Consider the following 288,358-nt stretch of genomic DNA (forward strand, 5'->3'; position numbering starts at 1 on the left):
CGTTGTGAAGATAATAGCAGTGACGCTATTACTGTGTAACTCCGGTAGGGCAACATGTGTACCGGTGCTCGACCAGTCGGCGAAAGTCAACATCTCGCACGACAGAGAACAGTTGATTGTCAAGGGAAATGAATTACATTATCTTGGCGTAAATGGATTTCGCCTTTGAGTTCTCTCTCTTTCAAATGACTGATGGACTTGTTGACTGCTTGATCCACACCAGCAGACATTGTGGGCTCGGTTAGGAATGCTGTGTTGCACGTGTAGCGCAACATTTTTACGTGGCGTCATTACGTCCTGTACCTACGTTATATAGGTATGCGCATCAGCTTTGACATCGGTTTTGCACATCGTAGTTAAACTAGACATTGGGCCGATCCCGATGTTGCCATTTTTAGCTAATAACATCCGATTCCGATATGTTCACCAATATATCGTGCATCCCAAGTCAAAAGTACTGTCGGACTGATTTGTAATAAACGGTCATAGCCCCAATTAAAAAGTGAACATTTGCCGTTGATGACATAACGTTTCTTACATGGTTGGGTGGCATTTTTATATATCAAAATGGGTCGCGGGCCAAAACAGTTCAGAAACCCCTGAATTCGACGAATAGAGCTGCCATCTGCCAGATACGAAACCCCTTCCTAAGCAGAATTTCACTTCATTATCGTAGGTAATGTGCCTTACAGTAAGTGAACAAATGCATCCAAGAAGCAAAACACAGACACATATGCAAACACACACCTGTGCTGTGGTCCGGTTGGCCTGAGCGGTCTTGGTGGCGCTCTGGGTCTTGCTAATGGAGGCCAGTGCCTGTCTGGCCTTCTCCCACTCTGGGTTTTCCGAGACTGTCTGGCCCTCTCGACCTGCTGCTGCGTCATACGACCTACAACAGACAGATTTAGTATGGAAACCAAACAAATGTTTAATAACATGACCAAGTTTCAGGTGTGTTAACTTGGAAGATACTACCACCAAACCAGCAATATTTACAGTACACACCAATTCTTTAATCAAGAGATAAAAATAGATTATTTTTGGAAATGTGTAACTACACTGAACAAAAATATAAACTAAACAATTTCAAAGCTTTTACTGAGTTACAGTTCATAAAGGAAACATTTTTATTTAACCAGGAAAAGCCCATTGAGACCCAGAGTCTCTTTTTCAAGGGAGACCTGGCCAGGAAGGCAGCAACAATCAATACATTACAGAATTAAAACAGAAAACAATACAACATGATCCAGCCTTAAAATGCATTTACACTCCTCTGGAACAGTCTCCCATCAAAATGTAAAATTCATTCAGTGGCACTAACTTATCTAGATGAAGCATGGATTGTAGACTATTCCATGCCTCTGGTGCACAAGACGAGAAGGCAGTCTTGCCAAATAGTGTAAATGTCCTGGGGACTTTAAGTAGCAACCACCTAGCAGGCCGGGTATGGTAACCGCTGGTTAAGAGTATGTCAAGAGTGTGCAAAGCCATCATCAAGGCAAAGGGTGGCAACTTCGAAGAAACTCTAATATAAAATATATTTTGATTTGTTTAACACGTTTTTGGTTACTACATGATTTCATTTGTGTTATTTCACAGTTGATGTCTTAACTATTATTCATCACTGTAGAAAATAGTAAAAATAAAGAAAAACCCTTGAATGTGTAGGTGTGTCCAAACTTTTGACTGGAACTGCATGACTATCTGCATATAGATGCAACTTTTCTGGTTGCATCCCATTTCCCAGATGATTAATACAAATTGGGAACACCACGAGCTAAAACGGAACCCAGCAGCTAAAATGAAATAAATGTATTAGGTCCTAATCTATGGATTTCAAATGACTGGGAATACAGATATGCATCTATTGGGTCACAGACACCTTAAAAAAAGGCATGGATCAGAAAGCCAGTAAGTATCTGATGTGCACAGTATTTGATTCATGCAGCGCAACACATCTCCTTTGCAGAGTTGATCAGGCTGTTGACTGTGGCCTGTTGTCCCACTCCTCTTCAATGGCTGTGCGAAGTTGCTGTATATTGGCTGGAAACGGAACACGCGGAAATACACGGCGACCCAGAGCATCCCAAATATGCTCAAAGGGTGACATGTCTGGTGAGTATACAGGCAATGGAAGAACTTGGACATTTTCAGCTTCCAGGAATTGTGTATAGATCCTTGCGACATGGGGCCGTGCATTATCATGCTGAAACATGAGGTGATGAATGGCACGACAATGGGCCTCAGGATGTCGTCATGGTATCTCTGTGCATCGAAACAGTCATTAATAAAAAAAAAAATTGTTGTCCATAGCTTATGCCTGCCCATACCACAACTCCACCGCTACCATGGGGCACTCTGTTCACAACGATGACACCAGAAAATCACTTTCCCAAATGACACCATGAAAATAGATGAGCTTCCCTGAGACAGTTTGAGCAAGCCCAGTTTCTTCAGCTGTCCGGGTGGCTGTTCTCAGACGATACTGCAGACGAAGAAGCTGGATGCGGAGATCCTGAGCTGGCGTGGTTACTAGAGGTCGACTGATTGGAACGAATTGCAAAAATTGCTGAAGTTGGAGACCTTCACCTCGCTCACCAACTTCAAACATCTGCTATCTGAGCAGCTAACCGATCGCTGCAGCTGTACATAGTCTATCGGTAAATAGCCCACCCAATTTACCTACCTCATCCCCATACTGTTTATATTTATTTACTTTTCTGCTCTTTTACACACCAGTATCTCTACCTGTACATGACCATCTGATTATTTATCACTCCAGTGTTAATCTTCAAAATTGTAATTATTCGCCTACCTCCCCATGCCTTTTGCAAACAATGTAGATAGACTCTTTTTCCCCCCTACTGTGTTATTGACTTGTTAATTGTTTACTCCATGTGTTGTCTGTTCACACTGCTATGCTTTATCTTGGCCAGGTCGCAGTTGTAAATGAGAACTTGTTCTCAACTAGCCTACCTGGTTAAATAAAGGTTCAATTAAAAATTTAAAAAATCGGAATGGCCGATTAATTAGGGCCGATTTCAAGTTTTCATAACAATCGGAAATCTGTGTTTTTGGACTTTTTTATTTTTCATACACCTTTACACTGTCACCAAGATGGCATAGCAGTCAGACGTATTTTGTCCTCGTCTTGTCCCGTATATATATATATTTACAACTTTCTTTGCATACCTTTTTATATGTATTTTTTTTATTTTCCATAAACTGAACTTCAAAACTCTCCTGCAACCTGCCTCACCAATTTATATTAAAAAAAAAGTATTATTTACCTCAAATCTGTAATCCTCCATAGAAGCTAATCAGAAGCTAGCCTGAAGCTAATCAGAAGCTAGCCTGAAGCTAATCAGAAGCTAGCCAGAAGCTAGTTAGCTTCTTTACTGGCTAATCGTTAGTATTCAGCTAACCACGGTTTGTGGTCATCAGCTATCCTTTAGCTCGAAAATCTATCGCCAGTTTTGTACGGCGCGGCTCGGACCGGAACATACCGGACCTATTTCTTCTCTCCATTTCCCCGGATTTCAACCGCAAGCTCTGGACATTTATACCTGGATCTCGCAGCTAGCTAGCTGCTATCCGTGTGACAATCCGCTTACGTCGATCCCGGGGCAAACCTCAATTATTCCGGAGCTAGCCAGCTGAAGAGTTCCATCAGCCCCTCCTGGGCTACAATCACCTATCCGGACCCGTTTTAATGCCAACGCGGAGCCCCACCGGGCCTCACAACTGGCCTACCGACATTATCTGCCTGAGGGAGTTATCCAGCTGGCATCTCCGTCGCGACGTTACCTGAACGCCCATCTGCGGCCTGCTAATCGTTAGCCGCCTTATCGGCTGCTATCTGAATAGATCTATCGGAAAATGTTCCTTTTTCTTGGGCCTCTATAACTATATCTATTTTTTTTGCGAATTGGATTGATCCCCTCTACCATATGGAACCCCACTAATCGTACTGACGGAAACGCACAAGGTGACTAAAAACAGACCTCCATCCAATACTAGCTTGCTACCGATGGCCCGGCTAGCTGTCTGAATCGCCGTGACCCCAACCAACCTCACTACTCACTGGACCCTTTTGATCATTCGACTAAGCATGCCTCTCCTTAATGTCAATATGCCTTGTCCATTGCTGTTCTGGTTAGTGTTTATTGGCTTATTTCACTGTAGCGCCTATAGTCCTGCTCACTATACCTTATCCAACCTAATAGTTCCACCACCCACACATGCGATGACATCTCCTGGTTACAATGATGTTTCTAGAGACAATATCCCTCTCATCATCACTCAATACCTAGGTTTACCGCCACTGTATTCACATCCTACCGCACCTTCGTCTGTACATTATACCTTGAAGCTATTTCATCGCCCCCAGAAACCTCCTTTTACTCTCTGTTCCAGGCGTTCTAGACGACCAATTCTCATTGCTTTTAGCCGTACCCTTATCCTCCTCTTTTCCTCTGGTCCTGCAGTGCCTAGCTCCACTCCTATTCCCCAGACGCTCTCTTTTGATGACATCTGTAACTGTAATAGCCTTGGTTTCATGCATGTTAACATTAGAAGCCTCCTCCCTAAGTTTGTTTTATTCACTGCTTCAGCACACTGCCAACCCGGATGTTCTAGCTGTTTCTGAATCCTGGCTTAGGAAGACCACCAAAAATTCAGAAATTTTCATTCCTAACTACAACGTTTTCAGACAAGATAGAACTGCCAAAGGGGGCAGTGTTGCAATCTACTGCAAAGATAGTAGAACAGAACTCTGCAGGCTATCTAAAAATCCACCTCTCTAAAAACAAGTCTCTCACCGTTGCCGCCTGCTATAGACCACCCTCTGCCCCCAGCTGTGCTCTGGACACCATGTGTGAACTGTTTGCCCCCCATCCATCTTCAGAGCTCGTGCTGCTAGGCGACCTGAACATGATTAACACCCCAGCCATCGAACAATCTAAGCTTGATGCCCTCAATCTCACACAAATGATCAATGAACCTACCAGGTACCTCCCCAAAGCCGTAAATACGGGCACCCGCATAGATATCCCCATTGAGACCGTGTCTGTGCCTCGACCTAGGTTGGGCAAAACTAAACATGGCGGTGTTCGCCTTAGCAATCTCACTAGGATAAAGACCTCCTCCATTCCTGTCATTATTGAAAGAGATCATGATACCTCACATCTCAAAATAGGGCTACTTAATGTTAGATCCCTTACTTCAAAGGCAATTATAGTCAATGAACTAATCACTGATCATAATCTCGATGTGATTGGCCTGACTGAAACATGGCTTAAGCCTGATGAATTTACTGTGTTAAATGAGGCCTCACCTCCTAGCTACACTAGTGACCATATCCCCCGTGCATCCCGCAAAGGCGGAGGTGTTGCTAACATTTACGATAGCCAATTTCAATTTACAAAAAAAAAAATGTTTTCGTCTTTTGAGCTTCTAGTCATGAAATCTATTTAGCCTACTCAATCACTTTTTATAGCTCCTGTTTACAGGCCTCCTGGGCAATATACAGCGTTCCTCATTGAGTTCCCTGAATTTCGGACCTTGTAGTCATAGCAGATAATATTCTAATCTTTGGTGACTAATATTCACATGGAAAAGTTCACAGACCCACTCCAAAAGTATTTCGGAGACATTATCGACTCAGTGGGTTTTGTCCAACATGTCTCTGGACCTACTCACTGTCACAGTCATACTCTGGAACTAGTTTTGTCCCATGGAATAAATGTTGTGGATCTTAATGTTTTTCCTCATAATCCTGGACTATCGGACCACCATTTTATTACGTTTGCACTTGCAACAAATAATCTGCTCAGACCCCAACCAAGGAACATCAAAAGTTGTGCTATAAATTCACAGACAACACAAAGATTCCTTGATGTCCTTCCAGACTCCCTCTGTCTACCCAAGGATGCCAGAGGACAAAAATCAGTTAACCTCTTGCTTCTACTCGGGACGCTTGCGTCCCAACTAGAGCTCTGGAAATGCAAATGCGCTACGCTAAATGCTAATAGTATTAGTTAAAACTCAAAAGTTCATTAAAATACACATGCAGGGTATCGAATTAAAGCTACACTCGTTGTGAATCCAGGCAACAAGTCAGATTTTTAAAATGCTTTTCGGCGAAAGCATGAGAAGCCATTATCTGATAGCATGTAACACCCCAAAAGACCCACAGGGGACGTAAACAATTAGCATTTTGGCGTTACACAAACCGCACAATAAAATAGAAAACATTCATTACCTTTCACCATCTTCTTTGTTGGCACTCCTAGATGTCCCATAAACACTATTTGGGTCTTTATTTCGATTAAATCGGTCCATATAAAGCCTAGATATCGTTATATGTAGACTGTGTGATAAACGAAAAAAACAGTTTCAAAACGTAACGTCATTTTTTTTAATTCAAAAAGTCGACGATAAACTTTCACAAAACACTTCGAAATACGTTTGTAATGCAACTTTAGGTATTAGTAAACGTTAATAAGCGATAAAATTCATCAGGAGGCGATGTAAAGATCATTAGCTGTCCGTCTGGAAAAATGTCCGGCTAGAAACTCAACGAAAATATCCGGTCCTAGACCTAAGGAGATACGGTGCCCTGCATGTGTTTGACCAAGAAAAAACTCGAAGGGAAATGACAAGACTCTAGACACCGTGTGGAAGCTGTAGGTACTGCAACCTCAGTCAATTAATTGTGGTTCACCTTTATCAATGGGTTCAAGTAGCGCATGGATATATTTTCCCATTTTCAGTGATCAGTTTTTCCTGTGCTTTTCGATGTAAATGCCTTTCTGGTAAAGCCACAGCAGTGATTTAACCAGTTTTATAAACGTCTGAGTGTTTTCTATCCACACAGACTAAGCAAATGCATATACTATATTCCTGGCATGAGTAGCAGGGTGCTGAAATGTTGCGCGATTTTTAACAGAATGTTCAAAAAAGTAGAGGGTCGACTTAAGAGGTTAACCACCTAACCGAGGAACTCAATTTAACCTTGCACAATACCCTAGATGCAGTTGCACCCCTAAAAACTAAAAACATTTCTCATAAAAAACTAGCTCCCTGGTATACAGAAAATACCCGAGCTCTGAAGCAAGCTTCCAGAAAATTGGAACGGAAATGGCGCCACACCAAACTGGATGTCTTTCGACTAGCTTGGAAAGACAGTACCGTGCAGTATCGAAGAGCCCATACTGCTGCTCAATCATCCTATTTTTCCAACTTAATTGAGGAAAATAATAACAATCCGAAATTCCTTTTTGATACTGTCGCAAAGCTAACTAAAAAGCAGCATTCCCCAAGAGAGGATGGCTTTCACTTCAGCAGTAATAAATTCATGAACTTCTTTGAGGAAAAGATCATGATTATTAGAAAGCATATTACGGACTCCTCTTTAAATCTGCGTATTCCTTCAAAGCTCAGTTGTCCTGAGTCTGCACAACTCTGCCAGGACCTAGGATCAAGAGAGACGCTCAAGTGTTTTAGTACTATATCTCTTGACACAATGACGAAAATAATCATGGCCTCTAAACCTTCAAGCTGCATACTGGACCCTATTCCAACTAAACTACTGAAATAGCTGCTTCCTGTGCTTGGCCCTCCTATGTTGAACATAACAAACGGCTCTCTATCCACCGGATGTGTACCAAACTCACTAAAAGTGGCAGTAATAAAGCCTCTCTTGAAAAAGCCAAACCTTGATCCAGAAAATATTTTTTTAAACTAATCGGCCTATATGGAATCTTCCATTCCTCTCAAATTTTTTAGAAAAGGCTGTTGCGCAGCAACTCACTGCCTCCCTGAAGACAAACCATGTATACGAAATGCTCCAGTCTGGTTTTAGACCCCATCATAGCACTGAGACTGCACTTGTGAAGGTGGTAAAATTAAATTTTAATGGCATCAGACCGAGGCTCTGCATCTGTCCTCGTGCTCCTAGACCTTAGTGCTGCTTTTGATACCATCGATCACCACATTCTTTTGGAGAGATTAGAAACCCAAATTGGTCTACACGGACCAGTTCTGGCCTGGTTTAGATCTTATCTGTCGGAAAGATATCAGTTTGTCTCTGTGAATGGTTTGTCCTCTGACAAATCAACTGTAAATTTCAGTGTTCCTCAAGGTTCCGTTTTAGGACCACTATTGTTTTCAGTATATATTTTACCTCTTGGGGATGTAATTCGAAAACAATGTTAACTTTCACTGCTATGCGGATGACACACAGCTGTACATTTCAATGAAACATGGTGAAGCCATGTCGCTAGAAGCACGTGTTTCAGACATAAGGAAGTGGATGGCTGCAAACTTTCTACTTTTAAACTCAGACAAAACAGAGATGCTTGTTCTAGGTCCCAAGAAACAAAGAGATCTTCTGTTGAATCTGACAATCAATCTTAATGGTTGTACAGTCGTCTCAAATAAAACTGTGAAGGACCTCTGCGTTACTCTGGACCCTGATCTCTCTTCTGAAGAACATATCAAGACTGTTTCAAGGACAGCTTTTTCCCGTCAACGTAACATTGCAAAAATCTGAAACTTTCTGTCCAAAAATGCAGAAAAATTAATCCATGCTTTTGTTACTTCTAGGTTAGACTACTGCAATGCTCTACTTTCCGGCTACCCGGATAAAGCACTAAATAAACTTCAGTTAGTGTTAAATACGGCTGCTAGAATCCTGACTACAACCCAAAAAATGTGATTATTACTCCAGTGCTAGCCTCCCTACACTGGCTTCCTGTTAAGGCAAGGGCTGATTTCAAGGTTTTACTGCTAACCTACAAAGCATTACATGAGCTTGCTTCTAACTATCTTTCCGATTTGGTTCTGCCATACATACCTACATGTACGCTACGGTCACAAGACGCAGGCCTCCAAATTGTCCCTAGAATTTCTAAGCAAACAGCTGGAGGCAGGGCTTTCTCCTATAGAGCTCCATTTTATGGAATGCCTACCCATGTGAGAGACGCAGACTCGGTCTCAACCTTTGTCTTTACTAAAGACTCATCTCTTCAGTGGGTCATATGATTGAGTGTAGTCTGGCCCAGGAGTGTGAAGGTGAACGGAAAGGCTCTGGAGCAACGAACCGCCCTTGCTGTCTCTGCCTGGCCGGTTCCCCTCTCTCCACTGGGATTCTCTGCCTCTAACCCTATTATAGGGGCTGAGTCATTGGCTTACTGGTGCTCTTTCATGACGTCCCTAGGAAGGGTGCGTCACTTGAGTGGGTTGAGTCACTGACGTGATCTTCCTGTCTGGGTTGGCGCCCCGGCGGAGATCTTTGTGGGCTGTACTCGGCCTCGTCTCAGGATGGTAAGTTAGTGGTTGAAGATATCCCTCTAGTGGTGTGGGGGCTGTGCTTTGGCAAAGTGGGTGGGGTTATATCCTTCCTGTTTGGCCCTGTCCGGGGGTATCATCAGATGGGGCCACAGTGTCTCCTGACCCCTCCTGTCTCAGCCTTCAATATTTATGCTGCAGTAGTTTGTGTCGGGGGCTAGGGTTAGTTTGTTATATCTGGAGTACTTCTGTCTTATCCGGTGTCCTGTGTGAATTTAAGTATGCTCTCTCTATTTCTCTCTCTCTCGGAGGACCTGAGCCCTAGGACCATGCCTCAGCACTACCTGACATGACTCCTTGCTGTCCCCAGTCCACCTGGCCGTGCTGCTGCTCCAGTTTCAACTGTTCTGCTGTGACTATTATTATTTGACCATGCTGGTCATTTATGAATATTTGAACATCTTGGCCATGTTCTGTTATTATCTCCACCCGGCACAGCCAGAAGAGGACTGGCCACCCACATAGCCTGGTACCTCTCTAGGTTTCTTCCTAGGGAGTTTTTCCTAGCCACCGTGCTTCTACACCTGCATTGCTTGCTGTTTGGGGTTTTAGGCTGGGGCTATATAAATAGATTTGATAGAGGACTGAGGATCTTCCAAATATTGAAAGTGTGTAAATAGTTACCCATGTTATTTTGTAAATGTGTGTATATATATAGATATATATATTTTTCTCAATATTTTTTCTTTTCCCATTAGTTTTTTTCAATTTTTTGGGGGGGGGGGGGTGTGTGTGTTAGAATACCATTTTGGTATTTTGTATATAGTTATGTTTCAAAATGTATACCTTCACCAATTTGGCCACTTGGGTACATTTGGGCTACTTGTGTGGGACACCTGGGTGACTTCATGATAAATGTCATATAGCACACTCATTTTGGAAGTTATCATTCTGAAACTTTGCACAAGTACTGTTGCCCTCTTATATTTTTCACTGAAAGTGTCCCCATCATCCTATCTGAATGTTTGTTTTATCTTGTTCATTTTAAAGATGATATAAAAATGTTTGGTTTTAAAAATGGTTTTATCTACACCAGATCTATTGTGTTATATTCTCCTACATTCAATTCACATTAACACTCTGAAGTTTGTGTGTTCTTTCAAATGGTACCAAGAATATGCCTGAGCTACAGACTGTTAGATTTGGGTATGTCTTCAGGCGGAAATGGCACAAAGTAGGGGGGAGCTCTAAGAGGTAAACTACAACCTAAAACCTCTTACCTTGGAATATTGAAGTCTCATGTTAATAGGAACCACCAGCTTTTATATGTTCTCATGTTCTGAGCAAGGAACTTAAACATTAGCTTTTTTACATGGCACATATTGCACTTTTACTTTCTTCTCCAACACTTTGTTTTTGCATTATTTAAACCAAATTGAACATTTTTCCTTATTTATTTGAGGCTAAATAGATTTTTATTGATGTATTATATTAAGTTAAAATAAGTGTTAATTCAGTATTGTTGTAATTGCCATCATTACAAATATATTTGTTTTTATTTATTTAAAAAAAAATGTATTTATTAAATCGGTATAGGCTTTTTTTGGGGGCCTCCAATGATCGGTATCGGCGTTGAAAAATCCTAATCGATCAACCTCTAGTGGTTACACGTGGTGTGCGTTTGTGAGGCCGTTGGACTGAATACCAAATTCTCTAAAACGACATTGGGGGTGGCCTTTGGTAAAGAAATAAACATTAAATTCCATGGAAACAGCTCTGGTGGACATTCCCTTAAAAGGTGACATCTGTGGCATTGCACAAGGGCACCTGTGGAATGATCATGCTGTTTAATCAGCTTCTCGATATGCCACACCTGTCAGGTGGATGGATTATCTTGGCAATGGCAAAATGATGACAGATGTAACTTTTGCACAAGATTTTAGATAAATAAGCTTTATGCGCACATGGAACATTTCTGGAATCTTTTATATTAGCTCATGAAACCAACACTTTACATGTTGCGTTCATATTTTTGCTCAGTGTATATGAATACACTTTAGTAAGGTAACCTGATGAATGAGCATCTCAGTTGCTTGAGCATGGCCCTGCCACACACACAAAATTCAAAGCATGCTATTTCTGTGGCCCCTAAATAAAATGGGACATTCTCATTGATGGGAAATAAATGTGTCTCTGTTAACAGAAGGTATGTTGAGCGAAGCTCAAATTAAGAGTGCTTTGACTCCACATGAAGAATAGCAAGAACCCCTGCTAGTACAGAATAAAACAGTCATCGCCTTGCCCTGCCTATATTTAAGAGACAGTAACTTTTCTATTAGCTAGACCATTTCCAAATCTTATATAAGTGACTCAATGACAAGTTAGACAATACTGCCCAAGCCTTGAGAGAGTAGCTCAACTGCCCGGTCCGGAATCAACCCATTAGCCCTATTACACCAGTTCTTGATGAACCATCGTAGACATGAAAATCGTGTTGATACTAGAAGTTGTTGTGACCCGGCCTGGAAGATAACGTTAACTTGGTGAGAGTCTTGGATTGATGTTACTAGGTTACTGGACTGTGACCCCGATAGCTAACCTTGTCAATCATAACTACGTACTACATAGTTGGTGGTATTTGCTAGTACAGAAGCCTAGCCGATACGAAGCAGCAGGAAAGTAGGAGTTAGCTAACGTTAACTTACTGTCTAATTAGCGTTAGCTAGGTAACGTTAGTTACATTAACTAACGGAACGAGAAGAATTCTGCGAATCTTCGGACGTTATTAAATGTTAATGTCTAGCTATAATACAGGTCAAAATAAAGTGAGAACATATTCGAAAGCTCGATATGATTCACTTGGTAATTTTAGATCTTACCAGTTAGCAGCTGGAGCTGTCTGGGTCGTATTCGCCGCCATTTTGCCACCGAGATAACTAGCTAGCTAGCTACAGTACCAATCTAATAGAACGTCGTCGGCCAGAAGACCCTAACGTAAACAAGAACAATTAAATCACAATATACAAGGAAAGTTGGTCTTTTACACTACCATCCACTACTTTTCAACAAGACCGTCTTTAAATTTAAGGAAAAAACACACTATAAGGCAATATCTAAACGTCGAATAATGCCATTTTCACAAGAACAACCATAGCTGCAGTGGATCTTCAATTGAAAAACAAAATGGCAGTTGCATTAGATATGGAACGTATGCCGCCTCGTCTTCCGTTTCCTGTCATTGGAGGAAAGTACTTACCTACTTTGTTCCTAGATTTCAAAGTTTTGCCTTCTCATTATCACTACTGCCACTACTTGCGTAATACAATTATTGTTGTTAAACACCGTAACCCTTGATGTTGCAGAATAATATTGAATAAAACGTTTTTTTACTCTACTGGTGAAAAGCTGTTATAAATCAAATATATATATATAAGACTATTCATCCTCCACCACACAACTGTCAAGCAAGGTGAATGTATGGGGGTGGGGGCCACAAAAAAATCTGAACTCATCATGAGGGGCCGCAGTAGCTCGCTGGTCGCTTGTACCCAAATCCATACCCACACGTGCAGTCAGAGCCGGACATAGCCTTTTGGGGGCCCTAAGTGAGAGTGGCTGATCCCCCAGTCAGTAATTCGACCATGATTACTACAAGTTTAGATAGCTGGCTCGACTAATTTACCAATCTAAAAAATGTTATCTGACATGAGCTAATTGAGTGACTGTGTAGTGACTGACATAACAAGAGAAAAACTGCTGATCCACAACCAAAAATTGCACCTTGTGTATTCTACTATTCTAACTCTAAACAGTAATTCGAGACCCTGACAGAGTTCCTGAATTAAAAATAAATAATAATTATTACGTTTTAGGAAATTGATCCTAGTATAGCCATGGGAAGTAGGTATGCTGAGGGTGCCCCCTGAAAAATCTGAAAGTAAAAAATATTAATATTAAAAAAAATGGCTATGATGTGGGGTTCAGACAAAAGTTGATGGACAGTCGGAAGAGCGAATGAAATGTCAGAAGAGCGAATGAAATGGTAGGAGGGACATCCCAGCTTCAAGTGGTTTCAGATTTCACATCTACGTCACACAGACTCAGAAAAAACACTACTGTGTCTGTGGGAACCAGAGCTATTTGCCACTCAATGCATTCCATTTCGATCTAAGGTGTCCACAGATTTATAAGCGAAAATGTTGGTCCGAACCGGTACCAGAACCATGCAGATCCCCTAAACAAGGGACCCTACTTCTAAAAGGTTTTAGAATGGAATGGAATTATGTATTTCTTAATTCCATTTACATTTACATTTAAGTAATTTAGCAGACGCTCTTATCCAGAGCGACTTACAAATTGGTGCGTTCACCTTAAGACATCCAGTGGAACAGCCACTTTACAATAGTGCATCTAAATCTTTTAAGGGGGGTGAGAAGGATTACTTTATCCTATCCTAGGTATTCCTGAAAGAGGTGGGGTTTCAGGTGTCTCCGGAAGGTGGTGATTGACTCCGCTGTCCTGGCGTCGTGAGGGAGTTTGTTCCACCATTGGGGGGCCAGAGCAGCGAACAGTTTTGACTGGGCTGAGCGGGAACTGTACTTCCTCAGTGGTAGGGAGGCGAGCAGGCCAGAGGTGGATGAACGCAGTGCCCTTGTTTGGGTGTAGGGCCTGATCAGAGCCTGGAGGTACTGAGGTGCCGTTCCCCTCACAGCTCCGTAGGCAAGCACCATGGTCTTGTAGCGGATGCGAGCTTCAACTGGAAGCCAGTGGAGAGAGCGGAGGAGCGGGGTGACGTGAGAGAACTTGGGAAGGTTGAACACCAGACGGGCTGCGGCGTTCTGGATGAGTTGTAGGGGTTTAATGGCACAGGCAGGGAGCCCAGCCAACAGCGAGTTGCAGTAATCCAGACGGGAGATGACAAGTGCCTGGATTAGGACCTGCGCCGCTTCCTGTGTGAGGCAGGGTCGTACTCTGCGGATGTTGTAGAGCATGAACCTACAGGAACGGGCCACCGCCTTGATGTTAGTTGAGAACGACAGGGTGTTGTCCAGGATCACGCCAAGGTTCTTAGCGCTCTGGGAGGAGGACACAATGGAGTTGTCAACCGTGATGGCGAGATCATGGAACGGGCAGTCCTTCCCCGGGAGGAAGAGCAGCTCCGTCTTGCCGAGGTTCAGCTTGAGGTGGTGATCCGTCATCCACACTGATATGTCTGCCAGACATGCAGAGATGCGATTCGCCACCTGGTCATCAGAAGGGGGAAAGGAGAAGATTAATTGTGTGTCGTCTGCATAGCAATGATAGGAGAGACCATGTGAGGTTATGACAGAGCCAAGTGACTTGGTGTATAGCGAGAATAGGAGAGGGCCTAGAACAGAGCCCTGGGGGACACCAGTGGTGAGAGCACGTGGTGTGGAGACGGATTCTCGCCACGCCACCTGGTAGGAGCGACCTGTCAGGTAGGACGCAATCCAAGCGTGGGCCGCGCCGGAGATGCCCAACTCGGAGAGGGTGGAGAGGAGGATCTGATGGTTCACAGTATCGAAGGCAGCCGATAGGTCTAGAAGGATGAGAGCAGAGGAGAGAGAGTTAGCTTTAGCAGTGTGGAGCGCCTCCGTGATACAGAGAAGAGCAGTCTCAGTTGAATGACTAGTCTTGAAACCTGACTGATTTGGATCAAGAAGGTCATACTGAGAGAGATAGCGGGAGAGCTGGCCAAGGACGGCACGTTCAAGAGTTTTGGAGAGAAAAGAAAGAAGGGATACTGGTCTGTAGTTGTTGACATCGGAGGGATCGAGTGTAGGTTTTTTCAGAAGGGGTGCAACTCTCGCTCTCTTGAAGACGGAAGGGAAGGGACGTAGCCAGCGGTCAGGGATGAGTTGATGAGCGAGGTGAGGTAAGGGAGAAGGTCTCCGGAAATGGTCTGGAGAAGAGAGGAGGGGATAGTGTCAAGCGGGCAGGTTGTTGGGCGGCCGGCCGTCACAAGACGCGAGATTTCATCTGGAGAGAGAGGGGAGAAAGAGGTCAGAGCACAGGGTAGGGCAGTGTGAGCAGAACCAGCGGTGTCGTTTGACTTAGCAAACGAGGATCGGATGTCGTCGACCTTCTTTTCAAAATGGTTGACGAAGTCATCTGCAGAGAGGGAGGAGGGGGGGGAGGGGGAGGAGGATTCAGGAGGGAGGAGAAGGTGGCAAAGAGCTTCCTAGGGTTAGAGGCAGATGCTTGGACTTTAGAGTGGTAGAAAGTGGCTTTAGCAGCAGAGACAGAAGAGGAAAATGTAGAGAGGAGGGAGTGAAAGGATGACAGGTCCGCAGGGAGGCGAGTTTTCCTCCATTTCCGTTAGGCTGCCCGGAGCCCTGTTCTGTGAGCTCGCAATGAGTCGTCGAGCCACGGAGCAGGAGGGGAGGACCGAGCCGGCCTGGAGGATAGGGGACATAGAGAATCAAGGGATGCAGAAAGGGAGGAGAGGAGGGTTAAGGAGGCAGAATCAGGAGATAGGTTGGAGAAGGTTTGAGCAGAGGGAAGAGATGATAGGATGGAAGAGGAGAGAGTAGCGGGGGAGAGAGAGCGAAGATTGGGACGGCGCGATACCATCCGAGTAGGGGCAGTGTGGGAAGTGTTGGATGAGAGCAAGAGGGAAAAGGATACAAGGTAGTGGTCGGAGACTTGGAGGGGAGTTGCAGTGAGGTTAGTGGAAGAACAGCATCTAGTAAAGATGAGGTCGAGCGTATTGCCTGCCTTGTGAGATAATAATAATTCCATTATTTTACTTTTAGATTTGTGTGTATTGTTGGGAATTGTTAGACACTACTGCACTATTGGAGCTTGGAACACAAGCATTTCGCTACACCCGCAATAACATCTGCGAAATATGTGTATGTGACCAATACAATTTGATTTAATTGGATTTCAAATAGAAATATAAGGAAACCTGCAGAAAACGTTATACTGAAGTACTGAAATTCCCACAGAAGAACGTTGTTTCTTAATGTTCTCTGAGCGTTCTGAGAACATGACTTTAAATAAGAGCATGAGGAAACCTGTGGGAAACGTTATACTGAAGTACTGAAATTCCCACCTAAGCAACATTTGGTTCTCAGAACGTTATGTGCTAGCTGGGTTTCCTGAGTAGCGCAGTGGTCTAAGGTGGTCTAAGGCACTGCATCTCAGTGCAAGAGGCATCACTACAGTCCCTGGTTTAAATCCAGACTGTATCACATCTGGCCATGTTTGGGAGTCCCATTGGGAGGCGCACAATTGGCCCAGCGTCATTTGGCTGGGGTAGGCCATCCTTGTAAATAAGAATTTGTTCTTAACTGACTTGCCTAGTTAAATAAAAAATTATAATAATCATGCACCATTGCTAGAAGGTTGTAGGAAGGTTGTGTGCAAAATAACCGTAGGACAACCATACTCTCACCAAGCTCTAAGAAACATATAGTATGTGCTAGCTGGGTTATGTTTCATTCGGGAGACCACCCTGGGCCTCCCATAATTAGCACTCTGATTGTTTGTCTTCCCAACATTGTTGCTGAAATCGATCCCATGTTGAAACACTGTGTACTTCAAAAACTTGAGGTAGTGTAACGTCGGGTAACTAACTAATTTTTTAAGTAAAATTAAGTAAATCTAACATAACGATTCTAAAGAAAGTTTATCTAATATTTCATCATTTACAAAAAGTTATATATACTGTATATAATCTAATTAAGTTAGATCTATCAATGTTTATATATATACAGTGCCTTGCGAAAGTATTCGGCCCCCTTGAACTTTGCGACCTTTTGCCACATTTCAGGCTTCAAACATAAAGATATAAAACTGTATTTTTTTTGTGAAGAATCAACAACAAGTGGGACACAATCATGAAGTGGATCGACATTTATTGGATATTTCAAACTTTTTTAACAAATCAAAAACTGAAAAATTGGGCGTGCAAAATTATTCAGCCCCTTTACTTTCAGTGCAGCAAACTCTCTCCAGAAGTTCAGTGAGGATCTCTGAATGATCCAATGTTGACCTAAATGACTAATGATGATAAATACAATCCACCTGTGTGTAATCGCTCTGGATAAGAGCGTCTGCTAAATGACTTAAATGTAAATGTAAATGTAATCAAGTCTCCGTATAAATGCACCTGCACTGTGATAGTCTCAGAGGTCCGTTAAAAGCGCAGAGAGCATCATGAAGAACAAGGAACACACCAGGCAGGTCCGAGATACTGTTGTGAAGAAGTTTAAAGCCGGATTTGGATACAAAAAGATTTCCCAAGCTTTAAACATCCCAAGGAGCACTGTGCAAGCGATAATGTTGAAATGGAAGGAGTATCAGACCACTGCAAATCTACCAAGACCTAGCCGTCCCTCTAAACTTTCAGCTCATACAAGGAGAAGACTGATCAGAGATGCAGCCAAGAGGCCCATGATCACTCTGGATGAACTGCAGAGATCTACAGCTGAGGTGGGAGACTCTGTCCATAGGACAACAATCAGTCGTATATTGCACAAATCTGGCCTTTATGGAAGAGTGGCAAGAAGAAAGCCATTTCTTAAAGATATCCATAAAAAGTGTTGTTTAAAGTTTGCCACAAGCCACCTGGGAGACACACCAAACATGTGGAAGAAGGTGCTCTGGTCAGATGAAACCAAAATTGAACTTTTTGGCAACAATGCAAAATGTTATGTTTGGCGTAAAAGCAACACAGCTCATCACCCTGAACACACCATCCCCACTGTCAAACATGGTGGTGGCAGCATCATGGTTTGGGCCTGCTTTTCTTCAGCAGGGACAGGGAAGATGGTTAAAATTGATGGGAAGATGGATGGAGCCAAATACAGGACCATTCTGGAAGAAAACCTGATGGAGTCTGCAAAAGACCTGAGACTGGGACGGAGATTTGTCTTCCAACAAGACAATGATCCAAAACATAAAGCAAAATCTACAATGGAATGGTTCAAAAATAAACATATCCAGGTGTTAGAATGGCCAAGTCAAAGTCCAGACCTGAATCCAATTGAGAATCTGTGGAAAGAACTGAAAACTGCTGTTCACAAATGCTCTCCATCCAACCTCACTGAGCTCGAGCTGTTTTGCAAGGAGGAATGGGAAACAATTTCAGTCTCTCGATGTGCAAAACTGATAGAGACATACACCAAGCGACTTACAGCTGTAATCGCAGCAAAAGGTGGCGCTACAAAGTATTAACTTAAGGGGGCTGAATAATTTTGCACGCCCAATTTTTCAGTTTTTGATTTGTTAAAAAAGTTTGAAATATCCAATAAATGTCGTTCCACTTCATGATTGTGTCCCACTTGTTGTTGATTCTTCACAAAAAAATACAGTTTTATATCTTTATGTTTGAAGCCTGAAATGTGGCAAAAGGTCGCAAAGTTCAAGGGGCCGAATACTTTCGCAAGGCACTGTATACTGTATATATATATATATATCTCATTAGGGGAGCCTAAAAAAACAATCCACTTGTTTAGAGATACACATTTTAATAAATGTTTCATAGAGCACTAACATTTAAGGTGAGTGTGTTGGGGGCAATTGGCCCCTCCTCCAATGTGGCAACTTGCTCCAAATGAGGATTTTCTAAATCATGTCCAAATAATCTACAAGTCACTTCATTGAGTTACGCAGTAATTTTTCCCCCGATACTTTAGGATGATTTTGACATGATTTGGAGATTTTTTTGCTGAAACAAAAAACATTGCTTTTTGTGTCAGCAATTGGACTTTGTTCTTAAGGGAGCTAGTTACCTTCACGTTACCCTACACATCAAATCAAATTGTATTGGTCACATACACATGGTTAGCAGATGTTAATGCGAGTGTAGTAAAATGCTTGTGCTTCTAGTTCCGACCGTGCAGTAATATCTAACAAGTAATCTAACAATGTCCCAACAACTACCTTATACACACAAGTGTAAAGGAATGATAAGAATATGTACATATAAATATATGGATGAGCGATGGCCGAGCGGCATAGGCAAGATGCAGTAGATGGTATAGAGTGCAGTGTGTACATATGAGATGAGTAATGTAGGTTAAGTAAACATTATATAAAGTGTCATTGTTTAAAGTGACTAGTGATACGTTTATTACATCCAATTTTTTATTATTAAAGTGGCTATAGATATGAGTCAGTATGTTGGCAGCAGCCATGCAATGTTAGTGATGGCTGTTTAACAGTCTGATGGCCATGAGATAGAAGCTGTTTTTCAGTATCTGGGTCCCAGCTTTGATGCACCTGTACTGTCCTCGCCTTCTGGATGATAGCGGGGTGAACAGGTAGTGGCTCGGGTGGTTGTTGTCCTTGATGGTCATTTTGTCCTTCCTGTGACATCGGATGGTGTAGGTGTCCTGGAGGGCAGGTAGTTTGCACCCGGTGATGCAGACCTCACTACCCTCTGGAGAGCCTTACGGTTGTGGGCACCTGTCAGGTGATACAGCCTGACAGGATGCTCTCGATTGTGCATCTGTAAAAGTTTGTGAGTGTTTCCGGTGACTAGACAAATTTCTTTAGCCTCCTGAGGTTGAAGAGGCGCTGTTGTGCCTTCTTCACCAGTCTGTCTGTGTGGGTGGACCATTTCAGTTTGTCCGTGATGTGTACGCCGAGGAACTTAAAACTTTCCAACTTCTCCACTACTGTCCCATCAATGTGGATAGGAGGGGGTGCTCCCTCTGCTGTTTCCTGAAGTCCACGATCATCTCCTTTGTTTTGTTGACGTTGAGTGTGAGCTTATTTTTCTGACACCACACTCTGAGGGCCCTCACCTTCTCCCTGTAGGCCATCTCGACGTTGTTGGCAATCAAGCTGTAGTGTCTTCTGCAAACTTGATGATTGAGTTGGAGGCGTGAGTGGCCACGCAGTCATGGGTGAACAGGGAGTACAGGGGAGGGCTGAGAATGCACCCTTGTGGGGCCCCAGTGTTGTGGATCAGCGGGGTGGAGATGTTGTTTCATCACCTTGGGGCGGCCTGTCAGAAAGTCCAGGACCCAGTTGCACAGGGTGGGGTCGAGACCCAGGATACTGTCTATAAGTCTATAAGGCCACTAATCCCATGGCTTTCATTTGAAACATTATGGGGTTAATGGCTAGGTCATGTCACCCGAGACAGAAGTACAACTTCTGCCAGATAAGAGCAAATAATTATATATTTTTATTACTGAGCATTTCTGATTCTGATTTCCCAACGGGCTCTATTCCATTTATGAGGTGATGTTTGGCAAACAGAATAGAGCACAGGAGAGGTGAGTAATATGGCGTAATAAACACACGTACATTTGTACCTAATTCCCCCCCCCCCCCCCCCTGCTGTTCCCTCTATTTCCTGCCCTGCACCTCGACTGCTGCAGGATGTAGGTCTTTTCATATTCACAACCCTAGGCACAGTGTCTTTGCAAAACACACACACACATAAATGGTCGGCAAAGGAGGATATCTCATTATTGTATAATGTGTGTGTGACACAGAGAGATAGAGATCAAGGACTCAGATGCAATATCCTTTATCAATATTTGAATAAAGTTAAATAAATGTTCAATAAAAATGTTTTAAACATTCCCATAGGCACTCATCAGTGTGACCACAAGCACCTCCACTGGTTCCTGTTAGTCTACTGGTTCATCCAGGGGTTGTATTTGGGACTTGATGGGTAGTAGAAGACACTTTACTTTTCCCTGATTGAATTCAATTCCCACGGTGTGCCATTCAATTGAACCTTTGGACACATCCTCCCAAAGCTATGTAAACCTTGGTTGGCGATATCCCACAAAACAGTGAGTCACTTCCATGCCTCATCATTGTGTGATTCCCTGAAGTATGAGTGATATGGGGCTGAATGGGGAGGAAGATGTGAGATAGTTTCTCCTGTCCCACAACAACCAAAAGGTCTTCCTACAGCAGCGGGCAGAATTCTGATTACCTAGATCCAGGATTTCCTCAAAGTCCCCTTTCAAGAAGGATAATAGCGGACTGATCCAAATTAGCAAGAGGAACTGCGTGTTAGACCCCACAGGCAGTGCTCTCTAGGACAAAGCATGTCCTAGAGAGCGACTGACTTGCCTGACAGCATTCCCGAAAAGGGAGGAATTATAGCCAATTTCCTACACCCATAGTAATGTACAGGAATGACACCAACCTGACTGGCTGAGGGAGAGAGAAGATTTCTCATTCATGTAGCCTAATTATTTGTATTTTATTTATTTAACTAGGCAAGTCAGTTAAGAACAAATTGTTATTTACAATGACGGCCTGCACTGGACGACGGTTTGGCCAATTGTGCGCCACTCAATCACGGCCGGATGTGATACAGCCTGGATTCGAACCAGATCACTGTAGTGAACCAGGTTACTGCCTCTGAGATGCAGTGAGATGCTGTACCTTAGACCGCTGCGCCACTCGGGAGCCCCTTACACACTTGTAACAAAAACCTTGTATCAAAAACATTTAGTTATTGATTGTTTGATTATGTGTGCACTTGATGTGGACTCGAGACCCCGTCATTCTCCCTCCGTAAAACACTCCCTAATAAAATATCGCGTCACTTCCTTGCCAATCCCTTAGAAAAAGAAATATTAGAAAGGGCCGAACGACGCTGGGAAAGAGCGAGAAGAAGCCAGAAGAGAAGATAAAGAAGTAAAGCCCGATGAAAAGAGGGATAGTGAGGCGGGAGGAAGCGAAACACGAGCGTAATCAAAGTAAGTTTCCCATACTTTTTCTCCTTTGGAAACACTCCACTCAGAAACTTGATCGGCGGAGCGCAAGTTTTGCCCTTTTCCCTCCCCATTGACATCACTCATTATGGCCTTCCATACTGCTAGGCAATCAATATGATTTTAGAGTTAAATTCGCAGACATTTGCTATTTGTTGAAATGGGTTCCTGAGCTATGGCTGGCAGTAAGTTTGACATAATGTAGTCTGCCTTGCCGCATAAAAGCGATCAGTTTTATGAGGAGTTGTTGATTTTTGCTTTGATGAGGCAATATCACTTGCAAGAACAAGGGGACGCACATAGGGACTAACTAACTTTCAACCGCTTACTGTTTCATCCTCTGATGGAAGTTATTGGTAAATAGTAAACTAATGACAGTAATGTCAGACTGCTTTTAAATGTAGGCTACCTCATTGTCTTTAAAAGCTCAGTAGCACTGGGTTGAGCCCATTTTCAATATAGTTTTCAATTGAATGGAATAGGGAATCATTGTAATTGCTTTTAGTATTAATATAGTGTTTGTCTGTGGCTTTAAAGTCCCCTACCCCGAGGGAAGGAATCCAGGCAGAAGTATGTTTCACTTGCAAGTCCCAGCATGGCCTTGGCATAAATATCAATGCCAAACGACTCGTTGGTTTCTCACACTCTTGCACAACAGTGATGTTTTCATGTAGGCCTGTCATGACAGGTGACTGTATATAAGACCATAGAAGTCTGCCCTGTACAGTGACACTAATCAAGGGAAATGGGCCCTCAGTGACAGCTTTGCTCTGGGCCCCTCATATTCACTTTCTCTCTGTTATCTATGTTGACAGTCTAGAATGGACTTCTCTGTTCACTGTAGGTTTATATACTGGCAAAATACCTTTTTGTGAAGGTATTTTATTTCTGTTATGTGTGTTTTAAATAGATTTATTGAGTTGATATTTGTCTCACACTGACTGAACTTGGCTCAGTGTCCGCATAAATAGATTACATCAAAGTAAGAACATCAAGGTAGTTTGTTAGTTTTATTTAGTCTGCCAGTGTGTTTTCTGATGCATAGAAGTGTTTCTGCTTGATGTGTTGTCTCAACCAGTTGGGTTTCTTTTCTCCCCGTCTCTGGCCTCTTTCTTTATATCTGTCACTCTTTCATTTTCCCCCATGCTCTCTTCTCTACACCACTTTTTCTCTCCCTCTGTACCCCATCTTCTCTTTCCCTCTTGCCTCCTTTCTCCATAATTCTTTCTCCCCCTCTCAGCTGTCATGCCACTCCACAAGTCGTCCCACAAGGCACCTCGCCTGGACCCCACCATGATCTCAGCTCCGCTGGGGGACTTCCGCCACACCATGCACATCGGGAGGGGAGGAGATGCTTTCGGTGACACCTCCTTCCTGGCTACTGTTGGCCCCAGCTCTGACCCTGGGTCTCCGGGTGCCACGGCAACAAACGACTCAATGGCGCCCGTTGATTCCGAGACGCCACTTAACCACACTGATGACGTCACAGATGGCTTCGGAAGCACACTGAACAGTGAGCTTCAGCATTCCGAGTCTGTGTCGTCTTTCACACTCGATATGGATTTCGACCTGGGCCCATCCATCATGGGTGATGTGCTGGGGGTGATGGATGGACTGGGGCTGGACTCAGACTGGACTAGGACTCGCGCTAATGAGGAAGACTTCTTCAGTCCAAGCAAAAGTCTTGTCGTTGAAGTGGAGAATTTTAAAATGGCGGCGGAGGATCAGTCTGTCAGCATAAGGAACAAGCTGAATGAGAAGAAGCTTTTAGGGATCGAGGGAGATGAGGTGGGAGATGGAAGGATAATAGAGGGGATTGGAGGGATCAAGACCAAAGGCCAGAGGCCGAAGGTGAGATTCAGCGACAAACGAGAGGAGATCATTCGCCAAGCGTCAGAGGAGGAAGGTCAGGGGTTAGATGTTGAGGAAGAGTGTGTGAGTCCCACCGAGGAAGATCGAGAGAGAGGGAACAACATCATCAGCGTGTCAATCGCGGGAATAGAGGTACAGCCCACCAATCACACGGCGGATTCACCTTCCAGTCCCGCCTCCTCACACAGCTCAGAGTATGAGGGTGTCACCCCATTGGACAGGAGGAGGGTTGACAACTGTCACTCAGAGACTGATTCCGAGGAAGAGGAAGGGGGAGACAATGGACGGGGCTACACATTTGAAGATGAGTTTGATGATGAAATCGGCCTATAAGAGTGCTACAGGGCACCTTACGTCAATCAATGAGAGGATAAAATGGTTCCTCGTTGGTTGTGAACTATGTACAGTTTACTTCCTCTATGCATTCTGCAAATTATCATTCAAAACGGAGGTTTAAGCAAAGCTAAGTATTTCAGAACAACAACTGGATATTTGAAGAGTCTCTGCTGAAATGTTTTTGGGACCAAATTGCTCCTTTGGATCCTCAGTTATAGACATGCAGTTAGTAAACAGTTACTACAGGAATCCGTTTCATTGAATCAATCTTATAAGCTCCAATTAATGGACAGAAAAAATTTGACCTTTTGAAATAGCCACCTATGTATTGACATCAGATTTGAAATGCTACATTTTTAACAGACACTGTACTTCAATTTATTATGTCTCAATTGAAAATACAAAGAATAGCCTAGTATTGTTTTAGGCCAAGCAGGTTTTCAGTGAATAAATAGCCTAGTTTGCAGCACTTTAATTCATTTCAAGAAACTGGAAGCTTTACTGTTAAATCAGTGCTCAGTAAAAGATAATGACAGTTTTTAAATGACAATGATTAAGGCAAATTGAAATGTTTTAACTAACATGTTTTAGTTTTTACCAGGTCAAAGGTGTTTCTTAAGAGAAAGTGCATATGATACAGAAAGACTAGTATCTTATGCTGAAGGTGCCTTAAAGGGAGTCGTTGTTCATATCCCTGTGCTTTAACTCACCATAGCCATGTCTTCCTTCTTGATGTTGTATTTTCATATCATGTATTGCTCAGAGCAAATTGCTTTGTTGTCTGTTTTGCATTGCATCTTAATGCTCTTTACAAACAAACTAAATGAACCAGCCTTTTATGACAAATATATAATTATTTGCCACCTGTTTCTCCACATAATTAATGGAAAGTTTTTTTTCTGAGCGATTTTATTGTTAAATGCCACTGGGTTATTCCACAAAATGAGTCATTTTTCGGTAGTGTAACTTGGTTAAAAATGTATATATTTTAGCACATTTTCAACTTAATAAAACATGTTTTCCCATTTCGAGGTTAAATAAATAAATAAAAATAATATAACTGCCAAATAAAGTAACAGGGTTGACTGTAACAGGGTTAATGATTTCATCTTAAATCAGCCATAAATCCCCTTGTGACAGGGGGAATGGAAGCTTGTTGCGTACAACAGGGAGGGGCAATTGAATGCAAGGTTCAAAACATTTTATTAAGTTAAACATTATTAGCCTGTAGCAATGGGGTAGCAGGGTTGACGAGTTATAACTCAACCCACTCAGTTTTCCACAACACCAGAAAATGTCCAAAAAGAGTAGAACCAGCTCACATGCGTTTCCACTAAAAATCTTCTGAGAAGTCAGTGCAAAGAGGGACATGTCAATGCTGAATTTTATTCATATAAAAAAAATCAGATTTATAGAATTTTTCCATGTGGTCTACTTCGTTTAATATAACAGGCTTTAAAAAACGAATGTTGGTGCACCATTTCTACTTAAAATATCAAACGATACAAAAGCAACTAATTTCATGGAACAACCCTACTCTGTTTATGGATACCTCATTTTAAGAATTTCCTCTTATTTAGAGCTTTAATATCTTTGGTGTTTTCATGACATAAATCTATCATTCCTATTTTTTTTAAACGGTGAACTGTTCACATTCCAATATTTAATTTCTCAAGTCAGAATTTTTCTGACCTAAATTACATCCAATGTAGGCCTATTTTTATTTTAATGCATTTAGCCTGTGTAGTCAATTACAAAAGTTATTGGTATTGATTTTAACAACCACTGACAATCTCTGAAATCTCATGTTTTGAATTTCAGTTGCAAAGCATGTATGACCTTATATTTAATGCTTCTTTTGGACCAACATTGTACAAGGGGGTTGGGTTGAATGCATTCAGGTGCACAACTGACTAGGTATCCCCCTTTCCCCTTACAAGTAATGCTGCAGGGAGAAGAGGGGGTCTGGAAAGAATTGTCTCTGGACATGTTCTTTATCTCGTGATGGATCCTCTTGGATATGCTGGTTACTTCAATAAACATATTTCATTACAGTGTAATGTTTCAGCAAAGTGTTTCCTTGTGTCAGTGTGTCTTTAACTTATGTGGAAAGATGGCAGGAATATTAATGCGAGAATACACTCTACTACGTCTGTATTTGGACAGGGATGCCAACCTTTAAAATGTGGCTATATTCTCCAGCATTTTGGATTTGAGATAATGTTTCATATGAAGTGACAGGACAGAATGTCCCCTTTTTATTTGAGGGTATTTTACTGTTTAGAAATTAAAGCACTTTAGAGATCTAGTCACCCCCATTTGACGATGTCAAGCATTTGGACAAATTTTGCTTCTAGTCTACCAAAGTAGTCAAAAGTTTAATATTTGGTCCCAAATTCCTAGCACATATTGACTACATCAAAATTGTGACTACAAACTCATCAGATGCATTTGCAGTTTGTTTTGTTTATGTTTTGCCTAATAGAAACTGAATGATGACTTGAGTAATTTTCTAAGTGAGTAGATACAATGTTTCTGAACACTTCTAAATCAATCCTGATAATACCATGATTAAGAAAAATCATTCATGAATAATGAGTGAGAAAGTTAGGCTCCAACAAAGCATGCAAACCTGTCACCATTACCAATAATGGGGGAGATGAGCATTTCTTTTTTTTGGGGGGGGGGTGATCTTTATCCCTCTAACTTTCTCACTCATCATTAACAAATCATTTATAGTTATCTATAATCATGGTAGCATTCTTATTCATGTAGGTGTTCACAAACACCTATTCTTACGATAAGTGTCTCAAATGACAGAACATTATTCACCATTCACTTCCTATTGGACAAACATCATCCGAAACACAACCTAAACAAGCTGTAAATAGACCCCTTTCTGTGCTTACAAATATTGCCGCACGAGGGCGCAAGCTGTGCAAATTGGTGGCAGAACAAGGGGGAGTTCTCATAGAACACCAGCAAAAAAATCTAGCTAACAACTGCTGCATCCAAAATGAGTTATTTTGCAATGATCCCAACCCAAATATAACCTTAGCGACTGTTCAAGCAAGAATCAAAACGTAATTGTAAGCTTATGAGAACCCCAAAAAGTTATTTTGTTTATAAGTAATAAAAACGTAAATCTTGGGTATGTCGAATGGGCAGATGCCGATGGCTTTCTTATTGCCGCCAAGAGTAGCGCGCATCTGTGCATGACGTCAGTGTGTCGTGTACTGGAAAAGGGTCTATGCATCCAAGAGGTTTGTAGTCACAAGCTTGATGTAGTTAGTGGTCACGTCAGAATACCCATACTTGTGTCCTAATAGGCAGTGGTCTAAAGTACTAAAGTAGTTTTTTGGGGTATCTGTACTTTACTTTACTATTTATATTTTTGACAACTTTTACTGTATTACATTCCTAATGCAAATAATTAACTTTTTACTCCATACATTTTGAATGCTTGGCAGGACAAGAAAATGATCCAATTCAAACACTTATCAAGAGAACATCCCTGGTCATCCTGGTACCTCTGATCTGGCATACTCACTAAATGCAAATGCTTCGTTTGTAAATGATGTCTGTTGAGTGTTGGAGTGTGCCCTTGGCTATCAGTAAATAAGAAAATTCAATGGTGCCATCTGGTTTTCTTAATATAAGAAATTATTTATACTTTTACTTTTGAAGTATATTTGAGCAATTACATTTACTTTTGATACTTAAGTATATGTAAAACCACATACTTTTAGACTTTTACTCAAGTAGTATTTTACTGGGTGACTTTCACTTTTACTTGAGTCATTTTCTATTAGGGTATCTTTACTTTTACTCAAGTGTGACTATTGGGTACTTTTTCCACAACTGCTAATAGGCCGTTTGAGTATGCCAAAAAAAATATACAATTTTATAGTATGTTACGTTTCAAAAATCGAGTATACTTTAAATGTGCAGATGTCATACTCATTTCGGATTTGACAACCGCTGATAATCAATAGGGATGTGCTACCGAAATGATTCAATAATGCGAAACCATGCAGTCCAGCATGACGCATTCTCAGTATGCGAAAATAGAACCTTTTTATATTTTGTGAATTTTGTTAAATCATGTATGGTTTAAATGCCAGGATGTTATGCTAATTCTGGCTCTTCATATTTGTAGAATTCGATGCACACTTTTCCACAATGCATTGGAAGAGGTGGGCTGCGAGTGATAAGCCCCTAGTTCTCTTCCAACAAAACTAGGTTATCATTAATTGGGAAGATAGCTAATAGCAAGCTTCTGCGGCAACCTGGTCTTAGAACATTTCATATGACTCTGTATGTAAATCCGGGACACTCCATTTAGTATATGTTACGTCTGGTATGGTTACAGGAGACAGAAGGTTACTTAAGTCAAAAACAAAAGGAGGGTGGATGGTCGTGTGGATAGGATGGGTTGGCGTATAACGTGAACTTCTAGCAACCCAAAGCAAATTTTCAACTACTTTTGAGCTACACTGCAACTACTTAGCATGTTAGTTAACCCTTCCGTTAACCCTAACCCGAATGCCCAGACTAGCTAATGTTAGCCACCAAGCTAGAATTTGTAACATATCATACGTTTGGCAAATTCGTAAATTATATGTCATGGGTAATGGACATCCAAAAATTAATACATACAATACGAAACGTAACATCGTTCTAAATTGAGTGTCTCTGCTTTAAATACAGAATACTACAAAATGCTCTGAGAACAGGATGTTTGCGGTGTTCAAATGTCGTTTTTGTTCTTACAATGATCACGAGTATCGCATCATAGACTAGTATTTTTTTCTCCTTAAAAACTACGTGGATTTCTGTTTTCTCATTGAAAGTGTTTCTTGTTCTCTTGGCCTTAGTCAACGCTTTTAAACTAAATACTAAACCATCCTTTGATTTGTGATGTGGCTGTGTTATTGATGTCATATTAATCAGGCCTTTTGATTTGAACATATGGATTGTTTTAGTGTTGTAGGCGTGGCTATCTATTTAATAAATGGATCAAGCCTCAACATTCATTCTGTTCTCGTTCCCAATGATCAGTACTTTAGTTTATTATGGTGCTGTCCAGCAGTTCTGAATTTGCATGCACCCAACTGTCCACGTTTTATGTGCAATAGTCCTTTGATTTGAACATTTTTAACGTTTGTGTGTACTACTAGACTGTTTGATTTCATTACTATATGTTACAGCACTTTGTTGAAATGAAACCAAATTAGTTTGTCTTCAGTCCTTAAATAGGAGAGATGAGCTATATGGTCTACTACGGTGTAGGTCTAATTACATTTACATTTAAGTCATTTAGCAGACGCTCTTATCCAGAGCGACTTACAAATTGGTGCTTTCACCTTATGACATCCAGTGGAACAGCCACTTTACAATAGTGCATCTAGGTCTTTTAAGGGGGGGGGGGGGAGGGAGGGAGGGGGGGGGAGAAGGATTACTTTATCCTGTCCTAGGTATTCCTTAAAGAGGTGGGGTTTCAGGTGTCTCCGGAAGGTGGTGATTGACTCCGCTGTCCTGGCGTCGTGAGGGAGTTTGTTCCACCATTGGGGGGCCAGAGCAGCGAACAGTTTTGACTGGGCTGAGCGGGAACTGTACTTCCTCAGTGGTAGGGAGGCGAGCAGGCCAGAGGTGGATGAACGCAGTGCCCTTGTTTGGGTGTAGGGCCTGATCAGAGCCTGGAGGTACTGAGGTGCCGTTCCCCTCACAGCTCCGTAGGCAAGCACCATGGTCTTGTAGCTAATGTGATAGTCTTCCTCTAACCAGCCTGAGTAGGCCTATAACTCCATTCCTATTTTATTCAGAGTTTAGAGAAATGAATCGAATTAGAAATGAACTATTATCAGGCTGGTTAATGTAATGCATGTCTGTTGAATTTGGAAAAAATCCACCCACACTATGCCCCGCCCCACCTACTCAGCCAATCAGGAGCCGCTACTGAGTTGCAGCTGTGGCATACTACATACTTTTTACTAAACGGTACATGCAAAAAAGAATGCGACGGTGAGGGAATAGCATGGAGTTTAAGTATGTAGTACGCTGGTATGGGTATTTAGAGAAGACCACTGTGTGCATATTACAGCTCTGGAAAAAATTAAGAGACCACTGCAAAATTATCAGTTTCACTATTTATAGCCATGTTTTTGGGTAAAATTTACATTTTTTGTTTAATTCTATAAACTTCTGACAACATTTCTCCCAAATTGGTCCTCCATCCACACCTTGATTGACCTGGCTGTGTGGCATGGAGCATTGTCCTGCTGGAAAATACAATCCTCAGAGTTGGGGAACATTGTCAGAGAAGAAGGAAGCAAGTTTTCTTCCAGGACAACCTTGTACGTGGCTTGATTCATGCGTCCTTCACAAAGACAAATCTGCCTGATTCCAGCCTTGCTGAAGCAACCCCAGATCATCGCCGATCCTCCACCATATTTCACAGTGGATGTGAGACCTGGAGAGGCCTACAAGCCAGTGTCTCGCACCCACTGTGAAATTAGGTGGAGGATCGTTGATGCGAGGATTGGTTTTTCCAGCAGGATAATGCTCCATGCCACACAGCCAGGTCAATCAAGGTGTGGATGGAGGACCACCAGATCAAGAGGAAGATGGATGGTCACAAGCCATCAAATAAAGGCAAGCTGCTTGAATCTTTGCGCCAGCAATGGCATAAAGTCAGCTAATATTAATGACTGGTGGCTAGCATGCCAAGACACATGAAAGCTGTGATTGAAAAAAAAAATCAGGGTTATTCCATCAAATATTGATTTCTGAACTCTTCCTAAGTTAAAACATTTTTGTGTTGTTTAAAAATGAATATGAACTTGTTTTCTTTGCATTATTCGAGGTCTGACAACACAGCATCTTTTGTTATTTTGACCAGTTGTCATTTTCTGCAAATAAATGCTCTAAATGACAATATTTTTATTTGGGAGAATTGTTAGTAGACTATAGAACAAAACAAAAAAAATCATCTTACCCAAACACATACCCATAAATAGTAAAACCAGAGAAACTGATCATTTTGCAGTGGTCTCTTCATTTTTTCCCACAGCTGTATATAAAAATACCCTCAAATAAAAGGTGACACTGTACTAAACCCTTTGATCTAAAAGCAAAATGTAATATTAGCATCACTCTAGAAATACAGACAGTCATTTCCATTGATGTACACCCCCCTAACTGATCTCATTCCTTCATGTCAACCAACAGGCATTTTGTTGGGTTGAGAAAAAATATACACCAAAACAGTAATTTGGTAAAGTGTTTTATTTTGAACATGTTGGTACACATGCTACTTGTGAAGGCCAGAAGGAATAACATACATGCACAGTACATGGTAAATGCATGCCAACAGAGCAGTGAGGGGACTGAGAAGTAAAAAACCAGGCTCACACACTTAGACTCTCTCACACACACACACACACACACAACTATACAGAGATGGTCCTGAACACGTTGAAGCCTGACAGAGCAGTAGAGACCATCACCCCGGGTATCTGCGGGTGCCAATGGATTTCCTTGACGTCTGTCTGACCCTGGTGCAGGAACAGCAGCTGGGGGGGCAGGTCCTTCACCCCCTCCTCCCTCGCACCCACATCACATGACTCTACCGATAGGTCCCATTGGCTGACCACGTCGTCCGCTCCAGAGGCGGCGAACACGCTGGAGTCCACAGGGTTCCATTCTACTGATGTCACTGGCGCGCTGTGCTGCTTGAAGTTAGCCACCGGCCGGCCCGACTGAAAGCACAGGTAGATAATATTACGGTTTAACATCATCTCTCCTCACTTCTGTTGTGAGCATTCTGGTTTAGAATAACTGCATAACCATGTTTAAGATCTGCCTTGTCAAACACACACTGACCCCAGACCAGTCCCATGGGCGACCTCCCAAGGGTTCTAAAGCACAATACGAGTCAGACCATGTAACCACTGTTGATTTGATGCTCCTCCAGCACTTCAGAGTAATATCAAATCTCTATAAACCTTGAAGCTATAAAAAAAAAAGAGGGCCAGTGTGTGAGAGCCAACTTTTCCTCTACATTCAACCTAAATCTTGAAAGGCCATCATACAGGATAGGACATGATTGCTGTGGGTGTAGAGGAGAAGGGGTGAGGGAGACCAGAAGATTTATCGCACAACGCATCACCGGGGGCAAACTACCTGCCCTCCAGGACACCTACAGCACCCGATGTCACAGGAAGGCCAAAACGATCATCAAGGACAACAACCACCTGAGCCACTGCCTGTTCACTCCGCTATCATCCAGAAGTCGAGGTCAGTACAGGTGCATCAAAGCTGGGACCGAGAGACTGAAAAACAGCTTCTATCTCAAGGCCATCAGACTGTTAAACAGCCATCACTAACATTGCATGGCTGCTGCCAACATACTGACTCAAATCTCTAGCCACTTTTATAATAAAATAATTGGATGTAATAAATGTATCACTAGTCACTTTAAAAAATGCCACCTTATATAATGTTTACATACCCTACATTACTCATCTCATATGTATATACTGTACTCTATACCATCTACTGCATCTTGCCTATGCCGCACAGCCATCGCTCAGAAAACACAGGTAGAGATTGATGGCAGTGTGTGATCGTTCAGCAGCAGTGGTGTGCAGTGAGGATTAATCTGTTAAGAGTGTTGGGACTGCAGCCATTTTAAACCCAAACAAACCAACCCAGATGGTGCAATAATGATGCAAAGATGGCATTTACATTATTTGCATTGCGTCCATTCCTTTTTATGGGTTTAATATTTTACAGAAAATATTTTAAAAAATACAGTTGAGAAAATTGCAACCATCCTGGTATTCCTGTTTAACCCGGAAATGCTATTTAAAGTTGCAGCTAATGTAGAAGAAAGCTGTGTACATTTGCAAATACTGTGCAAAATCATATGTGAAGAATGCAACAAAGATGCAGAATCATCTGGCCAAGTGCATAAAGTTCCCTCAGCGCTCACAACAAGCAACCTTTGACAAAAGTCCCTCTTCTTCTATTCGAGGTGAAAATGATGAATCAGACACCTTACCAATAGCAACAGCTCATGGTCCTCCTGGAATCATGTTTTTTTGAGTCAATGGAGGAACGTAGTCAGAGAAATGCTGATGAATGTCTTGCTCGAGCTGTGTATGCAACTGGTTCCCCTCTGATGCTCACAGGCAATGTGTCTTGGAAGAGATTTCTGAATGTTCTTCGCCCAGCATACACCCCTCCAACCAGACATGCTTTATCTATTAATTTGCTGGAAGCAGAGCTCAACAGAGTTCAAGTGAAGGTCAAGCAAATCATAGAGAAAGCAGACTGTATTGCAATCATCTCTGATGGGTGGTTGAATGTTCGTGGGCAAGGAACAATTAACTACATCATCTCCACCCCTCAATTAGTATTCTAAAAGAGCACAGACACGGGACAATAGACACACCGGTCTCTACATTGCAGATGAGCTGAAGGCAGTCAATGACCTTGGACCACAGAAGGTATTTGCACTGGTGACAGACAATGCTGTGAACACGACAGCTGCTTGGTCTAAAGTGGAGGAGTCCTAACCTCACATCACACCCATTGGCTGTGCTGCTCATGCATTGAATCTGCTCCTCAATGACATCATGGCACTGAAAACAATAGATATGCTCTACAAGAGAGCCAAGGAAATGGTTAGGTATGTGAAGGGTCAAGTTATAGCAGAAATCTACCTCACCAAGCAAAGTGATAAGAATAAGAGTACGACATTGAAGCTGCCCAGCAACACCCGTTGGGTTGGTGTTGTCATCATGTTTGACAGTCTCCTGGAGGGGAAGGAGTCACTCCAAGAAATGGCCACATCACTGCCTGCCGATATGGACAGCCCCATCAAGAGGATCCTTCTGGATTATGTATTTTGGGAGAGGTTGGTAACAGCTTGAAACCTATAGCAGAAGCCATTGCACGGATTGAGGGAGACAATGCCATCCTGTCTGATGTTCAGACTCTGCTAGTGTAACGACCCTGGGTTTATAAGCGCGGAAATCGACTCTGCCGCACGAGCATGCTTTTGTGGCACAGTCGATAGCGCGCCGGACCTCGGGCTCAAAGGTTGAGGGTTCGAGACCTGCTCCCTGCTGTTTCATTATACTAGCAGATGTAAGAGAAGAAATCCATACTGCCCTGCCCCATTCATTGTTGCTCCAAGCAGAAGAAACTGCAGCTCTGAAATACATCAAAAAGAGTGAAGACTTCTGCCTAAAGCCCATACTTGCCTCAGCATACATGTTGGACCCCAAGTATGCTGGCAAGAGCATCCTGTCCGGTGCAGAGATCAACAAGGCCTACGGTATCATCACTACCGTGTCTCGCCACATTGGCCTGGATGAGGGCAAGGTTCTTGGCAGTCTGGCGAAGTACACTTCCAAGCAAGGGCTTTGGGATGGAGATGCAATATGGCAGTCGTGCCAACATATCTCATCAGCCAGCTGGTGGAAGGGACTTTGTGGATCTGAGGCTCTTTCCCCTGTTGCCTCCATCATGCTCCATATCCCACCATCATCAGCCTCCTCAGAGCGCAACTGGTCCTTGTTTGGGAACACACACACCAAAGCACACAACAGGCTGACCAATACAAGGTTTGAAAAATTGGTGCCACCCGGGCAAACTTTAGGCTTTTTGAGCCTGACAGCGAGCCATCCTCAACGAGGTTGGAAAGTGAGTGAAGATGAGGCCTCAGAGTCTGATCTTCAAGAGGTAAACATTGATGAGGTCCAGGGAGAAGACATGGAAGTCTGAGAGGAAGACAACCAAAGATTTTGTTTCTAGAATATCATTTTACAGATGTATGTTGAAAACATTTTTGGTTGCAATGGATCATTGGGGACCATTCAATATTCCTTTTCTTTTGTTGTTCAGTGAAATCATTCCATGTTAAGAGTCAACTCATTTAATTAAAAGTTCAATTCATAACTAAATCATTTTAAAAATTTCTATTGGAAGTATTTAATAATTTGCAATTGTGTCTACTTATGATAAGGTAAAAGGTACATGTTTCTGTCTCCATATGATATGGAAAATACACTACTGTTCAAAAGTTTGGTGTCCTCGTTTTTTAAAGAAAAGCAATTTGTTTGTCCATTAAAATAACATTAAATTGATCAGAAATACAGTGTACACATTGTTAATGTTGTAAATGACTATTGTAGCTGGAAACATGATTTTTAATGGAATATCTACATAGGCGTACTGAGGCCAATTGTCAGCTTCAATGAAAAGGCGACTCTGGGATGCTGGCCTTCTAGGCGGAGTTCCTCTGTTCAGTGTCTGTGTTCTTTCGCCCATCTTAATCTTTTTATTAGCCAGTCTGAGAAATTTATTTTTATTTGCAACTCTGCCTAGAAGGCCAGCATCAACAAGGACATTTCTAAGTGACCCCAAACTTTTGAACAGTAGTGTATATCCAATGCAAAAACATGTACATTTAAATGATATGGGAATTAACAGTAATATATTCCCACGGAAAGTTTCCACCTCTGAATATTCCCTAAAATGTGCAACTCTAGTGGTGACTATTTAAACAGTCTGATGGCCTAGAGGGGGAGCAGCTATTTTTCAGTATCTCAGTCCCAGCTTTAATGCACCTGTATGGTCTCCGCCTTTAAATGCTAAATAACAAATGTTTTCAAGTGCAACTTGAGCAATGATGGTTTTGGGAAACAGCTCTGAGATTAAATGATGCTCCTACGAAGGTTCTAACGATTAACTTAGCCTTCAGTTTCCCAAAATAAACTTGCCTTAGTTCGTACCATAGGATCAGATGACCCTCCCTAAATCCCAACCTTAGATTCATGTCTAAGTCTAGGGCCAAATTAACCTTACTGCAGTTCTTACCTGGAACTGCCTCAAGTCCCAAACTTTCAGAAGTCCGTCGTCCCCGCCGGACAGGAGGAATGGTTCAGTCCTGTTCCAACTGATGACGTTGACGTCTGAGGAGTGTGCCTCCTTGGCACAGAGCATGGAGTTGGGCGGGGCTCTGGTGTCCCAGACGCGGATGGACTGATCCACAGAGCACGAAGCAAAAACCTTGGGGGTATGATGAAAGAGGGAGGAGGAAGAGAGAGGACAATGAGACAGAAAGTTGCAGTTTTAGCTATAATTCTACAACTGACATTTCATGTCTGCTTCTTCTGACATTAAAAAAGTAAAGTTTCTTTACATCTACTGATATTGTCATTCAGCCTAACATCCCACTGCTTCTCCCATCATACCGTGGCTTCTGTGGGTGACCACTGCAGGTCCTCCACGGACTTGGTGTGAGAACTGAAAGGCCGTTGGTCGATCTGCCATGAAGTCCCTCCCTCCTGTGGTTCCCACACATGGATGTTCTTTTTGCAGTCGCCACTGACCAGCCGACCTTTTAGACAAAACATACTAATAAATGAGCTTATTATTCTACTCATGTATTCACATTTATTTAGGGACAGTTTCCCAGAACCACATTAAGACTAGTCCTGTACAAAAAAAATCCAATTTATCGTCAAGGTAATTAGATTGAGCCAGTCATTCTCATTAATTTGGGATGGAAGCCAACATAGTAGACGTCCCCTTATACCTAGAACAGTATCTACACAGCGGATGGTGAGGAATATGCACTCTGCTTTAGACGTACCAAAACATCAGACGTGACAATGGACCGACTCACCGGGTACTTTGGGCGACCAATCAATGGCAAAGCCCTCAGTCATGTGACCCGAGAAACTGAAGAGGGGCGTGGCTTCCTTCTGCTGTTTGACAAAGGTTGACATGGCAGCTGAACTGTAGACGGCTTCCATCTGGGATCGGAGGTCAAATATCTCTACCTGACCTTTCTCTGACCAGACAGCAGCCAATGACTGATCTCCATGATGGGTCACCTGGTTGGAAAATAGACAAGGTTAATGTTGAGCCTTTCAAACCACAGTATACTGCTCACAACACACACAGTCCAATCAGGGTGCATGTACAGAAGAACAAACTGAGGGTGCAAGAGATATTCAGATACTCTCAGAAAATGAGAACAGTTAAACTCACTCGGACTCTGTTGATCCCTCCGTAGTGAGGCATCATGGCCAACTCCATCTGTGGCTTCTTATCTTCATCATCATCCTCTTCATCACTCTCTCCATCACTGCTCTCGTCCCCCTCCTTCACTTTCTCTGTAGTACCGTGGAGGTTGTGCATGCGAATGAGAAGCAGTCTTAGAGGAAGGAGGAGAAAAGGTATGGTAGGATAAGTCAATGAGGCCTGAGCAATAAAGGACTACCAATAGCGGGGTGTGGAAAAAGTATATTCAATGTGAGTATTTGGGGATCCCTTCACATCAGCCTCACAATGGGAAGGCAGTCTGAGGGTATGCTGAGTGTCATTGTTATGGATCGGTGGGTGTGACAGCTACCTGTTGCTGAGGGCAGCGTCAGCCTGTGTGCCTGCACAGAGCAGCATAGAGAGGGGATACTGTTCCCTGCCGTCTCCATTCGCATCTCTCAACACGTCGAAGCTCAGGCAAGGAGCACCTGTCAGTTTAAAACATTCAAATTAATTTGTTTGATGGGCAATAAAATCACTCTATTAGCTAGTTAACGGTTGGGCCAACCTGTCTGACACTCGTGGTACATGCGGTAAGCCGACCGGTCCATCTCGAGCTCCTCTCCGGGTTGGAGAGGCTGTTTTCCGGGGACATAAACTTGAGTTTCCTGTTCTCCATCCTTTCCCTCTTCTTCCATTTCGTCTTCGTCGCTGCCACCCCCTTCCATTTCCTCCATCTCTCCATCTTCGTTCGGAAGCATGTCTTTTCTGTGCGCCGACATTTTGAGAGGGGCCAGGCTTTGCTTACTTCCGGTGGATTGATCACGTGGTTTGTCTCTAGCTCGCTCTGTCTCGCTCATTTACGATAATTCAGCTGATGTGCTTCTTCTGTTCCTGACTGGCCTCTTTGGCAGACAGTCTGGAATTTTGCCTGACCCTTGCTACTGCCAGTAAAGTCCACTAATTCTATAAACATCTAACCAAGGAAGGAATTACTGTAATCTTATGGATAAACAAAAAGTATTACAAAATGTAAAGTTTTTGTTTTTGTAAAGATTTGAAAATAGCTGATTGTGGCCACCAATTCAAGGCAAGTGGGGTTTTGAGCCCCACCTGTTTAGCAAAAATATTTTTTCCACTGTTTCGCATGTTATTTTGGCATTAAACGTGTCACATATCAGTTTGCAAACAATGTTAAAAAAAATATTGGGTTAATAAAGCCGAATACAAACATGGTCTCTTTTTTGCTTTCTTGAGTAAGGCAGATCAGAAATGCAGGTGTTTCAGCGTAGCTCAGTGCTTTGTGTGGTGGAGGGGCAGCCAGCAAAAAATACAGAGCGTAGGAGTTGGTAATCTTCTCTAGTTGTGCCATGATTGGCTCAGTGTTCTGTCACTCATGGGGACACTACGTCACCGCAAAATCTACAGGTAGAGCTAGAAAGTTCAAGCCCCTTGGGTGCTGCCATAAATTTACATTAAAAGTGCACATCCAAGAAGGCTCAAGGTCATTGGCCACAGATAAAATGGCGTAAAATCACGTTATATCAACCGTAGCTTTGATTGGACTGATAAAAATCAACATCATACTTTAAAAATCTGAGCTAGCAAGCTGGACAAGCAGTTATCATCTTGAATCAAGTCAACAATCTACTGGCAAATCCTTTTCAATTCTTGTCATATGAAGAGAAATTATAGAAAAAACATATCGGTGCTCATCGGCCATTGGACATAAACATTACACAGAAAGTTGGAAATTGCAAATTCAACAATGAGTGGTTTGGAAGGAATCAGTGGTTAACTGCAAGTGTTGCAAAGCAATCACTAGCTTTCTATTCGGTGGAGAGGTTGTGTGGTCCAAGTCTGGGTTTATAGTCTTTTTTTCAAGCTTAAACGGATAAACATTCACACGCAACACAATATGCAAGAAAAGGTTGAATACATTGTCCATGCTGTCGATCCAGAATGACTTCTGCCGAGTTCAAAACAACTGGAAACTCGGAACAGGGAAATCTCAGACTTTAGTGAGTTCAAGGCAAATGGGAACTCGGAAAAAAAACAAGCTCAGACTGGGAAAATATGTTTTGAATGGTCATCCAACTCGGAATTCCAAGTCGGGAGCTCCGACCTGAAGATCACTGACGTCATGATTCAACCATGTTTTTTTCTGAGTTCCCAGTTGTCTTGAAAGCACCATAAATCCAGAGAATGCCAGACAAAATTGCCCACAAGAAGGTTCCCCGTGCCACCTTCCTGTTCAAGTGAGCACAGACCTTGAACAGGTCCAAAAATGTCCAAAAATGTCTTGAATGCAGCTGCATAAATGATGTAATATGCCAGGGAGATATGTATACTGTATCTATTTACAGATGAACTATGTACAGCTGGGCTAGACAACCTGGACCCTCTCTTTCTAAAATTATCCGCCGCCATTGTTGCAACCCCTATTACCAGTCTGTTCAACCTCTCTTTCATTTAGTCCGAGATCCCTAAAGATTGGAAAGCTGCCGCGGTCATCCCCCTCTTCAAAGGAGGTGACACTCTAGACCCAAACTGTTACAGACCTATATCTATCCTGCCCTGCCTTTCTAAAGTCTTTGAAAGCCAAGTTAATAAACAGATCACTGACCATTTTGAATCCCACCGTAACTTCTCTGCTGTGCAATCCGGTTTCCGAACTGGTCACGGGTGCACCTCAGCCACGCTCAAGGTACTTAACAATATCATAACCGCCATCGATAAAAGACAGTACTGTGCAGCCGTCTTCCTCGACCTGGCCAAGGCTATCGACTCTGTCAATCACCGTATTCTTATTGGCAGACTCAATCGCCTTGGTTTCTCAAATGACTGCCTCACCTGGTTCACCAACTACTTCGCAGATAGAGTTCAGTGTGGAAAATTGGAGGGCCTGTTGTCCGGTCCTCTGGCAGTCTCTATGGGGGTACCACAGGGTTAAATTCTCGGGCCGACTCTTTTCTCTGTATATATCAACGATATCGCTCTTGCTGCGGGTGATTCCCTGATCCACCTCTACGCAGACGACACCATTCTGTATACATCTGACCCTTTTTTGGACACTGTGTTAACTAACATCCAAAAGAGCTTCAATGCCATACAACACTCCTCCCGTGGCCTCCAACTGCTCTTAAACGCTAGCAAAACCAAATGCATGCTTTTCAACCGTTCGCTGCCCGCACCCGCCTGCCCGACTAGCATCACTACTCTGGAGAGTTCTGACCTACAATACGTGGACAACTACAAATACCTAGGTGTCTGGCTAGACTGTAAACTCTCCTTCCAGACTTATATCAAACATCTCCAATCTAAAATGAAATCTAGAATCGGCTTTCTATTTCGCAACAAAGCCTCCTTCACTCACGCCGCCAAACTTACCCTAGTAAAACTGACTATCATACCGATCCTCGACTTTGGCGATGTCATCTACAAAATAGCTTCAAATACTCTACTCAGCAAATTGGATGCAGTTCTATCACAGTGCCATCCGTTTTGTTACCAAAGCGCCTTATACCACCCACCACAGCTACCTGTATGCTCTAGTCGGCTGGCCCTCGCTACATGTTCGTTGCCAGACCCACTGGCTCCAGGTCATCTACAAGTCTATGCTAGGTAAAGCTCCGCCTTATCTCAGTTCACTGGTCATGATAACAACACCCACCTGTAGCACGCGCTCCAGCAGGTATAGCTCACTGGTCATCCCCAAAGCCAACACCTCCGTTGGCCGCCTTTCCTTCCAGTTCACTGCTGCCAGTGACTGGAACGAATTGTAAAAATCGCTGAAGCTGGAGACTTACATTTCCCTCACTAACTTTAAACATCAGCTATCTGAGCAGCTAACCAATCGCTGCAGCTGTACATAGTTAATCTGTAAATAGCCCACCCAATCTACTTACCTCATCCCCATATTGTTTTTATTTACTTTGCTGCTCTTTTGCACACCAATATCACTACTTACACATCATCATCTGCTCATCTATCACTCCAGTGTTAATCTGCTAAATTGTAATTACTTTGCTACTATGGCCACTTATTGCCATACCTCATCATGCCATTTGTACACACTGACTGTGCACTTGTTTATTCCATGTAACTCTGTGTTGTTGTTTCTGTCGCACTGCTTTGCTTTATCTTGGCCAGGTCGCAGTTGTAAATGAGAACTTGTTCTCAACTACATTTACATTACATTTAAGTCATTTAGCAGACGCTCTTATCCAGAGCGACTTACAAATTGGTGCGTTCACCTTAAGACATCCAGTGGAACAGCCACTTTACAATAGTGCATCTAAATCTTTTAAGGGGGGGTGAGAAGGATTACTTTATCCTATCCTAGGTATTCCTAGGTATAACTAGCTTACCTGATTAAATAAAGGTGAAATATTTATTTTATTTTTTATTATCTTACGGTTCTGACTTGGTGTACAGGGAGAATACTGTAAGAACGGCCCAAGTTCTGAATTCTTTGGCTCTACATTTCAAAAGTGCTGAACAAATAGTTATGTTGATTACATCTGTCTTAGCTCACTCATTAATGTCTTATCCGCTTATCGTTCCCTTATGCCATAGTTTGTACATATCAATTGTCAGTAGAAACCACATTTGTTTAAACAAGTCAGCCATATCAGCTATGTTTTTTAAAAAGGCAGTAAATTAGGCTGAATTAACTGTTTCGCTGCCAGACAAGGCATAGCTGATAGGCAGGTGTAGCGGTGGTAAGGATTCACTCCATGTTCCTGAAAGGAAGGCTCTGCTATTGGAACAGCTTCATGTAGGCCCTAACAGTTTTTGTGGCACCGTTTGTTAACCATTATAGTGGAATTAATGTATTGTTTATGTTGTCTTGTGTTGTGTAGTGGCTTTGCTGGCATGCATCAAAAACATTTTTGGGGAGTTTGCCACACCAAGATTTACATGCTAAAATCGCCACTGAGCCTACTGTCCAAACTCCAGCCACTTGCATTGCTGATCCTGAGCATTATCATTGCAATTTCAGTCATGCAATATCAATACTATACTACATATCATCATGTTTACTTCTGGTGTAATGGTGATGGGTATTTACCATGGAGAATGATTGAGGCTTCTAGTGGCCAAAAGGTCATATTATTAACATAGGCAGCGCTATGGAGCTCGGCAGCTTGTAGTCCTCAAAAACAGAAATGAGTTGCCCCAGATTCCTTGAGCCATTTCTATTGGGAAAAATGAATGGGGAAAGGATAAGGTTTTGTAATAAATGCCGAAAATAAGGTTAACACAAGCTTTGAAGATCAGAGATCTTGTACTTTTTGTTCTATGAAATAATATCAGTCAGTTAACATGACCTTTATGAATTATGAAGCCTTTTATGTGCTTTAAGTGTGTTTTTGATTACATAAATGCTTCAAAATTCACAAAAAGTGCCGTTAGCTGATGAAAATGACCTCATAGAACAAAACCACAGACCTTATTTTCGGCATTTATACAAAAATCCTCCAAAACTCCATTAATTTTCCCATAGGCTTTGTCCAACTAACCATGGCGGAGTTAATGCCTACAAGAAGACACATTACTATTATTTAACTAGGCAAGTCAATTAACAACAAATTCTTATTTACAATGACAGCCTAGGGGTTAACTTCCTTGTTCAAGGGTAGATAGACAGATTTTTACTATGTCAGCTCGGTGATTCGATCTGGCAACCTTTCGGTTACTGGCCCAATGCTCTAACCACTAGGCTACCTGCCACCCCCTATCTCTCTCTAATGTAGTCAACTGGGTGGGTCTTCCAACTTCACTTGCTGATCCCACCTGGTGACCCTGTTGGAGTCATGTTCAACCAGATCATCAGGAGGGATAAGTCAACCATGAAGAAAAAATTCACTATTTCAAAATGTAGATTGCCTCAATGGTGCTGCCCATGCTGTCAGAGACGCTATAACTGCACAGATACAAAGACGAGTCCTCTATCTATCTCTATGGTATTTATTGCAGTCCCCCTGAAGTCCCTTGGCCCTACACAACTTTATTGTCAAATTTGCATAGGAAATATGTATTTTTGCTGTCTTATGTTATTTCCCAACACCCGGGGCTATGAAACAGTTAATTAAAACAGAACAAATAACTGAAAGCTCTCTCTCTGGCCTCTCTGGGATTGTCCTCTCCTCATAATAGAACAGCAAACATTATCTGTGTGCATCTGTTTGTTTGAATCTCACTGTCTGATTTGATGTTATGCAACATTCTCTCTCTCTCTTTCTCGCTCACTCAACTGTGTCTCTGTCTCTCAACTGTCTCTTTCTCTCAACTGTGTCTCTCTCTCTCAACTGTGTCTCTCTCAGCTGTGTCTGCAGAGGTTTATCATAGTTTCTCAGAAAGGCTGATGCTCATTTTGCTGCCTCTACATTTACAAAAGGAAGTGAGACATGCCTTGGGGGTATTGTTGTCGGTCTCTGAGCCTTGCTTTTTAAAGTTTGTGTGCATTAAAGAAAGCACCTGGCTGAGTTTAATGGAAGTTCTGTCTTAAACAGCAGGAAAAAAAGGGGCCCCTTCTTTTTGTATCAAAGATTTTGCAAGTGTTCTGTCTAAAGTGTGTGTGTGCTTGTGCATGCATGGATGTGTCAGGGTGTGTGCATGTATTGGCATACATACAGTTGAAGTCAGAAGTTTACATACACCTTAACCATATACATTTAAACTCCGTTTTTTCTTTTTACAATTCCTGACATTTAATCCTAGTAAAAATTCCCTGTCTTAGGTCAGTTAGGATCACCACTTTATTTTAAGAATGTGAAATGTCAGAATAATAGTAGAGAGAATTCAGATTTTATTTCTTTCATCACATTCCCAGTGGGTCAGAAGTTTACATACACTCAATTAGTATTTGGTAGCATTGCCTTTAAATTGTATAACTTGGGTCAAATGTTTCGGTTAGCATTCCACATGCTTCCCACACTAAGTTGGGGGAATTTTGGCCCATTCCACCTGACAGAGCTGGTGTAACTGAGTCACAGGCCTCATTTGTAGGCCTCATTGCTCGCGCACACTTTCTCAGTTCTGCCCACAAATTTTATATTGGATTGAGGTCAGGGCTTTGTGATGGCCACTCCAATACCTTGACTTTGCTGTCCTTAAGCCATTTTGCCACAACTTCGGAAGTATGCTTGGGGTCATTGTCCATTTGAAAGACCCATTTGCGGCCAAGCTTTAACTTCCTGACGGATGTCTTGAGATTTTGCTTCAATATTTCCACATAATTTTCCATCCTCATGATGCCATCTATTTTGGGAAGTGCACCAGACCCTAATGCAGCAAAGCACCCCCACAACATGATGCTGTCACCCCCGTGCTTCACGGTTGTGATGGTGTTCTTCGGCTTGCAAGCCTCCTGTAATACCCGGGATGTAGTGGAGGAAGAAGTCAGACGCAGGAAACAGAGAGTTCAGAGTAGCGATACTTCTTTATTCACCACACAGGTGAAAACGACACCACTCAAACAAATGCCCCAAAACACAGGGGAACTAAACAGTCCCGAACAACACACGTACATGCAACACCGTGACTTACAGGCGTGCACAAGAGAACACATAAAACAATCCCGCACACCCAGCAGGCAGGCCGGCTGGATAATAAAGCCCAACCAATTAACCTAACTTAACACAGGTGTAACTTATAAACAGACAAGGGGGAGGAAAAAGGATCAGTGGCAGCTAGTAGGCCGGTGACGACGACCGCCACCCGAACAGGAAGGGGAGCCACCTTCGGTAGGAGTCGTGACACCTCCCCCTTTTTCCTCCAAACATAATGATGGTCATTATGGCCAAACAGTTCTATTTTTGTTTAATCACACCAGAGGACATTTCTCCAAAAAGTACGATCTTTGTCCCCATGTGCAGTTGCAAACCGTAGTCTGGTTTTTTTAAGGCGGTTTTGGAGCAGTGGCTTCTTCCTTGCTGAGCAGCGTTTCAGGTTATGTTGACATAGGACTTGTTTTACTGTGGATATAGATACTTTCTACTTGTTTCCTCCAGCATCTTCACAAGGTCCTTTGCTATTGTTCTGGGATTGATTTTTAGGAGACAGAACGCGTCTCCTTCCTAAGCGGTATGACGGCTGTGTGGTCCCATGGTGTTTATACTTGCGTACTATTGTTTGTACAGATGGACGGGGTACCTTCAGGCGTTTGGAAATTACTCCTAAGGATGAACCAGACTTGTGGAGGTCTACAATTTTTTGGCTGATTTCTTTTGATTTTCCCATGATGTTAAGCAAAGAGGCACTGAGTTTGAAGGTAGGCCTTGAAATACATCCACAGGTACACCTCCAATTGATTCAAATGATGTCAATTAGCCTATCAGAAGCTTCTAAAGCCATGACATAATTTTCTGGAATTTTCCAAGCTGTTTAAAGCCACAGTCAACTTAGTTTATGTAAACTTCTGACCCATTGGAATTGTGATACAGTGAATTATAAGTGAAATAATCTGTCTGTAAACAATTGTTGGAAAAATTACTTGTGTCATGCACAAAGTAGATGTCCTAACCGACTTGCCAAAACTATAGTTTGTTAACAAGAAATTTGAGAAGGGGTTGAAAAACAAGTTTTAATGACTGCAACCTAAATGTATGTAAATGTCCGACTTCAACTGTACATACACCTGATGTGTGTGATTTGGTTCAGTTGTAGGCCTACCCAGTAACTCCAGACATGAAAATTATATTGAACTACAACTTACTTTTAACAGAAGTCTTCCTGTAGGAGACAGAAAGAAAAAGGATAGCTGTTGAGAATCAGACAGCAGTGCAGCTCCGCAGCAATTGCACAATACTCCCCACACTGGGGATGGTAACAGTCAGCACTCGGGGATCTCTACACAAGACTACATCAGAGAAACCCATAACGGCTGCATGGTTTTTATTTACAAGATGCAGTATGTACAAAAGTTCATAGAAGAAAAAAAAAACATTCATTGAAGACCAACAGACAAACAAACAAATATTCACATTCCACTGCATTGTAAACATCATATGAATTTGATCAGAAATATTGAACAATAATTTATGTGCTGTAGCTTGCTCAATATAAAACACTTGTTAGTGTTTAGTTAGCTTGCGTAGAATATGGCTTTTTATACATATGGCTATGTTGTAACGGTTTCTTATAATTATAATAATAGAACTCTGGTGTGCAGACAGTAAATTAAAAGGTTATTATTCTATACATAATCTTGACTGCAGTTGTACTTTCAGTGCAACAATTACATGTGCATGACAGTCACTTGAATGACAAAGCTTACTGTATTAGAACTGCTAGAATGGACAGATTGAGAAGAAAAAGCCAACCAGTGCTCCAAAACACATTGCAAAAAGAAAAGGATGTATTCTTTCAAAAACAGGGAATCTTATTTATTTTATTTCTTGCATTTTGTGTGCGCCATTGAAGAGATCCACTTCAGTAACTATAGCAACCGCTCTACAGTAGCATCCAGGGCAGTCCACATAACATGAGGCTCCAATGTAAGCTGTCATTGTAAATAAGAATTTGTTCTTAATTGACTTGCCTAGTTAAATAAAGATTAAAAAAAACAAAGACCCAGAAAGAACTAATAGGAGCCCACCTTTGGATGTTGGGCTCCTATTGGTTGGTGGAGGTGTGTTTAACCTCATCTCTGTTTCCCCTTCATTCTCCCTGTGTTGCATGTGAACTGCTCGTGTGGTTAATGACCTCACTTTTTTCCTTTCCAGAGCTGCCCTTTCTTCCTCCCCAGCAGGAGAGGCCAGAGTGGGGAAGGGACAAGTGTCCACCGGGGTCGAGCACCCCAGCTCCAGCCATTTGGAGAAAACAGATGAAGTGAAGTTGAGAAGTTTCTCTGGAGAGGAGGAGACCGAGGGAAGAACTGAAGGGTCAGGATCCTCAAATCTCTGTGAGAGAGGGATGTGATAAGGGAGGAGAGGAAAGGGGGATAAGGGAGGAGAGGAGTTGTTATTAAACAAACATACAGTGCAAGCACTGTCATTGATTGATAGCCAGTTCTCTGGGGAGTTAACCTGTGATATACATTGCGTACATTATAGGTGACCTGAACAGGAAAACTATGCACTGGTTATAGCATAGTCAAGCCACATGGTCAGGAAAAAAAAATGTTATTCTCCCCTGTTTTAGCCCTTTTCTGTCATTTATTTACTATAACAACAAGGCATCTTTATAGTGTTTTATTGCATTTGCAGGGGCACAGTTATGTTTTATTTTTACAGTACTTAGTCCAACATGTTTAAGGCTGCTGTGTCCGTCTCTTTTGAGTACATGCTGCTACTTGTTCACCCCACTGGCAACCTACAGTACACTCTCTTATCCAAAACAGTTCATATAGACTACTAGTCATAGCCTCGGAAAGTAGTTTGGGGAAGACAGTTTTGCCGGCAATACAGACAGCTATATTGTTTCGCTAATACTTGACTAGTAAAGGACCAATGCATTACTTTAGTAGGGGGGTGCTGCAGCACCCATACTTCCCGCGACAATGACTAGAGTATGTCCACGACATTGTAAAGTTATACCTACCCCTTTTGTCATACCCCTGCCATCCAGGGCTTGTATAAGGTTGGAGATGAATTGGAAGCTATGGTGCTCTGGCCACAGCTGGCCGCGGAGCTGGAGCCAGGAGTCAGAGAGAACAGTCGCAGCTCGGAACACACAACACTGGAGGGGCAGCAAGGCAGAAGCAGGATTTTAGACACAGAGCTTACGCTGATGATTTGAATAGACGGAGCACAACACAGAGCTGATCATCATTGTGCTAATCAGAGGTTATTGATTATCCTGCCCAGTAACGCTGACAACAACACACATTTAGACTTTAGAGTACTGGAACCAGTGGAGGCAGCCGAGGGGAGGATAGCTCATAATAATGTTTGGAAGGGAGCGAATGGCATTGCGTCAAACACATGGAAAACCAGTGTTTGATACTGTATATTTGATACCATCCCGGTCCTCCCGCATTGCTCAACAGAGAATCAGAATGAAGGATTTAATGATAGACATAGCAAATACACTAAGTGTGATGTTTGTATAAAACACGAGAATAAATCATTTACTAAAATGGTGTCATTTAATCAATAGATGGTGCCTCACCGGATCAGTGTTGCACAGCAGGTTGACATTGTAGTGGTGGGAAATCCAATAGTCTTTAGGGAACACCTTACGCTTGGAGGAAAAAACTGGTTCAGGAATCACAGTATTCACAAGAGTATTTATGCCAATAGACAAAACATCAAATTGATAAAACATGTAATCACTAGGAAGTGAACGCATATTTGTTTAAACCACTGTCATTACTCAGGGTGCATGCAGGTACAAAAGGATAGCCACAACGTTCAACTCACAAATCCAGCGTGGTCTGAGTTAAGGGTGGTTTGAAGATTCTTGACAACCTCCCTCAAAAAGTCATCACATCCACTACCTTGGACTGTCAATATTGATAGCAACAGTAAAACTGTGTGAGAGAGATCGAAGTAGAGAGAGAGAGAGAGATCGAAGTAGAGAGAGAGAGAGAGAGAGAGAGAGAGAGAGAGAGATGCAGCAGGTTAATGGATGGAACATTTCTGTGTCCTGCCCATGTGGTTAATGAGAAACATCATGACTTCATGTTAACTTGCGAAAATTAACAACAAACCTAAATTACAGAACCACTATATGAATTACAGCACAATGGTAATGTGGTCAAATTAATCAAACAAATACAAATCCACGAATCAATCAATTAACTTTAGCATATTCTGAATTGATGTAATCACTGAATTCCTCTTACCTGATCGTGACATCCTTTTTATCTTCATGAGAAAGGCCACTTCTCCATGTCTGTGGTTGAAAGCATGCAATACGCAGATCAAATAAGTCCTTTGGTCTGACTAGGCAAAGTTTCCTCAGCGGTTCCTTCAAGTGTGTGACACAGAGAGAGAGAGAGAGAGAGAGCTCTGAGTCTTTTCTTTTTCCCTCTACTGTTGAGACTCCAGCTTAGTTGACCTGTCTTTTAGAATTCCTCCTTTTGTCTCCCGGGTACTTTCCAAATCTTTTCACCCCCTTCTCTCTCTCACGCAATCTGCACTGCGCTCTCACTTTGGATTTTCCGACCTCTCAGCCTGTCAAACTGCAGCCTTTCCCTTTCCTTCTCTTTCCCTGTTGACCCAGTATATTACAGACCTCACTCTCTGCTCACCCTTTAAATTGGCTAATGGACAGAGTGGGGGAAACAGACCCGCTATCTCTCTCTCTCTCGCCCTCTGGGCAGTCTGTCTGTGTGAGCTCAGACAGAGGCTAGCCTGAAAGTGAAAGTGCTTGATATCTGCTCCCTGTAAATCTCTCAGCCCCTCCCACCACCAGTCATTTCACGTCCCTATTGACTGACCAAGCCCCTCTCCCTCTTAATTCAATGAAATTAAATTCAATGGGCTTTATTGGCATGGGAAACAAATGTTTACATTGTCAAAGCAAGTGAAATAGATAAACAAAAGTGAAATAAAAAATACAAAATAAACAGTAAACATTACACTCACAAAAATTCCTCTCTCTCACTTTCTCTCTCCCTCTCTCTGCCCCCCCACCCCCAATCCAAACGAGGCCTCAGAAGGCTTAAGTCATGCCATATGTTTTCAATCCACCTCCCACACCCATGAGCTTGTGTGCATGCCTCCTTGTCTCCAGTGAGCCAGTTAGTAATACTCATCCTGTTGAGTCACCACACAGAGGGAATCTCATACATCAACAATCTTGTATTTTTTTAGGCTAAAAAGATTGCAACACTGACTGACTTACGCTGCAAGTCATTCAAGTGTGCAAAGTCAATAATAATCATGACAGTGAAGCTGATGTTCCTTCTCAAAAATAAAAAATAAATGAATAACAAAAAATGACAGTTGATTTGAAGTGGAAAAGTTTAGTATCCTAGTTTGGAGGCTTAGATACTTCCTCACATTTTGATAGCACTTTAGTTTGTGGTACACTCGTTTATTATTTCAAGTGCTACTCAGATATTTTTGTTATGACAAACTACTATTGAGAAAGTGAGTGGGGATCAGAAGTAGATCAATTAGTACATTGTCATGTTCAGGTTTTACGAAGTCATTGTTGTAGTACTACTTCTTGTGTCACTTCCATTTTGAACATGGGCCAAGAGAAACAGTGAATGTTCTAGAGGTCCAAAGGGAAAAGGAAGACAGAGTTCTGCAGTCCAACAGACCAACATTCTTCAGCCTCCCAGAGGCACCATCAGTCCTAACTCTTTTCACCTTGGTCCTCTGCATATGGCAGTAAGATGATCTCAGGTCAGTTTAGCATATTCTTCCTTTATGGTTCAGAAGTGGGAAGGATAAGATGGTCCAAGATCTGTGTCTAAGAGCTTCTACCCAGAGTGTATATACAGTGCCCTCTGTAATTATTGAGACAGCGAAACATTTTTAAAAATTATTTTGGTTCTGTACTCCAGCACTTTGGATTTGAAATTATACAATGACTATGAGGTTAAACTGCAGTCTGGCAGCTTTAATTTGAAGGTATTTTCCTCCATATTGGGTGAACAGTTCAGAAAATACAGCACTTTTTGTACATAGTCCCTTCATTTTAGGGGACCAAAAGCATTGGGACAAATTCACTTATATGTGTATTAAAGTAGTCAAAAGTGCAGTATTTGGCCCCATATTCCTAGCACGCAATGATTACATCAAGCTTGTGACTTGGAGTCACTTTTATTGTAAATAAGAATATAACATGTTTCTAAACACTTCTACATTAATGTGGATGCTACCATGATTACGGATAGTCCTGAATTAATTGTAAATAATGATGGACAAAGTTAGACTCAAAAATATCATACCCCCCCAAAATACTAACCTCCCATGTTATGTAATGGTGAGAGGTTAGCATCTCTTGGGGGTATGATATAAAATGCTAACCTCCCATGTTATTGTAATGGTGAGAGGTTAGCATGTCTTGGGGGTATGATATAAAATGCTAACCTCCCATGTTATTGTATAGGTGAGAGGTTAGCATCTCTTGGGGGTATGATATAAAATGCTAACCTCCCATGTTATTGTAATGGTGAGAGGTTAGCATGTCTTGGGGGTATGATATAAAATGCTAACCTCCCATGTTATTGTAATGGTGAGAGGTTAGCATGTCTTGGGGGTGTGATATAAAATACTAACCTCCCATGTTATTGTAATGGTGAGAGGTTAGCATGTCTTGGGGGTATGATATAAAATGCTAACCTCCCATGTTATTGTAATGGTGAGAGGTTAGCATCTCTTGGGGGTATGATATAAAATGCTAACCTCCCATGTTATTGTAACGGTGAGAGGTTAGCATATATTCGGGGTATGATATTTCTGCATCTGTAACTTTGTTTTACTGTCTACCCTACTATATTATAAGACCTAACGTTCCACCAGCGGGCTGTCCTACAGTTTACAATATCAAATCAATGGTCATGTGTAACCAACTGTATTCCTTTGTGCTGTGTTGGAAACACCCTTTAAGTAAGTATGATTCACTGGTACATACCATTCATAAAAAAATAAATAAAAAACAAGCTCTCAAATTTCTCCCACTATTTTTAAGAACTATGATATAAGTAGAAATACACACAAAAATGTATGTTTTAATATGCAGTAATTTGCACAATCATTATATACAGTACCTGTCAAAAGTTTGGACCCCTACTAATTTCAGGTGTTTTTCTTTATTTTTACTATTTTCTACATTGTCAAATAACACTGAAGACATCAAAACTATGAAATAACACGTATGGAATCATGTAGTAACCAAAAAAAGTGTTAAACAAATCAAAATATATTTTATATTTGAGATTCTTCAAAGTAGCCACCCTTTGCTTTAATGGCAGCTTTGCACACATACTCTTGGCATTCTCTCAACTGACTTCTTGAGGTTGTCACCTGGAATGCATTTAAATTAACAGGTGTACATTGTTAAAAGTTAATTTATGGAATTTCTTTCCTTCTTAATGCGTTTGAGCCAATCAGTTGTGTTGTGACAAGTTAGGGGTGGTACTTGGTAAAATACTAAGTCCATATTATGGCAAGAACAACTCAAATAATCAAAGAGAAATTACAGTCCATCATTACTTTAAAACATGAAGGTCAGTCAATCCGGGAAAATGTCAATAACTTTGAAAGTTTCTTCAAGTGCAGTCGCAAAAACGATCAAGCGCTATAGCTCTCATTGGCAACTAACTTCACCTCAGATTGCACCTCACAGTTCAAGTAACAGACACATCTCAACATCAACTGTTCAGAGGAGACTGCGTGAATCAGGCCTTCATGGTCAAATTACTGTAACGAAACCACTACTAAAGGACACCAATAAGAAGAGACTTGCTTGGACCAAGAAACCCGAGCAATGGACATTAGACTGGTGGAAATCTGTCCTTTGGTCTGATGAGTCCAGATTTGAGATTTTTGTTTCCAACCACCGTGTCTTTGTAAGAATTTAAGGCAAATTTAACCAGCATGGCTACCACAGCATTCAGCAGCGATACGCCATCCCATCTGGTTTGCGCTTAGTGGGACTATCATTTGTTTTTCAACAGGAAAATGACCCAACACACCTCCAGGCTGTGTAAGTTATTTGACCAAGGAGGAAAGTGATGGAGTGCTGCATCAGATGACCTCGCCTCCACAATCACCCGACCTAAACCCAATTGAGATGGTTTGCGATGAGTTGGACTACAGAGTGAAAGAAAAGAAGCCAACAAGCGCTCACCATATGTGGGAACTCCTTCAAGACTGTTGGAAAAGCATTCCAGGTGAAGCTGGTTGAGAGAATGCCAAGAGTGTGCATATCTGTTATCAAGGCAAAGGGTGGCCACTTTGAAGAATCTAAAATCTATATTTCATCATTTGTCATAATAAAGAAAAACCCTTGAATGAGTAGGTGTGTCCAAACATTTGAGTGGTAGTGCACATATGAGGTCAAAATAATAAAAACAAAGCCTCGTGCCACTGGATTTTACAAGTCTGCAGACTTCACCAAAAGTCTTCTGAAAGGGATCAAATAACTGCAAAAACAACAATTTAGTTTTAATAATGAGTTACTAGCTTGTTAGTGAAGAAGCCCCCTGCTGATGTGGTAGTGTACAACACAATATGTTGAGGGACTGAGAGCTCGTTATGCAAGGGTTTTGCGTGTCACGATGACCTAGAACTGTTGTTTTACACCACTTGAGGTCTCTTGGCTGACAGCCACTTATTGTAAAAAAAAGCATGTGAGGGAACTGGCAAAGGACACAAGTTTTTTTTCCCTCCACTCTTTTTCTTCTCCCATCTTTCTTTGATTTAATGATTCTCCACAAGATGGTGCCAGTTGGGAAAAAGGATGAATGCCACACCAATATTTCAGTTTCAGCTCAAGCAGTTATTTTATTTGAATATCTCTGTACAATGTGTTAACAAACTATTGAAACTTGTATAATAAGTTAGACATAAAATTGTGGATAGTGTTCTTATAATAATTCCCTTTGATTAATAAAAAAAAAACAGATACTAATTACTTATTATGTTTTACATAATGTATCTGAATAAATTATTAATTTAAAACTGACCCATGAAGTGGCTTTTTGTTCTTTATTGTGAAGGATGGATTTCAATCAAGTCAGCACCTGGACACAAACATATCCTTCAGTCAGTCTATCTGTCACTACTCACTCATTCACACTCGTTTTCTTTCCCTTTCTCTCTGTCTGTCCAAATACAGTAGTAGGTGCATGCAGAGGAGGCTGGTAGGAGGAGCTATAGCAAGGGCTCATTGTAATGGCTGGAAAGGTATAAATGGAACAGTGTCAAACATATGGAAATCACGTTAGATTCCGTTCCATTTAATCCATTCCAGCCATTACAATGAGCCCACCCTCCTATACCTCCTCCCACCAGCCTCCTATACTGAGATACAGTATATTTCACTCCAGCTGTATGGTCTCTCCCACTACCTCCCATCTTCTCCTCCACTGCTCTCTCACTGGCTAAGGGGCCTCTCCCCTCCTCTGACAGCGGTCATCAGATGGCTCTTGTAGGTCTTGCTGAGTCCCGTCATCCAGAACTTGAGCAGCCTGACGTTGTCCTCCTCCCCAGGCCCCGTGGCACCCAGCAGGGCCAACACCTTCTGGGTGTCCTCCCTCCCACGCCCATCTACCTTGGAGAACTTAAACAGCACCTTCACTTTACTAAGGAATTGAAAGGGTAGGGGGGGGTATGGATAGAAGTGGGAGGGAGAGGAGTTATTGGAATTTCCCAATGATTCTGGACTACATTAAGCATTCCACATCATCCTGTACTGCACAGCCAATGTAACCAGGCTGGGGCTTTGGGGGGTTTCATAGGGGGACTTGTTTGACTCTTTAATGCCCCACTATCTACAGTTGCATACCTACATACCTCTGTTTAAAAAAAGCCAAAGAATTGAAACTTCAAAGTTGAGGGAAATTCCCTGCTCATCAGAGGGGTTGTTGTTACTCACTTCATCCACTCCTCCTTCAGACACAGCAGACAGTGAGAGACCACGTCCACTGACAGGTTCTCATTGGACAACGCCACCTCGATCTTATTCAACAACGTGGGACCTGAGAGGGGTGGGGGGAAGAGAGAGAAGGATAGAGAGCAAGGGAGGGGGAGTGATAGGGGTGAAGAGAGACAGGGAGAGAGCACGAGAGATGCAGGTCAATAGATTGAAACTGTAAAGTTAATGGAGGGAAATTTCACATGACTAATTGCATCTCTTTGACCTTTGCCATGATTGTTAGCAACTAGAGGTGCCTTGAAGAAGACATGTTGATGATGTATATAGTATATTGTCCAGATGGGGTCTATCCTCACCTTTATCTGTAGGCTGTGAGTTGGTACTGCTGATGTTGAACTGATAGAGTGAGAGGATGTCTTCACCACAAGCAGCAGAGTACAGAGAACCCCTCTCCAGACTGACCACATCCACCAACACTGAGAACTCTGGGAAGGGACACAGCAAGATGGACATATTTTATGGGTATTTTAGGATTCGAAACCTTTTATTTGTTATTTGTTCTGTTCGCACTTATAACTAATATCATTATCATCCAGTATTTTATTATTAGCATATTACTATCATATGTAATAGTGATTATAAGCAGACCTCCAAATAAAGCAGTAACCACAGTGATGTATTCTGGGTTTGTGTACCTGAGGAGCTGACGTGTGTGGGGATGGGCACGTCAGGGCTGAGGCCCAGGAAGTTACATCGGTATGCTTCCTCATACTGGGCGCTGTACGTCACAGAGCGGACACAGCCCACCGGGAGCAAGGCCTGATGGGATATATACCAAACCATGTGATTAGCAAAGAATGTTAGGAGGAATATTCTTTAAAGGGGGATACAATGAGTAAACTTTTGATTGGATGACCTTCAACATGGTGAATGCTGAATGGATGAGCCCTGGGTCAGCCCCTCTCAATATGACCTGATTTCCCATGAGCACGTGCCATGCTAGCTGGCGGAAATCAGTGGTCCCGAGCACCTGTGTACCAATCAGATAACCGATATCATCACAAGGAAACAGACAAGAAATGCATTCACAAAATAAGAGGATATTGGTTTCCCTCTATAACCAATTGGTTCACAAAGTTGTTTATTTTGAAACCAAGTGGTTAACAGAATTAAGTATGGCGTATGATGTGCTAGAAATGAAAGTGTTCATAATGTGGTATGGAGAAAGGCACACCAATGTTTACCTGTCTTAAATGTCTCAAGGACCTGAACTTTGGACCAGGATACCCCTCTGCTTTCCCCTCGTCAAACAAGAAGTCTCTGTACAGCTCGCTCTCCGATTGGTGGCACTGGGGTCTAGACCCACCCCCTTCTGCTCCTTCCCAGCAACTCATTTCCTCCTCTTGCTCTGAGAAGACAACAGGACATTGTTAAAAAGACATACAAAACACCCAATATCGGGACTTATTCCAAGATATATATATACTGTTATTTTATTTAAATTGATTTAGTCAGGATAGTGAACAAAGTACCTGTCTGTCTCTCTATGAGCACCGGCGCGTACCCGTCTGTCTCTCTATGAGCACCGGCGCGTACCCGTCTGCCTCTCTATGAGCACCGGCGCGTACCCGTCTGTCTCTCTATGAGCACCGGCGCGTACCCGTCTGTCTCTCTATGAGCACCGGTGCGTACCCGTCTGTCCCTCTATGAGCACCAGTGCGTACCCGTCTGTCCCTCTATGAGCACCAGTGCGTACCCGTCTGTCCCTCTATGAGCACCAGTGCGTACCCGTCTGTCTCTCTATGAGCACCAGTGCGTACCCGTCTGTCTCTCTATGAGCACCAGTGCGTACCAGTCTGTCTCTCTATGAGCACCGGTGCGTACCCGTCTGTCTCTCTATGAGCACCGGTGCGTACCCGTCTGTCTCTCTATGAGCACCGGTGCGTACCCGTCTGTCTCTCTATGAGCACCGGTGCGTACCCGTCTGTCCCTCTATGAGCACCAGTGCGTACCCGTCTGTCCCTCTATGAGCACCAGTGCGTACCCGTCTGTCCCTCTATGAGCACCAGTGCGTACCCGTCTGTCCCTCTATGAGCACCAGTGCGTACCCGTCTGTCCCTCTATGAGCACCAGTGCGTACCCGTCTGTCCCTCTATGAGCACCAGTGCGTACCCGTCTGTCCCTCTATGAGCACCAGTGCGTACCTGTCTGTCCCTCTATGAGCACCAGTGCGTACCCGTCTGTCCCTCTATGAGCACCAGTGCGTACCTGTCTGTCCCTCTATGAGCACCAGTGCGTACCTGTCTGTCCCTCTATGAGCACCAGTGCGTACCTGTCTGTCTCTCTATGAGCACCAGTGCGTACCTGTCTGTCTCTCTATGAGCACCAGTGCGTGCCTGTCTGTCTCTCTATGAGCACCAGTGCGTACCTGTCTGTCTCTCTATGAGCACCAGTGCGTACCTGTCTGTCTCTCTATGAGCACCAGTGCGTACCTGTCTGTCTCTCTATGAGCACCAGTGCGTACCCGTCTGTCTCTCTATGAGCACCAGTGCGTACCCGTCTGTCTCTCTATGAGCACCAGTGCGTACCAGTCTGTCTCTCTATGAGCACCGGTGCGTACCCGTCTGTCTCTCTATGAGCACCGGTGCGTACCCGTCTGTCTCTCTATGAGCACCAGTGCGTACCCGTCTGTCTCTCTATGAGCACCAGTGCGCACCCGTCTGTCTCTCTATGAGCACCAGTGCGTACCCGTCTGTCTCTCTATGAGCACCAGTGCGTACCTGTCTGTCTCTCTATGAGCACCAGTGCGTACCCGTCTGTCCCTCTATGAGCACCAGTGCGTACCCGTCTGTCCCTCTATGAGCACCAGTGCGTACCCGTCTGTCCCTCTATGAGCACCAGTGCGTACCCGTCTGTCCCTCTATGAGCACCAGTGCGTACCCGTCTGTCTCTCTATGAGCACCAGTGCGTACCCGTCTGTCTCTCTATGAGCACCAGTGCGTACCTGTCTGTCCCTCTATGAGCACCAGTGCGTACCTGTCTGTCCCTCTATGAGCACCAGTGCGTACCTGTCTGTCTCTCTATGAGCACCAGTGCGTACCTGTCTGTCTCTCTATGAGCACCAGTGCGTGCCTGTCTGTCTCTCTATGAGCACCAGTGCGTACCTGTCTGTCTCTCTATGAGCACCAGTGCGTACCTGTCTGTCTCTCTATGAGCACCAGTGCGTACCTGTCTGTCCCTCTATGAGCACCAGTGCGTACCTGTCTGTCCCTCTATGAGCACCAGTGCGTACCCGTCTGTCTCTCTATGAGCACCAGTGCGTACCCGTCTGTCTCTCTATGAGCACCAGTGCGTACCCGTCTGTCTCTCTATGAGCACCAGTGCGTACCCGTCTGTCTCTCTATGAGCACCAGTGTGTACCTGTCTGTCCCTCTATGAGCACCAGTGCGTACCTGTCTGTCCCTCTATGAGCACCAGTGCGTACCTGTCTGTCCCTCTATGAGCACCAGTGCGTACCTGTCTGTCCCTCTATGAGCACCAGTGCGTACCTGTCTGTCCCTCTATGAGCACCAGTGCGTACCTGTCTGTCTCTCTATGAGCACCAGTGCGTACCTGTCTGTCTCTCTATGAGCACCAGTGCGTACCTGTCTGTCTCTCTATGAGCACCAGTGCGTACCTGTCTGTCTCTCTATGAGCACCAGTGCGTACCTGTCTGTCTCTCTATGAGCACCAGTGCGTACCTGTCTGTCCCTCTATGAGCACCAGTGCGTACCTGTCTGTCCCTCTATGAGCACCAGTGCGTACCTGTCTGTCTCTCTATGAGCACCAGTGCGTACTTGTCTGTCTCTCTATGAGCACCAGTGCGTACCGGTCTGTCTCTCTATGAGCACCAGTGTGTACCGGTCTGTCTGTTCTCCCCTCGCTCTATGCGCACCAGTGCGTACCTGTCTGTCTCTCTATAAGAACCAGTGTGTCCTCTGTGGGAGCTCCCTCGAGCAGCTTCTCTGTCAGACGACTACCACAGGCCTTCAGTAACCTGCAGTAGAGGAGAAAACACAAGAGAGTGTATCAAACAACTGGGATAGACAGATAGAACACTGCCCGACCACCCCTGATGTTGACTGTATGTCTGCTATGGTTTAGATTAGTAACCTTAGTGATCGTTAGCGACAGTTAGCCGTCTCACCAGCTGAAGGAGGAGTGTAGGCTTGCCCAGAGGTTGGTGTGCTGGGTGAGGGAGGGCAGGGAGCGGGCCGCGTTACCACTCCTCTGGTGGGGGAAGACAGCAGGAGAGAACACGCTGTTCATCCTCACCGCCCTCTGAGGACACACACACTGCTCACTGTCAAACACCTGTAGAGGATAGGGGGAGGGGGGAGAAATAAGAGGGAGAGAAGTCAAACATTCTGTCTGGTAGTAAGAGTCAGTGTTCATGTTTATTTGTCTTATGTTTAAAGTTCACGTTATCAATAGTAAGTGTGTTTTAATGTGTGTATATATCTATGTCCCATTAATTTAACATGGTGTGTTAGTTTGTGTGTGTGTCCTTACCTTCAGTGCTGTGCTCTGTAGACTCTGTATAGTGAGTCTGAGGTGGCGCAGCAGGAAGGGCCAAGAGTTGATGAGGTAGATCCTGTCCATGGCTACCATGACGATACTGTACCACCGCTGAAAGCCCCGGGCCAGGCTGTCCTTGATGAAGAACGTGTGAGAGAACACAAAACCATGCTGCTCATCCCCAAAGAAGATAGGACCCTCACGACCTGGACACACCTAGAGAGGCAGGGAGGGAGAGAGGCAGATGAGAGAGGGAGGGTACTGAGGGGAGAACAGACATTAGGAACAGAGCAAATGGAATGGCATCAAACACCTGGAAATCATGTTTAATGTATTTGATACCATTCCACTGATTCCACTCCAGTCATTACCACAAGCCCGTCCTCCCCAATTAAGCTGCCACCAACCTCCTGTGATGTCTATCTATCTATCAGGGGTCTCCTACAGGTAGATCACACAGTAGCTCGCAGCCCCCCAATGAGTAGCACCCCAAACAATTCTGAAAGTACATGCAATTTTCACGTGTTCCACCGCAAACAAATCTCACAAGTAGACTCAGACACGGCAAGCTCCCAGCTACCATCTAATCAACGAAACACTGACATTATCCCACCGCTGGTTAGTCACTAGGGCCTAAAGTCACGTTACCCTAAAGGTGCAGGTGAACATTTCTGTCTCATCTGTGATATTTTGGTTAAAATAATGAAATTAAACAATTTACTAGTAATAAATGTATTGTTTTACAAACATTAAAAAGCATGTAATCTGTTTGAGTGTTTTTTAAATGTATATAATTATTGATTACAAAAAACACAAGGAAGGGGTAACATTAAAGTATCAGAACATGAAGGACAAACAATACAGCATCAAGACACTATCAAACATGTATCAGTCTTTCTGCAACAGAGCCATCCTTATGTGTGAGGGTGTCTACTACCACTATCAAACATGTATCAGTCTTTCTGCAACAGAGCCATCCTTATGTGTGAGGGTGTCTACTACCACTATCAAACATGTATCAGTCTTTCTGCAACAGAGCCATCCTTATGTGTGAGGGTGTCGATCTACTACCACTATCAAACATGTATCAGTCTTTCTGCAACAGAGCCATCCTTATGTGTGAGGGTGTCTACAACCACTATCATACATGTATCAGTCTTTCTGCAACAGAGCCATCCTTATGTGTGAGGGTGTCTACTACCACTATCATACATGTATCAGTCTTTCTGCAACAGAGCCATCCTTATGTGTGAGGGTGTCTACTACTACTACTATCAAACATGTATCAGTCTTTCTGCAACAGAGCCATCCTTATGTGTGAGGGTGTCTACTACCACTATCAAACATGTATCAGTCTTTCTGCAACAGAGCCATCCTTATGTGTGAGGGTGTCTACTACCACTATCAAACATGTATCAGTCTTTCTGCAACAGAGCCATCCTTATGTGTGAGGGTGTCTACTACTACTACTATCAAACATGTATCAGTCTTTCTGCAACAGAGCCATCCTTATGTGTGAGGGTGTCTACTACTACTACTATCAAACATGTATCAGTCTTTCTGCAACAGAGCCATCCTTATGTGTGAGGGTGTCTACTACCACTATCAAACATGTATCAGTCTTTCTGCAACAGAGCCATCCTTATGTGTGAGGGTGTCTACTACTACTACTACTATCAAACATGTATCAGTCTTTCTGCAACAGAGCCATCCTTATGTGTGAGGGTGTCTACTACCACTATCAAACATGTATCAGTCTTTCTGCAACAGAGCCATCCTTATGTGTGAGGGTGTCTACTACCACTATCAAACATGTATCAGTCTTTCTGCAACAGAGCCATCCTTATGTGTGAGGGTGTCTACTACCACTATCAAACATGTATCAGTCTTTCTGCAACAGAGCCATCCTTATGTGTGAGGGTGTCTACTACCACTATCAAACATGTATCAGTCTTCCCGCAACAGAGCCATCCTTATGTGTGAGGGTGTCTACTACTACTACTATCAAACATGTATCAGTCTTTCTGCAACAGAGCCATCCTTATGTGTGAGGGTGTCTACTACCACTATCAAACATGTATCAGTCTTTCTGCAACAGAGCCATCCTTATGTGTGAGGGTGTCTACTACCACTATCAAACATGTATCAGTCTTTCTGCAACAGAGCCATCCTTATGTGTGAGGGTGTCTACTACCACTATCAAACATGTATCAGTCTTCCCGCAACAGAGCCATCCTTATGTGTGAGGGTGTCTACTACCACTATCAAACATGTATCAGTCTTTCTGCAACAGAGCCATCCTTATGTGTGAGGGTGTCTACTACCACTATCAAACATGTATCAGTCTTTCTGCAACAGAGCCATCCTTATGTGTGAGGGTGTCTACTACCACTATCAAACATGTATCAGTCTTCCCGCAACAGAGCCATCCTTATGTGTGAGGGTGTCTACTACTACTACTATCAAACATGTATCAGTCTTTCTGCAACAGAGCCATCCTTATGTGTGAGGGTGTCTACTACCACTATCAAACATGTATCAGTCTTTCTGCAACAGAGCCATCCTTATGTGTGAGGGTGTCTACTACCACTATCAAACATGTATCAGTCTTCCCGCAACAGAGCCATCCTTATGTGTGAGGGTGTCTACTACCACTATCAAACATGTATCAGTCTTTCTGCAACAGAGCCATCCTTATGTGTGAGGGTGTCTACTACTACTACTATCAAACATGTATCAGTCTTTCTGCAACAGAGCCATCCTTATGTGTGAGGGTGTCTACTACCACTATCAAACATGTATCAGTCTTTCTGCAACAGAGCCATCCTTATGTGTGAGGGTGTCTACTACCACTATCAAACATGTATCAGTCTTTCTGCAACAGAGCCATCCTTATGTGTGAGGGTGTCTACTACCACTATCAAACATGTATCAGTCTTTCTGCAACAGAGCCATCCTTATGTGTGAGGGTGTCTACTACTACTACTATCAAACATGTATCAGTCTTTCTGCAACAGAGCCATCCTTATGTGTGAGGGTGTCTACTACCACTATCATACATGTATCAGTCTTTCTGCAACAGAGCCATCCTTATGTGTGAGGGTGTCTACTACCACTATCAAACATGTATCAGTCTCTCCGCAACAGATCCATCCTTATGTGTGAGGGTGTCTACTACCACTATCATACATGTATCAGTCTTTCTGCAACAGAGCCATCCTTATGTGTGAGGGTGTCTACTACCACTATCAAACATGTATCAGTCTCTCCGCAACAGATCCATCCTTATGTGTGAGGGTGTCTACTACCACTATCATACATGTATCAGTCTTTCTGCAACAGAGCCATCCTTATGTGTGAGGGTGTCTACTACCACTATCAAACATGTATCAGTCTCTCCGCAACAGATCCATCCTTATGTGTGAGGGTGTCTACTACCACTATCATACATGTATCAGTCTCTCCGCAACAGAGCCATCCTTATGTGTGAGGGTGTCTACTACCACTATCAAACATGTATCAGTCTCTCCGCAACAGATCCATCCTTATGTGTGAGGGTGTCTACTACCACTATCATACATGTATCAGTCTTTCTGCAACAGAGCCATCCTTATGTGTGAGGGTGTCTACTACCACTATCAAACGTGTATCAGTCTTTCTGCAACAGAGCCATCCTTATGTGTGAGGGTGTCTACTACCACTATCATACATGTATCAGTCTTTCTGCAACAGAGCCATCCTTATGTGTGAGGGTGTCTACTACCACTATCAAACATGTATCAGTCTCTCCGCAACAGATCCATCCTTATGTGTGAGGGTGTCTACTACCACTATCATACATGTATCAGTCTTTCTGCAACAGAGCCATCCTTATGTGTGAGGGTGTCTACTACTACTATCAAACATGTATCAGTCTTTCTGCAACAGAGCCATCCTTATGTGTGAGGGTGTCTACTACCACTATCATACATGTATCAGTCTTTCTGCAACAGAGCCATCCTTGTGTGAGGGTGTCTACTACCACTATCAAACATGTATCAGTCTCTCCGCAACAGAGCCATCCTTATGTGTGAGGGTGTCTACTACTACTACTATCAAACATGTATCAGTCTCTCCGCAACAGAGCCATCCTTATGTGTGAGGGTGCGTGTGCATGATAGTGATATAAAATGTCATAGTTTCCTTTTTCATGATCACAATCTTGTGAAACCCGATCCTTCCAAGATCCCCCCCACAGTTCCCCAATAGCTGTCCCTCAACCATTCGAGACCCCTCCCACAATCGCCCCCCCCATTCCCCACCCCCAAGAACCCCCAATGCACCAACAACCAAGGTAATGAACTAAAGAGAAAAAAGGAAGACAGAAGAAAACAGCAAACGTTGCAAAATTTTTAAAAATAAAATAAAATGTAAAACAAAGGACATCAAGGACAACTGAAATCATAACAGCAATGCCTACTTTATATGTTGTGTGCATGTCTGGCACTATTACATGTATGTGTGTGTTCTTGTATATGTTTATTTGAATGAGAGTGTGTGTATATGCGTGTGTACAAACACCTGCACAGCCTCAGGCAATCCGGCATTAGTTGTAAAAACACTGCCACTTAGTGTCATTCAAATGTACCTTCATTATGTTTTATTTAGACTTTTTTTCACCTTTATCTTTTGACCATCTTTCTCTCTCTCTCACACAGCAACTCCACTGCCACTTGTCTCCAATTCCACATACCAACCCTCAGCCCATCCCATCTATCTCTGCTGGCCACCCACTTCGTGTTTCTATGCAACACATATCTTTCAACTGTGCTATGATGTTTAACGTACAATTTCAATCTATTCATGCCTTCTTTTTTTTCGGAACCTGTAGAATTTAGTACAGCCACGGTGTTATGGAGCTGTCTCGGAATAGCTGTCCATTTATAAAGAGTTTGTCCACAATGATTAAGACATGCCTACCATCCATCCTTTGTTGTCTTTGTACCAGATACAGTATCTTACGATGTTCGTTTATTTCCTTTGGAAATTGGTCATTGAGACCGAATTTGGTCCCTTTATTTCCCTTCCTCTGCTTTTGATCAGCTCCTTTTGTTGGTAGTATTCACATTTTGCGATGATTGGTCGGGGACCCTTGGTCTTGTCGCTCCGAGCTCCAAGTCTGTGTACTCGGTGGAAAGCCACCTTGTTTACAGTCTCTATAGGAAGTTTCAATGCGGATTACATGAATTCTCTGATCGGGCACTCTGGATTATTGGATGCGTCCTCAGGAATCCCAGAAAAAAAATGATTTTCACGCATGCTACGACTTTGTATGTCTAATAGCGTCTCCATCACCCTGTTTTTCCTGAGTAGACAATCAATGTTGGAATCGTGTATTTTTGTCTGTGAGTGTCTTGTTTTCTCTTTGGAGCTTGAGACTTTCACTCTGTCTGAACTCCAAACCCCCCCTCAGCCCTGCTGCCTCCTCATACAACTGTTCTATTGTTGCATGGATTCCAGCCCTGCTACCTCCTCACACAACTTGTCCAGTGTTGCATGAATTCCAGCCCTGCTACCTCCTCACACAACTTGTCCAGTGTTGCATGAATTCCAGCCCTGCTACCTCCTCACACAACTTGTCCAGTGTTGCATGAATTCCAGCCCTGCTACCTCCTCACACAACTTGTCCAGTGTTGCATGGATTCCAGCCCTGCTACCTCCTCACACAACTTGTCCAGTGTTGCATGGATTCCAGCCCTGCTACCTCCTCACACAACTTGTCCAGTGTTGCATGGATTCCAGCCCTGCTACCTCCTCACACAACTTGTCCAGTGTTGCATGGATTCCAGCCCTGCTACCTCCTCACACAACTTGTCCAGTGTTGCATGGATTCCAGCCCTGCTACCTCCTCACACAACTTGTCCAGTGTTGCATGGATTCCAGCCCTGCTACCTCCTCACACAACTTGTCCAATGTTGCATGGATTCCAGCCCTGCTACCTCCTCACACAACTTGTCCAATGTTGCATGGATTCCAGCCCCGCTGCCTCCTCACACAACTTGTCCAGTGTTGCATGGATTCCAGCCCTGCTACTTCCTCACACAACTTGTCCAGTGTTGCATGGATTCCAGCCCTGCTACCTCCTCACACAACTTGTCCAGTGTTGCATGGATTCCAGCCCTGCTACCTCCTCACACAACTTGTCCAATGTTGCATGGATTCCAGCCCTGCTACCTCCTCACACAACTTGTCCAATGTTGCATGGATTCCAGCCAGAGCACTAGCCTCTACCTCAATGGTAGATGAATCTGTTTTTCTTTTTTTGTCGGGTTAAAGTTATTTGTGAGGTGGTCGGATCTTTCCACGAAGGGGTATGTTGTTCCTCCATAGCGTAAAGCTGTTGGTACTCGTCGATTTCCCTCAGGATCTGCTTGGTATCCAGATTGGCTCTATACTGCAAACAGTTGTTTTGCGAAAAGATAATAATGAGTCTTTCCCACGACGACGACAGGTGTCTGTAATACAGCCAGTTAGCACTCGCGGAATCACCGCAACAACAAAAAAAGGAACACAAACTTGCAGTCCCAGCCGTGAAGGCTAACCACGTTGTGGAATCCTTAGTAACAAAACTTTAGGTCAGATTAAAATCCATTTAATGAAAAAGTTTTAATGAAACAACAAACCGAGTGTAGACAGTACAGTGTCCTGTCGCACGCTCTCTTTTTGAGTGTAATTTTAGCGGGGGGAAAATATTTTGTCTGGTAAAAATTCTGTGTGGCTGGTAGATTTTTTTTATCTACCTGCCACAGTGGCTGGTGGCCCAAAAAGTAAATGTTATGCCCCGTTGGCTTAAAAAGTCAATGCTATGCCCTGTTGGCTTAAAAAGTCAATGCTATGCCCTGTTGGCTTAAAAAGTCAATGCTATCCCCTGTTGGCTTAAAAAGTCAATGCTATCCCCTGTTGGCTTAAAAAGTCAATGTTATGCCCTGTTGGCTTAAAAAGTCAATGTTATGCCCTGTTGGCTTAAAAAGTCAATGTTATGCCCTGTTGGCTTAAAAAGTCAATGTTATGCCCTGTTGGCTTAAAAAGTCAATGTTATGCTCTGTTGGCTTAAAAAGTCAATGTTATGCCCTGTTGGCTTAAAAAGTCAATGTTATGCCCTGTTGGCTTAAAAAGTCAATGTTATGCCCTGTTGGCTTAAAAAGTCAATGTTATGCCCTGTTGGCTTAAAAAGTCAATGTTATGCCCTGTTGGCTTAAAAAGTCAATGTTATGCTCTGTTGGCTTAAAAAGTCAATGTTATGCCCTGGCTTAAAAAGTCTGCCCTGTTGGCTTAAAAAGTCAATGTTATGCCCTGTTGGCTTAAAAAGTCAATGCTATGCCCTGTTGGCTTAAAAAGTCAATGTTATGCTCTGTTGGCTTAAAAAGTCAATGTTATGCCCTGTTGGCTTAAAAAGTCAATGTTATGCCCTGTTGGCTTAAAAGTCAATGTTATGCCCTGTTGGCTTAAAAAGTCAATGTTATGCCCTGTTGGCTTAAAAAGTCAATGTTATGCCCTGTTGGCTTAAAAAGTCAATGTTATGCTCTGTTGGCTTAAAAAGTCAATGTTATGCCCTGTTGGCTTAAAAAGTCAATGTTATGCCCTGTTGGCTTAAAAAGTCAATGTTATGCCCTGTTGGCTTAAAAAGTCAATGTTATGCCCTGTTGGCTTAAAAAGTCAATGTTATGCCCTGTTGGCTTAAAAAGTCAATGTTATGCCCTGTTGGTTTAAAAAGCCAATGTTATGCCCTGTTGGTTTAAAAAGCCAATGTTATGCCCTGTTGGTTTAAAAAGCCAATGTTATGCCCTGTTGGTTTAAAAAGCCAATGTTATGCCCTGTTGGTTTAAAAAGCCACACCCAATAGCTGCCAATTAATTTCCAGCAATATTGCACCTGTCTGTCTGTGTGGTGCACACATTTGTTCATCACTCCGTGTGTAGCCAGTTGATGTGATAACCATCTCGTGGGTTGATAGATACTTCCCCCAAAACATTCTCAATTAAATGTTAACTGAAAAGTAAGCTTACCTGGCAGAAGTATATCATGAGTATCTATTATTTGGTTATTTGCAAACTTTGCCATGAAATGAGCAGCAGCAGCGCAGAACCATCGCTCGACCGGCACATTCCTCACTCCCTAGATGCACATTCCTCACTCCCTAGATGCACATTCCTCACTCCCTAGATGCACATTCCTCACTCCCTAGATGCACATCCCTCACTCCCTAGATGCACATTCCTCACTCCCTAGATGCACATTCCTCACTCCCTAGATGCACATTCCTCACTCCCTAGATGCACATTCCTCACTCCCTAGATGCACATTCCTCACTCCCTAGATGCACATTCCTCACTCCCTAGATGCACATTCCTCACTCCCTAGATGCACATTCCTCACTCCCTAGATGCACATTCCTCACTCCCTAGATGCACATTCCTCACTCCCTAGATGCACATCCCTCACTCCCTAGATGCACATTCCTCACTCCCTAGATGCACATTCCTCACTCCCTAGATGCACATTCCTCACTCCCTAGATGCACATTCCTCACTCCCTAGATGCACATTCCTCACTCCCTAGATGCACATTCCTCACTCCCTAGATGCACATTCCTCACTCCCTAGATGCACATTCCTCACTCCCTAGATGCACATTCCTCACTCCCTAGATGCACATTCCTCACTCCCTAGATGCACATTCCTCACTCCCTAGATGCACATTCCTCACTCCCTAGATGCACATCCCTCACTCCCTAGATGCACATCCTCACTCCCTAGATGCACATTCCTCACTCCCTAGATGCACATTCCTCACTCCCTAGATGCACATTCCTCACTCCCTAGATGCACATTCCTCACTCCCTAGATGCACATCCTCACTCCCTAGATGCACATCCCTCACTCCCTAGATGCACATCCCTCACTCCCTAGATGCACATCCTCACTCCCTAGATGCACATTCCTCACTCCCTAGATGCACATTCCTCACTCCCTAGATGCACATTCCTCACTCCCTAGATGCACATTCCTCACTCCCTAGATGCACATTCCTCACTCCCTAGATGCACATTCCTCACTCCCTAGATGCACATTCCTCACTCCCTAGATGCACATTCCTCACTCCCTAGATGCACATTCCTCACTCCCTAGATGCACATTCCTCACTCCCTAGATGCACATTCCTCACTCCCTAGATGCACATTCCTCACTCCCTAGATGCACATTCCTCACTCCCTAGATGCACATCCTCACTCCCTAGATGCACATCCCTCACTCCCTAGATGCACATCCTCACTCCCTAGATGCACATTCCTCACTCCCTAGATGCACATTCCTCACTCCCTAGATGCACATTCCTCACTCCCTAGATGCACATTCCTCACTCCCTAGATGCACATTCCTCACTCCCTAGATGCACATTCCTCACTCCCTAGATGCACATTCCTCACTCCCTAGATGCACATTCCTCACTCCCTAGATGCACATTCCTCACTCCCTAGATGCACATTCCTCACTCCCTAGATGCACATTCCTCACTCCCTAGATGCACATTCCTCACTCCCTAGATGCACATTCCTCACTCCCTAGATGCACATTCCTCACTCCCTAGATGCACATTCCATTCCTCACTCCCTAGATGCACATTCCTCACTCCCTAGATGCACATTCCTCACTCCCTAGATGCACATTCCTCACTCCCTAGATGCACATTCCTCACTCCCTAGATGCACATTCCTCACTCCCTAGATGCACATTCCTCACTCCCTAGATGCACATTCCTCACTCCCTAGATGCACATTCCTCACTCCCTAGATGCACATTCCTCACTCCCTAGATGCACGATTAAAAGGGCCAGAGGCGCAAGGTGGAACTACACTCCAAAATAATTCAGTTTTTTTGTTTTCTTCCAGACCCCCCCAAAAAAGTGTCTTCTGCTGTGATTTAGGCATTAACATGGACTCAGTACATCCAATTTCATTGTTTCTCTATGAACAATTGTAATTTTCAGAGTGAAAATTCAAACTGAGAACATAATTTGGGAATATACAGTTGAAGGTCGGAAGTTAACATACACCTTAGCCAAATACATTTAAACTCAGTTTTTTACAATTCCTGGCATTTAATCGTAGTAAAATATCTGTGTTGTAGGTCAGTTAGGATCACCACTTTATTTTAAGAAAGTGAAATGTCAGAATAATAGTAGAGAGAATGATTTATTTCAGATTTGATTTATTTCATCACATTCCCAGTGGGTCAGAAGTTTACATACAATTAATATTTGGTAGCATTGCCTTTAAATAGATTAACTTGGGTCAAATGTTTCAGGTAGCCTTTCAAGCGTCCCACAATAAGTTTGGTGAATTTTGTCCCATTCCTCCTGACAGAGCTGGTGTAACTGAGTCAGGTTTGTAAGGCCTCCTTGTTCGCACACGCTTTTTCAGTTCTGCCCGCAAATTTTCTATGGGATTGAGGTCAGGGCTTTGTGATGGCCACTCCAATACCTTGACTTTGCTGTCCTTAAGCCATTTTGCTACAACTTTGGAAGTATGCTTGGGGTCATTGTTCATTTGGAAGACCCATCTGCGACCAAGCTTTCAACTTCCTGACTGAAGTCTTGAGATGTTGTCTCAATATAGCCACATAATTTTCCTACCTCATGATGCCATCAATTATGTGAATTGCACCAGTCCCTCCTGCAGCAAAGCACCCCCACAACATGATGCTGCCACCCCCGTGCTTCACAGTTAGGATGGTGTTCTTTGGCTTGCAAGCCTCCCCCTTTTTCCTCCAAACATAACAATGGATATTATGGCCAAACTGTTTTGGAGCAGTGGCTTCTTCCTTGCTGAGCGGCCTTTCAGATTATGTCGATATAGGACTCGTTTTACTGTGGACATTAATACTTTTGTACCTGTTTCTTCCAGCATCTTCACAAGGTCCTTTGCTGTTGTTCTGGGATTGATTTGCACTTTTTGCCCCAAATTATGTTAATCTCTAGGGACAGAACGCATCTCCTTCCTGAGAGGTATGACTACTGCATGGTCCCATGGTGTTTATACTTGCACACTATTGTTTGTACAGATGAACGTGGTACCTTCAGGTGTTTGGAAATTGCTCCCAAGGATGAACCAGACTTGTGGAGGTCTACAATTTTTTTTCTGAGGTCTTAGCTTATTGCTTTTGATTTTCCCATGATGTCAAGCAGAGGCACTGAGTTTGAAGGTAGGCCTTGAAATACATCCACAGGTACACCTCCAATTGACTCAAATGATGTCAATTAGCCTATCAGAAGCTTCTAAAGCCATGACATAATTTTCTGAAATTTTCCAAGCTGTTTAAAAAGGCAGTCAACTTAGTGTATGTAAACTTCTGACCCACTGGAATTGTGATATAGTGAATTATAAGTGAAATAATCTGTCTGTAAACAATTGTTGGAAAAATTACTTGTGTCATGCAAAGTAGATGTCCTAACCGACTTGCCAAAACTATAGTTTTTAAACAAGAAATTTGTGGAGCCGTTGAAAATCGGGTTTTAATGACTCCAACATAAGTGTATGTAAACTTCCGACTTCAACTGTATATAAAATATTTTATAGGGCCCCCCTTAGAGTTGTTTAACCATTATTTTACCAGGTATACTGACAGAAAACAGTGTACAATAGAAAGTAGTGCACTAAGGACCCGGGGAAGACTTGCAGGGGAGAGAAGAAGAATGAGCCTATTTGAAAGCTTGAAAAAAACATTTACATTTTTTTTTTAAAGTAGCTCTCACGCTAGAAAAGGTTGGAGACCCCTGATATATATTGTCACATACACCGGATTGCTGCAGTGAAATGTCTTGTTTTATAGGGTCAACCATAGTACAGCACCCCTGGAGAAAATTAGGGTTAAATGCCTTGCTAAAGGGCACATTGACAGATTTTTTACCTTGTTGGCTTGGGTATTGGAACCAGCGACCTTTTCGTTACAGCCCTAATGCTCTAACCGCTAGGTTACCTGCCACCCTTAACTAAAGGCTTGTGTATTGACAAACAGTCTTAATGCAAGACAAATGGCAACACGCACGCTCACACATACACGAACACACAGGCGGTTACCTCACAGCTGAGGCTCCGTACGCAGGCCTGGCGGACCACACTGAAGAGCTGGGGTTGTCTGGGGTGTTGGTGGCTGAGGAACCGGATGCCTGTCTCACTGTCCACACTGACGAAGCCAGGGTGAGACGCTGGGAGAGACCGGCAGCCCTGACAAAGAGATGGAGAGAGACAGGGAGTGAATGAGAGAGAGAGTGAGTGAGTAAGAGAGAGTGAGAGTGAGTGAGAGAGGAAGAGGGAGAGAAAACGAGATGGCCAGAAAGAATAGTTATTAGACAAAACAAATGAGTCAATGTCCTTTCTATTCTGTCCATTCAGCCCTTCACTCATATCACACACATCTCCCACTCACCTCGCACATGTCTCCCACTCACCTCGCACACATCTCCCACTCACCTCACACACATCTCCCACTCACCTCACACACATCTCCCACTCACCTCACACATGTCTCCCACTCACCTCGCACACATCTCCCACTCACCTCACACACGTCTCCCACTCACCTCACACACATCTCCCACTCACCTCACACACATCTCCCACTCACCTCACACACATCTCCCACTCACCTCACACACGTCTCCCACATGTCTCCCACTCACCTCACACACATCTCCCACTCACCTCACACATGTCTCCCACTCACCTCACACATGTCTCCCACTCACCTCGCACACGTCTCCCACTCACCTCACACATGTCTCCCACTCACCTCACACACATCTCCCACTCACCTCACACACATCTCCCACTCACCTCGCACATGTCTCCCACTCACATGTCTCCCACTCACCTCACACACATCTCCCACTCACCTCACACACATCTCCCACTCACCTCGCACACATCTCCCACTCACCTCACACATGTCTCCCACTCACCTCACACACATGTCTCCCACTCACCTCACACATGTCTCCCACTCACCTCACACATGTCTCCCACTCACCTCACACATGTCTCCCACTCACCTCACACATGTCTCCCACTCACCTCACACATGTCTCCCACTCACCTCACACACACACATCTCCCACTCACCTCACACATGTCTCCCACTCACCTCGCACACATCTCCCACTCACCTCACACATGTCTCCTCTCTGTGTAGCTGAGCTGTTTGCCCTCATGGTGAGTCCCTCTCCCTCTCTGTCCGACTCTCTGTCCCCGGGTATGGGGGCGCCAGCCTGGGAGGGTGTGGGGGACGGGGGGTGCAGAGCCTCGGTGCAGAACAAGGTTCGGGGGCCATGGAGCTCACAGAAATGACAGAGAGCTACCAGAGCATTCATCTGAAAGGAGAGAACAGGGCCGGCCCACCCGTTAGGCAGGATCAGGCGGCAGCCTTCAGTTGCAGATTGACGAGGGCGGCATTTTCCAAGCTAAACTGACCAAGAAGTACCAACAACACGCTAACCTTCAGATTTCAGTGTATTAGTGGGGTTTGAAAAAAACACCCTGTGTCCCTTGCCGCTATTACTGAATTTCCTGGAATGGCACAAGGTTGGTATTTTAAAAAATCTTTTCTTTTTGCAGATGCTCCCGAGTGGCGCAGCGGTCTATGGCACTGCATATCAGTGCTCGAGGCGTCACTACGGACCTTGGTTCAATTCCAGGCTGTATTACAACTGGCCGTGATTGGGAGTCCCATAGGGCGGTGCACAATTGTCCCAGCGTCATCCAGGTTTGGCCGTCATTGTAAATAAGAATTTGTTCTTAACCGACTTGCCTAGTTAAATAAATAATAAAATAAGTCTAGAGCAACTTGCAGTAGTGAGTGCATATATTTTCATATTTGTTCATACTGGTCCCCCGTGGGAATCAAAATCACAACCCTGGCGTTGCAAGTACCATGCTCTACCAACTGAGCCAAACGGGATCATACGAAGTTGTGACAATCTGGATACCGCCCAAGCCTACTTACTGTCTAGGAGTTTCACCCATTGAGCTAAATTGTCATGATAATCAGTGGCTTCATGTTTGTACCCATACATTTTTGACGAGATGATCATAGCGAAAAATAAAATACTTCTGCATTTCCCGCTGTGTAAACACATTGATTCTCATTTCATATAGGCTCAGGACAACTTCTGATAAAGTTGGGTAGTTGATATTCAGAGCTTAAAGAAACAAAATTATAAGTCACAGGAATTAGAATTAATAAAGCCAATGCAATTGCCTGTTTTACAAAAGGTAGGCCTACCACATGGATGGGCATTCTTAAAATGTAAACTGTAGACCTCAGTAAGCACGGGCCAATGTCTTTTGAATGTCTTCTTTGGGTGCTGTTCAGACCGGCATCTTTAAAAAAATTTTTTTAGGACCAGCCTTGATTTCAACATCCATGGACCAAAACAAATCTGAACCAAACAGACATCTATATTTGGTCCGGTCCAGGCTTGATTTCAACCTCCACAGACATATGGTCCAGACCAGCCTATATTTGGCCCGAACATAAACGTCTACAATTGGTTTAGATTAGATCTGGCCCGGACCCAAACATTTTACCAGACCAAATCTGTACCAATCATAGACATACGTTTCACAAGTTTGGTCAGTAAAAAAAAGTACAGTACAATACAGCAGAGCACAGTATAGGAAAGTATAGTTCAGTACAGTACAATATGTACTCCACCGAAGACGTCTTTTCACTTTTCATTCCTAACCTAAAATAAACCTAACTTCAACGACAGGAAAATAAATATATTAGAGGGCTTTTTAACGTAATTTAGTTTACTGGGACCATTCTAGTTTGGCGGGGGTATAGGAGGTCGACAATTTGCTTCGCCTGGCCTATAGCTGCAGAACGGCCAGCACCTTCCCCGGGAGAGAACGGCCAACACCTGACCCGGGAAGAGATGACTGGTGATCAGAGGTGTGTTATTGTCAATGCTTTGTCTTTGGATTCAGTGTAAACATTGATGATGCATCTCAAATTGAATTGCTGGGGAAAGTTTCCTACAACCTTTCTAAATGGAAACCTATAAGTCAAGCACACTTACCTTGATTTAAGCAGCGTGAACAATCACTGCAACAAATTACAGGTATTCAGATTGCATCAAAACATCACAAAAGACATGACTGACAAGCTAACCCCTAGCACAGCACGAACAAATGTCTCGAAAATAGATCATGATCATTTTTCTTAAAAGCATGGGAAATAAGTCGCCAATGCACACGCAGGTTCTAATTTCTAATTAATTCACAAAAGTAGTCTTGTTGCTGTATTAGCCTTTGTTTATACTTTTTCACTGCTCTGGTACGCTCGCTCTCTAGGTTAGTGGTAGTCGTCATGTGATGAGGGGAGTCACGCGCTTTGGATCCAGGAGGACCGCACAGATGACTCACAGTTTTGGTATACTCTCTTCGGGAGAAAATTATAACAAACTATCGTCAATTTATAAATGGCCTAGTATAGAAAATATTATAGTATCAATTATTTTGAGGATTTAAATGATTATTTAAACGAAGAGAAGAAAGCCTGTTCTCATCACTGCGGTACATAGACCTACATTTCCCACAAGCCCCCTCAGTACAAACATACCAAAGGTCAAAGTGCACATTTACGGTAGTTTCAGACAGAATCTGTTGTATATCTGTTTATAAGTCAGAGGGTGTACATTCAGGTAACTAACAACAATAATGTATCATAATGCATATTTTATACAGTACTACATTATCGTTTTATTAATGTTTAACATTTTGGTGGCATTGTATAACTTGTTATCTTGACTCTTGGGTGTGTTGTAGCTACATCCTCGTTAGGGAAGGCTACCTCTCCGTTTTCCTTCGCTCAGGTATCTACTATAGCTACTTTAGCACAACTTACTTCTAAATATATAGCTACTATATTTACAAAATCTATTATTGCTTAATTTATTGATTTATTAACTGGTTGTGCTTGTATTGCTATGTTAACAGTGAGAAACAAAGTTAACACTTTTGTATAATAATCGTTTACACCCACAGGTTGATTGACAATGGCGTCAGAGGAGACAGGTGTGCCTTTGGACTCAGCTGAGAACCTGGAGGACAGGAGAGCACAGGAGTATAGAGCTACAGAGGGGCCAAAGACAGAGGTCCCAGCCAGTCCCAGCCAAGATAGACCTCAGGTGACAGCAGGTAATGTTTTGTCATTCAGTTGGATTCTGTGTGCACTGCTGGTACGTGTAGACATGAGATGTAGGCCTAACTAGGGCATATATGCTTCTTTAGAGGCAGAGCAGAAATTACAGTGAAAGAGAATGTTCATATTACACAACACTGAAGTTGATCTAGGTATGATCAAATTATGAAGGACCGTTTTTTAATATCGAGGAAGTTGGGTGTTCACCAGTCGAGGCTGGTGGGAGGAACTATATGAGGACGGGCTCATTGTAATGGTTTCAGATCGAGTATCAGCTCACTGTCTCTAACTTCTAAGGAAAACACAGAACTAACCTAGGTCAGTGTCTAGGGCTGAGTTCTTCCTACTCCTACTTTTGGGGAAGGGAGAAACCAACCAACCAAACTGTCTGTGTACCCCCTCTAGTGTCATTAGGTTGCAAGCCAAGTCAGTCCAGTCCAAATGTTGTCAGTGCCAAGAATGGATGGAATTACACGTGCAATGTTTTATGCACGATCATACTTCTTATGGGAAACCCCTCCTGTAAGGACAAAATATGTGCCTTTACAAGTAATACTGCAGATGTGTGTCATATACGGTGTAACATTCATGTTGGGAAATCAGTGACAGCTAATACATTGGGAGGTTTATGAATGGAAAGGCAATAATGCACTTGTCAAACTCGTTCCACGGAGGAACGAGTGCAGGTTCACTCCTCCCTTGTTGATGAATTAACAACCCTGTTGTCTAGGTATTAATTGAAAGGAAAAACCAAGAACCAGCAGACACTAGGTCCTCCATGGAATGAGTTTGACACCCCTGACATAATGAGTCCTGGTTGTCCTAATCAGAAGTTGCACAACAACAGGCTCATTAAATCCTCAACTATGACATCATTCAAGGTGTGGTGGTATGTGATTTCGATTAGATATCAGCCCCATCAGTTTTCAGAAATATAATTGTATTAAGAGTTTTCATTGGTAGTTACATAGTTTTATAGGACCTATAATTTGAAGGGATTCCCCTCACATAGAGAAGAGCAGGAAGCCACTGTTGGCGGTTATCTGAATCATCATACAGCCCCCTGCCTGAGGGGAGACTCATGTAGACCACACCCACCTGCAGCTCTAGAGTCACTGCATTTACCACAAATCTACCATTTCCACCAGGACTGTGTGCATAATTAAACATGATTCTCTTGTCATTCTTGTACATGTAAACACCAATGTCTCCTGGGCTAGGGGCATCACTGGCAGTGAATCTGATTTCGTCAACTTTTATCACTTACAGTAAGGAGAACAAGTATTTGATAACCTGCAAATCTGCAGTGTTTCCTACTTACAAAGCATGTAGAGGTCTGTAAACAAAAATCCAGAAAATCACATTGTATGATTTTTAAGTAATTAATTTGCATTTTATTGCATGCCATAAGTATTTGATCACCTACCAACCAGTAAGAATTCCGGCTCTCACAGACCTGTTCATTTTTCTTTAACCTCTTGAAGCTAGGGGGCACTATTTTTATGTTTGAAAAAAAAAAACGTTCCCAAAGTAAACAGCCTATTTCTCAGGACCAGATAGTTGATTAGGATAGAAAACACTCTAAAGTTTCCAAAACTGTCAAATTTTTGTCTGTGAGTTAAACAGAACTGATATTGCAGGCTAAAACCTGAGGAAAATCCAATCAGGAAGTGCCCCTGTTTTTGAAACCTCTCTGTTCTTAAGCATCCCTATTGCCCATTTAAAGGGATATCAACCAGATTTCTTTTTCTATGGCTTCCCTAAGGTGTCAACAGCCTTTAGACATAGTTTCAGGCTTTTATTTTGAAGAATGAGCGTGAACGACCACATTGCGTAAGTGGATAGGTGTGGGCTCTGAGTGAGTTGTGCGCAAAAGAGAAAGGCGGCCATTGTTACTCCCGGTCCTAGTGAAAAGCCAACTGTCCTGGATCCTGGATGGGTGGTTCAGAGAGGTTAAGAAGCCCTCCTGTTCTCCACTCATTACCTGTATTAACTGCACCTGTTTGAACTCGTTACCTGTATAAAAGACACCTGTCTACACACTCAATCAAACAGACTCCAACCTCTCCACAATGGCCAAGACTAGTGAGCGGTGTAAGGACATCAGGGATAAAATTGTAGACCTGCATAAGGCTGGGATGGGCTACAGGACAATAGGCAAGCAGCTTGGTGATAAGGCAACAACTGTTGGCGCAATTATTAGAAAATGGAAGAAGTTCAAGATGACGGTCAATCACCCTCTGCCTGGGGCTCCATGCAAGATCTCACCTCGTGGGGCATCAATGATCATGAGGAAGGTGAGGGATCAGCCCAGAACTACACGGCAGGACCTGGTCAATGACCTGAAGAGAGCTGGGACCACAGTCTCAAAGAAAACCATTAGTAACACACTACGCTGTCATGGATTAAAATCCTGCAGCGCATGCAAGGTCCCTCTGCTCAAGCCAGCGCATGTCCAGGCCCATCTGAAGTTTGCCAATGACCATCTGGATGATCCAGAGGAGGAATGGGAGAAGGTTATGTGGTCTGATGAGACAAAAATAGAGCTTTTTGGTCTAAACTCCACTCACCGTGTTTGGAGGAAGGAGAAGGATGAGTACAACCCCAAGAACACCATCCCAACCGGGAAGCATGTAGGTAGAAACATCATTCTTTGGGGATGCTTTTCTGCGAAGGGGACAGGATGACTGCACCGTATTGAGGGGAGGATGGATGGGGCCATGTATTGTGAGATCTTGGCCAACAACCTCCCCTCAGTAAGAGCATTGAAGATGGGTCACACAGTAATCCTACACCTGTGAAGAAAATGTCAATGTCGCGCAGTGACTACATTTGTGTGTTTTCTAACCTGCATTCTCCTTCTTCAGCTCCTCTACCTCTCTCACTGGCACTCAGTCTGGCCTCCTTTTTTTAACCTGCATTGGCTCCACCTTGTTCTTGTAGAACTGCAGTTCAGTCTTAGTGATACTCAGCTCCACTCTCTGTTCCACCACCATGTTCCTCAGCTCCACTCTCTGTTCCACCACCATGTTCCTCAGCTCCACTCTCTGTTCCACCACCATGTTCCTCAGCTCCACTCTCTGTTCCACCACCATCTCTCTCACCTTCTTCAGTTCAGTAAAGACTTGGTCAGGTTGGCTGGCTGGTCTGGCAAGTTGTGTGTCTGGGGCTCATTTCGGGGTCATCATGACCTTGTTGAGTGAAGTCATTCTCCCTGACTGCTCCAATCTCTCCATGAGCTCATTAACTAATCTAGTCTACTGGGCTCAGTCCTCTACTTTACAGTATATACACACTGGTCTTGGTTGACCAATACATGGGAATTTAAAATGTGTTCTCAATGTAAAACTAGGTAAATCCAAGGACACTAATAACACAGAGAACACTGGGAAGGACAAACTACCATACAGATATTATATAAGGCCATACAGATATTATATAAGGCCATACAGATATGTTGTTTTGTACTGACTTTGGGTGAGACGGGCTGCTAAATAACTGCCCCCTCGTCTCTCCTCTCTCTCTGATGTTCCAGGCCAGGAGGAGGGAGCAGGTGTCTGTCAGTTCTTCCTGTTGGGAAAGTGTCGTTTTGGAAACAGGTGTCGTCGATCTCACAGGTCTGTAGCTAACACGATCACCACCGACCTGTAAAAAAATGGTTATATACCAGAAACTATGACAGGGCAATGGCTAAGTAACATTGCATTTCGACTTTTGATGGTGCCATGTTGGAGACTTATATTTCCCTCACTAACGTTAATCAGCTATCTGAGCAGATAACCGATCGCTGCAGCTGTACATAGTCCATCTGTAAATAGCCCACCCAATTTACCTACCTCATCCCCATATTGTTTTTATTTACTTTTCTGCTCTTTTGCACACCGGTATCTCTACTTTCACATCATCTGCTCATTTATCACTCCAGTGTTAATCTGCTAAATTGTAATTACTTCGCTACTATGGCCTATTTATTGCCTTACCTCCTCACGCCATTTGCACGCACCGCATATGACTTTCTTTTTTTCTATTGTGTTATTGACTGTACACTTGTTTACTCCATGTGTAACTCTGTGTTGTTGTTTGCTTTGCTTTATCTTGGCCTGGTCACAGTTGTAAATGAGAACTTGTTCTCAACTAGCTTACCTGGTTAAATAAAGGTGAAATAAAAATAAAATAAAACTGATGTCTAAACATGCTTTTAACATTCATGCAATTTATTAACAAAAATGAATTAAATTGTCTGATGCATAATGTTTGTGCAGCCCTCGAACAACTGAAAATGCCCAGGGGTTAGGGGCTAATATTTACTCAATGTTCAGTATATTTCAGACTTCTAACCACTTGAACAACTAAATAAGACTGAAAGACAGAAATCTTCAAAACATATAGCTGCCAGCCCTAAACAGATGGCCCTCAGAATCGGAGTCCTCCCTCTCATCACTAATCCTTCTGCCTGGCGACAGTGGAATCTTCAGAGGAAGATATTGTTTTTCCTCCTGTGAGAAGCAGCATCTGTGGTATTGGCTCTGTCTGCCCTCACAGCAAACAGAGCCTCTGAACCAAGTGGTAATCAAGTCATGTAGCACAGTAGAAATATAATAGATGGGTAGTTAATTCCATAGGATAAGGAAGTGAAGAGGTAGAATAGCAGAGTTAAATTAATGTATCTGTTTAGACATCTAGATAAACTTCTTAAAATACATATATCTGAAGGTCACTGTCCTATCAGTATGAGGAAGACCTAACAGGTTAGCTCTTACAGTGACCAGAGTGATGAATACAATCCCTCTTTCTCCTTCCCTCTTTCTCAGCACTCCAACATTAGACGACCCAGAGGCTGTTATAGACCAGGAAAACAGGAAGGAGGGAGAAAAAGAGGGAAAACTCAAGAAGAAAGCAATAGGGAATAAAACAAACCAGCCAAAAGACACAGAGGGAAAAGGTACAATTTCCCTCCATTAAATCTAACTGAACATATGAGAACCCACTAAAATACCCGTTTAATGCAAACTAAGTATAACTAACTAACAAAGAGTTTCTCCCCTCAGGATCAACCAAGAAGCCCCGCATGCGTACAGCTGATGACGTCATCTCTCGGATCCTGTGGGACCCGTCGGTGGAGCCGGCGGACTTTGTGGTGGGGTACGTGGACCGCTTCCTTGGGGTGCTGGAGCGGCCCTTCTCTGAGTTCAACTGGGACACCGACCCCTGCGATTGTGACAACTCCTCTGAGCTAGCCCTGCCCAGACACAGGATTCAGTACTTCACCCATAGAGGGCGTAGAGTCTGGGACCGCAACAACAGGACTGACAGGGATCCACTGGACAGTGTCTGGCAGCCCCCTTTGGGCAGGAGGAGGAGCAAGAGCAGGATAAGAGAGGGCGAGGAGGAAGCAAGGGCGAGGGAGGGTGGAAGGTAGGGAGACAGGGCGAGGGATGAAGGTAGGGAGAGAGGGTGAGGGAGGAAGGAAGGTAGGGAGAGAGGGCGCGGGTGGGAGGAAGGTAGGGAGGGGAGAAAGGTAGGGAGGTAGGGAGCGAGAGGGAGGGGAGAAAGGTAGGGAGGTAGGGAGAGAGTGAGTGAAGGAAGGAGAGAATGCGAGGGAGGGAGGAGGGAGGGAGAGCTAGGAAGGTAGGGAGAGAGGGAGGGGAGGAAGGAAGGAAGGGAGGTAGGGAGAGAGAGAGGGGGAGGGAGGGAGGTAAGAATTTCCACAGCTCTAGAACCTGAGGAGGAAGGTAGGGAGCGAGAGGGAGGGGAGAAAGGTAGGGAGGTAGGGAGAGAGTGTGAGGGAAGGAAGGAGAGAATGCGAGGGAGGGAGGAGGGAGGGAGAGCTAGGAAGGTAGGGAGAGAGGGAGGGGAGGAAGGAAGGAAGGAAGGGAGGTAGGGAGAGAGAGAGAGAGAGAGGGGGGGAGGGAGGGAGGTAAGAATTTCCACAGCTCTAGAACCTGGATTAACATATTGTTCTACTTCACTTTGTTAGTCTATAACATGTTTTTGTCATAATGTTTGGTTAACCTTCAAAATCTGTTTGTTGGCAGGGACAGGGACACAAGAACAACAAGACCAAAAAAACGACCACCGTGAATCAAGAGAAGAACAAGATGGCATCATCACTACAGAGGGTGAAGAGTCCCTGATAAAACAGGATGTTGAAAACGAACACTTGCAGGAATGAAATCAGAGCAAGACAAGTATTCAGGTGCCTGAGTCGACCAGACCAGGCACAGGAAGTACTCCACTGAACCAACAGGAAGCAAGAAGAGAATCAGAACCCTTGGAAGAGGAAGTTGGGAAGGATTCCGTTTTAGTCGTCATAGCAGACCAGATGTCTCTATCCCAGAGTGAAAGCGAGAGCAGGGGGGAGGAAGATGAGAAGGAGGAAGAATGGAAAGATTACTGGGATGGAGAGAAAGGCCCAGACCTAGCCCAGTGTCCATCTGTGCCTGTGGAGCAGAGAACAGAGAGGGATGGAGGCCGGCCTTCCAAACGTAAGCCCACCCACTTCATCACCTTCCGGGCCAACACTCCCTCCATCTTCTCCTCCTTCCAGCACCTTCAGGAGGAGCTCACCTCCCTCCTCCCCTCATCCACCCCTCATTGGTTGCCCTCCTCCTCCCTCCACGTCACCCTCTGTCACCTGGTCCTCCCCGGCCCAGCTGGGGTCACTGCCGCTGGGGAGATGCTCCAACGCTTTGCCTACCTGGACCGCAACCCCCCTGTGGCAGTCTCCTTCCCCCTGAAACTGAAGCACTTTGTGGGAAAGTTCTCTACCTGAGCCCCCAGCCTCAGCCCCACCTCCAGCAGCTAAATGCTGGCCTACAGGAGGCCTTCAGAGAGCAGGGCTGGCTGCACAGGGACTCCTTCAACCCACACTACCATCTCACCCTGGCCAAGGTGAAGGACCGGGAGGGGGCGAGGGTGTTTGAGGGGGTGGGGGAGCTGAAGGTGGGTAAGGGGGTGAATTTTGGGCGACTGCCTTTTAATAGGCTACACCTGTGTAGCATGGGGATGACTGGGGATGGGTTTTATGAGACACTGTGTGTGGTCAATCTGCGGTGAGATGTAGGTGTGTGTTTGTTTAGGTATGGAGGTGCAATTTTACAAAGCACAGAACCCACATTTCTACACCTCAGTCTCCATAGTTTTACATTTAAAGGTGCAATATGCAGAAATCGCTCCGCCATTTCCTGGTTGCTGAAATTCAAATAGTTTGCCTAATTTCATTTTGTGAACAAACAAGCAATCATTCCTGGTTTTGTGTAGAGAATAATTGTACCATCTAAACCGCTGTGAAATATATTTTCAATAACCAAAATATTGTATTTTCAGCTTTTTGAAGCTGGTGTACAAAACCGGAAGTAAAAGACACAATGATTTGTTGTGTCTTACTTCCATCAGGGTAACTGCATCTCAACCAATCATTTCTTACTTTGCATCTACATAGATTTTATAATTGTAATAAGATGAATTTAATATGAATATTTTAATATAATCCAACAGAAACCCACTGATCGCTGCTACGTTGATCATGTAAAATGTCTGCTTTTACAAAGAATTATGACCTTTTGGATTTGAATTGCCAAGGACATTAAATATTGAACTTGTAATTTTTGTGAATGTCTGAGTGGTGATATTTCTGTGTAACAGCAGAGGGATAGAGAGAAGAGAGAGGAATGGAGAGAGGGATGGACAAAGGAGGGATGGGGTAGAGGGAGGGATGGAGAGGAGCGGGAGGGATGAAAAAGGAGAGCGGGATGGAGAGGAGAAATAGATAGAGAGAGGGGGATGGAGAGTGAAGAGGGACGTATGATAAAGGAGAAAGAGGGATAAAGGGAGGATAAGATGAGGAGATAGGAGAGTGGATGGCTCTTACAGTATAGTGCTGGGTCTAAATGAGAGCCATGGAGGCACGGTTAACTCTCTGAGTAACTCTTGCATACGTAATACAATTTTCTCCCTCTCCCCCTTTTCCTCCTAGATACACGCACACTAATGTGTTTTCTCTCTCTCTCTCTCTCTCTCTCTCACTCACTCTCACTCACTCCCGTACGCTCCCTTGCTCGCATTATCTCTCTGACTCCCTTCCCCCACTCCCTTTCGGTGACACAGAAAAACGAACGCCACCCCTCCCTCTCGCTCTCTCGTTCTCCCCCGTCCTCCAATGGCACACAAACACCCTGGTCTCTCATTCCACCCGCTCTCACTTTGTTTTTATTGTTTATTTGTAATCCCCCTCTTTTTCAGTCAAATCACCCACGGTCATGGAAGATCATCTCTCGTTCTCTCCATCTCTGCTTTTCGTGGTTGTTGAATCATGGTGTTGATACTATTTTGCAGTCTCCACTCAAAACTGGTTTTGCAACTCCCTCTCACTCTATTCATCACTCACCCTCCATCCCTCCCTCCCTCTCTCTCACGCTCACTCACTGTCCAGTTGACAATTCATCTTTTTTCCTATTCACAATATCTTTGTTGCACCCTCCATCCTGCCCTCCCTCCCTCCCTCCCCTTCTCTCTTGCTCTCAGTATCCATCTGAGAGCAAGAGTGGTGTGCTTATTTGCTTCTGCCTAAATATATGTGCATCTCTACCTCTTCCTCTCTGCACAACACAGCCAAACACTGCCCTGCCTAACCACACAGGAGATTTCAACAAATATTTTGTGGATTTTTTGTGCAGAAATCTGAAATGTGACTCAAACTCGAATAATTTGACCTTTTCTCGTTTTGTATTTTTGCATTTAGACAATCGTAGATTTTTTTTGTGATGATTTGTTGATTTTTGGTCAGATTTTTGCCTCCTAATCTGAGAGTGTAGAGATTGATTGGTATGTTGTGTGTGTGACTGAGTGTTGGAGGTTTCAGTAAGAGCTGTGTCTGTATCACCCAGCAGCATCGTCATTTGTGTGAGCTGAGAGTGGATGGAGTCCTAATCCCCGTTAACAGATTCATTATCGCTGGGCACAATCGTGTCGCTGCCTTGTTGTAAAGTCGCCTGGCTGAGCGATCTGCTGCCTGAATGGGGTTCTGACATGACAATAAGGGTCCCTCTGGGGTGTCTTCTCAATCCTAATCCCGCTCTCTCCTCCCTCTCTCTCCTCTCTCTCTTGCGCTGAGGGCTCCTCTCTTATCCATCAACACAAGCACCTCTCCACTGTTACCAGACAACCATCCAATCACAGGCTGTTTAATATTTCAAAAACAGATCCTGTTATTTATTTACATTTGACATATTTTTGGGGTTCATGTCCCTAAACCTATATATTTCAGGAGGAGTTATTTTTCCAAGAGGATCCAGCGCTGATGGTTGGCAACGGTATACCTCAGTGAGTGTGTAGATATTTGACAGAACACCAGAGAAGAGCAAGAGATAGCAGAACACCCTCCCAACGCTACAGTCAAAGGTAAGAAACGGATCACTCTCCAATCACTCATTCACCATGGGTGAATTGTCTGTGTATTCTACAAGATAAATGGGCAGTCAAGTGAAATAGATTCATCATGCACTGTTAGACCATTGCAGTTTATGTTCAATGATGGAAAGTGGAGAGAAGCCTGGGTTTTACATCAAATGTTTGGATTTTTACGCAATGTCTGTGCATTGGCTGATGTTGAAATTAGGAAATGATTTATAAAACATTGAGGTTGAACCATGTTAGTTTGATTCATTCTGTTTTGGATTGTTTTGTCAATCTCTACTTTATCATAGTTGATAAGAGATTTTATTTATATTAATAAAATATCACATTGTATGTCACTGAATAGTTTGCTTAGCTTCATCTTCAGCAACCTCTCTCAAATGCTACATTTGACTTTGTGCAAGCTTCTAAATGAGATTGCTAGTGTGGGAGCATTTGTCCATCCTCTTGGTACTGTATGTTAAACTCTTGTACACTCCAAAGCTCCATGTTGGATTTATTGATTCTACAAGCACCGAGTAGCCTGCAGCTGAATGCACTCAGTCTTTCATTGATTTGGGGAAATGTGTGTGTGTGTATGGTTTGGTTTAACTATCCTTGTATCCAAAATTTGGACAAATGTGTACATTTTGCTGGTCCCCACAAGTAAAAAGGCTATTTTAGGCTTAGGGTTACAATTAGGATAAGGGTTAGGGTTAGGGAAAATAGCATTTTAAATGTATTTTTTTGTTACCCACAAGGATAGTAAAAGAAATGTGCGTGATCCTGGTGGGACATTTTTTTTTTACACAAACATTTCAACTGAAACTTAAATATTAATTTAATAAGAAACAATTCAACCTCTATTGGAGTCTGTGGTTATGAAAAGAAAATGTGTATTTATACACTACCGTTCAAAAACTTGGGGGTCACTTAAAAATGTCTTTGTTTTTGAAAAAATCTCATTTTTTGTCCATTAAAATAACATCAAATTGATCAGAAATACAGTGTAGACACTGTTAATGTTGTAAATGACTGTCATTAAATAGTACCCGCCAAATACCAGTCTCCACATCAACAGTGAAGAGGCGACTCCAGGATGCTGGCCGTCTAGGCAGAGTTCCTCTGTCCAGGTTCTGTGTTCTTTTGCCCATCTTTATCTTTTATTTTTATTGGCTATTCTGAGATATGACTTTTTCTTTGCAACTCTGCCTAGAAGGCCAACATCCCGGAGTCGCCTCTTCACTGTTGATGTGGAGACTGGTGTTTTGCGGGTACTATTTAATGAAGCTGCCAGTTGAGGACTTGTGAGGCGTCTGTATCTCAAACTAGACACGAATGTACTTGTCCTCTTGCTCAGTTGTGCACCAGGGCCTCTCACTCCTCTTTCTATTCTGGTTAAAGACAGTTTGCGCTGTTCTGTGAAGGGAGTAGTACACAGCATTGTACGAGATCTTCAGTGTCTTGGCAATTTCTCGCATGGAATAGCCTTAATTTCTCAGAACAAAAATAGACATGAGTTTCAGAAGAAATGTTATTTGTTTCTGGCCATTTTGAGTATGTAATCGAACCCACAAATGCTGATGCTCCAGATACTCAATGAGTCTAAAGGCCAGTTTTATTGCTTATTTAATCAGAACAGTTTTCAGCTGTGCTAACATAATTGCAAAAGGGTTTTCTAATGATCAATTAGCCTTTTAAAACAAACTTGGATTAGATAACACAATATGCCATTGGAACACAGGAGTGATGGTTGCTGATAATGGGCCTCTGTACTCTGTAGATATTCCATCAAATCTGCCGTTTCCAGCTACAATAGTCATTTACAACATTAACAATCTCTACAGTGTATTTCTGACAATTGTTATTTTAATGGACCAAAAAAATGTGCTTTTCTTTCAAAACAAGGACATTTCTAAGTGACCCCAAAGTTTTAAACGGTAGTGTAGATACATTACAGTCCTCACTGAATGGGCCGTTCATGTCCCCACTGACTGATAACTGGGCTGTGGTGTGTATCACAGGGCCATATAACTGTCTCATAAACGGCAATCATTAAGAGTGTCCTTAAGTGGTCGTTAGGGAGACCATTGGGTCTTAACGTGTGGCATGATTTCTGTTGCATGTCATTATTCATACCCAGTGGCCCAGAGGAAAGCTGTTGTTTGTGATGTGTAGTAATAAGAATGTGATGCAATACAGGATAAAGGAGAAGGTGGCTTTACTGTCCAAAGAGGATTTTCTTCCCAGCTGCACATCCTCAGTCTTCCTCATTAACCGCCTTACAAAATGGCCTCGTGGAGAAACATATTCTGGAGGCTCCCTCAATACAAATAGCTGAGTGACTGTTTCATAACAGAGCCATTCCCAGGGTTGAGTCAGTCAGCTTGGTTCAGTGCAGTGACAGATAGTTGACGTCTATTCTACTGTATTCGATCCATTTCTCCTCGGCTTTGTTGTTCCTGAGAGTCTCTTGTTGGTTTTGAAGCAGCGAGTGCAAGGCACAGAAGGCTGTGGTGTGAGTTTCCTTCTTCCGTCTCCCACTCCTCTTCTCTCCTTGCTCCCCCTATCACGTGAGTGCGAACTCCCCATTATTTTCCTTCAGTTATGCAATGGTAACAAGCTGGCAGGAAGCATCACGTCAACTTGAGCCTGCCTCCCTCTGACGACAACTACTGCTGGACCACTGCTCAACTCAGGCTGCTCCCTCCCTGGGGCCCCCTCAATCCCTTTCTGGGTTCATGTTAGCACTAGTTCCCATTGTTGACACCACATCTGGTTGAGGACAGACAGATTTATGATTGTTACAAATCCCTTTGGCCCTGCAGTCTAGGGGGGATGGAAACGAGACCCGCAACTTAACTCTTGCAAATTATAACAGTGAAAAGGAACAGTGAGAACAACCACAGACAACTTAAGTCTACCGTCAAACACTCATGGTTTATTTTTAAACACACGGTAAAGGGGGGTGGGAAAAGGGGCTGAGCTGGACCCAAGGAAAGAAATAACATTATCCAAAAACACCCCTAAGCTAGACTACCTGCTTCAACAACAGCTAGCTCACTAACCAATAAAATACAGTGGGTGGTCCACCCAGTTCTAACTAGTGTTCTTTAGACAATATTTACCTACGGGTAGTGTATGTCCATGGGCGACTTGTCTTGGTACCCCCTTTTCCCACCATCAAACACCATAACAAAACAATACTCACAGGATAATGGACAAAGTGACATGTAGTTGCAAAAACAAATGAGAGAACTGATTGGGATACTTTTAAACCAAGGGAAAGGGGATGTGATTGGGTAAGGGAAAAGGAGCAGGTGTCTCCTGATTGCCAACTGATTGGTGACTGATTGGCGACACCTTTGAATAAGGGAGAAGGAAAGAAAATACACACAGGATACACACAGGATACCTGTATAGGTAACAATGATAATAGCCAAAAATTGTTAATGTAGACTTTTCCAAGTAACATGAATTGAAATTCAATTCACACTACAGTCTAACCACACAACAACATTCCTATAATTCACCTAATGTGACAACATCCTCTACCACCCTCACAGCTGAATAATTCAAGACTATAACAAGAAAAATCCTGTTTGTTGATATACCATCAGTCTGGCCATAACAATGTGAGACTACAACAATAACACCAGTCTGTTGACAGCCTCAGTGTGAGGGGATGGATGGCAGTGTGTGCAACCATTCTGAGTGTTGACATTGATTTAGTTAGTGACAGTTGGGGGTTTGGAGCCATTAAGGGGAACAGGCTTATTCTAATGAGCTTGGGATTGACTGTCTGGGTTGTCTGTTTAACCCTCTCTGGGCCTGGGATGCCCCAAATCCACATGCACACACACCACACACACACACACACATCCCAAACAATGACCCCAACACCTGGACTTATTATGTCCATTGAGACGTAATTGATTTGAAATGGCTGCTACAGTAAAAAGACTGGGTTGATATTTCTAAAATAGTTATAGTTATAGGTCAAATGTGATTCTTGATCATACATTCTTGATCATGTATTTAATATTGTGCAGTGCTTCTATTCAAATGTAGTGTCGTGTGCTCATACAGATGGATCATTAAAAAGGCTGAGAATTCATGTGATACAATGCTGAATGTTCTAAACATTCAAAGACAGCAAAACCAAGATAGGAGCCTGGTGCAGAATCCAAATCTAAGAATCCCTCCCTGATAGACGCTATCAAATACACTATTGTCTTTCCTCAAGGTTCCTCTGTGTCTCACTGTATGTAGAGCAGTACTGTACAACCCCCTGTCTCTACTCCTCAGTACAACTCCTGTCAATGGTCTAGTCTGTGCTGATCTCATCTCATAGGCTCTCTTGAAACCCTCTTGTCTTCAACTGTAAAACCCTGGTATTCTCTTAATCTGCACAATCAGTGCTGTGGCCCCCTTACCATCCCCCCTCATCCCCTCTTCATAGCTCTGTGATTGTAATGTAGATTGCGGTGTCTATCTGGGATAACCGGATTTCCCTTTTGTATTTACCCTACTTTCTCCCCCTTGGCTGGGCTTGAGGAAGGGAGGGGAAACAGAGTCTCTCAGCAGGGTGTGGTGGTGGAGTTTGTCTACAGACTGACCTGTTCTCCCTTGTTTCCCCTCTCTCCTTCCCTTTGTATCTACCCTACTTTCTCCCTATTGGCTGGGCTTGAGGAAGGGAGGGGAAACAGAGTCTCTCAGCAGGGTGTGGTGGTGGAGTTTGTCTACAGACTGACCTGTTCTCCCTTGATTCCCCTCTCTCCTTCCCTTTGGAGGGTGGTTGTGTGAAGTCTGCTACTGTGCATCATTGTTGTAGACATACTATCTCTTATAGCATCTTCTAATTTCCAGGATGATTGAGGGGTGTTGTGTTGATAGTTGGTCTGATGGCGGTTGAATCTCCCTCTTGTATTGACCCAACTCTGCCTCTGTTATATAGTGCTGGTTGTGTGGTGTGGCTGAGATTGCCACTGGACCTCCCACTATCTCCCCTACTCTGCTCCCATAGGTTGAGGAGTATGATGAAGTAGGATGTTAGTAGAGATGACAGGGTAGTTGGTTTAGTTGAATTGGAATGGAATTGACCACAACCGTGATCCAAATGTAGATTAGAAGCTGAGCAAAAATAACTAGCAATGTCTGCTCTTGCTCTGTGGTTTCTGCTCCACAGGGTTTCACCCTGCATACCTCCTCGCTCCAGGTACAAGCCCTTAGGCATAGCTCTGATCTAGGATTAGATTACCTTGACTTTCACAATTTCTTACACAAAACCTCACCTTTAGATCAGAGTCTAGGACAGGGGTGTCAAACTCATTCCACAGACAGCCTAGTTTCTGAAGGTTTTTGTTATTTCCTTTCAATTAAGACCTAGACAACAAGATGAGGGGAGTTCCTTACTAATTAGTGACCTTAATTCATCAATCAAGTACAAGGGAGGAGCGAAAACACTCAGAACTCCGTGGAATGAGTTTGATGTGGTCTAGGAGAAGACAATGTAAACATCACCTTAGATCAGAGTCTAGGAGAAGACAATGTAAACATCACCTTAGATCAGAGTCTAGGAGAAGACAATGTAAACATCACCTTAGATCAGAATTTAGGAGAAGACAATGTAAACATCACCTTATCAGAGATTAGGAGAAGACAATGTAAACCTCACCTTAGATCAGAGTCTAGGAGAAGACAATGTAAACATCACCTTAGATCAGAGTCTAGGAGAAGACAATGTAAACCTCACCTTATCAGAGATTAGGAGAAGACCATGTAAACCTCACCTTAGATCAGAGTTTAGGAGAAGACAATGTAAACATCACCTTAGATCAGAGTCTAGGAGAAGACAATGTAAACCTCACCTTATCAGAGATTAGGAGAAGACCATGTAAACCTCACCTTAGATCAGAGTTTAGGAGAAGACAATGTAAACATCACCTTAGATCAGAGTTTAGGAGAAGACAATGTAAACATCACCTTAGATCAGAGTCTAGGAGAAGACAATGTAAACATCACCTTAGATCAGAGTCTAGGAGAAGACAATGTAAACATCACCTTAGATCAGAGTTTAGGAGAAGACAATGTAAACATCACCTTAGATCAGAGTTTAGGAGAAGACAATGTAAACCTCACCTTAGATCAGAGTTTAGGAGAAACTTCACATTGTCCTGAACCACCTACAGTAAGTACACTGATTGATGAAATAGGAAGTTTCAGTGAACATGAGCATGTCTGACAACTGTTCAACCATTGCTGGCTCTCCCACAGACTGGAGGGGGGGGTGGTTGGTGAGGTGATGTCCCCTAGTTCCCTCACTACCTCCCTCCTTGCCTCCTCAGCAGGGTTGTTCTGAAACATCTTATCTTTCTTCCCTGGCTTCCAGTGTGTAAGAAGGAGTGGTAGACTGACAACATTTCAGTTGCAATAGCCATCACCCAGCACCACATACATCATAAGGCTTTGTTTACTCATAGTATTTATCATTGGTCCGCCACTGGTGTGGAAATGTGGAATATGTCTATCACTTACACACCTTTGATATTCTAACCCTTCTCTTCACTTAGTTCCTTTCAACAGGGTGGAGGAGGGGGGGTTAGGCGATAGAGTATGTCTGCCATGGCGACCGTGCCCAGCTACACCCCTTCGCTATGGGTGAGGATGTGCCACGCCCTCCCCCGGCTGGACCTCACCATGACGATGAGAGACAACCTGTTCATCCCCGACAGCTGGGAGTACCAACAGGTAACAGAAAACGCCCACAGCCAATCACATCCATCGCAAACTACAACTGGCCAATCACACAGCACGACTGATTGATTCATATTTATCTCAAGTTTTCTCTTGGTTCAAACAACAAGATCGACAATAAAAGACAGCTAAGATTCAATGAAAAATATGTATTGCACTTGGTAAGAATGAGAACCAAGTCTGATACCGCCATGATACAGAATCCCCCCACCCCTTATGTTAAATACTGCCCCATAAAGATCCCTCTCTGTTTTGCACAGCGGCATCTGCAGAATCCTACTGGTATTATTAGAGCATTTAAACAGCTTATTCATGCTAGTGGTGCAAGTGGCCAAGTTATTGACAGGGAAACGAGCCCAGACCACTCAGAAGAATCTTGACCTGGATTTCAAGTCATCAGAAATATTACACCACCTGGCTGTCTCTCCTCAAAACTGTTAGCACTTAATTACACTGTTCTGTTCCCATCTCCACCACAGTTCAGTTTACATCCCTCAGCTCCACTACAGACTCCATCTTATTTCACATTCATTCTCATCATCGGCATGCAATTGTAAAAGTTCCACAGTACGGTTTGAGTAGGATTTGGTTTGAGTGTTTTAATCTGGAGACACTGTAGTAGTAGCAGCAAAATGTTGTATTGTCTTTGTGGTAGAAAACACACCATTTTGTTGTGTTGTTCATTTCTAGGTTTCACCATTCCCTTCCAGTGGCTCTACGTCCCTACTCCCTGCGTCACACACATTGCATGTTTACAACATGTCTACGGTACCGAGAGAGAGATTCTCAAATGATCCGCCAGTAGAGAAAGACAAAAGAAATGGAAAGCACTGAGTAACGTGAGGAGGTAGTGGGGAACAGAAGACAGGACAGAAAGAGAGAGTAAAAAGGAGAGGATGAGTAACGTGAGGAGGTAGTGGGGAACAGAAGACAAGACAGAAAGAGAGAGTAAAAAGGAGAGGATGAGTAACGTGAGAAGGTCATGGGGAACAGAAGACAGGACAGAAAGAGAGATTAAAAAGGAGAGGATGAGTAACGTGAGGAGGTCATGGGGAACAGAAGACAGGACAGAAAGAGAGATTAAAAAGGAGAGGATGAGTAACGTGAGGAGGTCGTGGGGAACAGCAGACAGGACAGAAAGAGAGAGAGAGTAAAAAGGAGAGGATGAGTAACGTGAGGAGGTTGTGGGGAACAGAAGACAGGACAGAAAGAGAGAGTAAAAAGGAGAGGATGAGTAACGTGAGGAGGTAGTGGGGAACAGAAGACAGGACAGAAAGAGAGAGTAAAAAGGAGAGGATGAGTAACGTGAGGAGGTAGTGGGGAACAGAAGACAGGACAGAAAGAGAGATTAAAATGGAGAGGATGAGTAACGTGAGGAGGTAGTGGGGAACAGCAGACAGGACAGAAAGAGAGATTAAAAAGGAGAGGATGAGTAACGTGAGGAGGTCGTGGGGAACAGAAGACAGGACAGAAAGAGAGATTAAAATGGAGAGGATGAGTAACGTGAGGAGGTAGTGGGGAACAGCAGACAGGACAGAAAGAGAGATTAAAAGGAGAGGATGAGTAACGTGAGGAGGTCGTGGGGAACAGAAGACAGGACAGAAAGAGAGATTAAAATGGAGAGGATGAGTAACGTGAGGAGCTAGTGGGGAACAGAAGACAGGACAGAAAGAGAGAGAGAGTAAAAAGGAGAGGATGAGTAACGTGAGAAGGTCATGGGGAACAGAAGACAGGACAGAAAGAGAGAGAGATTAAAATGGAGAGGATGAGTAACGTGAGGAGGTCGTGGGGAACAGAAGACAGGACAGAAAGAGAGAGTAAAAAGGAGAGGATGAGTAACGTGAGGAGGTAGTGGGGAACAGAAGACAGGACAGAAAGAGAGAGAGAGAGTAAAAAGGAGAGGATGAGTAACGTGAGAAGGTCATGGGAAACAGAAGACAGGACAGAAAGAGAGATTAAAAAGTAGAGTATGAGTAACGTGAGGAGGTAGTGGGGAACAGAAGACAGGACAGAAAGAGAGAGAGAGTAAAAAGGAGAGGATGAGTAATGTGAGGAGGTCGTGGGGAACAGAAGATAGGACAGAAAGAGAGAGAGAGTAAAAAGGAGAGGATGAGTAACGTGAGGAGGTCGTGGGGAACAGAAGACAGGACAGAAAGAGAGAGAGAGTAAAAAGGAGAGGATGAGTAACGTGAGGAGGTCGTGGGGAACAGAAGACAGGACAGAAAGAGAGAGAGAGTAAAAAGGAGAGGATGAGTAACGTGAGGAGGTCGTGGGGAACAGAAGACAGGACAGTAAGAGAGTAAAAAGGAGAGGATGAGTAACGTGAGGAGGTCGTGGGGAACAGAAGACAGGACAGTAAGAGAGTAAAAAGGAGAGGATGAGTAACGTGAGGAGGTCGTGGGGAACAGAAGACAGGACAGAAAGAGAGCGTAAAAAGGAGAGGATGAGTAACGTGAGAAGGTCGTGGGGAACAGCAGACAGGACAGAAAGAGAGAGAGAGTAAAAAGGAGAGGATGAGTAACGTGAGGAGGTTGTGGGGAACAGAAGACAGGACAGAAAGAGAGAGTAAAAAGGAGAGGATGAGTAACGTGAGGAGGTAGTGGGGAACAGAAGACAGGACAGAAAGAGAGAGTAAAAAGGAGAGGATGAGTAACGTGAGGAGGTAGTGGGGAACAGAAGACAGGACAGAAAGAGAGATTAAAATGGAGAGGATGAGTAACGTGAGGAGGTAGTGGGGAACAGCAGACAGGACAGAAAGAGAGATTAAAAAGGAGAGGATGAGTAACGTGAGGAGGTCGTGGGGAACAGAAGACAGGACAGAAAGAGAGATTAAAATGGAGAGGATGAGTAACGTGAGGAGCTAGTGGGGAACAGAAGACAGGACAGAAAGAGAGAGAGAGTAAAAAGGAGAGGATGAGTAACGTGAGAAGGTCATGGGGAACAGAAGACAGGACAGAAAGAGAGATTAAAAAGGAGAGGATGAGTAACGTGAGGAGGTCGTGGGGAACAGAAGATAGGACAGAAAGAGAGAGAGAGTAAAAAGGAGAGGATGAGTAACGTGAGGAGGTCGTGGGGAACAGAAGACAGGACAGAAAGAGAGAGAGAGTAAAAAGGAGAGGATGAGTAACGTGAGGAGGTCGTGGGGAACAGAAGACAGGACAGAAAGAGAGAGAGAGTAAAAAGGAGAGGATGAGTAACGTGAGGAGGTCGTGGGGAACAGAAGACAGGACAGAAAGAGAGTAAAAAGGAGAGGATGAGTAACGTGAGGAGGTCGTGGGGAACAGAAGACAGGACAGTAAGAGAGTAAAAAGGAGAGGATGAGTAACGTGAGGAGGTCGTGGGGAACAGAAGACAGGACAGAAAGAGAGCGTAAAAAGGAGAGGATGAGTAACGTGAGGAGGTCGTGGGGAACAGAAGACAGGACAGAAAGAGAGAGTAAAAAGGAGAGGATGAGTAATGTGAGGAGGTCGTGGGGAAAAGAAGACAGGACAGAAAGAGAGAGTAAAAAGGGATAGAGAAAGTGAGGGTGCCAGTGAATGTATTTAAGTAGGTCACAGATTATTAATAGAGTTGCAGTGCCGTGGATAGAAAGAAAGAGAGAGGGGAGAGGGGAGGGTGAGGGGGAGAGAAAGAGGAAAGGTGGAGGGGAGGGGGAGAGAAAGAGAAAGAGGAAAGGCAGAGAGGGAGGGGAGAGAGAGCGGGAGGGGGAGAGGGGGGTGAGAGAGAGGGAGTGGAGGAGAAAGAAAGTAGGCAAGGGAGGAGGGGGAACATGGATGGGTGGGGGGGGCTATAGAGAGCAGGAGAGAGGGATAAGAGATAAGGTGGAGGAGAGGAAAGGGAGGGAGATGGGCAGATGGAGAGGGATAATGCTGTAGATATGTGTTCTGGCTAAATGCACTCTTCAGTAAAGTTGAGTATGATAAATGTTAGTATGTCAGAGTGCAGGCTGAAGATGAGATGCAGGAGAGATGTGACGTTAATGTTCACTACAGCTTGCAGCTGAGGTAGTAGTGTGACGATACAAGGCAGCTTTTAACCCTTAATCATGTTCAGTATGTATGTTAAACAGTCAGGAATGATATTATTACACTCAATTACTGGTTAATGAATGCAGTAGGTATGCTCTTCTGAATGGAGTCATACAGATTAGTGTGCGTGTGTGTGTGTTCTAATCACCTTTCACTTCCACTGCTTGGGTAGGTAGGACTGTACTCCATTTGTCACGGTGGAATTATAGGACCAAAGAATATTGTGGTCCTTTGTAGCTCAGTTGGTAGAGCATTGTGCTTGTAATGCCAGGGTAGTGGGTTTGATTCCCGGGACCACCCATAAGTAAAATGTATGCATGCATGACGTTAAGTTGCTTAAAATAAAATGTGATTTTAGATCACAATATCAACCTGTTATTTAGCTATTTTGCATAAATACACTGTAGGGATTCTTGCAGAATATTGAAGGCTGGGAATGCACTAATGTCCTCATGACTGACACGTGCACCTCCCAGCTGCTCTGAATCCCTGTTGTTATCCATAACACAGTATATTGATACATTTACCCAGCCCTAGCTGCTACAGTCTGGCCTCAATATTTGACTCTCAAATGGTGTGGAGGAGGCTCATGGGAGTTTCTGAAATACAATTCTATCCCGCCTGCAAAAATATGTTGAACCAACATTTTATCAATGTCATCTGTCAACAATTTTAGGTTAATTGTTTGTTTTTTGAAAATGAAGAAATGAAACGTACACAAATTTGAACCAGATTTCCACCGTAAATTAACAACAGATTTTCAAGGGTTGATTTATTCACATGTTAGCAATGCAATTAAATATAAACCGAATATGGACATTGATTTTACGTTATGTCAGGTTTTTGCCAAGAGGGATAATGTTACTTAGAAATGTATTTTCCATTATGCAATCAAGTACAATGACAGTGTTACCATAAGCATCCGTCTGTAAAGTGCTGTGTTTAATTTGATTTACTCTCTCAGACTCTACTGGTCCTCTCTAGTCTCTCGGCCATTGCTCTCGTTCTCTCCCTCCTCGTCATTATCTCCTTCCTTATACACTACTGCTGCTGTCGCCGTGGTGACCGGAGCGAGGGATCTGAGGAAGAGGAGGAGGATGAAGAGGGCAGCACGGGCCACGGCTACGGAGGCAAGAAAGGGCGGGGTATCTGCTGTGTCACCTGGGTGTCGGTGGCGGCTGTCACACTGTGCTGGTGAGTAAGAGGTTATTGTGACATCACTGCCAGGGTCAATGTGATGTCATTATGAGAGTCATTGTGACCTCTTTATGCAGGCCATTGGGATGTTGTGATGTCATGAGGGTCATTGTGATGTCCTGTCATCTTTGTGACATCAGTGTCATGAGTGTTGTATTCATGAACTGTGACCAAACCATATGACCATTTGTCACAAGGATAGAGGAAAGGGAATCCTTTTTATAATACAGAGGTACCATCTTCTAACTTTCATTATTTCCCAATGGTCCAATAACCATGTGTGAGTTTTGATGTACGTTATTTTCAGAGCACTGTAGAAAGTAGTGTCCAGTCCCTGCTTTACAATGGGTTAGTATTTTGCTCGCGGCAATATCTGACACAGACAGTTGACCTAACTGACCGTGGTCAAGTTTTCGTTTGACCACAGGGACCTGGCCACTGAGGATAGGTGTTTGGGCTTGTGACAGCATGTTTGTGGTTTGGAAATTGATTCGTGGTTTCCTATCACCGTGACGATGATGTCAGAAGTTCCATCTCAGTGTATTGAATCTCTCTCTCTCTCCTCTGTTCCCTCTCTGGTGACTATGCTGTCATCCACTGTCATGAGGGCGTTTAGTCACATTGTGACAGGATGTTAATTTTAAGTTTGCATGAGGATATTGCAGCAGGTATTCAAATCTGACCCTACGAGGTCCAGAGTACTGCTGGTTGTCTGTTCTACCTGATTATTAATTGCACCCACCTGGTGTCCCAGGTCTTAATCAGTCCCTGATTAGAGGAGAAGAATGAAGTGGAATTGGTTTAGCGGTCCAGATTAGAATTTGCGGGGTTTACTGAGCCAGATTGGGTTCTCGTATAGAAAACCCACAGCTCTGACACCGCATGATGTTGGATGTCCCCTCCCATCTCAGCAGCATAGTGTTGTCATATGTTATCGGATTGCATTGTCAGCCTGAGTTGATGTCACTGCTTTATCAAACAGCACAATGTGCTCCAGATCTGATTTCCGCTTCAGTGATGTCATCATTATGCAGGTGTTTGTGTTATGGTGGTCCTGTTCCCCCCTGCGGCCGTGATGATGTCATCTCTCTCTCTGATACACGAGACATGGTAGTAGACATCTTAGTTTTAGAAATGCATTGTGGGAAAATCTCAAATTACACTCTATTCTTCAAGTTGTGCATCAGAGCACATATGAGACACACATGATGCTGTCAGAGAAAACATACACGTTGGACTGTATGAAACACAACACTCCTCTTTTTCCCGCTTTCTAATCTGGGTCACATACTTTGTGGGAGATTGGGTCATACCATTGCTCTCGGGTGCGAGGGGATTTGGTGAACATCTGGCCTAAGCTTTAATCTGAATATTTGAATAACAGAGAGATAAATATGTGATTATTTTTTATATTTCTAATATCACGCCAACTGAAGACTGCAGATGCAGACACTGCTAAGACTCTTCAAAGCTATCTGTATGTTTTCCTGTGGTCAGTCGTTCGTTCGTTCATTCATCCATTTCTCACATTTCACATCACTCTCACCAGTTCCATCTTGTTGTGTAAAATGAATTTAATATGTACAAACTGAATGAAATATGAATCTCTCTCCCTCAATCCCTGTTCCCCTTTTCGCAGTGTTGCCATAGGCGTTGGTTTCTATGGCAACAGTGAGGCTAATGATGGGATATATCAGTTGACCTCATCTCTTCTCACAGCCAATTACACACTGGCTTCCATCGATCTGCTGGTGAGTACTCCAGCTCCTCCCTCCCAGCAAATTTCAGACATGCACAGTGTGTGTGTGTGTGTGTGTGTGTGTGTGGTAGATATATTGGCGGAGAGGGAGAGAAAGTGGGGTGTAAACTTGTCAGGTGTGATATAGATCTGTCTGTCCTCATGCGGTCACTCAGTGGTTTATATGTCTGTCCTCATGCTGTCACTCAGTGGTTTATATGTCTGTCCCCACGCGGTCACTCAGTGGTTTATATGTCTGTCCCCACGCTGTCACTCAGTGGTTTATCTGTCTGTCCCCACGCTGTCACTCAGTGGTTTATATGTCTGTCCCCACGCTGTCACTCAGTGGTTTATCTGTCTGTCCCCACGCTGTCACTCAGTGGTTTATCTGTCTGTACCCACGCTGTCACTCAGGGGTTTATATGTCTGTCCCCACGCTGTCACTCAGTGGTTTATATGTCTTCCCCACACAGTCACTCAGTGGTTTATATGTCTGTCCCCATGCGGTCACTCAGTGGTTTATATGTCTGTCCCCACGCGGTCACTCAGTGGTTTATATGTCTGTCCCCACGCGGTCACTCAGTGGTTTATCTGTCTGTCCCCACGCAGTCACTCAGTGGTTTATCTGTCTGTCCCCACGCGGTCACTCAGTGGTTTATCTGTCTGTCCCCACGCGGTCACTCAGTGGTTTATCTGTCTGTCCTCACACGGTCGCTCAGTGGTTTATCTGTCTGTCCCCACGCTGTCACTCAGTGGTTTATCTGTCTGTCCTCACACGGTCGCTCAGTGGTTTATCTGTCTGTCCCCACGCTGTCACTCAGTGGTTAATATGTCTATCGTCATGCGGTCACTCAGTGGTTTATCTGTCTGTCCCCACGCGGTCACTCAGTGGTTAATATGTCTGTCCCCACGCGGTCACTCAGTGGTTAATATGTCTGTCCCCATGTGGTCACTTAGTGGTTTATCTGTCTGGGTGATGGATGCCCTCTTTGTACATGTTTTTTTCCACAGAGAGATGGAGGTTATAAGTCATACAATCAACCATGAGATTGATTGTATGACTTATAACGTCCACCTCTCTGTCCTGCCCCACCCCTCCCTCTCCGCCTCCCCAGGTTTCAGACACAATCTCTGGGCTACAGCAGTCCATCGCTGGGCCCCTGACCACTATGGAGGAGCTGTTTACAGGCAGTAAGCCTTATTTGGTGTCCACCCGGAACTGTAGGAGACTGTCAGAGAACGTGGTGTCCCTGCTCACCTCTCTGACAATGGCTCGCTCCTCTGATGGGGGTGCCTGGAACAGCAGTAACAATAGCGGAGATCCTCCCATAGCAGCCCTCACCCCTGTGCCCCCCTCCATGGCCCCCACAGTGGCACCAGTCGGAGGGGTCATGCCAAGCCCCTTCTCCCCTGGCTGGGCAGCCAACACACTGATGGTCAACGAGGACTACAGGTGAGGGAAGGGAGTGGGAGTGTCTTCTTCTCCAATGTTTTTAATTGGGTGTTAAGAACACACATAGCGTGCCAGTATATCACTCCCTTGTGGTTTGCTGAAAGATTGAGTTTTGCGTTCAGCACCATAGAAATGTATTTGGAATTGTACTCCCTGCATTGTGTGGTTCTATGGTGTCCTATTGCTGAGATGGCTGTTATCTCCTGGGCTGTAGGTGGCTGTCCTACGTGCTGCTGTTGCTGTTGGACCTCCTAGTGTGTCTGTTCATCCTGCTGGGGCTAGCCAAACAGGCCCGCTGGCTCCTCATCCTGTAAGCACACACACACACACACACACACACACACACACACACACACACACACACACACACACACACACAGACACACACACCGACAGTTAAACCCTGTGTGTTGTATTGCATCGAACAACACTGAGTTTGTAATGGTCTGTGACTCTGTGTTATATAGGCTGTGTAATATATGATGGTTCCTATGAGGTGTGTTTGGTGCTTCGCTGACCCCTATGTGTGTGTGGTTTTTCTCCTCCCAGGATGACGGTGCTGGCCTGGCTGGCTCTGTTCCTGAGCTGGGGATCCCTGGGCCTGGAGACTGCCACTGTGGTGGTGAGTACTGACGGATAAAGGGAGGAGAGGTGGAGGGGTGGTGTGTGTTGTTGAGGGGAAGGGAGGGAGTTGATCGTTCATGGCTGGCTAGAGAGTATCTCAGGAATGTCTTAAAGAAGTCCCAGCCAGAGCAGAACAGAATGGCTGTGTACTTCTGTTGGTGTCTGTCTGCATATTTGTGTATGTGTTTCTGTATTCAGTGTATTCAGTGTGTCTCTGTGCCCCTTGTGCAAAACTGTGAAAAGACTGGCCTCCTAGGGAACACTGCAGTCATGGCAGGGGACCAAGAAGGAGGGAAAATGGGGCAGAAATTAGTGTGTAGGTGTGTTCTGTGTATGTTTGTGAGCAGTGTGTGAGCGTGTGTGTGCGCGTGTGTGTGTGTGTGTGTGTGTGTGTGGGGGAGCGTGTGTGTGTAAGTAGTACATGTTAATCCATGGAGAGAGTGAGTCCCAGAGAGAGAGAGAGAGGGAGAGAGGGAGAGTCGAGAGGGAGGTAGGAAGGTAGGGAGAACTTCTCCAAACTTCTCCAAAGACTCACCAGAACCCACAGAGAGAAAGAGAGGGGGTTGGAGAAGGTGTTTGTTTAGGGTGGTGTAGAAATGGGACTAGTGGGACAGCCAGTGACAGTAAAAGCACCATTCGATTCTATACTATGACACATCTTGGCCATTCTATTGATTGATGCCTACCACAACACCACAGACCACAACACCACAGACCACAACACCACAGACCACAACACCACAGACCACAACACCACAGACCACAACACCACAGACCACAACACCACAGACCACAACACCACAGACCACAACACCACAGACCACAACACCACAGACCACAACACCACAGACCACAACACCACAGACCACAACACATCATTACAGCAAAGCAACAAATTATTATGGCATTTCAATTAAGGTTAAATAAAAAATAATATAAACATTTGGAGGGAATAGAGAACATAGAGATATTTATTCAATATTGCTTTGACAAAGCAAGCCCGTACGGGAGTTGTAGCGATGAGACAAGATAGTAGCTACTAAAAACAATTGGACACCACGAAAAAGGGGGTAAAAAGAAAAGAAAAAAAAGAAAGAATTGGCAGCGAGCCAAGAATAGAGAACTGTTGATGACATTTGCTGGGAACTGCCAAGGAGTGTTCTTTCTTGCAACTGTCCCTTTCCAAATCCATGTATTGGAAGTTTGTCAGGAGAGAGGGGCAGTGGGGGGGAGACATTTGTGTGTGTGTGCGCGCCCCTGTGTGCGCCCCTGTGTCTATGAAAGAAGGTTGAAAGGCCTGGAGGGAGAGTGTTTCAAGCAGACCAGTGTCATGTGGAGCTGGCTGGAGATGTCTCAGAGCCCGTCCAGCGGTCCACACAGAGCCCTTCTGTCCCTGGCCACTGACAGACAAAACAATGACCCAGCTGTGGGTCTAAACTGCCCTGGACCGACTCTCTCTCTCTCTCTGTCTCTCTGTGTCTGGGTCTCTCTCTCTCTCTTTCTCTCTCTCTCTCTCTCTCTCTCTCTCTCTCTCTCTCTCTCTCTCTCTCTCTCTCTGTGTCTGGGTCTCTCTCTTTCTCTTTCTCTCTCTCTGTGTCTGGGTCTCTCTCTCTCTCTCTCTGGGTCTCTCTCTTTCTCTTTCTCTCTCTCTGTGTCTGGGTCTCTCTCTCTCTCTCTGTGTCTGGGTCTCTCTCTCTCTCTGTGTGTCTGGGTCTCTCTCTCTCTCTCTCTCTCTCTCTCTCTCTCTCTCTGTGTGTGTCTGGGTCTGTCTCTCTCTCTCTGTGTCTGGGTCTCTCTCTCTCTCTCTCTCTCTCTCTGTGTGTCTGGGTCTCTCTCTCTCTCTCTGTGTGTCTGGGTCTCTCTCTCTCTCTCTCTGTGTCTGGGTCTCTCTCTCTCTCTCTGTGTGTGTCTCTCTCTGTGTCTGGGTCTCTCTCTCTCTCTCTCTCTCTCTCTCTCTCTGTGTCTCTCTCTCTCTCTCTCTCTCTGTATTTCTCTCTCTGTGTCTGGGTCTCTCTCTCTCTCTGTGTGTCTGGGTCTCTCTCTCTCTCTCTGTGTCTGGGTATGTCTCTCTCTCTCTGTGTCTGGGTCTCTCTCTCTCTCTCTCTCTCTCTGTGTGTCTGGGTCTCTCTCTCTCTCTCTGTGTGTCTGGGTCTCTCTCTCTCTCTCTCTGTGTCTGGGTCTCTCTCTCTCTCTCTCTCTGTGTGTGTCTCTCTCTGTGTCTGGGTCTCTCTCTCTCTCTCTCTCTCTCTCTCTCTCTCTCTCTCTCTCTGTGTCTCTCTCTCTCTCTCTCTCTCTGTATTTCTCTCTCTGTGTCTGGGTCTCTCTCTCTCTCTCTCTCTCTCTCTCTCTCTCTCTGTGTGTCTGGGTCTCTCACTCCCTCTCCTGGCCAGACTGCCCCTTGTTCTGTGTCTGTGTGCCTGCAGCTCTTTTTACAATGTGGCAGTTAGGAGGGAGGAAAAAGGAAGGGATCAATGTAAATGAAAAGAGAGAGAGGATGATAGTGATAGAGAACGGGAGGGAACAGTTGAGAGAGGAGAAAAGCAGGATGAGAGAGGGAGAGAGCGAGATGGAAAGAGAAATGCAGAGTAGGTCTATACAGTATGGAGAAGGACAGTAGGTCTATACAGTGTGGAGAGGGACAGTAGGTCTATACAACATGGAGAGGGACAGTAGGTCTATACAGTATGTAGAGGGACAGTAGGTCTATACAGTATGTAGAGGGACAGTAGGTCTATACAGTATGTAGAGGGACAGTAGGTCTATACATTATGCTGAGGGACAGTAGGTCTATAAAACATGGAGAGGGACAGTAGGTCTATACATTATGCTGAGGGACAGTAGGTCTATACGACATGGCGAGGGACAGTAGGTCTATACAACATGGAGAGGGACAGTAGGTCTATACATTATGCTGAGGGACAGTAGGTCTATAAAACATGGAGAGGGACAGTAGGTCTATACATTATGCTGAGGGACAGTAGGTCTATAAAACATGGAGATGGACAGTAGATCTATACAGTGTGGAGAGGGACAGTAGGTCTATACAGTGTGGAGAGGGACAGTAGATCTATACAGCATGGAGAGGGACAGTAGGTCTATAGAGTATGGAGAAGGACAGTAGGTCTATACATTATGGAGAGGGAGAGTAGATCTATACAGCATGGAGAGGGACAGTAGATCTATACAACATAGAGAGGGACAGTAGGTCTATAGAGTATGGAGAGGGACAGTAGGTCGATGTAGTATGGAGAGGGACAGTAGGTCTATACAGTATGGAGAGGGACAGTAGGTCTATACAGTATGGAGAGGGACAGTAGATCTATACAACATAGAGAGGGACAGTAGGTCTATACAGTATGGAGAGGGACAGTAGGTCTATACAGTGTGGAGAGGGACAGTAGGTCTATACAGCATGGAGAGGGAGAGTAGATCTATACCACATGGAGAGGGACAGTAGGTCTATACCACATGGAGAGGGACAGTAGGTCGATGTAGTATGGAGAGGGACAGTAGGTCTATACATTGTGGAGAGGGACAGTAGATCTATACAACATAGAGAGGGACAGTAGGTCTATACAGTATGGCGAGGGACAGTAGGTCTATACAGTATGGCGAGGGACAGTAGGTCTATACAACATGGAGAGGGACAGTAGGTCTATACAACATGGAGAGGGACAGTAGGTCGATGTAGTATGGAGAGGGACAGTAGGTCTATACAGTATGGAGAGGGACAGTAGGTCTATACAGTATGGAGAGGGACAGTAGATCTATACAACATAGAGAGGGACAGTAGGTCTATACAGTATGGAGAGGGACAGTAGGTCTATACAGTGTGGAGAGGGACAGTAGGTCTATACAGCATGGAGAGGGAGAGTAGATCTATACCACATGGAGAGGGACAGTAGGTCTATACCACATGGAGAGGGACAGTAGGTCGATGTAGTATGGAGAGGGACAGTAGGTCTATACATTGTGGAGAGGGACAGTAGATCTATACAACATAGAGAGGGACAGTAGGTCTATACAGTATGGAGAGGGACAGTAGGTCTATACAGTATGGCGAGGGACAGTAGGTCTATACAGTATGGCGAGGGACAGTAGGTCTATACAACATGGAGAGGGACAGTAGGTCTATACAACATGGAGAGGGACAGTAGGTCTATACATTGTGGAGAGGGACAGTAGGTCTATACAACATGGAGAGGGACAGTAGGTATATACAGTGTGGAGAGGGACAGTAGGTATATACAGTGTGGAGAGGGACAGTAGGTCTATACAGTGTGGAGAGGGACCTAAGGTCTATACAGTGTGGAGAGGGACCTAAGGTCTATACAGTGTGGAGAGGGACAGTAGGTCTATACAGTGTGGAGAGGGACAGTAGGTCTATACAGTGTGGAGAGGGACAGTAGGTCTATACAGTGTGGAGAGGGACAGTAGGTCTATACAGTGTGGAGAGGGACAGTAGGTCTATACAGTATGGAGAAGGACAGTAGGTCTATAGAGTGTGGAGAGGGACAGTAGGTCTATACAACATGGAGAGGGACAGATCTATACAACATGGAGAGGGATAGTAGGTCTATACAGTATGGAGAGGGACAGTAGATCTATACAGTATGGAGAGGGACTGTAGATCTATACAGTATGGAGAGGGACAGTAGGTCTATACAGTGTGGAGAGGGACAGTAGGTCTATACAGTAGGTCTATACAGTGTGGAGAGGAGCCTTAGGTCTATACAGTATGGCGAGGGACAGTAGGTCCATACAGTATGGCGAGGACAGTAGGTCTATACAACATGGAGAGGGACAGTAGGTCTATACAACGTGGAGAGGGTCAGTAGGTCTATACAGTGTGGAGAGGGACCGTAGGTATATACAGTGTGGAGAGGGACAGTAGATCTATACAGGATGGAGAGAGACGGTAGGTCTATACAACATGGAGAGGGACAGATCTATACAACATGGAGAGGGATAGTAGATCTATACAGTATGGAGAGGGACAGTAGGTCTATACAGTATGGAGAGGGACAGTAGGTATATACAGTGTGGAGAGGGACAGTAGGTATATACAGTGTGGAGAGGGACAGTAGATCTATACAGGATGGAGAGAGACGGTAGGTCTATACAACATGGAGAGGACAGTAGGTCTATACAGTATGGAGAGGGACAGTAGGTCTATACAGTATGGAGAGGGACAGTAGGTATATACAACATGGAGAGGGACAGTAGATCTATACAGTATGGAGAGGGACAGTAGATCTATACAGTATGGAGAGGGACAGTAGATCTATACAGTATGGAGAGGGACAGTAGATCTATACAGTATGGAGAGGGACAGTAGGTCTATACAGTATGGAGAGGGACAGTAGGTCTATACAGTATGGAGAGGGACAGTAGGTCTATACAACATGGAGAGGGACAGTAGGTCTATACAACATGGAGAGGGACAGTAGATCTATACAGTATGGGGGGAGACGGTAGGTCTATACAGTATGGAGAGGGACAGTAGATCTATACAGTATGGAGAGGGACAGTAGATCTATACAGTATGGAGAGGGACAGTAGGTCTATACAGTATGGAGAGGGACAGTAGGTCTATACAGTATGGAGAGGGACAGTAGGTCTATACAACATGGAGAGGGACAGTAGGTCTATACAACATGGAGAGGGACAGTAGATCTATACAGTATGGGGGGAGACGGTAGGTCTATACAGTATGGAGAGGGACAGTAGATCTATACAGTATGGAGAGAGACGGTAGGTCTATACAGCGTGGAGAGGGACAGTAGGTCTATACAGTGTGGAGAGGGTCAGTAGGTCTATACAGTGTGGAGAGGGACAGTAGATCTATACAGTATGGGGGGAGACGGTAGGTCTATACAGCAAGGAGAGGGAGAGTAGATCTATACAACATGGAGAGGGACAGTAGGTCTATAAAACATGGAGAGGGACAGTAGGTCTATACAGTGTGGAGAGGGACAGTAGGTCTATACGTTATGGAGAGGGACAGTAGGTCTATACGTTATGGAGAGGGACAGTAGGTCTATACATTATGGAGAGGGACAGTAGGTCTATAAAACATGGAGAGGGACAGTAGATCTATACAACATGGAGAGGGACAGTAGGTCTATAGAGTATGGAGAAGGACAGTAGGTCTATACATTATGGAGAGGAACAGTAGGTCTATACATTATGGAGAGGGACAGTAGGTCTATACAGTATGGCGGGAGACGGTAGGTCTATACAGCATGGAGAGGGAGAGTAGATCTATACAACATGGAGAGGGACAGTAGGTCTATACAACATGGAGAGGGACAGTAGGTCAATGTAGTATGGAGAGGGACAGTAGGTCTATACATTGTGGAGAGGGACAGTAGATCTATACAACATAGAGAGGGACAGTAGGTCTATACAGTATGGCGAGGACAGTAGGTCTATACAGTGTGGAGAGGGACAGTAGGTCTATACAACATGGAGAATGACAGTAGGTCTAAACAGTGTGGAGAGGGACCGTAGGTCTATACAACATGGAGAGGGACAGATCTATACAACATGGAGAGGGATAGTAGATCTATACAGTATGGAGAGGGACAGTAGATCTATACAGTATGGGGGGAGACGGTAGGTCTATACAGCAAGGAGAGGGAGAGTAGATCTATACAACATGGAGAGGGACAGTAGGTCTATAAAACATGGAGAGGGACAGTAGGTCTATACGTTATGGAGAGGGACAGTAGGTCTATACGTTATGGAGAGGGACAGTAGGTCTATACATTATGGAGAGGGACAGTAGGTCTATAAAACATGGAGAGGGACAGTAGATCTATACAACATGGAGAGGGACAGTAGGTCTATAGAGTATGGAGAAGGACAGTAGGTCTATACAGCATGGAGAGGGAGAGTAGATCTATACAACATGGAGAGGGACAGTAGGTCTATACAACATGGAGAGGGACAGTAGGTCAATGTAGTATGGAGAGGGACAGTAGGTCTATACATTGTGGAGAGGGACAGTAGATCTATACAACATAGAGAGGGACAGTAGGTCTATACAGTATGGAGAGGACAGTAGGTCTATACAGTATGGCGAGGGACAGTAGGTCTATACAGTGTGGAGAGGGACCGTAGGTCTATACAGTGTGGAGAGGGACAGTAGGTCTATACAACATGGAGAATGACAGTAGGTCTAAACAGTGTGGAGAGGGACAGTAGGTCTATACAGTGTGGAGAGGGACCGTAGGTCTATACAGTGTGGAGAGGGACAGTAGGTCTATACAACATGGAGAGGGATAGTAGATCTATACAGTATGGAGAGGGACAGTAGATCTATACAGTATGGGGGAGACGGTAGGTCTATACAGCAAGGAGAGGGAGAGTAGATCTATACAACATGGAGAGGGACAGTAGGTCTATAAAACATGGAGAGGGACAGTAGGTCTATACGTTATGGAGAGGGACAGTAGGTCTATAAAACATGGAGAGGGACAGTAGATCTATACAACATGGAGAGGGACAGTAGGTCTATAGAGTATGGAGAGGGACAGTAGGTCTATACATTATGGAGAGGGACAGTAGGTCTATACATTATGGAGAGGGACAGTAGGTCTATACTGCATGGAGAGGGACAGTAGGTCTATACTGCATGGAGAGGGACAGTAGATCTATACAGTGTGGAGAGGGACAGTAGGTCTATACAGTGTGGAGAGGACAGTAGGTCTATACAGTAGGTCTATACAGTGTGGAGAGGGACAGTAGGTCTATACAACATGGAGAGAGACGGTAGGTCTATACAACATGGAGCGGGACAGTAGGTCTATACAACATGGAGAGGGACAGTAGGTCTATACAGTGTGGAGAGGACAGTAGGTCTATACAGTGTGGAGAGGGACAGTAGGTCTATACAGTAGGTCTATACAGTGTGGAGAGGAGCCTTAGGTCTATACAGTATGGAGAGGGACAGTAGGTCTATACAGTGTGGAGAGGGACAGTAGGTCTATACAGTGTGGAGAGGGACAGTAGGTCTATACAGTGTGGAGAGGAACCTTAGGTCTATACACTATGGAGAGGAACCTTAGGTCTATACAGTATGGAGAGGGACAGTAGGTCTATACAGTATGGCGAGGGACAGTAGGTCTATACATTATGGAGAGGGACAGTAGGTCTATAAAACATGGAGAGGGACAGTAGATCTATACAACATGGAGAGGGACAGTAGGTCTATAGAGTATGGAGAAGGACAGTAGGTCTATACATTATGGAGAGGAACAGTAGGTCTATACATTATGGAGAGGGACAGTAGGTCTATACAGTATGGCGGGAGACGGTAGGTCTATACAGCATGGAGAGGGAGAGTAGATCTATACAACATGGAGAGGGACAGTAGGTCTATACAACATGGAGAGGGACAGTAGGTCAATGTAGTATGGAGAGGGACAGTAGGTCTATACATTGTGGAGAGGGACAGTAGATCTATACAACATAGAGAGGGACAGTAGGTCTATACAGTATGGCGAGGGACAGTAGGTCTATACAGTGTGGAGAGGGACAGTAGGTCTATACAACATGGAGAATGACAGTAGGTCTAAACAGTGTGGAGAGGGACCGTAGGTCTATACAACATGGAGAGGGACAGATCTATACAACATGGAGAGGGATAGTAGATCTATACAGTATGGAGAGGGACAGTAGATCTATACAGTATGGGGGGAGACGGTAGGTCTATACAGCAAGGAGAGGGAGAGTAGATCTATACAACATGGAGAGGGACAGTAGGTCTATAAAACATGGAGAGGGACAGTAGGTCTATACGTTATGGAGAGGGACAGTAGGTCTATACGTTATGGAGAGGGACAGTAGGTCTATACATTATGGAGAGGGACAGTAGGTCTATAAAACATGGAGAGGGACAGTAGATCTATACAACATGGAGAGGGACAGTAGGTCTATAGAGTATGGAGAAGGACAGTAGGTCTATACAGCATGGAGAGGGAGAGTAGATCTATACAACATGGAGAGGGACAGTAGGTCTATACAACATGGAGAGGGACAGTAGGTCAATGTAGTATGGAGAGGGACAGTAGGTCTATACATTGTGGAGAGGGACAGTAGATCTATACAACATAGAGAGGGACAGTAGGTCTATACAGTATGGAGAGGGACAGTAGGTCTATACAGTATGGCGAGGGACAGTAGGTCTATACAGTGTGGAGAGGGACCGTAGGTCTATACAGTGTGGAGAGGGACAGTAGGTCTATACAACATGGAGAATGACAGTAGGTCTAAACAGTGTGGAGAGGGACAGTAGGTCTATACAGTGTGGAGAGGGACCGTAGGTCTATACAGTGTGGAGAGGGACAGTAGGTCTATACAACATGGAGAGGGATAGTAGATCTATACAGTATGGAGAGGGACAGTAGATCTATACAGTATGGGGGGAGACGGTAGGTCTATACAGCAAGGAGAGGGAGAGTAGATCTATACAACATGGAGAGGGACAGTAGGTCTATAAAACATGGAGAGGGACAGTAGGTCTATACGTTATGGAGAGGGACAGTAGGTCTATACGTTATGGAGAGGGACAGTAGGTCTATAAAACATGGAGAGGGACAGTAGATCTATACAACATGGAGAGGGACAGTAGGTCTATAGAGTATGGAGAGGGACAGTAGGTCTATACATTATGGAGAGGGACAGTAGGTCTATACATTATGGAGAGGGACAGTAGGTCTATACTGCATGGAGAGGGACAGTAGGTCTATACAGTATGTAGAGGGACAGTAGGTCTATACAGTATGTAGAGGGACAGTAGGTCTATACAGTATGTAGAGGGACAGTAGGTCTATACATTATGCTGAGGGACAGTAGGTCTATAAAACATGGAGAGGGACAGTAGGTCTATACATTATGCTGAGGGACAGTAGGTCTATACGACATGGCGAGGGACAGTAGGTCTATACAACATGGAGAGGGACAGTAGGTCTATACATTATGCTGAGGGACAGTAGGTCTATAAAACATGGAGAGGGACAGTAGGTCTATACATTATGCTGAGGGACAGTAGGTCTATAAAACATGGAGATGGACAGTAGATCTATACAGTGTGGAGAGGGACAGTAGGTCTATACAGTGTGGAGAGGGACAGTAGATCTATACAGCATGGAGAGGGACAGTAGGTCTATAGAGTATGGAGAAGGACAGTAGGTCTATACATTATGGAGAGGGAGAGTAGATCTATACAGCATGGAGAGGGACAGTAGATCTATACAACATAGAGAGGGACAGTAGGTCTATAGAGTATGGAGAGGGACAGTAGGTCGATGTAGTATGGAGAGGGACAGTAGGTCTATACAGTATGGAGAGGGACAGTAGGTCTATACAGTATGGAGAGGGACAGTAGATCTATACAACATAGAGAGGGACAGTAGGTCTATACAGTATGGAGAGGGACAGTAGGTCTATACAGTGTGGAGAGGGACAGTAGGTCTATACAGCATGGAGAGGGAGAGTAGATCTATACCACATGGAGAGGGACAGTAGGTCTATACCACATGGAGAGGGACAGTAGGTCGATGTAGTATGGAGAGGGACAGTAGGTCTATACATTGTGGAGAGGACAGTAGATCTATACAACATAGAGAGGACAGTAGGTCTATACAGTATGGCGAGGGACAGTAGGTCTATACAGTATGGCGAGGGACAGTAGGTCTATACAACATGGAGAGGGACAGTAGGTCTATACAACATGGAGAGGGACAGTAGGTCGATGTAGTATGGAGAGGGACAGTAGGTCTATACAGTATGGAGAGGGACAGTAGGTCTATACAGTATGGAGAGGGACAGTAGATCTATACAACATAGAGAGGGACAGTAGGTCTATACAGTATGGAGAGGGACAGTAGGTCTATACAGTGTGGAGAGGGACAGTAGGTCTATACAGCATGGAGAGGGAGAGTAGATCTATACCACATGGAGAGGGACAGTAGGTCTATACCACATGGAGAGGGACAGTAGGTCGATGTAGTATGGAGAGGGACAGTAGGTCTATACATTGTGGAGAGGGACAGTAGATCTATACAACATAGAGAGGGACAGTAGGTCTATACAGTATGGAGAGGGACAGTAGGTCTATACAGTATGGCGAGGGACAGTAGGTCTATACAGTATGGCGAGGGACAGTAGGTCTATACAACATGGAGAGGGACAGTAGGTCTATACAACATGGAGAGGGACAGTAGGTCTATACATTGTGGAGAGGGACAGTAGGTCTATACAACATGGAGAGGGACAGTAGGTATATACAGTGTGGAGAGGGACAGTAGGTATATACAGTGTGGAGAGGGACAGTAGGTCTATACAGTGTGGAGAGGGACCTAAGGTCTATACAGTGTGGAGAGGGACCTAAGGTCTATACAGTGTGGAGAGGGACAGTAGGTCTATACAGTGTGGAGAGGGACAGTAGGTCTATACAGTGTGGAGAGGGACAGTAGGTCTATACAGTGTGGAGAGGGACAGTAGGTCTATACAGTGTGGAGAGGGACAGTAGGTCTATACAGTATGGAGAAGGACAGTAGGTCTATAGAGTGTGGAGAGGGACAGTAGGTCTATACAACATGGAGAGGGACAGATCTATACAACATGGAGAGGGATAGTAGGTCTATACAGTATGGAGAGGGACAGTAGATCTATACAGTATGGAGAGGGACTGTAGATCTATACAGTATGGAGAGGGACAGTAGGTCTATACAGTGTGGAGAGGGACAGTAGGTCTATACAGTAGGTCTATACAGTGTGGAGAGGAGCCTTAGGTCTATACAGTATGGCGAGGGACAGTAGGTCCATACAGTATGGCGAGGGACAGTAGGTCTATACAACATGGAGAGGGACAGTAGGTCTATACAACGTGGAGAGGGTCAGTAGGTCTATACAGTGTGGAGAGGGACCGTAGGTATATACAGTGTGGAGAGGGACAGTAGATCTATACAGGATGGAGAGAGACGGTAGGTCTATACAACATGGAGAGGGACAGATCTATACAACATGGAGAGGGATAGTAGATCTATACAGTATGGAGAGGGACAGTAGGTCTATACAGTATGGAGAGGGACAGTAGGTATATACAGTGTGGAGAGGGACAGTAGGTATATACAGTGTGGAGAGGGACAGTAGATCTATACAGGATGGAGAGAGACGGTAGGTCTATACAACATGGAGAGGGACAGTAGGTCTATACAGTATGGAGAGGGACAGTAGGTCTATACAGTATGGAGAGGGACAGTAGGTATATACAACATGGAGAGGGACAGTAGATCTATACAGTATGGAGAGGGACAGTAGATCTATACAGTATGGAGAGGGACAGTAGATCTATACAGTATGGAGAGGGACAGTAGATCTATACAGTATGGAGAGGGACAGTAGGTCTATACAGTATGGAGAGGGACAGTAGGTCTATACAGTATGGAGAGGGACAGTAGGTCTATACAACATGGAGAGGGACAGTAGGTCTATACAACATGGAGAGGGACAGTAGATCTATACAGTATGGGGGAGACGGTAGGTCTATACAGTATGGAGAGGGACAGTAGATCTATACAGTATGGAGAGGGACAGTAGATCTATACAGTATGGAGAGGGACAGTAGGTCTATACAGTATGGAGAGGGACAGTAGGTCTATACAGTATGGAGAGGGACAGTAGGTCTATACAACATGGAGAGGGACAGTAGGTCTATACAACATGGAGAGGGACAGTAGATCTATACAGTATGGGGGGAGACGGTAGGTCTATACAGTATGGAGAGGGACAGTAGATCTATACAGTATGGAGAGAGACGGTAGGTCTATACAGCGTGGAGAGGGACAGTAGGTCTATACAGTGTGGAGAGGGTCAGTAGGTCTATACAGTGTGGAGAGGGACAGTAGATCTATACAGTATGGGGGGAGACGGTAGGTCTATACAGCAAGGAGAGGGAGAGTAGATCTATACAACATGGAGAGGGACAGTAGGTCTATAAAACATGGAGAGGGACAGTAGGTCTATACAGTGTGGAGAGGGACAGTAGGTCTATACGTTATGGAGAGGGACAGTAGGTCTATACGTTATGGAGAGGGACAGTAGGTCTATACATTATGGAGAGGGACAGTAGGTCTATAAAACATGGAGAGGGACAGTAGATCTATACAACATGGAGAGGGACAGTAGGTCTATAGAGTATGGAGAAGGACAGTAGGTCTATACATTATGGAGAGGAACAGTAGGTCTATACATTATGGAGAGGGACAGTAGGTCTATACAGTATGGCGGGAGACGGTAGGTCTATACAGCATGGAGAGGGAGAGTAGATCTATACAACATGGAGAGGGACAGTAGGTCTATACAACATGGAGAGGGACAGTAGGTCAATGTAGTATGGAGAGGGACAGTAGGTCTATACATTGTGGAGAGGGACAGTAGATCTATACAACATAGAGAGGGACAGTAGGTCTATACAGTATGGCGAGGGACAGTAGGTCTATACAGTGTGGAGAGGGACAGTAGGTCTATACAACATGGAGAATGACAGTAGGTCTAAACAGTGTGGAGAGGACCGTAGGTCTATACAACATGGAGAGGGACAGATCTATACAACATGGAGAGGGATAGTAGATCTATACAGTATGGAGAGGGACAGTAGATCTATACAGTATGGGGGGAGACGGTAGGTCTATACAGCAAGGAGAGGGAGAGTAGATCTATACAACATGGAGAGGGACAGTAGGTCTATAAAACATGGAGAGGGACAGTAGGTCTATACGTTATGGAGAGGGACAGTAGGTCTATACGTTATGGAGAGGGACAGTAGGTCTATACATTATGGAGAGGGACAGTAGGTCTATAAAACATGGAGAGGGACAGTAGATCTATACAACATGGAGAGGGACAGTAGGTCTATAGAGTATGGAGAAGGACAGTAGGTCTATACAGCATGGAGAGGGAGAGTAGATCTATACAACATGGAGAGGGACAGTAGGTCTATACAACATGGAGAGGGACAGTAGGTCAATGTAGTATGGAGAGGGACAGTAGGTCTATACATTGTGGAGAGGGACAGTAGATCTATACAACATAGAGAGGGACAGTAGGTCTATACAGTATGGAGAGGGACAGTAGGTCTATACAGTATGGCGAGGGACAGTAGGTCTATACAGTGTGGAGAGGGACCGTAGGTCTATACAGTGTGGAGAGGGACAGTAGGTCTATACAACATGGAGAATGACAGTAGGTCTAAACAGTGTGGAGAGGGACAGTAGGTCTATACAGTGTGGAGAGGGACCGTAGGTCTATACAGTGTGGAGAGGGACAGTAGGTCTATACAACATGGAGAGGGATAGTAGATCTATACAGTATGGAGAGGGACAGTAGATCTATACAGTATGGGGGGAGACGGTAGGTCTATACAGCAAGGAGAGGGAGAGTAGATCTATACAACATGGAGAGGGACAGTAGGTCTATAAAACATGGAGAGGGACAGTAGGTCTATACGTTATGGAGAGGGACAGTAGGTCTATAAAACATGGAGAGGGACAGTAGATCTATACAACATGGAGAGGGACAGTAGGTCTATAGAGTATGGAGAGGGACAGTAGGTCTATACATTATGGAGAGGGACAGTAGGTCTATACATTATGGAGAGGGACAGTAGGTCTATACTGCATGGAGAGGGACAGTAGGTCTATACTGCATGGAGAGGGACAGTAGATCTATACAGTGTGGAGAGGGACAGTAGGTCTATACAGTGTGGAGAGGGACAGTAGGTCTATACAGTAGGTCTATACAGTGTGGAGAGGGACAGTAGGTCTATACAACATGGAGAGAGACGGTAGGTCTATACAACATGGAGCGGGACAGTAGGTCTATACAACATGGAGAGGGACAGTAGGTCTATACAGTGTGGAGAGGGACAGTAGGTCTATACAGTGTGGAGAGGGACAGTAGGTCTATACAGTAGGTCTATACAGTGTGGAGAGGAGCCTTAGGTCTATACAGTATGGAGAGGGACAGTAGGTCTATACAGTGTGGAGAGGGACAGTAGGTCTATACAGTGTGGAGAGGGACAGTAGGTCTATACAGTGTGGAGAGGAACCTTAGGTCTATACACTATGGAGAGGAACCTTAGGTCTATACAGTATGGAGAGGGACAGTAGGTCTATACAGTATGGCGAGGGACAGTAGGTCTATACATTATGGAGAGGGACAGTAGGTCTATAAAACATGGAGAGGGACAGTAGATCTATACAACATGGAGAGGGACAGTAGGTCTATAGAGTATGGAGAAGGACAGTAGGTCTATACATTATGGAGAGGAACAGTAGGTCTATACATTATGGAGAGGGACAGTAGGTCTATACAGTATGGCGGGAGACGGTAGGTCTATACAGCATGGAGAGGGAGAGTAGATCTATACAACATGGAGAGGGACAGTAGGTCTATACAACATGGAGAGGGACAGTAGGTCAATGTAGTATGGAGAGGGACAGTAGGTCTATACATTGTGGAGAGGGACAGTAGATCTATACAACATAGAGAGGGACAGTAGGTCTATACAGTATGGCGAGGGACAGTAGGTCTATACAGTGTGGAGAGGGACAGTAGGTCTATACAACATGGAGAATGACAGTAGGTCTAAACAGTGTGGAGAGGGACCGTAGGTCTATACAACATGGAGAGGGACAGATCTATACAACATGGAGAGGGATAGTAGATCTATACAGTATGGAGAGGGACAGTAGATCTATACAGTATGGGGGGAGACGGTAGGTCTATACAGCAAGGAGAGGGAGAGTAGATCTATACAACATGGAGAGGGACAGTAGGTCTATAAAACATGGAGAGGGACAGTAGGTCTATACGTTATGGAGAGGGACAGTAGGTCTATACGTTATGGAGAGGGACAGTAGGTCTATACATTATGGAGAGGGACAGTAGGTCTATAAAACATGGAGAGGGACAGTAGATCTATACAACATGGAGAGGGACAGTAGGTCTATAGAGTATGGAGAAGGACAGTAGGTCTATACAGCATGGAGAGGAGAGTAGATCTATACAACATGGAGAGGGACAGTAGGTCTATACAACATGGAGAGGGACAGTAGGTCAATGTAGTATGGAGAGGGACAGTAGGTCTATACATTGTGGAGAGGGACAGTAGATCTATACAACATAGAGAGGGACAGTAGGTCTATACAGTATGGAGAGGGACAGTAGGTCTATACAGTATGGCGAGGGACAGTAGGTCTATACAGTGTGGAGAGGGACCGTAGGTCTATACAGTGTGGAGAGGGACAGTAGGTCTATACAACATGGAGAATGACAGTAGGTCTAAACAGTGTGGAGAGGGACAGTAGGTCTATACAGTGTGGAGAGGGACCGTAGGTCTATACAGTGTGGAGAGGGACAGTAGGTCTATACAACATGGAGAGGGATAGTAGATCTATACAGTATGGAGAGGGACAGTAGATCTATACAGTATGGGGGAGACGGTAGGTCTATACAGCAAGGAGAGGGAGAGTAGATCTATACAACATGGAGAGGGACAGTAGGTCTATAAAACATGGAGAGGGACAGTAGGTCTATACGTTATGGAGAGGGACAGTAGGTCTATACGTTATGGAGAGGGACAGTAGGTCTATAAAACATGGAGAGGGACAGTAGATCTATACAACATGGAGAGGGACAGTAGGTCTATAGAGTATGGAGAGGGACAGTAGGTCTATACATTATGGAGAGGGACAGTAGGTCTATACATTATGGAGAGGGACAGTAGGTCTATACTGCATGGAGAGGGACAGTAGGTCTATACTGCATGGAGAGGGACAGTAGATCTATACAGTGTGGAGAGGGACAGTAGGTCTATACAGTGTGGAGAGGGACAGTAGGTCTATACAGTAGGTCTATACAGTGTGGAGAGGGACAGTAGGTCTATACAACATGGAGAGAGACGGTAGGTCTATACAACATGGAGCGGGACAGTAGGTCTATACAACATGGAGAGGGACAGTAGGTCTATACAGTGTGGAGAGGGACAGTAGGTCTATACAGTGTGGAGAGGGACAGTAGGTCTATACAGTAGGTCTATACAGTGTGGAGAGGAGCCTTAGGTCTATACAGTATGGAGAGGGACAGTAGGTCTATACAGTGTGGAGAGGGACAGTAGGTCTATACAGTGTGGAGAGGGACAGTAGGTCTATACAGTGTGGAGAGGAACCTTAGGTCTATACACTATGGAGAGGAACCTTAGGTCTATACAGTATGGAGAGGGACAGTAGGTCTATACAGTATGGCGAGGGACAGTAGGTCTATACAACATGGAGAGGGACAGTAGGTCTATACAACATGGAGAGGGTCAGTAGGTCTATACAGTGTGGAGAGGGACAGTAGATCTATACAACATAGAGAGGGACAGTAGGTCTATACAGTATGGAGAGGGACAGTAGGTCTATACAACATGGAGAGGGACAGTAGGTATATAGAGTGTGGAGAGGGACAGTAGGTATATAGAGTGTGGAGAGGGACAGTAGGTCTATACAGTGTGGAGAGGGACAGTAGGTCTATACAACATGGAGAGGGACAGTAGGTCTATACAGTGTGGAGAGGGACCGTAGGTCTATACAGTGTGGAGAGGGACAGTAGGTCTATACAGTGTGGAGAGGGACCGTAGGTCTATACAACATGGAGAGGGACAGTAGGTCTAAACAGTGTGGAGAGGGACAGTAGGTCTATACAGTGTGGAGAGGGACAGTAGGTCTATACAGTGTGGAGAGGGACAGTAGGTCTATACAGTGTGGAGAGGGACAGTAGGTCTATACAGTGTGGAGAGGGACAGTAGGTCTATACAGTGTGGAGAGGGACAGTAGGTCTATACAGTGTGGAGAGGGACAGTAGGTCTACACAGTGTGGAGAAGGACAGTAGATCTATACAGTATGGAGAAGGACAGTAGGTCTATAGAGTGTGGAGAGGGACAGTAGGTCTATACAGTATGGAGAGGGACAGTAGATCTATACAACATGGAGAGGTACAGATCTATACAACATGGAGAGGGACAGTAGATCTATACAGTATGGGGGGAGATGGTAGGTCTATACAGCAATGAGAGGGACAGTAGGTCTATACAGCAATGAGAGGGAGAGTAGATCTATACAACAAGGAGAGGGACAGTAGGTCTATACAACAATGAGAGGGAGAGTAGATCTATACAACATGGAGAGGGACAGTGGATCTATACAACATGGAGAGGGAGAGTAGATCTATACAACAAGGAGAGGGACAGTATATCTATACAACATGGAGAAGGACAGTAGGTCTATAGAGTATGGAGAAGGACAGTAGGTCTATACATTATGGAGAGGGACAGTAGGTCTATACAACATGGAGAGGGTCAGTAGGTCTATACAGTGTGGAGAGGGACAGTAGATCTATACAACATAGAGAGGGACAGTAGGTCTATACAGTATGGAGAGGGACAGTAGGTCTATACAACATGGAGAGGGACAGTAGGTATATAGAGTGTGGAGAGGGACAGTAGGTATATAGAGTGTGGAGAGGGACAGTAGGTCTATACAGTGTGGAGAGGGACAGTAGGTCTATACAACATGGAGAGGGACAGTAGGTCTATACAGTGTGGAGAGGGACCGTAGGTCTATACAGTGTGGAGAGGGACAGTAGGTCTATACAGTGTGGAGAGGGACCGTAGGTCTATACAACATGGAGAGGGACAGTAGGTCTAAACAGTGTGGAGAGGGACAGTAGGTCTATACAGTGTGGAGAGGGACAGTAGGTCTATACAGTGTGGAGAGGGACAGTAGGTCTATACAGTGTGGAGAGGGACAGTAGGTCTATACAGTGTGGAGAGGGACAGTAGGTCTATACAGTGTGGAGAGGGACAGTAGGTCTATACAGTGTGGAGAGGGACAGTAGGTCTACACAGTGTGGAGAAGGACAGTAGATCTATACAGTATGGAGAAGGACAGTAGGTCTATAGAGTGTGGAGAGGGACAGTAGGTCTATACAGTATGGAGAGGGACAGTAGATCTATACAACATGGAGAGGTACAGATCTATACAACATGGAGAGGGACAGTAGATCTATACAGTATGGGGGAGATGGTAGGTCTATACAGCAATGAGAGGGACAGTAGGTCTATACAGCAATGAGGAGAGTAGATCTATACAACAAGGAGAGGGACAGTAGGTCTATACAACAATGAGAGGGAGAGTAGATCTATACAACATGGAGAGGGACAGTGGATCTATACAACATGGAGAGGGAGAGTAGATCTATACAACAAGGAGAGGGACAGTATATCTATACAACATGGAGAAGGACAGTAGGTCTATAGAGTATGGAGAAGGACAGTAGGTCTATACATTATGGAGAGGACAGTAGGTCTATACAGTATGGAGAGGGACAGTAGGTCTATACAGTATGGAGAGGGACAGTAGGTCTATAGAGTGTTGAGAGGGACAGTAGGTCTATACATTATGGAGAGGGACAGTAGGTCTATACATTATGGAGAGGACAGTAGGTCTATACAGTATGGAGAGGGACAGTAGGTCTATACAGTATGGAGAGGGACAGTAGGTCTATAGAGTGTTGAGAGGGACAGTAGGTCTATAGAGTGTTGAGAGGGACAGTAGGTCTATAAAGTATGGAGAGGGACAGTAGATCTATACAGTATGGAGAGGGACAGTAGATCTATACAGTATGGAGAGGGACAGTAGGTCTATACAGTGTGGATAGGGACAGTAGGTCTAACCAGTGTGGAGAGGGACAGTAGGTCTATACAGTGTGGAGAGGGACAGTAGGTCTAAACAGTGTGGATAGGGACAGTAGGTCTAACCAGTGTGGAGAGGGACAGTAGGTCTATACAGTGTGGAGAGGGACAGTAGGTCTATACAACATGGAGAGGGACAGTAGGTCTATACAGTATGGAGAGGGATAGTAGATCTATACAACATGGAGAGGGACAGTAGGTCTATACAGTATGGAGAGGGACAGTAGGTCTATACAGTATGGAGAGGGGCAGTAGATCTATACAGTTTGGAGAGGGCAGTAGATCTATACAGTATGGAGAGGGGCAGTAGATCTATACAGTATGGAGAGGGGCAGTAGATCTATACAGTATGGAGAGGGATAGTAGATCTATACAACATGGAGAGGGGCAGTAGATCTATACAGTATGGAGAGGGGCAGTAGGTCTATACAGTATGGAGAGGGACAGTAGATCTATACAGTATGGAGAGGGATAGTAGATCTATACAACATGGAGAGGGGCAGTAGATCTATACAGTATGGAGAGGGGCAGTAGATCTATACAGTATGGAGAGGGGCAGTAGATCTATACAACATGGAGAGGGGCAGTAGATCTATACAACATGGAGAGGGAGAGTAGATCTATACAACATGGATAGGGACAGTAGGTCTATACAACATGGATAGGGACAGTAGGTCTATACAACATGGATAAGGACAGTAGGTCTATACAACATGGATAGGGACAGTAGGTCTATACAACATGGAGAGGGACAGTAGATCTATACAACATGGAGAGGAGAGTAGAACTATACAACATGGATAGGGACAGTAGGTCTATACAACATGGATAGGGACAGTAGGTCTATACAGTATGGAGAGGGACAGTAGGTCTATACAACATGGAGAGGGACAGTAGGTATATAGAGTGTGGAGAGGGACAGTAGGTATATAGAGTGTGGAGAGGGACAGTAGGTCTATACAGTGTGGAGAGGGACAGTAGGTCTATACAACATGGAGAGGGACAGTAGGTCTATACAGTGTGGAGAGGGACCGTAGGTCTATACAGTGTGGAGAGGGACAGTAGGTCTATACAGTGTGGAGAGGGACCGTAGGTCTATACAACATGGAGAGGGACAGTAGGTCTAAACAGTGTGGAGAGGGACAGTAGGTCTATACAGTGTGGAGAGGGACAGTAGGTCTATACAGTGTGGAGAGGGACAGTAGGTCTATACAGTGTGGAGAGGGACAGTAGGTCTATACAGTGTGGAGAGGGACAGTAGGTCTATACAGTGTGGAGAGGGACAGTAGGTCTATACAGTGTGGAGAGGGACAGTAGGTCTACACAGTGTGGAGAAGGACAGTAGATCTATACAGTATGGAGAAGGACAGTAGGTCTATAGAGTGTGGAGAGGGACAGTAGGTCTATACAGTATGGAGAGGGACAGTAGATCTATACAACATGGAGAGGTACAGATCTATACAACATGGAGAGGGACAGTAGATCTATACAGTATGGGGGGAGATGGTAGGTCTATACAGCAATGAGAGGGACAGTAGGTCTATACAGCAATGAGGGAGAGTAGATCTATACAACAAGGAGAGGGACAGTAGGTCTATACAACAATGAGAGGGAGAGTAGATCTATACAACATGGAGAGGGACAGTGGATCTATACAACATGGAGAGGGAGAGTAGATCTATACAACAAGGAGAGGGACAGTATATCTATACAACATGGAGAAGGACAGTAGGTCTATAGAGTATGGAGAAGGACAGTAGGTCTATACATTATGGAGAGGGACAGTAGGTCTATACAGTATGGAGAGGGACAGTAGGTCTATACAGTATGGAGAGGGACAGTAGGTCTATAGAGTGTTGAGAGGGACAGTAGGTCTATACATTATGGAGAGGGACAGTAGGTCTATACATTATGGAGAGGGACAGTAGGTCTATACAGTATGGAGAGGGACAGTAGGTCTATACAGTATGGAGAGGGACAGTAGGTCTATAGAGTGTTGAGAGGGACAGTAGGTCTATAGAGTGTTGAGAGGGACAGTAGGTCTATAAAGTATGGAGAGGGACAGTAGATCTATACAGTATGGAGAGGGACAGTAGATCTATACAGTATGGAGAGGGACAGTAGGTCTATACAGTGTGGATAGGGACAGTAGGTCTAACCAGTGTGGAGAGGGACAGTAGGTCTATACAGTGTGGAGAGGGACAGTAGGTCTAAACAGTGTGGATAGGGACAGTAGGTCTAACCAGTGTGGAGAGGACAGTAGGTCTATACAGTGTGGAGAGGGACAGTAGGTCTATACAACATGGAGAGGGACAGTAGGTCTATACAGTATGGAGAGGGATAGTAGATCTATACAACATGGAGAGGGACAGTAGGTCTATACAGTATGGAGAGGGACAGTAGGTCTATACAGTATGGAGAGGGGCAGTAGATCTATACAGTTTGGAGAGGGGCAGTAGATCTATACAGTATGGAGAGGGGCAGTAGATCTATACAGTATGGAGAGGGGCAGTAGATCTATACAGTATGGAGAGGGATAGTAGATCTATACAACATGGAGAGGGGCAGTAGATCTATACAGTATGGAGAGGGGCAGTAGGTCTATACAGTATGGAGAGGGACAGTAGATCTATACAGTATGGAGAGGGATAGTAGATCTATACAACATGGAGAGGGGCAGTAGATCTATACAGTATGGAGAGGGGCAGTAGATCTATACAGTATGGAGAGGGGCAGTAGATCTATACAACATGGAGAGGGGCAGTAGATCTATACAACATGGAGAGGGAGAGTAGATCTATACAACATGGATAGGGACAGTAGGTCTATACAACATGGATAGGGACAGTAGGTCTATACAACATGGATAAGGACAGTAGGTCTATACAACATGGATAGGGACAGTAGGTCTATACAACATGGAGAGGGACAGTAGATCTATACAACATGGAGAGGGAGAGTAGAACTATACAACATGGATAGGGACAGTAGGTCTATACAACATGGATAGGGACAGTAGGTCTATACAGTATGGAGAGGGACAGTAGGTCTATACAACATGGAGAGGGACAGTAGGTATATAGAGTGTGGAGAGGGACAGTAGGTATATAGAGTGTGGAGAGGGACAGTAGGTCTATACAGTGTGGAGAGGGACAGTAGGTCTATACAACATGGAGAGGGACAGTAGGTCTATACAGTGTGGAGAGGGACCGTAGGTCTATACAGTGTGGAGAGGGACAGTAGGTCTATACAGTGTGGAGAGGGACCGTAGGTCTATACAACATGGAGAGGGACAGTAGGTCTAAACAGTGTGGAGAGGGACAGTAGGTCTATACAGTGTGGAGAGGGACAGTAGGTCTATACAGTGTGGAGAGGGACAGTAGGTCTATACAGTGTGGAGAGGGACAGTAGGTCTATACAGTGTGGAGAGGGACAGTAGGTCTATACAGTGTGGAGAGGGACAGTAGGTCTATACAGTGTGGAGAGGGACAGTAGGTCTACACAGTGTGGAGAAGGACAGTAGATCTATACAGTATGGAGAAGGACAGTAGGTCTATAGAGTGTGGAGAGGACAGTAGGTCTATACAGTATGGAGAGGGACAGTAGATCTATACAACATGGAGAGGTACAGATCTATACAACATGGAGAGGGACAGTAGATCTATACAGTATGGGGGAGATGGTAGGTCTATACAGCAATGAGAGGGACAGTAGGTCTATACAGCAATGAGAGGGAGAGTAGATCTATACAACAAGGAGAGGGACAGTAGGTCTATACAACAATGAGAGGGAGAGTAGATCTATACAACATGGAGAGGGACAGTGGATCTATACAACATGGAGAGGAGAGTAGATCTATACAACAAGGAGAGGGACAGTATATCTATACAACATGGAGAAGGACAGTAGGTCTATAGAGTATGGAGAAGGACAGTAGGTCTATACATTATGGAGAGGGACAGTAGGTCTATACAACATGGAGAGGGTCAGTAGGTCTATACAGTGTGGAGAGGGACAGTAGATCTATACAACATAGAGAGGGACAGTAGGTCTATACAGTATGGAGAGGGACAGTAGGTCTATACAACATGGAGAGGGACAGTAGGTATATAGAGTGTGGAGAGGGACAGTAGGTATATAGAGTGTGGAGAGGGACAGTAGGTCTATACAGTGTGGAGAGGGACAGTAGGTCTATACAACATGGAGAGGGACAGTAGGTCTATACAGTGTGGAGAGGGACCGTAGGTCTATACAGTGTGGAGAGGGACAGTAGGTCTATACAGTGTGGAGAGGGACCGTAGGTCTATACAACATGGAGAGGGACAGTAGGTCTAAACAGTGTGGAGAGGGACAGTAGGTCTATACAGTGTGGAGAGGGACAGTAGGTCTATACAGTGTGGAGAGGGACAGTAGGTCTATACAGTGTGGAGAGGGACAGTAGGTCTATACAGTGTGGAGAGGGACAGTAGGTCTATACAGTGTGGAGAGGGACAGTAGGTCTATACAGTGTGGAGAGGGACAGTAGGTCTACACAGTGTGGAGAAGGACAGTAGATCTATACAGTATGGAGAAGGACAGTAGGTCTATAGAGTGTGGAGAGGGACAGTAGGTCTATACAGTATGGAGAGGGACAGTAGATCTATACAACATGGAGAGGTACAGATCTATACAACATGGAGAGGGACAGTAGATCTATACAGTATGGGGGGAGATGGTAGGTCTATACAGCAATGAGAGGGACAGTAGGTCTATACAGCAATGAGAGGGAGAGTAGATCTATACAACAAGGAGAGGGACAGTAGGTCTATACAACAATGAGAGGGAGAGTAGATCTATACAACATGGAGAGGGACAGTGGATCTATACAACATGGAGAGGGAGAGTAGATCTATACAACAAGGAGAGGGACAGTATATCTATACAACATGGAGAAGGACAGTAGGTCTATAGAGTATGGAGAAGGACAGTAGGTCTATACATTATGGAGAGGGACAGTAGGTCTATACAGTATGGAGAGGGACAGTAGGTCTATACAGTATGGAGAGGGACAGTAGGTCTATAGAGTGTTGAGAGGGACAGTAGGTCTATACATTATGGAGAGGGACAGTAGGTCTATACATTATGGAGAGGGACAGTAGGTCTATACAGTATGGAGAGGGACAGTAGGTCTATACAGTATGGAGAGGGACAGTAGGTCTATAGAGTGTTGAGAGGGACAGTAGGTCTATAGAGTGTTGAGAGGGACAGTAGGTCTATAAAGTATGGAGAGGGACAGTAGATCTATACAGTATGGAGAGGGACAGTAGATTTATACAGTATGGAGAGGGACAGTAGGTCTATACAGTGTGGATAGGGACAGTAGGTCTAACCAGTGTGGAGAGGGACAGTAGGTCTATACAGTGTGGAGAGGGACAGTAGGTCTAAACAGTGTGGATAGGGACAGTAGGTCTAACCAGTGTGGAGAGGGACAGTAGGTCTATACAGTGTGGAGAGGGACAGTAGGTCTATACAACATGGAGAGGGACAGTAGGTCTATACAGTATGGAGAGGGATAGTAGATCTATACAACATGGAGAGGGACAGTAGGTCTATACAGTATGGAGAGGGACAGTAGGTCTATACAGTATGGAGAGGGGCAGTAGATCTATACAGTTTGGAGAGGGGCAGTAGATCTATACAGTATGGAGAGGGGCAGTAGATCTATACAGTATGGAGAGGGGCAGTAGATCTATACAGTATGGAGAGGGATAGTAGATCTATACAACATGGAGAGGGGCAGTAGATCTATACAGTATGGAGAGGGGCAGTAGGTCTATACAGTATGGAGAGGGACAGTAGATCTATACAGTATGGAGAGGGATAGTAGATCTATACAACATGGAGAGGGGCAGTAGATCTATACAGTATGGAGAGGGGCAGTAGATCTATACAGTATGGAGAGGGGCAGTAGATCTATACAACATGGAGAGGGGCAGTAGATCTATACAACATGGAGAGGGAGAGTAGATCTATACAACATGGATAGGGACAGTAGGTCTATACAACATGGATAGGGACAGTAGGTCTATACAACATGGATAAGGACAGTAGGTCTATACAACATGGATAGGGACAGTAGGTCTATACAACATGGAGAGGGACAGTAGATCTATACAACATGGAGAGGGAGAGTAGAACTATACAACATGGATAGGGACAGTAGGTCTATACAACATGGATAGGGACAGTAGGTCTATACAACATGGATAGGGACAGTAGGTCTATACAACATGGATAGGGACAGTAGGTCTATACAACATGGAGAGGGACAGTAGATCTATTCACCATGTAAAGGTACAGTAGATCTTTGCAGCACGTGATTCACTCAGTAAATCAATAGAACAAGCAGTGGGTCAAGTGCTGCAGTCAGATACCTGAGGTGGGAAGTGTGTCAGTCAGTCAGTGTGTCTCTGTTAACTTTTCCCTTGTGATCTCTCCCTCAATTTCTCTCCCCCTTCACCTCTCTAACTCTCTCTCTTTCTATGTCTTTCTTTCTATATCCCTCTCTACCTCTCTTCACCCTCTACCCCTTTCTCCCCCTCTCTGCATCTCCAGTCTGTCAGTGACTTCTGTACAGATCCTAACACGTTTGTGCTCAACTCCACCCACTTCAACTCTGGGACCAGCTCAGGTACAGTAGTGCATCGCTGCACACTAACAAAGAGTCTCTGATCATTTCATTCATATAGCCATTCATTTTGATGCTGAAAGGCCCTGACACACTTTATTCATTGCTGATTGATGGTCTGCTGCTGTCCTCTGTCCTATCCAGACGTGTTGGATTATTACCTGACCTGCAGCAGACGTATGAACAGCCCTTTCCAGCAGGTAGTAACTGTTCTCTGTAGATGCTGTGTCTCACGTAGTGGTGTTAGGGGATCAGGGTTTCAATAACACATGGACTCTTCTGAGTGCCCTGAAATTAGTGGGCTGGACCAATGTAAATATATGGGGGTTTGTATTATTTCTGGGCAGCTCTGTAATTTCAAACCTGGTGGCACTGATATAGGACAGTAAGTAAACTTGTATTATCTGATAGGTACTGATCAGAATGTTTATAGATTATACAGTGTTAGCATGATGATGATGCTTAGCTAAGCAATATTTTCAATGACCTGTTGTCTGCAGCTGCTGACCCAGTCACAGAGGGCCCTTTCCAGCATCCACACACACCTATCCAGCCTGGACCGGAATGCTCTCCCACAGGTCCCCAAGGCAGAGGTACATCACACTGGGCCAGGGTGCAACCCATGACACAAAATGGCTGCCAAATACATAAAACACAGTTTATGAAACTAAGTGTGATATTATCCTTACCTATTGTCGTTGTAGAAGTCACTCAGGGAGGTTCAGCAGATTCACAATGCCACAGAGGGCAACTTTCACCAGCTGGTGGCGCTACTCCACTGTCGAGGTCTCAACAAGGTAGGCCTGGTGTTTAACATGGGGTGTAATGGTCTCTGGTGTGTTCTTGCTGTTTTCTCAAGTCTTTTAGCTCTTTCTGTCTCTGTTTCTTAGGATTATATTGACTCTTTGAAAGGCCTGTGCTCTGACGGGATGGAGGGATTGCTCTACCTCTCCCTCTACTCTTTCCTTTCGGCTCTGGCCTTCACTGCCATCCTCTGTTCCCTGCCCGGCGCCTGGAGAAGCTTCCCCAGGTGTGTGTGTCTGTGTGTGTGTGTGTGAGAGAGATAGAGAACGAGATATGTTATTGATGTCATAATGTTGTTGCTGAAATTTTCTACATCATAGTTTAACATTTCCTCTGAACATGCTCAGCAATAAGGTAAGGTTGTACTACAGTGGGGCAAAAAAGTATTTAGTCAGCCACCAATTGTGCAAGTTCTCCCACTTAAAAAGATGAGAGAGGCCTGTAATTTTCATCATAGGTACACTTCAACTATGACAGACAAAATGAGAAAAAAAATCCAGAAAATCACATTGTAGGATTTTTAATGAATTTATTTGCAAATTATGGTGGAAAATAAGTATTTGGTCAATAACAAAAGTTTTTTAATACTTTGTTATATACCCTTTGTTGGCAATGACAGAGGTCAAATGGTTTCTGTATCAGTATGTAATTCACTACTGTACCTCCAGGTCTGTCAGAGCTTCTATCTGTGTGTCTGTCTGTAGTAAACAGCTTCCAACTGTGTCACAGCCAGAAACATGAAGGGAAAAACAGATTCAGGGATCAAAAAGGGGATTCCTTTTTTCTATTTGCGAATATCGATGTAAAATTAACAGGAGGTCTGTATTCCAGAGGACATTGCTGAATGCACCATCACAAACCCATTCATTGAACAGATAAAAATATATATATATACAGTACGGTGCAAAAGTTTTAGGCAGGTGTGAAAAAATGCTGTAAAGTAAGAATGCTTTAAAATAAATAGACATGTTAATAGATTATATTTATCAATTAACAAAATGCAAAGTGAGCGAACAGAAGAAAAATCTAAACCAATCCATATTTGGTGTGACCACCCCTTGCCTTCAAAACAGCATCAATTCTTCTAAACTGTACACTTACAGATTTTGAAGGAACTCGGCAGGTAGGGTGGCCCAAACGTCTTGGAGAACTAACCACAGTTCTTCTGTGGATTTAGGCAGCCTCAGGTGCTTCTCTCTCTTCATGTAATCCTAGCCAGACTCGATGATGTTGAGATCAGGGCTTGGTGGGGGCCGTACCATCACTTATAGGACTCCCTGTTCTTCTTAACGCTGAAGATAGTTCTTAATGACTTTCGCTGTATGTTTGGGGTTGTTGTCATGCTGCAGATTAAATTTGGGGCCAATCAGACGCTTCCCAGATGGTATTGCATGATGGATAAATATCTGCCTGTACTTCTCAGTATTGAGGAGACCATTCATTCTGACCAAATCCCCAACATTTGCAGAAATGAATTGATGATAATTAGCACCTGTTTGGTATAATTGTTTAATCATACACCTGACTATATGCCTACAAAATCCCTGACTTTGTGCAAGTGTACCTAGAAGAATTGATGCTGTTTTGAAGGCAAAGGATGGTCACACCAAATATGGATTTGGTTTAGATGTTTCTTCTGTTCGCTCACTTTGCATTTTGTTTATTGATAAATATAATCTATTAACATGTCTATTTTTGAAAGCATTCTTACTTTACAACATTTTCTCACACCTGCCTAAAACCTTTACACAGTACTGTATATGACTATTTTACCATTTGTTTGGTTTTGTTTTCTTGTACAGTAGGGTAAAAGTACACAGATGTTGTGGCTGTCTTCCACACATGAAGAGTGTGTTCCTTATCTGTTCCATAGGATTTCACAGGTTCATACCAAAACCCCTAATTGTTGTTCTCACCAGTTCTCCTCTCCCTTCTCTCTGACGGGCGACAGTGATTCCGAGGAGTATGAAGATTCGGACAGCGAGAGCGAGGACCCCTTCACTTCCCATCAGGCACGTAGACAGCCGGCCGCGGGGTCTCAGCGAGGGGCCTTGCCCCCCTTCTATAATTACCAGGGAGCCGGGTGGACTCCTCCCTTTTCTAGTGCGCCACCCCTCCCGTGAGTAACGCAGACACACAGACACACAGACAGACAGACAGACAGAGTTGCCACAGAAAGACCCCCCGGGAATAAGATGGAGTTTCCCCCAGTCACTGATCCAAGGTCAGTTTTTTTTTTTTTACAATAGTGTTTGAGGATGAAGACTTGGGGGAGGTTAATCTGATCCTAGATCTGTGCCTTGGTGTAACTTCAACTCGAAGCTCCCACCTGAAGCCAACAAGATCAGGACACTCATATAGGCCCAGTATAGAATAGTGGAGCGTGCATGAACACACACAGACCTACTGACTAAGTCTGTTATGTTAACGAGCATAAGTGAAGGATAGGCACAAAACAGAGACACACAGAGGTTTTAGATGCACAGCTTGAAAAGACACACATATTTACTTCACCACACCCTGTAATGTTAGCATACATGAACACATGGCAAACATTTGACATTGGAAATACATTGGACATAGTTCTACCTCACACCCACCCAGACATGTACAGTGATGGAGTAGTCAGAACCCCTCTGCCTCCATATAGACACATACGGATCACTTTGTCAGGGGAAGCAAACACACGCAACGCAGACAGACACACAGACAGGTCTACTGTGGACTGCAGGGTAGGCAGAGAAACAGACACACAGACAGGGCTACTGTGGACTGCAGGGTAAGCAGAGAAACAGACACACAGACAGATCTACTGTGGACTGCAGGGTAGGTAGAGAAACACACACACAGATAGAGAAACAGACCCACAGATAGGTCTACTGTGGACTGCAGGGTAGGCAGAGAAACAGACACACAGACAGGTCTGCTGTGGACTGCAGGGTAGGCAGAGAAACAGACACACAGACAGATCTACTGTGGACTGCAGGGTAGGCAGAGAAACAGACACACAGATCGAGAAACAGACCCACAGATAGGTCTACTGTGGACTGCAGGGTAGGCAGAGAAACAGACACACAGACAGGGCTACTGTGGACTGCAGGGTAGGCAGAGAAACAGACACACAGACAGGTCTGCTGTGGACTGCAGGGTAGGCAGAGAAACAGACACACAGACAGATCTACTGTGGACTGCAGGGTAGGCAGAGAAACCGACACAAAGACAGGGCTACTGTGGACTGCAGGGTAGGCAGAGAAACAGACACACAGACAGGGCTACTGTGGACTGCAGGGTAGGCAGAGAAACAGACACACAGATAGATCTACTGTGGACTGCAGGATAGGCAGAGAAACAGACACACAGACAGATCTACTGTGGACTGCAGGGTAGGCAGAGAAACAGACACACAGACAGATCTACTGTGGACTGCAGGGTAGGCAGAGAAACAGACACACAGACAGGTCTGCTGGGGACTGCAGGGTAGGCAGAGAAACAGACACACAGACAGGTCTGCTGGGGACTGCAGGGTAGGCAGAGAAACAGACACACAGACAGGGCTACTGTGGACTGCAGGGTAGGCAGAGAAACAGACACACAGACAGGGCTACTGTGGACTGCTGGGTAGGCAGAGAAACAGACACACAGACAGATATATTGTGGACTGCAGGGTAGGCAGAGAAACAGACACACAGACAGGTCTGCTGGGGACTGCAGGGTAGGCAGAGAAACAGACACACAGACAAGGCTTCTGTGGACTGCAGGGTAGGCAGAGAAACGGACACAGGCAAGGCTACTGTGGACCGCAGGGTAGGCAGAGAAACAGACACACAGACAGATCTACTGTGGACTGCAGGGTAGGCAGAGAAACAGACACACAGACAGGGCTACTGTGGACTGCAGGGTAGGCAGAGAAACAGACACACAGACAGGGCTACTGTGGACTGCAGGGTAGGCAGAGAAACAGACACACAGACAGGTCTGCTGGGGACTGCAGGGTAGGCAGAGAAACAGACACACAGACAGGTCTGCTGGGGACTGCAGGGTAGGCAGAGAAACAGACACACAGACAGGGCTACTGTGGACCGCAGGGTAGGCAGAGAAACAGACACACAGACAAGGCTTCTGTGGACTGCAGGGTAGGCAGAGAAAGGGACACAGGCAAGGCTACTGTGGACCGCAGGGTAGGCAGAGAAACAGACACACAGACAGGGCTACTGTGGACTGCAGGGTAGGCAGAGAAACAGACACACAGACAGGGCTACTGTGGACTGCAGGGTAGGCAGAGAAACAGACACAACTCCAGAAGTCTGTCTTTCTGTGTGTCTGTCTATCGGTCTGTCGCGCCTTTCAAGACAGACACAGACCGGTCCGATCGATCACTCACAGATCTTGAGTGTGTTTCAAATGACACCCTATTCACCATATAGTGCACTACTTGGGGCCAAGTGTCCAAAAGTAGTGCACAATATGGGGAATAGGGTGTCATTTGAGACACAGGCCTTAATACTGCGGAGATATGAGGCTCAGGTTGACCTAGGTAAACCCCATCACTCCCACCCACCATCCACACTGTGGTGTCCAAGTCTCATGTTATCAAGTCTCTCAAATTACTCTCACCTCTCTCTCTTTCTGTCTCTGTCCTTTATTATTTCTTTATCACTCTCTCACTCTCTCTGTCTTTCACTCCCTCTCACTGTCACTTCCTCTCTTTCACTCTCATTCTCTCTCTTTCACTCCCTCTCACTGTCTCTTCCTCTCTTTTACTCTCTCACTCTCTCTCGGTCTTTCACTCCCTCTCACTGTCACTTCCTCTCTTTCACTCTCTCGGTCTTTCACTCCCTCTCACTGTCACTTCCTCTCTTTCACTCTCTCACTCTCTCTCTGTCTTTCACTCCCTCTCACTGTCACTTCCTCTCTCTCACTCTCTCTCGGTCTTTCACTCCCTCTCACTGTCACTTCCTCTCTCTCACTCTCTCACTCTCTCTCGGTCTTTCACTCCCTCTCACTGTCACTTTCTCTCTCTCACTCTCTCTCACTGTCACTTCCTCTCTTTCACTCTCTTTCTATACTTTGCAAGTCCAGTTAATGCCCTAAGAAGTGTACTTTCCTACCTTATGTCTTAGCATGTAGAACATAACTAAATGCCATGTCCAGTTAATGCCCTAAGAAGTGTACTTTCCTACCTTATGTCTTAGCATGTAGAACATAACTAAATGCCAAGTCCAGTTGATGCCCTAAGAAGTGTACTTTCCTACCTTATGTCTTAGCATGTAGAACATAACTAAATGCCAAGTCCAGTTGATGCCCTAAGAAGTGTACTTTCCTACCTTATGCCTTAGCATGTAGAACATAACTAAATGCCAAGTCCAGTTGGTGTATTCAGGCGCTGTAAACACTGTGATCGACAGTGGCCCTAGCCTAGATCTAATACATTTACATTTACATTTAAGTCATTTAGCAGACGCTCTTATCCAGAGCGACTTACAAATTGGTGCATTCACCTTATGACATCCAGTGGAACAGCCACTACAATAGTGCATCTAAATCTTTTAAGGGGGGGGGTGAGAAGGATTACTTTATCCTATCCTAGGTATTCCTTAAAGAGGTGGGGTTTCAGGTGTCTCCGGAAGGTGGTGATTGACTCCGCTGTCCTGGCGTCGTGAGGGAGTTTGTTCCACCATTGGGGGGCCAGAGCAGCGAACAGTTTTGACTGGGCTGCGCGGGAACTGTACTTCCTCAGTGGTAGGGAGGCGAGCAGGCCAGAGGTGGATGAACGCAGTGCCCTTGTTTGGGTGTAGGGCCTGATCAGAGCCTGGAGGTACTGAGGTGCCGTTCCCCTCACAGCTCCGTAGGCAAGCACCATGGTCTTGTAGCGGATGCGAGCTTCAACTGGAAGCCAGTGGAGAGAGCGGAGGAGCGGGGTGACGTGAGAGAACTTGGGAAGGTTGAACACCAGACGGGCTGCGGCGTTCTGGATGAGTTGTAGGGGTTTAATGGCACAGGCAGGGAGCCCAGCCAACAGCGAGTTGCAGTAATCCAGACGGGAGATGACAAGTGCCTGGATTAGGACCTGCGCCGCTTCCTGTGTGAGGCAGGGTCGTACTCTCTGCGGATGTTGTAGAGCATGAACCTACAGGAACGGGCCACCGCCTTGATGTTAGTTGAGAACGACAGGGTGTTGTCCAGGATCACGCCAAGGTTCTTAGCGCTCTGGGAGGAGGACACAATGGAGTTGTCAACCGTGATGGCGAGATCATGGAACGGGCAGTCCTTCCCGGGAGGAAGAGCAGCTCCGTCTTGCCGAGGTTCAGCTTGAGGTGGTGATCCGTCATCCACACTGATATGTCTGCCAGACATGCAGAGATGCGATTCGCCACCTGGTCATCAGAAGGGGGAAAGGAGAAGATTAATTGTGTGTCGTCTGCATAGCAATGATAGGAGAGACCATGTGAGGTTATGACAGAGCCAAGTGACTTGGTGTATAGCGAGAATAGGAGAGGGCCTAGAACAGAGCCCTGGGGGACACCAGTGGTGAGAGCGAGTGGTGAGGAGACAGATTCTCGCCACGCCACCTGGTAGGAGCGACCTGTCAGGTAGGACGCAATCCAAGCGTGGGCCGCGCCGGAGATGCCCAACTCGGAGAGGGTGGAGAGGAGGATCTGATGGTTCACAGTATCGAAGGCAGCCGATAGGTCTAGAAGGATGAGAGCAGAGGAGAGAGAGTTAGCTTTAGCGGTGCGGAGTATCATAACAGTATCATGACCAAACTGCCCAGAGTAAAGTAACTCAGATTCCAGGTACCCAATAAACAATAAGAATGCAGTGGACTCCTGATAAATGCTCTGGTTTGGGGCCGTCTGGAAAGCACACACTAAAGTGGAGCATGTGGATATCCAGAGCAATTAAAAATGAATGTATTTTGAATTGGGACTGGTGAAGTCTGAAGTTTTAAGTTGCCATGCACATACACGTTGTACACAAATGTGCATTTCATCATTGTACATGAGTTTGCATTTCCCAAAGTGCACTTCTCAGGAGTGGACTGTGTGTATAATATCTGTGTCCCCTATGCTGAAACCTCCAGCTATCCCCCTGCCTACGTAGATATAGTGCCCTAATAACACTAATACCACCAGTTATAAGGAGGTTTCTACATCACCATTTCGCTAATCGCTCTTCCTCCCTTTCTCTTCTTACCCCACCTCGGTTCCCTCCTTTGGTCCACCTCCCTCTTTTTGTTTTTCTCAATGTGTCTCATCCCTTTTTCCCCTCTCTCTCTCTCACTCATTCTCCACTCCTGCTCCTATTCCTCCTCTTCTGCCTTCCACCTTTTCCTTTCGTTTCCTCTCTCTTTCTGTCTCTACACAGGACTCCAAACGTTTCCTCCAATGGCAACCCTGGCTATGAGAGCCTACCCCTGACTGACAGGCAGTCCCCACCCCCCTCTGTGAGTTCCTTTGTATTCGTGACATCCTAATCTGTGCCATTTATCATCACTATGCATGTAAATCGTCCCTTGAGGTGTTATTTGCCTGTACGTTTGTTGTTAGTTGATAATAAACATTCTGGATCTAACTAACTGGTGGTGGTGATGGTCAAGGTGGTGATGGGAGTGGTGATGGTGGTCATAGTGGGGATGGTCAATGTGGTGATGGTTGTGGTGGTGATGGTAGTAGTCATGATGGTGGTGATGGTAGTGGTGATGATGGTTGTGATGGTATTGGAGATGATGGTTATGATGGTGGTGATGGTAGTGGGGATGATGGTTGTGGGGATGGTGGTGATGGTAGTTGTGGTGATGATGGTTGTGATGGTAGTGGGGATGGTGGTTGTGATGGTATTGGAGATGATGGTTATGATGATGGTGATGGTAGTGGGGATGGTGGTGATGGTAGTGGGGATGGTGGTGATGGTAGTTGTGGTGATGATGGTTGTGATGGTAGTGGGGATGGTGGTGATGATGGTGATGGTAGTGGGGATGGTGGTGGTGGTGATGGTGGTGATAATGGTTGTGATGGTAGTGGTGGTAATAGTTGTGATGGTGGCAATGATAGTGGGGATGGTGGGTATGATGGTTGTGATGGTAGTGGGGATGGTGGGTATGATGGTTGTGATGGTAGTGGGGATGGAGGTGATGGTTGTGATGGTGGTGGTGATAATGGTTGTGATGGTAGTGGTGATGATGGTTGTGATGGTATTGGAGATGGGGGTGATGGTAGTGGTGATGATGGTTGTGATGGTAGTGGGGATGATGGTGGTGATGGTAGTGGTGATAATGGTTGTGATGGTAGTGGTGATGATGGTTGTGATGGTATTGGGGATGGGGGTGATGGTAGTGGTGATGATGGTTGTGATGGTAGTGGGGATGATGGTGGTGATGGTATTGGAGATGGGGGTGATGGTAGTGGTGATGATGGTTGTGATGGTAGTGGTGATGATGGTTGTGATGGTAGTGGGGATGATGGTGGTGATGGTAGTGGTGATAATGGTTGTGATGGTAGTGGTGATGATGGTTGTGATGGTAGTGGTGATGATGGTGGTGATGGTAGTGGTGATAATGGTTGTGATGGTAGTGGTGATGATGATTGTGATGGTATTGGGGATGGTGGTGATGGTAGTGGTGATGATGGTTGTGATGGTAGTGGGGATGGTGGTGTGGCTCCAACCTCACAGGGCCCTGTAGGCCAGGAGTGTAGGCCAGGAGTGTAGACATGGGTGGGCCTGGGTAGCGTTGGCCAGGAGTGTAGACATGGGTGGGCCTGGGTAGCGTTGGCCAGGAGTGTAGACATGGGTGGGCCTGGGTAGCTTTGGCCAGGAGTGTAGACATGGGTGGGCCTGGGTAGCGTTGGCCAGGAGTGTAGACATGGGTGGGCCTGGGTAGCGTTGGCCAGGAGTGTAGACATGGGTGGGCCTGGGTAGCGTTGGCCAGGAGTGTAGACCAGGGTGGGCCTGGGTAGCGTTGGCCAGGAGTGTAGACATGGGTGGGCCTGGGTAGCGTTGGCCAGGAGTGTAGACATGGGTGGGCCTGGGTAGCGTTGGCCAGGAGTGTAGACATGGGTGGGCCTGGGTAGCGTTGGCCCATCTACCAACTAAATTCTGTCTACGCACCTGCTGTAAACTGGCATTCTTTTGTTTATTCAAATAACCTAAAGTATGTGTACTATCGCTTGAATGGGAAAACTCACTTTCTGCCCCTAACAACTAACTCCGTCGGTTGTCACCTCTCTGACTTTGGACATGCTAGAAAGGATGTAAATACAGTGTGAGACCTAACCCTAACCATTACCCTACCTTTGTCCTTTCTAGCATTACCATCCCAGTCCTAACTTTTACAACAGTCCCTGGTGCTTGTGGTAGAAGTTGCCACCATCCACCTCTGATCTGGGATCAGATTACCTGACACCCATTCCTAACCTTAACCATTTGGAGGTAAAGACCCTGGATCAGTGGTTGTGGATAACTTCTACCTCCTCTACCCCTGTTGTTAGGGGAATAATGTGACCATGTGAGTGCTCATCTTCAGAAATGAGATGATTTTGAAACAAATTTGAATAATGGAGATTTCTTGTTGTTTTCTTGTCTCCCTTCTCTCTGCACACCCTCCTCTGTGGATCTTCAATGGCGGCTCCCCCATATCGAATCAAAACGCTGTTTCTGAAAGTACAGTACTCTCCCAGCATGCTGACTGGTTACGGGGGTAGTCAAACACACCCCAACTCCGCCCATTCAAGGAACCTGTATTCACGCTAATTATTTTTTGTTAAAAAATTAGATTTTTTTTCCCGTTTTTTTATGAATGGACACTTTACTGAGATGAAGAAAAAATAACTAATCCCCCAAAATTGAGCTTTAGATGTAAATTAAAGGTGCGTAACATCAGTACCAAGAAGGTTGAATGGCCTGTTGTAGAACCTCACAGTAAGATAATGTCAGATAGATACAGTAGGTAGCATGATTATGAAGAGGTCTGAACCAGGTTCACTCGGTCAAAGTCACCCCTTGTCTGTCCAGTGTCAGTTGCACGGCGAGCCATAATGGTATTGACGTTATGACATTGTAGTTCTGTTTTTTAAATGTAGCACCAATTTATTTTCACGTTTTTATATCTATATCTTGTTGTAGAGAAACACTGACACATTTTTGGGTGAATGAATATGCAGTCTCCTCACTTGGTATTCAACGTGCAATTTTTATTTGATTTACTTTTTATAGGTGAAAATTCTGTACCTCCCTTGTATTACCTTCTGATACTATACTGTACATTTCACTGTTGATGACATTATCTAAATCAGGGATGGGCAACTCCTGTCCTTGGGGCCGGAGTGGTGAATAAACTAATTGCATTCTAAACTGAAGATCATGATTAGGCGATTATTGGGAGTCCGGTGCAGAAGGGACACCAAGTCCCCAAGGACTGGAGTTGCCCATCCCCTCATGAAACTTTGCTCTTAAAAAGAACATTCAAGAGAGGGCTACAGTACTTCCTCTCTGTAGGCTGAATGGAGAACTACAACTCCCATCCAACCTCAAGACCGTTAGAGAACTACAAATCCCATGCAATGACAGCAGGCACATAGCAATAAAACTCCTGCCACTGGTGCTGCAGTAGCTCTACCGTAAATAGCAATAATAACTATATAGCAGTGGGTTTCTGGGGTCTCTATAGGATGTTATGTACATATGTGATGTCAGATTTCATTGAACACCCTCCTTATCTACTGACCTTGTTAACCCTTGAATTGCGTTTGTATGGTATAATCAATGCTCCTTTTGAATGGCATCCTTTTTCACTCCAGAGTCTAATATAAATAAAATAATAACAATGAATAAAGTTTGGCCTTATTTAAATCACTCAACTGTACTGCTGAACCTCAAAGATTGTATGCACACAAAGACAATGAGACACATCGTTACATATAAATAACATGTTCTTTATATCCTCTGAGTGTGTAGTGTGTAGCGCGTGTAACAGAAAGACAGTGTTCCCATTCACTTGGATATGCAGTTAGATGTAAACGCAGACAGAACACAAACATAGAAGCGTTATTTTCACACAGTCAGTTGTCAACATGACATCCAGTGCCGCCTCTGTACCTTCTCAGTGCATAGAATAACTAAAAGACAAACCAGTTCTAACTGGTCTACCTTGACAGTGCAGTGCATAGGAAGAGAAGAGAAGGAAGAGAGAGAAGGAAAGAGGATATAGATGCTGCTGTAGTGTAGAAATCCAAAACAAAGGCCAGTAAACTTACAAACAAGCCATTTGGGACAGAAATCCCTCGTCATCTTAAATTCTCTTTGGAACTTCGTGTGTGTGTGTGTGTAACAGTTCCCACACTCCTCAGCAACCGGTAATGCATTTCCTGAAATATGTACTTTTTGTTAAGAGTCTCTTGTTTTCTAAAATGTTATTTGTTTTTCCAGAGTAGAGCAGGAGTTTGAGTCCCATGTTGAATGAATGGAATGCCCAGGCCAGAGGAATCACTTCCTGAGGTCATCAGAGTTCAGCCAGGTTCCGTACTCCTCCACGTCCCTCCTCACAACCAGGAGCATCTCTGCCACGTCCGGAGACAGCTGTTCACTGAGAAATGTACTGAGAGAGAGAGAGAGAAGCGGAGTGTGGTGAGGGAGAGAGAGCGATAGACACTGGTTTACAAGAGTGCAAAGTACAAACTGTAACAAACAGACACTGTGGTAAGCCCCATGTGACCACTCCTAACAGGATCAGATCGAACTCTAACTGACGAGTAGTCTACCACAGTCAAATTGTGGGCTGCATTCAAGAGTTCCTGACAGGATTATTATGTTTTTTTTTATTTTTACAGAGGGACATTTCTGTTTGTAAACAACAAGCATGAGAAGTTGAGCATAAAGTTTGAGAAACTGTGCCTTTGATTAGGAGTTGTACAATACATGTCTGCATAGTCGTCGTCCCTCCCATCACTCACCGGAGATCTTCTTCGTTCCCGATGCAGACAGGACTCTTTAGTTTGGAGTCGAGGTTGTAGTAGTGTCCATTAACCTGGCGCACTGCAAGCCAGTGCCGCCGCTTGACGGGGAGGGACACAATTCCAAGAGAGACACGTGACGGAACGTTCAGGATGAACCCCTGGACCTTGTCAACACAGAGACACTGTACTGTTCTGAGGGAGAAATAGGGAAAGGGAAGGAGATTTTGGTTTGAAATCAACAGAGCCACAGTGGTGGTGAAGGGGATGAACAGTAGGAGTAGACACAATCTGTGGCGAAGTTTCCTTATCAGTATATTTTCTTTGGTCAATAAAACTGTAGCTCTTTGTGACCTGTACAGTACTTGGTTGGATTTATTACACAGGTGTATTTCATTGCCAATCATCTCTTCCAAATCTGTCTGGCCCTGAGGTATTGATGTCTGACCTGCGTTTGTCCCACCATACTGCAGCCAACTCTCTGCTCTGTAGGGCAGCCATGATGACGTTGACGTCATAGTTGCCTGTGCCCAGCATCGAGCGGTGAGGGTTCACCACACACTGTGGAGCTAGCCTGGGGAGGAAGGGGAAAGAGGGGAACATGGTAAAAACAGATTCACATGCTCTTGGAACTCATGGAGAAAGTGTGTGGTGGGTGATCTTTGGATCACAAACTTATAGAAGTACTTGATGATTTACATGTCTTATCATTGACACAAATAACTCTGTTTAGCCAAAACACCGCCCCCTAAAGATGACATTACACACACATCGCCTGACCTAAGTGACCTCACCGCTTGCAGATGTCATCTGCCGTCTCCTTGGTGAACACTTGTTCTTGCAAAACGTTGTTCAGAGCATGAATGGCGCACAACTCCAGTCGCTGCTTCTCATGGAATACCTCTCCTTCGCTCATAATAACCCTGTTGATAGACAAAATACACAAAACATAAGCATGTTGACTGCAGCTGTCCAATACATTGTTGAATATATGAACTTTCAACAAAACAGTGAAAAGGAAATGAATTAAACACTTTCCAAGGGAACAAAACAATAGCTATCTCCTCTGTAATACTCCAGAAAAAAACACGTGCATTCGAAGTCCAATAGAATGCTTAATTTCATTCAATTATTAGCTAACTAACTACATCAGTCTTTACCGTATTGGAAGTTGTCCGCAGTGTAATGGCCAAATAAAGCGGTGTATCAAAGTCAGTAATAGCTCTTTCGGTGCTCTTATTCCACGACAAACAAAATAATAAAATGTACCTAGTGTACACGTAAATCTATTACACATAAACTTGCTGATTGTGCGATTTTACGCTCACAAGAACATGCTAGTGAACTCTCTAGTAAGAATGGGAAAAAACCGGAAGCTTGATTGTTGTTGTTCAACTGTCACGCCCCGTAAATTGAGCGTTGTTTTTATCCTCGCTGAATTTCTCTGCAACGCGCATCAGGCTATCCAATCAGAGATTAGTGCGCGCTGAAAGCCAGGAACTATGCGTGGTGCCAGCAAAGATGGCGCGCCTGGAAAAGCCCATAGACTTAGATAGACATCGCATCATTGTATATGTACTATTATGGCGTTTGTGAGAGCAGGGGCAGCGCAATTGAGGGCATCGCCATTTTGAAGTAGTCCATTTTCTATGATTTGGTAAACAAACTGAATGTGTGCATACCACTGAGATATAATAAGAACTGAAGACTACATCCAAAATGTCAGTCCGTTGTTTTCAAGGTATTCTACTCACTTTCGCATACGTTGATTAATTTCATGGACCGCCTATATCTGGGATGCAACCGCACAAGGAGTAGCGCAAGCAGTGATGACGTCATCACACCATCCAAAAACAGAGCAGACATTTGATGAATATAAATGTAAATATCTTCGGCTATGAGTGATGGAGAAAAAAAACGGCCTCAGCAACAATTAAAAAATTAGAAAAATGAATTGGATGTTTTGTTCACAAAGGAGATGACTAAGTGTCTTATTAAGAATTTTCTAATCTGACTTCTCTATGTGACAGTGTATGGAAATGGTCTTTTTGGGCCGGGCGTACGGGACTGTTGAACTAATGTAGGCTAATGTGATTAGCATGAGGTTGTAAGTAACAAAATAAATTCCCTGGACATACACATATCTGATATGGGCAGAAAGCTATCTCAAGGCCATCAGACTGTTAAACAGCCACCACTAACATTGAGTGGCTGCTGCCAACACACTGACTCAACTCCAGCCACTTTAATAATGGGAATTGATGGGAAATGATGTAAAATATATCACTAGCCACTTTAAACAATGCTACCTAATATAATGTTTACATACCCTACATTATTAATCTCGTATGTATATGTATATACTGTACTCTATATCATCTACTGCATCTTTATGTAATACATGTATCACTAGCCACTTTAACTATGCCACTTTGTTTACATACTCATCTCATATGTATATACTGCACTCAATACCATCTACTGTATCTTGCCTATGCCGCTCTGTACCATCACTCATATATCTTTATGTACATATTCTTATCCCCTCACACTTGTGTCTATAAGGTAGTAGTTTTGGAATTGTTAGCTAGATTACTTGTTGGTTATTACTGCATTGTCGGAACTAGAAGCACAAGCATTTCGCTACACTCGCATTAACATCTGCTAACTAGGATAGGATAAAGTAATCCTTCTCACCCCCCCTTAAAAGATTTAGATGCACTATTGTAAAGTGGCTGTTCCACTGGATGTCTTAAGGTGAACGCACCAATTTGTAAGTCGCTCTGGATAAGAGCGTCTGCTAAATGACTTAAATGTAAATGTAAATGTAAAGCTTAAATTCTTGTTAATCTAGCTGCACTGTCCAATTTACAGTAGCTATTACAGTGAAATAATGCTATTGCTATTGTTTGAGGAGAGTGCACAATTATGAACTTGAAAATGTATTAATAAACCAATTAGGCACATTTGGACAGTCTTGATACAACAGATATGCAATGGTTCATTGGCTCTGTCTAAAACTTTGCACATATACTGCTGCCATCTAGTGGCTAAAAATCTAAATTGCGCCTGGGCTGGAATAATACATTATGGCCCTTCTCTTGCATTTCAAAGATGATGGTACAAAAAAAGAAAAGCATGTTTTTTTTCTTTGTATTATCTTTTACCAGATCTAATGTGTTATATTCTCCTACATTAATTTCAAATTTCCACAAACTTCCGTGTTTCCTTTCAAATGGTATCAAGAATATGCATATCCTTGCTTCAAATCCTGAGCTACAGGCAGTTAGATTTGGGTATGTCATTTTAGTCGAAAATTGAAAAAAAGGGTCCGGTCCTTAAAGATTAAACTGCGGTACAGAAGCAAAACTGTGGGAGCAGTGTTCCGGTCTAGACCGGAACCCTGGCCACTTGGTGCATACTGCTACCTGGAGTGCGTTGTTTGAACAGGTATAACGCTTGCCGATTTACTGCCACCTGCAATTATGGAATGTTTGTTCACAAGTATAATGCATTGGCTGATCCCTCCTGGTGACCTGGTTGGAATTATGTGATCCTTCCTTAACCCATAGGAAGTCCCACCCAGTGACTACTTCAAAATAGTGAAAGTGCTCAATGGCACTGCCCATTCTAAAATAGACATTTGGGCACTAGAGTCCTCTATCTATCTCTATGGGAAAAGCCACAAACATCCTGTCCAAATGAGCATTACAAGTTAGTGCCTTAGTATAAACTGGTTAGGGGGTTTAATGTAAATAAAAAATATTGAATGACTTTATTGTATTTTATTGTATTTTTTACATCGCAATTAACAGCCATAAAAATCACATTTGACTAAATGTATTTGCATATGACGCAAACAATCATGTCATTAATCGAAAAACATTTTCTGATTGCAGAGAGGGCCACAAGGGACATTTCTGTGCACTGTTTTCCGACAAAATAATTCGAAGAAAATACCCAGAACCAGAATCCAAAAATAAAAACACGTAGACAATGTAGTGATGAGGCACACTCTAGTGGTCAATAGAAATACTGCAGGAAAAAGTCTCAGTGGGGGTTGAAGGCCAAAACCTTCCCTTCCAAAATGATGGATACTAGGAATAATTTAAATGTAATGTTACTTGGAATGTACCTTTTCAAATCTCGGGTGTATCAATGTATCTTGAGGATGGCATTAATAATCACTCATCTACATTCATTTACTTTTAAATAACAGGCAATATTATGTGTCTGGCACATGGTAGGCACTTTCCCACTCTGGCCTTTGTGACCATAGTTACCAGGATGGTTGGTCAGGGCCAGGGGCTTTCAAATTCAATCTGAGCTTATGTCCCCACAGTCACACATTGATGTCAGTAGACAGGGGTTGGCAGGCTGTGATGTTTTCTGTTTTTTGTTTGTACAGAAGCAACACTTACATTAGATTTGCTGTGAGCTGTAAAAGTTTCCTCCATGCAAGTAATTCATGTGATAAGAGTCTTACAGGTACAGATATTTAACCCCTTATTATAATGTCGGATGCCAGTGCTTGATGGTTTGGTACCTTAACCATGAGCAAATAAATGTTTTCCCTCATGCAACAAGGGGTTACGTACCCAGGTTTTATTGTGCTGCTCACCAAAAGTCATGAAGAGTGAAAAGTTGATTTGTGGAAGATCCTAAACAATTATGTGGACAGGTTTGAGAAATAGCTACATTTGTTGTAATGCTTTGGAATGGGATGGCGTTATGTGTGAACAATAGAATGATGACCATATTGTTAGACAAAGTTGCTATTGTAGTAATTCCCAAGCATATCTAACATTTTGACTAATAGTTCATGCTTCTGATAGCATCGAACGTTCTAAATTCTCTCTGATATGTTGCATTCTAGCCTGGTTGCCATCTCTGTGTCTCTGCTCAGCTATTACATTCCACTCCTTGCCAAAGCCAATGACAGGAGTGGCAAGGAGTTGAATGTTAGCTAAAAAGACTGGTACCTCGACTACTATTCAATTAAAATCAAATCAAATTCTATTTGTTACATGCTTCGTAGACAACAGGTGTAGACTCACAGTGAAATGCTTACTTACGGGTCCTTTTCCAACAATGCATAGTTAAAGATCAAATAAAAATCAAATAGAAATAGTAACACAAGGAATAAATATGCAGTGAATAACGAGGGAGTACGAGTACAGTCAATGTGAAGGGGTACAACGTAATTGAGGTAGCTATGTATTGTACACATAGGCAGGGTTAAAGAGAATAGGCAACAGGATAGATAATAGACAGTAGCAGCAGTGTATGTGGTGAGTGTGTGCCGTCCGTATGCATATGTGAGTGTGCATAGAGTCAGTGCAAAAAATGGGCCAATGCAGGTAGTCAGGGTTGCCATTTGATTAGCTATTTCTCAATATTGTTTAGAAGTATTATTTATTTTAACTAGGCAAGTCAGTTAAGAACAAATTCTTATTTACAATGACGGCCTACCCAGCCATACCCTAACGACGCTGGGCCAATTGTGCACCGCCCTATGGGACTATCAATCACGGCCAGTTATTAAGCCTTCCTCCGACACTGCCGTCTCTTGGTATATTCTATGGTAGAGTTAGGTTCACTGGGGTTAGGTTATATTGAAGTTTAGAAAACAAGTTTATATTGTGTGCGGCTGTCTGTCAAGATGAAGGCCTACCCTCTGGGTGGGTATGAGTTTTTCAAACGCACCTATGGCTTGGAATCATTTTTGACATTCTCGACTTTGGATGGCTGGTGGAAATGTCAAGTATGATGACGACAGAGCACCTACGATATGTGATTGGTCTTGTTGGTTACGTTGTTTGTACACGTGTTGTATGGCTAAAATGCCGATTGGTCAAGACAACACAATTTCATTTGGGAGACGTAGTTGTGTTCCGTGTCAACGAAAATAGTAGCTGGCTAGCTACTCTAGCACTTGGCCAACACATAACTTTGGCTAAAAAAAACTTTCTTCCAGTAACTCGCTTCCCTTTACTGTATACGTTATTTACCCCCAAAATCATGCTGTTTTTAGCAGAATAACGAATTGGAGTTTACGTGCTATCAGTGTATCTGAACTGTTGAGGAGAAGAATTTCAGATAGCAAGCTGCAGCTGGCTAACGCGTTAGCATAACTTGATCGCTTGCTTGGCATTCGAGATCTAAATAGTCGGCAATAACTGCATTTATTCATTTATTTGAGGGGTCGTGGACCACTTTCTCATCGATCAAGCTACAAGCGTGTATTAGTTGCTAGCTACCGTTGCTATTTAGACGAGGATCACAGAGTTAGCTAGCCCCAGTCACCTGAATACTAATATTCTTCGGAAGACATGGTAAGTAAAAATAGTTTACAAACACTTTCATAAATGGATACAATTATTGGTTATTTAGCTAAGCTAACAAAGCAAGTCAAATGGGTTGCCAGCTGTTTAGCTAACGTTAACTAGCTAACTACAGTAACGTTACTTAGCCGAGACCTAACTTAGCTAACTAGTTAAGTTGGGTAGCTAACGTTAGTTGGTTATTTGCTTGCTATAGTTAACTAACCGGCGTTAGCTGATATAACGTTGGCTACGATTTTCTTTTGCAGGCTAGTTCAGTGTTGACATTTCTCCCGAACACATTTTAAATGGAAAACTGTCCAACATAAAGATTAATCACGAACTAACTTCTACACGATTGTCAGCAAATTAACTATCATAACGTTAGCACACCCCAAAGTTTGCGTATGTAGCTACCTATGCAAGTTAGCTAGCTACCTAATGATGATGATTTGGCTGGCTAGCTACCTAATGTTAGCTTGCTAGTTAGATATCTTATTTCCTCTCTTTTAGTTAAATTGATGAGTTGTAATAAGAACTACATCAATATGTTAAACGGTTTGGCGATTTAATGTACCAGCTATTTGATTTGACAATGATGTGAACTAGTCAGTAATTGTAGGCAGCAATGCTACCATTAGCTAGCTTTCGGCTAACTGTTAATTCGCTAGCTAGCTACAACCTAGCTTTATTTGACAAAGACAGAATGGCTTACTTGATGTCCGTTTTGTATGGCTAGAAAATGCAAATACAATATCTTAACTTTGACCGGTTTGTACATTTATCAATGAAGTAAACTGCCAGACATTGGCTGAAATCGCAGTTGTCAGTTGTGACACACAGCTTATCCACTGCACTCTCATGATGATATTAACGTGAATCACCACCTGGCCTGTACTGTATTCGACTCAACTCCACGATTTACGATGGAGTTGAGCAGCGACTAGTGTGGGCAAACTGGAATTCCTTAGTCCCATACAATATCGTTTTTATCAAAAACTACTGATTATAGCATCAAATAACCCCCCGCAATTACACAGAAATGTGTATGGGCCATTCTTTGGTTGTTGAAATCAGTAGTTTTTTATTCAAATAGATTTTGTGACTAAGGAGCTCCAGTCTGTTCACACTAATCGCAGCTCATCTCCATCATAAATCGTGGAGTTGATTTTAATCAGCTACAGGCTTATCAGACAGTAGATGGCTACATTGATTCTGAGCAACCATTTTGGTGACAGCTTTACTGAGATTGTCCTGTTATTGATGTGTTTGTGATCATGGGATGTGTGGTTTCCATATCTATAGTAATGACCATATTTGCACCTTTCTGTTGGTAGTGGGACAGAATAGTAATGTATGTGTGTGCCCCATTTATAGCACTCCAATGTAGAGAACTTGCCGCCCCAGGTTCTGCGCCTGGTGTACAAAGAGGTGTCTGCACTAGCTGCAGATCCCCCTGAGGGCATCAAGATCTACCCCAGCGAAGAAGACATCACAGAACTCCATACAGCCATTGAGGGACCAGGTAACGCATACCTCTGTGTCATGGGAAATGTTTTGTCTGCCTAGGGAAGCTGTAATGTAGAACATGCTTAATGCTGGGGTTGACATTAAGCTCTCAAAGGTACTTGTCCATTGGGCAAGTACAGGCAAAAAACAAAAATGCTCTTCTACATGTACAAATAAAAAAATAAAGTACCTTTCATTTGAACATTGTTTGAATGAGTCAGCACACTTATGACACTTCAAACCCCTTTTTCATAAGTTTCATGCTAAATCTGTAAAGAAGTTCCCTTAAGGTTTCAGCATGCTTCAGTTCAGCTGGCGGTTAGCCGAAGTCGGCTAGGCGAACCAAGCGAGTGTGCTCGCATATACTCCCTTAAAAGACCTTCGCTTGGAAAAACCAGTAAAAAGCAGAAATAGTATTGTTTGTCCATTGTTAAACGCCTTAGCCAGTATTTCCTTCCTCAACATAGTCAGAATTAATCTAAGATAACTCAATAAATCTGTCAATAGTTTTGATGTTTCTGACAAGGATGTTTGCAGTATTTCGCAATGAAAAATGTTCATGAAAATGAGTCGTCTCTCGTTGAATGACAACCGACTTCACTGAAGAATCCCTACTGTTGGCCAATCACTGACAAGGGGGTGTAGACTTCGGCTACTGACTCTGGCTACCAACGTTGGCTTGCCGCAAGAAAAAGTGTACGCCCAAACAACAACAGCAAAAAACTTACCAAAGTCCAAAACGAACAAAAATGGCACAAAATATTGTCTTAATGTATGCACACACTCTTCTGAACTGTTTCGGCTGGGAAGCATGCAGACGCCTTTACTCTGACAGACTTCTGATGAAAAGGGTTAAAGTTTGTGTTAAAGTATGAAGTAATGATCACACATGTAAAATACTCCATAGAGGCATGAAATTTAAGTCTCCGGTACTTTTGTGTACTTTTTAGACAAAGGTTCTGAAAGTAGAGCTCAGCAGCCAAGTGGTACTGCTGTGTGTAGCTTGTTGACTGTTACTCAAATGGCGAGGAGTTGAAGCCCATTGGCTGAAACTAATTGCTAGGGGCTGGTCCATGTGGGGTAAAAGTTGCAGCACAGCTTCCAGAAAAGTTGTTCTTAAACTTTAGTTTTCGTGGCTAATTCGGGTTAGACCTCAACTATGCTCAGATTACACACTGGCTAGCTAACACACTACTAGAGGCAGTTGGCACAAAGGCCTAAACATTTGATTTAGTTGTCCAATCTTCACTGTCTGAGCTGGAAAACACTTAGGCCTACTTGAGTTGCAAGGTCATTTGTTAAATTATGGACTCCTACCGCCATTTGAGCACTGACATTTGCTACTGAAACAGGTGCGTCTTTCTCATCAATATCACTGCACGTTTAGCCTACTCCTGTTTTAACAGGGTGTAATGAGCTTATTATTGGCTATTTGCCTTCATCAAAACAATGTTTTTGTTACATATGTCCATCCGTAACCTATTCTAAATGACAGACTAGCAGTTCGCTAAATGGACCAGATGCATTAATTTAAAAAAATAATCTGCAGCTCGTAGTTGGAACACATTTCCCTACTTTAATTAACCAGTCCATTTTGCATTTGTGATAAAGCTGTCGTGATTTGGCAAGGAATGTAGCTTGTCTACAGTTTTGTTTGTGTATCCCATCTGTTAGATGCATTTTTATAGGCAGTAATTTCTATAGTCTTAATGGGAGCTTGGGTGCGCAACTCGTTTGTGTAGAGGGAGCGGTCGGATCTGAGTGGAGTGAGACGAGTAACGGAGGTGAAAGAGAATGTAGGGAGAACTGTGTGATCACTTGGCTTGATTTATTTCTTTGTTGAGTCGCTTATGCACATGAACAAATGGAACACGAGTCAACGTGAATGAACGCTAGTCTTCAGAACAAAAGGCAGATTCCACCTTACCGACTGTTCAGTTTACCTGCCCTGGACAACCAGTAATGTCAACCCCTGCTTGACGTGGTTTATTTATTGTGCTTCAATAGAAGGAACCCCGTTTGCCGGGGGTGTTTTCCGGATGCGCCTGGTCCTGGGGAAGGACTTCCCTGCTGCACCACCGAAAGGCTACTTCCTAACCAAGATCTTCCACCCTAATGTGGGCCACAAGGGAGAGATCTGTGTCAACGTCCTGAAGAGGGACTGGAGGGCAGAGCTGGGACTCAGACATGTATTACTGGTAAGAAACAGTTAAGCATCTCTATGGCTGCTTCTTAATAATCCAAAATAGCAAAGGTTGAAAGAAAATATTGTATCTGGTTCATTTTATATTCTTAACATTTTGTATAGTCATCTCTACTTGGTTCAAGGAAAACCTTGAAATATACCCTGATGACTCACTGGTGTTCATTCTCTCTCTCCCCTCAGACTATCAAGTGCCTTATGATCCATCCCAACCCTGAGTCGGCTCTCAACGAGGAGGCGGGGCGTCTGCTCCTGGAGGACTATACAGAGTATGCGTCCCGTGCTCGTCTTCTGACTGAGATCCATGCCATGGGGGCACGGGGGGACGTCGGGGGTGCCCCAGGACCCCGCCGATGGCCCCCAGCCCAAAAAACACGCAGGGGACCCTACCAAGAGGGCGATGGGGCCAGGGGTTGCCCCCTCTGCTGCTCTGGGTAACGGAGCCAATGGAAGCAGTACTACCTCCAGCAGTAGTAGTAGCAATAGTAATGTTGTAGGGAAGAAGAAAACTGATAAAAAGCGAGCGTTGAGACGACTCTAATGCTGCTTGGAGTTTTCTCTCTCTGTGTGTGTGTGTGTGTGTGTGTGTGTATACTGAATATTGTCCCCCTCCTAGATTCTTTCTATCCCCCGGACTCTACTGTCCCTTTTGTATTCATTGCATCTTGTATCCCTGTTCATTCCTTGTTGCCATATATTCTCCCAATCCCCTGTGGATAAATCCATATACATTCAATTACTTTTTGACAGCACCCCTTTTTGATTTGAATGAAACCTTCCATACATATTTGTCTGTTGTAGAAGTGCTCAGAAAGTTAATTTTTGGACCTCAATGTCAAAACACAAAAGATAAAGGTGCTCAAATTTGACCCCTTTTGCGAACCACACAATGAGACATCCATGTCTACATCACTGGAAAATATAAACGGTTGAGATTTGATATATTTTAAAAGCTTGCAAACCGGGTTGTCAGACTATTTAGTGATTTCTTGGTAGGGTGTGGTATGCAAACTAGGTCAACTTTGAGAACCTTTATCTCCTGAATGTTTTTGGCATTTAGGTCCAGAAAGTCTCTTTCTGACCACTTCTTCCATGGGAAAACATGTCTGGAACGTTTTGTTTAAAACAAAAGGGATGTTGTGAAAAAGTGACTGAATTGAAATGGGTTCACCGATGTGTGTGTGTTAGTTCTCTCCATGGTTCCTCACTGTCATGATCTGAGAAAGGCTTTATTGTGTTTCATACACAGCACTAGTGATTGTGTGTGTCATACAGTAGCTAGACTGTTAGAGCTTCAGTCTGACTCATCTCCCCCATCTGAAATTAGGCTTCTTTCTGTTCAGTGTTCACTAAACAAAATGTCTTGGATATTTAGCAAAAACAGAAAATGCCTCTTTCTTTCCCCACCCCCTTCTTGACATGGCTCCTGTTGCTGAAATGGTACTGTGTACTGCCCAGCTAGCCTCGTGTTGGGAAACTGGTGAGATGTTTTGTCACGTCTGAGTTGAGTTACCTTATACGAGATGAGGTTGTTGGAAGGGACTAAGGGTGGAGGACTTATTCGATTATGCAATATTTTTTGATTCATAGAGTGAAACAAAACATGATGAGATGGTCATTCATTGGGTCGTCGAATGAGGAAGCAGCAATGAGCAGTTTTCCTAGAAAATGTTTGTCTAGTCGTGGTCGAAATGAGATGGACACGAAGGGAGCAACATTTGGTCTGATTATTACTTTAAAAAATGATTTCGCCCTTATTTTTTTTGTAAATGTTTATCCCCATGTATGACTATTCTGTTTTTGAATTTTTACAAAATTGTCATTGTTTATTCATTGTCCAGTATTTGAAGAGTGGTTTTAAAGTGACATGCCTATATTCAGATGTCTTGGTGCGTGTATGAAGTAGGTTATTGTCCATCCAGGATTAGGTTAGGGGGCAGGATTGTGCATATCATTGATTTATTAATTATATCCCATGTATAATTATGGATATTTATTTATATGGTCAAAGCTGCACATCTGGTCTTTAGTACTGATTTGCCAATAGTCTACTTGTGAACCTTTTATTGTTAAACATTTTTCATTTGATTTGTATGGATCAAAAACCTGCTCCGGTCGTATGCACTATCCAGCTCCTATCCTGTTCCCATATGGGCCAGATTTGGAAAAAAAACGATGTATTTGTCAATAGGGAAGCCTCAACAGATTTGATAGAAAGGAACTCTCCAGTCGATGATCTCCTCTGGCTGGGTTTCCTGGGCATGTTTTCTCCCTCCGATCTAAATGCATGTTGGCGCCTACATTTCCCAGGGAAACAATCAACAGTTGTCTTTTACTTCGGTGGGAGAAGGTGCTTGCGAAACTTAACGGGTGGGTATTTTTGTGTCCGTTTTAAGTTATTTAAATAAATAAATTAGAAAAATTTGGGGAAAAATGTGTAATTTAGTTTTTTCTTAAGTGTTGGTAAGATATTATGGTGTGAATTGCTTTCTGTGGTACAGTAGTATATTGACGGAAGGGAGATATCAGATTTTTCGAGAGCCCTGAATGTAGGTTGTGGCATATTTCATAGTAAAATACAGGATTAATTTCCTCTTCATCTGTAAAGGTCTGAGTACACGGGATGGGTGAAAAAGCAACAGGGGAGACGAGTCGAAGGAGGGGGACACTACACTGCTGCGCTCCACCCATTGTCATGAATTCCATACACACATGTTTAGTCTAGTGGAATGTGCCCCCAGCAAGCAGGCTGTCAGTTGACGTACGGAATGAAGGGCTCCTTCCTCTGGCTTGGCTGCAGTGAGCAGCATGCAGAGCAACCAGCAACCCATCTGGGTGGAAATATCTGCCTGATCCTGGTAGTTGCCCCCAGACACCTGGGTGTTGGGCTGGAGGTGATGCCAGGAAACCCCCCCATAGAAAGGTTTTTCACCTTCTAGTCCCCATCAGTGGAAAGGTTGATTCAACTATCTATCGGAGTACCCTACCACCTTGACGATTATGGGGATAGAAAGTATGGAGTGGCTGCGGATCCAACTCTTCTGGCCCCATCTTCCCAACAGCTAAAGGTCCCGAAGCTTTTGATTGTGTGAAATTCTCTACTTTACACACAGCCTTGGCTTTACTCATAAAGAACAGGCTACTGTTGTGACTGGTGCTCATTTAGTTAGATCAAAGCTGAAACAATGTCTGCAAAAACACTGATACTGGTCTACATAACAGAACCAAAAAGACTATCATACTATGTTACTGTGTAATTTCTTCTGGGATTTTAGGATAATTGTACAAATGGTCACATTTTTCTCCAACACAACATCATGCTCCATTAGGCAAAATATTTAATTTTGAACTAAGCACAGCTAGGCTATGCTACAGTTTGTTAACTCCGTCTGCTTGGTAACACGTTCGCTCACTACATAATAAAACAACACTGTAGGATACTTCATAACAACACTGTGGGGTACTTTGTGACTGCACTGTAGGGTAATTCGTGACTACACTAACTCATTAAGATCTAAATATGCATATCCCCCTGAAACAGGCCATATGTTTGGTATGCAGATGTTTCACCGGTAATACTTAAGTTATCATTCACAATTGATAGAAATGTGAAGGGAGGTTCTCTAGGAATAGATCAGAGACTGTAAAGTACAGATTCTTGCACATGCACAAAAGCTTCGGGACCTTTAACTGTCGGGAAGAGAAGTCCAGAAAAGTCTTATCGACAGCCACTGCCTAGAAAATGGGTGTGTTCGGGCAGTAAGCGCAACGAAGCCGACTAGACAAAAGTCTTCGGGTGAAGCCTGGGGAGGTGCATCTGCAACAGCCGAAAGTTGGACACTAGTGGTTTTCCAACAGCAAGGCTCAGATCATCATGGCAGTGTCAACATAGCTGCTGTTTGCAAAAGTTTTTCAGAATAAATGTAAAAGTTTATCACACATTCACAAGCTGAAAACTTAATGTGTGTACATTTAAATGATTAGAAAGTCTCATATCGCAGGTGTTGAGAAGCAACTGCGGCAGCGACTTCAGAAACTGCATGACCTTTGATCACATGATTTTTGTAAGGTTCATGCAGTCCATGTAGGCGCAAGGTGGTCAATTTTTATAACTATAATGCAATATATTTTAAATGGTAGTGACCAACGATGGTCACGATTTGGCAAAAGTGATCCACTTGAACGTGCCCATCTTTACATAAATCATGTGATCAAAGGTCATGAAGGTTTGACTGCAGTCGACAGAACGTTTCTGCAGGTGCTGTTCACCAACTCCATCCTGCAGCCATCACCTGCATTGTGGGAGGCTCTATTGTCAACCAATCATTAGGGTGTTTTATATGACCCACACAGATGTGACCAAAGACATGACTGAAACAGGAACCAACTTTACCGCAATTCATGTATACAGCGGATATGTACAAATGAATGTGATATTTGAGGCTCTCCTTTGCCAATTGATAGTAAAATGTACACACATAGTGGCAAGAAAAAGTATGAACCCTTTGGAATTACCTGGATTTCTACATAAATTGGTCATAAAATTTTATCTAATCTTCATCTAAGTCACAACAATAAACAAACACAGTCTGCTTAAACTAATAGCACACAATTATATGTTTTCATGTCTTTATTGAACACACTGTGTAAACACTCACAGTGTAGGGTGGGGAAAGTATGTGAACCCTTGCATTTAATAACTGGTTGACCCTCCTTTGGCAGTAATAAACTCAAACATTTTCTGTTGTTGCGGATCAGACCTGCACAATGGCCAGGAAGAATTTTGGACCATTCCTCTTTACAAAACTGTTTCATTTGAGCAATATGATGTTTGGTGTGAACCGCTCTCAAGGTCAGGCCACAGCATTTTCAATCAGGTTGAGGTCAGGACTCTGACTGGGCCACTCCAGAAGGACATTTTTTTTTCTGTTGAAGCCATTCTGTTGTTGATTTACTTCTGTGTTTTGGGTCGTTGTCCTGTTTTATCACCCAACTTCTGTTGAGCTTCAATTGGCGGACAGATAGCCTTACATTCACCTGCAAAATGTCTTGATAAACTTGGGAATTCATTTTTCCATCGATGATAGCAAGCTGTCCAGGCCCTGAGGCAGCAAAGCAGCTCCAAAACATGATGCTCACTCCACCATACTGTTGGTGTGCTGTGCCTTTTTTTCTCCACACATAGTGTTGTGTGTTCCTTCCAAACAACTCAACTTCAGTTTAATCTATCCACAGAATATTTTGTCAGAAGTGCTGTGGAACATCCAGATGCTCTTTTGCGAACTTCAGACGTGCAGCAATGTTTTTTTTGGACAGCAGCGGCTTCTTCCGTGGTGTTCTCCCATGAACAACATTCTTGTTTAGTGTTTTACGTATCGTGGACTCGTCAACAGAGATGTTAGCATGTTCCAGAGATTTCTGTAAGTCTTTAGCTGACACTCTAGGATTCTTCAGTGCTGAACTTTCTCCATTTATAGACAATTTGTCTTACTGTGGACAGATGAAGATCAAGGCTTTTAGAGATACTTTTGTAACCCTTTCCAGCTTTATGCAAGTCAACAATTCTGAGATCTCTTTTGTTTGAGGCATGGTTCACACCAGGCAATGCTTCTTGTGAATAGCAAACTCACATTTTGTGAGTTGTTTTTTATAGGGCAGGACAGCTCTAACCAACATCTCCAATCTTGTCTCATTGATTGGACTCCAGGTTAGCTGATTCCTGACTCCAATTAGCTTTTGGAGCAGTCATTAGCCTAGGGGTTCACATACTTTTTCCAACCTACACTGAATGTTTAAATTATGTATTCAATATAGACAAGAAAAATACAATCATTTGTGTTTATTATTTTAAGTAGACTGTGTTTTGTCTATTGTGACTAAGATGAAGATCAGATCAAATTGTATGACTAATTTATGCAGAAATCCAAGTAATTCCAAAGGGTTCACATACTTCTTCTTGCCACTGTATATTTTCAGTTTGTGAGTGTGTGATATGGGGGCTGGAGACATGTTTATTTTGACATTATAAAGAACAACTTTTCTAAGCAATGGCAACACTGCCATGTTACACTGAGCCTCGCTGTAGGAAAACTACATCAGTGTTCGACTTATGGCTGTCGCAGATGCACCTCCCCCAACTTCACTCCTCAACCTTCGTCTACAGTCGGTTGCTTTCGCCTTACCACTCAAACGAGCCCAATATCTGACCCTGCTGTTTCAGTGTTTGGGGACAATGTCTGTATTCTCTCCCCTTTGCTGGCTTCTGCCAGCCCTTTTTACCCACAACCTAATACTGTTCTCTCTTTCTGGGATTTGCACAGCATGGGTTTATTCATTTGGGAAAACATTTCAGACTGTTCATAGAGGTATAGAACATACATATGTCATACAGGGCTATTATTGTTTTGTCTTATTATCTGTGAGGTTTAACACCATGAATAAGCCCCATGCTTTACTGTTGGCTGAGAGGCTACAAGAGCTAGTATTGTAATCTGGGAGTATGATGTGCTTTGTCAAAAATAAATGAACATAGTCATTATTCTATGAAATCTAATGAAACACATACAAAAAAATATGTTTATGTTTTATGCACACTACATGGAATTAGGGATTCAAACTTCTCTCACTTCTTTGAAGACATCAGCGTCTTATCACATTTTAAATTTTCGGCCTATCCGTCATGGTTGACAGATTCACTCACGCGCATCATCAGTGTTCTGGCTTTGGATTGCTCCTGTCCTCTTCCCCCACCCCGTTTTCATCCCTTTCATAATTGCCACCAACATAATCACACAGTTGCTGTGGCAACCGTTGGTGCACCCCCCTCTCTCTCTCTCGCTCTCTCTTTTAATACCGACATACACAAAAAAGATAGTGAGGGACTGTATCAAGGCAGAAAAATATCAAAGGCCCCATTTTGATGTATTTTTGCACATTTATCATCTGATGACCAGCAGCATTATGATGACTGTCAATTTCCATCTTCATGTTTTTCTTCTAACACCTGTGACACTGTAGAGCAGCAGGGCTGGACTACCTCATTTTGGGCCCCGGGGCACCTACCTCCAGGGGGTTTTGTCATGAGGCTGAGAGAAAATGTTGCCGTTTTAAAGCTAATTTCATGCAATTATACACATTTTGCCATGGGGCAAAGTAAAAAATGTGCTGTTTATAGTTTATCTCATGTTATTCTTCACATTTGACCATGAGGCTGAGAGTAAACTGCAGTTTTAAAGCTGATTTCCTGCAATTCTACACACTTTGCCATTGCTTATGACGTGTTCGTGGGCCGTGGCACGTTTGCGGTCCATAATGGTCCACAATCCGGATCTGCATAGCATTTGCAGTGCATTATTGAGAAGGATAGCTCATGTCTTCTGTATACAGTCTTTCTGGTATTGGAACCAATCGTATTGGAACCTTAATCACTTCCTTAAGCCAATTACAGACCATCATTGATGGGTTGGAACTCAGCATCCGAAAGCCCTGGAGAGAACTCTCATCAACACCAGTTCGAGCGACCAATGGGAGCGCACTTGAGCTTTGCGGACCTTAGTGAGACCAGTCGCACAATCCCATAGGCATTGTATGATCGGGGTCGGTCGGAATTTCTGACGGAACTCTTTATATCAGCTTGGAATAAATGCATTGTAAATTTGCAGAGGAAAAGTGTGTAGTTTAATTCAGGAAGACAAAAATCTGGCGACCTTCCTTTTGACCGTGTGATATGCCTATTGTGCTGCACTTGCTTGCTATAGTGAGTTTCGTAGGATAGCTAGATTGGCGTTTTCTTCTACGGATTTTTTTTTTACCAGACAATTATATGTGCAACACATGGAATTTATGCACATCGTTTAGTTACAAAATGTATTTCAACAGGAAAAGTTAGACAATATTTCCATAAACTTGCCATTGCACAGCTTGTAGGCTATTCTAATAATAGTTTATTCCATCGATAGAGTCAACTAAAAGAGTTTAGCTAAGGCTAGTAAAAATAAATAGTGCAGATATTTCATATTGTCTACGGATATGCTGGTACACAACATTGGGCAGCAGTTTATCGACTACAAAATGAGGATGATTTGTCACAATAGTCTTCCTTCAACAGTTTATAAGACAGTCGTTATTGCCTAACCAGAGAGAATTTATCGCAGCAATCCAGTGCGCACGGTCTCCCCGGCTGTTATCCGGCAGAACGCGCAGGTAAGACATGGCAATATATTAACCTTTTTTGATACAGGAACATCATGAATCAAATGCTCAGTAATAATTTAAATTGTCTTCGTGTTTCTCGTTACCTCGGGTTCCACATATGGCACAAAGTGATTTGCTATCAATGTGGATAAATATAGGATACAGTAACAAAACATATTGATTTGAAAGCTGCGCCACAGAAATCGACTTATCACATACACACCGCTTGTAAGACGCAGCTGATACACATTGCCACAGTTTTTATACATTGATACTTCATATGTGATTAGACTACACACACGCAGCCAGTCAGTGTATACACACTCGGGTTCTTATACACCCACGCACGCTTAATGATACATGCAAGTCATACCTCCGTAACCTACATGCAATAATGTATGCGTGCAGTGGCTGAGCTACAAGTTGTTAACCTGTAAAAGACGTTCCGGAATCCATTCATACACAGACCGGTTACAGCCAGATATGGGTACACAAGCAGCGGCAGGTTCATTGCGCAGTTAAACTCACTATGGGCATTTCAGATTTACGTCTGTTTGCACTAGGCTACTTCTTCTCTGCTGGCCTTTTATCAGAACTAAAGCCATTTTTTTGTGCAGGGTGCATATTAGACTCTATTGTTTTTCAATATGGAATATGAAAGGAATGTTGTTCAAATGTGAGCATTTAACATTTTGCTCTTCACAGGGTGTGGAGATATTTCCCTCTCCACACCCAGATTGGATCAAACCAATCTGAAACCAATGAGTCATGATGGACAAGTTTTGTTACATCTTCTTCACACTATAGTATCATAAATCAATAAGCAAGATGCTGTTGCTGTGATACAATGGCATGCAGGATTAGTCCTGTGTGTTTGTTCTGAATAAGTTTAGTGTCATGTCATGATGTCCTTCCTTCAGTGGACATGGAACTCATGGATACATCATTCTGATCTGCACAGCACTGTGTTTTGTCCTTCACTTTTTGTTCCCATGTATTCTCTCACTCCCTCCCTCCTTTCCTCCCGTCCTTTAGCATGCAACATTGTATGTGAGACAGCCTTGCCTCTGCCCCCACTCCTCATGCAACTGCAGTGCTTCTAGTCAGGAAGAGACATAACTATAGAGAGACATCTATAGAGAGGAATCTAATTTACAATGTTACAGTATAAACTCAGTGGCCAGTTTAAGGTACACCCATCTAGTACCGTGTCAGACCTCCTTTGCCACCAGAACAGCCTGAATTCTTTGGGGCATGGACACGTTGCTCAATTGGTATCAAGGGACCTAACGTGTACCAGGAAATCATTCCCCACACCATTACACCACCGCTACCAGCCTGTCCATGCAGGATGGGGCCATGGACTCTTGCTGCTTACGCCAAATCTTGACTCTGCCACCAACATGACGCAACAGGAACTGGGATTCGTTGGACCAGCCAAAGTTCTGTCCAGTGCTGTTGATCATGTGCCCACTGGAGCCGCTTCTTCTTCTTCTTGTTTTTTGCTGATAGGAGTGGAACCCGGTGTGGTCGTCTGCTGCAATAGCCAATCTGTGACAAGGAACAACGAGTTGTGCGTTCCAAGATGCCATTCCGCACACCATTGTTGTACTGCGTCATTATTTGCCTGTTTGTGGCCTGCCTGTTGCACGATTCTTGCCATTCTTCTCGACCTCTCATCAGCAAGCTGTTTTCGCCCACAGGATTGTCACTTACTGGATGCTTTTTGTTTGTCGCAACATTCTCGGTAAACCCTAGACTGTCGTGAGTGAATAGCCCAGGAGGCCGGCTGTTTCTGAGACACTCGAAACTGCACGCCTGGCACTGACGATCATACCATGCTTAAGTCGCTCATTTTGCCCATTCTAGCGTTCAATCGAACAGTATCTGAATGCCTCGATGCTTGCTTTATATAGCACGCCACTACCATGTGATTCAATCTGTAGTGGCAAATTATTTTTGTAAACTGGCCACTGATTGTATAGTAGTAATTATACAGATATAACTATAGAGACTAACTTACAGTATATAGTGGTAACTATAGAGATATAACTATAGAGACATCTAACTTACAATGACACAATATATAGTGGTAAGTATAGAGATACAACTATAGAGATATAACTATAGAGACTATCTTACAGTATATAGTGGTAACTATAGAGATATAACTTTAGAGACATCTATAGAGATATGACTATAGAGACATCTAACTTCTGATGTTACAGTATATAGTGGTAACTATAGAGATATGACTATAGAGACATCTAACTTCTGATATTACAGTATATAGTGGTAACTATAGAGATATGACTATAGAGATATCTAAGTTACGATGTTACAGTATATAGTGGTAACTATAGAGATATAACTATAGAGACTATCTTACAGTATATAGTGGTAACTATAGAGATATAACTTTAGAGACATCTATAGAGATATGACAATAGAGACTGTGCAATCCGGTTTCCGAGCCGGTCACGGGTGCACCTCAGCCACGCTCAAGGTACTAAACGATATCATAACCTCCATCGATAAAAGACAGTACTGTGCAGCCGTCTTCATCGACCCGGCCATGGCTTTCGACTCTGTCAATCACGGGGCGGCAGGGTAGCCTAGTGGTTAGAGCATTGGACTAGTAACCAAAAGGTTGCAAGTTCAAATCCCCCAGCTGACAAGGTACAAATCTGTCGTTCTGCCCCTGAACAGGCAGTTAACCCACTGTTCCTAGGCCGTCATTGAAAATAAGAATTTGTTCTTAACTGACTTGCCTAGTTAAATAAAGGTAAAAAAATATATATATATTCTTATCGGCAGACTCAGTAGCCTCGGATTTTCTAATGACTACCTAGCCTGGATCACCAACTACTTTGCAGACAGAGTTCAGTGTGTCAAATCGGAGGGCATGTTGTCCTGTCCTCTGGCAGTCTCTATGGGGGTACCACAGGGTTCAATTCTCGGGCCGACTCTTTTCTCTGTATATATCAATGATGTTGCTCTTGCTGCGGGCGATTCCATGATCCACCTCTACGCAGACGACACCATTCTGTATACTTCTGGCCCTTCCTTGGACCACTGTGCTATCTAACCTCCAAATGAGCTTCAATGCCATACAACACTCCTTCCGTGGCCTCCAACGGCCTTAAACGCTAGTAAAACCAAATGCATGCTTTTCAACCGTTCGCTGCCTGCACCCGCTCGCCCGACTAGCATCACCACCCTGGATGGTTCCGACCTAGAATGTGTGGACATCTATAAGTACCTAGGTGTCTGGCTAGACTGCAAACTCTCCTTCCAGACTCATATCAAACATCTCCAATCCAAAATCAAATCTAGAGTCGGCTTTCTATTTCGCAACAAAGCCTCCTTCACTCACGCCGCAAAACTTACCCTAGTAAAACTGACTATCCTACCGATCCTCGACTTCGGCGATGTCATCTACAAAATAGCTTCCAATACTCTACTCAGCAAACTGGATGCAGTTTATCACAGTGCCATCCGTTTTGTTACTAAAGCACCTTATACCACCCACCACTGCGACCTGTATGCTCTAGTCGGCTGGCCCTCGCTACATGTTCGTCGCCAGACCCACTGGCTCCAGGTCATCTACAAGTCTATGCTAGGTAAAGCTCCGCCTTATCTCAGTTCACTGGTCACGATGGCAACACCCACCCGTAGCACGCGCTCCAGCAGGTGTATCTCACTGACCATCCCTAAAGCCAAAACCTCATTTGGTCGCCTTTCCTTCCAGTTCTCTGCTGCCTGCGACTGGAACGAATTGCAAAAATCCCTGAAGTTGGAGACTTTTATCTCCCTCACCAACTTTAAACATCTGCTATCTGAGCAGCTAACCGATCGCTGCAGCTGTACATAGTCCATCGGTATTTAGCCCACCCAATTTACCTACCTCATCCCCATACTGTTTTTATTTTATTTACTTTTCTGCTCTTTTGCACACCAGTATCTCTACCAGCACATGACCATCTGATCATTTATCACTCCAGTGCAATCTCCAATCTGCTAAATTGTAATTATTCACTCCTATGGCCTATTTATTGCCTACCTCCTCATGCCTTTTGCACACAATGTACATAGATTCTTTTTTTTCTACTGTGTCATTGACTTGTTTATTGTTTACTCCATGTGTAACTCTGTGTTGTTGTCTGTTCACACTGCTATGCTTTATCTTGGCCAGGTCGCAGTTGCAAATGAGAACTTGTTCTCAACTAGCCTACCTGGTTAAATAAAGGTGAAATAAAATAAAAATAAAATAGAGACATCTAACTTCTGATGTTACAGTATATAGTGGTAACTATAGAGATATAACTATAGAGATATCTAACTTCTGATGTTACAGGATATAGTGGTAACTATAGAGATATACCTATAGAGATATCTAACTTCTGATGTTACAGTATATAGTGGTAACTATAGAGATATACCTATAGAGATATCTAACTTCTGATGTTACAGGATATAGTGGTAACTATAGAGATATACCTATAGAGATATCTAACTTCTGATGTTACAGGATATAGTGGTAACTATAGAGATATACCTATAGAGATATCTAACTTCTGATGTTACAGTATATAGTGGTAACTATAGAGATATACCTATAGAGATATCTAACTTCTGATGTTACAGGATATAGTGGTAACTATAGAGATATAACTATAGAGATATCTAACTTCTGATGTAACAGGATATAGTGGTAACTATAGAGATATAACTATAGAGATATAACTATAGAGATATCAAACTTCTGATGTTACAGGATATAGTGGTAACTATAGAGATATACCTATAGAGATATCTAACTTCTGATGTTACAGGATATAGTGGTAACTATAGAGATATACCTATAGAGATATCTAACTTCTGATGTTACAGTATATAGTGGTAACTATAGAGATATACCTATAGAGATATCTAACTTCTGATGTTACAGTATATAGTGGTAACTATAGAGATATAACTATAGAGATACCTAACTTCTGATGTTACAGTATATAGTGGTAACTATAGAGATATGACTATAGAGATGTCTAATTTACTATGGTACAGCATATAGTGGTAACTATAGAGATATACAGTGGGGAGAACAAGTATTTGATACACTGCCGATTTTGCAAATGTTCCTACTTACAAAGCATGTAGAGGTCTGTCATTTTATCATAGGTACACTTCAACTGTGAGAGATGGAATCTAAAACAAAAATCTAGAAAATCACATTGTATGATTTGTAAGTGATTAACTTGCGTTTTATTGCATGACATACGTATTTGATACATCAGAAAAGCATAACTTAATATTTGGTACAGAAACCTTTTTTTGCAATTGCAGAGATCATACGTTTCCTGTAGTTCTTGACCAGGTTTGAACACACTGCAGCAGGGATTTTGGCCCACTCCTCCATACAGACCTTCTCCAGATCCTTCAGATTTCGGGGCTGTCGCTGGTCAATACGGACTTTCAGTTCCCTCCAAAGATTTTCTATTGGGTTCCGGACTGGAGATTGGCTAGGTCACTCCAGGACCTTGAGATGCTTCTTATGGAGCCACTCCTTAGTTGCCCTGGCTGTGTGTTTCGGGTCGTTGTCATGCTGGAAGACCCAGCCACGACCCATCTTCAATGCTCTTACTGAGGGAAGTAGGTTGTTGGCCAAGATCTCGCAATACATGGCCCCATCCATCCTCCCCTCAATATAGTGCAGTCGTCCTGTCCCCTTTGCAGAAAATCATCCCCAAAGAATGATGCTTCCACCTCCATGCTTCACGGTTGGGATGGTGTTCTTGAGGTTGTACTCATCCTTCTTCTTCCTCCAAACACGGCGAGTGGAGTTTAGACCAAAAAGCTCTATTTTTGTCTCATCAAACCACATGACCTTCTCCCATTCCTCCTCTGGATCATCCAGATGGTCATTGGCAAACTTCAGACGGGCCTGGACATGCGTTAGCTTGAGCAGGGGGACCTTGCGTGCGCTGCAGGATTTTAGTCCATGACGGCGTAGTGTGTTATTATTGGTTTTCTTTGAGACTGTGGTCCCAGCATTCTTCAGGTCATTTACCAGGTCCTGCCGTGTAGTTCTGGGCTGATCCCTCACCTTCCTCATGATCATTGATGCCCCACGAGGTGAGATCTTGCATGGAGCCCCAGACCGAGGGTGATTGACCGTCATCTTGAACTTCTTCCATTTTCTAATAATTGCGCCAACAGTTGTTGCCTTCTCACCAAGCTGCTTGCCTATTGTCCTGTAGCCCATCCCAGCCTTGTGCAGGTCTACAATTTTATCCCTGATGTCCTTACAGAGCTCTCTGGTCTTGGTCATTGTGGAGAGGTTGGAGTCTGTTTGATTGAGTGTGTGAACAGGTGTCTTTTATACAGGCAACGAGTTCAAACAGGTGCAGTTAATACAGGTAATGAGTGGAGAACAGGAGGGCTTCTTAAAGAAAAATGAACAGTCTGAGAGACGGAATTCTTACTGGTTGGTAGGTGATCAAATACTTATGTCATGCAATAAAATGCAAATTAATTACTTAAAAATCATACAATGTGATTTTCTGGATTTTTTGTTTTAGATTCCGTCTCTCACAGTTGAAGTGTACCTATGATAAAAAAATTACAGAACTCTACATGCTTTGTAAGTAGGAAAACCTGCAAAATTGGCAGTGTATCAAATACTTGTTCTCCCCACTGTTACTATAGAGACTATCTTACAGTATATAGTGGTAACTATAGAGATATAACTATAGAGATATCTAACTTACTATGTTGCAGTATATAGTGGTAACTATAAAGATATAACTATAGAGATACCTAATTTCTGATGTTACAGTATATAGTGGTAACTATAGAGATATGCCTATAGAGACTAACTTACACTATATAGTGGTAACTAAAGAGATATGACTATAGAGATGTCTAATTTACTATGTTACAGCATATAGTGGTAACTATAGAGATATAACTATAGAGATATAACTATAGAGACTAACTTTCAGTATATCGTGGTAACTATAGAGATAAAACTATAGAGACTAACTTACAGTATATAGTGTTATCTATAGAGATAAACCTATGCAGTCTAACGTACGATGTTACAGCATATAGTGGTAACTATAGAGATATAACTATAGAGACTAACTTTCAGTATATAATGGTAACTATAGAGATATAACTATAGAGACTAACTTACAGTATATAGTGTTATCTATAGAGATAAACCTATGCAGACTAACTTACGATGTTACAGTATATAGTGGTAACTATAGAGATATAACTATAGAGATATAACTATAGAGACATCTAACTTCTGATGTTACAGTATATAGTGGTAACTATAGAGATATAACTATAGAGATATAACTATAGAGACTACCTTACAGTATATAGTGGTAACTATAGAGATAGAACTATAGAGATATCTAATTTCTTATGTTACAGCATATGTCATTTTTACATTTTTACTTGTAGGTGTGTTAGGATACTGGTGATACATTACAGGAATTATAACTGCATGATGTTTCACTCTAATTTGCGTCTTTAGTCGTGACAAGTCCTTTGGATTCGTTTTTCCTGCTGGAAATTGCAGGTTGGGATGCCTTTTCATGAGAATAGATGTTGTTAGTGGAAGTGATAAAGAATGTGGTGATGGAGAACAATGTATAGATAGAGGATGAAATGGAAGATATTATGGTATCATGGACAACCAGTGATGATGGAGGTAGAAGTTTCAGAATTGGCTAATAGGTGTAGATTGGACAATACCTATTTCTCTCTCTCTCTCTCCATCTCTCTCTCTTACACACAGACAGAGCTGCAGTGCTATTCTAAGAGAGTTAGCTGCCTCAACCCACGCACCAAATCTGAGAAAGAGAGAGAAAGGGAGAACGAGGGAGATGGGAGACAGGAGAGAGCGAGAGGAATGAAAGGAGAGAGGGAGAGACTACAGAAAGGTTCAGAATGCCTGTAGAGTATACTGCAGTCACACACACACACACACACACACACACACACACACACACACACACACACACACACACACACACACACACACACACACTATCTCTCTGACTGACATACATGCTGCCACTTCAACAACAGCATTAACAGTGTTCATTGTGCAGATATCAGATCTTGCAGATGCAAGTGAAAGTTGTTTGGGTTGTGCATTTGTGGGTCTGTCTAACTGTGATGTGCTGTGCGGTGTTATATTGGTAAGTGCTGGGAGAAATGTACTTGATTCTGTGCCACCCACACACCGCCCTCCCACTCACGACCGTCTCTGCGTCTATACCTCTGGCTCTTCCCGCTCCCCACCAACTCTCTCTGCTCATTTAAATCCCGACCCTACATTTATCCCCCTGCTCTCTCTCTCTGTTTCACTTTCTCTCCCTCTCTCATCTGCTTTTCAGGAGCTGATGCTCCTGCAAAAGGCAGACACACTAACACACAGACACACCTAGCATACCTAGTAGCTTTGTATACATGGATTTATTGTGTATTTATTTATATAGGATCCTAAACTGTCAATGATTTATCACATCCTTCCAGTTAATTGATCTTTATTCATCAGCTCAACCTTTACCTGTTGGTTTGAACGTTAGAATGAGTGACATGCCCCTTTAATTGTGTGAGCTGACTGCGTTCAAGCTTTGTTAATTAGCTGATTGCACTTGCACACACCTGTGGCCTGCTGCCTGAAGCACTTCAGTTTGTTTAAATGGAGGATGGTGTTCTGTGTGTGAGTGGGACTGCTGGGATGTCTGCAAGTTTTTAATAAAACGACACTATTTATTACGATATCACTATCTCTGTCTCATCAATGTGAGGGCCAGCTATCTCACACACGCATAACAGCACACAAATTCAGGTGCATAGGGCTGGCTGCCCTGCACACACACACACACACACACACACACACACACACACACACACACACACACACACACACACACACACACACACACACACACACACACACACACACACACAGAATACGAGGGAGGGAGTGTGTGTTAGAATACGAGGGAGGTAGTGTGTGTTAGAATACGAGGGAGGTAGTGTGTGTTAGAATACGAGGGAGGTAGTGTGTGTTAGAATACGAGGGAGGTAGTGTGTGTTAGAATACGAGGGAGGTAGTGTGTGTTAGAATACGAGGGAGGTAGTGTGTGTTAGAATACGAGGGAGGTAGTGTGTGTTAGAATACGATGGAGGTAGTGTGTGTTAGAATACGAGGGAGGTAGTGTGTGTTGCTGTGGTGTGTGTTAGAATACGAGGGAGGTAGTGTGTGTTAGAATACGAGGGAGTTAGTGTGTGTTAGAATACGAGGGAGGTAGTGTGTGTTAGAATACGAGGGAGTTAGTGTGTGTTAGAATAAGAGGGAGGGAGTTTGTGTTTGTGTGTGTGGGGGAGCTTGATGTCCTCTCTCCTAATCGATTCTTTCTGTGTTCCATACAGGATCCACAAATCTGTGAAGACATTCCAGGCCTGATCCCCTTTATCCAAATCTGAAGACGATACAGGAAATCAAGCAGAACTTTCAGGGAATAGAAGAGTTCTTTATAAAAACTTGGAACAACAGTGAGAACTGCTGGTTGTATTCTCCATTGTTTTTATTCACATGTATTGAAACAAGTAGAGCCATCAGTGATTTCAGCAGCCCCCCTGCCTCCCCTATCCATGCCTACATGCTCAGCAACAGATAAGAACTGTTTTGATAATTGTATGTAATTATAATTTGTGTGGGAGACGGAGCTGTCTCTGTCTATTATCACCTGTAACCTCAGACACAATAACTCCACACATTTACATATTTCTCTCCAAAAATGCTTTTCTTTCAGTTTTAGGACCAAATCAGGAATAATCAGAGTTATTGAAGGAATGGCACATGTGAACTACAATGTGCTATTCAGTCCTCAACCATCATAATGAGACACAACTGAATTCAATCGGTAGAGTTACATCTAAACCTCAAGCTCTTTTCCTTGTATATTCTATACTAGACCATACATACTAAGTTTGTACATCTAAAAACAGAGGTACCCATCCAGTCACTAGCTAAAATGAAAACTGCTTTTCCAGCTGTCTATTTGATATAATACGATTTGTCGTACCGTTTTATACTTTCTCCTCATTTGTGGTATTCACTGTCCTCTGTCCTTAATGTAGGGTGCTGGCTCTGTAGCCATCAGCCCAATCAGAGGAACAGTAAGTGCCTATGCATTTTAGATAAGACCATAAAACATTTAAGTAAATAAGTGGCCAATGCATTATGTAGTTAGTGACCTGTGATGTTTATATGCCTGGAAGCGCAATGTCCTGCTTTACAGTCACACAGTATGTTTACACTCCGCCACAGCCATTCAGTGCCCTGACCCGTCAAGAACCACAACCTCTCCAACTGCCATTCAAATGGTCTGCAACATCTAAAAGCACAGGAACACAAATGATTTAGATTTATTTAGCATGAGAATGATTTAGTACACATCTTTTATTTAGCATAATATTGAAACAGTTAGACATTTATATGTAGAGATTTTTCTACTTTTTCAGAGAATATTAGTTTACCGGTTGAGTCTAAGTGCAAACTGGGAATGTATCCAGCGCCAAAACGACATGATTGAATCATTAACTGTTTACATTTTAGGAACAATGTTTACAGAGGACTGTTGCCCTTAAAACACAGGCCTATGTGTCATTTTGTGACATATTATTTTACAAGTGCCATAACCGAAAGGAAATGTATAAAATTGCCATAACTCATTGAGGAAGCTTACTTCTTGTCTTCAGCTAAACAAAGCACAACGTGTTCAGGAATACGCCATGGTGAAGGTAAAAACACTCTTTTTGACCTTTCATCCAAGGAGATTCCATCTATTTTTGTATTTTTTCATGTGAATGTTATAACCTCAAACTAACTTCACATGATTCATAGCTAGGTTTTGTATGGTAAATAGATTCTAGAACTAGGAGAAGGAATAGACGATCTGGGTTTGATCAATTTACCCTCGTTTACTCTGTGAGGCTTATACAGGTCTGATTTTACTGTAATGGGATGCAGAATATTATCACAGAAGATGTTGAAGATAAGAGTAACAGAATGAAAGCCATGTAAATACCTCTGTCACCAATGGTTGACACTTACAACTGGTTGACACTCATGACTTCCATCTCTTAAAGCATATCTAGAATTCATTCACAAAGTTCATCAGACATATTCATTATTAAATTGAGATATTTTGAAACTATGAGTACCAAACAACTCATACCTGCTACCTAAATGTTTCAAATAGTGTTTTAGTGGTTTAATTCTGAAAAAAGGACAGCCTTTTAACAGCGTTGAGTCGACAACAGAAATTAGAGCTCTTAGTCATGTAAAGATGACGCCCACCACCAATCTCCAAGTCTTCGCCGTTTCCCTCCTCTCTCTCCTTGCTGCCCCACTTACCACAGCTGAGGACAGCTCCCCCTCTCCCACTCCCTCTCCCCTACGTACCGACCCCCGGCCTCACCAGGGGGGCTCCACCGACCCCCCTCAGTCCGCCCCCAGCCCCCCTCTCCTCCTCCTGGCCATCCATGCCAACCGCCCCGCTGCCCTCCGGGGCAGGCCCAAAGCTCCAGAGAAACTTCCAGAATCCCCTGGGGTTCTGGAGACCCCTCCCCGACCCCTGGCCCAGATCATGTTCCCCAAGAACGTGACGTCTGCGGCAGCGGGAGCCCTGGCTCCTCCGTTGCGCGCGGCCCAGGTAGCTCCTCCTCCCCACAGACTGGTGGACGTGGATGTGTGCCATGGTTACTATGACGTCATGGGCCAGTTGGACAACACCTTCAACTGCTCCAAGGACAGCTTCATCTACTGCTGTGGCAGCTGCCACTACCGCTTCTGCTGCCCCGACCCCACCCGGCGTTTGGAGCAGAGCAGCTGTACCAACTACGACTCCCCGGATTGGGCCAAGACCCCGCCACCAAACGCCATACTCCTGGATGATGATGAGCCGGAACTGGACCCTCTGCAGCCTCTGAGCCACAACACAGGCTTTGTGATTGGAGGTGTCATTGTGTTTATGGTAGCGGTTGCCGTGGGGATTAAGATAATGTTCAACAAGGTGTCGCAGCAGGCCAACAACGGAGAGATCAACATGCCCAGGTGAGGGGAGGGGTCAATCAGTACCAGACCAGACAGATGAACAGACAGACAGACAGTCACACAGACAGATAGACAGATGGACAGTCAGACAGACAGACAAACACAGATTCTTTAATCATTTCATAATGTTGTTATAAAATGTTTATAGCATGTTTCATTCATAAGATCAGACAAGATATGATATCGTTAATGCCGGGGGGGGGGGGACTGTTATTACTCCAGGCAATAAAACACATTTTACACCACCTAATTACTTGTACGTTTACATTTTTGACATTCTATTTTTGGTTTCTCCTCTCAGAGCGCTGGTGGACATGTTGCGTCACCAGTCCAGTCCAGTGCAGCAGGATGAGAGGAACAACAGTGTGGCTCTGTGTGGTTCAGGGGAGGGACAGGGTACGCTGGGCAGACCTCCCAAAAACCTCTATGCTCCTGGCCTGCCCAGCAAGGACAACAGACGTGAGTGGCCAGGGGAGCATTCAGTTGGAACAAACAGGAAACATGTTTTTTAAATGAAAAAGGGAAATGAGGACAAGCTCTAATAGTACACTTCTGTTTCAAAGTTGTTTCTCCTGTTTTGTGCTGTTGTTGGGCTTTAGGCTTATTTCAAACTGTCTTGTAAGAAAGGGGAAGGAGTAAAATGGATTAGATTAGATGAGGTTATTAGTCACATGCACAGTGTTGCAGATGTAATCGCAGGGCTCAGTGAAATACTTATGATCCGAGCTCCAACAGCGCAGGTCAAAAAAGACAAGTGAATGAGACAATAATAAAAATAATATTACAACTGTAGCAATGATAATGTCTATTGGGGGGAGGGGCAGGGTAAGTGTTATTGGGAGGGGGTAGAATATCCATAGGGGGAAAAGCAAGGGGGAGGGAGTAGGTAGCTCGCTAGTGGCTATTCAGCAGCCTGATGGTTGGTGGTAGAACCTATTGGCCAGTCTGACAGTTTTTGCCATGATACTCCTATACTGCCAGTGTCTGGGCGATGGAAGCAGGGAGAACAGGCCATGATGGCTTGGGTGCCACAAGGTCCCTGATGATCTTCTTGGCCTTCCTGCGACGCCTGGTGTTGTAGGTGTCCTGGAGGGCAGGCAGTGAGCACCTAATGGCTCGTTTGGCTGAGCGTACCACCCTCTGTAGAGCCTTGCAGTCAGCGGCGGTGGAGTTGCCGTACCAGGATGCGATGCAGACCGACAGTAGTCTCTCGATGGTGCTCCTGTAAAACACTGTGAGGGCCCTCGGAGACAGGACAAATGTATTCAGCCTCCTGAGGTAGAAGAGTCGCTGCTGTGCCTTCTTTACTACGGTGTCCCTGTGGTTTGACCATTTCATCTCATCAGAGATGTGTACGTCGAGGAACTTGGAAGTTCTCGAAGACGGACAGTTATGTGAAACAAAGTGCAATATCCTGGTCGATTCCCACAGGCTCAATAAATGATAAATGAGTGAGCGTGTAAAGGGGAATTGGCCCAGGTAATGTAAAAGAGGATGGATGCCTTGATCTTAATATGGTTAATAAACCATGAAGCTAGAAATCGCCTGATAACATCCACAATTGAGCACATCATACAGTGTATCCCTCTGCTCTCTCACTCACGTACACACACATCTACATGATGTATACACTGTTGCTCCACAGCTGATGACTGTTTGTTTGTTTTGCAGTGGGGAATATTCAACACAATTTTATCCATTCAGGAACCAGTCCCAATCACACTGCTACCATCGGTAAGTCAACTGGTGGTGTAAATCGTTGGTTCCAGTGACATACTGTAATGTATGCATCTGGTGCCCTTCCATGTTTTACAGTTTTTCACAATAATTTATAAATGTCAATGATACCAACCTGGTTAGATAAAGGTTGTCCAAAAAAAAAAACAATTAAGAAACAAACACACCATAACATAGCTGTCTTTTGACCCCTCAGAACACGCCCCCCGTATGAACAACACCCAGCTGGCGGCAGGAGGCACTCTTCTGTCCAGCAAACACAACAATACTAAAGAGCAGCCCTCCTTCCACCACTCCCTCCACAACCTGGCACAGCTCCCCCCATCCTACGAGAACGCCACCAAGCCAGAGCTCAACAGATACTCCTCGCTCAAACGCCTGGGTGAGTAGTGTACCACGTAGCAACATGGAGATAGCTCTAAACAATAGCTCTATGACTTAGGTGTTTCACTATTCCTCTTTTGATTCCAGAAAAGAGTGGTCTTGATGAATATTCATCGGGCTACTGCACCACCAAGAGGCGTCCCCACACGGCCCAGCCCGCTCTCCAGTCCTCCAGTCACCACATCCCCTGTGGCGGAGACTACAACACCATGGGTGGGAGGGGCACCCTCCCCCGCCACGCCCCCCGCCCCTGGATTCAACCCACCGGCCTACCCCCCGTCTCCCCCACGGTCAACCCCTACCCCTTGGACCCAATCGAGCAGCACTACAATCCCAACTACGACACCCTGTCCAAGCCTGCCAGGAAGGTCATGTCGCAGGACCAGCTCCTCAACATGGGGGACGTCCCCGGAAACACTGGGACCCTCTCCAGGATGTCCAAGAACCAGCAGCACCAGTACTACAAAGCCATGGCTGCTGCTACTAAGAACTCCAACACCCAGACCCTGACAAGGAAGCCGCAGGATCGACCCCAGGAGCGGCCTCAGTCCAACACCCAGACCCTGACAAGGAAGCCCCAGGATCGACCCCAGGAGCGGCCTCAGTCCAACACCCAGACCCTGACACGGAAGCCCAAGGATCGACCCCAGGAGCGGCCTCAGTCCAACAACCAGACCCTGACGAGGAAGCCCAAGGATTGGGCGCAGGAGCGCCCCCAGGATCGCCTACTCATGTCCCCAGATCACCTGGAGGAGAGCATGGGTAGGGGTGTCGGAGGGATGGGAGTGGGTGTGCAGGATCCATACGCCCATGGAGGTGGGGGAGGCATGGTCCCCACTCTCCCCCGGGGTGGTCTCACCCCTCAGCAGAAAGCCCAGTCCCAGCAGAATGTATGTGCCACTCCCTCCCTGGACCGCCACCACATGATCAAGATGAACTCTCACCCCACCTCAGGGAGGGAGCAGGAGAGAAGCCAGGGCATGACGGGGCATATGAGTGGAGGCATGGGGGGAGGCATGGGGGGCTGGGGTGGTAGCGAGATGCCCGGGGCGGGGGTTGTCATGGGAACAGGAACGCTAGGGGGCCACAGCGCCAAGAGGATGGCTTTCGCTGCCAAGAGGCAGAACACTATTGAGCAGTTACACTTTATACCAGGAGGGGGCGACGGAGGAGCGGGAGGAGGAAGTAGAGGAGGAGGAAGTGGAGGAGGAGGAGGGGGAGGCAGTCAGGGCATCAGGACAGGCAGTAAGAATGAGGTGACAGTGTGAGGGGCACCAGGTAGAAATTGCCATCAACTGCAAATCTAGGATCAGATTATCTCACCCCTAAACCCACCCTTAACCATTAGGGGGATGAACAAATATCTGACTCTGTATCAGTGGTTAGGGCAAATTCTACCTACTGTGTGTGTGGTCTTCATGAAGAGAGTAGACATATGAGAATAGGAAGGGTAGAGAAGGAAATATGGTGAATCAATCTGTACATATAGGGAGATGAAGGACTTGCTTAGAGGTCAAAATGGTAGAGGAACGGAATTATCCTGCCATTTTTATATATGTGATACATCAGCCATATTTCATATCTAATGTGCCATATTGCCATACACTGATTCCATGAATAAATGGGGAAAAAAACGTGGGAGAAATTAGATAGCTAGGACTTAGTTAAGAAACTGGTTTGTTCATGCATAACCTCGTGTTTTATATCAAATGTTTAACAGAATAAAGAAACTTTTGAGCCATATTAGAAAGGAGGGACCAAGATAATACATCTAAGTATGAGAGAGAGAAGAGTGGTGTACGGCCAGACTGTGTACTTCAGTGTTACATAGAAAAACAGGTTACACTTGTATCAAAGGATGCTATTTTCCTCATGGAGCATTGAACTGATGATCTTTATGACCTATGATGTGGAATGTCGGATGATGTAGGGTTTTGAATCCAGGGAGTGGTATACGAATGAGCCCGCCTCATTGTGACGCAGGAAAACAGAGCTGTCGATAGTTGCTTCTTGTGTGAAAGAATGAGTGACCTTGAGAAAATTGCTTCCATACATTCTCTAGTTGCCCCCAGTAACTGATCTGAGGTCAGTTTTGCATCCCACCACCGCCTAATAGTTATGCTCAGCATTTGGGGAGGTTGAGCTGATCCTAAATCTGTGCCTAAGTGCAACTTCTACCTGGAGCTCCCCTGTGACCCACCTGTCTTCATCAGGACAACCAAATCTGATTGAGCCATGAGTCACTATGTTTGATGAGGAACTTCTGAGTTGATCAGCCTACCAATAGGACGATTAGCTACTGCAACTACAGGGTATTTTCTTTCATAGAGCACAAAAAGTACACTATGATGCAGGTGTTGCACTTCATAATACGACTGACCTTCAAAGCCATGCATTGGGATACAAATAAAATACCACAGAGAAAGCACGTCTGACAATCACCATTTTATTAATCTCACCAGAGGAGAACTGACACAAGCCAACATTTCTACAGGACAATACAAATGATTGGCTTCAGAGCAAGCCAAAGTGTATGTGTCTAGGGAATTGACTGTAACAAGGCAGTGGACTATAATGCATACTGTAGGATGACTCCAATGATGAAGCAGTCAGATATGAGGGTGAGACTCAGAAGAGACTTGGTTGGCTAGGATGCCCTTCATCAGAAGAGGACCTTGCTTGTTCGTAGTAACACACTCCAACCGTTCTCTATTAGGTAGAAATGTCATAATATCAATAATAATGCTTAATATTAAGGGCTATCCTATCCTACATGTGTGGCTTTGGACCATATAATACAGCATATTAATGCTTTCACTTAATTTGTGGTGTTGATATTGTCACTGACGTGTGAGTACTAATGTCCTGTAGATGCCTGGAGTCAAACTTGTAAAAAAGAACATGAGCAGTTTTTTCCCAGCCCAGCTCAAAGAGGGAAACACTAAGACAGAAATGTTTTTGCACAATCCCCTGATATTTGCACCAGATAAAGACATATTTTGTATCACGTCTTAGTGGTTTACATTCAGCAAAAAAAAAAGTCACTGGTGATGCGCGGGGCTGTGTTTGATAAACTTAAGGGACTTAAGAAAATGAACAGACTTGTATTCGACTAAGAGAGAAGTATAACTGTATATATATATATATATATATATATCATCTACAGTATACAAAGTGTCTCATATAGCTTACAAATGGACAGAAGAAAAAAATCTGACATAATTCAGGAGATAAAATGACTGACATGTTGATACAGATTTTCTTTTGACAATCTTCCTAGACACAATGGTAACTTACCCAGTGAGCAAAATGGCATCTTTTAGATGTCCATGGACGTCGGCGTCAGATGGTGTTCACTGGGTAGTCCATGTCAGTTATTGTCATGATTACAACAAGTGTTATTATTAATGATTATTATAATTGTTGTTATAATTAATGGTTATCTTATAGTAATGATGTTGGTGTTATTTTTCTTAGTGAGATTGTAAGTGTTTACATGTTTTTAGATACCTATCTTTCTCATGACATTTTGTTTGTTTTTGTTACATCTGAACACAAAATGGGGATTCAAACTAACACGGTCTAATCTTGATGCATGTCAACTCCATGGCTTGGTAATGCATTGACAACATGCCTGAATACAGGGCTTTATTACAGTATGTTTTGAGACAAAGGCCCAATTACAAACCTCTCCCTAGTCCCTTTCCCTAGATGGAGCCTTCTATCTAGACTATTTGAAAATATTGCATAGGTATTAGCAAAAGTTGTGTTGGTTCCACGTGTTGGGGTGGATTGATTACACTCACCGTTCACAAGGTCAGACAATATTGATAGGGACTAGGGAGGGAAAAGTTCTGGGTCTGGGACCAAATTGAAACACTTGCTAATACCACAGCCTAACCTAATAAAACCCAAAGGGTTAACACATGATGTCACAATGTATGTGTTTACATTAATGTCTTAAACACAGGTAGGTAAAAAGGGTATAACAGTAACAACCTGAATGTTCAGTAACAGTGTCTTTTTTCAGGGAATTAGGACAGCTAACCTAGTTTTAGATTTGTATTTAAGTCACAGAAAGTCTGTAGCAATGTCTGTACTATCGCCACAAGCCATAACCATTGAAACAGTCATTACATACACTTCTGCCATTATTTTGTACATGGTAAACCTTTTTTTGTGTAAGTATATTGTATTTTGTATAGCTAGTACAATCAGAATATTCTAATGGGTTGTGGCTCTCTTCTATAACACATTAATTTGAGGCTTCAACAAATTATATGTGAGTATTTAGTGGAATGTACAGTGACCACCCAAATGCTTAACATTTAACATATTTCTATATAGCCTATTATGTGGCAACAGGGATATTTTTGATGAGTAATGACAGATAACACATGTAATAGATGGTGAATGAAATATGACACAAAGAGATGAATGAATAGGTGTATGTTTCGACACCATCATTAATTCATTTAAACATATGTAGAACGAGGAAGGATAAATCTAAAACTAGATTTGTATGAGATTATATAGATTTGTATGGGATGATATTTACAAGTGAACTTCATGACTATTATTCATTTTAATATATAAAGGTCTACTTTTAATTTCTCCAATGCATTTTGATCCCCTTGGATACAGCAGTGATCAAACACTACATTTGTAAAATAAAGTTGGTGGAAAAGGTTGTCAGACTTGTTTCTTTCATCAGGGTCTTACTCAAGTACTGATGAAATTGTATGATATTAGTAGTGATAAACTAGCCATCCTACTCAACTATTCTCATACGAAGTGACTTTACTGACAGGTAAGATCGAATAAATGTTAGACATTCTGTGGGAAGTTGTTCCTAAATCTACAGTAGGCTACAACTAAATCACTAGCTAATAGGGCAACCACCCCCCTGGAGAGCTACTTGTCCTGCAAGCTTTAATTTCAACGAAATTATAACTGTTCTCCAGAACCTTAATTAACTGAATCAGGTATGTTACCACGGGTTTGGAGCAAAAGCCTGCACCAATAGCCTTCAGGAGTTACCCCTGATCCAGGTTACATTACCATTTCAATGAAACGCCACATTTGCATGACAAAGCCTGTCACCCCGCACGTGCCAGAATGACAAGCTTTACTTTTTTTTGTCCAAACATCTAGGCATTTTAAAAGTTTTATATGAATGACAATGAAATGCAAGTTAGCAAATACACGGCAGCCATTTTAACAAGTCTGGTTGGTGAATGCTATGCCCAGCTGCAGCATGAAGCCAGTTAAAATGGCTTCAACCTCCCGCAGAGTCTGAATCTATTTCTGACGTATCTTTATCACATTATTTGTCATTCGGATACCTACACGGGTGACGACTTGACATAATATACCATAAAAATCTTTATCAAATGGAAATAAGAATAATCCAATGCAAAATATCAGTTAGCTATAGATAGCATGCTTGCTATCCAAAACAACTACTGAACCACAGGTTATGCTACCCGGAAATATTTCACGGGCCGGAAAGGACCAATGTTAAGTGAGCACACGTCATTCCCTTTTACCCCCCCCCCCCCCCCCACACACACACATTTTTTTTTTTTATAACCGACCGTCCAAAACATTTAAGCCGACAAAAACATCACCAACTCATCATTACCAATGGGGATTGATGCTGTCAAATGGCGAGGAAAAGGTTGCAGACTCAAATACTGAGTATTTAAAAGCGAAAGGGAGCCGAGCATTCACCTAGCTCAGCATCAGTGAACATGGCTATGGCTAACGAGTCGAAAACAGTACGCAGAAATGGAGAGCTAAGCGAATGATAGCTAGATGGTAGGAAGGCGTGACAGGCCGCATCCTGAACTTGTACTTGGATGTGTAGGTAAATAAGCAATTTCGTATTTTATTCTGCCAAGAGGCATTCATTGACTTTTGAATGCATATTTTTTTATGCTATAGATAGCAAGCCGTGTGTGTTGTGTATTTGAATGGGTTGCATGCGATATCTGCTAGCTAAATAGCAGAATGTTATACCAAAAGCTGTCAGATTTGCATGTAAGCGCTTCTTTGCAAAACCCCCAATGTTTGTCAAAGCAATGTGCAACCCAAAGTTAGTAGTTCCCGTAGCTAGTATTGTGCAATTATGCAATTTTTGCAGTGGCTGAATAACAGTTGCTGATTCTGAATTTCTGTCCTGCACACAGGATTGGTCATCTACACTACTAATGTGAAAGGCAATCAAAAAGATTCGATTGTGAAATAAAATCCATCTCCCTCCGCTGTCAGAGAAACTCATATTTTGACTCATTGACATCTGTCAAAATACAAAGGTAAGATTTTCCATAACGTGATCAATATTTCGCCGACGTCTTATAAACATGCAATAATAATTCATAATAATTATTATTTTATTTCCAGTTAGGGGGACTTAAAAAGTGTGACACAGTACTCAGTTCATACGAAACTATATGCAGTAGTAATACCCTAGTAATAAACAATAAATACATTCTAATAACAGTAGTAATAAAATAGTCATTCGGCATACTATACTTACATTTGGAAAACTATTAATTTGAGTAAGACTGACATTTAAAAAAATATATCATTACTAAGTTTAGTTTTATTTAACCTTTATTTTAACAGGGACGACATATTGAGACCTAGGTCTCTTTTTCAATTGCGCCCTGGATAATAAAACATAAATATACACATTGTTATCAAAACCATGTCTAATTTGTTTTGTGGCATCTATGAATGTGATGTTCGAAGTTCGTGATTGCATTTTCATCACCTACTTTATCCCTTTTCAATCATTTTAAAATTACATGATTTAAAAAATATATATACGTGTGTATATATTATATACCTTTTTTGTTGTGTGTGATTTATTTTAAGCTAAAGAAAATGTTATTTTATCATACATACTGTGGTGTATCATAATGGTACAAATGTCAGTGTATTTACAAATGTCAGCTGTTCAATTTAACAGTTTTTATCAAACAGAAATATGAATTTTGACAAATGTAGTCTCTGTTTTTCAGTGAGGAGAAGAAAACATCATCTCTTCCCAGAGAATGAGTGAATAAACTGACGTGGATGAAGGGAAACGATGATATGGATGAAAACACTGTAACTGAAACAGCCAACCAACAGCTGTTGACTGAACTGCTCTCTAATAAAGATTGTTCTGTGCCATAAAACACCAAGAGACCAACAACCAACAACAGACCAACAACATTTCCACACCAAAACAAGGCCTTTTCTCCCCATGAAACTGTACAAAGTGTTTAAGACTAAATAAAATGGCACCAACCCATCAAGATAAAAAGAGAATACGGTATCCACGTTGAAAAGAACTGTAAGAACTGGTCGCGTTTGAAAAAAGACCCCCCCCCCCCCCCCCACTTTACACTAAATAACCCCATTCCCCACACACTTGCTCCCTCTCTTGTTGGATGGAGAGTGGGGGCAGTGGGCGATCGGGTGGAAGTAGCAGCAGCCGAAGTGCGCGAACAGGGGGGACCGGCAGTGTTATTGGGCGGAGTTCGGGATCGAGCCGAGGCGACTCAGGCAGTTCCAGGTCAAATAGTGGCACTGCAGGATCCCTCGGCCGAAGCTCGTCCATTGGTGGCAGTGGTGGGATCATTGTCGCTGCTCCTGGTGCTGGAGGTGTGGCTCCTGCACCCCCATGTGCCAGTGAGTGGGAGATGTTCCAATTTGGAAAATACAATTTGGACATAATAGAGATGTTAAGCGGACACCAGGCCCATCAGTTCAAAGGCCTTGGGTTAGAACGACAGCTACAGCATCAGCAGCAGGTGCAGCTTCACCAGCACCAGCTCCAGCAGCAACAACAACAGCAGGCCGAGACATCAGGAGCTCTCCTGTCTGGGCTAGGCCTTGGGTCCCTCCAAGGGGCCAGAAGCAACGCCTTTTCCGATTCTGCCTCTATTTTCGCAAAAATGAGCGCCCCTCCTCCGCCTCTACAACAACAACCTTCTTCGTCCTCACATAGCTCAAGATCCAAGTCAAGCAAGATGAGTAGCAGCAGCTCAAGCCATGTGTCAGGCTACCCACAGTTCCTGCGTTCCTTCCACCCGTCAGAGGCAGCTCTGGCACAGGAGCAACTGCATTCTGGTGTCGGCCGCTTCGAGCACTTTTCTGGGGGTAGCAGTAGTGGGGTGCTGGGGGGTTGGGACTTGCCCCCCCTCCACCACCCCCTCTGCATCCAGGCCTCTCTGTCCCCCAAGCATCACCTGGCCCTTCATCCTCTTCCCCCTCCCCCTCCAGTTCAGTGGTAACTAACAATCCCCCCAGTAGCAGTACAGTCACCTCTCTGGGACACCAGCTGGTTGGGGCCCAGTCTGATGCACGGAGTCTCCATCAGCAGTTCAGTTGCATGCTAGCTGCTAATCAGTACTTTCTCTCTGGGGTGCCTGCTAACGCTAGCTTAGAGCAGTTTCTGGTTCAACAGGGAACCCACAACCACCTGGGGATAGGTTTAGCTCAGAGTGAGGGATCTAGCTCAGGCCTTGCTCCGCCTCCAGCTCTGCATTCCTCTCATTCGCATGGCCTCTCTACCGCTCAGCCACAGCAGCAGCCTCCACAGCAGCAGCAGCTGCCTCCCCATACCCTGTCCCACCCCCATTCACACTCCCACCCTCACCACCCCCTACACCCAGGCTCCCAGCCCTCTTCCCTGGGTGGTTTTGACTTCCAGGGCATCCCAGTGCTCTCCTCCAACCAGCTGGCCTCTCTGATGCAGCAGGAAGCAGGCCTGCCGCTCCCCCTGCCTCTTCATCTGTCCCTCTCCAAGGATGACGGCAAGGGGGACAGCAGTGGGGGCGGAAGCAGCAGCAGTAGAAGGAAGAAAGCGATGGCTGGCTACCTGCCACAGAGGAAGTCAGATGGCGGCAGTAACAGCAGCAGCGGCCACAGCAGTGGGAACCCCAATGCTAGCAGCAGTGCAGGGGGGCTGGGCCACGACCCCTCCCCAGGGCTGGTTGGGGGGGGGGGTGGAGGGGTTGGCATGTCAGGTTTGGGAGGAGATCCATCCCTCCTTGCCTCTTCTTCATCATCATCATCATCATCAGTTGTCTCATCCTCCTCTTCCTCTGGCCCCTCCTCCACTGCAGCATCAGTTCTGGTTACTAATGGTTCTCACCTATCCAAACCTGATAACATGGGCTCCATGCCATCTGCATCTACACAGGCTGACACTGAGCCCCTCTATAACTGTGGTGAGTGTGGCAAAACCTTCACTCACCTCTCCAGTCTTCGCAGGCACCTGCGTATGCATGAGTCTACGGCAGCAGGTACTAGCAATAATGTCAGCATTAACCCAAACCCGACTCATATCCAACCACTAACTGACCCCACTCTCCCACACTCCACCCAGGAACACTCCACCCAGGATCTGAACTCTCAGTCTAACTCGCTGTCCTCCCAACAATCATCCAACTCAGTCCAGGCCTCATCTTCCTGCCCCAGCCCTGACAAGACCTTCAATTGCTCAGATTGTGGCAAGCACTTCAAGAAAAAGGGGCACCTCCTCCAGCATGGCGTCATCCACTCAGAGGCTCGCCCGTATGGCTGCAGCATCTGCTCCCGGGCTTTCAACCGCCGTGAGTCGCTGACGCGACACGAGAAGATTCACCAGGACAAGCCCTTCCGCTGTCCAGCCTGCGGTCGATGCTTCCGTGAGAGTACCTCTCTACTCAACCATGCTGCCTCTGGCACATGCGGCAAGCCAGGTAGGGCATCAAAACCACAGGGCAGCAGCAAGGAAGGAGCTGTAGGGGAGGGCAGAATGGGAGGAGGGGGCGGAGGAGAAGGTGGAGGAGGTGGGGATTACCAGGGTAGTAGAGGGGTGATTTATGGGAAAACTGAGGAAGATGAAGAGGGTGTGATCATGGGAGGTGAGGGAGGTCAGAAGTCAAGGCTAGGGTGTGATGGTGGTCTGTTTCAGTCAGAGAGGGGAGGGAATGCTAACAGCAGGGACAGGCCAGATGGTAAATACCCCACTGATTACTCTCGGAATCGTTACACAGGCTACCATGACGACCACCGTTCTCAAGGTAACCCGTCTCCGTGTTACTCTGGAGCCTCCCCCTGTGGCAGTGGGATGGTGGGCCCAGCGCTGAGGAAGGCACCATTGGCCCCGACGCTGCACCCCCACCCTCAGAGTCAAACCCAACATCACCACCAACAGCACCTCCCCCTGTCCTCTCTCCTGGATGACTCTGAAGACGACGTCACCAGCTCTGTCAACAACGCCATCTCAGCCATCGCCGCCGCAGCTGCCGCCAACTGTGATATGAACAGTGGGAACAGAGGCGACGATAGGAGGGATATCATCGGAGGGCTGTTGGGGGGGCTGGACTTAGGCCCCTTGGGGTCCCCTTCATCAACATCTGGGATGGATAAGACCTATAGAGGAGCAGGGAACCAGGATGGTATGAGTGGTAATATGAACCACAACCAACAGCAGGGGAATGATCCACAGAACCCTGCTGCCAAACCAAAACGTCCCCGGAAACCCAGAAAGCCCAAAGACCCCAACGCTCCCCCTAAACGCAGGCAGTACACCCCCAGAGCTCCCAGGGAGTCGAGCAACATTCCGCGGCCATATCTGTGCAGTGTTTGCGGCAGGGGGTTTGCACGCCGCGAGACCCTGCGTAGGCACGACCGTGTCCATACTGGGGAGAAGCCCCACCGCTGCAGTACATGTGGGAAGCACTTCAGAGAGGCCTTCCACCTCACCAAGCACCACACCGTTCACTCTGGGGAGAAGAACTACAAGTGCAGCCTGTGTGGGAAAGAGTTTGGCTACTCCCAGAGCCTCAAGAGGCACGGGAAGCTCCATCAGAAAGGGGAGCTGGAAGAGGTCCCCACAACACCAGGAGGGGAGAACCTCAACAACTTCAACACAAACCCGTCATGTGGGATGGGCCAAGACAGGGAACAGAACCAAGGAAACAGCTCCTCCTCCTATTATTCATACCCCCAAGATGTCAAGCCTCAAGGCTCCAACAGCCAGCCCCCGCCCAGGCTCTACACCTGTGCCATATGCTGGAAGTCTTTCCGTCATCACTTTCACCTGACGGCTCATCACCAGACGGTCCATGAGAACGGAGGTGAGAAGCTGTTCAGCTGTGAGGTGTGTGGGAAGGCCTTTGCCTACTCCAACAGCCTCACTCGACACAGGCTGTCGCAGCACGGCCTGGCCCGCACCGGCCCTGACAACGCACAAGGGGACGGCAGTGGGTCAGGGGTAAACAGTGCAGCTGGTGGTGGAGTGAGTGGGACTGCGTCAGAGAGCGAGGCAGCCACCAACGCCCTCCTTCAGATGGCACCTTCCACTGAGGGCCACGGGGGGCAGCAGAGTCACACTGTTGTCACCCACAGTCATCAACAACAGCCACCTCAGCCCCCAGCTGGCTACTCCCCCCTTTTCTATGATGCTGGTACGGCCCACTCTTCAGCCTCCAGCGTCCCTCCCTACTCTCAGCCCCTGCCACCCAACTCCACAATCATGCCCCCTCAGCACCAGCATTCCCCAGCAAGGGTGAAAGGGGAGCACATTTACCCAGCTGGGTCCAGTAGTCACACCCTTCACACTACAGCTCCATTCCAGCCCCTCACGGAGCTGCCATCCGACCACCATCACCACCACCACCACCACCATTCTTCACATCACCACCACCGTTCAGAGCCACAGTCCCAGCAACCACACCACAGGAACATCCAATCACACGATGACATGAGGAGACACAAGAAGAAGAGAAAGTCCGACAGGAGGGAGGGAAGGGGGGACATGTGGGGGGAGTCCTCAGGCTTCGTCAGAGACGAGGAGAGGAAAGACCAGAGGAAGAGGAGGTCTGTTTTGCAAAAACAGCTGAGGAAGAAAAAGCTTCTGTTGAAGATTAGACGAGGGGGGGGAGGGGGAGGATATGAGCTGGTCACAACAAGAGGGATGAAGATACAAATCCTGTCATCTCTCAAAGTCCCAGTGAAACGTTTTGCCTGCTCCATCTGTCCCCACGCCATGTTCGCCCGTCAGGCAGGGCTGCTAGCCCACAGGGCAGCTAAACACACCCAGAGAGTCCTGTCCCCCCAGGAGCGTCTGTGCTGCGGTGTGTGTGGGAAGCAGTCTCACAGGCTCCTGGAAGCCTTCATCCACCGGGCGACTCATCGCGCCCGAGGGTCCTTCTCCTGCAGACGCTGCTCTGCTCGCTTCTGGAACGCCCCCCTCCTCCGCAGGCACAAGGTGACCTGCCGACATCGGGCCAAGGGACTTCCACGAGGTGGCGCTATCCGCCTGAAGTTGTCCAAGAGGGCGGGGGAGAGGAAGAGCAGAGAGGAGCAGGGGGAGATGTCGCACTCCCTGCTTACATTGTACAGATACTGAGCTTGCTGACTTCTAAGGTAGTGGCATTTAGATTTTCATTGATAGGAAAGGGAGAGGTTATCAGTTTTGGACTATACATAGAAGAAGATGGACTTTAAAAAACAAAAGCCTTTGGGGGGGCGATTGAATTGGTCTGGTGTCTGTCTGGACCTCATCAACTCAACTCACTGACTGTTAGAATGACTGTTTTAACAACATGAACTACTGTAGATCAACCAAGGATCACCCGGAATTCTTCCATCCAACTGTATGGGAGGATGTTGAAAGACATTACTGTTTTCATATGATCATTAACCCTTAAGTGCATTGACACTATGCTTGGCTGACACTGTGCAGTTATTAGACATGTTTAGGTGATTTGACCTGCTAATTGAACTCTACCCCCTCAGCCTTACTAGCATCCCTTCTATACCCCTAGCTGTATGATAACTCTGTCTCTGCTGTGTACTATGTCTTGTTGATGTTCACCTAGAGCCCCTTTGGAGATTTATTTGATGTAAAAAGTGCATTTAGTAGGAGTAGGGAGAGGGTGGGACACAGACTTCTGGTTGGTAGAGAGGCAGTCTGTTTGTCGGTGCATGTGTGTTTTTTGGTCAGTTTGTTGCGGAGGTTGTGAACTCACTATGTGATGATTAATTCAGTACATCCGAAAAGGACGTGTTTTAAGCGTAAGTTAACAAAGTCCTGACAAATGTCCCCAGTGATTTAATCACGTCTTTAAAAATACATTTGAGAATCTTAATAGATTGAAGTGAATACCACTTCCAGACAAAAAAAGTGTATCTTACAAAAAGCCTTGCTAATCATGACTTTATTTAATTTTCATGCCTGTGGAAACAATTGTAGCTTTTATACCAAGATATTGAGATCAAGACAGGATGAACAAAGCTCACTGTAACGTATATTGTGTTAATATCTTATCACTGCTGTGTTTCTGTTTTCACAAAGTACTTTATTTATCTTTTACTGTTCCTTCATAGTAGCAAAAGCAGTTCTGATTACATGTATTAATGTGTGTTAACTCCATCTGTCGACCTGCCAAACCTGGATTCTATCCTGTCCTCTTCTCTTATTCTTTGCTGAGTTGCAATCATGTTCATAACCCTGTCAGGCCTTGTTTTATCTTCTAACGAAAAAGAATAGTTCTAAGTACATTTCTATCACTATATTTACTTATAACAAAGATAGTTGTTGATTATACTTCAGCATTGAATAAAACATAAGTGTTCTCTGCTGTGCTTTTTCTTCATGTATCATGTAAGGCTAATGATGAAGAACGGCATAGTTACTGATAACTAATCATGTGGGTATTGACTCTATAATGAGAAAAATGTTACGAATACCAAAATCAGTATAATAGTTTTGTCCCAGATATAGTTAAATAGCTGTGTGGGCCTGATGGATTTCAGGATCTCATCATGGATATACAAATACATTTCAACTTAGCACAACTATGGTTATCCAACTTATTGGCAGGTCAATTCAATTAATGTTGTATACTCAACCAGAAATGTTTATTTTTTTTGCTTTGCTTTCTTTCTATGACCCCAATTTGAAATGGCCACAACTCACAACCACCCAAAATAAATAAATAATGGACATCTACAGCCTACAGTATTATGTTAAATCCACTAGATGGCATTAGGCACCTCATTTCTGCTCACTGTACTCTGGCCCTGTACTCTGTGTTTTAGAGTGTGGCAGTCACATGGATTTTACACCAATAGGGGGTGGATTCAAGAGTCGGAAACGTGCAGTGTCCATGTCTGAGCTGTGTGTGTCAGTGAGTTCGCGCGTCTGAGCCGTGCGTGCATGTGAGTGACCGAGTGTGTGTGTGTGTGTGTGTGTGTGTGTGTGTGTGTGTCAGTGAGTGCTCACGTCTGAGCCGTTCGTGCATGTGAGTGACCGAGTGTGTACAAATGTGTGTGTGTGTGTGTGTGTTTGCAGACTCATGCTTGCATGCGAGTGTGAGATAAATCTATTTGTGTACGACACAGATAGAACATCAACATAAATGCATACATACATAGTCTACATACAGAATTGCAAGGCAGTTATGGCTGCCCTACTGACCTAGTTCTGTTAGTTTGTGTGGATATAGGCTATTGTAATGTAGACTACAGTATTAGAGTTCACCTTAATGAAATATGACAGCTGTGGTCTGTTGTTCTGGTTTGACTTAAGTATTTTTTAGGTGGCAGCAGCACTGTCACACTAACTGCTATAGAGGGATATGCACATTTAGCTTCATTATGCTTATTCCCTCTGTTTCAACACCAAATACTACTAAACATCAATAATTCATGTCTAAATACAAAAAGAAACATGAAATGCTAACTATCATTTTAATTTCTGCATACCATGGTCTGTTCATGTGTTAGTGCATTCTCCACATGTCATGTAGGCCTACAGCCGAAGAAGCATATTATAGCCTACCTATCAAATCAGAGTCACCTTTGTTCGCTAAGTACATTTAACCTGGTGAGATGGTGCTGTCACAATAACGAGTATACAGACAAAATATATAGCCTACTATAGCTTAAAGCAAAATTGATTATGATTTAAAATAGAAAACCATTTTTAGACAATGTGAATGTAATTTAAGGTCATTGTCAGTCTTTTCTATATTCTAACTACCTCTGTAGTCCTGTTCTATACTCTCAAACCTTCGCAAATTGTTCTAACAGATGAATGATCATGAATAGGTCAGGCATAAAGGCATGCAAGGTTCGTTTAGCAGTAAACTTCTGCAGTAAAGACACATGTATGATAGTTTATCATCAATCAATGTATAAATTGTTTCCCCATTAATTATACTCATGTTGTTGGCATATGCCTATTTGTAAAGAAAACAAGTGACTGGTACACACAGTAATATCCTCAGAAGGATGTATATTGTTCCTGGGATCTGTCTAAATATTGTTTTCACGATGTCCGACTAGCAGTCCAAAAAAAGGAAACCATTTCCTGTGGCTCTTTGACTGTGGGTTAAAATACAGTACTGCAGACACCTCGCGCTGTTCTGCTTTGAATCGGTCTCACGCGGCCGTAGCATGGGGGGAATCCGTAGGGCGGGGCGGGTGGCCTAGTTCTTTCCAATAAGCGCTCACTAGGGGAGGAGACATTATTTTCTCCAACCAATTGAAACTAGAGCAACATGCATAAGGGTTGCACCTCCTCGTGACTGGGCCATGTGCGCTATAACAGCTATTCTGCTTTTAGGAAGCAACGTGCTGCTGTGTTCTTTTCGCCTGAAAACCCGGCAGCCACTCACGTTTTCTCTGGATTACAAGCGGACTGGGAAAACTGTAGTCTACACTCAGTTGCTTGCTCATAGAATGGTGCAGGGCCCATTGCCAGTATAATGAAATAATCATATTGGCAATCTATTTGGGCAATAATCTGTATGCCTAGATGAACGTTCTATAGAGGATATGTATCAAGGTCCCCTCAGTTGCTAGTGTCATTTAAAGACTTTAATTCAAAGTCATAATGATAACGGTGGCGGGTGATTGCTAACTGTCCATTTGTTTTCGTCCGTCTGTCCGTGAGCATACAAACAACAAGTGCTTGGCGTGCCCCCTCGAGGTGTGGCACGAGGGGGGTTGTGTGTTTGTCATGCATATTGAACAAATAAGCCAATCATGCCTTCTCTCGCGCCTTGCCCCTATGAGTTGTGACGTCACGTGAACTGCCCGTGTTCGTTCCAGCTGAGAGGACAGCCGTCGCGCAGCCCAAATCCAAGCCTGTGCTTCAGTACATTGGCTACACAAAGTACGCGGGGGAAAAGAAGAACCCCCCCTCCCGAAAGAACGATAGAGCGACAGGAAAGCTTCAAGAAAAAAGTAATAGGGCTTGTCACCCGACAAATAGCGCGCGTACTCAGAGCCTTCTCCGCTTTTCGCTCTTCATTATTTGTTCATTTGGCATTGTGTAGTAGGACATTCTTTTTCCTTGCTTCGAGTTTCATTTGGATCATTTTTGAATCGTGATTTGTTTGGGGTGTTGATCAACTCAGGATATTTTTCGACAACAATTTATTGTTTTCCAGCTCGGATTTTATTTTGTCCACCTTTGAATTGACCATGGGCACCAGTCATTAGTTTGACGTTTACAACTGGTCTCTATTGGAGAATAACATCTTGATCTGCACCGGGGATTTAAAATAATATAGTGTTGACCATATCTACTGGAATACTGTCTATTATAATGATACAACAGTGGATATAAGAACACTTCATAGCCTAACTAGAGGGAAAGGTAAGAACATGTTTATTGACATTCTAAACAAATCAAAGGGACACGTTTGCAACTATTGCTTGTTATTATTAGGCTACACTCTGGTATACTGAGCCTGGGAGTCAAACTTTAATGTTCTCATATCTTGTCGAGATATGCACTCACATATGCGTTTTATATTATTTCAACAAGTTTGTAATGTCATTTCAAATAGACTATTCATTGCACCTGGTTCATTGCACCCAATTCTAACTATAATAAATGTTAATTAAATATTCTCGTTAATTGAATAGCGGCGATCAATCTGCCAGTCATTTCGACTCCGCCTGCGCCCAAGGATCCTAATCAACAACCAGGTCCGGCCAACTATGTCCAGGCAGCTCACCCAGCTCCTGACCCCGGACCTCCCAGCCGGCGCTAGCCCACAGTTCGGGAATTGCAACCAGTCTGGTGGCTCCATCAGCGGTGGACACCTCAACTCCATGGCTAGTTTGAAATCCCTCCTGCAGCATCCGATGAAGGGAGACCGTGCAATTCTCAAAGAGTGCTGCGACGTTAAAGGTGAGACGATAACTTTGATTTAATTTGATTGTTACATTGTTATCATGCAGTTACCACTGAATTCTCTACAGTGCAACAATGTTGCTGATGGAGTTTTCTGCACTTAAGCTAACAGACACTGCATGCCTATGTTGTTTTTCTGTTATTTAGCATATTTTGTAACTGACATTCAATGAAATCATATCTACCAGTCTCTATTGTCTGCCTGACTCAATTGAGTACAGTACAGTGAAGACAGCTGTGCTCACCAGCATAACTTAATATCTGGCCCTGCCATTGTCACACGCAAATGACATGACACATGCACCACAGTCAGACTTGTTGTTTGGAAACAACACACATAAGGTATACATACTGGTGGGGTTCTTCAGTACAGAACTCAGCTCTGAAGGATGATTCATGATTGACATTCTGCAACCAACACACACCATAGGATATACATGGTGGTGGAAGTTGTCCTTTAGAACTGATTCATGGTCAGTTTGTATTTTTACTACTGATAATACAGGTCAGGACCAGAATAGGGAAACTTTGTATCAGAATAGAACTTAAGGGTACTTTGGCTGTCCCCATAGGAGAACCCTTTGAATAACTATTGTTGGTTCCAGGTAGAACCCTTTTGGGTTCAATGTAGAGGGTTCTACCTGCAACCAATAAGGGATCTACCTGGAACCAAAATGGGTTCTCCTACGGGGACAGCCAAATAACCTTTTTGGAACCCTTGCTTCTAAGAGTGTAGGATCAAATACTCGTTGGAAAATGTTAATCGAATCCATCGACTCCTATAGTATAGAGCAGTAAACCAGAAAGCAAATTATGGGATAGTAATCATGTTCAAATCATCTATAAGTGACTTTGTTGAGTTTCACAATCAACTTGAGATACTTTTGGATGATTTGGACATGCTAATATCGGTCCCATGACTTGAATAGGATTTGTGCCACAAATGCTAAAACGTTAGCATGTGGAAACAGTGCCAGGGAAAGTACTGTCATACCTTATCCATAGACAGTTTACAGGGTAAGGAAACCAATATGCCATTACGTTATGACATGGTCATTAAGCATAACAAACACTCCAAACACAAAGGTCACTCACTGTCCAATTATGACCCCCAAATGTCCAATAGAATGATTGTGCCATCCCATGTTGCACTCTGCTGTGAGCTGAGCATGATGTTCTCATATGGATTATAATCTCCGCCCCTCCAATCCCCTGACATATTTTAGATTAGCATGCAGATTAAGACCACATCTTTTGGTATAATATCTGACATGCTAAACAGTACCAGCGAGGCCTGTGGTATGGATGCCTATATTACCAAATTCATTTGTCTCACCAAATATAGACATAGACATGCATTCATGTAGTAAAAACCATATTGCTTTTCATCCAGCATTCTGATTTGGATTCTTGTGCAGTTTCTTGTATGACCATCTGTTACGGTCTGACTGAAGCATTCAGTGGTGTTTGTGCGCATAGCAGTGCAGCTGATGCATCCAACGGTCACACCATTCCACAGATATCATCTATCTCTCAGTATCTGTAGAGTTGACACATCTATAGGATCATTGTGCCCCTGGACCTCAACAGCTATGAGGCTTGGGCCATAGCACCCCCTTGTCTCATTGAATTAAATTAAATAGGTTTACAAGAATGCCTACAGCTCTGGACATAAGATAATTATATCCTGTCATATGACCCTAAGTAGTTCCCCCCACCAAAACTGAAAAGCAAAGAGTGTATGTAGATGGAAGAAACCTTGTGAGGAACCAGACTTGAGGGAGTGTATCTAGTGGGATAACATGACACTTTTTATTTCTTTTTTTATAATCCCAAAATCACCTCTGACAGCACCAAGGGTCAAACATTTGATGCGACAACTACAACTCTTGAGAGTTCCAACCCCTGTCCATCGTTTACTAACCAATAACCTCCATTTTGTCTCTCCCCCACTATCCCAGACAAAGACAGAACCATCACAGACATGGATGAGGACTCCTTGGGTGGCGGGAACGGCGGCTGCAACATGCGTAGCGGCAGCAGCGGGGTGAGCAGCAGCAACAGTAACGTCAGCGGAGGAGGAGCTGGAGGATTTAACCAGTCTGCGTTCCTGGGACCCCTCCTGTGGGAGAGGACCCTGCCAGTGGAAGGAGGCCTCTTCCAGCTGCAGTACATGGACCTGGAGGAATTCCTCACAGAGAACGGCATGGGCGGAGTCCACGGCCAGAACAGTTCCAGTACAGCCCAGATCCCATCCCAGAGTTCCCAGTCGGCGGTGCCCAATCAGAGTTCCCAGTGCCCCCCCTCATCGCCCCCACCCTGCTCTTCAGCCTCCTCCTCGTCATCCTCATCTTCCCCGTCGCTCATCGGCCTGGAGGTGGCCCAGTCCAACATGCAGGGAGGACTTGACTATGGTGAGTAACCCGAACCGGGTGTCGGAGGAAGGGAGGGCAACATACAGGGATTTGATGATTTTACCCCATGGATACAATACGGAACAGTGTACATCTGTTTATTGTACACATCTTCAGTAGGAACATGGGGAGAGGGGTGGAGATTGAGATGGTTTATGGTGATTCTATGGAAAGGGATTGTAGGGGTGGTGGGTGGTTGGTGAATGTATCGTAGTTTACATGGTATCGACAATGTATTCAGTGGTCCAGTTTGGCCAAATGAAGCAAGGATTATGGTGCCATGTTGTTTTGGCCTTGTGAAGTGGCAACTAGATGAAGGACTAAAATGGAGGATCAGTGACATGGCAGTTACCATGGTGACCCTGTATCAATACAGGATGGTTATGTCCTTAGAGAGAAGGCTGTAGTAAAGTCTGCACAAAGTCTTCGTGTGATTCAGCTCTTTAAGTTGTCCTCAGTACTCATATTGAACTCCTCTCCTATGGTGACCAAGCATCATTTTCTGTGAAGCCAAATGGAATCCCTTAACGCTGAGTTAACTTGACAGAGAGGGAACAACAAGGAGGGGTTGAGAAAGCAACGACAGGAATTTCCTGTAGGCTACAAACTACCCTGCACACTGAGCTAGGTTTAACATTTAGGCTGCCTAAGAGAAAGAGACAGAGACATTTCACAAATGCATCTCACAGACAAAGGGGTTTGGTTTGGTCGGTTTTATGTTCAATTGAGGTTCAAACAGCCATTTACTCAGCACTAAGGTCTTACTGTACATAGGGAGATCGAGACAGAGATAAGGAGGGGAGGGAGAGGAAGTAGGTGTGTGTAGTGAGTGTTTGTGATCGCGTGTCTTTAAATCTCTCCTCACCTCACACGCTACAGCAATGTGCACGTGCAGTGTCCCTTCACGTGCCGAGGCTGTGAGCACTGGAGCAAGAGAACGAGAGGCAGGGCCAACCGGAGGACTGGGAGGAGCGGAGAGGCACGAGGGTGGGAGGGAGAGTGAGGGAGCGAGGGGGGAGGAAGAGGTTCCCATTGCTTGCTGATACTGAAGTTCAAATGGAATGTTTGAATGCAGAAGAGAGAGATTTACAGAGATAGTAATGATTAAGATGTGGTGCTGTACAGTAGATGGGGAATGTCAGTAGCCATTGTATTTAACCCTTCATAAACTGGTTGTTTTTTAGCTGCATTTCAGTTGTATTTCAATCTCACATGTCACAATAATACACTTTAGACAGTTTAGACATGAGTTAAATACGACACTTTCACATTTACAAGACAAATGGGATATTAATGTAAAAGAAGCATTGATGAAGCCAGATTTGATATTGTGGGTTGGATGATGTGTTTGCTACATAGTCGTTACAGTGTAACACAAATTATGAGGCAAGACAGGAGAACGTATTTATAATGATCTGATTTGAGTTTTCATTCAGACACCTGACCATTGACTTAACTCGAGGTGGGTGTAGTGTAGGCTGTGTTCTGATTGTGTTCTCGTAAAGGAGGAATAGGAAGAGGAAAAGGCTGTTTGGAGTCTTTACGATAGGAATGTCAAGGTGTTATGTGCATTAGGCCCTAAAGGGGGTGAGTGAGCTTTATAGAACATAGGGAACTGATTTCAAGGGGTGGGGTGACAGTTGTATAACAGTTTTAGAAACATTTCAAGAAAACTGTCAAAACCAGCCTTATAGGAGTCTGGGCATGTTGATAATAATATTAAACCAGGATTGAAATATATACTCTGACTAAAAGGGTGATATTGAATTTTTATACACAAGATAAGGTGAGAAAAGTGCTCTTGCACATGTAAAGTTCCCATTTGAGTTAAATTTCTCCATGATAATTGATTCATATTGAAGTGAAACTCATGCTCACGATAGTTGGAAAGACGTTGGGCTGTAGAAATCACACTTGAAAGCAGGGAGAAAAACGTTCCTGTTTATTAGTTTCTCAGAGCAGAAAGTAGCTCCCTTCCACCACCTGGTGGACATGGTCTGTAACTGCAGCCTATCAGCTCTATAGCTCTTTTATTTGACAGATTTTGACTTGTAGATACATGCTGTGTGTTATTGCTCTCTGATGGACCTGAGAGGTCAGTGAGTCATAATGTATCTACATGGAATCTCTTGGTTCATATAAAGGTTTAATAAGAAAATAACAACCGATTCTCTCTCTTTCAGGAGGCAGTCAATCGAGCATGAACGACGACTGCGGCTCGCCTGGTTCCTCTGTCTCCTCTTCGTCCTGCACTCCTCTCATGACGCCCACATCCAACGGTCCAGACGTGATGGGTGGCTTTGAACCCGACGCGGCCGACGTGGCTCTGTCCAGTGTGCCCGGCCAGGACGCCTTCGACCCCCGCAGACACCGCTTCAGCGAGGACGAACTCAAACCACAGCCCATGATCAAGAAGGCCCGCAAGATGCTGGTGCCAGCAGACCTCAAGGTTGGTAGTCAGAGAGTAGGTAGAAGTATTAAGAGTTGGTAGAAGTTGTCCCTAACCTCTGGTCCAGAGTCAGATCATTCTCTACAAGGTAATGTCAGTAGCTCTGTATCTAACGGTGTCTCCCTCTTTCAGGATGATAAGTACTGGTCCCGGCGGTGTAAGAACAACGAGGCAGCCAAGCGTTCCCGTGACGCGCGGCGCTTGAAAGAAAACCAGATCTCGGTCCGCGCCGCTTTCTTGGAGAGAGAGAACCAGGCACTCAGACAGGAAGTGGCTGACATGAGGAAGGAGCTTGGTCGCTGCCGCAACATTCTCAACAAATATGAGAATCGCCATGGAGACCAGTGAAGAAGAGGAGGAGAAAGAGAAGAAACTGATGGGTGGAATGGGGTGACATGATGATGATAACGATGATGATGATGTTGAATGTATGAGAAGGGTGATATAAAGAAGCTCAGGTGTCACGTTTTGATGATGTAAGAGTGGACAGGGTTAAAGGTTAGGGACAGAGAGATTACATAACCTGGAGGACTGTTGCCCCTTTAGATGAAAGAATAAAACGTGACTTTGAGGATTTTGATATCGGAGAATTGTATATTTTTATATTAAGACTAGAGGGGGAGCAAATTTTGGAAATAATTTTTGTATATTTTCTATATGAATGGGAAAGATGTAAGATATAGAGAGATGGAGGGCTATGACAAAATATCTTTTTTCAGTAGATTGATAAAGGAGATGCTATTTTAGAGGTGTTAGACAGGGATTTTTAGACAGGATTCAGAGTCCGGGACTAGGAGGCAAGGCAGCCATTTTAAACTGTAAAATAGAGAGCAAAATGATTTTAAAATTGTACAGTTCAACATTTCTTTGTGGATTTTACTCAAGCACTTAATTTGTTTTCTTTGTTGTGTTTCTAACTGATGGGGTTTGGGCTGAAATGGTAGGAAAGTGAAAGAGAGCGAGAGAGAAATGGGAGAAACACTATTAACCCAGCACAATCTTCAGCACTTGTCCAGTGTTTGTAAATAACAAGTCCTTCATATTGTTACAACCTTTGCAACCTTTAACAGTTTGGACTGTTTAGTAGTTGTCTAGATGTCTGGGCTTTGGTGCAACAGCTCTTACATTTGATTATAGCTGCACTATCTCCTCTGTCATATAGAGAATTGTATTATGTGACCCCAAGACTAGCAGGGCATTCAATCACACTACAGCTAATGGATGGGGCGACTGTTAGTTTTTATTATGTATACTATGAACTCATATTGCTGAGCCCTTGGCCATCTCTCTCTCTCGCTCTCTTTCTGTCACTTTTTGTCCTTTTAGATTGCTGTCAGTTCTAACTGATATAGAATATCTTGCCCAAGCTGGGTTGGTAGGATCTTTTAGTTGTTCTGGTTACAGTGGACCGTTTTGATCTTCTCTCTGCATTGTGATGTTTTCTTCCTTCCTATGTTTTTTATATCCAATTGATCCAATCCCAACACGGTTAATGCCGCTTACAACCAATCACGAAAAGGCTACTTTTACCTTTAACCAATCCTAACAACCGGTCTCTGTGGTTCTAGATTGTATACATAATACCACAATGTCTTCACACCCTCCTAAATAGTCCACCAACTACCCAGGAAAAAGCACACTTGTGTTATTGTACTATATTAATGATTTTAGATAGCATTCTTATTATTGGTAGAAGATAAATATTGTCTATATTGAATATACCAGTTTGTGTATTTTACATAGGTATATGCTAAGTGTGAATGTTGCAGAGATGAGATGCGTGTATGACTGCGTATATGCAAATTATATTCCAGGAGATGGGGTTTGTGGTAGGGTGTCATATCAAATGTGACCCTATTCTCCCATATACCCAGGGAATAGGTTATCATTCGAGATTATGCTATTATTACTCTCCCCATCGATCGGAATGGTGTTAAATTCTCAGATTTCTGGGACTAATAAAAAAGCCAAAATTTAAAATGTTGATTTATTAAGGTTGTTGATACTTTCTGTCAGTTTTCCGGCATTTCTGTGTTGTTGAGCATCGTCTTAGTATCCACATAGTGTCATGTTTCACTACCGACTCACTAAACCCAGGGGAGAGAAAGGGCCCAGTCAACCCAGTGATAGTGCTTCTTTTCCTCAACGACCATGTTATAAATAACTACCATTACTATGATTATGATGATTGTTACCCCCCTTTATTGTTGCTGTTATATATAATTGAATGATTTTATTTCTTTGGATGAACATGATTTGTTTCGTATTGAAGCATCTTTGAACTCAAGCTATCCTCACAGAGAGACTATTCAGACATGCATCCTTGTTTTTATGTCACTTCCTGCCCTGCACCATGTACATCCTGTTTTGGTCCCTCGAGGGCCGCTGATTTGTTCATAACCCCTATGGACAGTTTCTATCCGGACTTCTCTGAAACACAGTTCCCAGAGGAAGACGGCCATCTTGGTTTCTCTGTTGATCATGGATTCCACAATCTCGCTGGCTCATCTCATACCTGGAGAACGACAGCGGTAGAATCCCATGCACTTCTGACTGTACACGTCTGTTCAGTTCTCTAGTTGTGTATGGACTATGCACGCTAGCCACAGTTTTCCTCTTGGTTTTCTGCAGCCTATTTTCACCTCAGTGACTGTATGTATGCTCTCCCAACTGGATGTTGTTCCTGATCTCCCTGACGTGGATGATGATAACTCTTATAGTGACTTTTATTGAGCTACAACTACCCATCTGCACCGGTGGTGTCCACTGTTCCAGCCCACTCAGTGCTGGCAATGGGGATGTCGTCGAACTTTCCCGAAAACACAAATAAAAGATTGTTCTTACTTACTGCTTCTCTGTTTTCTTTGTATTTACTCACGTTTTACATTGACATTTTTGTTATTTAGCAGACGCTCTTATTCATCTTAAGATAAACTATATATACAAAAGTATGTGGACATCCATTCAAATTAGTTGATTTGGCTATTTCAGCCACACCGTTGCTGACAGGTGTATAAAATTAAGCACACAGCCATGAAATCTCCATAGACAAACATTGGCAGTAGAATGGCGTTACTGAAGAGCTCAGTGACTTTCAACGTGGCACTGTCCAACAAGTCAGTTCATCAAATTGCTGCCCTGCTAGAGCTGCCACGGGCAACTGTAAGTACTGTTGCTGTGAAGTGGAAACGTCTTGGATCAACAACAGCTCAGCCGCGAAGTGGTAGGCCGAGGCTGCACAAGCTCACAGAACGGGACCGCCAACTGCTGAAGCATGTAACACGTAAAACTGGTCTGTCCTCGTTTGCAACACTACCGACTTCCAAACTGCCTCTGGAAGCTATTTCAGCACAACAACTTCGCCAGGAGCTTCATGAAATGGGTTTCCATGGCCAAGCAGCCGCACACAAACCTAAGATAACAATTTGAAATGCCAAGCATCGGCTGGAGTGGTGTAAAGCTCACCGCCTTTGGACTCTGGACCAGTGGAAACGCGTTTTCTGGAGTGATGAATCGCGCTTCACCATCTGGCAGTCCGACGGACAAATCTGGGGTTGGAGGAAAAATGTTCTGTGGCTGTTTTTCATGGTTCGGGCTAGACCCCTTAGTTCCAGTGAAGGGAAATCTTAACGCTACAGCATACAATGACATTCTAGACTTCCAACTTTGTGGCAACAGTTTGGGGAAGGCCCTTTCCTGTTTCAGCATGACACTGCCCCTGTGCACTATTTTTGTATTTATTTATTGAACCTTTTTTTAACTAGGTGTCATGTTCTGACCTTAGTTCTTTTGTTATGTCTTTGTTTTATTATGGTCAGGGCGTGTGTTGGGTGGGTTGTCTTTGTAAGTTTTTCTATGATTTGCTATTTCTGTGTTTGGCCTGGTATGGTTCTCAATCAGAGGCAGCTGTCAATCGTTGTCCCTGATTGAGAACCATATTTAGGGAGCCTGTTTTCTATTGTGTTTCGTGGGTGACTGTTTTCTGTTGTGTGTCTACACCAGCCAGAACTGTTTTCGGTCGGTTCTCTTTGGTATTTTTTGTTATTTCCGTGTTCATTTTAATAAATATGGACACATACCACGCTGCACCTTGGTCCTCACCTTCTTCCACCAACAACGGCCATTACACTAGGCAAGACACAACCTCTCCCTCAACATCAGCAAGACCAAGGAGTTGTTCGTGGACTATAGGAAACAGGGGGGCCACCTACATCAACAGGGCTGTAGTGGACAGGGTCAAGAGCTTCACGTTCCTTTGTCCACATCACTGAGGACTTAACATGCTCCCTTCACACCAGCACAGTTGTGAAGAAGGATTTGGCATGGCCCCTCAGATCACAAGGAACTTTTACAGCTGCACCATCGAGAGCATTCTAACTGGTTGTAGAACCGTCTGGTATGGCAACTGCACCGCCCTCAACCGGAAGGCCCTACAGAGGGTGGTGCAGACGGCCCAACGCGTCACTGGGGGCGAACTCCCAGCCATCCAGGAAGTACACTATCTGTCTGAGAAAATCCCCCAAAATGGTATAAGACTCCAGCCACCCGAGACATGGGCTGTTCTCCATGCTCATGTCTGGCAGACGGTACCAGTGCATCAAGGCCCAGACCAACAGACTCCTAAACAGCTTCTACCCCCTGGCCATAAGACTGTTAAATGGCTTAACAACTACACACCTACACTGCTGCTAAAATGATTATTGATCTATTACTACCCTTACACTGCTGTTCATTGGTTATTGATTGCCATTAACATTAGTATTTATCTATTTATCCTGCCACCAGTCACTTTTCAGCCCTGTTTACATGTATATCCTGCTACCAGTCACTTTTCAGCCCTGTTTACATGTATATCCTGCTACCAGTCACTTTTCAGCCCTGTTTACATGTATATCCTGCTAGCAGTCACTTTTCAGCCCTGTTTACATGTATATCCTGCTAGCAGTCACTTTTCAGCCCTGTTTACATGTATATCCTGCTACCAGTCACTTTTCAGCCCTGTTTACATGTATATCCTGCTAGCAGTCACTTTTCAGCCCTGTTTACATGTATATCCTGCTACCAGTCACTTTTCAGCCCTGTTTACATGTATATCCTGCTAGCAGTCACTTTTCAGCCCTGTTTACATGTATATCCTGCTAGCAGTCACTTTTCAGCCCTGTTAACATGTATATCCTGCTACCAGTCACTTTTCAGCCCTGTTTACATGTATATCCTGCTAGCAGTCACTTTTCAGCCCTGTTTACATGTATATCCTGCTAGCAGTCACTTTTCAGCCCTGTTTACATGTATATCCTGCTAGCAGTCACTTTTCAGCCCTGTATACATGTATATCCTGCTAGCAGTCACTTTTCAGCCCTGTTTACATGTATATCCTGCTAGCAGTCACTTTTCAGCCCTGTTTACATGTATATCCTGCTAGCAGTCACTTTTCAGCCCTGTTAACATGTATATCCTGCTACCAGTCACTTTTCAGCCCTGTTTACATGTATATCCTGCTACCAGTCACTTTTCAGCCCTGTTTACATGTATATCCTGCTACCAGTCACTTTTCAGCCATGTTTACATGTATATCCTGCTACCAGTCACTTTTCAGACATGTTTACATGTATATCCTGCTACCAGTCACTTTTCAGCCCTGTATACATGTATATCCTGCTAGCAGTCACTTTTCAGCCCTGTTTACATGTATATCCTGCTACCAGTCACTTTTCAGCCCTGTTTACATGTATATCCTGCTAGCAGTCACTTTTCAGCCCTGTTTACATGTATATCCTGCTAGCAGTCACTTTTCAGCCCTGTTTACATGTATATCCTGCTACCAGTCACTTTTCAGCCCTGTTTACATGTATATCCTGCTACCAGTCACTTTTCAGCCCTGTTTACATGTATATCCTGCTACCAGTCACTTTTCAGCCCTGTTTACATGTATATCCTGCTAGCAGTCACTTTTCAGCCCTGTTTACATGTATATCCTGCTAGCAGTCACTTTTCAGCCCTGTTTACATGTATATCCTGCTACCAGTCACTTTTCAGCCCTGTTTACATGTATATCCTGCTAGCAGTCACTTTTCAGCCCTGTTTACATGTATATCCTGCTACCAGTCACTTTTCAGCCCTGTTTACATGTATATCCTGCTAGCAGTCACTTTTCAGCCCTGTTTACATGTATATCCTGCTAGCAGTCACTTTTCAGCCCTGTTAACATGTATATCCTGCTACCAGTCACTTTTCAGCCCTGTTTACATGTATATCCTGCTAGCAGTCACTTTTCAGCCCTGTTTACATGTATATCCTGCTACCAGTCACTTTTCAGCCATGTTTACATGTATATCCTGCTAGCAGTCACTTTTCAGCCCTGTTTACATGTATATCCTGCTAGCAGTCACTTTTCAGCCCTGTTTACATGTATATCCTGCTAGCAGTCACTTTTCAGCCCTGTATACATGTATATCCTGCTACCAGTCACTTTTCAGCCCTGTTTACATGTATATCCTGCTAGCAGTCACTTTTCAGTCCTGTTTACATGTATATCCTGCTAGCAGTCACTTTTCAGCCCTGTTAACATGTATATCCTGCTACCAGTCACTTTTCAGCCCTGTTTACATGTATATCCTGCTACCAGTCACTTTTCAGCCCTGTTTACATGTATATCCTGCTACCAGTCACTTTTCAGCCATGTTTACATGTATATCCTGCTACCAGTCACTTTTCAGCCATGTTTACATGTATATCCTGCTACCAGTCACTTTTCAGCCCTGTATACATGTATATCCTGCTAGCAGTCACTTTTCAGCCCTGTTTACATGTATATCCTGCTACCAGTCACTTTTCAGCCCTGTTTACATGTATATCCTGCTAGCAGTCACTTTTCAGCCCTGTTAACATGTATATCCTGCTACCAGTCACTTTTCAGCCCTGTTTACATGTATATCCTGCTAGCAGTCACTTTTCAGCCCTGTTTACATGTATATCCTGCTAGCAGTCACTTTTCAGCCCTGTTAACATGTATATCCTGCTACCAGTCACTTTTCAGCCCTTTATACATGTATATCCTGCTAGCAGTCACTTTTCAGCCCTTTATACATGTATATCCTGCTACCAGTCACTTTTCAGCCCTGTTTACGATGAGACAAGGACATCCCCTCCCTAACCCGGACAACGCTGGGCCAATTGTGTGACGCCCCATGGACCTCCCGGTCGCAGCCGGCTACGATTGAGCTTGGGCTCGAACACAGAATCTCTGGTGTCACCGCTAATCAAATCAAATCAAATTTTATTTGTCACATACACATGGTTAGCAGATGTTAGTGCGAGTGTAGCGAAATGCTTGTGCTTCTAGTTCCGACAATGCAGTAATAACCAACAAGTAATCTAGCTAACAATTCCAAAACTACTACCTTATAGACACAAGTGTAAGGGGATAAAGAATATGTACATAAAGATATATGAATGAGTGATGGTACAGAGCGGCATAGGCAAGATACAGTAGATGGTATTGAGTGCAGTATATACATATGAGACGAGTATGTAAACAAAGTGGCATAGTTAAAGTGGCTAGTGATACATGTATTACATAAGGATGCAGTAGATGATATAGAGTACAGTATATACGTATACATATGAGATGAATAATGTAGGGTATGTAAACATTATATTAGGTAGCATTGTTTAAAGTGGCTAGTGATATATTTTACATCATTTCCCATCAATTCCCATCATTAAAGTGGCTGGAGTTGAGTCAGTGTGTTGGCAGCAGCCACTCAATGTTAGTGGTGGCTGTTTAACAGTCTGATGGCCTTGAGATAGAAGCTGTTTTCAGTCTCTCGGTCCCAGCTTTGATGCACCTGTACTGACCTCGCCTTCTGGATGATAGCGGGGTGAACAGGCAGTGGCTCGGGTGGTTGTTGTCCTTGATGATCTTTATGGCCTTCCTGTGACATCGGGTGGTGTAGGTGTCCTGGAGGGCAGGTAGTTTGCCCCCGGTGATGCGTTGTGCAGACCTCTGGAGAGCCTTACGGTTGTGGGCGGAGCAGTTGCTGTACCAGGCGGTGATACAGCCCGACAGGATGCTCTCGATTGTGCATCTGTAGAAGTTTGTGAGTGCTTTTGGTGACAAGCCAAATTTCTTCAGCCTCCTGAGGTTGAAGAGGCGCTGCTGCGCCTTCTTCACGATGCTGTCTGTGTGGGTGGACCAATTCAGTTTGTCTGTGATGTGTACACCGAGGAACTTAAAACTTACTACCCTCTCCACTACTGTTCCATCGATGTGGATAGGGTGTGGATGTGGATAGGGGGGTGTTCCCTCTGCTAGCACTGCGATTTATTTAATTTTTTATTTCACCTTTATTTAACCAGGTAGGCAAGTTTAGAACAAGTTCTCATTTACAATTGCGACCTGGCCAAGATAAAGCAAAGCAGTTCGACACATACAACGACACAGAGTTACACATGGAGTAAAACAAACATACAGTCAATAATACAGTAGAAAAATAAGACTATATACAATGTGAGGAAATGAGGTGAGATAAGGGAGGTAAAGGCAAAAAAGGCCATGGTGGCAAAGTAAATACAATATAGCAAGTAAAACACTGGAATGGTAGATTTGCAGTGGAAGAATGTGCAAAGTAGAGATATAAATAATGGGGTGCAAAGGAGCTAAATAAATAAATACCGTAGGGGGAGAGGTAGTTGTTTGGGCTAAATTATAGATGGGCAATGTACAGGTGCAGTAATCTGTGAGCTGCTCTGACAGCTGGTGCTTAAAACTAGTGAGGGAGATAAGTGTTTCCAGTTTCAGAGATTTTTGTAGTTCGTTCCAGTCACTGGCAGCAGAGAACTGGAAGTAGAGGCGGCCAAAGGAAGAATTGGTTTTGGGGGTGACCAGAGAGATATACCTGCTGGAGACGAGTATATTGAATATTTGTTCCTGTCTTTGTTGTCTTGACATAGGCTGTGGTTTTGGTTGTGTGTTATGGTTGGGACATGCTGATACACTCCTGACTACAAACTTATTGAATGCATTTGCATTTGTAAGTGAATTTCCCCCCTTATACAGGAGTAATAAAGGCCCAGTTCACACATGTTTCATTTATTTTTTACATTTATATTTTTCAGGGGGTGCTGCAGCACCCTCAGCACCCCTACTTGCGACTATGGTAGGGCAGTGTACTGCAGCACCCTCAGCACCCCTACTTGCGGCTATGGTAGGGCAGTGTACTGCAGCACCCCTACTTGCGGCTATGGTAGGGCAGTGTACTGCAGCACCCTCAGCACCCCTACTTGCGACTATGGTAGGGCAGTGTACTGCAGCACCCTCAGCACCCCTACTTGCGGCTATGGTAGGGCAGTGTACTGCAGCACCCCTACTTGCGACTATGGTAGGGCAGTGTACTGCAGCACCCTCAGCACCCCTACTTGCGGCTATGGTAGGGCTGTCACGGTTCATGAATCCACTGCCTCCTTTTCCTTTTCTCTCTCTCTCTCTCTCTCTCCCTCTCTCTCTCTCTCTCTCTCCCGTGTTTGTGTGGGCGTGGTTCCCAATCTCGGCCTGATTGTCTGCGCCAGCTGGAATCACTTATCTTCCCTTTATATGTTCTGTAACCAGTGTTTCTTGTTGTCAGATCGTTATTACTTCCCTGAGGTTGTGTCGTGTGTCCGTGCTCATCTCTCGCCGCCCTTGTGTGGATTATCTGCTGTGCTCCTTCCTACCCATCCGGACACTCTCCCCTGGGTTTCTCAGCACGCTTTCATAGGAGGATGCGCCCTAGTCCCTGGGTCGGATTCCGTCTGAGTACAGTCTGTCTGTCCTGTTGCTGCTGTAACCTGTATTCATTAAACCATCGTTGCTTGAATCTTGCATCCGCCTCTGTATTGTTACAGAACGATCTGACCAGACCATGGATGCAGCAAGTTCAACGAGTCTGACCGAATTCATTTCCCGCAGTATAACGAGAATGGATCAACAAGAGGAGAACATCTCCAGCACAGGTCGGGCAGTACAAGCCATTGCGACGCAGGTATCCCAGCTGACCCAACAATTACAACGTGAGGGGTCTCGCTGCGCCACCTACACCGGCAGTTCAACCCGCCCCGCCAGAGCCGGATTCCCAGCTAGAGCCACGGCTACCGACACCAGAGGGTTATTCAGGTGATCCTGACTATTGCAGAGCTTTTCTTACGAGATGTTCCATGCATTTCTCGTTGCAGCCACGGACCTTCAACCGTGAACAGTCTAAGGTAGCATTCGTACTCACACTGCTATCAGGCAAAGCGGCTCTTTGGGGAACGGCGGTGTGGGCGAACCAGGACCCATGCTGCACCTCTTTCCAGACACTCTCCGAGGAGATGAGAAGGGTCTTCGATCAGGCCGTGGCGGGTAGGGAGGCGGCCAGACTACTCGCTGACCTTCGCCAAGGAGACCGTTCAGTATCGGAATACTCCATCCAATTCCGCACTCTGGCCGCAGAGTGTCAGTGGAACGAGGAGGCGCAGTGGGACATGTTCCTGCATGGGCTGGAGGACCGGATCCAGAAGGAGATTTATGTTCTGGACCTTCCCAGGAGTTTAAATGGACTAGTGGAACTAGCCTTGAGGGTCGACGCTCGTCTGAGTCGTGTTGGCCGCCGAGCATGCCCTAACAGACCGTATAACGACACGGAGGGCTGGCATGCCAGCGGCGAGAACACGGCCAGTTCAGCCTCCGCTCACGAACCCATGCAGCTGGGGAGAGCTCGCCTCTCCCGGGAAGAGAGGGAGAGGCAGAGATCCCAAGGACTCTGTCTCTACTGTGGTAGAGCGGGCCACTTTATCCACTCCTGCCCGGTAAAAGATTAGGCCCGGTAGTAAGAATGAGGCTACTATCGGGTGGTGTCACCACAGAGAAGACCTCATCATCTACTCTCCTCCCGGTAAGACTAAGATGGGCCAACCACACGCACGACACCCAAGCCTTACTGGACTCAGGAGCAGAGGGTAATTTCATGGACTTCAAGCTCGCTCACAAACTCCAGATTCCTATCACCTCACTCACGCACAAGATATCCGTCAATGCTCTCAATGGTCAAGAACTACCCAACATTTCTCACACCACTGAACCTATCACACTCATCACTTCTGGCAATCACACTGAGACACTATCATTTCTACTCATGGACTCACCCCTTGCACCATTAGTTCTCGGCCACCCTTGGCTCACCCAACACAACCCCAGAGTTGACTGGGGTCATAACTCTATATCCATGTGGAGTAACAAATGTCTTGAGTCCTGTTTAGTGTCTGCTTGTTCGTCTGTGTCTGATTCTGTGTTTCTAGAGGAGGCAGTGGATTTGTCTAACGTGCCCGTTGAATACCTCGACCTGAAGGAGGTGTTCAGTAAGTCCCGTGCTGCTTCTCTTCCTCCGCATCGTCCCTATGACTGTGCAATAGAATTATTGCCAGGTGAGTCTCCGCCTAAAGGCAAGTTATATTCACTCTCTGTTCCTGAGAGGGAGGCTATGGAGAGATACATCTCTGGTTCTCTGGCATCTGGATTCATTCGTCCTTCCTCTTCTCCAGCGGGGCGGGGTTCTTCTTTGTGGAGAAGAAGGACGGATCTCTGCGTCCTTGCATTGATTACCGTGGGTTGAATAACATCACAGTGAAGAATACCTATCCCTTACCGTTGATGTCCTCAGCCTTTGAAAGGTTACAGGGAGCATCCGTGTTCACTAAGTTGGATTTACGTAATGCATATCATTTGGTTCGCATAAGGGGGGGAGGGCGAATGGAAGACCGCGTTTAACACCCCCAGAGGGCACTTCGAATATTTGGTCATGCCTTTTGGGCTATCCAACTCCCCAGCGGTTTTCCAGGCACTCGTAAATGACGTGCTGAGAGATATGATTGATCAGTTCATATATGTTTACCTGGATGACATACTGATTTTTTCTTCTTCTCTCCAGGAACACGTTCAGCACGTCAGACGAGTGCTTCAGAGGTTGTTGGAGAATGGACTTTTTGTCATGGCGGAGAAATGCATTTTTCATGCACAATCCGTTCCATTCCTAGGTTACATCGTCTCGACTGAAGGTATTCGCATGGATCCTGACAAGGTTAAGGCTGTGGTGGATTGGCCAAGCCCAGATTCCCGTAAGGCCCTACAGAGGTTTCTGGGATTCGCCAATTTCTACCGGCGTTTCGTTCGCAACTTTAGCCAGATAGTCGCTCCTCTTACCGCCTTAACCTCCCCAGAGTGACGTTCAGGTGGTCCGATACAGCCGAGGCTGCATTCGTCAAACTCAAGAGCCGCTTTGTTTCGGCTCCCATCCTCATAGCTCCCGATCCCTCGCGTCAGTTCGTGGTGGAGGTGGACGCTTCAGAGGTGGGGGTAGGTGCGGTACTTTCCCAACGTTCCTCTTCTGACGACAAGATGCACCCTTGCGCGTTCCTTTCCCATCGGTTATCACCTGCGGAACGCAACTACGACATTGGCAACAGAGAGTTGTTGGCAGTGAAGTTAGCACTGGAGGAGTGGCGCCATTGGTTAGAGGGTTCGGGGTACCTTTTATAGTTTGGACCGATCACAAAAATTTGGAATATATCAGAACCGCCAAGCGACTCAACTCCAGGCAGGCGCGGTGGGCACTCTTTTTCGGACGTTTTGACTTCTCTCTCTCGTATCGCCTGGGTTCCAAGAATGTCAAACCCGATTCCCTTTCTCGCATTTTTGACCATTCCGAACACCCATCCACTCCCGAGTGCATCCTACCCGGGACCCTAGTGGTCTCCACACTCACATGGGAGGTTGAATCGAGGGTGAAAACGGCCTTAGAAGGGGTAACGCCTCCGCCCGGTTGCCCGCCTAATCGGTTGTTTGTGCCGGAGGGGTGTCGGTCCGATGTTATTCGGTGGGGGCATTGCTCCAACGTAGCGTGTCATCCAGGAGTCAGCCGCACTAACTTTTTGGTTAAGCAACGCTTTTGGTGGCCACTGATGGCTCGTGACATTCACAGTTTTGTCTTGGCTTGCTCGGTTTGTGCCACTGGGAAGACTTCTAATCGACCCCCAGATGGGTTACTCCAACCGCTGTCGGTCCCTTCGAGACCCTGGTCCCACATCGCGCTAGATTTTGTTACCGCCCTCCCGCCCTCCCAGGGCAAGACGGTTGTTTTGACCGTGGTGGACCGGTTCTCGAAGGCGGCTCATTTTATTCCCTTGCCTAAATTACCATCTGCCAAGGAGACAGCGGTAACTGTCGTGGATCACGTCTTTCGCTTACATGGTCTGCCGATGGACGTAGTTTCTGACAGGGGGCCCCAATTTGTGTCCAAGTTTTGACAAGAGTTTTGTAGCTTACTGGGAGCGAGTGTCAGCCTGTCTTCAGGGTTTCATCCCCAGAGCAACGGTCAAGCGGAGAGGGCCAACCAAGATTTGGAGAGAGTGTTGCGATGTTTGGTTTCTAAGAATCCCTCTTCCTGGAGTCAACAACTCTCTATGGTTGAGTACGCTCACAATTCGTTGCCAGTGGCAGCCACGGGTCTCTCTCCGTTTGAGTGTAGTTTAGGTTACCAGCCACCTATCTTTCCCAGTACGGAGTCCGAGGTGTCTGTTCCCTCCGCTCACGCTTTCATCCAGAGGTGCCATCATGCATGGAGCAGAGCCCGTGAGACTCTTCTCCGGGTGGGGGCGCGCACCAAGGCTAAGGCCGATCGCCACCGGTCGAAGCCTCCGTTATACGTCGTTGGCCAAAGAGTGTGGCTTTCTACTAAGAACATTCCACTCCGATCCGTTTCGAACAAGCTTGCCCCCAAATTTATCGGCCCGTTCAAAGTCACCAGGATCATTAGTCCGGTGGCGGTCCGGCTCCAGCTTCCTCCGGCGTATAGGAGAATTCATCCTACCTTTCATGTGTCTAAAATAAAACCTGTGTTTCAGGCACGCATTAACCCGCCGGTCCCGGTTCCCCCGCCGCCACGACTTGTTGATGGGGAACCCACCTTTTCTGTCAATCGTATTTTGGACTCTAGAAGGAGGGGACGCGGATTCCAGTACCTGGTGGACTGGGAGGGTTACGGCCCGGAGGAGAGAAGTTGGGTACCTGCTAGGGACATTCTGGATCACTCCCTTATCGATGATTTCAATCGACAGGTAAATTCGCCTGGGAACGCCAAGAGGCGTATTGTCACGGTTCATGAATCCACTGCCTCCTTTTCTCTTTCTCTCTCTCTCTCTCTCTCTCTCTCTCTCTCCCGTGTTTGTGTGGGCGTGGTTCCCAATCTCGGCCTGATTGTCTGCGCCAGCTGGAATCACTTATCTTCCCTTTATATGTTCTGTAACCAGTGTTTCTTGTTGTCAGATCGTTATTACTTCCCTGAGGTTGTGTCGTGTGTCCGTGCTCATCTCTCGCCGCCCTTGTGTGGATTATCTGCTGTGCTCCTTCCTACCCATCCGGACACTCTCCCCTGGGTTTCTCAGCACGCTTTCATAGGAGGATGCGCCCTAGTCCCTGGGTCGGATTCCGTCTGAGTACAGTCTGTCTGTCCTGTTGCTGCTGTAACCTGTATTCATTAAACCATCGTTGCTTGCATCTTGCATCCGCCTCTGTATTGTTACAAGGGCAGTGTACTGCAGCACCCTCAGCTCCCTACTTGCGGCTATGGTAGGGCAGTGTACTGCAGCACCCTCAGCACCCCTACTTGCGGCTATGGTAGGGCAGTGTACTGCAGCACCCTCAGCACCCCTACTTGCGGCTATGGTAGGGCAGTGTACTGCAGCACCCTCAGGACCCCTACTTGTGGCTATGGTAGGGCAGTGTACTGCAGCACCCTCAGCACCCCTACTTGCGGCTATGGTAGGGCAGTGTACTGAAGCACCCTCAGCACCCGTACTTGTGGCTATGGTAGGGCAGTGTACTGCAGCACCCTCAGCACCCCTACTTGCGGCTATGGTAGGGCAGTGTACTGAAGCACCCTCAGCACCCCTACTTGCGGCTATGGTAGGGCAGTGTACTGCAGCACCCTCAGCACCCCTACTTGTGGCTATGGTAGGGCAGTGTACTGCAGCACCCTCAGCACCCCTACTTGTGGCTATGGTAGGGCAGTGTACTGCAGCACCCTCAGCACCCCTACTTGTGGCTATGATAGGGCAGTGTACTGCAGCACCCTCAGCACCCCTACTTGTGGCTATGGTAGGGCAGTGTACTGCAGCACCCTCAGCACCCCTACTTGTGGCTATGGTAGGGCAGTGTACTGCAGCACCCCTACTTGTGGCTATGGTAGGGCAGTGTACTGCAGCTGTATGAGAGACAATGTCTGTGTATGTGTGTTTGCACAGTTGTGTGTATGTAGTGTGTGTGGGTCCCTGTGTCCACCTGTGTGTACAGTATATGAATATATGCCGTTAATTGGTCACACATGTGCAGCTGTCAGCATGAGAGAACACGAGTTGGGGGACCCCTCTTTCTCTGTTCCAGATGTGCTGTACATTAAGGGCGTGTCCCTCTCTCTGTGTGTGTGTGTGTGTGCGTGCTGGGCTACAGTCCATGCTGTTTTGCGGATATGAATTAATTATGTGTTTTATGTTAAACACACGGAAGCAAAATACAATGGATTCCTAGGAAGAGATGAAATCACAGAACTAGATGCCCAATTGGAATCAGATTTAGGCCCCTATTCTATCAAACTATAACCAGGTTTACATTCTACACTGTAACCTTTGCTTACCTGAGTACATGAATCCCTACAAATGTGCCAGAAGAAAATTGTCCTCTTTGAAAACCTGGGTACCAGGTTTGATAGAAAAAAGGCCCCATCTGATTCCAACTTCAACTTCAGTTCACATTTCAACCATGATTTCATGTTCCGACCTCTCCATTTCACTCTCCTGGGCAAGGTACTCCATTCCAGGTTTGATTCATCTATCTACAGTGCCTCCAGAAAGTATTCATACCCCTGGACTTATTAGACTTTTCTAAAAATGTTGAAAATGCAAATTTATTGAAAATGAAATATTTAATTTACTTAAGTATTCACACCCCTGAGTCAATACGTTCAAATCACCTTATAGCTGTGGATCTTTCTGGGTAAGTCTCTAAGAGCTTTGCACACCTGGATTGTACAATTTGTTTTTATTTAACTAGGCAAGCCAGTTAAGAACAAATTCTTATTTACAATGATGGCCTACCCCAGCCAAACCTGGACGGCGCTAGGCCAATTGTGCGCCGCCCAATCACGGCCGGATGTGATGCAGCCTGGATTCGAAACAGGTACTGCATTGACGGCTCTTGCACTGAGATGTAGTGTCTTAGACCACTGCACCACGCCCAAAATACGCTTTGTTTTCAGGAAAAAGTGAATTAGTTTGCCAATTGTTTTGCAGTTTTACTTTAGTGCCTTATTGCAAACAGGATGTATTTTGGGAATATTTTTATTCTGTACATGGCACGTTTCAGGTAAGACCCAGATGCAGACAGTGTCGATGTAACAAAAGTTTATTACTAGGACAGGGACAGGCAAAACGACAGGTCAAGGGCAGGCAGAGGTCAGTAATCCAGATAGGGTGTGAAAGGCCCAGAACGGTAGGCAGTCTCAGGGTCAGAGCAGGCAGGAGTCAATAATACAGTATGGTGTGACAAGGTACAGAATGGTAGGCAGGCCCAGGGTTAGGGCAGGCAGAATGGTAGGCAGGCCCAGGGTTAGGGCAGGCAGAATGGTAGGCAGGCCCAGGGTTAGGGCAGGCAGAATGGTAGGCAGGCCCAGGGTTAGGGCAGGCAGAATGGTAGGCAGGCCCAGGGTTAGGGCAGGCAGAATGGTAGGCAGGCTCAGGGTTAGGGCAGGCAGAATGGTAGGCAGGCCCAGGGTTAGGGCAGGCAGAATGGTAGGCAGGCCCAGGGTTAGGGCAGGCAGAATGGTAGGCAGGCCCAGGGTTAGGGCAGGCAGAATGGTAGGCAGGCCCAGGGTTAGGGCAGGCAGAATGGTAGGCAGGCCCAGGGTTAGGGCAGGCAGAATGGTAGGCAGGCCCAGGGTTAGGGCATGCAGAATGGTAGGCAGGCCAGGGTTAGGGCAGGCAGAATGGTAGGCAGGCTCAGGGTTAGGGCAGGCAGAATGGTAGGCAGGCCCAGGGTTAGGGCAGGCAGAATGGTAGGCAGGCCCAGGGTTAGGGCAGGCAGAATGGTAGGCAGGCCCAGGGTTAGGGCAGGCAGAATGGTAGGCAGGCCCAGGGTTAGGGCAGGCAGAATGGTAGGCAGGCCCAGGGTTAGGGCAGGCAGAATGGTAGGCAGGCTCAGGGTTAGGGCAGGCAGAATGGTAGGCAGGCCCAGGGTTAGGGCAGGCAGAATGGTAGGCAGGCCAGGGTTAGGGCAGGCAGAATGGTAGGCAGGCTCAGGGTTAGGGCAGGCAGAATGGTAGGCAGGCTCAGGGTTAGGGCAGGCAGAATGGTAGGCAGGCCCAGGGTTAGGGCAGGCAGAATGGTAGGCAGGCCCAGGGTTAGGGCAGGCAGAATGGTAGGCAGGCCCAGGGTTAGGGCAGGCAGAATGGTAGGTAGGCTCAGGGTTAGGGCAGGCAGAATGGTTGGCAGGCTCAGGGTTAGGGCAGGCAGAATGGTAGGCAGGCCCAGGGTTAGGGCAGGCAGAATGGTAGGCAGGCCCAGGGTTAGGGCAGGCAGAATGGTAGGCAGGCCCAGGGTTAGGGCAGGCAGAATGGTAGGCAGGCCCAGGGTTAGGGCAGGCAGAATGGTAGGCAGGCTCAGGGTTAGGGCAGGCAGAATGGTAGGCAGGCCCAGGGTTAGGCAGGCAGAATGGTAGGCAGGCCCAGGGTTAGGGGGCAGGCAGAATGGTAGGCAGGCTCAGGGTTAGGGCAGGCAGAATGGTAGGCAGGCTCAGGGTTAGGGCAGGCAGAATGGTAGGCAGGCCCAGGGTTAGGGCAGGCAGAATGGTAGGCAGGCCCAGGGTTAGGGCAGGCAGAATGGTAGGCAGGCCCAGGGTTAGGGCAGGCAGAATGGTAGGCAGGCCAGGGTTAGGGCAGGCAGAATGGTAGGCAGGCCCAGGGTTAGGGCAGGCAGAATGGTAGGCAGGCCCAGGGTTAGGGCAGGCAGAATGGTAGGCAGGCCCAGGGTTAGGGCAGGCAGAATGGTAGGCAGGCCCAGGGTTAGGGCAGGCAGAATGGTCAAAACCGGGAAAAACTAGAAAACAGGAACTAGAACAGACAGGAGCAAGTGTAAAAATGCTGGTAGGTTTGCTGGTAGGAATTTTGAATTACATATCAACAGTAGAAAATAGGAGAATATCTTCTATCTAATGATGCCAACTTTATTTCTCAACTCCTAATATTGAGAAAATTACACTTATTGTAGCCAATTAAGAAAGTAAGCTTTCTTGACTTGTCTTGGACATACATTTCTCCCAACACAGGGCTAAACTTTGTATAACCAGCTAAACAGCAGCTATTATTGAACATGTGTTTGGATTGACCTTTCTAGCTAATAGGCTATGATAGAGTTTACACTTCCTCTTCCCGTTACAATGTGGAGAGGTCAACATAATGAAAAACAGTCTATCAGATCTATTCATTTTAAAATACGGATTACTTCTCCTTGCCATTGTCATTCACCTGATGATAAGACAAGACATGCAATTTATTTGGGGGGCTAACGTATGATGGGGGTCCCTGGGTGGACGGTTTGCCTGGGAGGGGTCCCTGGGTGGACGGTTTGCCTGGGAGGGGTCCCTGGGTGGACGATTTACCTGGGAGGGGGTCCTGTGTGGCCAGTTTGCCTGGGAGGGGGTCCTGTGTGGCCAGTTTGCCTGAGAGGGTTCCCTGGGTGACCGGTTTACCTGGGAGGGGTCCTGGGTGGCCGGTTTGCCTGGGAGGGGGTCCCTGGGTGGACGGTTTACCTGGGAGGGGGTCCTGTGTGGCCGGTTTACCTGGGAGGGGGTCCTGTGTGGCCAGTTTGCCTGGGAGGGGTTCCCTCGGTGGCCGGTTTGCCTGGGAGGGGGTCCTGTGTGGCCAGTTTACCTGGGAGGGGGTCCTGTGTGGCCAGTTTACCTGGGAGGGGTCCCTGGGTGGCCGGTTTACCTGGGAGGGGGTCCTGTGTGGCCAGTTTACCTGGGAGGGGTCCCTGGGTGGCCGGTTTACCTGGGAGGGGTCCCTGGGCAAGAAAAGGTTGAAGACCCCTGACATATTATAATAATATATGCCATTTAGTAGACACTTTTATCCAAAGTGACTTACAGTCATGCAGACATAAAAAAAAGTTTTCTAATTTGGGTGGTCCCGGATATCAAACCCACCACGCTTACGTTGCAATCACCATGCTTTACCAACTGAGCTAGAGGGCCACATCTCTCCATCTCTGTCTCTCTCCTAGTCCAGGCATCTGATGCGTGTCCAGAGAGGCTGCTGGGTAACGAGCGGAGAAGGACGTGTCCAAAACCCTGTACACAGGACAAGGACTGTGGCAACAAGCGCCAGTGTCTGTGTGACGGCCAGTGTGTCCTCAGCTGTGTGGCTCCAGGTACGTGTGTGTGTTCTGGTTTGTCAGTGTGGCCTCAGCTGTGTGGCTCCAGGTACGTGTGTGTGTTCTGGTTTGTCAGTGTGGCCTCAGCTGTGTGGCTCCAGGTACGTGTGTGTGTGTTCTGGTTTGTCAGTGTGGCCTCAGCTGTGTGGCTCCAGGTACGTGTGTGTGTTCTGGTTTGTCAGTGTGGCCTCAGCTGTGTGGCTCCAGGTACGTGTGTGTGTTCTGGTTTGTCAGTGTGGCCTCAGCTGTGTAGCTCCAGGTATGTGTGTGTGTTCTGGTTTGTCAGTGTGGCCTCAGCTGTGTGGCTCCAGGTATGTGTGTGTGTTCTGGTTTGTCAGTGTGGCCTTAGCTGTGTGGCTCCAGGTACGTGTGTGTGTTCTGGTTTGTCAGTGTGGCCTCATCTGTGTGGCTCCAGGTACGTGTGTGTGTTCTGGTTTGTCAGTGTGGCCTCAGCTGTGTGGCTCCAGGTATGTGTGTGTGTTCTGGTTTGTCAGTGTGGCCTCAGCTGTGTGGCTCCAGGTACGTGTGTGTGTTCTGGTTTGTCAGTTGAGCCTCAGCTGTGTGGCTCCAGGTGCGTGTGTGTGTTCTGGTTTGTCAGTGTGGCCTCAGCTGTGTGGCTCCAGGTACGTGTGTGTGTTCTGGTTTGTCAGTGTGGCCTCAGCTGTGTGGCTCCAGGTACGTGTGTGTGTGTTCTGGTTTGTCAGTGTGGCCTCAGCTGTGTGGCTCCAGGTACGTGTGTGTGTTCTGGTTTGTCAGTGTGGCCTCAGCTGTGTGGCTCCAGGTACGTGTGTGTGTTCTGGTTTGTCAGTGTGGCCTCAGCTGTGTAGCTCCAGGTATGTGTGTGTGTTCTGGTTTGTCAGTGTGGCCTCAGCTGTGTGGCTCCAGGTATGTGTGTGTGTTCTGGTTTGTCAGTGTGGCCTCAGCTGTGTGGCTCCAGGTACGTGTGTGTGTTCTGGTTTGTCAGTGTGGCCTCAGCTGTGTGGCTCCAGGTACGTGTGTGTGTTCTGGTTTGTCAGTGTGGCCTCAGCTCAGCTGTGTGCTCCAGCTGTGTGGCTCCAGGTGCGTGTGTGTGTTCTGGTTTGTCAGTGTGGCCTCAGCTGTGTGGCTCCAGGTACGTGTGTGTGTTCTGGTTTGTCAGTTGAGCCTTAGCTGCAAGGGATAATTATTTTAATCATTGCACATATTCATGTGTGTTCCAAATGAGGAAATGAGGTCACTCGACATGGCTTTACATCATCACCAGTGATGCCCCATCTGGAAGTGCCTTTTCAGTTTGTTGCTTCCCTCCTCTCTCCCACTCCCTCCTTCTCTGCCCTCCTCGAGGTGTGTTGTGACACAGGCTACATGTTGCCCAATGGCTTGGATGCAGCCATCCGTCGTTGCCAAGGCGACCGACAATGGAGCAGTGATGATCCCAACTGCACAGGTGGGTACAAGAACAGAGCAGAGAGGCAGAATGTTCTGGATGCAATTTAGATAACATTATCTCTGCTCATTAGAAGGACTCTGGAAATAGGGAAGGGGAAGGGAAGGGGGTACCTAGTTAGTTACATAACTGAATTAATTCAACTGAAATGTGTCTTCCTCATTTAATCCAACCCCTCTGAATCAGAGAGGTGCGGGGGACTCCCTTACTTGACGTCCATGTCATTGGCACCCGGGGAGCAGGTGTTGTTGGGGGATTATCTGCCTTGCTCAAGGGAGTTACTGGCTCAACACACTTAACCGCTAGGCTACCTGCCGCCCCCAAAGAATGGAATGGAAAGCACATACTGCACAGTGAATGGAATAAAACATAATTCACTCCCTCTGGTCTATTCAGTCCATTTCTATGTGTTACATCATATTCTATTCTGTTTATCTTTTTTCCCAGAAGTAGTTTTTCAAAAATTGTTATTTTCTCCAGGGTTCTTCAACTGCCCCCATAGGAGAACCCTTTTAGGTTCTAGGTGTCTCTCTCTCTGTGTGTGTGTGTGTGTGTGTGTGTGTGTGTGTGTGTACCTCAGGAATGAGGCCCTCTGTGATGGTGTTATTTTGTTGGCCGTTTGTCTGTTTGCATAGACTGAGACATTGTGTAACCAGGGTCCATTCTCTAAATTGCCTTAGCAACGGGACTATCAGCTGTTGATACTAGGACTGCAGTCCAGAGAGAGGCAGGGCTTGATTAGTTCACAGTGTCTGTGCCAGATAGGGTGAATGAGCATGTTCTAGTCTTCATCTCCTCCTGGCTGGGTTCTTTTAACCTTTATTTAACTGTTGTGTGTTTCAGTGTGTGAGTCAAGTGTGTATTTTAAGAGTGTGAAGGTCTGCATGCATTTGTGTCCTGTGCACTTTTGCGTGTGTGTGTGTACTTATAGTGTTATATGTTTGTGTTTGTGTGTGTGTGTGTACTTATAGTGTGATATGTTTGTGTATGTGTGTATGTGTGTGTGCATGTGTGTGTGTGTGTCCATGTCCCAGTCTCACAGAGCTCCTTCACAGAGACAGGCAGTAGGTTGGCTGGGTGTCTTCCTGTGTGTATTCGAGTTGTGCTACATCGTGCTTATTGAGAGGCAGTGGGCGGTAGATCACTGTCAGGGTGTCAAATGGATGTGTGTGAGTTTAAGAAAGAGAGAGAGACAGAGAGTGGGGGAGAGAGAGAGAGAGAGAGAGAGAGAGAGAGAGAGAGAGAGAGAGAGAGAGAGAGAGAGAGAGAGAGAGAGAGAGAGAGAGAGAGAGAGAGAGAGAGAGAGAGAGAAAGAAAGGGTGAGGAGATAGAGAGGGGGGGAGAGAGAGAGGGAGGGCAAGAGAGAGGGAGAGAGAGAGAGAGAGAGAGAGAGAGAGAGAGAGAGGAAGAGAGAGATGGGGGGCGAGAGAGAGAGAGAGAGAGCGAGAGAGAGAGAGAGAGAGAGAGAGAGAGAGGGGAAGAGAGAGGGGGGTGAGAGAAAGGAAGATATTTTGTGTATATATTGAATGTGTGTGGGAGGTGGATCACAGATAAAGTGTCAAAGAGCTGTGTGTGTGTGTGTGTGTGTGTGTGTGTGTGTGTGTGTGTGTGTGTGTGGGCGACGGATCACAGTCAGAGAGCTCTCTTGCTCATGCAGCTTTGGGCCATGCTGTTCCCTCTTCTCCTCTCCTCTCTCATCCTCTCTTACTCTCATCCTCTTCTCCTCTCTTCCCTTTCCATCTGAGAGGCCCCTGATAAGGTCTCTCCCCTCAGAGAGAGAGCCAAGGACAAGCAAGCAGCTCTGGGCTATTTAGTGTGTTTGTTTGTTGAAGCAGAACTGGGCTGTGTGTGTGTGTGTGTGTGTGTGTGTGTGTGTGTGTGTGTGTGTGTGTGTGTGTGTGTGTGTGTGTGTGCGCATGGGCTGGACTTGACTGGGAAAGAGGTACACAGCTTTGACCACCTGGTCATCTATGGACATCTCTCTGCTTTCACTACCACTCCTTTAAGACAGAGCTACCTGTCAGCCAACAGTAGTTTCACACTGGGCCCTGGCTGTGTGGGAGGCAGGCAGGGAGGGAGGGAGGCTGGAGAGCACACAGAGAGAGGAGGGCCACAGTTAGAACACTGAACCAACCCAGCTCCAGGCACTCAACTCACTCATATATTTCAAAAACACTCAGTGAACTGACCCCTTTTGATGTTGCTCATGTGTGTCTATGGGAGAGTTTTACACAGAAGAGAGCCTCTCTCTACCTGCTGTCGTTACTCTGCATATCACAATACCCATCGAACATCCCTCCCTATAAATCTGAGGTCACTTCAACTCCCCTACAAAGAGCCTCTCTTGATATTTATATTTCCACGAACGAGAGGCTCTCATACTTCCAGGAATGAGCCATCCATGCGATTACACAACTAATGCCGCATCCCTTTCTCTCTTTCTCAGTCTCTCTCTCACTCTGTAAATCTCTCTCTCTCTCTGCCACTGTCTCTCTCTCTCTGTCACTCTGTCACTCTACAACACTCTTGCTCTCTCTCTGTCACTCTCTCTCTCTGTCACTGTCACTCTCTCTCTCTCTGCAGCAGTATGCATGCTTATCAGCTAGTTACCATAATCTATTTTCAGATTCCTGTTTTCACAGAGGATATTCATTTTCCTGACTCATAGCTATGACTACCTGCAACACCTATAACCTACAAAGGTTATTGTTATATGAGTCACCTGGCCAGTTAAAGGGACATGTGAGGTGTTGACCGCTATGTGTCCTGAAGAGGAGTCCCCCCCATTCCACTTCTCCCTGTCTGCTGCGTCATCTCACACCTACAGTGCATTCAGAAAGTATTTAGACCGCTTGACGTTTTACACATTTTGTTAGGTTACAGGCTTATTCCAAAATGGATTACATTGTTTTTTTCCCTTCATCAGTCTACACACAATACCCCATAATGACAAAGCAAAGTTTTTTTTAGACGTTTAGGCAAATTTATACCCCCCCCCCCTGAAATATGACATTTACGTAAGTATTCAGACCCTTTACTCAGTACTTTGATGAAGCACGATTACAGCCTCAAGTCTTCTTGGGTATGACGCAACAAGCTTGGCACACCTGTGTTTGGGGAGTTTCTCCCATTCTTCTCTGCAGACCCTCAAGCTCTGTCAGGTTGGATGTGGAGTGTTGCTGCACAGCTATTTTCAGGTCTCTCCAGAGATGTTCGATTGGGTTAAATTCCGGGCTCTGGCCGGGCCACTCAAGGACATTCCGTCACTTGTCCCAAAGCCACTCCTGTGTTGTCTTGGCTGTGTGCTTACGGTTGTTGTCCTGTTAGAAGGTGAACCTTCGCCTCAGTCTGAGGTCCTGAGAGCTCTAGAGCAGGTTTTCAACAAGGATCTCACTGTACTTTGCTCCGTTCATCTTTGCCTCGATCCTGACTAGTCTCTCAGTCCCTGCCTCTGAAAAACATCTCCATAGCATGATGCTGCCACCACCATAGTTCACCGTAGGGTTGGTGCCAGGTTTCCTCCAGATGTGACTCCTGGCATTCAGGCCAAATCTTGGTTTCATCAGACCAGAGAATCTTGTTTCTCATGGTCTGAGAGTCTTTAGATGCCTTTTGTCAAACTCCAAGTCGGCTGTCATGTACCTTTTACTGAGGAGTGACTCCTGTCTGGCCACTCTATCATAAATGCATGATTGGTGGAGTGTTGCAGAGATGGTTGTCCTTCTGGAAGGTCCTCCCATCTCCACAGAGGAACTCTGGAGCTCTGTCAGTGTGACACTCGGGTTCTTGGTCACCTCCCTGACCATGCCCCCCCCCCCCCCCCTAATTGTTCAGTTTGGCTAGGCGGCCAGCTCTAGGAAGAGTCTTGGTGGTTCCAAGCTTCTTACACCACTGGGTTCTTGAGGACCTTCAATGCTAAATAAACGTTTTGGTACCCTTCCGCAGATCTGTGCCTCGACACAATCCTGTCTCTGAGTTCTATGGACAATTCCTTTGACCTCATGGTTTGGTTTATGCTCTGACATGCACTGTCAACTGTGGGACCTTATATAGACAGTTGTGTGCCTTTCCAAATCATGTCCAATCAATTGAATTTACCACAAGTGGCCTCCAGTGAAGTTGTAGAAACATCTCATGGATGATTAATGGAAACAGGATGCACCTGAGCTAAAGTTCGAGTCTCATAGCAAAGGGTTTGAATACTTATGTAAATAAGGTATTTCTGTTTTTTACTTTTAATAAAATATCTAAAATGTCTAAAAACCTGTTTTCATTTTGTCATTATGGGTGTAGATTGATGAGGAACACATTTAAAATATATATATTTTAAAATAAAACTAACGTAACAAAATGTGGAGAAAGTCAAGGCATCTGAATACTTTCCGAATGCTGTTAACTTTCTCTCAATCCCGTTATTCACAGTAGCTAAACACTGCTCTGTGTGTGTGTTTGTCTGTGTGTGTATTTGCGTGTTGTGTTCCTGTTTTTTCTATGAATCCTATTATGCACATTAGTTACATGCTGATATGTGTGTCTTTCAACAATGTGTGTGTGTTTCTGTATGTGTGTAGGCTATGAATGGTATTATGCTCAACAGCACATAGGCACCACCAGTGGATGACATACAGGGCCTTCAGAAAGTTCACACACCCCTTGTCTTTTTCCACATTTTGTTGTGTTACAAAGTGGGATTCAAATAGATTTCATAGATTTTTTTTGTCAACAATCTACACAAAATATTCTGTAATGTCTCAGTGGAAGAAACATGTTTTTATTTTAATTAATGAAAAATAATTCCATCCTCAGTTTTCTCCTATCACAGCCATTAAACTCTAACTGTGTCATGACACAAGGTGAGACCCAGAGGGAGGGTGAGAGAGGGAGAGAGGGTGAGAGGGAGGGAGAGAGAGAGAGGGAGGGGGAGGGTGAGAGAGGGAGGGAGAGAGAGAGGGATGGTGAGAGAGAGAAGGAGGGAGGGTGAGAGAGGGAGGGTGAGAGAGGGAGAGAGAGAGAGAGGGATGGTGAGAGAGAGAAGGAGGGAGGGTGAGAGAGGGAGGGTGAGAGAGGGGAGAGAGAGAGAGAGAGAGGGGGAGGGGGAGAGAGGGAGGGAAAGAGAGGGAGGGGAGAGAGGGAGGGAGAGAGAGAGATAGGAAAGAGAGAGAGAGAGGGTGAGAGAGGGAGGGAGAGAGGGAGGGAGAGAGGGAGGGAGAGAGAGAGAGAGAGAGAGAGAGAGAGGGAGGGAGGGGGAGAGGGTGAGAGATGGAGAAGTTAGGGAGCTAGAGAGGTTAGAAGAGGCAGGGTGGGAGAGCGAGAGACAGGATGGCAGACAAAGGACAGAAAGAGATGGATGGTAAGGGGTTGAAGTGGAGGAACTTCATTATGTAGATACTGGGCTGTCTGCATTACTGTTGTTAACTAGGCCATTAATATGCTTTTTACTGACTCACATCTAATAATGTATCACATCCCAATGCATTGGAATGATGTATTGTATGCAAAATACACACTTTCTGAAACATTTAACCCCTGCCTCACCGCTTAGTGTATTAGTCATATTTATTTTTTTATCTGTTATTTTACCATTTAAGGTGACTGAGACCACGTTCTCATTTGCAGCAACAACCTGGGGAATAGTTACAGGGGAGAGGAGGGGGATGAATGAGGCAATTGTAACTGGGGATTACTGGGGATTATTAGGTGACCGTGATGGTTTGAGGGCCAGATTGGGAATTTAGCCAGGACACTGGGGTTAACACCCCTACTCTTACAATAAGTGCCATGGGATCTTTAATGACCTCAGAGAGTCAGGACACCAGTTTAACTTCCCATCTGAAAGACGGCACCCTACACAGGGCAGTATCACTGCCCTGGGGTATTGGGATATTTTTTTAGACCAGAGGAAAGAGCGCCTCCTACTGGCCCTCCAACACCACTTCCAGCAGCATCTGGTCTCCCATCCAGGAACTGACCAGGACCAACCCTGCTTAGCTTCAGAAGCAAGCCAGCAGTGGTGTGCAGGGTGGTAAGCTGCTGGCAAATAATAACCACCCCCTCTCACTCTGTCTCTCTCCTGCTCCCCCTCCCCCCATTCTCTCTCCAGGGAGCTGGTGGGAAACAGTGAGAAACTCTGTAATATTGATCAGACCTGGCAGTACCCTCAGCCCATCTGTCAAAGTATGTGTGTGTGTTTTATAATATATAGTGTTTGATAGAGAGAGAAAGCAAGCAGAGGGAGAGCATCAGAGCCATGGAATTTGATGGTTGGCGTGTGGGTGGATGGATTGGGCCTTTTGAGTGTGAGTGTGTGTTTGTGTATTTTGCGGAGGAGGTTATTGTACTCTGCACTTGAAATCGTTCTACTTTGTGTGTGTGTGTCTTTTTATGTGTGTGAGAGAGACTGTAATGTCGGTTGTTATGTTTCATAGTGCTTTACTGCCACCTTTTGGCCTAAACAGAGAATAACATATCTTGCCAATTCATAGACAGTGACCCTCTCTCTCCTGTTCCAGGGGTGTGGTGTCCGCCCCCCCAGGAGGTGAACCAGGGGTTCCTGGTGGTGGTACAGAGGACTGAGTACGATGTGGGTGATGCCATCTATTACCTCTGTAAGAAGAACCACCTGCTGGATGGACCCAACCGGGTCACCTGCCAGCCCAACAGCACCTGGAGCACAGTGCCCTACTGCAGAGGTGAGTCCTAACTGATACACCCAGGGCCCACTGTGTGTGTGTGTGTGTGGGGGTGGGGGGGGGGGTGGGGGAGAGACAGAGAGAGTGTAGGTAGAATATTGACCTTTCTTCTTTATTTGTATAGAGATGAACACTTGATTCTCACAACAATTAGGACACCCTGATAACTCTCTCTCTCGCTCCCACACGAGCACGCACACACACACACACACACACACACACACACACACACACACACACACACACACACACACACACAGAGATCCATCTTTTGCATTTTCTAAGGTTACATGCCCTTGGATTAAATGGTGATATGATCTGATCTCATACCATATACAGTAGCTGCCCACTGTTTACTCAACATGGATTGAGTCTAGTCGGACCCAGAATAGTCCTAGCTATCCGGGATCCTTGGGACGTCTCTACCCCCCCATTAAAGTTTACATTTGGTTAAGGGTTAATTAAGGTATGGGTAGGGGTTAAAGTTAGGACGGCCCAAGGATCCCAGATAGCATTAACCGAAGCCGAATGCTGCGACGCCATGAGCTCCCATCTCTCTCTGCTCGCGGAGCAGGCAGCGCGCAGAATCTCCACTCCTAACTAGTCCGCCTCTCATTCATATTTGGTCTTCCGGAAGTATCCACAGCTCGGGTAAGCCAGTGTCTATGCAGAGAGTGACTTATGGGTGGAGTATGTAGTTTATTATCCAGTTTTAAATGTATGGACAGTATACCGGGCGCATCCCACATCTGTTATATTGACAAGTGTATGTCCAGACAATTAAGTTCGTGAAATAAATTACAATATGCCGGTAAAGTTTCCTACATCGCTTTTTCTGCCAGCTGTCGGGCTGCGCTCCCTACAGGGCTCGAACCCTCGACTTGTAAAATGGCTGGTTGTGGGTGCATAGACAGCAAGGGCAGTTATTACGGCAAAAATATCAACATAATTTAGACAAATACCGCGGCGTCATTTAAAATAAGTGATCAGAATATATTACATTAAATGCAGTTAGCAAACATTGTCCCAGGTTCGAGTGTCGTGTCCATTGATGCGCAGTACATCCACAGATATGAAACAGGGTTTGGCTATTCGGACCTCGGACTGCGCGCAATGGCGTCTCCCATGAACAGCGACACTTTTTTATTCCAACATAAATACAGTACAAGGATGGATAAGGGTTCAAATGGAGTAAAACAAATATGATGTCGACCCAAACCCGTTGCCAAATATTTAACGAATGTCTTATTTTGTATTAGACTATGGCAGACAAATGAAATTCTGAAATCGAAAGAAAAAATGGGCTTTACCCCCGGATAGTATGATTTCGCTGACATCATGCTCTCTTGAACCCTCCACTGCAGACTGTCGCGTTCATGCTATGTAGTATATTGGCGACTTTGTTTAGAGCCCGGTAAGCAAATTATATCAAACCAGTGAAGTCCATAATAAAAGCAAATGTAATGTAACATGTGCGTAATTTACGCATGTTGCGTTACATTTTTAAGATTGACAATCATAGCAATTAAGCATATCAGGTAATCAATGATTGTAGAACATGAGACCACACTGTAGCCTTTAAAACAAATCTCGCCTCAAGTTATTGAGATAATAGCAAGAATTGGAACCAGTTTGAATGATGATAATGTTATTGATGATGATGATGAAGATCATTGATGATGGTGACAATGTAATGGTGATGACGACGATGATGAGGTGGAAGGTGGTGGTGGGGATGTTATCTAGGTGATGGTGATGACGACGATGATGAGGTGGAAGGTGGTGGTGGGGATGTTATCTAGGTGATGGTGATGACGACGATGATGAGGTGGAAGGTGGTGGTGGGGATGTTATCTAGGTGATGGGGATGACGACGATGATGAGGTGGAAGGTGGTGGTGGGGATGTTATCTAGGTGATGGTGATGACGACGATGATGAGGTGGAAGGTGGTGGTGGGGATGTTATCTAGGTGATGGTGATCTAGGTGATGGGGATGATGATGAGGTGGAAGGTGGTGGTGGGGATGTTATCTAGGTGATGGTGATGACGACGATGATGAGGTGGAAGGTGGTGGTGGGGATGTTATCTAGGTGATGGTGATGACGACGATGATGAGGTGGAAGGTGGTGGTGGGGATGTTATCTAGGTGATGGTGATGACGACGATGATGAGGTGGAAGGTGGTGGTGGGGATGTTATCTAGGTGATGGGGATGATTGAACCTACAGTGCCTTCAGAAAGTATTCATACCCCTGGACTTTTTACACATTTTGTTGTTACAAAGTGGGATTAAGATGGTTTTAATTGTCAGTTTTCCCCCCAACAATCTACACAAAATACTCTGTAATGTCAAAGTGGAAGAAAAATTCAAACATGTGTTTTAATATATTTTTAAACAAATTAATGAAAAACAAAACACTAAAATATCTCGATTAAAAAGTATTCAACCCCCTGAGTCAAAATCACCTTTGTTAAAATCACCTTTGGCAGCGATTACAGCTGTGAGTCTTTCTGGGTAAGTCTCTAAGAGCTTCTCACACCTGGATTGTGCAACGTTTGCCCATTATTCTTTTCAAAATTCTTTTAACTCTGTCAAATTGGTTGTTGATCATTGCTAGAGAACCATTTTCAGAGCTTGCCATAGATTTTCAAGCATATTTAAGTCAACACTGTAACTCGGACACTCAGGAACATTCACTGTCTTCTTGGTAAGCAACTCCAGTGTAGATTTGGCCTTGTGTTTTAGGTTATTGTCCTGCTGAAAGGTGAATTCAATTCCTAGTGTCTGGTGGAAAGCAGACTGAACCAGGTTTTCCTCTAGTATTTTGTCTTAGTTCCATTCCGTAGCTTTTTTATCCTGAAAAACTCAGCAGTCCTTAACGATTACAAGCATACCCATAACATGATGCAGCCACCACTATGCTTGAAGATATGGAGAGTGGTACTCAGTAATGTGTGTTGTATTGGATTTGCCCCAAACAAAACACTTGGTATCCAAGACAAAAAGTGAATTTCACATTTTTTGCAGTATTACCTTAGTGCCTTGTTGCAAACAGGATTCATGTTTTGGAATATTTGTATTCTGCACAGGCTTCCTTCTTTTCACTCTGTCACTTAGGTTAGGATTGTCGAGTAGCTACAGTGTTGTTGATCCATCCTCACTTTTCCCCTATCACAGCCATTCAACCCTGTAACTGTTTTAAAGTCACTATTGGCCTCATGGTGAAATCTCCGGCAACTGAGTTAGGAAGGACGCCTGTATCTTTGTAGTGACTGGGTGTATTGATATACCATCCAAAGTGTAATTAATAACTTCACCATGCTCAAATGGATTTTTTTAACCTATTTACCAATAGATGCCCTTCTTTGCGAGGCATTGGAAAACCTCCCTGGTATTTGTGGTTGAATCTGTGTTTGAAATTCACTGCTCGACTGAGGGACCTTAGAGATAATTGGGGTACAGAGATGAGGTAATCATTCATGTTAAAAACTATTATTGCACAGAGATTGAGTCCATGCAATTTATTGTGACCTGTTAAGCAATGTTTTACTCCTGAACTTATTGAGGCTTGCCATACCAAAGTGATTGAATACTTATTGACTCAAGACATTTCAGCTTTTCATTTTTAATGAATTTGTAAAAATGTTGAAAAACACAATTCCACCTGGACATTATGGGGTATTGTGTGGTAGGCCGGTGACAAAATATCTACATTTAACCCATTTTCAATTCAGGTTTTAACACAACAAAATATGGAAAAAGTCAAAGGGTGTGAATACTTCCTGAAGGCCCTGTTTTTGAAGTAAAACAAGAATAGGAGTTTAAGAAATTCATAATAGCCTATTTAGTCTATGTGAATAGTTTGAGTCTAGGCATATTTCATTATGCACAATGAAAGAACAAGTAAGATATTCTAACAGCATGATACTAATTTAATCAACTTCCTCATTTTGCTGCTCTGATATCCTGTGAAACAGCATAAAGACACCTGGCCACCTCAGAACATCTTCCTTGTCTATGAAGCCTATAGTCATTTGATTGACAAGTACTTTTATTATTTGATTGTATTAATTCATCTCTTGTTAAGATGATAAAATATTGAATCCCCATTTGACAGATTTAGGCATGTTCCAAAATGGATTCTCAACAGAAAGGGGTTCTGACCAATGGTGGCTCAGATAACAGGAGTGTCTGCCAATCCTTGAAGAGATCGGGGACTGTGCCAGAGATCCACGAGGAACCAGTGGACTCCTTGATCTTATCCTGCCCACCAGATAACCTCCAATAATTCTCCATTATACAGGTGTACTCCAGTACAGGTGTCCAATCAAAACATTTTTAGGCCAAACGAGGAGGGGCTGGGAGAGCGCCCTGCGGGCTCAAACAACCAATCACAGTCAAGACTGGACTTCCTGGTGTGTGCGATCAACCAATCAGAGTCAAATCAGACTTTCCTGGATTATGCAACAGGCCAATCACAGACTCTGCAGCTCTCAGCTCTACCAAAGACGTGCCTCCCTCTGATTCTAAAGGGAGTAGTTTAGAAGCCAGAGCTGTTTGGTCTGGGACCAGTTGAAATGCCCTGACCTCCACTACTGTGACTGGTACGGGTCAGATGGAGGATGTGTGTGTTGAAGAGATAAAACACACGGAGGAGCCTCTCTATAGGATGGAGACAGAGGAGAGGGATGAGAGGAGAGATGGAGAGAGTGATGTTACACAACACAGGAATGGTAGTCCCATTGTCCCTGAAACGCCTCTCATCTCCGACACAGCCAAGGCAGAGAGGGATGGAGGGATAAGGGGAGAGAAAGAAAGGAAAGATAGAGAGGATGAGAGAGTGATCCCTCTTTTCCTACCCCCTAGTCGATGCCATGGTAGAAAAGAGAGACCAGGAGAGGATAGAGGAGAGAGAGCAGAGGCAGGGAAAGGAGTTTGGGGGAGAAGAGAGGAAGAGGAGGGAGAAGTATTGGATCTGAGCTTCCCTAAAAAGAGAGAGATTAAGGAGAGGAGCCTTTGGCATGAGAGCTCACTGCTTATGGAGGTAGATGAGGTAGAGGGGGATGGAGATAGGGACATTGTAGAGGAAGATGATGGTGATGACGAAGAGGATTCTATATTGAGAATGGATGGAGCTGACATTTTGGGGGGACCTCTCTTGTCTCCCTTGTTCTTCTCTACCTCCGTTTTCACCTCCCTCTCTTCCATAGACTCTGAAAGTGAAGGTCTTCTCCTGATAGATGACCAGGGTATTCCATACACACTCACCCCTGAGGGGCACAAAGTGCCCCAAATGGAACCTTCCAGGCCAGACAACCCCCCCTCAAGCCAGCCAAAGGTGCAGTCCAGCTCATTGGAGGTAGAGGATGACAGGTCGTCTCATATAACCACAGCAGGGGTCACTTACCTCAGCCGAGGTTTAGTAAAAACTCCACACACACACAAGGAAAACACATGTCCCGCTCCTGTTACATCTATGAAACCCTCACAGAAGTCAGAACTTCTAAAAAATACAGAACACTCAAAGAACCCAGAACTCTCACAGAATGCGGAACCCCCTAAGGTTCTAGATTCGGATGTGAAATCTGTTAGTGAGGCTAGTGCTGCTGTTTCCAAACTCTCTGGTTCTGCTGTACACCTCCAACCCCCTCAGCCCATCCAGATCCTTACTAACCCCTCCTCCAACACCCCCATCCTCCTCTTCCCCTCCTCTCCCCAGCTCTCCTCCATTCCCTTAACCAAGACTGATACCAACCCAGGCCTCCTGGCCTTCTCTCTCCCCTCTCCCTCACCCAGAACACTCCCAATGCCTCTACCTCTATGTTCCTTCTCCTCTCCTCCTCCACCACCTCTTCCTCCGGTCAGTCTTTCTCTACCTCCACCCCCATTGCTCTCATTGACCCCTCCACCGGTCAGCTCTCCCAAATCACTGCCTCCTCTTCATCCCCTCTTTCTCTCTCTCTCTCTTCTGGTCAGCTTGCCACATCAGTGTCATCCCTCCCGGCCAATCCCTCCCACCCAGTTATTAGAACGACACCCAACAACTCCCCTACCATCCAATCAAGAGAGAGTCCCATCGTTAACCCTCCCGCCCCCCTGACCTCCCCCTCTGTGGTCTCCTCCCCTCCCTCCAAGCAGCCCAGTGCTGGTGGCAGTTCTAAAGCAGTTCTACTCAGCTCACCTCCTCACAAACACACTGAACCAAACTGTTATGACCCCAACACCGATCATCAGTCACTATCTACTGAAGAAACCCAAATGGAATCTGTCCAAAATGGGTCATCTCCTACTAAAGACCCTCCCCTTACACACCCGCAATCCCCTTCTCTGTCCTTTGACTTCAGTTTGGAGGCATCTGACCAATCAAAAGCCCCAGAGTCAAAGCACACCTCCCTCCCATGGGACGACCATCTCTACTTCTCCTCTGCCACCGCTCCTCCCTCCCCTCCCCTTGCCCCCATCTTCCCCTCCAGCGGACCCAGGAACCTGAACCCCCTGGACCCTCTGGACCCCCTGTCCCCAGCCTCCTCTCCCTCTTCTGGGCCACGAAGGGTCCTCTACTGCCCTCTCTGCCCCAGGATCTTCTACTACCTGTCTGACCTGGAGCGTCACTCCATCACCCACTCTCAGAACAAACCCCATGTCTGCCTGCAGTGTGGCAAGGCCTTCAAACGCTCCAGCCATTTGCAGGTGAGCTTAGTTGTTCATAAATGTTTGAATTGTGGTGTGGTGATTTGGTGGGCCCATGATGACATATTGTTTTCAAATCAAATCAAATTTTACTTGTCACATGCACCGAATACAACAGGTATAACAGACCTTACAGTGAAATGCTTACTTACAAGCCCCTAACCAACAATGCAGTTTAAAAATATAATACAAAAAATAAACAAGAAATAAAATAATAATTAAATTAAAGAGCAGCAGTAAAATAAGGGGGTACCGGTACAGAGGTAACTGAGGTAATATGTAGGAAGAAAGTAAAGTGACAATGCATAGATAATAACAGAGAGTAGCAGCAATGCAAATAGTCTGGGTAGCCATTTGATTAGATGTTCAGGAGTCTTATGGCTTGGGGGTAAAAACTGTTTAGAAGCCTCTTGGACCTAGACTTGGTGCTCCAGTACCGCTTGCCATGTGGTAGTCTATGACTAGGGTGGCTGGAGTCTTTGACAATTTTTAGGGCCTTCCTCTGACACTGCCCCGTATAGAGGTCCTGGATGGCAGGAAGCTTGGCCCTAGTGATGTACTGAGCCGAACGCACTACCCTCTGTAGTGCCTTGCGGTCGGAGCAGTTTCCATACCATAGGCAGTGATGGTGCCAAATCTTTTCAGTTTCCAACAATAAGCATTGTCATGCCCTCTTCATGACTGTCTTGGTGTTTGTACCATGACAGGTTTTTTTGGTTTGTTTGTTTTTGAGTTGTACCCCTTTTTCTCCCCAATTTCATGGTATCCAATTGTTTTAGTAGCTACTATCTTGTCTCAAGACAAGGCTCGGGAGAGACGAAGGTTGAAAGTCATGCAAGTCATGCATCCTCCGATACACAACCGAGCCGATACCTCCGATACACAACCAAGCCGCACTGCTTCTTAACACAGTGCGCATCCAACCCGGAAGCCAGCCGCACCAATGTGTCGGAGGAAACACCGTGCACCTGGCAACCTTGGTTAGCGCGCACTGCGCCCGGCCCCCCACAGGAGTCGCTGGTGCGCGATGAGACAAGGATTTCCCTACCGGCCAAACCCTCCCTAACCCGGACGACGCTGGGCCAATTGTGCGTCGCCCCACGGACCTCCTGGTCGCGGCTGGTTACGACAGAGCCTGGGCGCGAACCCAGAGTCTCTGGTAGCACAGCTGGCGCTGCAGTACATGACTGCTATGTACAGCACCCTTAACCACTGCGCCACCCGGGAGGCCCCCTGTACCATGCTAGTTTGTTGGTGATGTGGACACCAAGGAACTTGATGCTCTCAAACTGCTCCACTACAGCCTGTCGATGAGAATGGGGGCGTGCTCGGTCCTCCTTTTCCTGTAGTCCACAATCATCTCCTTTGACTTGATCACGTTGAGGGAGAGGTTGTTGTCCTGGCACCACACGGCCAGGTCTCTGACCTCCTCCCTATAGGCTGTCTCGTCGTTGTTGGTGATCAGGCCTACCACTGTTGTGTCATCCTCAAACTTAATGATGGTGTTGGAGTCGTGCCTGGCCGTGCAGTCATGAGTGAACAGGGAGTACAGGAGGGGACTGAGCACGCACCCCTGAGGGGCACCTGTGTTGAGGATCATTGTGGCGGCTGTGTTGTTACCTACTTACCACCTGGGGGCGGCCCGTCAGGAAGTCCAGGATCCAGTTGCAGAGGGAGGTGTTTAGTCACAGTGTCCTTAGCATAGTGATGAGCTTTGAGGGCACTATGGTGTTGAACGCTGAGCTGTAGTCAATGAATAGCATTCTCAAATAGGTGTTCCTTTTGTCCAGGTGGGAAAGGGCAGTGTGGAGTGCAATAGAGATTGCATCTCTGTGGATCTGTTAGGGTGGTATGCAAATTGGAGTGGGTCTATGGTTTCTGGGATAATGGTGTTGATGTGAACCATGACCAGCCTTTCAAAGCACTTCATAGCTACAGATGTGAGTGCTACGGGTTGGTAGTCATTTAGGCAGGTTATCTGTTTTGATTGTGTTTGAAGTGGAACTAGGTCCGATTTCAGATTTCATCTTGTAATGACTGCTATGTAATAAGTAGGTATAAACATATCATAATATATGAACATGAATGTATAGTATTATCTAACAAACGTGACCCTTGTCCTTTGACCCTGAACAGAGACACAAGCACATTCACACGGGCGAGAGGAACTTTGTGTGCCCCATCTGCTCCAAGCGTTTCAGGGAGGCGGGCGAGCTGCAGCGCCATCAGAGGGTACACACAGGAGAGAAGCCCTACCAGTGCCCGCTGTGCCACACACGCTTCGCCGAGCGCAACACCATGCGTCGACACACTAGACGCAAACACCCTTACCACCAGGCAGCTATGGCGATGCTGTCCGAGAGAGGAGCAGGGGGAGGAGGAAGAGAAGGAGGGGATGAAGATGAGGGCACAGAAGAGTGGTATAGTTCCACTGTGTCCAACTTGGACAACTCTGACTCTGAACCAGATTCTGAGGTCACTTCCTGAGGCTGATCCTCTTGAATAAAGGAAAGGAGGAGGAGGAGAAGGAGGAGGAAAAGGAGGAGGAGGAGGAGAGCAAAGGTGGTGTAGCTTCACTGTGTTCAATTTGGACAACTCTGACACTGAAAGGGATTGAAAATTACTTTTGAATGATAAGTACCAGAACGGTACTTTCCAATGAGAACATTGGTTATATTTATTTATTAATTTCTCTTGAATGTATTTTATTTCCATTCCCTTACACGGTCTGAAAATGATCACTGATCTCATAAATCATTTCCCATCAAGGAGTCCTTCAATTTTCGTCATTTCCACAACTATAGGGCGGAAAATGTTAATGTTCATTCTAAAAAGGAGGCACTTTGACATCCTGCTATAACAATACATTTGCACTACCAAAGTACAAACAATTATGTTGTAAAAAGCGCTGTCACAATGTTTTATTGTAAAATTGTTCTTTATTACTATATTTTTTTCTTCTCTTGTGGAAGCTGTACTTACTATTGAGTGAGATTAGTAAACTTTCTTACTATTAAAGACACTGTCGTTTGCACTTTTGGAAATTGGATTTTGTGTTCAAATTTGAGAACAATTTGTCCTTTTGACATGGTTTTTACATTGTGATTTCTGCTGCCTATGCCTTCAAAACAAGGTGCCCTATTTTGTTAAATGCATAGAACAGAATTCTGACCAATTTTTTGTTGTTGCTAATTGCACCACTGATGCAATTGAAGCTTATGATAAATGCTCATCATCTTAACTTATTTCAGTTAAACCTCCCTGTGTGTGTACAGTGCCTTCAGAAAGTGTTCATACACCTTGAGTTATTTCACATTTTGTTGTGTTACAGCCTGAATAAAACAATGTATTAAAAATATTATTTTCTCATACACACAATACCCCATAATGAAAAAGTGAAAACATGTTTTGAGAAATGTTTGCAAATGTATTGAAAATGAAAAACTGTTAGGAATTTTATGAATAATGACTAAACAATGTGTACATTTAAAATAGAACTATAACTAATTACAATATCTGTTTTACTATATCTGATTAATAATGTTAGTTCCTAAGAAAGAGGTTATGTAGCATGGACAAGGGGTATTTGGAAATGATAACCATTGTGGAAGAAGGAATGTATGTGTGTGTGTCTAAAGTAAGCAAAGCGGATCCTTCACCTATGTTTGAACTGACTCAGCTATAACTGGCGATAAAATAAGACAGCGAGAGCCCCTCCAGGTTTTCCTTATCTGGAACTGTCTGCTAAGTGGTAATAAACTATGGTGAGACTTCAGGAGTAAATCCAGATATAGTGTGTCAGGTATGTGCGCTTGTGAGTTGGAATTAACTTTTGAAGCTGCTTTGTCCTGGTCGGAGAGGAGGAAGGACATTTTAAAACCTATGACGTCATACGTAATATATAAACTGATGTACATGTTGCTATGATCAGCGCTCTCGAGAATAAATGCTATTGGCTAATTTTGGCAGACTGGTCTCTGTCCATTTTAAGCAAATAAGGATCTTACAAATTCTTAGAAACAGACAGAGTGATTTAAATTGAATTGGTTAATGAACACATATAGGAATTGTTGAATTCCTTTGACAAAAACATAAATATCTAATTTACATAAGTATTCACACACCTGAGTCATTACATGTTGGAATCACCTTTAGCAGGGATTACAGCTGTAAGTCTTTCTGGGTCTCTAAGAGCTTTGCACACCTGGATTCTACATAATTTGCACATTATTATTTTTACAATTATTTAAGCTTTGTCAAGTTACTTGATACACATTTTCAAGTCTTGCCATAGACGATTTAAGTCAAAACTGGAAAGCAGACTGAACCAGGTTTTCCTCTAGGATTTTGCCTGTGCTTAACTTTATGTCCTGACTAAAAAAACTGTTATGTTTGGGGAAAATCGAACACAATACATCAGAGTACCACTCTTCATATTTTTAAGCATAGTGGTGGCTGCATCATGGTATGGGTATGCTTGTCATCGGCAAAGGCTAGGGAGTTTTTTAAGATAAAAATGAACGGAATAGAGTTAATTTCTTTGCCACATTTAAAAAATGTTTTTTAAAAATGCCTTATTGCAAACAGGATGCATCTTTGGAATATTTTTTATTCTGTACAGGCTTCCTTTTTTTCACTCTGTCATTTAGACAACCATTTCATATTATTCTGTAGGTAAATCCACAACGCTCCATTTAATATCATATGGTATGTATACATTTGTGGATGTCCATCATCCATTTAGTTTGATATGTTATGAATGAAAATTTGTATAATGTGTTATGAATTTCCAAAACGTACAATATGTTACTAATTTGCAAAACTCATGATATGTTACAAATTCGAATTTGTTGTGGTTAACGTTAGCTAGGGGGCTAATGCTAACATTAGGTAGCTGGCTAACATTAGTTAGGCTAGGGGTTAGGTTAGGGTTAGGGTTCAGTTTAGGAGTTAGGTTAAAGAGTTAGGGTTCGGGTTAGGAGAAGAGTTAGCTAACATGCTAAGTTGTTGCAAAGTAGCTAAAAAGTATTAAGTAGTTGAAAAGTTGCTAAAATGCTAAAGTTGTCCGTGATGAGATTCAACACGGAACGTTTGGGCTGCTAGACGTTCACGTTGTATGCCTACCTATCCACCCTGACCAATCACCCTCCTTTTGGTTTTGCTTTCAGTAACCTTCTGTCTTATGTAACCAAGTCTATGTCTGGTAACAGTAATGTTAATGAATTACCGTCATGTGCTTTGAAGGACTCTGTTGCTGTATATGACAAAACTGAAATGCTGAATTGTTTCAATGAGCACTTTGTATCATCTGGTAGGCTGTTTGATTCAGTGTCCTCTGTCTCTGTACAACCCTGTGTGGATGAACCAGTGAGAGCTGGTCAAACTTTTAGCTTTTTGCCATTATCAGTGCATGTGGTACATAAAGCATAAAGCCTGGTCCTGAGCTTTTGGATCCCTGCTTTTTAAATCTGGCAGCTGATTTCATAGCTGAACCAATTACATCTCTGTTCAATCTAACCATGGAATGCAATGAAATTCCAAAGATCTGGAAATCAGCATTTGTCCTACCACTTTTAAAAGGGGGAGATCCAACTCTTTTAAATAATTATAGGCCAATCTCAAAGCTGTCACCCCTGGTAAAAATACTTGAAACCCTTGTAAGTGAACAGCTAACAGCTTGTAAGTGAACAGCTAAGAGGTGTTATTTATTAACTCTATTTTATCAATGTACCAATCGGGCTTCAGGAAGAAGCATAGCACAATTACAGCAGCCATGAAGGTTTTAAATGATATCACTGAAGCCATTAACAAAAAACAGTACTGTGTCTCACTTTTTATTGATCTCTCTAAGGCTTTTGATACAGTTGATACCAAGGCAGAGATTGTCGAGTGTAGGTCTTTCGGAGCATGCAGTTGCATGGTTTGCTAACTATCTGTCTGATAGAACTCAGTGCACTCAATTTGATGGGTTTATGTCTGTTAAATTGTCTGTCTTGAATGGTGTGCCCCAAGGCTCTGTACTTGGTCCTCTCTTATTCACTATTTAAATAAATGATTTAGACAAAAATGTCCAAAATGCACAACTTCATTTTTATGCTGATGATACTGTTATTTACTGTTGTGCCTCGTCTCTTACAAAAGCTTTCCAGAACACGCAAACTGCTTTTTATACTGTTCAACATACCTTGTGTCAATTGAAGCTTATCCTCAATACTGACAAACCTAAACTAATGGTGTTTTCTAATGGAAGAAATAGACCTCTGAACCTTTCACCTATTACTACCTGTCAGGACAAGGAGATTGAGGTTGTAACCTCATATAAATATATGGAATTTTAATTGATGACGGCCTCTCTTTTAAATTGCATATTCAACAACTTACAAAAAAAAGCTGAAATTGGGATTTTATTTTAGGAATAAGGCCTGCTTTTCTTTTGAAGCCAGAAGGAGGCTAGTATCAGCTACATTTATTTCTTTACTAGACTATGGGGATATTTTATATATGAATGCTTCCGCTCAGTGTTTGAGATCAATTGACACTCTTTACCATGGCACTTTGAGATTTATTTTAAACTGCAAAACTCTTACACACCACTGCACTTTGTATACCAGGGTTGGCTGGCCTTCTCTAGTCACTCGTAGGCTCAGTCACTGGTATACTTTTATTTACAAAGCCATTTTGGGTTTACTACCTTTTTATTTGTGCATTTTTATTGTTCAGAAATGTGGTGGGTCGTCTCTTCGTTCGCTGGACTTTATCCTGCTAACTGTTCTAAATGTCCCAACGGAATTTGGTAAAAGGGCTTTTATGTACTCTGCACCATCGTCTTGGAACACCTTACAAAATACTTTTAAACTGGAAGAACTTGTCCCGATTGGTGTTTTTAAATCACTGATGAAGGATTTTGAGGCTGATTCCCTGACCTGTCAATGTTTTTAATTTGCTGTTTTGTACTCTTGTGAATTCAATGGTTTTTTACTAGATTACAATTTTTTTTGTAATGACTTGGTGCTGCCTTTCTTGGCCAGGGCGTTCTTGAAAAAGAGATTTTAATCTCAAAGCCCTTCCTGGTTAAATAAAGGTTAAATAAAACAACAAAAAAACATACCAAACGTAACATATCATACTAATTTGAGTATCCCGGATTTACATTTACTATGTTACATCTAGTCTATGAGACCACTCTGAGTAACTATAAGGTTGTTTTCAGTTTTCTCCTATCAAAGACATTAAACTCTAACTGTTTTAAAGTCACCATTGGCCTCATGGCGAAATCCCTGAGCAGTTTCCTTCCTCTCAGGCAAATGAGTTAGGAAGGATGCATGTATCCTTGTAGTGACAAGGGTGTATTAATACACCATCCAAATTGTAATTAATAACTTCACCATGCTCAAAGTATATTCAATGTCTGTGTTTTTTACCCAGACCTTTGCGAGGCATTGGAAAACCTCCCTGGTCTTTGTGGTTGAATCTGTGTTTGAAATTCACTGCTCGTCTCAGGGACCTTACAGATAATTGTATGTGTGGGTTACAGAGATGAGGTAGTCCTTCAAAAATCATGTTAAACACTATTATTGCACATAGAGTAAGTCCATGCAACTTATTACGTGACTATGCTAAGCAAATGTTTCATTCCTGAACTTATTTAGGCTTGCCTTAACAAAGGCATTGAATACTTATTGACTCAAGATATTTCAGTTTTTATTATTTTATTATTTCAGCTTTTAATATTTTATTTAAAACACAATTCCACTTTGACATTATGGGGTATTGTGTGTAGGCCAGTGACACAAAATCTAAATTTAATCGACTTTACGTTCAGGCTGTAACACAACAAAATGTGGAAAAAGTGAAAGGTTGTGAATACTTCCTGAATGCACCGTACCTACATTGTATATTACAAGATTTATACATGGTGTTCCTGGCATCCTTCTGGCATCCTTCACTAGTCTCCTTTCCTTCAGGACCAATCTTCAAATCCTGTCAGATCAGTAGTCATGGAGAAATGGAAACAAGGGCATAAAGTTAATCAAGTTAAATACAAGTTTAAAACTTGATTAACTTCATTTTGGGCCAAATGTCGATCTATTAAGATAATGAATTTTATTTTTTAATGACATTGACATCATTCACAGTGAAACCCACTCAGGTCTTTCTGTCCTGGTCTCTGTGGTAGCTGATATATGTGCTAGGTTTGTGACCTGTGGAGTTGGGATGTTTCCAGGGGCTAATTGGGTTTGTAAGGCAGGATTCAGTTTTTTTCTCCTCCTTCACACACTTTTCTGTTCCAATAAGCCTTCTTTAGGTTAATAGAACCTCTCTGACAATACATCATTAAATTGTATCTCCTATCTCTATCTCCATTACTGCTAAACAGGACCATACCGTTAATAATGACCAGAACCATAACATTACTACTGACCAGGAGGCCCATACTATTCCTACTAAACAGGAACATACCATTACTACTGGCCAGGACCATACCATTACAACTGACCAGGACCATACCATTATTACTGATTACTGAGGACCCTGACCATACCATTACTATCGACCAGGACTATTCCATCACTGCTGACCAGGACCATACCATTTCTATTGACCTGGACCATGCCATTAATACTGACCAGAACCATACCATTACTACTGACCAGGACCATACCATTAATACTAACCAGGACCATACCATTCTTCCTGACCAGGACCATACCATTACTACTGGCCAGGACCATACCATTACTACTGAACAGGACAATATCATTACTATTGACCAAAACCATTCCATTAGTACTGACTAAGACCATACCATTACTACTGACCAGGACCATACCATTACTGCTGACCCGGACCACACCAATACTGCTGACCCAGACCACACCATTACTATTAACCAGGACCATGCCACTACTACTGACCAGGACCATATACCATTACTACTGACCAGGACCATGCCACTACTACTGACCAGGACCATATACCATTACTGCTGACCAGGACCATACCATTACTGCTGACCCGGACCACACCAATACTTCTGACCCAGACCACACCATTACTATTAACCAGGACCATGCCACTACTACTGACCAGGACCATATACCATTACTACTGACCAGGACCATACCATTACTACTGACTAGAACCATACCATTTCTAATGACCAGGACCATACCATTGATAATCAAAATCAAATCAAATCAAATGTTTTTATATAGCCCTTCTTACATCAGCTGATATCTCAAAGTGCTGTACAGAAACCCAGCCTAAAACCCCAAACAGCAAGCAATGCAGGTGTAGAAGCACGGTGGCTAGGAAAAACTCCCTAGAAAGGCCAAAATCTAGGAAGAAACCTAGAGAGGAACCAGGCTATGTGGGGTGGCCAGTCCTCTTCTGGCTGTGCCGGGTGGAGATTATAACAGAACATGGCCAAGATGTTCAAATGTTCATAAATGACCAGCATGTTCAAATAATAATAATCACAGGCAGAACAGTTGAAACTGGAGCAGCAGCACGGCCAGGTGGCCTGGGGACAGCAAGGAGTCATCATGTCAGGTAGTCCTGAGGCATGGTCCTAGGGCTCAGGTCCTCCAAGAGAGAGAAAGAAAGAGTGAAAGAGAGAATTAGAGAGAGCATACTTAAATTCACACAGGACACCGGATAGGACAGGAGAAGTACTTCAGATATAACAAACTGACCCTAGCCCCCAGACACATAAACTACTGCAGCATAAATACTGGAGGCTGAGACAGGAGAGGTCAGGAGACACTGTGGCCCCATCCGAGGACACCCCCGGACAGGGCCAAACAGGAAGGATATAACCCCACCCACTTTGCCAAAGCACAGCCCCCACACCACTAGAGGGATATCTTCAACCACCAATTTACCATCCTGAGACAAGGCCGAGTATAGCCCACAAAGATCTCCGCCACGGCACAACCCAAGGGGGGGGCGCCAACCCAGACAGGAAGATCACATCAGTGACTCAACCCACTCAAGTGACGCACCCCTCCTAGGGCGACAGAGACCATACTGACAGAGACCATACTGTTACTACTGACCAGGACCATACCATTACTACTGACCAGGACCAAACGATTTGAATTGACCAGGACCATACCATTACTACTGACTAGGACCATACAATTTCTATTGACCTGGACCGTACCATTATTTCTGACCAGGATAATACCATTTCTATTGACAGAGACCATACCATTACTGCTGACCAGACATACCACGGTGTTCCTGGATATCATATGACAGTCTGACAGGCTCTGGATGTATAATGCATTGCTCTGTAGCAAGAGCTAGCAATCTCAATCCTGGAGGGTTGCAGTGTGCAGGGTTTTGATTTAGCACAGCACTAACATGTAAGTTAGAGCTTGGCTGGAACAAAAACCTTCACACAAGGAGGCCTTCAAGGCCCAAGGTTTGCCCGCCGCACTCATCTCTAGGCTGATCTCACTGATCTCCCTAACACTCTTGTGCAGGAGAAGGAAGGGAGAAAGAGGAGAGGCCAGAGGCCAGAGTCCTGTATGTGCATATGGAACCTACCATATGAATGCCATTAGTAAAAAGTTCCAGTGCTACTGGTTCAATATTAATACCAATACTGTGTTAATATAGATTATTACACTACAGCACTGTTCTCCAATCCTGTATTACTCTAGATTATTACACTACAGCACTGTTCTTCAATACTGTGTTACTCTTGATTATTACACTACAGCACTGTTCTCCAATACTGTATTACTCTAGATTATTACACTACAGCACTGTTCTCCAATCCTGTATTACTCTAGATTATTACACTACAGCACTGTTCTTCAATACTGTGTTACTCTTGATTATTACACTACAGCACTGTTCTTCAATACTGTATTACTCTAGATTATTACACTACAGCACTGTTCTCCAATACTGTATTACTCTAGATTATTACACTACAGCACTGTTCTTCAATACTGTGTTACTCTTGATTATTACACTACAGCACTGTTCCCCAATACTGTGTTACTCTAGATCATTACAGTACAGCACTGTTCCCCAATACTGTGTTACTCTAGATTATTACACTACAGCACTGTTCTCCAATACTGTATTACTATAGATTATTACACTACAGCACTGTTCCCCAATACTGTATTACTCTAGATTATTACACTACAGCACTGTTCTCCAATCCTGTGTTACTCTAGATTATTACACTACAGCACTGTTCTCCAATACTGTATAACTCTAGATTATTACACTACAGCACTGTTCTCCAACACTGTATTACTATAGATTATTACACTACAGCACTGTTCCCAATACTGTATTACTCTAGATTATTACACTACAGCACTGTTCTCCAATCCTGTGTTACTCTAGATTATTACACTACAGCACTGTTCTCCAATACTGTATAACTCTAGATTATTACACTACAGCACTGTTCTCCAATACTGTATTACTCTAGATTATTACACTACAGCACTGTTCCCCAATACTGTGTTACTCTAGATTATTACACTACAGCACTGTTCCCCAATACTGTGTTACTCTAGATTATTACACTACAGCACTGCTCTCCAATACTGTATTACTGCTAGATTATTACACTACAGCACTGTTCCCCAATACTGTGTTACTCTAGATTATTACACTACAGCACTGCTCTCCAATACTGTATAACTCTAGATTATTACACTACAGCACTGTTCTCCAATACTGTATTACTCTAGATTATTACACTACAGCACTGTTCCCCAATACTGTATTACTCTAGATTATTACACTACAGCACTGTTCTCCAATCCTGTGTTACTCTAGATTATTACACTACAGCACTGTTCTCCAATACTGTATAACTCTAGATTATTACACTACAGCACTGTTCTCCAACACTGTATTACTATAGATTATTACACTACAGCACTGTTCCCCAATACTGTATTACTCTAGATTATTACACTACAGCACTGTTCTCCAATCCTGTGTTACTCTAGATTATTACACTACAGCACTGTTCTCCAATACTGTATAACTCTAGATTATTACACTACAGCACTGTTCTCCAATACTGTATTACTCTAGATTATTACACTACAGCACTGTTCCCCAATACTGTGTTACTCTAGATTATTACACTACAGCACTGTTCCCCAATACTGTGTTACTCTAGATTATTACACTACAGCACTGTTCTCCAATACTGTATTACTGCTAGATTATTACACTACAGCACTGTTCCCCAATACTGTGTTACTCTAGATTATTACACTACAGCACTGCTCTCCAATACTGTATTACTCTAGATTATTACACTACAGCACTGTTCTCCAATACTGTATTACTCTAGATTATTACACTACAGCACTGTTCCCCAATACTGTGTTACTCTAGATTATTACACTACAGCACTGTTCCCCAATACTGTGTTACTCTAGATTATTACACTACAGCACTGCTCTCCAATACTGTATTACTGCTAGATTATTACACTACAGCACTGTTCCCAATACTGTGTTACTCTAGATTATTACACTACAGCACTGTTCTCCAATACTGTATAACTCTAGATTATTACACTACAGCACTGTTCTCCAATACTGTATTACTCTAGATTATTACACTACAGCACTGTTCCCCAATACTGTATTACTCTAGATTATTACACTACAGCACTGTTCTCCAATACTGTATTACTCTAGATTATTACACTACAGCACTGTTCTCCAATACTGTATTACTCTAGATTATTACACTACAGCACTGTTCTCCAATACTGTATTACTCTAGATTATTACACTACAGCACTGTTCCCCAATACTGTGTTACTCTAGATTATTACACTACAGCACTGTTCTCCAATACTGTATAACTCTAGATTATTACACTACAGCACTGTTCTCCAATACTGTATTACTCTAGATTATTACACTACAGCACTTTTCCTCATACTGTATTACTCTAGATTATTACACTACAGCACTGTTCCCCAATACTGTGTTACTCTAGATTATTACACTACAGCACTGTTCTCCAATACTGTATTACTCTAGATTATTACACTACAGCACTGTTCTCCAATACTGTATTACTCTAGATTATTACACTACAGCACTGTTCCCCAATACTGTGTTACTCTAGATTATTACACTACAGCACTGTTCCCCAATACTGTATTACTCTAGATTATTACACTACAGCACTGTTCTCCAATACTGTATTACTCTAGATTATTACACTACAGCACTGCTCTCCCATACTGTATTACTCTAGATTATTACACTACAGCACTGTTCTCCAATACTGTATAACTCTAGATTATTACACTACAGCACTGTTCTCCAATACTGTATTACTCTAGATTATTACACTACAGCACTGTTCCCCAATACTGTGTTACTCTAGATTATTACACTACAGCACTGTTCCCCAATACTGTGTTACTCTAGATTATTACACTACAGCACTGTTCTCCAATACTGTATTACTCTAGATTATTACACTACAGCACTGTTCCCCAATACTGTGTTACTCTAGATTATTACACTACAGCACTGTTCTCCAATACTGTATTACTCTAGATTATTACACTACAGCACTGTTCTCCAATACTGTATTACTCTAGATTATTACACTACAGCACTGTTCCCCAATACTGTATTACTCTAGATTATTACACTACAGCACTGTTATCCAATCCTGTGTTACTCTAGATTATTACACTACAGCACTGTTCTCCAATACTGTATAACTCTAGATTATTACACTACAGCACTGTTCTCCAATACTGTATTACTCTAGATTATTACACTACAGCACTGTTCCCAATACTGTGTTACTCTAGATTATTACACTACAGCACTGCTCTTCAATACTGTATTACTCTAGATTATTACACTACAGCACTGCTCTCCCATACTGTATTACTCTAGATTATTACACTACAGCACTGTTCCCAATACTGATTACTATAGATTATTACACTACAGCACTGTTCTCCAATACTGTATTACTCTAGATTATTACACTACAGCACTGCTCTCCAATACTGTATTACTCTAGATTATTACACTACAGCACTGTTCTCCAATACTGTATTACTCTAGATTATTACACTACAGCACTGTTCCCCAATACTGTATTACTCTAGATTATTACACTACAGCACTGTTCCCCAATACTGTATTACTCTAGATTATTACACTACAGCACTGTTCCCCAATACTGTATTACTCTAGATTATTACACTACAGCACTGCTCTTCAATACTGTATTACTCTAGATTATTACACTACAGCACTGCTCTCCAATACTGTATTACTGCTAGATTATTACACTACAGCACTGTTCCCCAATACTGTGTTACTCTAGATTATTACACTACAGCACTGCTCTTCAATACTGTATTACTCTAGATTATTACACTACAGCACTGCTCTCCAATACTGTATTACTGCTAGATTATTACACTACAGCACTGTTCCCCAATACTGTGTTACTCTAGATTATTACACTACAGCACTGTTCCCCAATACTGTGTTACTCTAGATTATTACACTACAGCTCTGTTCTCCAATACTGTGATACTCTAGATTATTACACTACAGCACTGTTCCCCAATACTGTGTTACTCTAGATTATTACACTACAGCACTGTTCTCCAATACTGTATAACTCTAGATTATTACACTACAGCACTGTTCTCCAATACTGTATAACTCTAGATTATTACACTACAGCACTGTTCTCCAATACTGTATTACTCTAGATTATTACACTACAGCACTGTTCCCCAATACTGTGTTACTCTAGATTATTACACTACAGCACTGCTCTCCCATACTGTATTACTCTAGATTATTACACTACAGCACTGTTCTCCAATACTGTATAACTGATAGATTATTACACTACAGCTCTGTTCTCCAATACTGTATTACTCTAGATTATTACACTACAGCACTGTTCCCCAATACTGTGTTACTCTAGATTATTACACTACAGCTCTGTTCCCCAATACTGTATTACTCTAGATTATTACACTACAGCACTGTTCCCCAATACTGTATTACTCTAGATTATTACACTACAGCACTGTTTCAATACTGTATTACTCTAGATTATTACACTACAGCACTGCTCTCCAATACTGTGTTACTCTAGATTATTACACTACAGCACTGTTCCCCAATACTGTGTTACTCTAGATTATTACACTACAGCACTGCTCTCCAATACTGTATTACTCTAGATTATTACACTACAGCACTGTTCTCCAATACTGTATTACTCTAGATTATTACACTACAGCACTGTTCTCCAATACTGTATTACTCTAGATTATTACACTACAGCACTGTTCTCCAATACTGTATTACTCTAGATTATTACACTACAGCACTGTTCCCCAATACTGTGTTACTCTAGATTATTACACTACAGCTCTGTTCCCAATACTGTATTACTCTAGATTATTACACTACAGCACTGTTCCCCAATACTGTATTACTCTAGATTATTACACTACAGCACTGTTCTTCAATACTGTATTACTCTAGATTATTACACTACAGCACTGTTCTCCAATACTCTAGATTATTACACTACAGCACTGTTCCCCAATACTGTGTTACTCTAGATTATTACACTACAGCACTGTTCCCAATACTGTGTTACTCTAGATTATTACACTACAGCACTGTTCAATACTGTATTACTCTAGATTATTACACTACAGCACTGTTCCCAATACTGTGTTACTCTAGATTATTACACTATCTAGATTATTACACTACAGCACTGTTCTCCAATACTGTGTTACTCTAGATTATTACACTACAGCACTGTTCTCCAATACTGTTACTCTAGATTATTACACTACAGCACTGTTCTCCAATACTGTATTACTCTAGATTATTACACTACAGCACTGTTCCCCAATACTGTGTTACTCTAGATTATTTACAGCACAGCAATACTGTTACTCTAGATTATTACACTACAGCACTGTTCCCCAATACTGTGTTACTCTAGATTATTACACTACAGCACTGTTCTCCAATACTGTATTACTCTAGATTATTACACTACAGCACTGTTCCCAATACTGTGTTACTCTAGATTATTACACTACAGCACTGTTCTCCAATACTGTATTACTCTAGATTATTACACTACAGCACTGTTCTCCAATACTGTATTACTCTAGATTATTACACTACAGCACTGTTCCCAATACTGTATTACTCTAGATTATTACACTACAGCACTGTTCTCCAATACTGTATTACTCTAGATTATTACACTACAGCACTGTTCTCCAATACTGTGTTACTCTAGATTATTACACTACAGCACTGTTCCCCAATACTGTGTTACTCTAGATTATTACACTACAGCACTGTTCTCCAATACTGTGTTACTCTAGATTATTACACTACAGCACTGTTCCCAATACTGTGTTACTCTAGATTATTACACTACAGCACTGTTCTCCAATACTGTATAACTCTAGATTATTACACTACAGCACTGTTCTCCAATACTGTATTACTCTAGATTATTACACTACAGCACTGTTCCCCAATACTGTATTACTCTAGATTATTACACTACAGCACTGTTCTCCAATCCTGTGTTACTCTAGATTATTACACTACAGCACTGTTCTCCAATACTGTATTACTCTAGATTATTACACTACAGCACTGTTCTCCAATACTGTATTACTCTAGATTATTACACTACAGCACTGTTCCCCAATACTGTGTTACTCTAGATTATTACACTACAGCACTGCTCTTCAATACTGTATTACTCTAGATTATTACACTACAGCACTGCTCTCCCATACTGTATTACTCTAGATTATTACACTACAGCACTGTTCTCCAATACTGTATAACTGATAGATTATTACACTACAGCTCTGTTCTCCAATACTGTATTACTCTAGATTATTACACTACAGCACTGTTCCCCAATACTGTGTTACTCTAGATTATTACACTACAGCTCTGTTCCCCAATACTGTATTACTCTAGATTATTACAGCACAATACAGCACTGATTATTTACAGCACTGTTCCCAATACTGTGTTAATCTAGATTATTACACTACAGCACTGCTCTTCAATACTGTATTAATCTAGATTATTACACTACAGCACTGTTCTCCAATACTGTGTTACTCTAGATTATTACACTACAGCACTGTTCTCCAATACTGTGTTACTCTAGATTATTACACTACAGCACTGTTCTCCAATACTGTGTTACTCTAGATTATTACACTACAGCACTGTTCTCCAATACTGTATTACTCTAGATTATTACACTACAGCACTGTTCCCCAATACTGTATTACTCTAGATTATTACACTACAGCACTGTTCTCCAATACTGTGTTACTCTAGATTATTACACTACAGCACTGCTGTATTACTGATTATTACACTACAGCACTGTTCCCCAATACTGTATTACTCTAGATTATTACACTACAGCACTGTTCCCCAATACTGTGTTACTCTAGATTATTACACTACAGCACTGTTCTCCAATACTGTGTTACTCTAGATTATTACACTACAGCACTGTTCCCCAATACTGTGTTACTCTAGATTATTACACTACAGCACTGTTCTCCAATACTGTATTACTCTAGATTATTACACTACAGCACTGTTCCCCAATACTGTATTACTCTAGATTATTACACTACAGCACTGTTCTCCAATCATGTGTTACTCTAGATTATTACACTACAGCACTGTTCTCCAATACTGTATAACTCTAGATTATTACACTACAGCACTGTTCTCCAATACTGTATTACTCTAGATTATTACACTACAGCGCTGTTCCCCAATACTGTGTTACTCTAGATTATTACACTACAGCACTGTTCTCCAATACTGTATTACTGCTAGATTATTACACTACAGCACTGTTCCCCAATACTGTATTACTCTAGATTATTACACTACAGCACTGTTCCCCAATACTGTATTACTCTAGATTATTACACTACAGCACTGTTCCCAATACTGTGTTACTCTAGATTATTACACTACAGCACTGTTCTCCAATACTGTATTACTCTAGATTATTACACTACAGCACTGTTCCCAATACTGTGTTACTCTAGATTATTACACTACAGCACTGTTCTCCAATACTGTTACTCTAGATTATTACACTACAGCACTGTTCCCCAATACTGTATTACTCTAGATTATTACACTACAGCACTGTTCCCCAATACTGTATTACTCTAGATTATTACACTACAGCACTGTTCTTCAATACTGTATTACTCTAGATTATTACACTACAGCACTGCACTGTATTCTCCAATACTACAGCACTGTTCTCCAATACTGTGTTACTCTAGATTATTACACTACAGCACTGTTCTCCAATACTGTATTACTCTAGATTATTACACTACAGCACTGTTCCCCAATACTGTGTTACTCTAGATTATTACACTACAGTTACTCAGCACTGCTCTGTTCTCCAATACTGTGTTACTCTAGATTATTACACTACAGCACTGTTCCCAATACTGTGTTACTCTAGATTATTACACTACAGCACTGTTCTCCAATACTGTATTACTCTAGATTATTACACTACAGCACTGTTCTCCAATACTGTATTACTCTAGATTATTACACTACAGCACTGTTCCCCAATACTGTATTACTCTAGATTATTACACTACAGCACTGTTCTCCAATACTGTGTTACTCTAGATTATTACACTACAGCACTGTTCTCCAATACTGTATTACTCTAGATTATTACACTACAGCACTGTTCTCCAATACTGTATTACTCTAGATTATTACACTACAGCACTGTTCCCCAATACTGTGTTACTCTAGATTATTACACTACAGCACTGCTCTTCAATACTGTATTACTCTAGATTATTACACTACAGCACTGCTCTCCAATACTGTATTACTCTAGATTATTTACAGCACTGTTCTCCAATACTGTATAACTGATAGATTATTACACTACAGCTCTGTTCTCCAATACTGTATTACTCTAGATTATTACACTACAGCACTGTTCCCCAATACTGTGTTACTCTAGATTATTACACTACAGCTCTGTTCCCCAATACTGTATTACTCTAGATTATTACACTACACCACTGTTCCCCAATACTGTGTTACTCTAGATTATTACACTACAGCACTGTTCTCCAATACTGTGTAAATCTAGATTATTACACTACAGCACTGCTCTTCAATACTGTATTACTCTAGATTATTACACTACAGCACTGTTCTCCAATACTGTGTTACTCTAGATTATTACACTAGAGTGCTGTTCTCCAATACTGTGTTACTGCTAGATTATTACACTACAGCACTGTTCTCCAATACTGTATTACTCTAGATTATTACACTACAGCACTGTTCTCCAATACTGTATTACTCTAGATTATTACACTACAGCACTGTTCCCCAATACTGTGTTACTCTAGATTATTACACTACAGCACTGTTCTCCAATACTGTATTACTCTAGATTATTACACTACAGCACTGTTCCCCAATACTGTGTTACTCTAGATTATTACACTACAGCACTGTTCCCCAATACTGTGTTACTCTAGATTATTACACTACAGCACTGTTCTCCAATACTGTATTACTCTAGATTATTACACTACAGCACTGTTCCCCAATACTGTATTACTCTAGATTATTACACTACAGCACTGTTCTCCAATACTGTGTTACTCTAGATTATTACACTACAGCACTGTTCTCCAATACTGTATAACTCTAGATTATTACACTACAGCACTGTTCTCCAATACTGTATTACTCTAGATTATTACACTACAGCACTGTTCCCCAATACTGTATTACTCTAGATTATTACACTACAGCACTGTTCTCCAATACTGTATTACTGCTAGATTATTACACTACAGCACTGTTCCCCAATACTGTATTACTAGATTATTACACTACAGCACTGTTCCCAATACTGTATTACTCTAGATTATTACACTACAGCACTGTTCCCAATACTGTGTTACTCTAGATTATTACACTACAGCACTGTTCTCCAATACTGTATTACTCTAGATTATTACACTACAGCACTGTTCTCCAATACTGTATTACTCTAGATTATTACACTACAGCACTGTTCTCCAATACTGTATTACTCTAGATTATTACACTACAGCACTGTTCCCCAATACTGTATTACTCTAGATTATTACACTACAGCACTGTTCCCAATACTGTATTACTCTAGATTATTACACTACAGCACTGCTCTTCAATACTGTATTACTCTAGATTATTACACTACAGCACTGCTCTCCAATACTGTATTACTCTAGATTATTACACTACAGCACTGTTCCCCAATACTGTGTTACTCTAGATTATTACACTACAGCACTGTTCTCCAATACTGTATTACTCTAGATTATTACACTACAGCACTGTTCCCAATACTGTATTACTCTAGATTATTACACTACAGCACTGTTCTCCAATACTGTGTTACTCTAGATTATTACACTACAGCACTGTTCTCCAATACTGTATTACTCTAGATTATTACACTACAGCACTGTTCCCAATACTGTATTACTCTAGATTATTACACTACAGCACTGTTCTCCAATACTGTATTACTCTAGATTATTACACTACAGCACTGTTCTCCAATACTGTATTACTCTAGATTATTACACTACAGCACTGTTCCCAATACTGTATTACTCTAGATTATTACACTACAGCACTGTTCTCCAATACTGTATTACTCTAGATTATTACACTACAGCACTGTTCTCCAATACTGTATTACTCTAGATTATTACACTACAGCACTGTTCTCCAATACTGTATTACTCTAGATTATTACACTACAGCACTGTTCCCCAATACTGTGTTACTCTAGATTATTACACTACAGCACTGCTCTTCAATACTGTATTACTCTAGATTATTACACTACAGCACTGTTCCCCAATACTGTGTTACTCTAGATTATTACACTACAGCACTGTTCTCCAATACTGTATCTAGATTATTACACTACAGCACTGTTCTCCAATACTGTATTACTCTAGATTATTACACTACAGCACTGTTCCCAATACTGTGTTACTCTAGATTATTACACTACAGCACTGTTCCCCAATACTGTATTACTCTAGATTATTACACTACAGCACTGTTCTCCAATACTGTGTTACTCTAGATTATTACACTACAGCACTGTTCTCCAATACTGTGTTACTCTAGATTATTACACTACAGCACTGCTCTTCAATACTGTATTACTCTAGATTATTACACTACAGCACTGTTCTCCAATACTGTGTTACTCTAGATTATTACACTACAGCACTGTTCTCCAATACTGTGTTAATCTAGATTATTACACTACAGCACTGTTCTCCAATACTGTATTACTCTAGATTATTACACTACAGCACTGTTCTCCAATACTGTATTACTCTAGATTATTACACTACAGCACTGTTCCCCAATACTGTGTTACTCTAGATTATTACACTACAGCACTGTTCTCCAATACTGTATTACTCTAGATTATTACACTACAGCACTGTTCTCCAATACTGTATTACTCTAGATTATTACACTACAGCACTGTTCTCCAATACTGTATTACTCTAGATTATTACACTACAGCACTGTTCTCCAATACTGTATTACTCTAGATTATTACACTACAGCACTGTTCCCCAATACTGTGTTACTCTAGATTATTACACTACAGCACTGTTCTCCAATACTGTATTACTCTAGATTATTACACTACAGCACTGTTCTCCAATACTGTATTACTCTAGATTATTACACTACAGCACTGTTCTCCAATACTGTATTACTCTAGATTATTACACTACAGCACTGTTCTCCAATACTGTATTACTCTAGATTATTACACTACAGCACTGTTCTCCAATACTGTGTTACTCTAGATTATTACACTACAGCACTGTTCCCCAATACTGTATTACTCTAGATTATTACACTACAGCACTGTTCCCAATACTGTGTTACTCTAGATTATTACACTACAGCACTGTTCTCCAATACTGTGTTACTCTAGATTATTACACTACAGCACTGTTCTCTTCAATACTGTATTACTCTAGATTATTACACTACAGCACTGTTCTCCAATACTGTGTTACTCTAGATTATTACACTACAGCACTGTTCTCCAATACTGTGTTACTCTAGATTATTACACTACAGCACTGTTCTCCAATACTGTGTTACTCTAGATTATTACACTACAGCACTGTTCTCCAATACTGTATTACTCTAGATTATTACACTACAGCACTGTTCCCCAATACTGTATTACTCTAGATTATTACACTACAGCACTGTTTCTCCAATACTGTGTTACTCTAGATTATTACACTACAGCACTGTTCCCAATACTGTGTTACTCTAGATTATTACACTACAGCACTGTTCCCCAATACTGTGTTACTCTAGATTATTACACTACAGCACTGTTCTCCAATACTGTATTACTCTAGATTATTACACTACAGCACTGTTCTCCAATACTGTGTTACTCTAGATTATTACACTACAGCACTGTTCTCCAATACTGTATTACTCTAGATTATTACACTACAGCACTGTTCCCCAATACTGTATTACTCTAGATTATTACACTACAGCACTGTTCTCCAATACTGTATTACTCTAGATTATTACACTACAGCACTGTTCTCCAATACTGTGTTACTCTAGATTATTACACTACAGCACTGTTCTCCAATACTGTATTACTCTAGATTATTACACTACAGCACTGTTCTCCAATACTGTATTACTCTAGATTATTACACTACAGCACTGTTCTCCAATACTGTAGCTAGATTATTACACTACAGCACTGTTCCCAATACTGTATTACTCTAGATTATTACACTACAGCACTGTTCCCAATACTGTGTTACTCTAGATTATTACACTACAGCACTGTTCCCAATACTGTGTTACTCTAGATTATTACACTACAGCACTGTTCTCCAATACTGTGTTACTCTAGATTATTACACTACAGCACTGTTCCCCAATACTGTGTTACTCTAGATTATTACACTACAGCACTGTTCTCCAATACTGTATTACTCTAGATTATTACACTACAGCACTGTTCCCCAATACTGTATTACTCTAGATTATTACACTACAGCACTGTTCCCCAATACTGTATTACTCTAGATTATTACACTACAGCACTGCTCTTCAATACTGTATTACTGCTAGATTATTACACTACAGCACTGTTCTCCAATACTGTATTACTCTAGATTATTACACTACAGCACTGTTCTCCAATACTGTATTACTCTAGATTATTACACTACAGCACTGTTCTCCAATACTGTATTACTCTAGATTATTACACTACAGCACTGTTCCCCAATACTGTATTACTCTAGATTATTACACTACAGCACTGTTCCCCAATACTGTGTTACTCTAGATTATTACACTACAGCTCTGTTCTCCAATACTGTGATACTCTAGATTATTACACTACAGCACTGTTCCCCAATACTGTGTTACTCTAGATTATTACACTACAGCACTGCTCTCCAATACTGTATAACTCTAGATTATTACACTACAGCACTGTTCTCCAATACTGTATTACTCTAGATTATTACACTACAGCACTGTTCCCCAATACTGTATTACTCTAGATTATTACACTACAGCACTGTTCTCCAATCCTGTGTTACTCTAGATTATTACACTACAGCACTGTTCTCCAATACTGTATAACTCTAGATTATTACACTACAGCACTGTTCTCCAATACTGTATTACTCTAGATTATTACACTACAGCACTGTTCCCCAATACTGTGTTACTCTAGATTATTACACTACAGCACTGCTCTTCAATACTGTATTACTCTAGATTATTACACTACAGCACTGCTCTCCCATACTGTATTACTCTAGATTATTACACTACAGCACTGTTCTCCAATACTGTATAACTGATAGATTATTACACTACAGCTCTGTTCTCCAATACTGTATTACTCTAGATTATTACACTACAGCACTGTTCCGCAATACTGTGTTACTCTAGATTATTACACTACAGCTCTGTTCCCCAATACTGTATTACTCTAGATTATTACACTACACCACTGTTCCCCAATACTGTGTTACTCTAGATTATTACACTACAGCACTGTTCTCCAATACTGTGTAAATCTAGATTATTACACTACAGCACTGCTCTTCAATACTGTATTACTCTAGATTATTACACTACAGCACTGTTCTCCAATACTGTGTTACTCTAGATTATTACACTACAGCACTGTTCTCCAATACTGTGTTACTCTAGATTATTACACTACAGCACTGTTCTCCAATACTGTGTTACTCTAGATTATTACACTACAGCACTGTTCTCCAATACTGTATTACTCTAGATTATTACACTACAGCACTGTTCTCCAATACTGTGTTACTCTAGATTATTACACTACAGCACTGTTCTCCAATACTGTATTACTGCTAGATTATTACACTACAGCACTGTTCCCCAATACTGTATTACTCTAGATTATTACACTACAGCACTGTTCCCCAATACTGTGTTACTCTAGATTATTACACTACAGCACTGTTCCCCAATACTGTGTTACTCTAGATTATTACACTACAGCACTGTTCTCCAATACTGTATTACTCTAGATTATTACACTACAGCACTGTTCCCAATACTGTGTTACTCTAGATTATTACACTACAGCACTGTTCTCCAATACTGTATTACTCTAGATTATTACACTACAGCACTGTTCCCAATACTGTATTACTCTAGATTATTACACTACAGCACTGTTCCCCAATACTGTGTTACTCTAGATTATTACACTACAGCACTGCTCTCCAATACTGTATAACTCTAGATTATTACACTACAGCACTGTTCTCCAATACTGTATTACTCTAGATTATTACACTACAGCACTGTTCCCCAATACTGTATTACTCTAGATTATTACACTACAGCACTGTTCTCCAATACTGTATTACTCTAGATTATTACACTACAGCACTGTTCCCAATACTGTATTACTCTAGATTATTACACTACAGCACTGTTCCCAATACTGTGTTACTCTAGATTATTACACTACAGCACTGTTCCCAATACTGTGTTACTCTAGATTATTACACTACAGCACTGTTCTCCAATACTGTATTACTCTAGATTATTACACTACAGCACTGTTCCCAATACTGTGTTACTCTAGATTATTACACTACAGCACTGTTCTCCAATACTGTATTACTCTAGATTATTACACTACAGCACTGTTCCCCAATACTGTATTACTCTAGATTATTACACTACAGCACTGTTCCCAATACTGTATTACTCTAGATTATTACACTACAGCACTGCTCTTCAATACTGTATTACTCTAGATTATTACACTACAGCACTGCTCTCCCATACTGTATTACTCTAGATTATTACACTACAGCACTGTTCTCCAATACTGTATAACTCTAGATTATTACACTACAGCACTGTTCTCCAATACTGTATTACTCTAGATTATTACACTACAGCACTGTTCTCCAATACTGTGTTAATCTAGATTATTACACTACAGCACTGTTCTCCAATACTGTATTACTCTAGATTATTACACTACAGCACTGTTCCCCAATACTGTATTACTCTAGATTATTACACTACAGCACTGTTCTCCAATACTGTATTACCCGCTAGATTATTACACTACAGCACTGTTCTCCAATACTGTATTACTGCTAGATTATTACACTACAGCACTGTTCTCCAATACTGTATTACTCTAGATTATTACACTACAGCACTGTTCTCCAATACTGTGTTACTGCTAGATTATTACACTACAGCACTGTTCTCCAATACTGTTTTACTCTATATTATTACACTACAGCACTGTTCTCCAATACTGTGTTACTCTATATTATTACACTACAGCACTGTTCTCCAATACTGTGTTACTCTAGATTATTACACTACAGCACTGTTCTCAAATACTGTATTACTCTAGATTATTACACTACAGTACTGTTCTCCAATACTGTGTTACTCTAGATTATTACACTACAGCACTGTTCCCAATACTGTATTACTCTAGATTATTACACTACAGCACTGTTCCCCAATACTGTGTTACTCTAGATTATTACACTACAGCACTGTTCTCCAATACTGTATTACTCTAGATTATTACACTACAGCACTGTTCCCCAATACTGTGTTACTCTAGATTATTACACTACAGCACTGTTCTCCAATACTGTGTTACTCTAGATTATTACACTACAGCACTGCTCTTCAATACTGTATTACTCTAGATTATTACACTACAGCACTGTTCCCCAATACTGTGTTACTCTAGATTATTACACTACAGCACTGTTCTCCAATACTGTGTTACTCTAGATTATTACACTACAGCACTGTTCTCCAATACTGTGTTACTCTAGATTATTACACTACAGCACTGTTCTCCAATACTGTATTACTCTAGATTATTACACTACAGCACTGTTCTCCAATACTGTATTACTCTAGATTATTACACTACAGCACTGTTCCCCAATACTGTATTACTCTAGATTATTACACTACAGCACTGTTCTCCAATACTGTGTTACTCTAGATTATTACACTACAGCACTGTTCTCCAATACTGTGTTACTCTAGATTATTACACTACAGCACTGTTCTCCAATACTGTGTTACTCTAGATTATTACACTACAGCACTGTTCCCAATACTGTGTTACTCTAGATTATTACACTACAGCACTGTTCTCCAATACTGTATTACTCTAGATTATTACACTACAGCACTGTTCCCAATACTGTATTACTCTAGATTATTACACTACAGCACTGTTCTCCAATACTGTATTACTCTAGATTATTACACTACAGCACTGTTCTCCAATACTGTGTTAATCTAGATTATTACACTACAGCACTGTTCTCCAATACTGTATTACTCTAGATTATTACACTACAGCACTGTTCTCCAATACTGTGTTACTCTAGATTATTACACTACAGCACTGTTCTCCAATACTGTATTACTCTAGATTATTACACTACAGCACTGTTCCCCAATACTGTATTACTCTAGATTATTACACTACAGCACTGTTCCCAATACTGTATTACTCTAGATTATTACACTACAGCACTGTTCTCCAATACTGTGTTACTCTATATTATTACACTACAGCACTGTTCTCCAATACTGTGTTACTCTAGATTATTACACTACAGCACTGTTCTCCAATACTGTATTACTCTAGATTATTACACTACAGCACTGTTCTCCAATACTGTATTACTCTAGATTATTACACTACAGCACTGTTCCCCAATACTGTATTACTCTAGATTATTACACTACAGCACTGTTCCCCAATACTGTATTACCCGCTAGATTATTACACTACAGCACTGTTCTCCAATACTGTATTACTGCTAGATTATTACACTACAGCACTGTTCTCCAATACTGTATTACTCTAGATTATTACACTACAGCACTGTTCTCCAATACTGTGTTACTCTAGATTATTACACTACAGCACTGTTCTCCAATACTGTGTATTACTCTAGATTATTACACTACAGCACTGTTCCCCAATACTGTATTACTCTAGATTATTACACTACAGCACTGTTCCCAATACTGTGTTACTCTAGATTATTACACTACAGCACTGTTCTCCAATACTGTATTACTCTAGATTATTACACTACAGCACTGTTCTCCAATACTGTGTTACTCTAGATTATTACACTACAGCACTGTTCTCCAATACTGTATTACTCTAGATTATTACACTACAGCACTGTTCTCCAATACTGTATTACTCTAGATTATTACACTACAGCACTGTTCTCCAATACTGTATTACTCTAGATTATTACACTACAGCACTGTTCTCCAATACTGTGTTACTCTAGATTATTACACTACAGCACTGTTCTCCAATACTGTATTACTCTAGATTATTACACTACAGCACTGTTCTCCAATACTGTATTACTCTAGATTATTACACTACAGCACTGTTCTCCAATACTGTGTTACTCTAGATTATTACACTACAGCACTGCTCTTCAATACTGTATTACTCTAGATTATTACACTACAGCACTGCTCTCCAATACTGTATTACTCTAGATTATTACACTACAGCACTGTTCTCCAATACTGTATTACTCTAGATTATTACACTACAGCACTGTTCTCCAATACTGTATTACTCTAGATTATTACACTACAGCACTGTTCCCCAATACTGTGTTACTCTAGATTATTACACTACAGCACTGTTCCCCAATACTGTATTACTCTAGATTATTACACTACAGCACTGTTCCCCAATACTGTATTACTCTAGATTATTACACTACAGCACTGTTCTCAATACTGTATTACTCTAGATTATTACACTACAGCACTGTTCTTCAATACTGTATTACTCTAGATTATTACACTACAGGACTGTTCCCCAATACTGTGTTACTCTAGATTATTACACTACAGCACTGTTCCCCAATACTGTGTTACTCTAGATTATTACACTACAGCACTGTTCTCCAATACTGTATAACTCTAGATTATTACACTACAGCACTGTTCTCCAATACTGTATTACTCTAGATTATTACACTACAGCACTGTTCTCCAATACTGTGTTACTCTAGATTATTACACTACAGCACTGTTCTCCAATACTGTATTACTCTAGATTATTACACTACAGCACTGTTCCCCAATACTGTATTACTCTAGATTATTACACTACAGCACTGTTCTCCAATACTGTATTACTCTAGATTATTACACTACAGCACTGTTCCCAATACTGTGTTACTCTAGATTATTACACTACAGCACTGTTCTCCAATACTGTATTACTCTAGATTATTACACTACAGCACTGTTCCCAATACTGTGTTACTCTAGATTATTACACTACAGCACTGTTCTCCAATACTGTATTACTCTAGATTATTACACTACAGCACTGTTCCCCAATACTAGATTATTACACTACAGCACTGTTCTCCAATACTGTGTTACTCTAGATTATTACACTACAGCACTGCAATACTGTATTACTCTAGATTATTACACTACAGCACTGTTCTCCAATACTGTATTACTCTAGATTATTACACTACAGCACTGTTCCCCAATACTGTGTTACTCTAGATTATTACACTACAGCACTGTTCTCCAATACTGTATTACTCTAGATTATTACACTACAGCACTGTTCCCAATACTGTATTACTCTAGATTATTACACTACAGCACTGTTCCCAATACTGTATTACTCTAGATTATTACACTACAGCACTGTTCCCCAATACTGTGTTACTCTAGATTATTACACTACAGCACTGTTCTCCAATACTGTATTACTCTAGATTATTACACTACAGCACTGTTCCCCAATACTGTGTTACTCTAGATTATTACACTACAGCACTGTTCTCCAATACTGTATTACTCTAGATTATTACACTACAGCACTGTTCCCCAATACTGTATTACTCTAGATTATTACACTACAGCACTGTTCCCAATACTGTATTACTCTAGATTATTACACTACAGCTCTGTTCTCCAATACTGTATTACTCTAGATTATTACACTACAGCACTGTTCCCCAATACTGTATTACTCTAGATTATTACACTACAGCACTGTTCTCCAATACTGTATAACTGATAGATTATTACACTACAGCTCTGTTCTCCAATACTGTATTACTCTAGATTATTACACTACAGCACTGTTCTCCAATACTGTGTTACTCTAGATTATTACACTACAGCACTGTTCCCAATACTGTATTACTCTAGATTATTACACTACAGCACTGTTCTCCAATACTGTGTTACTCTAGATTATTACACTACAGCACTGTTCTCCAATACTGTGTTACTCTAGATTATTACACTACAGCACTGTTCTCAATACTGTATTACTCTAGATTATTACACTACAGCACTGTTCTCCAATACTGTGTTACTCTAGATTATTACACTACAGCACTGTTCTCCAATACTGTGTTACTCTAGATTATTACACTACAGCACTGTTCTCCAATACTGTGTTACTCTAGATTATTACACTACAGCACTGTTCTCCAATACTGTATTACTCTAGATTATTACACTACAGCACTGTTCCCCAATACTGTGTTACTCTAGATTATTACACTACAGCACTGTTCTCCAATACTGTATTACTCTAGATTATTACACTACAGCACTGTTCCCAATACTGTATTACTCTAGATTATTACACTACAGCACTGTTCCCAATACTGTATTACTCTAGATTATTACACTACAGCACTGTTCCCAATACTGTGTTACTCTAGATTATTACACTACAGCACTGTTCTCCAATACTGTATTACTCTAGATTATTACACTACAGCACTGTTCCCAATACTGTATTACTCTAGATTATTACACTACAGCACTGTTCTCCAATACTGTATTACTCTAGATTATTACACTACAGCACTGTTCCCCAATACTGTATTACTCTAGATTATTACACTACAGCACTGTTCTCCAATCATGTGTTACTCTAGATTATTACACTACAGCACTGTTCTCCAATACTGTATAACTCTAGATTATTACACTACAGCACTGTTCTCCAATACTGTATTACTCTAGATTATTACACTACAGCGCTGTTCCCCAATACTGTGTTACTCTAGATTATTACACTACAGCACTGTTCTCCAATACTGTATTACTGCTAGATTATTACACTACAGCACTGTTCCCCAATACTGTATTACTCTAGATTATTACACTACAGCACTGTTCCCCAATACTGTGTTACTCTAGATTATTACACTACAGCACTGTTCCCCAATACTGTGTTACTCTAGATTATTACACTACAGCACTGTTCTCCAATACTGTATTACTCTAGATTATTACACTACAGCACTGTTCCCCAATAGTTACTCTAGATTATTACACTACAGCACTGTTCTCCAATACTGTATTACTCTAGATTATTACACTACAGCACTGCTCTCCAATACTGTATAACTCTAGATTATTACACTACAGCACTGTTCCCCAATACTGTATTACTCTAGATTATTACACTACAGCACTGTTCCCCAATACTGTATTACTCTAGATTATTACACTACAGCACTGTTCTCCAATACTGTATTACTCTAGATTATTACACTACAGCACTGTTCCCAATACTGTATTACTCTAGATTATTACACTACAGCACTGTTCTCAATACTGTATTACTCTAGATTATTACACTACAGCACTGTTCTCCAATACTGTATTACTCTAGATTATTACACTACAGCACTGTTCCCCAATACTGTATTACTCTAGATTATTACACTACACCACTGTTCCCCAATACTGTGTTACTCTAGATTATTACACTACAGCACTGTTCTCCAATACTGTGTTACTCTAGATTATTACACTACAGCACTGTTCCCCAATACTGTGTTACTCTAGATTATTACACTACAGCACTGCTCTTCAATACTGTATTACTCTAGATTATTACACTACAGCACTGTTCTCCAATACTGTATTACTCTAGATTATTACACTACAGCACTGTTCCCCAATACTGTATTACTCTAGATTATTACACTACAGCACTGTTCTCCAATACTGTATTACTCTAGATTATTACACTACAGCACTGTTCTCCAATACTGTATTACTCTAGATTATTACACTACAGCACTGTTCTCCAATACTGTATTACTCTAGATTATTACACTACAGCACTGTTCCCCAATACTGTATTACTCTAGATTATTACACTACAGCACTGTTCTCCAATACTGTATTACTCTAGATTATTACACTACAGCACTGCTCTCCAATACTGTATTACTCTAGATTATTACACTACAGCTCTGTTCTCCAATACTGTATTACTCTAGATTATTACACTACAGCACTGTTCCCCAATACTGTGTTACTCTAGATTATTACACTACAGCTCTGTTCCCCAATACTGTATTACTCTAGATTATTACACTACAGCACTGTTCCCCAATACTGTATTACTCTAGATTATTACACTACAGCACTGCTCTTCAATACTGTATTACTCTAGATTATTACACTACAGCACTGTTCTCCAATACTGTGTTACTCTAGATTATTACACTACAGCACTGTTCCCCAATACTGTGTTACTCTAGATTATTACACTACAGCACTGTTCTCCAATACTGTATTACTCTAGATTATTACACTACAGCACTGTTCTCCAATACTGTATTACTCTAGATTATTACACTACAGCACTGTTCTCCAATACTGTATTACTCTAGATTATTACACTACAGCACTGTTCTCCAATACTGTATTACTCTAGATTATTACACTACAGCACTGTTCCCAATACTGTGTTACTCTAGATTATTACACTACAGCACTGTTCCCCAATACTGTATTACTCTAGATTATTACACTACAGCACTGTTCCCCAATACTGTATTACTCTAGATTATTACACTACAGCACTGCTCTTCAATACTGTATTACTCTAGATTATTACACTACAGCACTGCTCTCCAATACTGTGTTACTCTAGATTATTACACTACAGCACTGTTCCCCAATACTGTGTTACTCTAGATTATTACACTACAGCACTGTTCCCCAATACTGTGTTAATCTAGATTATTACACTACAGCACTGCTCTTCAATACTGTATTACTCTAGATTATTACACTACAGCACTGTTCCCCAATACTGTGTTACTCTAGATTATTACACTACAGCACTGTTCTCCAATACTGTTACTCTAGATTATTACACTACAGCACTGTTCTTCAATACTGTATTACTCTAGATTATTACACTACAGCACTGTTCTCCAATACTGTGTTACTCTAGATTATTACACTACAGCACTGTTCTCCAATACTGTGTTACTCTAGATTATTACACTACAGCACTGTTCTCCAATACTGTATTACTCTAGATTATTACACTACAGCACTGTTCCCCAATACTGTGTTACTCTAGATTATTACACTACAGCACTGTTCTCCAATACTGTAGATTATTACACTACAGCACTGTTCCCCAATACTGTGTTACTCTAGATTATTACACTACAGCACTGTTCCCCAATACTGTGTTACTCTAGATTATTACACTACAGCACTGTTCCCCAATACTGTATTACTCTAGATTATTACACTACAGCACTGTTCCCCAATACTGTATTACTCTAGATTATTACACTACAGCACTGTTCTCCAATACTGTATTACTCTAGATTATTACACTACAGCACTGTTCTCCAATACTGTGTTACTCTAGATTATTACACTACAGCACTGTTCTCCAATACTGTGTAATCTAGATTATTACACTACAGCACTGTTCTCCAATACTGTATTACTCTAGATTATTACACTACAGCACTGTTCTCCAATACTGTGTTACTCTAGATTATTACACTACAGTGCTGTTCTCCAATACTGTGTTACTCTAGATTATTACACTACAGCACTGTTCTCCAATACTGTATTACTCTAGATTATTACACTACAGCACTGTTCCCCAATACTGTATTACTCTAGATTATTACACTACAGCACTGCTCTCCAATACTGTATTACTCTAGATTATTACACTACAGCACTGTTCCCCAATACTGTGTTACTCTAGATTATTACACTACAGCACTGTTCTCCAATACTGTGTTACTCTAGATTATTACACTACAGCACTGTTCCCAATACTGTGTTACTCTAGATTATTACACTACAGCACTGTTCTCCAATACTGTATTACTCTAGATTATTACACTACAGCACTGTTCTCCAATACTGTATTACTCTAGATTATTACACTACAGCACTGTTCCCACAATACTGTATTACTCTAGATTATTACACTACAGCACTGTTCTCCAATACTGTGTTACTCTAGATTATTACACTACAGCACTGTTCTCCAATACTGTATTACTCTAGATTATTACACTACAGCACTGTTCTCCAATACTGTGTTACTCTAGATTATTACACTACAGCACTGTTCCCAATACTGTATTACTCTAGATTATTACACTACAGCACTGTTCCCAATACTGTATTACTCTAGATTATTACACTACAGCACTGTTCCCAATACTGTGTTACTCTAGATTATTTACAGCACAATACTGTGTTACTCTAGATTATTACACTACAGCACTGCTCTTCAATACTGTATTACTCTAGATTATTACACTACAGCACTGTTCCCCAATACTGTGTTACTCTAGATTATTACACTACAGCACTGTTCTCCAATACTGTTTTACTCTAGATTATTACACTACAGCACTGTTCTCCAATACTGTATAACTCTAGATTATTACACTACAGCACTGTTCTCCAATACTGTATTACTCTAGATTATTACACTACAGCACTGTTCCCCAATACTGTATTACTCTAGATTATTACACTACAGCACTGTTCTCCAATACTGTATTACTCTAGATTATTACACTACAGCACTGTTCTCCAATACTGTATTACTCTAGATTATTACACTACAGCACTGTTCCCCAATACTGTGTTACTCTAGATTATTACACTACAGCACTGCTCTTCAATACTGTATTACTCTAGATTATTACACTACAGCACTGCTCTCCCATACTGTATTACTCTAGATTATTACACTACAGCACTGTTCTCCAATACTGTATTACTGATAGATTATTACACTACAGCACTGTTCTCCAATACTGTATTACTCTAGATTATTACACTACAGCACTGTTCCCCAATACTGTGTTACTCTAGATTATTACACTACAGCACTGTTCCCCAATACTGTGTTACTCTAGATTATTACACTACAGCTCTGTTCCCCAATACTGTATTACTCTAGATTATTACACTACAGCACTGCTCTCCAATACTGTGTTACTCTAGATTATTACACTACAGCACTGTTCCTCAATACTGTGTTACTCTAGATTATTACACTACAGCACTGTTCCCCAATACTGTGTTACTCTAGATTATTACACTACAGCACTGTTCTCCAATACTGTGTTACTCTAGATTATTACACTACAGTGCTGTTCTCCAATACTGTGTTACTGCTAGATTATTACACTACAGCACTGTTCTCCAATACTGTATTACTCTAGATTATTACACTACAGCACTGTTCCCAATACTGTATTACTCTAGATTATTACACTACAGCACTGTTCTCCAATACTGTATTACTAGATTATTACACTACAGCACTGTTCCCAATACTGTATTACTCTAGATTATTACACTACAGCACTGTTCTCCAATACTGTGTTACTCTAGATTATTACACTACAGCACTGTTCCCAATACTGTGTTACTCTAGATTATTACACTACAGCACTGTTCTCCAATACTGTATTACTCTAGATTATTACACTACAGCACTGTTCCCAATACTGTGTTACTCTAGATTATTACACTACAGCACTGTTCTCCAATACTGTATTACTCTAGATTATTACACTACAGCACTGTTCCCCAATACTGTATTACTCTAGATTATTACACTACAGCACTGTTCTCCAATACTGTGTTACTCTAGATTATTACACTACAGCACTGTTCTCCAATACTGTGTTACTCTAGATTATTACACTACAGCACTGTTCTCCAATACTGTATTACTCTAGATTATTACACTACAGCACTGTTCCCAATACTGTGTTACTCTAGATTATTACACTACAGCACTGTTCTCCAATACTGTATTACTCTAGATTATTACACTACAGCACTGTTCCCCAATACTGTATTACTCTAGATTATTACACTACAGCACTGTTCCCCAATACTGTATTACTCTAGATTATTACACTACAGCACTGTTCTCCAATACTGTGTTACTCTAGATTATTACACTACAGCACTGTTCTCCAATACTGTGTTACTCTAGATTATTACACTACAGCACTGTTCCCCAATACTGTGTTACTCTAGATTATTACACTACAGCACTGCTCTCCAATACTGTATTACTCTAGATTATTACACTACAGCACTGTTCCCCAATACTGTATTACTCTAGATTATTACACTACAGCACTGTTCCCCAATACTGTATTACTCTAGATTATTACACTACAGCACTGTTCTCCAATACTGTGTTACTCTAGATTATTACACTACAGCACTGTTCCCCAATACTGTATTACTCTAGATTATTACACTACAGCACTGTTCTCCAATACTGTATTACTCTAGATTATTACACTACAGCACTGTTCCCCAATACTGTATTACTCTAGATTATTACACTACAGCACTGTTCTCCAATACTGTATTACTCTAGATTATTACACTACAGCACTGTTCCCCAATACTGTGTTACTCTAGATTATTACACTACAGCACTGTTCTCCAATACTGTATTACTCTAGATTATTACACTACAGCACTGTTCTCCAATACTGTATTACTCTAGATTATTACACTACAGCACTGTTCCCCAATACTGTGTTACTCTAGATTATTACACTACAGCACTGTTCCCCAATACTGTGTTACTCTAGATTATTACACTACAGCACTGTTCTCCAATACTGTGTTACTCTAGATTATTACACTACAGCACTGTTTCCAATACAACTCTAGATTATTACACTACAGCACTGTTCTCCAATACTGTATTACTCTAGATTATTACACTACAGCACTGTTCCCAATACTGTATTACTCTAGATTATTACACTACAGCACTGTTCCCCAATACTGTATTACTCTAGATTATTACACTACAGCACTGCTCTTCAATACTGTATTACTCTAGATTATTACACTACAGCACTGTTCTCCAATACTGTGTTACTCTAGATTATTACACTACAGCACTGTTCCCCAATACTGTGTTACTCTAGATTATTACACTACAGCACTGCTCTCCAATACTGTATTACTCTAGATTATTACACTACAGCACTGCTCTCCCATACTGTATTACTCTAGATTATTACACTACAGCACTGTTCTCCAATACTGTATAACTGATAGATTATTACACTACAGCACTGTTCTCCAATACTGTATTACTCTAGATTATTACACTACAGCACTGTTCCCCAATACTGTGTTACTCTAGATTATTACACTACAGCTCTGTTCCCCAATACTGTATTACTCTAGATTATTACACTACAGCACTGTTCCCCAATACTGTATTACTCTAGATTATTACACTACAGCACTGTTCTCCAATACTGTATTACTCTAGATTATTACACTACAGCACTGCTCTCCAATACTGTGTTACTCTAGATTATTACACTACAGCACTGTTCCTCAATACTGTGTTACTCTAGATTATTACACTACAGCACTGTTCCCCAATACTGTGTTAATCTAGATTATTACACTACAGCACTGCTCTTCAATACTGTATTACTCTAGATTATTACACTACAGCACTGTTCCCCAATACTGTGTTACTCTAGATTATTACACTACAGCACTGTTCTCCAATACTGTGTTACTCTAGATTATTACACTACAGCACTGCTCTTCAATACTGTATTACTCTAGATTATTACACTACAGCACTGCTCTCCAATACTGTATTACTCTAGATTATTACACTACAGCACTGTTCTCCAATACTGTATTACTCTAGATTATTACACTACAGCACTGTTCTCCAATACTGTATTACTCTAGATTATTACACTACAGCACTGTTCCCCAATACTGTATTACTCTAGATTATTACACTACAGCACTGTTCTCCAATACTGTATTACTCTAGATTATTACACTACAGCACTGTTCCCCAATACTGTGTTACTCTAGATTATTACACTACAGCACTGTTCTCCAATACTGTATTACTCTAGATTATTACACTACAGCACTGTTCCCCAATACTGTGTTACTCTAGATTATTACACTACAGCACTGTTCTCCAATACTGTATTACTCTAGATTATTCAATACTGTATTACTCTAGATTATTACACTACAGCACTGTTCCCCAATACTGTGTTACTCTAGATTATTACACTACAGCACTGTTCTCCAATACTGTGTTACTCTAGATTATTACACTACAGCACTGTTCTCCAATACTGTATTACTCTAGATTATTACACTACAGCACTGTTCTCCAATACTGTGTTACTCTAGATTATTACACTACAGCACTGTTCTCCAATACTGTATTACTCTAGATTATTACACTACAGCACTGTTCTCCAATACTGTATTACTCTAGATTATTACACTACTGTTCCCAATACTGTGTTACTCTAGATTATTACACTACAACTGTTACTGTGTTACTCTAGATTATTACACTACAGCACTGTTCTCCAATACTGTATTACTCTAGATTATTACACTACAGCACTGTTCCCCAATACTGTGTTACTCTAGATTATTACACTACAGCACTGTTCTCCAATACTGTATTACTCTAGATTATTACACTACAGCACTGTTCTCCAATACTGTATTACTCTAGATTATTACACTACAGCACTGTTCTCAATACTGTATTACTCAGATTATTACACTACAGCACTGTTAGATTATTACACTACAGCACTGTTCTCCAATACTGTATAACTCTAGATTATTACACTACAGCACTGTTCTCCAATACTGTGTTACTCTAGATTATTACACTACAGCACTGTTCTCCAATACTGTATTACTCTAGATTATTACACTACAGCACTGTTCCCCAATACTGTATTACTCTAGATTATTACACTACAGCACTGTTCTCCAATACTGTGTTACTCTAGATTATTACACTACAGCACTGTTCCCCAATACTGTGTTACTCTAGATTATTACACTACAGCACTGTTCCCAATACTGTATTACTCTAGATTATTACACTACAGCACTGTTCCCAATACTGTGTTACTCTAGATTATTACACTACAGCACTGTTCTCCAATACTGTATTACTCTAGATTATTACACTACAGCACTGTTCTCCAATACTGTATTACTCTAGATTATTACACTACAGCACTGCTCTCCAATACTGTATTACTCTAGATTATTACACTACAGCACTGTTCTCCAATACTGTATTACTCTAGATTATTACACTACAGCACTGTTCTCCAATACTGTATTACTCTAGATTATTACACTACAGCACTGTTCTCCAATACTGTATTACTCTAGATTATTACACTACAGCACTGTTCCCCAATACTGTGTTACTCTAGATTATTACACTACAGCACTGTTCCCCAATACTGTATTACTCTAGATTATTACACTACAGCACTGTTCTCCAATACTGTGTTACTCTAGATTATTACACTACAGCACTGTTCTCCAATACTGTATAACTGATAGATTATTACACTACAGCTCTTTTCTCCAATACTGTATTACTCTAGATTATTACACTACAGCACTGTTCTCCAATACTGTGTTACTCTAGATTATTACACTACAGCACTGTTCCCAATACTGTATTACTCTAGATTATTACACTACAGCACTGTTCCCAATACTGTGTTACTCTAGATTATTACACTACAGCTCTGTTCCCCAATACTGTATTACTCTAGATTATTACACTACAGCACTGCTCTCCAATACTGTGTTACTCTAGATTATTACACTACAGCACTGTTCCTCAATACTGTGTTACTCTAGATTATTACACTACAGCACTGTTTCCAATACTGTATTACTCTAGATTATTACACTACAGCACTGTTCTCCAATACTGTGTTACTCTAGATTATTACACTACAGCACTGTTCTCCAATACTGTATTACTCTAGATTATTACACTACAGCACTGTTCTCCAATACTGTGTTACTCTAGATTATTACACTACAGCACTGTTCTCCAATACTGTATTACTCTAGATTATTACACTACAGCACTGTTCTCCAATACTGTGTTACTCTAGATTATTACACACTACAGCACTGTTCTCCAATACTGTGTTACTCTAGATTATTACACTACAGCACTGTTCTCCAATACTGTATTACTCTAGATTATTACACTACAGCACTGTTCCCAATACTGTATTACTCTAGATTATTACACTACAGCACTGTTCTCCAATACTGTATTACTCTAGATTATTACACTACAGCACTGTTCTCCAATACTGTATTACTCTAGATTATTACACTACAGCACTGTTTCCAATACTGTGTTACTCTAGATTATTACACTACAGCACTGTTCTCAATACTGACTTAGATTATTACACTACAGCACTGTTCTCCAATACTGTATTACTCTAGATTATTACACTACAGCACTGTTCCCCAATACTGTGTTACTCTAGATTATTACACTACAGCACTGTTCTCCAATACTGTATTACTCTAGATTATTACACTACAGCACTGTTCCCAATACTGTATTACTCTAGATTATTACACTACAGCACTGTTCTCCAATACTGTGTTACTCTAGATTATTACACTACAGCACTGTTCTCCAATACTGTGTTACTCTAGATTATTACACTACAGCACTGTTCTCCAATACTGTATTACTCTAGATTATTACACTACAGCACTGTTCTCCAATACTGTATTACTCTAGATTATTACACTACAGCACTGTTCCCCAATACTGTATTACTCTAGATTATTACACTACAGCACTGTTCTCCAATACTGTATTACTCTAGATTATTACACTACAGCACTGTTCTCCAATACTGTATTACTCTAGATTATTACACTACAGCACTGTTCTCAATACTGTGTTCTCCAATACTGTGTTACTCTAGATTATTACACTACAGCACTGTTCTCCAATACTGTATTACTCTAGATTATTACACTACAGCACTGTTCTCCAATACTGTATTACTCTAGATTATTACACTACAGCACTGTTCTCCAATACTGTATTACTCTAGATTATTACACTACAGCACTGTTCTCCAATACTGTATTACTCTAGATTATTACACTACAGCACTGTTCTCCAATACTGTATTACTCTAGATTATTACACTACAGCACTGTTCTCCAATAATTACTAGATTATTACACTACAGCACTGTTCCCAATACTGTGTTACTCTAGATTATTACACTACAGCACTGCTCTTCAATACTGTATTACTCTAGATTATTACACTACAGCACTGTTCCCAATACTGTATTACTCTAGATTATTACACTACAGCACTGTTCTCCAATACTGTATAACTGATAGATTATTACACTACAGCTCTGTTCTCCAATACTGTATTACTCTAGATTATTACACTACAGCACTGTTCCCCAATACTGTGTTACTCTAGATTATTACACTACAGCACTGTTCCCCAATACTGTATTACTCTAGATTATTACACTACAGCACTGTTCCCCAATACTGTGTTACTCTAGATTATTACACTACAGCACTGTTCTCCAATACTGTGTTAATCTAGATTATTACACTACAGCACTGCTCTTCAATACTGTATTACTCTAGATTATTACACTACAGCACTGTTCTCCAATACTGTGTTACTGCTAGATTATTACACTACAGCACTGTTCTCCAATCATGTGTTACTCTAGATTATTACACTACAGCACTGTTCTCCAATACTGTATTACTCTAGATTATACAGCACAATACTAGATTATTACACTACAGCACTGTTCCCAATACTGTATTACTCTAGATTATTACACTACAGCACTGTTCTCCAATACTGTATTACTCTAGATTATTACACTACAGCACTGTTCTCCAATACTGTATTACTCTAGATTATTACACTACAGCACTGTTCCCCAATACTGTATTACTCTAGATTATTACACTACAGCACTGTTCTCCAATCATGTGTTACTCTAGATTATTACACTACAGCACTGTTCTCCAATACTGTATTACTCTAGATTATTACACTACAGCGCTGTTCCCCAATACTGTGTTACTCTAGATTATTACACTACAGCACTGTTCTCCAATACTGTATTACTGCTAGATTATTACACTACAGCACTGTTCCCCAATACTGTATTACTCTAGATTATTACACTACAGCACTGTTCTCCAATACTGTGTTACTCTAGATTATTAGCACTGTTCTCCAATACTGTGTTATCTAGATTATTACACTACAGCACTGTTCTCCAATACTGTATTACTCTAGATTATTACACTACAGCACTGTTCCCCAATACTGTGTTACTCTAGATTATTACACTACAGCACTGTTCTCCAATACTGTATTACTCTAGATTATTACACTACAGCACTGTTCCCCAATACTGTGTTACTCTAGATTATTACACTACAGCACTGTTCTCCAATACTGTATTACTCTAGATTATTACACTACAGCACTGTTCTCCAATACTGTGTTACTCTAGATTATTACACTACAGCACTGTTCTCCAATACTGTATAACTCTAGATTATTACACTACAGCACTGTTCTCCAATACTGTATTACTCTAGATTATTACACTACAGCACTGTTCCCCAATACTGTATTACTCTAGATTATTACACTACAGCACTGTTCCCAATACTGTATTACTCTAGATTATTACACTACAGCACTGTTCTCCAATACTGTATTACTCTAGATTATTACACTACAGCACTGTTCTCCAATACTGTATTACTCTAGATTATTACACTACAGCACTGTTCTCCAATACTGTATTACTCTAGATTATTACACTACAGCACTGTTCTCCAATACTGTATTACTCTAGATTATTACACTACAGCACTGTTCTCAATACTGTATTACTCTAGATTATTACACTACAGCACTGTTCTCCAATACTGTGTTACTCTAGATTATTACACTACAGCACTGTTCTCCAATACTGTATTACTCTAGATTATTACACTACAGCACTGTTCCCCAATACTGTCTAGATTATTACACTACAGCACTGTTCTCCAATACTGTATTACTCTAGATTATTACACTACAGCACTGTTCTCCAATACTGTATTACTCTAGATTATTACACTACAGCACTGTTCTCCAATACTGTATTACTCTAGATTATTATTACAGCACTGTTCTCCAATACTGTATTACTCTAGATTATTACACTACAGCACTGTTCTCCAATACTGTATTACTCTAGATTATTACACTACAGCACTGTTCTCCAATACTGTATTACTCTAGATTATTACACTACAGCACTGTTCTCCAATACTGTATTACTCTAGATTATTACACTACAGCACTGTTCCCAATACTGTATTACTCTAGATTATTACACTACAGCACTGTTCTCCAATACTGTGTTACTCTAGATTATTACACTACAGCACTGTTCTCCAATACTGTATTACTCTAGATTATTACACTACAGCACTGTTCTCCAATACTGTATTACTCTAGATTATTACACTACAGCACTGTTCCCCAATACTGTGTTACTCTAGATTATTACACTACAGCACTGTTCTCCAATACTGTATTACTCTAGATTATTACACTACAGCACTGTTCTCCAATACTGTATTACTCTAGATTATTACACTACAGCACTGTTCTCCAATACTGTATTACTCTAGATTATTACACTACAGCACTGTTCTCCAATACTGTGTTACTCTAGATTATTACACTACAGCACTGTTCTCCAATACTGTATTACTCTAGATTATTACACTACAGCACTGTTCTCCAATACTGTATTACTCTAGATTATTACACTACAGCACTGTTCTCCAATACTGTATTACTCTAGATTATTACACTACAGCACTGTTCTCCAATACTGTATTACTCTAGATTATTACACTACAGCACTGTTCTCCAATACTGTATTACTCTAGATTATTACACTACAGCACTGTTCTCCAATACTGTGTTACTCTAGATTATTACACTACAGCACTGTTCTCCAATACTGTATTACTCTAGATTATTACACTACAGCACTGTTCTCCAATACTGTGTTACTCTAGATTATTACACTACAGCACTGTTCCCAATACTGTATTACTCTAGATTATTACACTACAGCACTGTTCTCCAATACTGTATTACTCTAGATTATTACACTACAGCACTGTTCTCCAATACTGTATTACTCTAGATTATTACACTACAGCACTGTTCTCCAATACTGTATTACTCTAGATTATTACACTACAGCACTGTTCCCCAATACTGTATTTCTAGATTATTACACTACAGCACTGTTCTCCAATACTGTATTACTCTAGATTATTACACTACAGCACTGTTCTCCAATACTGTGTTACTCTAGATTATTACACTACAGCACTGTTCTCCAATACTGTATTACTCTAGATTATTACACTACAGCACTGTTCTCCAATACTGTATTACTCTAGATTATTACACTACAGCACTGTTCCCAATACTGTATTACTCTAGATTATTACACTACAGCACTGTTCTCCAATACTGTATTACTCTAGATTATTTACAGCACTGTTCTCCAATACACTCTAGATTATTACACTACAGCACTGTTCTCCAATACTGTATTACTCTAGATTATTACACTACAGCACTGTTCTCCAATACTGTATTACTCTAGATTATTACACTACAGCACTGTTCTCCAATACTGTATTACTCTAGATTATTACACTACAGCACTGTTCTCCAATACTGTATTACTCTAGATTATTACACTACAGCACTGTTCTCTAGATTATTCAATACTGTATTACTCTAGATTATTACACTACAGCACTGTTCTCCAATACTGTATTACTCTAGATTATTACACTACAGCACTGTTCTCCAATACTGTGTTTACTCTAGATTATTACACTACAGCACTGTTCTCCAATACTGTATTTACTCTCCCAATAGATTATTACACTACAGCACTGTTCCCCAATACTGTGTTACTCTAGATTATTACACTACAGCACTGTTCTCAATACTGTATTACTCTAGATTATTACACTACAGCACTGTGTTACTCTAGATTATTACACTACAGCACTGCACTGTTCTCCAATACTGTATTACTCTAGATTATTACACTACAGCACTGTTCTCCAATACTGTGTTACTCTAGATTATTACACTACAGCACTGTTCTCCAATACTGTATTACACTAGATTATTACACTAATACTGTGTTACTGTGTTACTCGATTATTACACTACAGCACTGTTCTCCAATACTGTATTACTCTAGATTATTACACTACAGCACTGTTCTCCAATACTGTATTACTCTAGATTATTACACTACAGCACTGTTCTCCAATACTGTATTACCTAGATTATTACACTACAGCACTGTTCTCCAATACTGTATTACTCTAGATTATTACACTACAGCACTGTTCTCCAATACTGTATTACTCTAGATTATTACACTACAGCACTGTTCTCCAATACTGTGTTACTCTAGATTATTACACTACAGCACTGTTCTCCAATACTGTATTACTCTAGATTATTACACTACAGCACTGTTCTCCAATACTGTATTACTCTAGATTATTACACTACAGCACTGTTCTCCAATACTGTATTACTCTAGATTATTACACTACAGCACTGTTCTCCAATACTGTATTACTCTAGATTATTACACTACAGCACTGTTCTCCAATACTGTATTACTCTAGATTATTACACTACAGCACTGTTCTCCAATACTGTATTACTCTAGATTATTACACTACAGCACTGTTCTCCAATACTGTATTACTCTAGATTATTACACTACAGCACTGTTCTCCAATACTGTATTACTCTAGATTATTACACTACAGCACTGTTCCCCAATACTGTGTTACTCTAGATTATTACACTACAGCACTGTTCTCCAATACTGTATTACTCTAGATTATTACACTACAGCACTGTTCTCCAATACTGTATTACTCTAGATTATTACACTACAGCACTGTTCTCCAATACTGTATTACTCTAGATTATTACACTACAGCACTGTTCTCCAATACTGTATTACTCTAGATTATTACACTACAGCACTGTTCTCCAATACTGTATTACTCTAGATTATTACACTACAGCACTGTTCTCCAATACTGTATTACTCTAGATTATTACACTACAGCACTGTTCCCAATACTGTGTTACTCTAGATTATTACACTACAGCACTGTTCTCCAATACTGTATTACTCTAGATTATTACACTACAGCACTGTTCTCCAATACTGTGTTACTCTATATTATTACACTACAGCACTGTTCTCCAATACTGTGTTACTCTAGATTATTACACTACAGCACTGTTCTCCAATACTGTATTACTCTAGATTATTACACTACAGCACTGTTCTCCAATACTGTATTACTCTAGATTATTACACTACAGCACTGTTCTCCCAATACTGTGTTACTCTAGATTATTACACTACAGCACTGTTCTCCAATACTGTGTTACTCTAGATTATTACACTACAGCACTGTTCTCCAATACTGTATTACTCTAGATTATTACACTACAGCACTGTTCTCCAATACTGTATTACTCTAGATTATTACACTACAGCACTGTTCTCCAATACTGTATTACTCTAGATTATTACACTACAGCACTGTTCTCCAATACTGTGTTACTCTAGATTATTACACTACAGCACTGTTCTCCAATACTGTATTACTCTAGATTATTACACTACAGCACTGTTCTCCAATACTGTATTACTCTAGATTATTACACTACAGCACTGTTCTCCAATACTGTATTACTCTAGATTATTACACTACAGCACTACAATACTGTGTTACTCTAGATTATTACACTACAGCACTGTTCCCCAATACTGTATTACTCTAGATTATTACACTACAGCACTGTTCCCCAATACTGTATTACTCTAGATTATTACACTACAGCACTGTTCCCAATACTGTATTACTCTAGATTATTACACTACAGCACTGTTCTCCAATAGCACTAGATTATTACACTACAGCACTGTTCTCCAATACTGTATTACTCTAGATTATTACACTACAGCACTGTTCTCCAATACTGTATTACTCTAGATTATTACACTACAGCACTGTTCTCCAATACTGTATTACTCTAGATTATTACACTACAGCACTGTTCTCCAATACTGTATTACTCTAGATTATTACACTACAGCACTGTTCTCCAATACTGTATTACTCTAGATTATTACACTACAGCACTGTTCCCAATACTGTATTACTCTAGATTATTACACTACAGCACTGTTCTCCAATACTGTATTACTCTAGATTATTACACTACAGCACTGTTCTCCAATACTGTATTACTCTAGATTATTACACTACAGCACTACAATACTGTGTTACTCTAGATTATTACACTACAGCACTGTTCTCCAATACTGTATTACTCTAGATTATTACACTACAGCACTGTTCCCCAATACTGTGTTACTCTAGATTATTACACTACAGCACTGTTCTCCAATACTGTGTTACTCTAGATTATTACACTACAGCACTGTTCTCCAATACTGTATTACTCTAGATTATTACACTACAGCACTGTTCTCCAATACTGTGTTACTCTAGATTATTACACTACAGCACTGTTCTCCAATACTGTATTACTCTAGATTATTACACTACAGCACTGTTCTTAACTGTATTACTCTAGATTATTACACTACAGCACTGTTCTCCAATACTGTATTACTCTAGATTATTACACTACAGCACTGTTCTCCAATACTGTATTACTCTAGATTATTACACTACAGCACTGTTCTCCAATACTGTATTACTCTAGATTATTACACTACAGCACTGTTCTCCAATACTGTATTACTCTAGATTATTACACTACAGCACTGTTCTCCAATACTGTATTACTCTAGATTATTACACTACAGCACTGTTCCCAATACTGTTTACTCTAGATTATTACACTACAGCACTGTTCTCAATACTGTATTACTCTAGATTATTACACTACAGCACTGTTCTCCAATACTGTATTACTCTAGATTATTACACTACAGCACTGTTCTCCAATACTGTATACTCTAGATTATTACACTACAGCACTGTTCTCCAATACTGTATTACTCTAGATTATTACACTACAGCACTGTTCCCAATACTGTGTTACTCTAGATTATTACACTACAGCACTGTTCTCCAATACTGTGTTACTCTAGATTATTACACTACAGCACTGTTCTCCAATACTGTGTTACTCTAGATTATTACACTACAGCACTGTTCTCCAATACTGTGTTACTCTAGATTATTACACTACAGCACTGTTCTCCAATACTGTGTTACTCTAGATTATTACACTACAGCACTGTTCTCCAATACTGTGTTACTCTAGATTATTACACTACAGCACTGTTCTCCAATACTGTGTTACTCTAGATTATTACACTACAGCACTGTTCTCCAATACTGTATTACTCTAGATTATTACACTACAGCACTGTTCTCCAATACTGTATTACTCTAGATTATTACACTACAGCACTGTTCTCAATACTGTATTACTCTAGATTATTACACTACAGCACTGTTCTCCAATACTGTATTACTCTAGATTATTACACTACAGCACTGTTCTCCAATACTGTGTTACTCTAGATTATTACACTACAGCACTGTTCTCCAATACTGTATTACTCTAGATTATTACACTACAGCACTGTTCTCCAATACTGTTCTCCAATTACTACAGCACTGTTCTCCAATACTGTATTACTCTAGATTATTACACTACAGCACTGTTCTCCAATACTGTGTTACTCTAGATTATTACACTACAGCACTGTTCTCCAATACTGTATTACTCTAGATTATTACACTACAGCACTGTTCTCCAATACTGTATTACTCTAGATTATTACACTACAGCACTGTTCTCAATACTGTATTACTCTAGATTATTACACTACAGCACTGTTCTCCAATACTGTATTACTCTAGATTATTACACTACAGCACTGTTCTCCAATACTGTATTACTCTAGATTATTACACTACAGCACTGTTCTCCAATACTGTATTACTCTAGATTATTACACTACAGCACTGTTCTCCAATACTGTGTTACTCTAGATTATTACACTACAGCACTGTTCCCCAATACTGTATTACTCTAGATTATTACACTACAGCACTGTTCTCCAATACTGTATTACTCTAGATTATTTACTGTTCTCCAATACTGTATTACTCTAGATTATTACACTACAGCACTGTTCTCCAATACTGTATTACTCTAGATTATTACACTACAGCACTGTTCTCCAATACTGTATTACTCTAGATTATTACACTACAGCACTGTTCTCCAATACTGTATTACTCTAGATTATTACACTACAGCACTGTTCTCCAATACTGTATTACTCTAGATTATTACACTACAGCACTGTTCTCCAATACTGTATTACTCTAGATTATTACACTACAGCACTGTTCTCCAATACTGTGTTACTCTAGATTATTACACTACAGCACTGTTCTCCAATACTGTATTACTCTAGATTATTACACTACAGCACTGTTCTCCAATACTGTATTACTCTAGATTATTACACTACAGCACTGTTCTCCAATACTGTATTACTCTAGATTATTACACTACAGCACTGTTCTCCAATACTGTATTACTCTAGATTATTACACTACAGCACTGTTCCCAATACTGTATTACTCTAGATTATTACACTACAGCACTGTTCTCCAATACTGTATTACTCTAGATTATTACACTACAGCACTGTTCTCCAATACTGTATTACTCTAGATTATTACACTACAGCACTGTTCCAATACTGTATTACTCTAGATTATTACACTACAGCACTGTTCTCCAATACTGTATTACTCTAGATTATTACACTACAGCACTGTTCTCCAATACTGTATTACTCTAGATTATTACACTACAGCACTGTTCTCCAATACTGTGTTACTCTAGATTATTACACTACAGCACTGTTCTCCAATACTGTATTACTCTAGATTATTACACTACAGCACTGTTCTCCAATACTGTATTACTCTAGATTATTACACTACAGCACTGTTCTCCAATACTGTATTACTCTAGATTATTACACTACAGCACTGTTCTCCAATACTGTGTTACTCTAGATTATTACACTACAGCACTGTTCTCCAATACTGTATTACTCTAGATTATTACACTACAGCACTGTTCTCCAATACTGTGTTAATCTAGATTATTACACTACAGCACTGTTCTCCAATACTGTATTACTCTAGATTATTACACTACAGCACTGTTCCCAATACTGTATTACTCTAGATTATTACACTACAGCACTGTTCTCCAATACTGTGTTACTCTAGATTATTACACTACAGCACTGTTCTCCAATACTGTGTTACTCTAGATTATTACACTACAGCACTGTTCTCCAATACTGTATTACTCTAGATTATTACACTACAGCACTGTTCTCCAATACTGTGTTACTCTAGATTATTACACTACAGCACTGTTCTCCAATACTGTATACTGCTAGATTATTACACTACAGCACTGTTCTCCAATACTGTATTACTCTAGATTATTACACTACAGCACTGTTCCCCAATACTGTATTACTCTAGATTATTACACTACAGCACTGTTCTCCAATACTGTGTTACTCTAGATTATTACACTACAGCACTGTTCTCCAATACTGTATAACTCTAGATTATTACACTACAGCACTGTTCTCCAATACTGTATTACTCTAGATTATTACACTACAGCACTGTTCCCCAATACTGTGTTACTCTAGATTATTACACTACAGCACTGTTCTCAATACTGTATTACTCTAGATTATTACACTACAGCACTGTTCTCCAATACTGTATTACTCTAGATTATTACACTACAGCACTGTTCTCCAATACTGTATACTGATAGATTATTACACTACAGCACTGTTCTCCAATACTGTATTACTCTAGATTATTACACTACAGCACTGTTCCCAATACTGTGTTACTCTAGATTATTACACTACAGCACTGTTCTCCAATACTGTATTACTCTAGATTATTACACTACAGCACTGTTCTCCAATACTGTGTTACTCTAGATTATTACACTACAGCACTGTTCTCCAATACTGTGTTACTCTAGATTATTACACTACAGCACTGTTCTCCAATACTGTATTACTCTAGATTATTACACTACAGCACTGTTCTCCAATACTGTGTTACTCTAGATTATTACACTACAGTGCTGTTCTCCAATACTGTGTTACTCTAGATTATTACACTACAGTGCTGTTCTCCAATACTGTGTTACTGCTAGATTATTACACTACAGCACTGTTCTCCAATACTTATTACTCTAGATTATTACACTACAGCACTGTTCCCAATACTGTATTACTCTAGATTATTACACTACAGCACTGTTCTCCAATACTGTATAACTCTAGATTATTACACTACAGCATTGTTCTCCAATACTGTATTACTCTAGATTATTACACTACAGCACTGTTCCCCAATACTGTGTTACTCTAGATTATTACACTACAGCACTGTTCTCCACTACTGTATTACTCTAGATTATTACACTACAGCACTGTTCTCCAATACTGTATTACTCTAGATTATTACACTACAGCACTGTTCCCCAATACTGTATTACTCTAGATTATTACACTACAGCACTGTTCTCCAATACTGTGTTACTCTAGATTATTACACTACAGCACTGTTCTCCAATACTGTATTACTCTAGATTATTACACTACAGCACTGTTCTCCAATACTGTGTTACTCTAGATTATTACACTACAGCACTGTTCTCCAATACTGTGTTACTCATTATTACACTACAGCACTGTTCTTACTGTATTACTCTAGATTATTACACTACAGCACTGTTCTCCAATACTGTATTACTCTAGATTATTACACTACAGCACTGTTCCCCAATACTGTATTACTCTAGATTATTACACTACAGCACTGTTCTCCAATACTGTATTACCCGCTAGATTATTACACTACAGCACTGTTCTCCAATACTGTATTACTCTAGATTATTACACTACAGCACTGTTCTCCAATACTGTATTACTCTAGATTATTACACTACAGCACTGTTCTCCAATACTGTGTTACTCTAGATTATTACACTACAGCACTGTTCTCCAATACTGTGTTACTCTAGATTATTACACTACAGCACTGTTCTCCAATACTGTATTACTCTAGATTATTACACTACAGCACTGTTCTCCAATACTGTATTACTCTAGATTATTACACTACAGCACTGTTCCCAATACTGTGTTACTCTAGATTATTACACTACAGCACTGTTCTCCAATACTGTATTACTCTAGATTATTACACTACAGCACTGTTCTCCAATACTGTATTACTCTAGATTATTACACTACAGCACTGTTCTCCAATACTGTATTACTCTAGATTATTACACTACAGCACTGTTCTCCAATACTGTGTTACTCTAGATTATTACATACAGCACTGTTCTCCAATACTGTGTTACTCTAGATTATTACACTACAGCACTGTTCTCCAATACTGTGTTACTCTAGATTATTACACTACAGCACTGTTCTCCAATACTGTATTACTCTAGATTATTACACTACAGCACTGTTCTCCAATACTGTATTACTCTAGATTATTACACTACAGCACTGTTCTCAATACTGTATTACTCTAGATTATTACACTACAGCACTGTTCTCAATACTGTGTTACTCTAGATTATTACACTACAGCACTGTTCTCCAATACTGTATTACTCTAGATTATTACACTACAGCACTGTTCTCCAATACTGTATTACTCTAGATTATTACACTACAGCACTGTTCTCCAATACTGTATTACTCTAGATTATTACACTACAGCACTGTTCCCCAATACTGTGTTACTCTAGATTATTACACTACAGCACATACTGTATTACTAGATTATTACACTACAGCACTGTTCTCCAATACTGTATTACTCTAGATTATTACACTACAGCACTGTTCTCCAATACTGTATTACTAGATTATTACACTACAGCACTATTACACTAGATTATTACAGCAGCACTGTTCTCCAATACTGTATTACTCTAGATTATTACACTACAGCACTGTTCTCCAATGTTCCAATACCTAGATTATTACACTACAGCACTGTTCTCCAATACTTGTTACTAGATTATTACACTAGATTATTACACTACAGCACTGTTCTCCAATACTGTATTACTCTAGATTATTACACTACAGCACTGTTCTCCAATACTGTGTTACTCTAGATTATTACACTACAGCACTGTTCTCCAATACTGTATTACTCTAGATTATTACACTACAGCACTGTTCTCCAATACTGTATTACTCTAGATTATTACACTACAGCACTGTTCTCCAATACTGTATTACTCTAGATTATTACACTACAGCACTGTTCTCCAATACTGTATTACTCTAGATTATTACACTACAGCACTGTTCTCCAATACTGTATTACTCTAGATTATTTACAGCACTGCACTAGATTATTTACAGCACTGTTCTCCAATACTGTGTTACTCTAGATTATTACACTACAGCACTGTTCTCCAATACTGTGTTACAGATTATTACACTACAGCACTGTTCCCCAATACTGTATTACTCTAGATTATTACACTACAGCACTGTTCTCAATACTGTATTACTCTAGATTATTACACTACAGCACTGTTCTCCAATACTGTATTACTCTAGATTATTACACTACAGCACTGTTCTCCAATACTGTATTACTCTAGATTATTACACTACAGCACTGTTCTCCAATACTGTGTTACTCTAGATTATTACACTACAGCACTGTTCTCCAATACTGTATTACTCTAGATTATTACACTACAGCACTGTTCTCCAATACTGTATTACTCTAGATTATTACACTACAGCACTGTTCTCCAATACTGTATTACTCTCTAGATTATTAGATTATTACACTACAGCTACAGCACTGTTCTCCAATACTGTATTACTCTAGATTATTACACTACAGCACTGTTCTCCAATACTGTATTACTCTAGATTATTACACTACAGCACTGTTCTCCAATACTGTGTTACTCTAGATTATTACACTACAGCACTGTTCTCCAATACTGTATTACTCTAGATTATTACACTACAGCACAATACTGTGTTACTCTAGATTATTACACTACAGCACCAATACTGTATTACTCTAGATTATTACACTACAGCACTGTTCTCCAATACTGTATTACTCTAGATTATTACACTACAGCACTGTTCTCCAATACTGTATTACTCTAGATTATTACACTACAGCACTGTTCCCCAATACTGTACAGCACTGTTTACTGTATTACTAGATTATTACACTACAGCACTGTTCTCCAATACTGTGTTACTCTAGATTATTACACTACAGCACTGTTCTCCAATACTGTATTACTCTAGATTATTACACTACAGCACTGTTCTCCAATACTGTGTTATTACTCTAGATTATTACACTACAGCACTGTTCTCCAATACTGTATTACTCTAGATTATTACACTACAGCACTGTTCTCCAATACTGTGTTACTCTAGATTATTACACTACAGCACTGTTCTCCAATACTGTATTACTCTAGATTATTACACTACAGCACTGCTCTTCAATACTGTATTACTCTAGATTATTACACTACAGCTCTGTTCCCCAATACTGTGTTACTCTAGATTATTACACTACAGCACTGTTCTCCAATACTGTATTACTGCTAGATTATTACACTACAGCACTGTTCTCCAATACTGTGTTACTAGATTATTACACTACAGCACTGTTCTCCTAGATTATTACACTACAGCACTGTTCTCCAATACTGTGTTACTCTAGATTATTACACTACAGCACTGTTCTCCAATACTGTGTTACTCTAGATTATTACACTACAGCACTGTTCCCCAATACTGTATTACTCTAGATTATTACACTACAGCACTGTTCTCCATACTGTATTACTCTAGATTATTACACTACAGCACTGTTCTCCAATACTGTATTACTCTAGATTATTACACTACAGCACTGTTCAATACTGTATTACTCTAGATTATTACACTACAGCACTGTTCCCAATACTGTGTTACTCTAGATTATTACACACAGCACTGTTCTCCAATACTGTATTACTCTAGATTATTACACTACAGCACTGTTCCCCAATACTGTGTTACTCTAGATTATTACACTACAGCACTGTTCTCCAATACTGTATTACTCTAGATTATTACACTACAGCACTGTTCTCCAATACTGTATTACTCTAGATTATTACACTACAGCACTGTTCTCCAATACTGTATTACTCTAGATTATTTACAGCACTGTTCTCCAATACTGTATTACTAGATTATTACACACTGCACTTCTCCAATACTGTATTACTCTAGATTATTACACTACAGCACTGTTCTCCAATACTGTGTTACTCTAGATTATTACACTACAGCACTGTTCCCCAATACTGTATTACTCTAGATTATTACACTACAGCACTGTTCTCCAATACTGTATTACTCTAGATTATTACACTACAGCACTGTTCCCAATACTGTATTACTCTAGATTATTACACTACAGCACTGTTCTCCAATACTGTGTTACTCTAGATTATTACACTACAGCACTGTTCTCCAATACTGTATTACTCTAGATTATTACACTACAGCACTGTTCTCCAATACTGTATTACTCTAGATTATTACACTACAGCACTGTTCTCCAATACTGTATTACTCTAGATTATTACACTACAGCACTGTTCTCCAATACTGTATTACTCTAGATTATTACACTACAGCACTGTTCTCCAATACTGTGTTACTCTAGATTATTACACTACAGCACTCAATATTACTCTAGATTATTACACTACAGCACTGTTCTCCAATACTAGTCCAATACTGTGTTACTCTAGATTATTACACTACAGCAGCACTGTATTACTCTAGATTATTACACTACAGCACTTCTCCAATACTGTATTACTCTAGATTATTACACTACAGCACTGTTCCCCAATACTGTGTTACTCTAGATTATTACACTACAGCACTGTTCTCCAATACTGTATTACTCTAGATTATTACACACAGCACTGTTCTCCAATACTGTATTACTCTAGATTATTACACTACAGCACTGTTCTCCAATACTGTATTACTCTAGATTATTACACTACAGCACTGTTCTCCAATACACTGATTATTTACAGCACTGTTCTCCAATACTGTGTTACTCTAGATTATTACACTACAGCACTGTTCTCCAATACTGTGTTACTCTAGATTATTACACTACAGCACTGTTCCCCAATACTGTATTACTCTAGATTATTACACTACAGCACTGTTCTCCAATACTGTATTACTCTAGATTATTACACTACAGCACTGTTCTCCAATACTGTATTACTCTAGATTATTACACTACAGCACTGTTCTCCCAATACTGTATTACTTCTAGATTATTACACTACAGCACTGTTCTCCAATACTGTATTACTCTAGATTATTACACTACAGCACTGTTCTCAATACTGTATTACTCTAGATTATTACACTACAGCACTGTTCTCCAATACTGTGTTACTCTAGATTATTACACTACAGCACTGTTCTCCAATACTGTATTACTCTAGATTATTACACTACAGCACTGTTCTCCAATACTGTATTACTCTAGATTATTACACTACAGCACTGTTCTCCAATACTGTGTTACTCTAGATTATTACACTACAGCACTGTTCTCCAATACAATACACTACAGTGTTAATACTGTTAATCTAGATTATTACACTACAGCACTGTTCTCCAATACTGTATTACTCTAGATTATTTACAGCACTGTTCTCCAATACTGTGTTTCTAGATTATTACACTACAGCACTGTTCTCCAATACTGTGTTACTCTAGATTATTACACTACAGCACTGTTCTCCAATACTGTATTACTCTAGATTATTACACTACAGCACTGTTCTCCAATACTGTATTACTCTAGATTATTACACTACAGCACTGTTCTCCAATACTGTATTACTCTAGATTATTTACAGCACTGTTCTCCAATACTGTGTTACTAGATTATTACACTACAGCACTGTTCTCCAATACTGTGTTACTCTAGATTATTACACTACAGCACTAGATTATTACACTACAGCACTGTTCTCCCAATACTGTATTACTCTAGATTATTACACTACAGCACTGTTCTCCAATACTGTATTACTAGATTATTACACTACAGCACTGTTCTCCAATACTGTGTTACTCTAGATTATTACACTACAGCACTGTTCTCCAATACTGTGTTACTCTAGATTATTACACTACAGCACTGTTCTCCAATACTGTGTTACTCTAGATTATTACACTACAGCACTGTTCCCCAATACTGTATTACTCTAGATTATTACACTACAGCACTGTTCTCCAATACTGTATTACTCTAGATTATTACACTACAGCACTGTTCTCCAATACTGTGTTACTCTAGATTATTACACTACAGCACTGTTCTCCAATACTGTGTTACTCTAGATTATTACTACAGCACTGTTCTCCAATACTGTATTACTCTAGATTATTACACTACAGCACTGCACTGTACAGCACTGTTCTCCAATACTGTATTACTCTAGATTATTACACTACAGCACTGTTCTCCAATACTGTATTACTCTAGATTATTACACTACAGCACTGTTCTCCAATACTGTATTACTCTAGATTATTACACTACAGCACTGTTCTCCAATACAATACTGTGTTAATCTAGATTATTACACTACAGCACTGTTCTCCAATACTGTATTACTCTAGATTATTACACTACAGCACTGTTCCCCAATACTGTATTACTCTAGATTATTACACTACAGCACTGTTCTCCAATACTGTATTACTGATAGATTATTACACTACAGCACTGTTCCCCAATACTGTATTACTCTAGGTTATTACACTACAGCACTGTTCTCCAATACTGTTTTACTCTATATTATTACACTACAGCACTGTTCTCCAATACTGTGTTACTCTATATTATTACACTACAGCACTGTTCTCCAATACTGTATTACTGCTAGATTATTACACTACAGCACTGTTCTTCAATACTGTGTTAATCTAGATTATTTACAGCACTGTTCTCCAATACTGTATTACTCTAGATTATTACACTACAGCACAATACTGTATTACTCTAGATTATTACACTACAGCACTGTTCTCAATACTGTATTACTCTAGATTATTACACTACAGCACTGTTCTCCAATACTGTATTTCTCCATTACACTGCACTGTTCTCCAATACTGTATTACTCTAGATTATTACACTACAGCACTGTTCTCCAATACTGTGTTACTCTAGATTATTACACTACAGCACTGTTCTCCAATACTGTTCTCCAATACTGTATTACTCTAGATTATTACACTACAGCACTGTTCTCCAATACTGTATTACTCTAGATTATTACACTACAGCACTGTTCTCCAATACTGTATTACTCTAGATTATTACACTACAGCACTGTTCTCCAATACTGTATTACTCTAGATTATTACACTACAGCACTGTTCTCCAATACTGTATTACTCTAGATTATTACACTACAGCACTGTTCCAATACTGTGTTTACTCTAGATTATTACATACAGCACTGTTCTCCAATACTGTGTTACTCTAGATTATTACACTACAGCACTGTTCTCCAATACTGTATTACTCTAGATTATTACACTACAGCACTGTTCTCCAATACTGTATTACTCTAGATTATTACACTACAGCACTGTTCTCCAATACTGTATTACTCTAGATTATTACACTACAGCACTGTTCTCCAATACTGTATTACTCTAGATTATTACACTACAGCACTGTTCTCCAATACTGTGTTACTCTAGATTATTACACTACAGCACTGTTCTCCAATACTGTATTACTCTAGATTATTACACTACAGCACTGTTCTCCAATACTGTGTTACTCTAGATTATTACACTACAGCACTGCAATACTGTATTACTCTAGATTATTACACTACAGCACTGTTCCCCAATACTGTGTTACTCTAGATTATTACACTACAGCACTGTTCTCAATACTGTATTACTCTAGATTATTACACTACAGCACTGTTCTCCAATACTGTATTACTCTAGATTATTACACTACAGCACTGTTCTCCAATACTGTGTTACTCTAGATTATTACACTACAGCACTGTTCTCAATACTGTATTACTCTAGATTATTACACTACAGCACTGTTCTCCAATACTGTATTACTCTAGATTATTACACTACAGCACTGTTCTCAATAC

At 42.9% G+C, this 288,358-nt stretch overlaps 11 protein-coding genes and 2 pseudogenes across 24 annotated transcripts in view; 8 read left to right on the forward strand and 5 right to left on the reverse strand.

The window, feature by feature from the left end:
• The window catches only part of LOC135563796 (leukocyte receptor cluster member 8 homolog), a 21,589-nt gene extending 9,099 nt beyond the window's left edge, over positions 1–12,490 (reverse strand). The window contains exons 1-3 of one of the 3 annotated variants that reach the window (XM_065007285.1): positions 12,171–12,490; positions 6,263–6,370; positions 748–889 (exon numbers count right to left, since the gene is read on the reverse strand). In XM_065007285.1, coding sequence (XP_064863357.1) covers positions 748–889; positions 6,263–6,370; positions 12,171–12,211 — 291 coding nt within the window. In that variant the 5' untranslated portion in view covers positions 12,212–12,490. The remainder of the gene's footprint in view (positions 1–747; positions 890–6,262; positions 6,371–12,170) is intronic. The other 2 variants (XM_065007286.1, XM_065007290.1) reach the window with 2 other exon arrangements.
• Positions 12,491–21,838: 9,348 nt separating this feature from the next.
• Positions 21,839–26,290, forward strand: cdc42ep5 (CDC42 effector protein (Rho GTPase binding) 5). The gene is made up of 2 exons (XM_029620207.2): positions 21,839–21,995; positions 23,251–26,290. Exons 1-2 carry the CDS (start codon positions 21,944–21,946, stop codon positions 24,213–24,215), a joined length of 1,017 nt encoding a protein of 338 aa, XP_029476067.1. The 5' UTR covers positions 21,839–21,943; the 3' UTR covers positions 24,216–26,290.
• A 5,200-nt stretch (positions 26,291–31,490) lies between these two features.
• On the reverse strand, positions 31,491–38,102 carry LOC115101048 (glutamate-rich WD repeat-containing protein 1-like). The gene is made up of 7 exons (XM_029620216.2): positions 37,849–38,102; positions 37,651–37,768; positions 37,287–37,452; positions 36,919–37,129; positions 36,485–36,630; positions 36,108–36,299; positions 31,491–31,978 (listed from the first exon to the last, which is right to left on the reverse strand). Exons 1-7 carry the CDS (start codon positions 38,060–38,062, stop codon positions 31,670–31,672), a joined length of 1,356 nt encoding a protein of 451 aa, XP_029476076.1. The 5' UTR covers positions 38,063–38,102; the 3' UTR covers positions 31,491–31,669.
• Positions 38,103–46,164: 8,062 nt separating this feature from the next.
• zgc:174888 (uncharacterized protein LOC558116 homolog) lies at positions 46,165–49,600 on the reverse strand. The gene is made up of 5 exons (XM_065006513.1): positions 49,075–49,600; positions 48,650–48,759; positions 48,399–48,470; positions 47,829–47,966; positions 46,165–47,326 (listed from the first exon to the last, which is right to left on the reverse strand). Exons 1-5 carry the CDS (start codon positions 49,100–49,102, stop codon positions 46,832–46,834), a joined length of 843 nt encoding a protein of 280 aa, XP_064862585.1. The 5' UTR covers positions 49,103–49,600; the 3' UTR covers positions 46,165–46,831.
• A 4,069-nt stretch (positions 49,601–53,669) lies between these two features.
• flcn (folliculin) lies at positions 53,670–74,765 on the reverse strand. 2 transcript variants are annotated; one of them, XM_065007304.1, is made up of 12 exons: positions 74,460–74,765; positions 72,546–72,749; positions 71,461–71,607; positions 59,340–59,561; positions 58,975–59,141; positions 58,733–58,824; positions 56,033–56,196; positions 55,705–55,818; positions 55,484–55,607; positions 55,145–55,273; positions 54,789–54,891; positions 53,670–54,495 (listed from the first exon to the last, which is right to left on the reverse strand). In XM_065007304.1, exons 2-12 carry the CDS (start codon positions 72,747–72,749, stop codon positions 54,288–54,290), a joined length of 1,674 nt encoding a protein of 557 aa, XP_064863376.1. In that variant the 5' UTR covers positions 74,460–74,765; the 3' UTR covers positions 53,670–54,287. The 2 variants fall into 2 exon arrangements, with proteins under 2 accessions (XP_064863376.1, XP_064863377.1); XM_065007305.1 differs by lacking the exons at positions 72,546–72,749; positions 74,460–74,765 and adding an exon at positions 71,898–71,907.
• A 210-nt stretch (positions 74,766–74,975) lies between these two features.
• On the forward strand, positions 74,976–83,191 carry LOC115113807 (leukocyte receptor cluster member 9-like; annotated as a pseudogene).
• A 153-nt stretch (positions 83,192–83,344) lies between these two features.
• On the forward strand, positions 83,345–139,400 carry LOC115124427 (protein tweety homolog 1-like). Of its 10 annotated transcripts, none has more exons than XR_010460533.1 (16): positions 83,345–84,982; positions 91,549–91,726; positions 96,725–96,954; positions 98,597–98,708; positions 99,811–100,148; positions 100,363–100,458; positions 100,698–100,770; positions 127,172–127,247; positions 127,389–127,444; positions 127,745–127,837; positions 127,949–128,041; positions 128,135–128,274; positions 130,000–130,167; positions 135,414–135,492; positions 137,352–137,474; positions 137,712–137,795. XR_010460533.1 is itself a non-coding variant. In XM_065007311.1 (15 exons), exons 2-15 carry the CDS (start codon positions 91,592–91,594, stop codon positions 137,728–137,730), a joined length of 1,713 nt encoding a protein of 570 aa, XP_064863383.1. In that variant the 5' UTR covers positions 83,346–84,982; positions 91,549–91,591; the 3' UTR covers positions 137,731–139,400. The 10 variants fall into 10 exon arrangements, 8 of the variants coding, with proteins under 8 accessions (XP_064863383.1, XP_064863384.1, XP_064863380.1 ...); XR_010460534.1 differs by having other exon boundaries at positions 137,707–137,793; XM_065007311.1 differs by lacking the exon at positions 137,352–137,474 and having other exon boundaries at positions 83,346–84,982; positions 137,707–139,400.
• LOC115101079 (josephin-2-like) lies at positions 138,956–141,397 on the reverse strand. The gene is made up of 5 exons (XM_029620263.2): positions 141,154–141,397; positions 140,788–140,916; positions 140,442–140,567; positions 139,994–140,188; positions 138,956–139,638 (listed from the first exon to the last, which is right to left on the reverse strand). Exons 1-5 carry the CDS (start codon positions 141,288–141,290, stop codon positions 139,527–139,529), a joined length of 699 nt encoding a protein of 232 aa, XP_029476123.2. The 5' UTR covers positions 141,291–141,397; the 3' UTR covers positions 138,956–139,526.
• A 4,459-nt stretch (positions 141,398–145,856) lies between these two features.
• Positions 145,857–152,462, forward strand: LOC115101097 (ubiquitin-conjugating enzyme E2 S-like; annotated as a pseudogene).
• Positions 152,463–157,622: 5,160 nt separating this feature from the next.
• On the forward strand, positions 157,623–177,184 carry LOC115113817 (uncharacterized). Its single transcript, XM_029641808.2, has 6 exons — positions 157,623–158,230; positions 167,684–170,372; positions 170,674–170,831; positions 172,044–172,106; positions 172,306–172,491; positions 172,581–177,184. Exons 2-6 carry the CDS (start codon positions 169,606–169,608, stop codon positions 173,759–173,761), a joined length of 2,355 nt encoding a protein of 784 aa, XP_029497668.2. The 5' UTR covers positions 157,623–158,230; positions 167,684–169,605; the 3' UTR covers positions 173,762–177,184.
• An 879-nt stretch (positions 177,185–178,063) lies between these two features.
• si:dkeyp-69b9.6 (uncharacterized) lies at positions 178,064–186,493 on the forward strand. Its single transcript, XM_065007330.1, is given in 5 exon segments — positions 178,064–178,362; positions 178,685–178,810; positions 179,522–180,659; positions 180,662–182,233; positions 182,531–186,493. Coding segments are annotated over 3 exon segments (4,656 nt in total). The 5' UTR covers positions 178,064–178,362; positions 178,685–178,810; positions 179,522–179,935; the 3' UTR covers positions 184,891–186,493.
• Positions 186,494–188,308: 1,815 nt separating this feature from the next.
• On the forward strand, positions 188,309–197,399 carry LOC115101113 (hepatic leukemia factor-like). 2 transcript variants are annotated; one of them, XM_029620327.2, is made up of 5 exons: positions 188,309–189,150; positions 189,423–189,690; positions 191,655–192,107; positions 194,291–194,571; positions 194,689–197,399. In XM_029620327.2, exons 2-5 carry the CDS (start codon positions 189,498–189,500, stop codon positions 194,902–194,904), a joined length of 1,143 nt encoding a protein of 380 aa, XP_029476187.1. In that variant the 5' UTR covers positions 188,309–189,150; positions 189,423–189,497; the 3' UTR covers positions 194,905–197,399. The 2 variants fall into 2 exon arrangements, with proteins under 2 accessions (XP_029476187.1, XP_029476205.1); XM_029620345.2 differs by having other exon boundaries at positions 188,320–189,150; positions 194,291–194,556.
• Positions 197,400–227,978: 30,579 nt separating this feature from the next.
• On the forward strand, positions 227,979–231,887 carry LOC135563810 (zinc finger protein 362). Its single transcript, XM_065007344.1, has 2 exons — positions 227,979–228,853; positions 230,990–231,887. The coding sequence occupies exons 1-2, from the start codon at positions 227,984–227,986 to the stop codon at positions 231,338–231,340; spliced, it is 1,221 nt and encodes a 406-aa protein (XP_064863416.1). The 5' UTR covers positions 227,979–227,983; the 3' UTR covers positions 231,341–231,887.
• The last annotated feature ends 56,471 nt before the right edge of the window (positions 231,888–288,358 follow it).

Source organism: Oncorhynchus nerka, linkage group LG3 (genome assembly GCF_034236695.1).
Source record: "Oncorhynchus nerka isolate Pitt River linkage group LG3, Oner_Uvic_2.0, whole genome shotgun sequence".
In the NCBI taxonomy this organism is placed as follows: Eukaryota; Metazoa; Chordata; class Actinopteri; order Salmoniformes; family Salmonidae; genus Oncorhynchus; species Oncorhynchus nerka.

Bases quoted from the DNA above. Each gene is read 5' to 3' on its own strand.
- cdc42ep5 (XM_029620207.2), top strand. From the start codon at position 21,944: ATGAAAAGAGGGATAGTGAGGCGGGAGGAAGCGAAACACGAGCGTAAT. The intron at 21,996-23,250 runs GTAAGTTTCCCA...TCCCCCTCTCAG, and splicing joins GAAACACGAGCGTAATCAAA to CTGTCATGCCACTCCACAAG.
- LOC115101048 (XM_029620216.2), bottom strand. From the start codon at position 38,062: ATGTCGGCGCACAGAAAAGACATGCTTCCGAACGAAGATGGAGAGATG. The intron at 37,769-37,848 runs GTTGGCCCAACC...TTAAACTGACAG, and splicing joins GTACCACGAGTGTCAGACAG to GTGCTCCTTGCCTGAGCTTC. The intron at 36,300-36,484 runs GTATGATGGGAG...CATACCCCCAAG, and splicing joins GGTCACCCACAGAAGCCACG to GTTTTTGCTTCGTGCTCTGT.
- zgc:174888 (XM_065006513.1), bottom strand. From the start codon at position 49,102: ATGAAGATAAAAAGGATGTCACGATCAG. The intron at 47,967-48,398 runs GTGAGGCACCAT...CTGCCCCTCCAG, and splicing joins TGCTGTGCAACACTGATCCG to TGTTGTGTGTTCCGAGCTGC. The intron at 47,327-47,828 runs GTAGGTATAACT...TAATGTACGCAA, and splicing joins GCAGGGGTATGACAAAAGGG to TGTATATCACAGGTTAACTC.
- flcn (XM_065007304.1), bottom strand. From the start codon at position 72,749: ATGAATGCTCTGGTAGCTCTCTGTCATTTCTGTGAGCTCCATGGCCCC. The intron at 56,197-58,732 runs GTACGCACTGGT...TTGTCTTCTCAG, and splicing joins TCTTATAGAGAGACAGACAG to AGCAAGAGGAGGAAATGAGT. The intron at 55,608-55,704 runs GTCATCCAATCA...ATATCCCATCAG, and splicing joins CAGCATTCACCATGTTGAAG to GCCTTGCTCCCGGTGGGCTG.
- LOC115124427 (XM_065007308.1), top strand. From the start codon at position 91,592: ATGTCTGCCATGGCGACCGTGCCCAGCTACACCCCTTCGCTATGGGTG. The intron at 100,149-100,362 runs GTGAGGGAAGGG...CCTGGGCTGTAG, and splicing joins ATGGTCAACGAGGACTACAG to GTGGCTGTCCTACGTGCTGC. The intron at 100,771-127,171 runs GTGAGTACTGAC...CTGCATCTCCAG, and splicing joins TGGAGACTGCCACTGTGGTG to TCTGTCAGTGACTTCTGTAC.
- LOC115101079 (XM_029620263.2), bottom strand. From the start codon at position 141,290: ATGTGTAATAGATTTACGTGTACACTAGGTACATTTTATTATTTTGTT. The intron at 140,189-140,441 runs GTCAGACATCAA...TTTCTCCCTCAG, and splicing joins GTATGGTGGGACAAACGCAG to AACAGTACAGTGTCTCTGTG. The intron at 139,639-139,993 runs GTGAGTGATGGG...TCTCTCTCTCAG, and splicing joins GGGAACGAAGAAGATCTCCG to TACATTTCTCAGTGAACAGC.
- LOC115113817 (XM_029641808.2), top strand. From the start codon at position 169,606: ATGACGCCCACCACCAATCTCCAAGTCTTCGCCGTTTCCCTCCTCTCT. The intron at 170,832-172,043 runs GTGAGTGGCCAG...TTTGTTTTGCAG, and splicing joins GCCCAGCAAGGACAACAGAC to TGGGGAATATTCAACACAAT. The intron at 172,107-172,305 runs GTAAGTCAACTG...TTGACCCCTCAG, and splicing joins CAATCACACTGCTACCATCG to AACACGCCCCCCGTATGAAC.
- LOC115101113 (XM_029620327.2), top strand. From the start codon at position 189,498: ATGTCCAGGCAGCTCACCCAGCTCCTGACCCCGGACCTCCCAGCCGGC. The intron at 189,691-191,654 runs GTGAGACGATAA...CCACTATCCCAG, and splicing joins AGAGTGCTGCGACGTTAAAG to ACAAAGACAGAACCATCACA. The intron at 192,108-194,290 runs GTGAGTAACCCG...TCTCTCTTTCAG, and splicing joins GCAGGGAGGACTTGACTATG to GAGGCAGTCAATCGAGCATG.
- LOC135563810 (XM_065007344.1), top strand. From the start codon at position 227,984: ATGTTCCTTCTCCTCTCCTCCTCCACCACCTCTTCCTCCGGTCAGTCT. The intron at 228,854-230,989 runs GTGAGCTTAGTT...GACCCTGAACAG, and splicing joins AACGCTCCAGCCATTTGCAG to AGACACAAGCACATTCACAC.